The sequence below is a fragment of the Balaenoptera acutorostrata genome, chromosome 2 (genome assembly GCF_949987535.1).
Source record: "Balaenoptera acutorostrata chromosome 2, mBalAcu1.1, whole genome shotgun sequence".
Lineage (NCBI taxonomy): Eukaryota > Metazoa > Chordata > Mammalia > Artiodactyla > Balaenopteridae > Balaenoptera > Balaenoptera acutorostrata.
This window is the reverse complement of record NC_080065.1, coordinates 117,574,612-117,862,969: the sequence shown is the minus strand read 5'-3', so window position 1 is coordinate 117,862,969 and position 288,358 is coordinate 117,574,612. Positions and strand designations below refer to the sequence as shown.

The window sequence follows — 288,358 nt, the reverse complement described above, 5'->3', positions numbered from 1 at the left end:
CCCAGCAGTCAAAGGGGATGGTAAAAAGAAAACCCTTCAGATTCTCTTTGAAACTTTTAAAGGTGATAATCTGGATTTCACAGGAATTTTCCTTAAGAAAGAAAAGAAAAAAAAAAAACTTGAGTCCAGGCATGAGTGGGTAATATGGGGGAAGCATCAGCATGTTTCTGTGCTGCCTCTTAGAACTCAGAGGCCAGAAGGCCTCTCTGGGGCCCACCTGCTGACCTGGGTCAGGTGACATGCTGCCACCCATGTGTCACCCAAAAGGCGCACAGCTCTGCCAATGGCAGCCGGGGCCAGGGGCCTGATAAAGTGCAAGCCGGAGGCTGGTCTGCTGGGCAGCTGGGCCACTGCCTCTTTGGTCCCAGGCCAGGGCACAGCAGTTGGGCCCAGGCCGTCTCTAGGAGCCCAGAAGGGGCAGGAGTCAAGGCCACAGGCCTCACTGTTTTCCCACAGGAAAGGAATGTTTGGGGCCTTTTTCCATTTCAGGTAAGCTTTCCTCCTTGCTCCCATGCAATCCAGGCATCCCAGGAGGGGCCAGGGGAAAGTCCTTTTAGGAGGTGGCACTTGGGCCCCAGAACTTCCTCTGGGCCTTAGGCAGGTCTTGAGTTTCCTTGTACTTGCCTCACCTCTGACCTCATTAATGGTAATAATAAAGATAGTAGCAGCTCCCGCTAGGGAGTGCCATAGGCTCTCGAGTCCAGGGCTTTAACTCCTAGAGTTGCTCCCTCTCAGGAGGGGCTAGTCATTACAAATCTGTTGACTCAGAAACCCTTTGGGGTCGTGAACACCCACAGCCAAAGGTCTCTCCCCAGCCATTCCTCCACCCTCCTAGAATGAGACCTTCCCGCTTGGGGACCTGATGTGGGCACTCACCTGGGTGGGGGGGCAGTGCTGCTTGTAGTGGCTGGCCATCATGGTCAAGGGGCCCTCGAGGCTAGTGAGGCTGCCCCGCAGGCCCTGCTTGTACAGCTCCAGGCGAGTCTGCAGGCATGTCGGCTCCTGGGGGAAATGTCCATTCTTTGGTGAGCAGTGGCCAAGTGTGCTCTGGTAGGCACAGGATATCCTCCCCATCACTCCTTCCTGTTCTCATCCCTATCTCCCAAGAGCAGGGCCTGGGAGGGGGCGCAGGATTATTCCTGACTAATCTCAGGCTGGACCCGGTTATACACACTGCCCTGTCCCCCTGTCCACTGCAGGCACGAGTCTGACTCGTCCTCACCACTCAGCTCAGGGCATTCCCAGCCAGCACAGCCACATTCCCTTGGCCTGGCATCTCAAGAGGGTCCCAGTCCCCAGAAAAAAGAGATCACTGTCCTCCCAGCATTCAGGGGGAAGGAGGAGGGGGGCCTCACCCAGACCTGCTGTGTGAGCAAAGTTTGTTCCTGAAACCCTTCTGTGCCTGTCAGTAGCCAGCACCGTGTCCACAGGGCTTGGTCTCAGGCCACAGTGAGTGCCCCAAGCCCACATCCCCTGTCTCGTGACATAACCCCCACTTACCCACCTGTCCCCTGGTGACCCCTAGCCCCTTGAATGCTAGGTCTGTCCATGGCTGGTCAGCTAATAAAGGAGCTCACGTGACTGCCACAGGGGCAAAGCCAGTGGCCTCCTGCGCAACCCTCCTTCTGGCAGCCAGCTGACTGGAGAGAAAGTGGACAACTCTGTGACGGTCCATCTACAATGGAGTCACTCCCCAGGGCCGAGGCCTTTGAGAAGTTGTGTCAGAGAGGTATCTTACCTGGGAGTCAAACATTTCAGAGATGACTTCTGTTGTTTCATTCTGTAGAAAAGGAAAATGTGTTATCAAGCTGACAGGCATGGCAGGTCCAGGCCAGCGAGGTGACCCAGGCGTGGCCTGTGCTCCCTCCCTCACTCACCATCACAGCAGCAGAGTCTTTACTGTGGTTCAGAATGCTCAGGGCCTCCTTGATGGCATCCACATGCTGCCAGGGCCAGGTGGCAGGGCTGGGTGGGTGGGTGGGTGCAGAGGTGCTGCAGACCACAGTGCTCAGGAGAAGCAGGTTCTGCAGCCACATCCTCCTTAGGACTTTAGCCTTTCTCTCTGAGCACTGGGCTCACTGGCAAAAGAGCTCTTATATACACAGTTAGAGGAAATGATTAATGGTGACCACAAAACACCAGGGAGGCGGGGGAACTACCTGAACTGTGGAATCTCCTGGCCCTTATCAGCTACACATGGAAAGGTGAGCCTTTCCCCCAGGTGGTCAGCCTTGGGGGGTTTCATTAATGAGTCTTTCCAAGAATTGGCAGCCCACCTGCCCACCTTCTTGAGCTTCTCCAGCCCTCCTGGGCAGTCTGACCTGCCAAGTCTTCCCCCTCCCTCTGAGGGGCCTCTGGGCACAGCTTGGACTTCCTGGCCTGAAGTGGCTGGGGGGCGGGGTCTGGGAGACATTGAATCGAGCTTCTACTCCCGCCCCCCTCCCCGGCTTCCCATCCTGCCTGTTATCCCAAGAGGCCTTTGGGCCGGCTGTGCCACACTGGGGCCCATTCCAACTCCAGCCTCCCCTTCTCTTCCTAGAGCCCGTAGCTGTGGCCACAGTGAGATACGAGTGTGAGGAGGACTCTCACAGGCCTGCCCCACTGTCCACCTAGGCAGATTCCAGCCAAATGACATAGTCCTGTGACAGCTCACCTCATCTCCCACCAAGGACCCAGAGCAGTCGGCAAGCTGTTCCCAGCCAGGAACCTCTGCCCCACAGCCCCTGTGAGCTGAGGGAATGACAACCATGTGCAAGTCCAGCCAGCAAGATTCCAGAACGTTACTCCATGGTAAGATCTCATCTAGCAGCAACAATCCTGGTTTACACAGCCGTATTCAGCTCCCAAGCTGCAGAGGTGAGTTGGGGCTCTCAGTGGGGGTGGGTCAGGGTTCTGAGTTCAAATCCTGCCTCCAACTCCACCTTGCTGAGTGACTCTTCCCTTGAGTTACGTGAACCTCGCTTCCCTCTGCAGGGCAGACTGTCCCCTCTGAGGTGGGCACTGTGCTGCTAGCTACAGCCTCTGGCAGGCGTTAGGCACCAACAGGGTCATGGCTGCATCCACAGGAGGTACAGGGGACAATGGCTTTTCAACCAAGGTCTTCTGGGCTTAGCTTCCTACGTGGCCCCTGCCCCAGCCCACCTCCAGTTCCAGAGGCCTCCCTCTGGAACAGGAACTGCTTCTGGAAAAGTCACAGGCTCTTGAGGGGCTGACAAGTGTTTGATTTTCACAATGGACTTTGGAGAGCACAGCACGAGTTGGTGTCTACTTCCCCATGCCATGAGTTTTGTGGTCGAAGGGGTATGGGTCCACACACTTAACGTTTCTGAGTGTCTGTGTGCCAGGGTGGTTGATGTCTGTACTTAGAGATGTGTCAGGAGGGGAGGATGTTTTACATGAGGTGCATCTGTGTGAGCCCCCATGCCTCTGCAGGTGCCCTTCTGATACAGGAGAAGCTCCCCACACTGGGAGCTTCTGGGCCCCAGAGGGTGATTTAACCTAAATTGATGGAGTCAGACATAAGCGAGGACATGCTGCTGAGCTCAAGTGGACAGCCCTGGGAAGCAGGTAGAGCTCATGGTCTGAATACTGTGGCCCGAGCTTGCAGCCCTGGCAAGTTTCACTGCATAGCAGGAGGGTTGTTGCCCTTGTACAGAGAAGCCAGGCCTTAGTCCTCCAGACCCCACTGGAGTCCCTGCCAGGATCTGGGGCACACCGCGAGGCCAGCCCTACCCTTCTGAACCTGATGGGACGTTCCTAGGTGGCCAGGCTGGGGGTGAGAGTGTGGAGTGTCAAGGCCCTGGCCCTTCCTCTACCTTTTCCATGAAACCTCTGCTCAGCCCCTACCAGGAAGCACTCAGCGGGGAACAGAGGGTCAAGGATACTGGGTGAAGATGCCACACAGAGTGGAGGTCTGCGTCAGACAGTGCCCTGGAGGCTGTGTGGTGGAGGATGGGGGCCACAGGCTATATGGAGACTGGCCCAGACACTGGCCATCACTCCCCTCTCATCCTTTCTTTCCAACAGGGAGACAGAGGTGGGAAGAGGGAGGCACCCTGTCAGCCAAAACAGAAAATATCCCCTTATGCAGCCCAGAACTCCCTTGTTAGGGAGTTGTTACCTGCAAAGCGGGCCTTCACCTCCTTGCGCACATAAACTAACTGGGACCCAGAGGTGGAAGTAACAATCCACAGTCATGCAGTGAGAAGTGGCAAAGCTTGAAGGCAGGCTCCAGCCCTGCATCCAACACAAAGGCAGCTGCTGTGCCCCCAGCACTGCACAGGGGACTTGGCACACCCTCGCTAAGACGTGGCCTGAGGGAGTAGGATGAGTGTGTGTTTAGGGAGAGGGAGTTGTGAGTTGATGGCCCCAGGGCTGGGAGGAGAGATCCCCAAGGACCCCTCCCAGTCATCCCAGAGACTTTGTGGGCCACCTCCCTCCCCTTCCCCACAGTTCACTGACCCCTTTATCACTACTCCTGCTGGGCCCTCAGTCTGAGTCCTGGGAGGGGGACTGTCACCCTTGTGAGGGGCTGGGGGGCCTTTGGGGGAGGTGCTGGAAGGAGGTAGGGGGCTCTCTCCAGGTACATAACAGGGAGCTCGGGGCTCAAGGCCAGGGCCCTCTGGGACCTGAAGAACAGAACTGGAAACAAGAGACAGACCTGCCCAAACAGGGCTGCAGGGAGCGTCCGAGGGAGCCCTGACACTTCAGAAAAGTCCTGAAGGAAGGTTGTTCCAGAACGAACCATCTTGCCCAGAATAGAAAGCTTGCATCTGCAACCTTGACTGGCCCATCAGCTCCAGAGGGACTGGTGAGGGAGCTGGGCCAGGCTCCCCAGGCTCCCACCCAGCACCTTTGCCTGGACTCCAGCCCCAAACAGAGAGAGCAGTGAGGGGCATCCTCAGGACTTTGGAAGTAGTAAAGGCTTCTGGTAATGATTTCTCTTCCTTTTAATTTTTAATGAAGCCTCCAGTGGGTTTTTTTTGTCCCAAGGAGGCAGATAAAGGCAGCAGCCCCTTCTAGCTATTTGATGACACTCCTAGCTGGGGATGAGCTTAAGGAACAGAGATTCACAGGTGCGGAATGCATTTCCAGCCCTGGAGGAAGTCCTCTGGGCGGGTGGGAGGCATAGGTTGGGGGAGGCAGGCTGGTGCACACCCACCCTTGGAGTGTCATTTCCTGAGTGTACAGTTGTATCTTGGGAAACAGCAAGGAAGCTCCAAGAACCAAGGAGTGAAGTGAAAAAGGACATCTCATTATCCTTGGCCCCACCTTAAAGTTGGCATCCCTGGGCACTACCCGAGGCCTGGCTCGCTCTGTGCAGTGCTCTGGTGCTGGGAACTTCCTCTTCACCAATGACTTCCATATGTCTTGTGCCATGACTTCTCTCTGACCTTTGGGCCCATGTGGCCACAACTGAGTCTTCTGAAGTTCCCCTGGCCTCTCAAACTGGTCACATCCAGTCCAGTCTGGACTGGCTCCCCAAACCTCTCTGATACCTTGGGTCTCCCCCATCACAGCAAATGGCCTTGCTGTCCGCCCAGCTGCCTGAACCAGAACCCCGATGTCAGAGGTTCCTCATTCACCTCCTACCCCCAACCCACACACCCAGTGAGTCCCCTCAAGGCCTTCTCTTAACTTGCTTCACTCTCATTTCATGACCGCCCCCTCCTGGCTGTTCATTCTCTGTGCACATCTTGGTTGGTACCCTTAACACTGTGCCCATGAGTCTGGGCCTTGTCCTCCCTACCCACTACCCAACATGAGCACCAGAAGTGAGATCTGAGTGCAGGGGGCTGTGGGGTCGGCCACACCTCCAGCTCCCTGGAAGCTGGGCTATATGGATGTAGAATCCACACACACATGGTTGGGGGTTAACCACCCTCAGGTCCTCCCAGACCAATCAGGATTCGCCAGTGCCAGGGGTCTGGGGATACCCAGAGAGCAGAACAAGAATTGCTCTTCTGATCAGCCTGGCCTTTTTGAGATGCATCTCTGGAGACTTAGAGGAGATGCAGGAAGGCTCCAACTGGAGCTGCAACCACAAAGGTCAAAGATGTAGCTTTGTGTGTATGGTATGGCCTGAGGTGACCAGAAACCCCTCTCAGGAAGGACGAGCCATTCACTGGGTGTTCCTGAGGGTGATGCAGGACCCCATGAGCCCTGAATCTGGGTGGTGGTTGGGCTCTCCACCTCACCACATCTGTCCAGAAAGATGCAATCTAGGGCTGCAGCTGGGCAAAGGGTGGCTATCCCTGAAAATTCCAGTAAGGCTGAGTCCTCTGCCCAGTTTGGGCTTTAGAAATCTCCCAAAGTGGGGGGGGAGAGGAGAAGAAAGGTTGAAGCACTACCTCCTCCCTGGGAGGATTCCCCCACAAAGTTTCCTGGGACAAGCAACAATTTCCTCTGTGAGGCAGCGATAATTAAACCCATTGTACAGATGAGGGAGTTGAGGATCAGGGAGAAGGAACTTTCTTGGGCTACCCAGGGATCAGTGGTGGAGAGTCCATGCCTGAGACAGAGAGATGCCTGGATGGCAGGCTCTGCTGGGGAAATTGTGCCTTTGGCTCCCAGGACTTCCCGGGGACAGTAACACACTCTAGCTTCCCTGCCCACACCTGGAGGAGTCTCCCTTTACAGCTGCCCTGAGGGGGACATCCCTCTGCTGGTCTACCCAGGTGACCAGCATTTCCTGGCTTTCTGATCCCTGAGATAGAAGACATCAGGGGAGCAGGAACAGATATGGGTTCAAATCCCATCTATGTCATCAGTGATAGTGTGGACTGGGTGGGCCACTGATCTCCTGGTCCTCAGGTCCCCAGGGAAGACAAGGGGTGGCAGGCCCAGGGAGGGTGAGATCAGCTGAGATGCCTGTGCAGAGGTCCCATGGGATGTGAGAAACTGTAAGGCCCATTTCCTTCCCCTTCATAACTTCCCCTGTGAAAAAGATTCCAGGGAAGCCACAAGCCCCTAATTTCCCCTGGAGTCTGTGGGAGGGACACCCATAGGAAACCCCTTCCAGAGGGTTTTCTCCTGACCCTGTGGGAAACGTGCCAAAAAGGAGTCACACTGCCCATCTAGGTCCTCACCACCCCCCCCCCCGCCTTAGCACACCTGCTCAATGTTACTGCTGTCACTTTCCATGCCATGCAATCTAGGAATGCCTGCCCATGTCATGGCCTCAGCCCTGATGTCATCTTTCCAGAAGAAAGATGTGTGGCTCCCCACAAACCTCACTGCCAAACCCATGGACTCCTGTCCTTCACGTGCCAACTTCAATGCCCATAGGCCACCCTGCTGGTGTGGACCTCTCCTTGTGGCTCCTGCTCCTTTCCTACTCTCCCAGGACCACTGGCCACTGGCCAGTCTCTCGCCCAGCTATCATGCCTCTGGCCCCTCAACACTGCTGTCCTGGCCTTCAGCTCTTCTTCCTGAATAACACTCTGTGGCCTTAGCCATCACGTGAACAGGGACTGCTCCCAGTCTGTCTCCTACACATGTAGCCTCTGAACCGTCGAACCCTCCTGTGGGCCCTTAGACCCTGCAGACCTGCTTTTTCATCCCCTGGGTCCTCACCTTGGACACATGGACAGTAGTTCCAACTCTTCTCGCTTACACTCCACAGCACACTTTGTAACCTGCCTCCTCTTCACCATACCTGTTCCTAAAACTCTCTGCCTGTCTGTGCCCCAAACATTCTCCCCCTGTCCTATCCTCCTCCTCCCTCCGACAGCCGGACTTGCCCGCCTGACTCTACTTGCCCTTTCAGCAAGCACTGGGAGGCAGCATCTCCCAGGAAAGGAATCTGGCACCTGGGACCACCAAGCTGGGACAAGTGGTTCCTTGAGATTCCTCAGCTCTGAATACCCCCCATCCCAGCCTGGACCATACAATGGGAGGGTCCACTGCTCCCCTACAAGACTGAAAGCCTTCGGGACCAGATGGAGGGCCAGTGGGAGGGTCCCATCCTCCTCCTCCCCAGCACAGGGCTTGGTGCAGATAGGAGAAGTTTGTTGACTAATTGTCTGAGCTGTGACAACTCATTTCCAGGAGGAAAGTCACCTTCCATCTCAGAGAGGCCACACCAGCTCTCTGCCTCCCTGGCCACAAGCTTAGCTGTAGAGGCTTCTGGTAAGGGTGGATTTAGGTTTCCTGTGCAGACCTTTCCCCAGTACCCCAACACTGCCCCACACCCAGCCCCAGGAGGCAAACTCTGCCAGGCAGTCTGGGTATTCAAGGTCAGCAGACTGGAAATGACTCAGTCAAACGGATTTTCCTGGAAAGAGCCAGCTGACAACACGGCTACAGAGCACTTTCCTCCCTAGTCCTGCCCCCTGTCCTGGGTAGGAGGAGGTGGCCCTGCCAAGGGCCCAGGGCCTTGCCTTGTAGGAAAAAGCAGCCATTGAGTCCGGCCCTCAGCCTGGGGAGAACAGAGTCACATTTATTGGATGCTCACTGATGTGGGGTGGACTTGGCCAAAGTGTTTCCCCCACCCCCATTCAAGGCTCAGAGCCCCTCTGAGGGATCCATTGTTTTATTACCGTGCTCAAGGGAGCCCTGGTCCTTTTCCCCATAGGGGTCAGGACAGATGCAGCAGAAGGAGAAGGAGCACCCTACCACCATCACCCCCGGATGTGGACCCTCACTGCCAGCACTCTGCCACCAGTGCCCCATTACCAGGTGCTCTTACAACCCCGTGCTTCCCACCTGGGCACGGGTACGGGCACAGCCACACTCCTTTCCTGGCACAGCTCCCCTCAGAGGTACACATCTTCACTGTCACAGTCTGCTGTCCCTGGCTGCACCACTTCATCTCTGGCATGGCCCATGTGGTGCCCTCCAGGGCAGGGTGAGTGGAGACACTCGCCCACTGTCTGCTGAAGGAAGTCCCAGGGGCGGCATGGTCAAGGGTGCCATGGTCAAGGGCGCCTGTCTGAGTAGGAGGCAAGAAGGCCTCAGGCCAGGATTCTGTGGACCCTGGGGAGTAGGGAGGGCTCCTGGAGGGCCACAGCATGAGCCAAGGCTGGAGGTGGAAGTTGAGTCTGGGATCTCTGAGGAGCTGGGTAGGAGAGAGGAAACCTTGACTACCAGTCAAGGCAGGGGGTGGCTATGAGCCAGTGGTCTCTCTCTCAGAAACTCCATGAGGCGTGGGGATGGGAACGAGCCTGGATCTAAGCCCAGTGTGTGTGCGTATGTGGCGGGTGCTGGGTAGGAGAAGTGACAAATGTGCATATAGAGGATTTTGGCGATAAACATGTGGTGGTTCAATGAATGGAGGATGGAGCTGAGGCACCACGGCTGTGCTGTGCGCCCCTGGAGCTGAAACCAGGAGGTCTTGGAGCCAGTAGGTACCTCTGGAGGCCTGGGTCCAGTCAAGGAGGAGACCCCAGGTGGGCCCTAAACCAGACTTAAAGGGCTCCTGTGCTTCAGTGGGCATTGGCCAAAGCACTGTGGCTTACGGATTCAGAGGCTCTGGAGTCATATTCTCTGGGCCTCATTTTTTTTTCATATGTAAAATGAAAGCAGTCATAGACTTCATCTGGTCATTGAGGGGATTCTGAGTCCCTTTGCCTGATCCATCATCCCCTCCATGAGCCTGACCTGAGGTTTTCAAGGAGAAAATTGAGGCCCCAGCCCATGGTGAGAACTCACTCAACCCTCCACTCTGGCCCACACAACCTCTGCCTCTCCCTCCCTCCCTCCCTCCCACCATGGCCCCAGGGATCCCGCTCTGCTTGGCTGGCCCCTCTTTCCTCCAGCTTCTCTCCCTCTGCCCTGGCTTTTTCCTTTTGGCATTAAAAACAGTGATGTGGCCCCGTCCTATCCCTCCCCCTCCATACACCCCCGACTCCTCAGGCATGGTTGTCTAGTCTTGCTGTCTCCACAGTGTCCAGGCCAGGCTGGGCTAAGCTAGGCAAAGAGAGGGAGGAATCGCGAGGGACCAGGCTGAGACCCAGAGGTGCGTGGGGCTCCCTGACCAAGGGAGCTCTGGGGGACTTGTCTCTATCTGGCCACCCGGCACCCACACTGTGGCCCTATAAACTGCCTAAACTCTCCTGTGACCCCCAACTCACCCTATGCTCTTAGACCTCCACACCCTTACTCCCTGGTGCCATCTGCCTGACATCCTTCTCTGCACCTCTGGCTGCCTGGTGAACTCCTACTCCTTTATCAAGCTCCCTGTGCATTACCTCCTGAGAGAAGCACCTCTGACGAGATCCACACCCATTCATCCATCGCTCTGTATGTAATAACCCCTACCACACCATCCTGGGCCAACTGGGCATGGCCAAGAGGTCCCCGGAGGCCTGACTCAGTGTCTCCCCAATCCCCTTCCCCAGCCTGGGTAAGCCGTGGAGGGTCCTCAGGGTGTTTGCTGAACTCAGTCAAATGCAGATTCAAGGCCAGGGTGGGAGGAGCAGAACCCCTTCCTGGAGCAAGAGGATTCACACCATGGAGGGAGGTGGGCAATACCTCTCTGAGTTCTCTCCTCAGGCATTTGGCTTCCTGGCAATTTCTCTTTGCTTTATTTTTCTGTATTTCAAAGTTTATCAGTAAAGCTCATCTATGCTCTCTCATATTGCCCTCGCAGTAAAAAAAAAAACTATAATTTTAAAAAATTGAAGTATAGTTGATTTACAGTGTTTCAGATGACAGCAAAGTTATTCAGTTTTAGTTTTATATATATATATATTTTTTCTTCTTCAGATTCTTTTCTATAATATTTTTAAAATTAAAAAATAAAATTCCTGGTTGAGGTTATCTACTTTCCTGCTGAAGAAGCACCTTGGATTTGGGAAGGTGGGAACTTTGGCCTTCACTTGGACATTGTGGGACTTATGATGGGGCTTTGGTGCCCCCTTGTGGCAACTGAACCTATAGACCTGGCACTAAGGACAGTCTGGGCAGGCTCTGAGAAAAGACCTGCAGGAGAGACTTAAGCACCCCAGGGCCTCCCGTTGGGTCATGGAGTCATCAGCCCTCTCCCTGAAGGCAGATGGACATGATGTGAAAATACCCTAATTTGACTGGGAACTGACCACCTGTTGGTTCTGGGCCCCAGGACCAGGGCTGTGCTTGGGCCTGGTTGTGTTAGACCCAGGCAGGGTCTGAGGTTTGGGGTCAAGGATGAGCCTGAGTGTGCTGGGCTCATGTTCGTCCCACTTCAACCTGAAGCAGCCTGGACTGCTGTACAAGAAGGGCGAGGAAGAGCCCCCAGGAAATCTGAAAAGGCCCACCCCCTTCTCAAGCATGTCACCTCCACCCAGGTCCTGCCTATGCTGACTTCACACTCCATGTCCTCTGATCTTTCTGCACCAAGTCTGTGTTGTCTGACCTGACCACTGACCCCCACCTCCTGCAGTCATTCGCCACTAACACAGGTTGTGGTTTTGGGTTTTTGGGGGGTTTTTTTATTTTTTATTTTTTTATTAACACAAATGGTAGATAGTTTCACACTGATTTACATCTTTCTTTTTTCCCATTCTTAACCATGAAGTAGTTAATTTTATAACAAAATATACAGATATAAAGTGAGGGAGGTAGATAGCTAGACAAATACATAAATGTGCCTATAGTCAGAAACGAGATAGCATCCACTTCATAACTATGTTATTTAACAAATTATCTATTAAAGGACATATAGATTGTTATTATAAAACATATATCAATAGAGTAATAATTCTCATATATACACACGTATGTATATAACAAATAATCACAAGGTATGCCTATCACATTTAAGCAGATAATAGCAGCTTACCTTTCAAAGAGTTTGAAAAATTTACACTTTCATCAAGAATAAATGAGAATGTCTCTTTTCTACAGTATACTCATTTTTAAACACAAGGTAATTCTAAGTAATATTTTTAAAATAAAATGTGAACAATTAAAATACAGCATTTAAAAAACTCTGGTATGTAGACAATAAGAAAAAAAGAAAAAATGTGTACACTATGACAATTTCATGGGTTTTTTTTTTTCAGGAAAAAATATATACACACCAATGTAGGTTCTGAATTTTTATAAAGCCTGAGGAGGGAAGGGAGAGAAACTGAGGGAGAATTGTGGGCTCTTCCTTCTGTTCCATGAGTGCTGTCAGCACATTTCAGTCTCCAGGCACTGGCTGTTATTCCCTCTGTCCAGAGTTCTTTCCTCCCTGATTGCTGCATGGCTGGCACTTTCTTGTCATTCAGGTTTCAACCTATATGTCCCCTCCTCAGAAAGACCTTCCCAGGCCATTCAATCTAAAGCAAGCTCCCTGGACACCTTCCGTCTGTCTAGTCACTGCCATATTCCCAGTGTCTAGTAGAGGGCCTGACACATAGGTGTTCAACACCCAAAGCTCTTATGGGACTTCTGAGGAGTCAGAGAGGATGACATTACTCCTTAGCATGGTGACAGAGGAAAGTTTGCTCTGCCTCTTCTCCCCTGAACCCCCAGACAGGAGGAAGTGCACCTGGGCAGGGTGCAGGGGAACCAGAGAGGGAGGCACTCAGAGCTAAAGGGTCAGTGGGACCCCAACGGTCAGGTGGCAGACTGAAGCCACATTCAGTGATGCCCCAGTCTCCATCATTCAGGTCAGTCTGTGCCACCTCAGGGCCACACTGGCTGTCCTTCCATTGGGTCCCTTCCTACCCACCTGTTTCAGAGAAGAGCTCTGTCCTGGAGTAGTGTGGATAACCCAGAGGTATGCAACATTTGAGCTGGTCTTCTTTTCCTCCATGTATTCATTTTTTCTTTTTCAATAGGATTCCAAATCCCCCTAAGCACAGACACTTCATAGTAAATTAAAAAAAAAAAAAAAAAAGAATTACTGCACACATTTTCGCATCCTTTATAATATACAGGAGACTGTTTCTGTCTGACTTGTCTTTATTATGTTATTCCTGGTCTACTTTAATAAGAAAGATTTCAGTCTGATCTAATTCAAAATCTACATTGCACCTTCTCTTTCTCTACCTTCATTCATCCCTTTAATGACTAGGCATTAGAAAACGTGCTGGAAAAGGGCTCTTTAAATAATCAGAGTGTTACTTGTTACTTCAGGTAGTTAACAGCTTCTTTAAATGAACCTGGACGTGTTGAGTCAGGATCAGGGCATGCGAGGCTGAGGTTATAGTGTGGGTAAAGGTTTAGAGGTAGGAAGCAAGGTGTGTGGTTCCTCTAGGAAGCCACAGCGCTTCTGTTACCTGGAGCATCAAGGAGGTAGGTAGCTGTGGGAGAAAGGAAATAGAAGCACTGGGTGGAACCAGGCCTTTTATGCTACCCTAATGATCTGGACAAGGTCCAGAAGACCCTGAGGCCTGGAAAATTAAGTATAAACCAACCTGGTCATATCTGCATTTTCTAAAACTCAATCTGGCTCCCCAGTGGACCACAGATTGCCAGGGTGTGGGTTCCAGGCCCATCTGGTGGTAGGGAGGTGTGTTAAATCATCAGGCAAGAGAGTTACTAAGACCTGAGTAAAATTGAGACACTAGCAACAAAGCATTTGTTCAGAGAGTGTGGTTTATTTTCACAGATGTATAGAAACCAGTTTAAAACCTGAGATACAAATGAACATGCCCCCAAGTCCCCATCTTGAGTCTTGTTCAGAAGGAGCAGGACATGGCTCCTCTGCTAAAATAAATACCCTTCACGTGGCACAAGGTAATAAATAAATACATAAATAAATAGTCTCAATAGAATAAAAATGAGAATAATCACAGAAGGACAAATGGGGGCTGCACATTACAGGAATTAGATAATCAACAATTAATCTGACTCCACAGGAGAAAATGAAATTCTTCCAGTCCCGGACTATGCGAGAGACATCCAAGAAACTTAGGACAATCTGCTGTTACTGACGTTCCAAGGCTCCAGAGAGGGAGCTGAGCTTCGGACTTCAGACGTTAGGTCTCTATGTGTTCTTACAATTCAGAGAGTCTCTAATGGCAGACAGATATTCCTTCAATTTCACCCGGAAATCACCCAAGTTATCCTTCTCAATAAGGATTGGCTCTTTCTGTGAAGAAACCAAGAAGGTGGCATTAGATGGAGCCAGGTTGGAAGGTGGATGACAGGCTGGGGTCAGGTCATGGCTGAGGGCATCACCTGCAGGGACATCTAGGGGGCAACTTACCGTGGACATGGCTGTGGGCAGGATTGGCTGGATTTCCTGTGGGAAGAGACCGAAGCAGACAGTCAGAGACTTGCCTGGAAAAGGAGCAGGACCTGCTACCCTCCTCCCCAGAGGCAGGGCAGGGCCAAGGCAGGGATCCCAAAACCCTTGACAGCTTCACCTACCTTAAGATTTTTCATGATTTTCGAATCCTCTCCAAGGGAATTTGTGGCAAATGTCAGGAATTCTTCCAGGTTTGGCCTCTGGAGGCTTGTTTCCTAAGGGGACAAAGAATTCATGTAAACGGGGAAAGGTTGGAGAGTGTCCTTCCCATGGCTGGGCTGAAGTCATCCCCACAGTTTTCCAAGCCTGCTTTCAGGGACATCCCTGGACAATCCCCTCCTTGTCCCCTTCTTGCCCCAGGTGGGTCCCTGAACTGCTCCAAAGGGCACAGGCTTAGAGGTGAGTGCACACCCCAGGCAAGCCTTATGTCACCCACATCCCGAGCCCCTGGCTCCTGTGAGCTGCATGAAGGGCCTGGGTGGATCTTTCTGCACTTGGGGAGAAAAAATTTCCCAAAACAGGCTCTAGAAAGGCAGAGGGTTGGCCAAGGGAAATATTTGCAGCAAGAGGCCTTGACTGAATTAAGGGCTCCTAGAAATCAGGAAGACGGTCACAGAGGCTCCAGCATGGAAAGAGGTGCAGTGTGTGAACAGTAAGTGCCTAAGAGAGGGGGAATACAAATGGCCGATAAACTCAGGAGAGATTCCACCTCTTGTTTGACCCAAGAAATGCCATGCAAGCAAAGGTGAGATAACCACTTTAGGAAAAATAACTATAAATGATGATAACTAGGGCTGGTCAGAGTTGAAAATATGACAATTATTCAAGGAAAAGGAGGGAAGCAAGCACGATCCTGAGGGAAATTTTAGTCTGCCAGCCCAGAGGATGCTCCACTGAAAACTGAGCTTAAGGCCTTTGATATTGTTCACCTAGAACTGCCTTTTTATTTTGTAATTTAAAAAAATCATTTTCATTATTATAGCCATGACTGGGGAGATGTATTGAGCAGCTGCTAAGCACCAGACACTGGTCTGGGAACTTGACGCACAGTGTGCATTTAATCCTCACAACAACCCCACTGAGATAGGTGCTGTTAACCCTATTTACAGATGAAAACACCGAAGCTAGTCGAGGTGGGTTGACATGCCTGAGGTCACCCAGGCAGGAGGTGAATGGGGACCCACCCAAGTGCACCCATGTGTGGGGCTGAACTCTTACCATCAGCCTCCTCTTCTCGTTTGAGTTCAAGGAGTCCTGTAGGGGCAGAGGGAGAGAGCCCATGAGTCCTGTTGGCCTGAGGCACCTGCCAGCCCTTCCCTGCCCCTTGCCAACCTTATCCCAGCTACTCACTTCTGAAGCCACAGGTAGCTTGTCTAGATCATTTGTAATTTCCCGGATCAGGTTGAGTTCATAGCATTGTTGAGTTCCTGGTGTCTTGAGTGTTGCCCCTTGTGCTTGAGGGGCTTGGAGTGCGAGCAGGAACAGGAGCCGATGCAGGATGGGGAGGCTGCTCATGTTTGGGCTGCCAGGATGGATTCTGTCTTGTCCGGGCCCTTCGTGGCGTTCTGAAGTGTCTGAGACAGCAGCCGTCTTTTATGCAGCGTGCCCATGCCGCGGGGGTGTGGCAGGCGGGCTTCGGAAGAATCTTTATCTGACATGGAACCTCCGTAGCAAACCACAGACTTATTCATCACTTTTTAGTACTCAAAATCAGTGAAACTTGGAAAAAAAAATTACAGGGTATCTCCTCATCTTGTCAAGGAGGCTAAGAGACAGGCAGTTCACTGGGCAGAGTGGGGACAGGTAACAGGACCTCTCTGACAGGGGAGCGGCCCCCTGACTCTGAGCTCCCTTGAGCCTCCTGCCCAGTGGGACCTGGTCCTGCCATCCCCTGGACAGCCCTGACCCTCTGCTGCCCGCCCCATCTGGCACTGCCTGGTTCTGCATGGGTGGCAGGTGAAGGCCCAATGGAACAGGCAAGAGTTCGTCTGGCAGCCGGTCACATGGCTAACCATCCACCTGTGGGCTTGTCCACTGAGAGCACATCTCTTGATACCCACTCCTAACGCTGAATTACTGGTGTTAAAGCCCCCAGTGGTTTGCCTCCCGGGCTTTGGGCAGCTTCTCCTCTACACTCTCTGTTCCTGGCGGGTGGCAGATGGAGCTCAGGCACCAGACGCCCATTCTCTTATTGGTGTGATAACAGCACAGCCCAACTCTACCCTGTGCTGTAGGATGTTAGCCCCTGGTGGAGGCCTGGCTGCAGGCCCTGGGCAGTGCCTCTGGTAGTACAGAGGAGCTGGGCTCAGGGGCCCGTTGATGGGGGCCCTTGAGGAAGATGTCACTGGGAAGTAGGAGGAGGGGGCTGGCCTGGGGAGGTTTAGGTGGTGGGATTGACATGGTCTGAAGGGCGAGGGAAGGGAAGAGAGGTTTCATGCTGGGCCTCTGGTGATGGGGTCCAGTGACCAAAGGAGAGAGTTGTGTCTCAGGGGTCTGGATCCCAGTCTGTGCTGAAGTGTGATTTGGCAGATGCAGGTCAGAAGGAAGGGCTTGCTGAACAGGGCAGAGGGCAGGGATAGACCATGGGGGTGTCCACAAAGGATCAGAGAAGCAGCAGCCAGGTGGGAAGCAGGCAAACTAGGAGGGTGGGGGGCCTAGAGGGCACCCCCTGAAGGAAGAGATAAACTGCTGCCCCATGGGGCATGTCAGGCCCTGACACAGGCCCAGGGCAGGGGGTGTTGGTAAAGGGATAAGTGTAACAGGGACATGGGGAAGAGTTCTTTGAGATGATTGGGGCTGTGGTGGTGGGGGAGAAGAGAGACAGGATGGAAATGCCAGGGGCTGGGGTGCAGTGTGATGTGATCCGTGTGGGGAGATGAAGGATAGGAAGTTATGCTGAGGCAGGGGAATTTGGGTGTTTCAGGCTTCTGAGCAGAAGGAGATCTGGTGAAGACAAGGACCAAGATGTGGTTGCAGCAGAGGCAGGTGAAGAGGCTGTGGTGCAAGGAAATGTCATGAGAATAATGCCTGTGGCCGATATACGTGGCTCCTAGCTCAGCCCTTGGGTCTGGGCCCAGAGCATCCTCAAAAAGCAAGGGGAGTGTCTCAAAGGCATGAGTGAAAAGAGGCAACAGAAACAAGTAGGGAGCCTTAGGACTGGGTACCCACTAAGAACGATTAATTCAACAAACTTTTACGAAGCACTTGCTTTGTGCAGGCACTGTGAATAAAGCAGACACAGTTCCTCTCCTTAAGAGATGCACCATCTTGTGGGCAGAGACAGACATAAAGCCTTCCTACTCAGCTTGGACCTCGGACCTGCAGCTTCAGCATCAGCTGGGGGCTTGTGTGAAGTGCAGACCCTCAGACTTCACCCCAGACTTTCTGATTCAAAAATTGCCTTTTGACCAGGTCCTCAGGTGATTCACATGACATTTAAGAAGCTCTGATTTAATTGCCAAGATATAGAAGCAACCTAAGTGTCCATCAACAGATAAATGGATAAAGAAAATGTGGTACATATATATACCCAGTGGAATGTTACTCAGCCATGAAAAATAATGACTTTTTGCCATTTGCAACAGCATGGATGGACATGGAGGGCATTACGCTACATGAAATAAGTCAAACAGAGAAAGATATACTGTATCATATTACTCACATGTGAAATCTAAAAAAATACAACAAACTAGTGAATATAACAAAAAGGAAGCAGACTAACAAATACAGAGAACAAACTAGTGGTTACCCGTGAGGAGAGAAAAGGGGGGAGGGGCAATATAGAAGTAGGGGAGTAAGAGGTACAAACTATGAGGTATAAAATAAGCTACAAGGATATGTTGTACAATATGGGGAATATAGCCAATATTTTATAATAACGATAAATGAGTATAACTTTTAAATTTTGTGAATCACTGTACTGTACACCTATAACTTATATAATATTGTACATTAACTATATTTCAACTTTAAATTGTGGAAGAAAAATAAGAATTAAAAAAAAAAGTTCCGATTTAAAGTATTCAGCTCAGGCAGGGGCGGGGGTTCATGTCCCAGAGACCCAGGGCTGCTTAAATACTCAACTGTGGTTTGGTATTACATTCTATATAAGAGTTTTGGGACCTGTGCACACACACAAAAAATGTGATTTCTTGTAGAGAAAAACCTCTTTTTTATGTAAATGAGCTTTTTGAGGGAATTTTAAAGCTATGGAGGCTGAACATTCCTGCAAGCCTTCTTAAACAGTCCTGACTTCACGTTGTATTGTAGCAAAGAAAAATTCTGAGTAGTGTTATTGTAAATCTTGACCTTTGTAGTTTGCCTCTTGTTTTAAAAATAGTTATAAAGTCTATGAAAGGAGGAGGCTTAGGCTTCATGCTAGGAGCACTGGAAGCATTGTGGGGTTTTCAGCCAGGGACAGGTGTGGTCCCTGGAAGGTTTGGGTCCCAGGAAGGCCAGTCTAGCTACTGTGGGGAGAATGGCTGGGAAGAATCAGGACAGCAGGTTGGCCAGTGAGGAGGTGGGGAAGTTCTCTGGACCACAGATAGTGGGAAGGCTGGAGCTGGTTGATTCTGGTGGGGATGGAGAAAACCAGATGCAGGTAAAGACTCTATCAGCTAACTTCCACTGCCGGGCACACAGTTCTCATTATGGGTTAATTCATTTAATCCTCACAATGAGCCTGAGGCAGGGACGATTATCATCCCCATTTTACAGAAGAGGAAACTGAGGTTCAGAGAGGTTGAGTTCATGCAGCTAGGAAGCAACATCGCCCAGGGCTGAATGCAAGCAAGTCTGTCTGACCCCAGAGGCTGAGCACCCACCATGACAGCACTGGAAAGTGACAAATTAGGAGGTGGTGGCGGGAGGGGGACAATAGGGTAAGGATAAGATGTGGCCACTGGGATTATTGACAAGGAGGCCACTGGAGCCTCTGGGAGAGCAGTTTTAGTGTATGGTGGGGGCAGAAGCCGGTGGCAGTGGGCTGAGGAGTGAAGGAGGGTGAGACAGAGAGGGCAGGCAGCTCTTCGAAGATCTATTCTGAAGAGAAGGAGAGAAAGGCAGCTAGAAGAGTCAAGGGGTCAGAGAAGGATCTTTCCAGGCAGGGAAACTCGAGTATCTCTCTGCTGGAGATGAGCTGGGACTAGGTGAGAGACCTGGATGTTGGGCCAGTGCAGTGAGTGCCTGAGGGGGATGGTCACAGGGAGGGCTCCCGACATCAGGTATCACACGCCCACCTGAGCAGAGAGCTCAGGGGAGGGCTGCCTGGGTGGGCCCAGTCTGGGAAGGTGCAGTGGGTTTGGTGGCAGGAGGGGACAATGGCTTCTGTGTTCCCTGGGAAATAGGAGGCCAAGTCAGCCATTGAAGAATGGAGGGTGGCATGGTCGGGGAATGTGAGCTGACTGCCAGGGATGACCTTGAGGGCTGGCATCCAGGGGTCAGAGGGTGAAGAGGTTGGGACAATACAAGGCTTCGCTGGGCTAGAGTGTAGAAAGGCAGGCCCCTGAGGCAGGGTGAAGGGGCCACGAGAGGAGGCCATGAAGGGCTGGGAAGGGAGCAAGGATGGCGCATTTGTGCGAGGAACAGAGTCGCATTCCTCCAAGCAAATGTGGTTCAGAAGGGCTGCCCAGCTGCCCCTGTGGAGGACAGGTGGGAACCTTCCACAGAGCTTCTGCAGCTTCTCAGGGGAAGCAGGCGGAGCCTGGGCCTCCTCCAGGAGTCTCCTTTGAGGTTTGCCTTGACTCTAAAGAAGCTGCTTCAGGTGAAATCACAGGAACCCTCCTTTCCTTGCCTGCAGGCACAGTCCTGCCTGACCCCTTGGGAGAGGCCTGGCCCCCTGTAAGAAAGTGATCTCACCCCAGGCACCTGCATCAACCCAGCCCAGGGAAAGCTTCCTCCACAGGCTGGCTGATTGTGATCACGAAGGGAAATGAGCTAAGGGTGCCCCGCCCTGGGCGGGCACAAGGGAGGCCCTGCTAGAGCTGGGGCAGGAGAGCCAGCCCAGAACTGCTGCCTGGGGTCTGTAGGATGAGACCCTGTGGGTTTCAGAGTGGGTCCTTGGGCCCCGTCCTACAGACCCCTGCAGGCCTGGCTTGGTCCCGCCTGTTGCCCAGATACATTCAGAGTGGGGCACAGTGTCCGAGGTCCTGGCCGCTGGGGCCCATTCATCCAGAGGTTCACTCCTGCTGCTTCCTGTCACTCACCCCCATAGGCCTGGTGGAGTTTCTGGGTGCCTACCGCTGGCAGGGACCCAGGACTCTGTCATCATGACTAGCTCCTCTGTCACCCTCTCCATTGCATCACGTGTCAGATTTCGTTTCCCCATGACCTCACTTGCACTTCCGCTGGTGGCCCTGACCACACCGCCTGGTTTTGTCAATACAGGAGGCAGCTCAGGGCTCCTGGCTGGCCAAGCAGTGTCATCAGTTTCACGTGTCCACCTGAGCAGAGAGTGCAGGAAGGAGCCTTCTGGGTGGGCTCAGATGGAGAGGACCGTCTTCCTGTCCCACCCAGCTCTGTACTCCTTCCCTGGGGCCTGTACAACCTCAACCTCTGCACCCTCAGCATTCTATCCCATGCTGCAGGGATGCGGCCTCCTTGGGGCACATCTGTGCCGAGTGGACCTCCTCCCCAAGCTCAGTCTAATAGAGAAGACAGATGGAGAAGCACAGTTTAGGATGATAAGCCTGGTGGGGTCTGGGGTGGGGTAGGAAAGGGAAGCCCAGAAGTGGGGCAGCTTCTGCCATCTGGACTGTGGGGGAGGACTGGAGGAAGGGACACCTAACATCTCTGGGATGGTCTGGAGCCAGGCAAGTCGCAGAGGAAGTGCTCCCGAGTAGATCTGGGTTTGGGGATGCAGATGTTCTGTCTGTTGACCTCAACCCTACTAGCCACTGCTCCAGTATCCGGGGAACTGGGGGTGGCCATGTCATTCTTGTTATTAATGTATAGGCATTTGGTGCCTGTCACTCTCTTGTTGCTCACCTGGAACACAAAGACTTGGGACATGCATTCATTCCTACTGTGTTCATTATATTTATCTCAGACAAAACCAGGAGCCAGGGGAGGGACAGGCATATAAGGCCCTCAGCCCCACAGTCCCCGTTCTCAAAGAAGCTGCCCCAAAACTGTGAGGTGACAATGTTGGGACTTATAATGCTAGTAACACAGTGTTCCAGGCTCTTTAAAAATATAGTTGACCCTTGAACAACATGGGTTTGAACTGTGTGGTTCCACTTATACATGGATTTTTTTTAATAAATATATCGGAAAAAGTTTTGGAGATTTGCAACAATTTGAAAAAATTGACAGATGAGCTGTGGAGCCTACAAATATTGAAGAAATTAAGGAAAAGGTATGTCATGAATGCATAAAATATATGTGGATACTAGTCTATCCTTATGTAGGCATAAAGTGAGTGACATTTAATATAAAATTAATAATGTGTTAGTTTTCTTACTGTTTTATAACTTTGCTTTCAAAGAATCGCATTATGCTACAGTATGCCTCTCGTAATTGGAGAAATTTCGTATCAGCATATCGCCACAGATTGGTGGTTTTTAAAAAATGTAACAGTGTTTCCAATACTGTATTATGAATATGACTGTAATACAGTATGCCATGACAGTTGTATAACGATTTATTCGTTAGTGTATAGGCTAGGCTACCATGAAGCAATCCTGTTGATTACGCTGGGCTACAATAAAGCAATCATATTGCTGCTTCTTCATTATCAATGCATGAATCTTTATACCTGTAAAAAAGTATGAATTTCTTTTTCATATTATCTTTTCATTTTTGATGTCTACTGTTAGTAATATACGTAACATCGACAGTGTTTGGTATCACATAAGACAGCATTGTTGTAGGTACTGACAGGCAGACAATTCATCTTAGAAACACAACATAAACTTGTGGAATCAATAAATACAGTACAGTACTGTAAATGTATTTTCTCTTCCTTATGATTTTCTTAACATTTTTTTCTCTAGGTTACTTCATTGTAAGAATACAGTATATAGTACATATACAAAATAAGTGTTAACTGACTGTTTATGTTATCAGTAAGGCTTCTGGTCAGCAGTAGCCTATTAGTAGTAAAGTTTTTGAGGAGTCAAAAGTTACATGTGGATTTTCAACTGTGGGGATGTCGGTGCCCCTAATCCCTGTGTTGGTCAAGGGTCAAGTGTACCCTTCTATGTGTTTGAGGCTTCACACAGATTGTTAACCACATAGAAGATGTTCCCAGGCAGAATCTTGTCTGCCTCTCAGGCAGAGAGTGGGAGGCCTATGAGGATGGGGGCAGAGAGTCGGAGCTGTCAGAGGGCAACAGGACCAGATCCCAGCCGGGAAGAGGCACAGATAGGCCTGGGCGAGCTCAGAGCCAGGCTGCCCTCTCACCTGTGCCCACTCTGTCCGGTGGGCAGTGGCTCTTATCTTCCTTGGTAAGGTGAAGTGAAAACCTTTGAGGGAATTCCCTGGTGGTCCAGTGGTTAGGCCTCCGCGCTTTTACTACCGAGGGCACAGATTTGATCACTGGTCAGGGAACTAAGATCCTGCAAGACTTGCAGCCAAAAAAAAAAAAAGAAAAGAAAAGAAAGAAAGAAATGCTTTGAGAACAGTTTTTCAAGTTTTACTGATCTTGAGTACCAGAAAATGATGCATAGGTTGATTTGTTTGTCATGGAGGTTCTATATCAGAAAAGGGTATCAGCCCGTCTGGGGCTTCTTCACACACCCCACCATCACCCCATCTCCCAACCTCCCCCCAACTCCCCTGGGCCTTTAAGGGAAGCCAGGCCTTTTCAGATTTCCATAGGATCAGGGAGGACCACAGTCGATCCCAGCAGCCCAGAGATGTGGGGATCCCTCTGCCTCCTGCTTCCTCATCTTTCTTCCCTTCAGTCTCCCAAACCCCCGGCCCTTAGGGACCCCCTGAAACCAGCCCCAGGCCTGCTGCTACTGGTACATCCTCTCTGAAATCCAGAATAACCTGACGATCACCTCTGTGAGTAGCTGGGGCCATGCTGGGCATGGGACAGGGACAGCCTGGCTCAACCTCAGGCCAGTGGCACTCATGGCTTCTCCCTTCTCCCCTGCAGGAATCTAAACACTTTGATCAGTGGCACATGCTGAAGGTGAGCACTGAAGCTGAGGGCCCACTGTCTCCTTGCTGGTGACTGCCATCGTGTTGCTGGTCACTGCTCTAGGCTTGGGTGCACTGGGGTCAGGCACACCTGGATGGTCTCCTCTGAGTCTTAACTCTTTACCTGGCATATTAATGGGTCTCGCCTGAGTCTTAATCTTTACCTGGCATCTTAATGGCAGATACGTCCATCACCCTATTCTTTGTCTCATGTGGGGTTGTGTCGTAGATGTGTTTTCCCAAGTGTGGGAGTTCTAAAATTTTGTTTTAGCCAAGCTGGCTTCCTTCCCTTTGGGTTCTTCTCTGGCAGCTGGTTCAAGAAGGGTTCTCCATTCACCCAAGCCCCTTCCCCAGGCCACCTGGAGCCAGGAGGTGGGATGGGCCCTGCCTTGACTGGCCTTTGCCAGAACATGCTGTGACCACCTCAGGTGTGTACCCTTAGGGCAGCTGGGTTCTTCCTGGGGTTGGAGTCAGGACAGAGCTGGTGAGCTGGCGGGCTGCGGGAGAGGGTGGAGGGCTCTGCTGAAGACCTCTCCAGAAAGGAGGCATCCGGGATGACAGACAAGGCCACGAGGAGGACAGCCCCTCCCCAGCCCTGCCTCACACACTCTTGGTTCCTGCAGAGAAAAGCCCATCTGAAGTCTAACTTGGCTCCCTTCTGGAACGCCTTAGAGAAGTTTGTCAGTATCTTTAATGTGTCTTTAACCGTCAGTAAAAATCTGAAGTAGCATGAGGTATGTGAAGCTGGGAGGGTCCCTCCGGCACCGGGGTCTCCATGTCCCCAGAAGAGTCCACTCCAGGTCAGAGTGAGTGACCTTGTCTTGCCCTTTCCCAAACAGGAGCAGATTTTCTGCCCCTGTTTCCCAGTTCCTACCCCCTCCTCTGCGACCAACCCCTCCGGGGCTGGGGGTAGAGCTGCCACCCAATACCTGCTTAGTCACAGAGGCCCCCCACTGCCTTCCTGGCTTCCCCCAAAGGCTGACTGGCTTCTCTTGTCTGTGGTCCACAGGAACTCCTGCAAACCCTGACCATCCCCAAGACCACATCCCAGGTAAGCTGCCAACCAGGCTGGGGCGCCCACCGCCCCGACTGAGCATGGCACCTGCCATACACCTTCCACCTTTCCCACACCTGACCCAAATTTGTGATTTCCTCAAAGGGAGTAGAACACATCCTAGCAAGAGATTTTAACGAGTTCTTGAGGAAGTTGAGTATCTTCCTGAAAACCCTGGATGATGCCCTGGTGTCCTTACCGAGCTACCCACTAACTCTCACAACCTTGTTTAGAGTCCCCGAGTCCAGGCCTTTGCCCTCCCAGGGAGCAGAGCTGGGCTCAGGTCCCGGGTCTCAGTCCGACTCCTTGATATTCCGGTTACTGCTCTGCTCTGTCCCGGATCTCAGCTGCTGAACATCTGGCTTCTGAACCAGCCTGCTCAAGTTTGGTCTCAGGGTTACCAACAATTGTGTCATAAGTTTATGTAGCAGTTTATTTATTTTTTATCTACCCTATTGTGGAGTTATTTATCTTAATAATGGAGGCCTCTAAGGAGCCTCTGAGCAGAGCTCACAAGAGGTGAGACACCATTTTCATTTGTATCTCAGATTTCAAAGGGGTTCCTTCTCCTCTGGGAAAAATAATCGCTTTGTAAAGAGTCACTTTGTGCCCAGTGTTGCATTTCTAGAGGTTTCTTCATCTGACTTGAGTCTGGATCATGATTCCCACACTCTGCAGTTAATTTCATTAGTGCTGCGGGGTTGATTCCTCTTGGGATTCTATCTTTGAGTGTTTCCCTAGTATTTCCCTGTCCTATACCCTGAGCAGGCTCACCCAGACCCAGCTCCTTCTCCGTGGCTTGGTCGCCGCCATCGGCCTCACCCTCCTGCTCATCACTCTCTCCCCACTGCCTGCATCTGCTTCCCAGTACCTCCCTGCTCCGTCCACTTCTCATCATTCCCATGGGCACCCACATCCTGACCCAGGCCTGGCTACCTGAGTTCCCACCACAGCTCCCAGGCTGGCCTCCAACCCTATTTTCCACAGCTGTCAGAGCGGCCTTTCTGGACACCTCTCTGCTCATATCACCCCTGCTTTGTCCTCCAGTGGTCAACTTACTTGGACCAGGCCCCAAGAGAAACATAGCCTAGTTTTCATCCTAAGGAAATCCCCACTGAGGATCCACAGGGCTCCTTCCAGACCAGGAAACAAGTGGTCCTTGTCAGTTTGGGATCCTGGCCCCCTAAATTCCCCTCACCTCTATTTAAATAGGCCTTCGATTCTCCCTCACCCCTCTTGCCATCCTCCACCTCCTGGGAGCCGTACCCGGGGGTCTACAGGATAAGAAGAGTATAGCCCACACCACACAATATGAAATGTGCTTGTTTTTTATTGGGTGGGCCAAAAAGTGTCTTCAGTTTTTTAAGTAAAAATAAGACACATTTTTCATTTTCACCAAGAACTTTATTGAACAATGTATTCACCCTTTTGTTCCACTACATTCTGCCATTTTTCAGGCAATTTCATAATTCCATCTTCCCAAAACTTTTTATCTTTTTGAGCAAAGAAGTGTTCCAGGTGCCTTTTACAGTCTTCCAAGGAATGGAGATTTTTTTTCCATTACAAGAATTTTGTAAAGACCGAAATAACTGGAAATCGAAGGTACAATGTCTGGTGAATACGGTGGATGAATCAGAACTTCCTAGCCAAGCTGTAACAGTTTTTGCCTGGTCATCAAAGAAACATGCGGTCTTGCGTTACCCTGATGGAAGATTATGCGTTTTCTGTTGACTAATTCTGGACGCTTTTTGTTGAGTGCCGCTTTCAGTTGCTCTAAGTGGGAGCAGTACTTGGAATTAATTGTTTGGCTTTCCAGAAGGAGCTCATAAGAGAGGACTCCCTTCCAATCCCACCATATATACATCACCTTCTTTGGATGAAGACCAACCCTTTGGTGTAGTTGGTGGTGGTTCATTTCACTTGCCCATGATTTCTTCTGTTCCACATTATTGTACAGTATCCACTTTTCATCACCCGTCAAAATTTGTTTTAAAAATGGAACATTTTCATTACGTTTCAGTAGAGAATCACATGCAGAAATATGGTCAAGAAGGTTTTTTTCCGCTTAACTTACGTGGAACCCAAACATCAAAGCGATTCACATAACCAAGCTGGTGCAAATGATTTTCAGTGCTTGATTTGGATATTTTGAGTATGTGGGCTATCTCCAAAGTGATATGACGTTGATTGTTCTCAATTATTGTTTCGATGTGATCGCTATCAACTTCAACTGGTCTACCCGACCGTGGAGCATCGTCCAGCAAGAAATCTCCAGCATGAAACTTTGCAAACCACTTTTGACACGTTCGATCAGTCACAGCACCTTCTCCATACACTGAACAAATCTTTTTGTGTGTTTCAGTTGCGTTTTTACCTTTCTTGAAATAATAAAGCATAATATGCCGGAAATGTTGCTTTTCTCTTCCATCTTCAATATTAAAATGGCTACACAAAAATTCACCAATTTTGATAAGTCTTTTTTTAAATGCAGGCTGATATGACAGCTGTCACATACAATCTAACAAAATTGTATCGAATGAAGTTAAAGACAACTAAGTGCTACTAGAGCCATCTTATGGAAAAAATCGAATGAACCCTTTGGCCCACCCAATAATTGTACTGGCCTCTCTAATGGTTGTTTTTTTTTGGCCATGCCACGCAGCATACAGGATCTCAGTTCCACGACTAGGGATCAAGCCAGGGCCCCCGGCAGTGGAAGCACGAAGTCCTAACCACTGGACCACCAGGGAATTCCCTAATGGTTGTTTTCTTAATTGAAATGTCATTAGTTCCTCACTTTGAAACATCTAGTCTTTAGTTATATATCAATGTTCACAGCAGCTATGTTAATCTGTATGGGCTGCTTTAACAAAATACCATAGACAGGGTAGCTAATAAACGACAGAAATATATTTCTCACAGTTCTGGAGGCTGGAAAGTCCAAGATCAAGATGCTGGCAGATTTGGTGTCTGATGAGGGGCTGTTTCTTGGTTTATAGATGGCTGTCTTTTCGCTATAACCTCACATGGAAGAAGAGGCAAGGGAGCTCTCCGTGGTTTCTTTTATAAGGGCACGAATCCCATTCATGTAGTCCCTGTCCTCATGGCCTAATCACCTTCAAAGGCCCCACCTCCAAATACCATCACTTTGGGGATTAGATTTCAACATATGAATTTTGGAGGGACAAAAACCTTCAGTCTACAGTAGCAGCTGTATTCACAATAGCCAAAAGTGGAAACAAGCCAAGTGTCCATCAATAGATGAATGGATAAACAAAATAGGGCAAATACATACAATGGAATATTATTCAGCCTTAATAAAGGGAGGGAATTCTGATACATGCTACAGCATGGATGAGGCTTGAAGACACTGTGCTAAGTGAAATAAGCCAGACACAAAAGGACAAATGTTGCACTCTGCTTATGTGAGGCACTTCAAGTAGTCAAATTCATAGAGACAGAATGTAGAATGGTGGTTGCCAGGGGCTGAGGGGAGGGGGAAATGAGGAATTATCCTTTAATAGGTACAGAGTTTCAGTTTGGGGAGATGGAAGAGGAGATGGATGGTGGTGATGGTTGCACAACAATATGAATGCACTTAATGCTACTGAACTGTACACTTAAAAATGATTTAAATGGTAAATTTTATGTTATGTATATTTTACTCCTAAAAAAAAAATCTAGTCTAGATGTTTTCTCAGTTGACCTGGGACTCTTCTTGAGGTTTCCTATTGCTCAGATCTCTCAGTGTAGCGACAGGGCCCTCAGAGCACCAATCCCAAGGTTCTCTCCACCCTGATCCCTGGACCTTCTTCAGCTGGGAGTCCTTGGCTCCTCACCCTCTGGTGAATGCCTCTTCATCTTGAGACTCAATTCATGGTCACCTCTGTGTGGCCCTCCCAGCTTCCTCACCCACCCAGAGAGCAATGTCTGCCCTCCTGTATGGCTTGGTTTTACCTACAGTTCTCTCTGTTGATGAGAGCATGTGTACTAGGCCCAGAGGTTTCCGTGGTGAGCCACATCGGCTTCCTCCTTTGCCCTAGGAGCCCTGGGTGGGGGATAGGGGACTAGTCTGGGAGTCCTGTGAGAATAAACATTCTGGGCTTGAACACCAGGCAGTCAGGGTAGCAAGCAGGTGGAAGCACCACGTGAAGATGGCTCTAGTGACTGGAAACCTATTGCTTATGGTAGGATCTGGCACCACCCAGGCTGTATACTTTGATGTTTGGGAATGTCTGCTAAGTAGATTTAGATCTGCCATGGAGTTTGCTCAGGGTGGAGGAAGAGAGGCTGGTGGAAAAGGCAATGAATTATTCTACCATCTTGCCAAAGTCTCTTCATTCTAAAAGTTTTTCTAATTCTCTTTGGTTTTCCAGACTTGAAAATTTTTTACCATCTGGTAGACATAAATAATATCTCATTGTGCTTTAAATCTGCCTTGTGCTGGCTACTAATGAGGTTGAGAACTTTTTCATAGGTTTATCAACCATTTGGATTTCCTCTAATGTGAAGCATCTGTCCAACCTTTTGCTCTGGGATTGTCTGCAACTTTCTTATTTGTAGGATTTCTTTAAATATTCTATATACTAACGCTCTGTGGATTGCATATGCTGCATATATCTTCTCCCACTCTGTTTCTTGTCACTCCATGGTATCTTTTGAGGAAACGAAGTTCTTTAGTAATTTCTTACTTCCCTACCTCAAGGCCATGAGGTTTTCTCATATACTACATAAAAACTTTATAGTTTTGCTTTTCATATTGATGTGTTTAATTGACCCGGGATAGTATAAGGTAGGGCTCTGGTTTGTTTCCATATTAATACTCATTTTTCCCAGCACCATTTTGAGAAGGCTGTCCTTTCCCTGTTGAATTGCATTACTATCACAATCGTATTTCAAGGGTTCATTTATATGTGGGTATGGGTCTCTTTCTGGGCTCTCTTTTCTCTTCCATTGATCTGTTTGTCTCTTTTTGAACCAATATCACACTGTCTTAAATTTTATAATTCATCTTTATTATAATGTATAATATATCTGGTAGAGCAAATTTTCCCACCTGTCCTTTTTCTTCAAGAGTGTCTTGGCTAGGGGCTTCCCTCGTGGCGCAGTGGTTAAGAATCCGCCTGCTGATGCAGGGGACACGGGTTTGAACCCTGGTCCAGGAAGATCCCACATGCCGTGGAGCAACTAAGCCTGTGCGCCACAACTACTGAGCCTGCGCTCTAGAGCCCTCAAGCCACAACTACTGAAGCCCACGTGCCTAGAGCCTGTGCTCTGCAACAAGAGAAGCCACTGCAATGAGAAGCCTGCACACCGCAACAGAGTAGCCCCCGCTCGCTGCAGCTAGAGAAAGCCCATGCGTGGCAACGAAGACCCAACACAGCCAAAAATAAATAAATAAAATAAATTTTTAAAAAAATCTTAAAAAAAAAAACACAAGAGTTTCTTGGCTATTCTTTATCCACGTCAATTTTAAATCAGCCTGTCAGTTTCTCCCCTCACCCCACCCCACCCCCCAAAATGCTGGGAGTTTGGGATTGCATTGATTCTATATATCAATTTAAGTAAAATGGTATCCTTTAAAATATTAAGACATAATCCATGGACATAGTATATCCTTTTTTTATTGCTTTAACGTCTCTCAATAAAGTTTAAAATTTTCTCAGTAGAGAACTTTTACATCTTTTGTTAGATTTATTCTTAGGAAGTTGGTATTTTGGTGTAATATTAATAATGATATCTTTTTAAAAATTCACATTAATAAGTTTTTTCTGGTATAGAGAAATATAATTTATATAGATTGATTTTGTATCCAGCAAATTTATAAACTCTCTTATCATTATTAAAACTTTACCTATAGATATTTTTGAACTTTATACATATACAAGTAAACCATCTGTGAATAACAGCATTTTGCTCCTACTTTTCTTATTTTTATATCTTTTATTTATTTTTCTTGCTTTACTATACAGGCTAGGACATCCTGTGCAGAGTTAAATAGAAGTAGTGGTATCATGCATCATTGTCTTGTTACAGATCTCAAAGGGAAAGATTCAATCGTTTTACTATTAAGTATGTTTCTTCTAAGTTTATTGCACATATCCCTTATCAGATTAAGGAAGTTCCCTCTATTCCTAGGCTTGCTGAGAGTTTTTTTTTTAAATCATGAATGGATGTTAATTGTACCAAAATTTTTTCCACATATATTGAGATGATACTGTGTTTTCTTCTTTAATCTGTTAATGTGGTGAATCACATTATTTTTAGAGTTAAAATAATCTGTATTCTGAAAAAGCCCAACATGGTTGTCATATATTATTACCATTTTTATGTATTGCTAGTTTGTGTGTCCTGATATTTTTTAGGATTTTTGCATCTATGTTTATGAGTGAGATTGAGGGGAACATATGTCCTGTTTTGCTTGTGACAACCCCAGTTAATACTTGTCATCCTGATATCATTATTAATAGCAGTTTCTTTCACTCTCAAAAGTGCCCTGGTTTGGGTGATAAAGCGTATCATTATTCTAGTGAGAATGCCTTCTCATATTGTCTGTCCAGTTTTGGTATCACAGCAGTGTTTCCTCATTTTACAGTCTCTGGAGGAGGTTGTATAAGATTGGAACTATGTATTCCTTGAATATTTTGGAAGAATTCACTTTTGAACCCGTTTGGGGTCAGAGTTTCCTTACTGAATCCATTATTTTATAGGTTGTAGAATTATTCATGTTTTCTATTTCTCCTTGAGTCAATTTTGAGGTTATAATTTTATCCTAATTTGTTGATTTTTTTCTAAATTTTGTTAGCATATGGCTTTTCAAATTATGCTACTATCTTTTTAATGTCTGCAACATTAGCAATGATGGTCCTGATATTGGTTATTAATTCTTCTCTCTACTTTTTTTTTTTATTATTTCACTAGAGGTTTGTTAATTGTTTTAGGTTTTTCAGAAAGCCAGCTTTGAGCTTTGTTGATCCTTTCTAGCATATGCTCATTTTCTATTTCATTACTGTTTGCTCTTTATTATTTCCTTTCATACATTTTCTTTGGGTTTATTTTTTTGTTCATCACATTTCTTGATGTGGATGCTTAACTTGTTACTTTTCACTCTTTACTTATTTCTAATATATGTACCTAAGGCTCTAAACCAAATAATTTTTCTGTAAAAGACCAAATAGTATATATATATATATATATATATATATATATATATATATATATATATATATATATATATTTTTTTTTTTTTTTTTTTTTTTTTTTTGGGCTGCATTGGGTCTTCATTGCTGGGTGCAGGGTTTCTCTAGTTGTGGCGAGCAGGGGCTACTCTTCGCTGTGGTGCGTGGGCTTCTCATTGTGGTGGCTTCTCATTGCGGAGCACGGGCTCTAGGCGCGCAGGCTTCAGTAGTTGCGGCACACAGGCTCAGTAGTTGTGGCTCCCAGCCTCTAGAGTGTAGGCTCAGTAGTTGTGGCGCATGGGCTTAGTTGCTCTATGGCATGTGGGATCTTACCAGACCAGGGCTCAAACCCGTGTCGCCTGCATTGGCAGGCGGATTCTTAACCACTGTGCCACCAGGGAAGTCCCAGTAAATATATTTTAGCTTGACAGATCTCTGTCAAAACTACTCAGTTCTGCCATAATAGCACGAAGTCAGCAACAGGCAATAAATAAACAAATGGAAGTAACTGAGTTCCAATAAAATTTTATTTACAGAATAAGGCTGTGGCCTGGATTTGGTCCATTGGCTGGATTTTGCCAACCTCTGCTCTAAAATTTGCCCTATTTACTGCTTTAGCAACATCTCACGGATTTTGGTAAGTTGTATTTTGTATTTCATTATCCAGTTCAAATATTTTCTAATTTCCATTTTGAATTCTTCTTTGACATGTGGGCTATTTTTGAAGTGTATTTCTTAATATCCAAGTATTTGGGGATTTCTAGTTTTCTTTCTTTTTTTTTCCTACTAATTTTTTCTTACTTGTTTTGTGGTCAGAGAATATGCTCTATATTAGTGCTGCTCAATAGAAATATAATGCAAGCTACATATGTAATTAAAAATTTTCTAGTAGCCACATTTAAAAAAGTAAAAAGAAGCAGGTGGAAATTAATTTTAATAATGTGTTTTATCTAACCTCATATATCCAAAATAGTATCAACATGTAATCAATATAAAAATAATTAATGCCATAATTTAGATTTTTTTTCATACTAAGTCTTCAAAATACAGTGTATATGTTACACATACAGCACATCATAATTAGGACTAGCCACATTTCAAGTCCTTAGCATGTGCCTAGTGGTTACCATATTGGATAGTGTAGCTCTAGATGATGTCACCCTTGGAAATCTGTTAAGACTTACTTTATGGTTTAGTATGTAGTCAATTTTTATAAATGTTCCATGTGTATTTGAAAAGATTCTGTATTCTTTAGTTAATGAATAAAGCATTTTATACAAAGTGCATTCATCAAAATTGGTTGGGACATTTTCTTACTGTGTTGTTCAAGTCTTTGTATCCTTACTGAATTTTTGGAATTTTTGGTTGTTATTCTGTCAATCACAGAGAAAATCTTCCACCATGATTGTGAATTTGTCTAATCATCCTTATAGTTCTGTTTCCTTTACGTATTTTGAAGTTATGCATATAATATTTAAATTGTATACTCTTGAGTTGAGTAGTTCATTGTTATAAAGTGACAATGAATTTTTAAATCCTTTTGTTTCTAAAAGGATGTTTGTCTTAAAGTCAATTTTGTCTTACTTCACTTTCTTTTGTTATTGCTTGCATGGTATATCTTTCTTCAGTCTTTTGCTTTCAACTTCTCTTACACTTTAGATATGTCTCTCCTTTTGGTTTTTTTTTTTTTTTGGCCGCGCCATGTGGCATGTGGGATCCAAGTTCCCTGACCAGGGATAAAACCCATGCCCCCTGCAGTGGGAGCTTGTAGTCTCAACCACTGGACCCGCAGGGAAGCCCCACTCCTTTTGCTTTTTAATTTAGTCAGACAGCCTTTATCTTTTACTTGGAATGTTTCATTGTTTTTAATTCGAAAGTAATATTACTGTCATATTTTGGATAAATTTTATCATCTTACATAGTGACTTTCATTTTTCCTGCCTGATCTATTTATTTATTTTTGTTCTTTTGGATTAGTTTTTTTGGGTTTGGTGTTTTTTTTTTTTTTTTGATCATTTTTTTCACCTCTACTAGTTTGGAAAACCTCTAGCTAAACCAAACAAGGGAGTACCCTTCTACACTGAGATCCCTTAAATCCCTCTGGCCAAACTTAAGGAAGGGACAGGACTTTGGCTTCCCCTACCCCGAACACTCCCCTCCACCAGCCCAGGAAACCTTTATCAGGTTGGGCAAGAGACCTGGCACTAAATCATCTTGCAGTTGTTCCCTGTGTCCTGAATCCCTTAAGAGTCTGAGCTTTTGAAAGTTTAAAGCCTTTTCTCTGTTTCTGAGGTAACATCCATCCTTGGAAGTCCTATGTGCTTCATACTCCATCTGCAGGAATTGGGGAAGCCTTGTGGGGCAACATAATTTACTGGGAAAACACAACTAGCTTAATATTTGCCAGTGTTCTCCTTTTATGTAATTGTCATCAAGTCTTCCTTCCTTGATTTCTTGGGAAATACGGGGAGTTAATAAGGAAAGCAAGAGCTTAGGGACCACAAGTGACAAGGAGGGGGACTGAGGTCTGGGTGGCAGTTCTGTTCTCTCCCCAGCCTCATCTCTCCTTTTTTTCTGCTCCAGTGTGTGCTGTGAGCCCACTACCCAATAAGGCTACCCTAAAGAGAGCACTGCTGTAGGCCTTGCTCCCTCTGAAGCACATGGGCATTCAGGTCTAGTGGTTTCACTCTCGTGCTCCTCAAAATGCTTCAGAGTTTCTCTGTTGCCTGGTGCCCAAGGCCATGGCTTCTCGTTCCTTCAGCCTCCTCTCCCATCACTCCCCTTGCCCCTGCAGCTCATGCTCCTTTCCCTCCCGTCCAGGCCTGTACTCACTTGTTCTTGCACTCAGGAACAAATGCTGGTGTCCTTCCCTCCCCCACCCCTACCTTCCCACACCTCCCTCCTCTTGCTCTCTCAGGGTTCAGCTCAGACACTTCTTCCTCCAGGGAACCTCCACGGCTGGGTCAGACACCTACTCTAGGCTCAGAAAGCCCCTGTGCTTCTTCAGTGGATTAAAGACTTTATTCTCCTTTTCTTTTTTTTTGCCACTCCGCGCAGCTTGTGGGATCTTATTTCCCTGACCAGGGATCAAACCTGCGCCCTTGGCCGTGAAATCGTGGAGTCCTAACCACTGGACCACCTCTTTTAATGGCCATTTGTCCACCTTTCTCAGTACACTATGAAGACTGTGTCTTCTTTCCTCTTACAGTCTCAGCACCTAGCTCAGTGCCTAGATGACAGCAGTCCTATCATAAATTCTTGTTGACTGACTGGTTAAATGTCTTCTTTCCTTTCTCTCTGTTCTCTTTCTCTCTCTCTCCCTCCTTTCTCCCTTAATGACTTGTTCATTCATGTCTTTTGCCCATTTTTCCACTGACATCTCAAGTATTTTCCTTGTAAGAGCTTTCCATATTAGCAACACTTTGTATGTAATATTTGTGGAAAATATTTTCTGCAGAATGTTAAGTACTCGTTAATGTAATTCAAGGTGATTTTTCACACATAGAAGTTTTAAATTTGTCTGCTAGCAAATCAACTGGCCTTTTTTGGGTTACTTTTGGGGGAATATTGTGTAGTGGGTGACATGAGGGAGCCTTCTGGGGTACTGGAAATGTCCCAGATCCTGATCTGAGTGTTGCTTACAGAAGTGTATACATATATAAAAATTCACTGAATTGTACACATAATACCTGTACATATTATTGCATGTAAGGTATAACTCAGAAGTTTAAAAATCCATTTACCATGTTGTGATTTTTTTCACTGACTTTTTTGAAAGCAGTTTTATTTAGATACAATTGACATACAATAAACTGCACATTTTAAAATTGTACAATTTGATAAGTTTTAACATATGAAGACAAGTGTAAAAGCATAACCACAATTAAGATCATGAACATATGCATCACTCCAAAAAGTTTCCTCATACTCCTTTGTAATCTCTTCCTCCTACCCATTCACCACTATATGCTTTACATTTTCTAGAATTTTATGTAAATGGAATCATACAGTATGTTGTCGTTTTTGTCTGGCTTCTTTTAGTCAGCATAATTATTTTGAGAGTCACCTGTGCAGTTGCATGTATCAATAGTACCTTCCTTTTTTTGATAATTTTTTATTGAAGTATAGCTAATTTACAATGTTGTTTTAGTTTAAAGCATACAGCAAAGTGATTCAGTTTTATATGGCTCTTTTTCAGATTCTTTTCCATTATAGGTTATTACAAGATATTGACTATAGTTCCCTGTGCTAAACAGGAGGTCTTTGCTGTTTACCTATTTTATATATAGTAGGGTGTATATGTTAATCTCAAACTCCTAATTTATCTCTGCCCTACTCCCCGCTACCTCCTTTGGTAACCATATATTTGTTTTCTATGTCTGTGAGTCTATTTCTGTTTTGTAAATAAGTTCATTTGTATCATTTTTTAAGATTCTACGTATAAATGATATCATATGATATTTGTCTTTGTCTGACTTACTTCACTTAATATGATAATCTCTAGGTTCATCCATGTTGCTGCAAATGTAGAGTACCTTCCTTTTTATTGCTGAGTAGTGCTTCATTGTGTGGCTGGTCCATAATTTGTTTAAACATTTATCTAGCCATGAAAATGTGGGTTGTTTCCAGTTTGGGAGCTACTACGCATAAACTGCTATCATTCAAGTACAAGTCCTTATGTGGATATATACTTTGATTTCTCTTGGATGAATTCTTTCATTGCTTTTTGTTCTTAGAAAATCCTCTCCCACCAAATGAGAGGATATATATTTTTTCTTCTATTTTTTTTTTAACATTTCATTTTAAGCAGCTGGAATTAATTTTGTTGGGTAGTGTGAGGTAGGGATTTTAACAGGCTTTTTTTCCCCCCAAATAGCCATTTTGTCCATCACCATTTAATGAAGAATTGATTCCTTCCTCCTTGATTTATAATATGTAATTCCCCTCCCACTGTAATTACAGGAATTGGGACAATTGCAGGAAATACCCTTTCCCACACACATCCAGTCCCCTACAATATCCCTCAGTTATTTCTGAGTATCCCCAGAGCATATCTTATGGTCACAAAACTCACGCTGATGAAGTTCACACACTTGCTCAGATATTAGAATCATTCACACCCAGGTTCAACTCTCCACTGATGATTGGCAGGAGATTTGAGCATCTGTCCCATTCATGCAGTGATCCAGACATTGACAGAGTGGGCAGACAGGAGTGAGCCACGGTGAGGATGGCAAAGCCAACCCATGTGGCCACCCTTTTAGCCATAACCACTTCCTTCCTGCTTTACTTTGCAGAATGAGGCTGGTAAGAATCTTGGTTGTAGATGATGGGAGCCTTGAATGCCAGCCTGAAGGCTTTAATTTACTGATTCCTGTTCTGCACACAATCCTTGGCTGAGTGCTGAGGATATAGAGATTTCTTATCTTTAGGCCCTGCCCTCGAGGAGCTCACCAACAAGTAAACAGACAACTATGGTTCCTTCCTTCCTTCATTCATTCCACTAATATATTTTGATCACCAGCTAAATGCCAGACGTTCTTCTGAGGGCTTAGGATACATAAGTGAAAGATCCCTGCCCTTGTGAATCTTGGCAGGGAGAAAGACAATACAACAATAAGGTCCTAATAAAAAGTATATGGTACATTAGAAGGTGATAAATGCTTTGGAAAAAGTAGAGCAGAGTAAGGGATCTGGGAATGGGTGAGAAGAGGAGGGAGGGATAATGAATTAAAATACGGTGGCCAAGGCGGCCCTTGGGGAACTTGGTGGCAGCCTCCTTGAGAACACAATGTGGTGCTGAGGTTGTGGGAGCAAAGAGAAGTGCCTCCACCCAGCTGGTGGGGTTGATGGAGGGCTTCCAGGAAGAAGGCCCTGTGAACTGATTCTTGAAGGATAAGATGGGAAGTCAGCCGACAGGAGGGAAGATGGCAGGGAAAGGAGGAAGCAGCATGGGCAACAGTGACAGAGAGAGTGGCCCAGTGGAGCACCACAGACATGCTCTAGCTGGAGGGCAGGGTCGGATGAGGGAGAGGTGTCCATCTTGGAGCCAGTGGGGGCTTGAGTGAAGCTCTCAGCCCACGGTGGCAGACCACAGGCAGCCCCTCAGTATGTGCGTCTGCGCCCACTGCTTAGTGGATCGGTGATTTTTTCCAGAGCATGGAGCTGGAGTGGTGGGGAGCTCTGCCGCACCTGTGCTGAGTGCAGATCTGCCCAGAGCTCTCTGGTCCCTCAGAGCCAGAGCTACCGCTCCCGGAGTTATCAAACGGGCTGTCACTAGGCACGCCCTGCTCTTAGAGCACCCACTTTGGGAAAGGTGGGGGTGGGGGCAGTGTGCCTGGCCCTGGGCCTCTGTAGCTAGTCTGGCAGGGCAGCCACTGAGACTGCAGCTGTGGCTTCTGATCTCAGAAGGAGGCAGGAAGCTGTGGCCGAGGCCCCAGCGACATTTGCTTCTCTAAAAGGAGAAAGGAAGTATGTGCCAGGAAATGTGTGCAGCAGCCCCTCCTTGGCCTGGGCCTGAGTGGCCTCAGTCCGGCTGAGTCCTGGATGTGACCCAAGGCCTTGTGATGGCAGCAGTGCCCACTCCCTCCTAGATAGCACTGCCTGCCCTCGGAACGGCAATGGTCAAGGTGGTCCCTGACACCAGGGACTCTGGGCCCCAGCAGTAGTGGAATCTGTGACCAAAGGCCTCAGGGTGACTGGAGACCTCCCCACACACACCCCGCCCCAAGGCCTCTCTGGGCTGGGGCTTCCTGTGACTGCAGCCGCAGAGGTTTCTTGGGCCCCTTTTCTCTGACACTTTTTCCATAGACCAGCTAGGAACTAATGTGAACCACCATCTGGAGCCCAGGTCTCTGAAAGCCTCACGGATTCTCCCCTGGGCCCTGTCATCTGCCTCCACACCCCCGCTCTGCCCAGAAGCCTGGTGGAGGACTCGGGGCTTCCACTGCAGTGGGACACAGCGTCCTACATTAGCAAGGCCTCAACAATCTGCTGCTTCTTTGACGGCCACAAACATTGCTGAGATTCACAATCTGTCCAAATGCAATGAATGTTAGGTCTTAGGACACAATAATGAAGAAGACTGGGCCAGCCATCAAGGAGCTACCAGGAGAGGGAGAGAGACAGACAATAAAGAAATGAACACATGCACAAAAAATGACAATTTCAGACAGTGATAAGTGTCATTAATAAAATAAAACAAGGCACTGTGATAGAGTCTGACTGGGTGAGCACCATGAGGTGGCGTCCTCAGGCAAGGCCTCCTGAGGAGGGGACATCTGAGTCCACACCTGAGTGACAAGAGAGAAGCAACCACAGGAAGAAGTGGGGATATAGAAGAGCAGTGCCAAGGCCTTCCATGGGAGTACAGGGAGACTTTGAGGAAGAGGAAACCAGTGTAGTTGGGGAGGGGGCAGTGGAAGGGGATGAGTCAATAAGGTAGGCAGGGCTAGATTGCATACAGTCGTTAGGCCTGGTAAGGACTCTGAATTCTCTTCCAAGTTGGAGGATTTTAAAGCAGGCTCATGATGTAATCTAATTTTAGGTTTTTGAAAGATTCACCTGGCTGCTGTGAGAGAGTAGACAGCAGTGGGACAAGAGTAGGAGAGAATGGATTCTCCATATATTTTGAAAGCAGAACTGAAAGGGTTGCTGACAGACAGACACAGGGTGTGAGAGTATAAAAGGAGTCAGGGATGAGTTGGAAGATTTGGGCTGAACCATTGAATGGATTGGGGTGCCATGAACTGAAATGGGGAAGACCACAGAAAAGTAGGTTGATAGGGTGGTAGGGACATGAGAGTTCTGTATTTACTCTCATATGTTCATGATGCTCCAATTGGAGAGTAACAAAGTACAAGTCAAACTGGCCTAAACATCAAGTGGAATGCATTGACTCTGATAACTGAAAAGTCCAGAATTCAAGCATGTTTTCATCCATGGATCCTTAACCTGGCTTTGTCCTCAATCTGGCTTCCCTCAGTGGGATAAAATGACTGTATTGTTTCAGTCTCAACACCCACCAGAAGAAGAAGCTTCTACTGCCTAACCATTAAACAAAATTTCTAAACTTTTGTTCTATTTGATTGGATCAATTTAGATCACCAATCACTGTGGCAAATGGGAATGGGGTTATATTAATTGTCTTCACCAATCAGAGACCATCCCTGGAGGTGTGGACAGGAATATCTGCTTACAAAAGGGGGAGGAACAGAATGGATGCTGGGAAAGCAGCCCTAAGGTCCACAGAGCCATGGTTCATTAGAGATGCCACTTAGATGTACAACAGGAACTACCAAGGGGAAAGCTGGATGTAGGAGTCCGAAGCTCAGGAGAGAGGTCAGAGTGAGAAATAAACACTTGTCATTGGTGTATAGATAGTACTTACAGCATGAGCCTAGAAGAGGATACCTGAGGAGTATAAATGCAGATCTGAGAGTTCATCCCTGGGGCATGCCAACATTTAGAGGAAGGACTCTTCTAAAGAGAAGCCAGCAAAGGGAGAACAAAGGAGCAGCCGGTGAGATAGAAGCAAAGCCTGAATGTGTAATCATGGACTTAAGAGAGGAAAATATTCAGGAGAGTGTTTTCCTTCAGCTGAGTTGAAAGCTGCTGAGCAAAAAAGCAAGATGAGAACAGAGACATGGCTCCAACATGGTGCTCATCAGTGACCTTGACAAGTGACACCTCAGGGACAGACTATGAGGTGAGGAAGTGGAATAATGAATATAGATGACTCTTTCAAGGAGTTTGGCTGTCAGTGGGGAAGAAAAAAGGTATGACATCTGGGAGGGTCATGAAATCAAGTAAAACTTAGGTCATCGTGGCTGGATTCAGTGCCCACGTGGTCCACGGAGCTGTGGTCCAAAGGGAGCAGCCTGACCACAGGACAGTCATTTTCTTCTCTCTTCTGGGATGAACTTGGACTCAGAGCAGCCCTGGGCTAGGAGCCCCTCCTTGCCCCTCAGACCACTTGGTGTTAGAGCATGCAGCCTACCATATTGTGACTACCCACATCCACCTCCTCTCAACACACCAGGCTTGCCCAGGGGTGAGCAGAGTGAAGTAAAGGACTAAGCCCTATTCACTGTGGCATCAGCACAGGAGGAAAGTCCTGGGTTCTGACAAAAATGACTGATAGGGAGTTGGGAGGGGTGGGCAGCAGTGCAGCTGGGACTGGACAGAAATGAAAGTGAAGGATGAGGGACAGTAGAGGTCCAGTGGCCAGCATGCTGGGAAGAACAGCATGAGTGCTGGAAAGTCATGAGGCCCTGTTTGTGTGGGATGTATAAGGGTAAGGGCAATGAAAGGGGAGAACCAGGGTCGCAGAAGTTATTGACTGGAAGGGGAGGGCAGGAGCAGAGTCCTAAAAGTCCAGGTCATCCTGGAGGCTGCCCTAAGATGATGGTGGTACCTGGCCTGGGAGAAGCCCTATAAACTAGTCTAAGCTGTCGCATGTGCCATGATAATGTTTTGAAGTATTAACCTCCTTCTGAGCTTTGTTTCTTAGCTCATGCTGCAAAGAGGAAATACCAAACTCCACCGCAGAGTTTCATTCACACCAGTGAAAGAAGCCACGTGAGGGATGGTCAGCATGCAAAGACCATCACTCTAATTCCCAGGGGCAAGATCTATCCATGGCTGACTCTGGGACCTCAGGTCTTTTGGGAAGAGAGACTTGGCTTGGACGTGGCTGGACTGATTGTCATTGGAATGACAGGGGGGACATCTATAACAGCTCAGGGTGTGGGCAAGAATCTTGGCCACCATTGCCTGGACACTAGAAGGAGCCCCAAAGTGACAACATTTGGTAAATGAAAGTGAACAAGTGATCAAATGAGTGATCAACTCTGAAACCCAATTTCCAGAAAGGCAGCAGAGATTCAAAAAAGAAAAAGCCAGGTTAGGAAGGATTGAGTCAAATCAGTGAGCAACCTCTCTGTCCTCAGGGGAGGCTTGGGCCTCAGCCATGCCTGGGCATGAGAGGACACTGACTCATGGGAAAGACACCGTAATCAGGATCAATGTGATTTTGTGGGGGAGGATATTAGATAAACACTTATAAGATGTTCCTTTGCCTGGACTTTTCTTTCCTCCCACTGTTCACCCTGTGTTATTTGGAGCCCACACCCACTTCCGCTCGTGTGGTCCTTCCCCTGCATCCCCTCACTCCATCCCCAGAGCAGCTAGCCCACGCCTACCCAGCCTGTCTTCTCTACAGCCACCGCCTGCATAGGTCCCACTCACATTCTTTGAAAAGAGATGACATTTTTTGATTTTCATTCTGGCTACAAATGTAATATATGTTCATGACAAACAATTTGGAAAACTCAGAAAAGTATCAAAAAGAGTACAAAAACCACCCTCAATCCCAAACTTTCTCTCTTGACACATCATTTTGTGTCTTTTTTGACTCCCTTATATAAAGGGAGATGTGGTTATAAACCACATCTTCCATTTTTTTTTTTTTTTTTAAGTTGGAACCATGCTTAGAGTCCGGTTTATAAATTTTATAATGGAATGGAAGCTTTCATGAGAGTAAGAACGTTATCTTGTTCATTGCTGTTCAGTGGCATCTGGGAGTCGCTCAATAAATATTTGTCAGAAGAGTGGATTTTACAGCTTGTTTTCACTTAATGCCATGTGACCATTTTCTGGCATTATTATGTATTCTCTTACGCCCTTATTTTTAATGGCTGCATGGTATTTTATCCTATGTGTATATAATAATTTTTAAAATATAACCCACTGTTGGTAAATATTGAAGTTGCCTCAAATATTTTATGCTATAGGTAATATCAGGCTGAACATCTTTGACTATTCATATATAGCTATTGCTACACATTACTTTCAGAAGATAGATTCCTAGAAGTGCAATTGCTGGATTGAATGTGCTTACTTAAAACTTCTATACATTTGTCTCATTGCCCTGCCACCCCAAAAGGCTGATCCAAACACGTCCTCAACCCTTTTCAGTGGAATCTATTACCATGTTTTAAACTTTGATAATTAATAGTAAAGATGTACCTTATTTTTACTGAGTTTTTCTTTGATTACTTGTGAGATTGGCTAATTTTTATGTTTACAAGCTATTTGTATTTTTTTTCTTTTCTGTATTGCTTAGTCATCTTCTTGCCCCTTATTCTTTTCAGGGTGTGTTTTTTCTAATTGATTTGTAAGAGCTCCTCATATAATAAATATTTTTGAGTTGCAAAATTTAAAAATTTCACGTAGTATTTTTGTTTAGTGTTTGAGCTTTCTAGTAAATTGATCTATTTCTGTGCCATTCATTATATTATTTATTGTGGCATTTATTATTGTGGCAGTATTTTTTTTTTTTTTTGGTTGCACCACGTCTTAGTTGCAGCACATGGACTCCTTAGTTGCAGCAGGCAGGCTCCTTAGCTGTGGCATGTGAACTCTTAGTTGCGGCATGCATGTGGGATCTAGTTCCCTCACCAGGGATCGAACCCAGGCTCCCTGCTTTGGGAGCGCGGAGTTTTATCCACTGCGCCACCAGGGAAGTCCCTAAATTTTTTTCTTTATTTTTTTTTATTAGTAATCTATTTTATACATATTAGTGTATATATGTCAATCCCAATCTCCCAATTCATCCCACCACCACCTGTCCCTAATTTTTAGTATTATTCTACTTTAAAAAATGTCTCAGCCAGTATTGTACATGAACATTCTTCAAATTAAATTTAAACCCATTTTGTTAAGTTTAAAAATTAACAAAAGAGATTAATTAAATGAGATTGCATTAAATGTAAATAAAACTTTGGGGAGAATTGATATCTTTGTAATATTTAGTATTTTAATCCAGGAATATCATTCATCTCTTCATTCATTGGAGTCTTCTTGCTCTTCATCTAGGTCCTGAACATGTCTTGTTTACTCCCATTTTCTATTTTTTTCTTTGTTGCTTTTGTAAAGGAAATATTTCCCTGTATATTTTCTGTTACATTTCTTTTCTTATTTAATAAATATTCAATCACCTTACAAACACTCCTGGGTAGTACCAAAGTTTTTAGTTGCTTCTTTTAGAGTTTCTACCCTCTAGGTGCTCACTTTTGGTCTTTCCTCCTTCTCTCTTCCATCTACAGGTGGAGGAAGAACTAAGTTTGAGTACCTCAAACCAGAGGACAGATCAACATGGACTCCTGTCCTCAGAGAAATATGGATGATCTTCCCCCAAGGGGATCATTTGTGCTTGCCTTGGAAAGATGAGTCTGATCTGGATAGATGTCTAGGGTGAGACAGGACGGACACAGTTTGCCCAGCCAAGGAACCACGGAATCAGGTCTCCTGGGAGGAGCAAAAACCAGGTGAAGCAGAGAGCGCATGGTGGGGAGTTGTGGGTAATACAGCTGGAGGTTCAGTAGAATCTGGTTACGGGCATTTGGAGCTAGCTGGAGGCCCTGAATTCCTGCTCTGGCAGGAGGACCTGCCCTTGAGGAACATGGTGAAGGGAATGGGAGAGCCCAAGGAAGAAGAGGAGCTGAATGTGTATATGTTGTTGGGCAGGTCCATGGAAGGGGGCCAGAGGGAGCAGAGGTGCCTGGAAGGAGGACCAGTCTGCCAATCTCCTTCTTCCTTCAAGTGCCAATGCCTGCTCTCACCACCTGAGGACATCCTTCCTGAGCCTTTCCAAGGTCATAGTTTAGAGGTCCATCCTCCCCACTCCCATAAGGCCCATGCTAACTTTGGCACAAAAAAAATGCTGCCCCTAGGGCGAATTGTTTCTAATTCTCCGCCTGAACAGGTCCTGTTGGTATTTACAACTGCTTCATGATTTCTCTTTCATTCTGAAATTCTACAACACCCGGCTTGTATTGAGTGTCTCCTGAATGCCAGATGACTGAGCACATACCAGCATAAGGACTGAGTGGAGGAGGTGGCAGGTGGCAGGCCTCTCTTGGGTGGAGAGGGTGGCCTTGCGGGTTTCAGTCTGATGCTCCCACAGGTGAGCATCACCTCCCTCACTCTTTACCCCACGTTCTCTGGGAATTCACCTTGTGAAACTGTCCTCTCTTCAGTATACGCTTGGGCCCAGCATGTCCATCCTGGGTGTTTTACGTTCCATTACCTTTTCCTTGTTTGGGAGCTTTCATTCTACAGATTAAAAAGATTTTTGGAAATTATTTTGAGTGAGGTTGGAGTTGTACAGCACATGTATGCAGGATGAACTGGTATTTTGGGTGGATTCCCTGCTGTATGTCATCACTGAGAGCTTGTGGTTCCCCCCAGTGTTTCTACGAATGCACAGGATATTCTCTTTCCTCCTCTCTGGGGTATTCCCCACACAAACCACAGTGAGGCTTTAATAGCTTTAGAGATGACAGCAAAGACTTGGGTTACTAGGGTTATACTTGCCATCTTTTCCCACTAGAAAGTAGATTGGCTCCTGAATTCAAGTCTCCTCTTCCCAAGAAATTAACTCTTTTTTTTTTTTTTATAAAGACAGTGAAATAGAGAGAAAGTCTGTATTTATTTATTTATTTATTTATTTATTTATGGCTGTGTTGGGTCTTCGTTTCTGTGCAAGGGCTCTCTCTAGTTGTGGCAAGTGGGGGCCACTCTTCATCGCGGTGCGCAGGCCTCTCACTATCGTGGCCTCTCTTATCGTGGAGCACAGGCTCCAGACACGCAGGCTCAGTAATTGTGGCTCACGGGCCCAGCTGCACCGCGACATGTGGGATCTTCCCAGACCAGGGCTCGAACCCGCGTCCCCTGCATTGGCAGGCAGATTCTCAACCACTGTGCCACCAGGGAAGCCCAGAAATTAACTCTTGCTTTTCTTTTTTACATAGGAAATCCTCTATTCCTAATTTTGAGAGATTTTATTGAGAAAAGATGTTGAATTGTTGTGGATTCCTCTTTAATATGATTTTTGCCAATTTTCCTGTTAATAGGTATAAAGGAAAGAACATGGGCTTGGGAGTTGGATGGCTTTGGACAAATCTCAGGCTAGCTGTGGGATCTTAGGCAAGTCACTTCAGCTCTCTAAGCCTCAATATCCTCATCTGCAAAATGAGGTATTTTAGTACAAATGATAGCAAGCAGTAATAACCTACCCAAGCCATCTAAAGATTGATTAGAGGTCACTAAAGATTGATTAGAGGTCACTGGGAAATACCTCACATGCTCCAAACACAGGAATGCAGCTGGGCCTCCAGGGCACACTGGAATCAAGGATGCAGCCACAGTTGGAAATGCAGGTCACCAGAAGTTCAGAATCTAGCATGGACTGGCTAAAAAATCTTTCCCTGGGGATTTGTTTTGAGATGCAACATAGTTGAGGCTGAGCCCTCTTCTGGTCTTGTTTCTCGCACTGACTTCCCTCACCCCTCACTGGCCCATAGAGAACTCAACAATGAATTTCTCTCTGTTTCTCATCTCTGCTTCTCTGGGTGTATTTGCTTCATTTTTCATGTTTTCTGCAGATGTGCACTCTCTGCAGAAAAGGACTAAAATTCCAATTCCAAATTCCCAGGGAAGAACTACAATGGGTCCAGCTATTGTTCCAGTTATTGGTCATTTTGACAAATCATTAGTGACCAGGGTACAGAGTCACATGTGTGAACATGACAGCCCCCATTGTAAAGCTATGGATGGATTGAAGGTCATAGTGAGAGCAACATTTCCTAAAGAAGCTGCTGCAGAGATAATCCTAGCATCCTTATATCTTAGAGTTGCTGAGGGTAGAATATGAGCTCATTGTGTAATTACACCTGGATGATGCTCAACAAATCTTTAGGTACTGCCATGACTGCTTGTTCCATATCAGCCTGGCACATTGGAGATAGATTCTATTTTATGTTAGTGGAAATTCAAGTTACATATTTAATCATCAGTTAAAATTTTATTTAGGATTTTTTGGTGCCCATATTTATATCTGATATTGGCCTATTTTTAAAAAATATTTATTTATTTATTTTTATTTATTTTGGCTGCTCCAGGTCTTAGTTGCAGCACGCGGGATCTTCGTTGCAGCATGCGGGATCTTTAGTTGCGGCATGCATGTGTGATCTAGTTCCCTGACCAGGGATCAAACCCAGGCCCCCTGCATTGGGAGCACAGAGTCTTACCCACTGGACCACCAGGGAAGTCCCTGGCCTATCTTTTTTTTTTTTTTAATTTATTATTATTTTTTAATTGAAGTATAGTTGATGTACAATATTATAAAGTAAAATGTGTACAATATAGTAATTCACAATTTTTAAAGTTTATACTCCATTTATAGTTATTACAAAATATTGGCTATATTCCCCATGTTGTACAATATATTCTTGTAGCTTATTTTATAGCTAGTAGTTTGTACCTCTTAATCCCTTACCCCTGTATTTCCCCTCCCCCTTCCCTCTCCCCACTAGTAACCACTAGTTTGTTCTCTATATCTGTGAGTCTGCTTCTGTTTTGTGATATTCACTAGAGGCCTATCTGTTTTTAATTGTTTAAAAGTTTGATGTCACATCAACTTTTGGAATTCTGTCTGTATTTACTTCATAAATTGAATTAGATGACAAATAATGTTTTTATATGGTTTCAGATACTTTATATAATATAGTGATTATTTATGTCTTCAAATTAAATAAAATTCTCCTTAGGGGGTAATGGACAGCACATTAGACTGGGAGTCAGACTGTCCATGTTTTGGTCTTTGTCTTAATTTTCTGTGTGACCTCGAGCAAGTCCCTGCCCCTCCCTGGGCCTCTGTGGGATTAGGGAGGATGGGACAGCTGGCTCAGATGTGTTGAGCTCCCACTTAGGTGGTTCTTCTGGGGAGTCAGCCACTGGTCCTTGGGGTTGTTTCTTTTGGCAGGCCCCTTCTGCACCTTTCTGGTGCCTTCTAGCAGATTTCTAGCCAGTAGTTTTTTTCCCCACCTATTTTTTTTTTTAATTGGCGTATGATTGCTTTACAATGTTGTGTTTGTTTCCGCTGTACAACAAAGTGAATCAGCTATATGCATACCTATATCCCCTCCCACTTGGACCTCCCTCCCACCCCCCATCCCCATCCCACCCAGCTAGGTCATCACAGAGCACTGAGCTGAGCTCCCTGTGCTGTACAGCAGGTTCCCACTAGCTATCTGTTTTACACACGGTAGTGTATATATGTCAGTCCTAATCTTTGAAGTGCTTTGTGTTGTGCTCTTGTTTCTCTCCTGGCCCAGAGGGTGCCCTCTCAAAGCACTGTTTTTTGTTATCTGTGGGTCTGAGCCCATGTGGGCAATGTCTTGGGCATTGATTTTTTGGTTCCCTGTTATAAGCTCTGAGACTGGGAAGCAGCCTGACTCCCTCCAGGAGATGTACCATCCTGTTCTGAAAATTCATTTCTCCTTTGACTTCCCAGCACTGGCCCCACCTCGAGAGCTCCTCCTTCCACCACCTCTAAAAATGTCTGCCTCTGTCCACCTCCTAGCCTCTATAACATCTTCCTGGGCTGCCATGAGTCACTCTTAAGGTCTCCATGGCCACCTCCAGTCCTGACCATGTGGGACTTCTAATGGCCACCAGAGAAGGGGAGGACTGGGGCAGATGCCAAGAGACCACAGGTCAGGATGTGAGGAGTCCAGTAGCCCTGACCCTCTACTCACACCTTGTAATTCATGCCATGTAGGAAGGGACATCATTCTGATTTCTGTCATGATCTTCCCATGACATGCTTCTCCCTCTCAAACACCCCAACCCTTTCTGAACCAAGAGAGAGCTCTGGAAATACTTCTTTTTATAATAGATTTTTTCTTGTTGCAAAAATGTCTATTCATTGTAGCAAATTTGGAAAATACAGGTAAATTCAAAGAAGAGAAAAAAAAACCCCTTATAATCTGACCACTCAGTGATAATCACTATTAACCTTTCTTCCATTTTTTCCCATGAATGTATAAATTCTTTTAAACAGAATTGGAATCATACTGAATATATTGTTTTATAACCTGCATTTTTCAACTGGCCACATGCCGCAAACATCTCTCTGTGTTATTGTGCAGTCTTCTGCATCATTTTTTTTAAATAATGTATTTTATTTTATTTATTTATTATTTTAAAATTTTATTTATTTATTTATTTTTGGCTGCGTTGGGTTTTCATTGCTGCATGGGGGCTTTCTCTAGTTGTGGTGAGCGGGGGCTACTCTTCGTTGTGGTGCACAGGCTTCTCATTGTGGTGGCTTCTCTTGTTGTGGAGCATGGGCTCTAGGTGTGCAGGCTTCAGTAGTTGTGGCACGCAGGCTCAGTAGTTGTGGCTCGCGGGCTCTAGAGCGCAGGCTCAGTAGTTGTGATTCACGGGCTTAGTCGCTCCGCGGCATGTGGGATCTTCCGGACCAGGGCTCGAACCTGTGTCCCCTGCATTGGCAGGCGGATTCTTGCTTCTGCCTTGTTTCAGCAAGATGGAGCCCACATGTAGGACTCTCTCCCACTCATTGTTGGCTTTTGAATCAAAGGCTCATGAGGGTTCATCTCACCGGTACAGTCTAAGTCACTTATCTACCTGTTCCTGCAAGGGAGGCTGGAAAAGAAAGTTTTCTGGATTCTACCTTGGGAAGGAGGTACTTACAATGTGTATACAATCAAAATATCAAAATATAGGAGAGTGTTCAAAAATGTTGGCGAGCTCAAATAACAGAGGGTCCATCACTATCAGAGAAGCATGGCCCAGATGTCCTAGCTGCAGGAAAACCTGGGCCCAGTGTGACTGAGTCCATCCTTGACTGGCTCTTAGGGTCACTAGCAGGTTGGACATAGAGTGGACATGAGGCCTTGCAGAACAGAAAGTTGCCACTTGTGATGATAAAGAGGCAGCAGATTTATCACTAGTTAGTCCTGATGCCCAGAAACCTCTAGATCTGCCCCCAGTTGTACCAGTGAACACAGAGAGGGACAAACTTGCTCAGGGCTGCACAGCATGACAACATCAGAGCCAGGACTGGGAGTGCTGTCCTATGCCCCACTTTGATGCCTGGCAAGATTTAGAGCCCAACTCAAATATTTTCCTCCTCCAGGAGGTCTCCCCTGGGTTGAATGTGTGTCATCACGTTCACCACCCTGGACTGCTGTTACTGCTGCTTCCTATTTGTCTCTCCTGCCCCTGCAGTGCCCAAGAGGGGGCCAGGCACATTATTAGTAAACATGAGCTGAATGAATGAATGAACAAATAAGAGTCTGGAGGCCAGAAGTGCTGTGTGACCTGAGGCAGATGCTCTCACCTCTAGACTTCAGTCTCCTGCTCTGTTGAGTGGGATAATGTTCTCTGCATTCTTTGGGTCAGGCCCTGTGCCAGGGCTGAAAACATGATCAGGATCATGCTTGCCTGCCCTCTCAGAGATGCTGATCTGGGAGGAGATGGCATGAATAGTGCTGACCACTACTGTGGGTGACCTTGCTAAAAAAGAGAAATCCAAGGGTCCTCCAGCCTGGCCTAGGTATCTCTGGGCCCTGGATTCCCTCCTGTTGGGTTCCATGGCTGCCACACCCATGCAGGGTCACAACTGCCCAGGCTCACAAATGGTGCATAGATGGAAAACCACAGAGCAGGAAGGAGATCTCTGAAGCCCAGGATAGGAAAGAACAAAACCCCTTACCTAGTGATAGGAACAGGCCTAGAGGGGAGAGGTCTTCCTGGTCTTCCTTCCCCATTCCTCAGGGAGGTACCAAGCCACGCTCAGTGAAAAAAAAGGAAAATAATACGTTAAGCTGTAATGTGTCACAGCTTCAGTACAGGTTTTTGAATTAAAATGTTCACAAGTAGCAGAGATAGCTGTAGGAGTAGTAACTGGATGCGACATCCTGCAGGAGGCCACACTAAATGTGTCCCATGACATCACTCTGGAGAGGAGGCTGCCAGGAGTCACACAAGGACCTGGAGCACTTCTGCAGCTGAGTGCTGCAGAGGAAGTGCTGCTGGGCCTGGGGCTTGAGGCATGGCTCCTGGGCCACTTGCTATGCGAAGAAATGCTTTGTTGGCTCCCTGACCTAGGAGAAGTTATCTGTCCACCTCTCTAAGATAATCTGATATGGGGACATACCTTCTTTCTGCCCAGCCTTCTGGTTTCCCCTGAGTTTCCTCCTGAGTACCAGAAGGTCTTTAGTTAATCTGCTGCTAGTGGGAGTAAAGGGATGGGATTCTGACAGCCATATGACACTCTCTTGGAGGATCCCTGCCAAGCTTGGAGCATGAGAGATTCCAAAGTCCCTGCCAGGCTGTCTGAGTTCAGCAGGAGCAGCTCTCCTAGGAGTCCAGATTCTACGATGGGGAAGAAGGTGGAAGTGCCTATTATAAACACAGGAAGTGTCTCAGAGGTATATACCTGCACACTTGCCTCCACAAGGTGTACATAGAGAGGCTGGGCACACATGTCATGTATTGGTACTACAGGCACAGGCCCCTGCACAAACTCACACCCTAGCTGCTGAGCTGTGAGCGCACATGCACACAGGGAAGGTGGCCTCTGCTGGGTCTGAAGAGACCTCTGGCCCTTCCACCCTCCACTGCCTGACCTCTGCTCTCTGATTTCCTACCCTTTTCTTCCTGGATCAGCTAATGCCTGGCCTGGGAGGGCTGCTTATAGACAGGGTTAGGCTGCCTGAGCACTGTCCTCGGTGCTGGAGACCTGGTGGCACATGCATATTTGAGAACAAGAAAGAGTATTGGAGGAGGTGACCTTAAAATCCAGGTGTACGTGTCCACTGGAACCCACCGAAATAACTACACTCATTCTCCCAGAAGAATGTGCAACTGGGCTTCCTCTTTTCAATCCCAGACACTGAAACAGAAGGTGTCCAGCTGAAACCAAGTCTGCCTGAAACTGAGTTCCCTTACTGAGTTTATGATTATCTCTCTATCCAAAACTTTATCCCCTTTCTTGTCCCCTCTGATCTCAATCCTCTGCTAACTGAATAGTAATCAACCAGTCAGATGACTATGATGTCAATAACGTCATTAATGTACTAAAATTGCTATTATAGATACCATCACTAATGTACAAACACAGGTTGTTTCTCCGGGGCAAGATGAGCTAACAGACCCTGAGTCATGGACCACCTGGCAAGAGAATCATAAATCAGAGGCATCCTGGCTCATGAAACTAGGATTAAGAAATGTCACAAGATGATGATTAATTCCAGCCTCTTTGTCCTTCCCCTTTAAAAAAAAAAAACCCTAACTCAAAGACCAGGTTGGAGTGGATTTGAGGCTTATCTTCCACTCTCTTGCTTAGCACTGTGCAATAAATGCTGTACTTTCCTTTACCACAACCTGGTGTCAGTAGATTGGTCTTGCTGAGCATTAGGCGAGTAGCCCGGAGTTTAGTTAAGTTACAATTTTTACAACCACAAAAGGACCACCATCCCATGTAGACATCTCACCCACGGCACATTGGCCCCTGGCCAGTGGTGGCTCTCAGATCCTGTCTAGCAGCTGCCTGAATGCTTCTGTCTCATGGAGAGCCCCGAGGGCTTTCTGCTGACTGGGCATTGTTGGCTGATGGAGCTCTCAATTATGTGGTGAAAGACACAAGTCACTGGCTTGTTGAGAGGTCTCTGGCAAGTAGCAGAGCTCATATGTGACAACAGCAGGGTATTCTTCTCTGTTGCATTTGTCTTCATCTTTGGCAGGGCATTGGTTGAGATTTTCCCTTTTGAATTAGGGAACTGTGACCCCGAGAGACCACTTTGCATTGGTTTGTTTGTTTGCTTGATATTTGACAATGCTGGCCGTGAACAGCTAATAATAGGTAATCAGAGCTCTTTTCCATCTTGTAGCCCCCTAGGGTGTATTTTACAGAATTGGGAAATTTTAGTTATGCATCTATGAAAAGAAAAAAATTGTATTTTATTGTAACACTGCTTGACTTCAGTACTCCTTAAAATCAGGAGAACGATGGCCCCAGTGGCTCTCTAAATTATAATGCCATCTATCAACTAGAACTGTTTTGTAAAAGGGAAGGAAAATGTGATGAAATTCCTTATGTGTAGGCTTTTATGCTATTGTATTGAAGTGAGCCTTTGGGAACTGGTTTGGATTTGAGCCTTTCGGAACTGGTTTGACTTATCTTATGTACGTGTGTGAGTGTATATTTGTGTTGAAGGAGGTGCACTATTTTAGTTGGCAGACATGGGCAACAAAAGTTCAGTTCCTAAAAATAGCCCTTTATGACGCATCCTATGAAATTGGATCACCTTTATTTATGGTTCTGTGACTAAAGTCAAACTTATATTGGTAACACCACATGGTCACAATATTCTTTAGGCTCTGGAGATAAATGACCAAGACAAGGCTCATTTAACAATCCAAAACTGGTTTTGCTGGCTTGATAAAACATCTTTTCAGAACTTTTACCCTAAGGGAACAAGTCTTTCTAGGGGGAAATTGCTCTTCTCTCCCTGTGTCTTTGAGATGTAAATGTTCTAACAGGCTCTCAGGAACTCACCTTTATCTTATCTAGACCATCTCCAATTCTTGAGACTGAAGAAAAAAAGGAAAAAGAGGCCTTTTACAACTTATTCCAACTGTTATTTATAAGCTAGTGAGTTTTATATTGTAATACCTGATTCATTACTAAGTTTTAAAATGAAGCGATGAAATCTCTAGTTGTGTCTGTCTATATGTTTATGTGTGCATTATAAATATATGTCTTTATATTTGGATGGTCTTACCAAAAAAAATTTTTTTAACATCTTTATTGAAGTATAATTGCTTTACAATGGTGTGTTAGTTTCTGCTTTGTAACAAAGCGAATCAGCTATATGTATACATATATCCCCATGTCTCCTCCTTCTTGCGTCTCCCTCCCACCCTCCCTTTCCCACCCTTCTAGGTGGGTACAAAGCACGGAGCTGATCTCCCTGTGCTATGCAGCTGCTTCCCACTAGCTATCTATTTTACATTTGGTGATGTATATAAGTCCATGCCACTCTCTCACTTTGTCCCAGCTTCTCCTTCCCCTTCCCCGTGTCCTCAACTCCATTCTCTATGTCTGTGTCTTTAATCCTGTCCTGCCGCTAGGTTCTTCAGAACCTTTTTTTTTTTTTTGGATTCCATATATATGTGTTAGCATACGGTATTTGTTTTTCTCTTTCTGGCTTACTTCACTCTGTATGACAGTCTCTAGGTCCATCCACCTCACTACAAATAACTCAAATTTCATTTATTTTTATGGCTGAGTAATATTCCATTGTATATATGTGCCACATCTTCTTTATCCATTCATCTGTCGATGGACTCTTGGTTGCTTCCATGTCCTGGAAATAGAGGCTATTGTAAATAGAGCTGCAATGAACATTGTGGAACATGACCCTTTCTGAATTATGGTTTTCTCAGGGTATATGCCCAGTAGTGGGATTGCTGGGTCGTATGGTAGTTCTATTTTTAGCTTTATAAGGAACCTCCATACTGTTCTCCATAGTGGCTGTATCAATTTACATTCCCACCAACAGTGCAAGACAGTTCCCTTTTCTCCACACCCTCTCTAGCATCTATTGTTTGTAGATTTTTTGATGATGGCCATTCTGACTGGTGTGAGGTGATACCTCATTGTAGTTTTGATTTGCATTTCTCTAATGATTGGTGATGTTGAGCAGCCTTTCATGTGTTTGTTGGCAGTCTGTATATCTTCTTTGGAGAAATGTCTGTTTAGGTCTTCTGCCCATTTTTGGATTGGGTTGTTTCTTTTTTTGATATTGAGCTGCATGAGCTGCTTGTAAATTTTGGAGATTAATCCTTTGTCAGTTGCTTCATTTGCAAATATTTTCTCCCATTCTGAGGGTTGTCTTTTTGTCTTGTTTATGTTTTCCTTCGCTGTGCAAAAGCTTTGAAGTTTCATTACGTCCCATTTGTTTATTTTTGTTTTTATTTCCATTTCTCTAGAAGGTGGGTGAAAAAGGATCTTCCTGTGTTTGATGTCATAGAGTGTTCTGCCTATGTTTTCCTCTAAGAGTTTGATAGTGTCTGGCCTTACATTTAGGTCTTTAATACATTTTGAGTTTATTTTTGTGTATGGTGTTAGGGAGTGTTCTAATTCCATTCTTTTATGTGTAGCTGTCCAGTTTTCCCAGCACCACTTATTGAAGAGGCTTTCTTTTCTCCATTGTATATTCTTGCCTCCTTTACCAAAGATAAAGTGACCATATGTGTGTAGGTTTATCTCTGGGCTTTCTATCCTGTTCCATTGATCTATGTTTCTGTTTTTGTGCCAGTACCATATTGTCTTGATTACTGTAGCTTTGTAGTATAGTCTGAAGTCAGGGAGTCTGATTCCTCCAGCTCTGTTTTTCTTTCTCAAGATTGCTTTGGCTATTCAGGGTCTTTTGTGTTTCCATACAAATTGTGAAATTCTTTGTTCTAGTTCTGTGAAAAATGCCATTGGTAGTTTGATAGGGATTTCATTGAATCTGTAGATTGCTTTGGGTAGTAGAGTCATTTTCACAGTGTTGATTCTTCCAATCCAAGAACATGGTATATCTCTCCATGTGTTTCCATCATCTTTAATTTCTTTCATCAGTGTCTTATAGTTTTCTGCATACAGGTCTTTTTTCTCCTTAGGTAGGTTTATTCCTAGGTATTTTATTCTTTTTGTTGCAATGGTAAATGGGAGTGTTTTCTTAATTTCTCTTTCAGGTTTTTCGTCATTGGTGTATAGGAATGCAAGAGATTTCTGTACATTAATTTTGTATCCTGCTACTTTACCAAATTGATTGATTAGCTCTAGTAGTTTTCTGGTAGCATCTTTAGGATTCTCTACGTATAGTATCATGTTATCTGCAAACAGTGACAGCTTTACTTCTTTTCTGATTTGGATTCCTTTTATTTCTTTTTCTTCTCTGATTGCTGTGGCTAAAACTTCCAGAACTATGTTGAATAATAGTGGTGAGAGTGGGCAGCCTTGTCTTATTCCTGATCGTAGTGGAAATGGTTTCAGTTTTTCACCGGCTGTGGGTTTGTCATATATGGCCTTTATTATGTTGAGGTAAATTCCCTTTATGCCTACTTTCTGGAGGGTTTTTATCATTAATGGGTGTTAAATTTTGTCAAAAGCTTTTTCTGCATCTATAGAGATGACCATATGGTTTTTCTCCTTCAATTTGTTAATATGGTGTATCACATTGATTGATTTGTGTATATTGAAGAATCCTTGGATTCCTGGGATAAACCCCACTTGATCATGGTGTATTATCCTTTTAATGCGTTGTTGGATTCTGTTTGCTAGTATTTTGTTGAGGATTTTTGCATCTATGTTCATCAGTGATACTGGCCTGTAGTTTTCTTTCTTTGTGACATCTTTCTCTGGTTTTGGTATCAGGGTGATGGTGACCTCGTAGAATGATTTTGGGAGTGTTCCTCCCTCTGCTATATTGTGGAAGAGTTTGAGAAGGATGGGTGTTAGCTCTTCTCTAAATGTTTGATAGAATTCACCTGTGAAGCCATCTGGTCCTGGGCTTTTGTTTGTTGGAAGATTTTTAATCACAGTCTAAATTTCAGTGCTTGTGATTGTCTGTTTATATTTTCTATTTCTTCCTGGTTCAGTCTCGGAAGGTTGTGCTTTTCTAAGAATTTGTCCAATTCTTCCAGGTTGTCCATTTTATTGGCATATAGTTGCTTTCTTTCTCTTTTTTTTTTTTTAATTTTATTTATTTATTTTATTTATGGCTGTGTTGGGTCTTCGTTTCTGTGCGAGGGCTTTCTCTAGTTGTGGCAAGCGGGGGCCACTCTTCATCGCGGTGCGCGGGCCTCTCACTATCGCGGCCTCTCTTGTTGCGGGGCACAGGCTCCAGATGCGCAGGCTCAGTAATTGTGGCTCACGGGCTCAGTTGCTCCGCGGCATGTGGGATCTTCCCAGACCAGGGCTCGAACCCGTGTCTCCTGCATTGGCAGGCAGATTCTCAACCACTGCGCCACCAGGGAAGCCCCGGCATATAGTTGCTTGTAGTAATCTCTCATGATCGTTTGTATTTCTGCAGTGTCAGTTGTTACTTCTCCTTTTTCATTTCTAATTCTATTGATTTGAGTCTTCTCCCTTTTTTTCTTGGTGAGTCTGGCTAATGGTTTATCAATTTTGTTTATCTTCTCAAAGAACTAGCTTTTAGTTTCATTGATCTTTGCTATTGTTTCCTTCATTTCTTTTTCATTTATTTCTGATCTGATCTTTATGATTTCTTTCCTTCTGATAACTTTGGTTTTTTTTTTGTTCTTTCTCTAATTGCCTTAGGTGTAAGGTTACGTTGTTTATTTGAGATGTTTCTTGCTTCTTGAGGTAGGATTGTATTGCTTTAAACTTCCCTCTTAGAACTGCTTTTGCTGCATCCCATAGGTTTTGGGTCATCATGTTTTCATTGTCATTTGTTTCTGGGTATTTTTTCATTTCCTCTTTGATTTCTTCAGTGAGCTCTTGGTTATTTAGTAGTGTATTGTTCAGCCCCTATGTATTTGTATTTTTTACAGATTTTTTTCTGTAATTGATATCTAGTCTCATAGCATTGTGGTTGGAAAAGATTCTTGATATGATTTCAATTTTCTTAAATTTACCAAGGCTTGATTTGTGACCCAAGATATAATCTATCCTGGAGAATGTTCCATGAGCACTTGAGAAGAAAGTGTATTCTGTTGTTTTTGGATGGAATGTCCTATAAATATCAATTAAGTCCATCTTGTTTACTGTATCATTTAAAGCTTGTGTTTCCTTATTTATTTTCCTTTTGCATGATCTGTCCATTGGTGAAAGTGGGGTGTTAAAGTCTCCTACAATGATTGTGTTATTGTCGATTTCCCCTTTTATGGCTGTTAGCATTTGCCTTATGTATTGAGGTACTCCTTTGTTGGGAGCATAAAAATTTACAATTGTTATATCTTCTTCTTGGACTGATCATTATGTAGTGTCCTTCTTTGTCTCTTGTAATAATCTTGATTTTAAAGTGTATTTTGTCTGATATGAGAATTACTACTCCAGCTTTCTTTTGATTTCCATTTGCATGGTATAACTTTTTCCATCCCCTCACTTTCAGTCTGTATGTGTCCCTCAGTCTGAAGTGGGTCTCTTGTAGACAGCATATATACGGGTCTTGTTTTTGTATCCATTCAGCCAGTCTGTGTCTTTTGGTTGGAGCATTTAATTCATTTACATTTAAGGTAGTTATCAATATGTATATTCCTATTACCATTTTCTTAATTGTTTGGGGATTGTTATTGTAGGTCTTATCCTACTCTTGTGTTTCCTGCCTAGAGAAGTTCCTTTAGCATTTGTTGTAAAGCTGGTTTGGTGATGCTGAATTCTGTTAGCTTTTGCTTGTCTGTAAAGGTTTTAATTTCTCTGTCGAATCTGAATGAGATCCTTGCTGGGTATAGTAATCTTGGTTGTAGGTTTTTCCCTTTCATCAATTTAAATACGTCCTGCCACTCCCTTCTGGCCTGCAGAGTTTCTGCTGAAAGAGCAGCTGTTAACCTTATGGGGATTCCCTTGTATGTTATTTGTTGTTTTTCCCTTGCTGCTTTTAATATTTTTTCTTTGTATTTAATTTTTGGTAGTTTGATTAATATGTGTCTTGGCATGTTTCTCCTTGGATTTATCCTGTATGGGACTCTCTGCGCTTCCTGGACTTGATTGACTATTTCCTTTCCCATATTAGGGAAGTTTTCAACTATAATCTCTTCAATTATATTCTCAGTCCCTTTCTTTTTCTCTTCTTCTTCTGGGACCCCTATAATTCGAATGTTGGTGCGTTTAATGTTGTCCCAGAGGTCTCTGAGACTGTCCTCAATTATTTTCATTCTTTTTTTTATTCTGCTCTGTGGTAGTTATTTCCAGTATTTTATCTTCCAGGTCGCTTATCCGTTCTTCTCCCTCAATTATTCTGCTATTGATTCCTTCTAGAGAGTTTTAAATTTCATTTATTGTGTTGTTCATCATTGTTTGTTTTCTCTTTAGTTCTTCTAGGTCCTTGTTAAATGTTTCTTGTATTTTCTCCATTCTATTTCCAAGATTTTGGATCACCTTTACTATCATTACTCTGAATTCTTTTTCAGGTAGACTGCCTATTTCCTCTTCATTTGTTTGGTATGGTGGGTTTTTACCTTGCTTCTTCATCTGCTGTGTGTTTGTCTGTCTTCTCATTTTGCTTAACTTACTGTGTTTGGGCTTTCCTTTTTGCAGGCTGCAGGTTCATAGTTCCCGTTGTTTTTGGTGTCTGCCCCCAGTGGCTAAGTTTGGTTCAGTGGGTTGTGTAGGCTTCCTGGTGGAGGGGACGGGTGCCTGTGTTCTGGTGGATGAGGCTGGATTTTGTCTTTCTGGTGGTAGGACCATGTCCAGTGGTGTGTTTTGGGGTATCTGTGACCTTATTATGATTTTAGGCAGCCTCTCTGTTAATGGTTGGGGTTGTGTTCCTGTCTTGCTAGCTGTTTGGCATAGGGTGTCCGGCACTGTAGCTTGCTGGTGGTTGAGTGGAGCTGGGTCTTAGCATTGAGATGGAGATCTCTGGGAGAGATTTCACCATTTGATATTATGTGGAGCTGGGAGGTCTCTGGTAGACCAATGTCCTGAACTCAGCTCTCCCACCTCAGAGGCACAGGCCTGACACCTGGCCAGAGCACAAAGACCCTGCCAGCCAAATGGCTCAGAAGAAAATGGAGAAAAAAAGAAAGAAAAATAAATAAATAAATAAATAAAATATTTTAAAAAAATTTTTTAAGTAATAAAAAAAAAAAAGAAAGAAAGGAAGAAAGAAGAGAGCAACCAAACCAAAACACAAATCCACCATTGATAACAAGCGCTAAAAACTATACTAAAAAAATATATGTATATATGGACAGACAGAACCCTAGGACAAATGGTAAAAGCAAAGCTATACAGACAAAATCACACAAAGAAGCATACACATACACACAAAAAGAGAAAAAGGAAAAAAAAATATATATCTATATATTAAAAAAAAATGGAAAAGAGCAACCAAATCAATTAACAAATCTACCAATGATAATAAATTCTAAATACTAAACTAAGATAAACATGACACCAGAAACTAATTAGATGCAGAAAGCAAACCCCAAGTCTACAGTTGCTCCCAAACTCCACCACCTCAATTTTGGGATGATTTGTTGTCTATTCAGGTATCCCAGAGATGCAGGGTACATCAAGTTGATTGTGGAGAGTTAATCCGCTGCTCCTGAGCTGATGGGAGAAATTTCCCTTTCTCTTCTTTGTTCACACAGCTCCTGGGGTTCCGCTTTGGATTTGGCCCCGTCTCTGCATGTAGGTCGCCTGAGGGCGTCTGTTCCTGCCTGGACAGGATGGGGTTAAAGTAGCAGCTGATTCCGGGGCTCTGGCTCACTCGGGCCGGGGGTAGGGAGGGGTACGGAATGCGGGGCAAGACTTCGGCAGCAGAGGCCAGCATGACGTTGCAACAGCCTGAGGCACACCCCAGGGAAGTTGTCCCTGGATCACGGGACCCTGGCAGTGGTGGGCTGCACAGGCTCCTGGGAGGGGAGGTGTGGATAGTGACCTGTGCTTGCACACAGGCTTCCTGGTGGCTGCAGCAGCAGCCTTAGCGTCTCCTGCCCATCTCTGGTGTCCAAGCTGATAGCTGCGGCTCGCGCCTGTCTCTGGAGCTCGTTTAGGTGATGCTCTGAATCCCCCCTCCTCGCGCAGCCTGAAACAATGGTCTCTTGCCTCTTAGGCAGCTCCAGACTTTTTCCCGGACTCCCTCCCGGCTAGCTGTGGCACACTAGCCCCCTTCAGGCTGTGTTCACACCACCAACCCCAGTCCTCTCCCTGGGATCTGACCTCCGAAGCCGGAGCCTCAGCTCCCAGCCCCCACCCGCCCTGGTGGGTGAACAGACAAGCCTCTTGGGCTGGTGAGTGCTGGGTGGCACTGATCATCCGTGCGGGAATCTCTCCGCTTTGCCCTCTGCACCCCTGTTGCTGCGATCTCCTCTGTGGCTCTGAAGCTTCCCCCTCCCGCCCAGCCCTCATCTCCACCCGAAGGGGCTTCCTAGTGTGTGGAAACTTTTCCTCCTTCACAGCTCCCTCCCAGAGGTGCAGGTCCCGTCCCTATTCTTTTGTCTCTGTTTTTTCTTTTTTGTTTTGCCCTACCCAGGTACATGGGGAGTTTCTTGCCTTTTGGGAAGTCTGAGGTCTTCTGCTAGCATTCAGTAGGTGTTCTACAGGAGTTGTGCCACATGTAGATGTATTTCTGATGTATTTGTGGGGAGGAAGGTGATCTCCAAGTCTTACTCCTCTGCCATCTTGAAGGTCTCAGTCTTACCAAAATTAATTTCTAAATAGCTCTATTTAATCGGCTTAAAGGAAGTTGAGTGCATACATAATTCCCAGAAATATAAAAGTAACTAACCCCAGTGAATTTCAGGTTTACATGAACTGGGAAATATTTCATATTAAATTAATATTTGGTATTAAAGTTAGTTTAAGTGTACTGGTTTAATTAATACAGACATGTCGGGACTTCCCTGGTGGTCCAGTGGCTAAGACACCATGCTCCCAATGCAGGGGACTCGAGTTCGATCCCTGGGTAGGGAACTATATCCCACATGCCACAACTAAGAGTTCTCATGCTGCAACTAAAGATCCCACATGCTGCCAGGAAGATCCTGCACGCAGTAACGAAGATCCCATGTGCTGCAATTAAGACCTGGCATAGCCAAATAAATACATAAATAAATATTAAAAGAAAACACAGACATGTCGTTAGAGCCATCAACATTAAGTATAATACTTTTATCGTACCTAGGTTTACTAGATGTCAAATAAAATCTTATTATATCTGTTACAAAATTTGTCAGCAAAAAAAATAATAACTTGGTATGATGAAATTTTTATAAGTCAATTAAATATAAATGAGATAAAAGCTTTTAGGTAAACTCTTCAAGGATAATTATGTTTTAGGAATGTCTGCTTAAAAACAGTCTCTCCAGCTTTTGGCTGCTTGAAACTCTAAAGTTTTGCTAAATTAAGTGATGAAAGTTTTCAAAATATCTAGGTCATTCCCAAATAAAATAAGATACTGGAACATTAATTGCTGAACATAGGCTTCCTTTTACAGAGACAATAAAGATATTTAGAACTATTAATAAATATGTTTAGTGTCACACCAAGACATTTTTGGAAAGTAAGCACATGTATTTAGAAATTACAAATAATATTAATAAGTTTGCCAATCTACAGAATGCTAACGTAAGACAGTTCATAATTGCTTACTTCTTAGTTTTCACTAGAAATTAAGGTTTTTAAGAGTTGAGAATTCTAACTATATATGTAATTAAAACTAAAAATTAATAAGGAAAACATCTTTGTATGCAAGGAAAAAGGTATGAGGAATGGAAAGGCATCTTGTTAAGGGAAAATAATTTCGTCTGAAATCTGGTTATTTCTAAACAGGAGAGAAAATAAAGGACAAATTAATATAGATATAGAAAGTTGTAGAAGATTTGCAAGAGGAAAAAAAAATCTTTAGAAAGGAATTCGAGTCCCTCCCATCAGGAAACTTACACAAGCCTCTTAGATAGCCTCATCCACCAGAGGGCAGACAGCAGAAGTAAGAAGAACTACAATCCTGCGGCCTGTGGACCAAAAACCATACACAGAAAGATAAACAAGATGAAAAGGCAGACGGCTATGTACCAGATGAAGGAACACGATAAAACCCCAGGAAAACAACTAAAGGAAATGGAGATAGGCAGTCTTCCAGAAAAAGAATTCAGAATAATGATAGTGAAGATGATCCAGGACCTCAGAAAAAGAGTGGAGGCAAAGATCAAGAAGATGCAAGAAATGTTTAACAAAGATCTAGAAGAATTAAAGAACAAACAAACAGAGATGAACAATACAATAACTGAATGAAAAATACACTAGAAGGAATCAATAGCAGAATAACTGAGGCAGAAGAACAGATAAGTGACCTGGAAGACAGAATGGTGGGATTCACTGCTGCAGAACAGAATAAAGAAAAAAGAATGAAAAGAAATGAAAACAGCCTAAGAGACCTCTGGGACAACATTAGACGCAACAACATTCGCATTATAGGGGTCCCAGAAGGAGGAGAGAGAGAGAAAGGACCCGAGAAAATATTTGAAGAGATTATAGTTGAAAACTTCCCTAACATGGGAAAAGAAATAGTCACCCAAGTCCAGGAAGTGCAGAGAGTCCCATACAGGATAAACCCAAGGAGAAACATGCTGAGACACAGAGTAATCAAATTGGCAAAAATTAAAGACAAAGAAAATTGTTGAAAGCAGCAAGGGAAAAACGACAAATAACATACAAGGGAACTCCCATAAGGTTAACAGCTGATTTCTCAGCAGAAACTCTACAAGCCAGAAGGGAGTGGCATGATATACTTAAAGTGATGAAAGGGAAGAACCTACAACCAAAATTACTGTACCCGGCAAGGATCTCATTCAGATTCGATGGAGAAATTAAAAGCTTTACAGACAAGCAAAAGCTAAGAGAATTCAGCACCACCAAACCAGCTCTACAACAACTGCTAAAGGCACTTCTCTAAGTGGGAAACAAAAGAGGAGAAAAGGACCTGCAAAAACAAACCCAAAACAATTAAGAAAATGGTAGTAGGGATGTACATATCAATAATTACCTTAAATGTGAATGGATTAAATGCTCCAACCAAAAGACACAGGCTCGCTGAATGGATACAAAAACAAGAGCCATATATATGCTGTCTACAAGAGACCCACTTCAGACCTAGGGACACATACAGACTGAAAGTGAGGGGATGGAAAAAGATATTCCATGCAAATGGAAATCAAAAGAAAGCTGGAGTAGCAATACTCATATCACATAAAATAGACTTTAAAATAAAGAATGTGACAAGAGACAAGGAAGGACACTATGTAATGATCAAGGGATCAATCCAAGAAGAAGATATAACAATTATAAATGCTTATGCACCCAACACAGGAGCACCTTAATACATAAGTCAACTGCTAACAGCTCTAAAAGAGGAAGTCGACAGTAACAGAATAATAGTGGGGGAGTTTAACACCTCACTTACAGCAATGGACAGATCATCGAAACAGAAAATTAATAAGGAAACACAAGCTTTAAATGACACAATAGACCAAATAGATTTAATTGATATTTATGGGACATTCCATCCAAAAACAGCAGATTACACTTTCTTCTCAAGTGCGCACGGAACATTCTCCAGGATAGATCATATCTTGGGTCCCAAATCAAGCTTCAGTAAATTTAAGAAAATTGAAATCAAATCAGGCATCTTTTCTGACCACAGTGCTATGAGATTAGAAATGAATTACAGGGAAAAAAAACATAAAAAACACAAACACATGGAGGCTAAACAATACGTTACTAAATAACCAAGAGATCACTGAAGAAATCAAAGAGGAAATCAAAAAATACCTAGAGACGGATGACAATGAAAACATGACGATCCAAAACCTATGGGATGCAGCAGAAGCAGTTCTAAGAGGAAAGTTTATAGCTATACAAGCCTACCTCAAGAAACAAGAAAAATATCAAATAAACAATCTAATGTTACACCTAAAGGCACTAGAGAAAGAAGAAAAAACAAAACCCAAAGTTAGCAGAAGGACAGAAATCATAAAGATCAGAGCAGAAATAAATGAAATAGAAACAAAGAATACAATAGCAAAGATCAATAAAACTAAAAGCTGGGGCTTCCCTGGTGGCGCAGTGGTTGAGAATCTGCCTGCTAATGCAGGGGACACGGGTTCGAGCCCTGGTCTGGGAAGATCCCACATGCCACGGAGCAGCTGGGCCCGTGAGCCACAATTGCTGAGCCTGCGCGTCTGGAGCCTGTGCCCCGCGACGGGAGGGGCCGCGATAGAGAAAGGCCCGCGCACCGCGATGAAGAGCGGTCCCCGCACCGCGATGAAGAGTGGCCCCCGCTTGCCGCAACTGGAGAAAGCCCTCGCACGAACCGAAGACCCAACACAGCCAAAAATAAAATAAATAAATAAATAAAATCAAGTAAAACTTTAAAAAAAAAAAAAAAAACTAAAAGCTGGTTCTTTGAGAAGATAAACAAAATTGATAAACCATTAGCCAGACTCATCAAGAAAAAGAGGGAGAGGACTCAAATCAATAAAATCAGAAATGAAAAAGGAGAAGTTACAATGGACACCACAGAGATACAAAGCATCCTAAGAGTACTACAAGCAATTCTACGCCAATAAAATGGACAACCTGGAAGAAATGGGCAAATTCTTAGAAAGGCATAGCCTTCCAAGACTGAACCAGGAAGAAATAGAAAATATGAACAGACCAATCACAAGTAATGGAATTGAAACTGTGATTAAAAATCTTCCAACAAACAAAAGTCCAGTACCAGATAGCTTCACAGGTGAATTCTATCAAACATTTAGAGAAGAGCTAACACCCATCCTTCTCAAACTCTTCCAAAAAATTGCAGAGGAAGGAACACTCCCAAACTCATTCTATGAGGCCACCATCACCCTGATACCAAAACCAGACAAAGATACTACAAAAAAAGAAAATTACAGACCAATCTCACTGATGAATATAGTTGCAAAAATCCTCAACAAAATACTAGCAAACAGAATCCAACAGCACATTAAAAGGATCATACACCATGATCAAGTGGGATTTAACCCAGGGATGCAAGGATTCTTCAATATATGCAAATCAATCAATGTGATACACCATATTAACAAATTGAAGAATAAAAACCATATGATCATCTCAATAGATGCAGAAAAAGCTTTTGACAAAATTCAACACCCATTTCTGATAAAAACTCTCCAGAATGTGGGCATAGAGGGAAACTACCTCAACATAATAAAGGCCATATATGACATACCCACAGCAAACATCATTCTCAATCGTGAAAAACTGTAGCACTTCCTCTAAGATCAGGAACAAGACAAGGATGTCCACTCTCACCACTATTATTCAACAGTTTTGGAAGTCCTAGCCATGGCAATCAGAGAAGAAAAAGAAATAAAAGGAATCCAAATTGGAAAAGAAGAAGTAAAGCTGTCACTGTTTGCACATGACATGATACTATACATAGAGAATCCTAAAGATGCCACCAGAAAACTACTAGAGCTAATCAATGAATTTGGTAAGGTTGCAGGATACAAAATTAATGCACAGAAATCTCTTGCATTCCTATACACTAATGATGAAAAATATGAAAGGGAAATTATGGAAACACTCCCATTTACCATTGCAACAAAAAGCATAAAATACCTAGGAATAAACCTACCTAGGGAGACAAAAGACCTGTATGCAGAAAACTATAAGACACTGATGAAAGAAATTAAAGATGATACCAACAGATGGAGAGATATACCATGTTTTTGGATTGGAAGAATCAATATTGCGAAAATGACTATACTACACAAAGCAATCTACAGGTTCAATGCAATCCCCATCAAATTACCAATGGCATGTTTTACAGAACTAGAACAAAAAGTCTTTTTTTTTTTAATAAATTTATTTATTTAATTTATTTATTTGCTGCGTTGGGTCTTTGTTGCTGCGCGTGGGCTTTCTCTAGTTGCGGTGAGCGGGGGCTACTCTTTGTTGCGGTGCACGGGCTTCTCACTGCGGTGGCTTCTCTTATTGCGGAGCACGGGCTCTAGGTGCACGGGCTTCAGTAGTTGTGGCTCGTGGGCTTAGCTGCCCCATGGCATGTGGGATCTTCCCGGACCAGGGATCAAACCCGTGTCCCCTGCATTAGCAGGTGGATTCTTAACCACTGCGCCACCAGGGAAGTCCCAAAAATTATTAAAATTTGTATGGAGACACAAAAGACCCCGAATAGCCAAAGCAGTCTTGGGGGGAAAAAACGGAGCTGGAGGAATCAGGATCCCTGACTTCAGACTATACTACAAAGCTTCAGTAATCAAGACAATATGGTACTGGCACAAAAGCAGACATATAGATCAATGGAACAGGATAGAAAGCCCAGAGATAAACCCACGCACCTATGGTCAACTAATCTATGACAAAGGAGGCAAGGATATACAATGGAGAAGAGACAGTCTCTTCAATAAGTGGTGCTGGGAAAACTGGACAGCTACATGTAAAAGAATGAAATTAGAACACTCCCTAACACCATACAGAAAAATAAACTCAAAATGGATTAGAGACCTAAATATAAGACCGGGCACTATAAAACTCTTAGAGGAAAACATAGGAAGAACACTCTTTGACATAAATCACAGCAAGATATTTTTTGATCTACCTCCTAAGGTAATGGAAATAAAAACACAAATAGACAAATGGGACCTAATGAAACTTAAAAGCTTTTGCACAGCAAAGGAAACCATAAAGAAGATGAAAAGACAACCCTCAGAATGGGAGAAAATATTTGCAAATGAATCATGAGACAAAGGATTAATCTCCAAAATATATAAACAGATCATGCAGCTCAATATTAAAAAAACAAACAACTCAATCCAAAAATGGATAGAAGACCTAAATAGACATTTCTCCAACAAAGACATACAGATGGCCAAGAAGCACATGAGAAGCTGCTCAACATCACTAATTATTAGAGAAATGCAAATCAAAACTACAATGAGGTATCACCTCACACCAGTTAGAATGGGCATCATCAGAAAATCTACAAACAACAAATGCTGGAGAGGGTGTGGAGAAAAGGGAACCCTCTTGCACTGTTTTGGGGACTGTAAATTGATACAGCCACTATGGAGAACAGTATGGAGGCTCCTTAAAGAACTAAAAATAGCACTACCATATGACCCAGCAATCCCACTACTGGGCATATACCCAGAGAAAGCCATAATTCAAAAAGACACATGCACCCCAATGTTCATTGCTGCACTATTTACAATAGCCAGGTCATGGAAGCAACCTAAATGCCCATTGACAGACGAATGGATGAAGAAGTTGTGGTACATATATACAATGGAATATTACTCAGCTACAAAAAGGAACGAAATTGGGTCATTTGTAGAGACGTGGATGCATCTAGAGACTGTCATACGGAGTGAAGTAAGTCAGAAAGAGAAAAACAAATATCGTATATTAATGCATATATGTGGAACCTAGAAAAATGGTACAGACGAACCCGTTTGCAGGGCAGAATTAGAGACACAGATGTAGAGAACAAACCTATGGAAACCAAGGGGGGAAAGTGGTGGGGGGGGGGTGGTGTGATGAACTGGGAGATTGGGATTGACATGTATACACTGATGTGTATAAAATGGATGACTAATAAGAAAAAAAATACATAAAAGTTGAGTGGAAATATAAAGAAAATTCCTAGAAAAAAAAAAAAGAAAAGAATTCTGTATGTGGTCAGGTGTAACTAAAATCAGAATGAATTTGAGTAAATCAATGTTAATATTAAAGGTAAGATGGTGAAAAACCTGAATTTGGTTTCTCTCTGTCAAGAGAACAAAGGGTTTTTGTTCTTTTTTTTTTTTAATATTGAGCTGCTTTTGGTAACAGATTATAAGTTTCTTTACAAGCTTTTAAGAAATTTGTTGTAACTTTTTGTATTTGCTTTTGATATCTTTTATTGTCAGTTTGGTTAAGTGAATAAGTACTGTTTTACAGTGACCTATGACCCTATTTGACCAAGTGTTTTGAAACTTTTTGATATTTTTGACAAATTTCCCAAAGATCAAATTCTAACTAAAGTTCATTTGACCTCTAGCTAACTTTGAGTTTTGCAAAGGGCCCCTGAAGAACCTCAGAGAGAAATATTAAACTAACTAGGATTATTTGGTATTTTAAATTACATGGGAAGCATTGCCAAAGAGTGATAAACAATCTCAGGTTATACTGTATGGGTAAATATTGTTAATATGTTAGAAATTATATGGAATTCCTAAAATATCTGGTATGCCCTAATAAAACGCTATCAGTCATAATTCTAGTTATTATCTTACGATGTTGTCTGTCATAGCAGTAACCAAGTTTCTTTGTCAGTTGCATTGTAATAAGACTTTAATGATGCCTTTTGAAGTTTTTTGTCATTTATAGATAGTTATTATTGTACTATGATGCTTTTGCAAAAAATGCCTCATCTTCAAGAAGTTTCATAGAAAGTACAGGTTTCTGATATCTTGCAGGTTATGCCACTGAACTGGGTAAGAAAAAAGAATCCTGATGGCTGCATAAAACTGTTAAGAAAAAGGATTCGTTACATAGGACTGAGTGAACTGGAGAATATGGTTTTTTAAAATGGTTTTTATCTGAAATATTACTGACTTTTAATCTGTGTTTTCCAGACATAAGTAAAACTTTCCACTTAAGCAAATTATGACTTCCAGCAGCTTGATAAATTACACCTTCATAAGCAGAACTGAAGCATTTATCTTTTCTCTCTACCTGATCCCTCCAGAAATTATAAACTCTTAGGTTTCCAGCAGCCTTATCAGGTGAATAAGGAAGATTATCTCCTGACAGGTGCAGGAATCTCAAGGTATTTGGGGGGCCTCGAGAAGAGAAGAATTCACCCAAATCTATAGATATCGCAAGCAGAATCTGTGATAAGCCCTTGGCTGGCGTGGCTTTCCTGGCCTTGAGAGTCCTTTTAAAAAGTTCAGTCTGAGATTCCTTATGAAAAGTTCCAGCACAGCTGATTTAAAAGAGCCTATATGATCAATTACACTTTTTGTAAATAATCAGGCCAAGTTTATTAAAACCAGACTTATTTTGCAAACAAATTAGTCTTTTTTTTTTTCTATTTCTTTAATTTATTTATTTATTACCTTTTTGGGCTGTGTTGGGTCTTCGTTGCTGCACGCGGGCTTTCTCTAGTTGCGGCGGGCGAGCGGGGGCTACTCTTCGTTGTTGTGTGCGGGCTTCTCATTGCAATGGCTTCTCTGGTTGTAGGAGCATGGGCTCTAGGGGCGCAGGCTTCAGTAGTTGCAGCATGCAGGCTCAGTAGTTGTGGCTCGTGGGCTCTAGAGCACAGGCTCAGTAGTTGTGGCGCATGGGCTTAGTTGCTCCACAGCATGTGGGATCTTCCCGGACCAGGGCACGAACCTGTGTCCCCTGCACTGGCAGGCGGATTCTTAACCAGTGCGCCACCAGGGAAGCCTGACAAATTAGTCTTAATTTGGCTATATTTGGTAGAAATGAGGGTAATTTTAGAGGGAAAAAGATTATGTTCCAGTAGATATTAAATTCTAGTTTTGTTAGTTGAGAACTGTATTTACTGCCTAAGACTCACTTCCCAGATAACTCTTTGTTATTATACTACATTATTGTAAAGTTTAATTGAATTATTAAAAGGACACTCTAAATTTGTTTCTGAAGCTTATCACAGCATTCTATCTTTGGATGAAGATCAGATGCCCCATGACCTGCAACCAGGAAATTATTCATCCTGGAAAAGGCATCAGTTAAAGGACTGTCTCTAACCTAGATGAAAAGAGCCTTATTAGGTACTCTTAAGTAGCTCTTGCACAGCAAAACTGAAAGGAATTGACTCTTGAATTCAGATTTCCCACTTAAGAAGGGTGTCTTCACTGGACTGGCCTATAGAAAGGACTACTGACCGCAAATGACACCCACATCAAGACGAGAAGGAGAAGAAGATGACAGCAGTGGTAGACTGTTTGCCCAAGAATCTAGACCAGGTCTGTAAGACCCATCTTACTAATTCAATTGAACTGTTTACCAAATGTTTGTCTCCTATCAAAATTGAAAGTTATTGTTTTACTTCTAACCATACTGTTGCCCCAATGTTCAGGATAGGAGGAAAATTCTCTAGTGAAGTTATCAGAGTATAACTGCTCATGACATGTATCACTGCTTGCTTTAAGTCTTCTGCTAAAAGCACATGTACAATATTTGTGTGACAATTTGGTGTAATGGATAAAATGTATATCCTATAAAATGTTTCCCCATAATCAGACCTCTGAACTTGTTCACTATGTCTGATTAGTTTTCACCCAATGTAGATAACTAGGCATATCTCTCTCTCTACGCATATATAGAGATAGATAGATAGAGAGATATAGTAGATATAGATATCTATATAGATATAGGTATAGATATATATAAACAGAAAGGAGGTCTAGCACTGAGGGACATGATGGATTCAGGGAGGCAGCAATTATCTTGGCATCACAGGACAAATATTTTGATCTATCGAAAGATTTGCAAACAAAAGGGTAAATGATCAAAGAAATGTTCACATATTGAGGTCTAGGAAAGTCATTCTGGCTTATACATCATTTAAATTAGACTGGAACAGCCTATTCTGTGGCTTATTGAACATACATTGTATTACATCTGCTTTAACCATTAAGGAAAAAATTGCATTTAGAAATCAAAATAGAGTAACTGTGGTTCAGACATCCCAAATAGAGCTGGGTGGCCATGGTTTCAGACTTGTTCCTATATTACTGAGGACTTGAATTTTCTGAACTGTATCAGACTCAAGAACACCACCAGCTGTTCTCAATATCTGCTAGCAGCCCTCAACCGAAACCTTATGGTTGCAAGGTGACTATGAAATCTTGATCTTACTTTAGGAATATTAGTAACAAATGAGACAGCTTTAGCCTCCCAGCAGAAGGCATTAGATTCTTTAGCCAGACTAGTACTAGACAATAAAATTGCTTTAGAATAGATTTTAGCAGAAAAAGGAAACGTATGTGTAGTAGTTAATAGCTCCTGTTATGTATATGTTAATACCACATCAGAAGTTAAAACCTACTTACACAGAATTAGGAAACTGGCTACCTGGCTACAAGTCTCCCCATTAGTACCAGGTCCAGGCTGGTTTTCAGGCTTATCCTCCTGAATTCCTCAGGGAATGAGATCTATTTTCCAAGGTTTATTAAAGTTTGGGTTGTCACTCCTCCTCTTACTTCTAATTGGTTAGCTGATTATAAAATGTGCTATACAGGGAGATCAGCTTGGTGTTTTGTGACCACCTAGAGGGGTGGGATAGGGAGGATGGGAGGGAGACACAAGAGGGAGGAGATATGGAGATATATGTATATATATAGCTGATTCACTTTGTTATAAAGCAGAAACTAACACACCATTGTAAAGCAATTATACTCCAGTAAAGATGTTTTAAAAAATAAATAAATAAAATGTGCTATAAGCTGTTGCACCAAAATGGTGGACCAGGGGACTAAAATTTAATCACATAAGTCTCAGGTCTAAGACCTGGAACTCGGAAACATGTCCAACTTGGTATGCAATGTTTCCATTCCCCAAACTGAGGCAGGACTATGCCCCATTTCAGCAGGAAATAGAATAGTCGTCACTCTGTTCCCTCAAAGATTTGGGGGAAAGTTAAAACAGGAGTGGGGATTGATGCCGAAAGCTCAACTTCTCTGTACACCGGGGTGCCAAATCGAATCTGAGAGACAGAGTTTTTGGTGACGTAGAAAAGGATAGCTTTGTTACTTTGCCAGGCAAAGGGGGACGCAGTGGGCTCCTGCCTCAAAAAACTGTGTGTCCCAACCCAGGATGATTTGATGAGGAGTTTTATGACAATACTTCCCAAGGGTGGGGTTGCTGACAAGATTAGGGTGTGTGCTGTCTCAGAAGGCCAGGTCTCCTAATCTTGACTCAGGTGGTTTCCTGGCTGCTCCTCCCTTGATTAGCAACTGTTCGAATCTGCCCTTTGGAACTCCGGGAAGGTCACGGAGACTGGAGTCTTGCCTACAAGAAATGGGGGACAAAAAGAAACCTCTGTGCCTGGGAGCCCCACAGGGCCCTGCTCAGTTTCAGGATTGAAGCCAAGTCTCCCTAAAATTGAGTTCCTTTACTGAGTTTATGATTAATCTCTCTACCCCAAACTTTATCCCCTTTCTTGTCCCCTCTGACCTCAATCCTCTGCTAACTAAACAGTAATCAACCAGAATCAGATGACTAAAATTGCTGTTGTTGATAACATTATTAACGTACTAAAAGCTATTAGAGATATCATCATTAATATACAAACTCAGGTTGTTTCTCCAGGGCAAGATGAGCTAACAGACTGCAAGCCATGGACCACCTGGCCAGAGCATCATAAACCAGGGACATCCTGACTTTCAAAACTACAATGAAGAAATGTCACAAGATGATTAATTCCAGCCTGTTTATTCTTAAAAAAAATCCTAACTCAAAGACCAAGTGTATCTGAGGTTTATCTTCCACTCCCTTGCTTGGAGCACTGCGATAAACACTACTTTCCTTCACCAAAACCTGGTGTCAGTAGGTTAGCTTTGCTGTGCCTCAGGCGGGATGAGTTCAGTTTGGTAACACAACTGCTCAGCTAGCAGTGTGGCGATCTGTGACCGTGGGTGCCTATGTGGCCATTCATTTTAGCTACTAGGGGCCTCTTGAGACCTCATGTGCCACATAAGATTGTGTGTGAAGACCAGGATTGCCTGTGTTCTGGTGAAACACCTGTGATTCCATGTGGCTTCCGGTGACTTCATGTGACCCTGTGTGGCAGCCTGTTACCACATGGAGCCTCCTGTGACCTTGGGTGGCCTCAGATCCAATCTTCCCAGAAGGAGAGATCTGAGGTCCCCAGAGAATATGGGCACTATCCGGCGTAGCTGCCCCTTTTCCAGATCCTAAATAGACCCTCACCGCCCTCTCTCCTCTTTGGCTTGCAGACCTGACACCCAGAGGCTCCTGGTGTCTGCAAACTGGGGTCCTAGGGGGCGTTAGCGTCAGCGGGAACCGACCCACCGACAAGTGTGCTTCCTAGAACAGGTGACCGCGACCTCTCTGCCACCCGAGCCCGCCCAGCCATAAAAGCCAGCGTCGCGCTGGGTAGGGGTAAGGGTCGCGCGTTGGTGGGGTGCGCGCGGCGTCGCGCTCCTGCGCTCGTCGCCCGTGCGGCCCTCTCCTGCCGGTTTCCCCAGAACTCCGGGTCGTGACGTTAGGCGGGGCGGAGAGGGCCGGTCGGCTCTGCAGCCTGGCCCCTCCCCGCCCGGGGCCTCGGCGGTTCCCACGCGGCTGTGAGCGTGCGGAGCGCCCGGACCTGGACCGCGGCGGGGCTGGAAGGGGGCTGGAAGGGGGCTCCGGTGCAGAGCGGGCGCGTGGCGCCCTCCCCCTCCAGCCAAGACTCCGCAGCCGCGCGCGGAGGCGGGGCGCTGCGGAGCCGGGTGGGGGGGGGCGGGGGCTAAAAATACCCGGCGGCAGCGGCTGCGCGGCTTCTGCTGGGGCTGCGGGGCTGTGGGCCGGGGAGGCCGTGCCGGGCCCATCTGGGTCCCGCTGACCGACATGCTGACCTTCTTCCTCGTGTCGGGGGGCTCCCTCTGGCTGTTCTCGGGTAAGTCTCCCCCCTCTCCCCGTCCTCTTCTGTGACCCTCATCCCTGGCACGCTGTGGGGTCTTGGTCCCGGGCAGGGGGTGATCCCCCAGCCCCGGCTGCCGAGCCGTCCTTTCAGGACTACCCTGGGCCACCCAGGTCTCCCTCTTCCAAATTCTGGCGGGCTCCGGGCCGCGTTTGGGAAGTGCCTGTGTCAGTGAAAATGAGGGGCCTTGCTCTCCGCGACCTCACAACAACTTCCCTCCGGTTCTCGACTCCCCCCGCCCCTTATGGTGAGGACCATCCGCTGAGCAGACTAGGCCCTGAGCCCACTCGTCCCCCAAGGCCAAGTCCAGGGACAGACAGTTCATCCTTGTCCATCTCCAGGATGCAGACCCTGAGGATGTTGGACTCCGAGGTCCCACAGCAGGTCAAGGACATGACCGGGACTGACCTGGGGCTTCCTGATCCTGGTGAGAGGGCCTCCTCACAACCCCTCCTGCCCACCCTTCAGCCGGAGTACACGATTTCTGTAAAGCAGGGTTCACCTGGCTCCTTAGCTATGCCCATGGCTTGTGTCCCCACCCTGCCAGCGCCCACCTCTCCGCCTCAAAGGAGTCAGCCTCTCACCCCTGCATCCTCTCAAGAAACCTTGAGGACCCCCTCTGAATCCCTGCCCAATGCTTTTACCCCCTCCCCACACAGAACCTGGGCTCTCACCCCAGAAGCAGTCATTCACCAGTTTTGCTGCCTACACCAGCCACTCCCCTCTGTGAATGTTGGGTTCCTCTAGGTTATGATACCACTAAAGGGTCTCCACCCACCCCCACCCATACCCCCATGTGCAAATTCAGTCTCATAATGTATGTGAAGTGCTCGAACCTTAAACTGACTTTAAGCTGGACCTGGCCCAGAGCAAGTGCTTTATGAATGTTAGTTTTATTATTATTTCATGCTCAAACAGCATCATCAGAGGAGGTAGTAAGGTTCTTTCTGAGCCGAAGAAGGGGAGGAAGGCGACCCTTTTGAAATCCTTAACTGAAACTTTGCCTGTGTTATTTAATATTCACAGCAAATCCTAGGAGGTTGGTGGTGCTCTTTTTTTACTGAGGTTCATAGGTTAATTGACTTGCCCAATGTCACACGGATAATATCTGACAGATTAGGATTTGATCTGAGTTTTAATTGATTCATCATTGCTAAGTGCTTCCTGGTATCAAGCTTGAACCTAGAGGGTCGGTAGGCCAGGTGATGGTGGGCATCCCCTGACACCATTGCCCTGAGTCAGGCCACAGGGACACCTCCCCTGAGCTGGGGAGAGAGTGAGGCCTCCCTAATCCCCTCAGCTCCCTAAGCTCCTTCTGTCTGCCGTGTCTGAGGACAAGCCGTGCAGGGGCACTCTGGGCCTGATGTGCTCATCCAACAGGCAGGGTTGGAGCTAGAGCTAGGGTTAAGGATAAAGGGCAGAAGTTATCAAAATAATGGTAATGATGATGATGATGATAGTAACAGCCACCATTTATTGCTTGGATGATGGTCTCAGAGCCTTTTCCCTGTGCCAGGACCCCTTTGCCCTACCCTTAGGAGGCCCCCACCCAGCCATGGTAGCCATGGTAGCCAAGGGTAGCTCTCTGGAGCCTTGGTCTTCTGTGGCTACAGGGAAGTGCCTGGGGGCTACAGAGCCACACGTGGCAGGAGTCATCAGCCTCTGAGAAAAAAAGTCTTTGCAGTGCGGGATGCTTGTCTGAAAGTGGGATTCAGGAGATGCCAACTCAGACTGGTCTTCTGTCCTGCTTCAGCGTGGAGTGTTTCCCAAAGCGGTCAGGCGCCTCCTAGAATGGGGAAACTGCCTCAGTGAAAGACTGTTCAGGGGCCTCAGAATGGTCAAGCAGGGTGACTCTTGGTACAGGTGACAGCTTCTTCCCTGGAGACCAAGTTTCTCAGTGGGTACAGGAAATTCCTCAAAGATGCCATACTTGGTGTAAGAGTGAGACACTGAGGCTGGTGTGCGGTACCCACTTCAGACACATTGTGGCATTCCCAGATCATGTCCACCTTGCTTGGGACTTTGCCTGGACCCCAGCCTTTCTTTGAGGGCAGAGAGGACACCTAGGCTAACACTGAGAACACATTCTACCTTGTAATCGCCAGGGTCCCATGGCAGCTGCCAAATCTCTCTGGCTCAGTTAGAAATAGGAGAGGCACCCTGAAGTGATATTACTCTTTGTAGATTTATGTGCCGTTTGCCACCCAATCCAGCCCTAGGGAGACAAGGGAAGGGTAGAGGGGAGCCACCTGGAGGAGGAACTGATTATATGGGGGAAGCAGCCATGTGCTCTGAGCCTTAGGAGAGCTAGGGCTGTATTTGTCCTGTTCCCCGCTGAGGCCAGCGCAGATCCCACCTGTGTGTTGAGTAATAAACAAGGAAACAAAATAGATCCAGTGTGGTGAGTCAGATGCTGTGCCTGGCCCAGGAAAACATGGTCTCAGTGCTGTGAGCACTCAGAGGACTATGGGAGCAATGGATTGGCACTTCTGCCTGCCCATATGGCACCCTTGTACAAAGTAGAAAGAGGCTCCCCTCCTGGTGGATGAATTTCTAGGCTGATGCAGCCCTGTGTCCTTCTGCAGTGTCCAGTCTGTGCAACCATATACCCGACCATCGGTGATGTCTGAGTGGGCTTTTGCAGCATATAGGGGTGTTTTGTCAGAGTCAGGTAGGCCAAACCCCAGGTAGAGAAAATCAGGCCAGCAAAAGTGTGCAGGAAGAACTGTGGTGGGAGGTGGATCTTTAGGGTCTTGTGCCTCAGGAGCCTAGCTTGTAGGAGAGGATGGAGTCGGGATGGAGTCTGGATGGGAGGGGATTCTAGAGAAGAGGGTTTTATTTAGGGGGGGCAGAGGAGCCCTCGATTTAGCTGCAGTGGCCAGGCTGAGCCAGAAGGAGGAGGGTGGAGGCTGGGAGAGCAGTGGGAGGCTGTTGTGATGTTATGGATGAGAATAACTGTGGCCCAAGGATGGCCCAGTTGAGGCTGGGTTCCAGGAAGGGGAAGGTAGGAGGCCCTAGTTGTGACCCTTGGGGGAATGGGGGCTGGCCCTGGTGGCAGAGATTGGTGTGGCAGCAACCTGGCTGTAGGTGTCCGGGGCAGGTGCAGACTTGCACAGCCTAGCTCAGCCCAGCCCCATCAGATTCTCCCCACACCCCTGCTCCCATTAGGGTGGAGGACTGGTGTGAGGTCTGGGGCCATCCCAGGGGGCCCAGGAAGGCAACCAGGGCCCTGACAGATGGTGGGGCACCAGGCAGAACATCTGAGGGCACGCCTCCCAAAAGAAGGCCTGGATTTGCACATGGTGCACCACTGTGTGGGAGAATTCGTACCTCAGTGCCTTCTCTTCCTCCCCGGCCCGTGGTAGGATACAGGGGTGCTCCCAGTGAGAGCACGGTGACACCAGAGGGCGGCAGAAGCCAGCCATTCTGCTCTCTGGCTGGTTTTCTCTCCCTTGTGATTACAGGGGCTCTTGGGTTGACCTTCAGAAGGGCAAACTTGGCTCAGCTACAGCCCCAGATGGGACCCAGGACTGTCCCCCACACACAGCATGCAGGATAAGTGAGCATGAGGAGTTTGCAAAAAGAGGCCGAAGTTACAGGCATTGGTTTAACAGAAGCTGCAGTGTGTAACTAGCCAGTGCCTGGCACATAGTAGGCACTCAGATATTCGTTGAATGAAGTACTTTTTGGGGGGGAGCAGTGTTTTCATGGGGGAAGTGTTGTTGCAAACATGCTGACTTGACTGCTGTTGCCCTGAGCACCCATCACGTGTCTAGCACCATGTTCTACAGTTCCCCAAGCTTTCCTTTAATCTTACCCACAACACTGTGGTGCTGTTAGCCCATTTAATAGATGCGGCACAAAGACACAAGGAGGTTCAGTGGTGAAGCAACTCCTGAGAGCTGTGAGTCAGACCACATGCTCAGACTCCAGGCCAAGGAGGGACCCGGAGGATCAGGCAGGATCAGGCAGGGCCTGAGCCCCTCCAGCAGGCTACTCAGTGGGCACAGACAAGGGAGCAGTCCTTGGACGGGGAGGGTTTAAAGAGAAGACAGGTGTAAAGAGCAAAGAGCGGGGGCTGGCACATAGGAAAGGGCTTACTGAATGTTAGCTAAAGTTATAACACCTTGAGCTAAGCCTTCCTCAAAGGAGGTGCAGGATTCGGACGTGCAGAAAGGGGGTAGGGAAAGAAAAGGCGTTCCAGGCAGAGGGATCCGTGTGAGAAAAGATTGGGAAGATGGATCAATGAGAGTTAGGAACAGACTCTGCTCAGCCAGCGAGGTCTCCAGGGCTGGCCTCTGCGGGCACTAGAAGGCCAGGCCAGGCAGCACAGGCTTCATTCTGTGTGGTAGCTGCATCAAGGACATATGGCCCAAACTGGGCATGTGGATGGCCAAGGTGACACTGTCCCTGCACCCCTCAAGCCGCATGCATCTCCTGGTGGCACACGTGCCACTGAACTACAGTCTTTTGCCTCCTCTACTAGCCCTATGATCTCCTTGAGGGCAGAGCCAGGGTGTCTCCTTCCTGCACCCAAGCCAGGGCTGGCACACAGTGTACATCAGTGTTGATTGCATAAATGAATGATATGAAGAATTCCCTGAGAATAATTTATCTTAATAATGAGGTGTTTTCTCACTACAAGTCCATTGGCTGACAACAGACCTTGAGTGTTCTCCTACTGGGTGCCAGGCTCTATGCCTAGCTGGGGGATATCACCAATATGGTAGAAGCTGTAGGGGAAAGCAGGTGTGAACTCCTTGCAGGCAGAGCCAGATCAGCCTTCAGTGGAGAACCCGGAACAGAAGGAGGTGCTCCAGAAGTGTTTGCTGAATTAACAAGTGAGTGAATGACCACACTCGCAGCTGTGGTGTGACTGGTTTCATAGAAGATAGTCTTCTCTGAGGATGAGATTCTGTTGTTTCCTTAGAGCTCCAAGTTTCCAGTCTCCTAGTAGGCTGGGAACTCCGGCCAAGCAGAGCTGAAATGAGGCCCTAGTCAAGGTCCTCAGCTCACTGGATGATCTGGTGTGATGGCCCCATTCCTGCGTTGGCCTGGCCAGAGTCCCCACTAACCACCCATTGGGCCCCAGGAGGGAAGCACTGTTAGTGAGATGCTACTTTGGGCCCTTGGGGTTGGCCTTCAGGTGAGGCCCAGGGGTGGTCCCACATAATTAATTGCTCAGCTGCTCCAGGAGCCCATAGTTGGTGTGGTCATTCTCAGACCCAGTTACTTTGCGTGGCTCCTGATTCATGTGAGGCTTGGGATCTGTGACAGGCAGAAGTAGGAGGATGGGAAATGGGCTTGGACAGATTCTGAGCCAAGCTGAGCTATCTGTTCAGAAGCCCAATCTGTAATCTCAGAGCCTGAAAGATTTCAAATCCCAAGAAGTCCCATCTGTGCCTGTTTACCAGCTCTTCCTGGAAAACTTTCCTCTCCCGACAGCTACTCCGGGGAGTAGGGGTTCCTGGGGGTGTCCATGGAGAGTTGGGGGTGGCTAGCTTCTGATTTGTCATCTGCTCATTCAGGCCTGCATTGTGAGGTAGCTGTCTCCTGGAGCTTTAGAATGGGAAGCCAGGCCTGGATGGTGCCAGTGAGGTAACAGGCAGCATCTGTTCCCAGGCCCTGGGGTGAGCAAATCTGGGTCGGCACCTGTTAGGGCCAGGAACAGACCTAGGTTGAGTGGGCAGCTCTGGGACAGAGCCCACTAATCAACACTGGCAACACTGCCCTACTCCCAGGGTACCACAGCTTGACCTACCAGCACAGGAGGTAGATAATCGGGGACTGAGCAGGACTTGTCCTGCTGCAGAGCCCTGTTTTTACCACTAGTGTGTTTTCCCTGTTTGTTTGTTTCTCTAGATTGTTCTGGTGGCTGAAGAGTCCCCAGTGGGGTTCCTTCTGACCACACACCCTTGCCCCAGCCTTGGCTATAAACCATTCTGGGCACTGACTGTAGGTCCTGCCACATAGACAGGAGGGCTACTGGGAGGGACAGTAAGGTCAACCAGAGAGTAGACAGCAAGGCCAACTGGAGGCCACACAGCAAGGACAGAGACGGGGATGGGAAGGTAGCCAGAGCTGGGACAAAGTGGGCAGCAAGATGGGATGTGGGCCCACCAGTGAGATGGGACAGGGAGGTTGGCCAGAGGCTGATGGTGAGGCCCTAGAGACCAATAAGAGGAAAGCAGGTATCAGCATGGAGAAGGGGGCCTCAGGGAGGACCCATCTAGGCCTGCAGTGACCCCTTGACTTTGTTTGTTTAATTTATTTATTTAATTTATTTATTTTTGGCTGCGTTGGGTCTTCCTTGCTGCGCAGGCTTTCTCTAGTTGCGGAGAGTGGCGGGCTACTCTTTGTTGCAGTGCGCGGGCTTCTCATTGTGGTGGCTTCTCTTGTTGCAGAGCAGGGGCTCTAGTCATGCAGGCTTCAGTAGTTGTGGCTCATGGGCTCTAGAGTGGAGGCTCAGTAGTTGTGGCACATGGGCTTAGTTGCTCCGCGGCATGTGGGATCTTCCCGGACCAGGGATCGAACCTGTGACCCCTGCATTGGCAGGTGGATTCTTAACCACTGCATCACCAGGGAAGTCCCCCTCTTGACTTTGGAAGGAGCAGTGTTTCTGGCCCTTCTTCTGTGTCCCCTAGCTGCATGAAGCCACCTAGACGCCAGGACCCTGCTTAGTGGTGGAGAATGTACCTTCCCGCAGATGGATTGGATGTGCTTCTCTGGGGGACACCTTCGACTCACCCATACTCAGCCCCCACCCTGCCTGCAGACTGCCTCCCCCTCAGCCTGGCTCTGCCTGGGGTGGTGGAGAGAAAGGGAGGGTGCCCTTCCCCTGGCCAGTGGGCTGTTGGGAGATTTGGGTACATGTGTCCCTGATCTCCTTGCCACAGGTCAGACAGCAGGGAAAGCTGTGACCTGTGAAGACCCCTTTTCCATCTGGACTGACATTTCTTTTCTCTTTATCCTCTACCTCCTGATTCTCCTCCCTGGGGCAGCCCCATGAACCCTCCCAGAGACATGCCTGGCCTCTGGGCTTCATGGGCATATTGTGTGGCCCCAGCTGACAGTAGGAGGACCTGAGGACGGAGGCAGCAGAGCACGGTCATCAAAGATGGGCATTTTCTCTGGGCTGAGAGGCTGACAGGGCCTGTTTCATTTGGATTGCAGGAGATCTGTGGAGCATCTACAAACCCTCCTATTGGCTCAGAATCAGCTCCCAGGTGGTTTTGTCCTAGATTTCCTCTCAGGCTAAATGATCATATGTGTGATTGAGATCTTGCTGTGTCATTGTCTCCTGTTAATGGGAGTCTGAGTAGCAGCCATGCTTCATAGGTTATAAGCTTTGTGCTGTACACATAGATTAGCCTCACTTGTGTTTGTCCTGTCTCTATGTGGGAGAATAGTGCCTAGAGTGTGCACTATTTTGTGCCTGGTTTCTTCACTCAGTATCATCCACGGTGCTATGTGTAATGAGGAAATTTGCAACAATACTTTCCAAAAAAATGTGGAAAATGAAGGCAACACTGTGAGTTGTTCAAGTCAAATGACTCTCCTTTATTCTGAGATCATGTTCTTCCATCTATCTTGCAATAAAATATGCTGGCAGTTTGGTTGGGTTTTTGTTTTGTTATTGATACATTTGTTTAAAAAATAAGTAGGTAGATATAGATACAGACATTTATATATTTGTGCCATGGTTAATGGACAGCTCCTGGTGACCCTAGGGTGTCAGAAGAGCAGCATTTCTGGCCTCTGAAAGTCTGAACAAGATTGAAGTCTGACCTTTTCTTGGAGCCTCTGTGGGGGATGGAGTCCAAGCTCTGGAGCGTGATTGTGCACATTGTGCTCTGGGTCACAAACCCCACCCACAGCTCGCGGGCACCTGTGGCAGCAGCACTCTGGGCAGCAGGCGGAGAATACATGTGACCTCCATTCTTCAAAGTCCTGTCAGTGCACTGCAAGGGCTTTTGTTTACTGTCACATTTTTCTTCCCATTTCTTTGTCCACATTTACCATCAACACCATGAGAATTGCCGTAAGTTCCCTCATTCAAAAAGGTTGCTACCTGAGGCCCAGTCATTACTATTTCTGAAAAGGACAAAACAACAGAGCCTCAGAATGGGCCGATCCCATTTCTTGGTCCCGCCCACCCTGACCTGACGCAGTGCTTTCTTTCCGCAGGGGCCGCAGAGGCCTCCCTCCAGCTCCCTCTGGAAAGGTGGTGGGTTCAGTGAGAATCCAAGCGATGGGTGCTCTCAGTGGGTCGGTGTGAACAACGTCCAGCAACCTTCCCGGGCCAGCCAGGGCCTCGTTTTGCTTTGGTCTGAAAGAGATTTTTGTTGTCCGGTGAGAACAGCCCCAGCCTGGCCGGGTGCCAGAGGCAGCGGCAGGAATACAAACACTTTCATGTGACAGACCCGGGTGGAGAGGTGTGGGCCTGCCAGCAGTGGGCCCTCCCCTGCCGCTGCTCCTCGGGAGGCGGTGATTTGCATATTCCCCATTCATCCTGGCCTTGAAAAGGAGGCCTGCGTTCTCAGTCCTCCGGACCAGCTGAGGGCTGGGCTGCTTGAGCCTGGTTTTAACTCTGTGGATGCCACCGGCTCTCACCGGCCAACAGCAGGTCTTGGTGGCTGGAGGGTGGTGAAAGGCAGCAGCTGCTGTGTGGCCCTGGCCTCCAGAGGGATGATTCAGGAGGTGGCAGGGTCCCACTGACCAGCACAGACTTCTGCTGAGCGGAGTGAGGGTCAGATTTGTTTCTCCTTGTGCCATTCAGAAGAGGAGCTTGGTCAAAGTATGAGGAAGCCAGAAAATTAAGCTGTTTATCAGAGTCCCAGAAAATTTGCCTTTAACCAAAGCAAAACTCCCTTTTCTCTGCTCATTGTCATTCCTGCAAAATAACATTGACCCCTGGAATGGTGGGTATAGGCGCCTTATTGGCTCCTGGCTGCAGCAGGGGTCCCTTTGGCTGGGATCTGGAAGGACAGCTTGCCTGGGACACTTTGGCGTCCTAAAACCCCAATGTGCTAGGTCAGGTGAGTGAGTGGGTGGGCCCTGTTAGCTTGTGGCTGGGACTTCAAAAGCATGAGGCTATATATAGTACAAATCACCATCTTTTTCCCTCTGCAGCTAAATGCTATCTTCCCAGCCTTGCTGCCTCCTTCCCAGGAGCCCCAGCATCTAGTAGGCTCTTTCTAGGACTCTGTCCCCTTCTCAGAACCCTCCTTCCTGCCCTGTTCCTGATCTCCTTGCTCCCCCTCCCTGACTGAGGATATGTCTTAGGTTCTGTTCTGTCTTGTGACTCTCCCCTCCGCCCACCCCCCAGCAGGATGTCCCCAGTTGCTCCTGAGGGAACAAGTGGGCAAAAGCAAATCCCTCTGTTGCTCCCCCCACCTCAACGAACCGCATCTCAACAGAACCTCCTCCCTCCTGCAAGGTGCTTCCCCCTCGCTGGAGGTGGTTACATCCTGTTTCCCCTGTACCCTGGCCACCTGCGGTTGAGCTCTGACAGCATGTCCCTGCCTGGAGCAGCCCATATTCTCTTTCTGAGCTTGAGCCTGTAAGGTTTGCATTGTGTCCTCAGTTTGGGCCAGTGATGGAAATGGATCACTGCTCCTGAGGCCAGGACACTGGTCGCCCTAACCTAGATGGGCTGGGAGGGGAAAGGATCATGTTGCAGCCACAGGATTTGGCTTCCTGCACAGTGGGGCCTGGCCAGGGGGTGTCCTCTGCTTGTGTAGCGCTCATTGGCCCTTGCCACTGTCCCTAGGGTTCTGCCTGCCATCCCAGGGCTTGGTGTGGAAGGAAGGACGATGAGGCCGAGGCTCATCCACACCGTCAGTCCTAGTCTTCGTCCCCTGGAAATATTTCTAAAGGGAGCGTTGCCACTGTCATAACCTGTGCTGTCCCTCCTCGTTCTGAGAATTTTGTCAGGCCTGATTCGTGGTAAGGACAACTTTTATCTCAGAGCTCGTGAAAGACACTGTGTTTCTCTTTGCTCCTCTGCTCTCAAGGCTATTTGTATTTTTAAGTGTCTGAAAGTATTGTTTGAGCCTGGCTTCCTGGTGCCGTTGTCAGGACTGTGGGCCTATGTTCCCTGACCAGGGCTTAGGGTGAGTGAGATTCTTGAGAGGTGCTGGCCTGAGGATGGGGGCGGACGGTGCTGGGGGCTGCTTCCCACCCCCAGTGAATTGCTGAAGGGAGGCATGTTCACGGTGGGTTCGGGCTATTGAGACAGGGGCCCTGTGCAGTGGTCAGGCACAGCCAACTTTAGTTAGGCCTTTCTACATTCAAGAGGCCTAAGTAAACCTTCAGAGCTATAATCAGCCTCCTCAGGGAGGTTTGGCAGGCGAGCCACCCTGTAACCCAGCAACCCTGAATCCTGGGCCCGTCTCTCTTGGGGGAACATGTGGTGGGTCTCACCTGGCAATTCCCAGCTCGGGGAGGCCCTTGACCCCATGTCTGCCCCAGTCATCTGTGGTTCTGTGACTCTAATTAAAACCCAGGAGGAAGGTGGAGAGAAAGCCCCTCTCACAGCACAGACAAGCGTGAATCCCTGTGTGGACGGGGTGGGGGCCAGCTGAGTGTGGGCTGCTGTGTTTGCGTCTCTACAGATCAGGGTCACACAGGTGTGATGGTGAGATTTGTGCTTTTCCTAACCTAGTGCCTGGGCCACACACGTCCTGGGGCAGCACTGCTGGGCCGTGACTCTCTGCCTCTGGCACCCTGTGTGGTTTTCTGTCAGCCAGGACCTTGGTTGTGTCCACTGGATTTTCTGCCCCAGAAGCTGCCCTGAGAAGTATTAAAGGAGGCTTTCGTCTTAGTTAACAACATCTCTGAAAATGTACAGAGAAAAGTAAGGGTCCTGCCAAGAAGGAAGGAAAAGGGGCTTTGGGGGCTGAGGGTTGGTCCTCAGGCATTTGTGCATTTTAAAGCTTCCTCCAGGTGTGTTGCCGGAGGCTGGGGCCTGGGGGCCCAGGCAAGCTTTTGCCAAGTTCCAGGTTAGGGCTGCTGAGGTAGGAAGCTCTCTGCGCAGCCCGCCCGCCGCAGGTGGTGGGGTGGGCAGTGGAAGCCCTATCAGCCCCAGGGAAAGTGTTGCAAGGCCTTCGGGCTCTAGAGTTTCCAGGCAGGTTATGAACACAGCTCTTGAGAGGGAACTCAGAGTGCTAGGCCGAGACCTGGGGCGGTCTTGCTGCAGAGGAGGATGGCGTTGGGCAGACAGCGGCCCTGTCCTGGAAGCACCAGTTGTGAGTAGGGCCTGGGAGTGGTGAGCTGGTTCCTGCGGGCTGGACCTGCCTTTTACTCTCCATGTGCCTGCTGTGAGCCCAGCCACACCCTGGCTGTGGAAGTAGGAGTCAAAAAAGGCCATACACGATCACCACCCCAACTCCTCACCCAGTGGAGAAATCTTGCAGGAGTGAGACCCTGGGTGTCCTGGGACCTCACTGTCCCAGTCTGTCTGCCAGAGGTGTTGAGGGAGTTTGGGGCTCAGCTTTGGTTCCAACAGGCCTGGGTGTGGATTCTGGCTCCAGGATGGCCATTCCCCTGGCAAGCCAGGAAAGCGTCTCTCAGGGCAGGCTTTAAGGAGGGGCTGGTGTGCTGCCCTGGGGTCTTGTGGGGGAGCTAAGCCATTATCTTCTACCTGCTGACCCTGGTGTTTGGTCTGGAGTGTCCCCACTGCCCAGAGCATCTCTGAGCAGATGTTTTATCCGGGACTGTGCCTAATCTCCTTCCTCTCCCCAGTAGACTGGTTGTGACCTTGTGGGGTGGGGGTGGAGGCAGCCCCTGGAAGGTGCTGGAGGAGATTCCTGGGCAAAGGTGCAGGCCGCCCAGTGCAGGTCGCCCTCGGCACCGGGGATCTGGCCTCTCCACGCCCACTTCCACCATTCCCACCACCCCTACCGCTCGTGCAGCCTGCAGGTCCCCAGCCCATGGCTGCGGGCCTGGCCCTTAATCAGTGCCACAGATAGATGTGTAAGAAGACTTTGTCCTTAAGCAACCCTCTGACGAACTCCTCTCCAGGACTGAAGACAGGGTAGGGGTGGGGAGAAGCAGAGGGGTGTGAACTGAGGCTCTTGCAACCTGGCAGAGTTGGGGTTAAGGCTGGGTTGCTTGCCTCTGAGCTGATCTGAGCCAGCACTGCCCCGTGTGCAGATGCAGGGGAGGGGCAGCGAGGGGCCTGGAGGGGCCAGCAGCTCCCCATAGAGCTGTTCTGTGCCCGGGTCCCTGCCAGACCTGCTGCCACAGCTGCCAGGGAGCCTCTGCCACCACTGCTAGAGCCTCTACCACCAGCCAGCTTCTCAGAGCAGGCATTCGTTGCCATCGGCTGTCCCCAGGAGGGCAGACTTGGGGCAGGGCCTTCGCCACTTTTGAGCTTTGATCAAGATGTGGTAAGCTCTCTCCCTAAGCCCCACACATCCTTTATAAAGGGAGGCTGGTACTAGTGGGACCAGCTCAGCTGCCTCCCCAGTCCAGGAGCCTGCTGGAAAGGTAGGGTGTGAATGCATGTAATTTTGCAAGTTGTCTTTGAGCCCTTTTGGCTGGCAGAGACAGAGTAACTGCTTCAGCTAACTTCTATCTACTGAATGTCTCCCTTACCGCGTGCCTGGTACCTTATTCTCTGTCCATGAGATTTTTGAGATGAGGCCAGAGGGGTAAAGTGACTTGTCCAAGGTCATACAGCTGTCAAGAGTATGAGTCAGGATTTGGACCCGGGTCAGTCCAGCACCAGAACTCCCCTTAGGGCCCTTTCCCTGGCTTGTTTGCTGGGGCCCCTGGCCCCTGGGAGGTTATGATTTCATTTCAGAGCTCTTCATTGGGAGTTAAGGAGGTTCTTTAATGATCTGCTGGCTTGCCTTGTGCTTCCCCATTTCTGAAGCCCTCAGAAGTTTTCATAGACCCAGAACCCCATTGCAAGGACCCCCACCTGCCTCCAGGCTGATACAGAGCGAAGCTGGTGTGATTCTAAGGGGAGGGAAGAATCTGAGGATCATGGAGGGTCTCAGTGCCAGCATGATGAGTTTGAATTTTTGTCCTAAGGTAGGAGGGAGCCAGGTAAGGTTTTTGAGCAGCATCATGATATGGTTATGTCTGTGTATCAGGAACATAACTTTGGTATCAGTGTAAACACTGGTTAGAGCAAGGAGACCTGTGAGGAGACTGGTGTGGGAGTCTGGACAGCACTTGGTGGTGGCTGGACCAGGCCAGGCCAGGGGGGTGGAGAGGAGTGGTCAGGTTTGGAAGGTGTTTAGGAAGTAGTCCTGATAGAACCATCTTGCTAGATCGTGAAGGTCTAGAGTCAGGAAGCTGGACCAGCAGAGAGCTCTTGGAGTGGAGCCATGGGTCTCAGGGCCATCTCCACTGGAAATGTGCCCTCGGGCTCTGCTTCTGCTCCCTTGAAGTCAAAATACTTCTGACCAGGGCCCCCTTCCTCCCATTCTCTCCCTTCCTGGGTTTTGACAGCTATGCCTCTCACTACCCACCTTCCATGTGCCCTGAATCAGCAGAAGACAGGGCAAGGTGGGGAAGTCCCACTCCCCCCAGCCTGTGCCACCACTTGGTATTCTGAACTGGTCTATGCCCAAGGAGAAGGCATAGGATGTGCTAGAGGAGAGGAGGCTAGTTGATGCTGAGGGCTGGGTCCCCGTGCCGGGTGAATATTTACAAACACTCACAGCCGCTCCCTTGGCAACACCAGCACCACTGATTCCCTTGGGTGCTGTCCCCCTCCCCCCTGCCCCCCGTGCCCCATGCTGCTGCAACCAAGAGAGCCTCCTGGGGGCATGGAAGGAGGCAGCCATGGCTGGGACCCCAGGGACAGAGAAAGAGAGGAGGTCAGAAGAGGCCAAGGCCCTGTGAAATAATGAGATAAGACCAGACTCCCAAGCCAAAGGCCTGGTGGCACAGGCTGGCTCTGAGGTCCATGTCCTCAGAGGACCTGAATTTGCAGCTCTCCACTCCAGTGGCTCCCGGCGGTCTGAAGGGCATCTCATGGTATGTGCAAGCACCCGTGACTGTCTGAGGTTGGCAAGCCTGTAAGAATGACACCCTCTGGTTGCTGCCCAGCCAGGAAGGGGCAGAGGCTCAGCCTTAGGACTAGAGGAGCTGCAGTCACTTTAGACGCCTCCTTAGGGGTGGGCACCTAAATAGAAGCCTGAGGAGGAGTGGGTGGCCAAGCCCTTTTCCCACCACCCTCCAGTGTCCTAGGCGAGTGGGCTTCCTGGAAGAGAACCCAGCCATGGGAAGATGGCAAGTTCATAATGTGAGGCCAGAAGGGAGCCCACCTGTGGTGTGTGCGTGCTGAAGAGTAAGTGACTGGCCTGACTGGCTGATCCCTGCTTACGGGCTCTGGTGGCCCCTACCCGCTGCAACCTGCCTGGGCTCTTCTGAGCAGGCCTGAAGGTGGTTTTCTGTGGGTTCAGCACTACTGCAGAGGAGAGCATGGGTTTGGGTATGGATGGTACAATGTAGGCAAGGGTTAGGGTTGCGATGCAACACAAGGCAGTGGTTTGAGAGGCCGTAGTCGTCTGGGGCTCGAGTCCTGGCTCCCCTGCTCGCTCACTGTGCCCCTGTGAATGGCAGGTAACTTCTTCAGTGGAGTCTCTATGTCCTCACCTTATAATGAGTACATGGAGCTGTCATGAGGATTGAGCAGTGCAGTGTGTAGGCATGGGTTCCCACATACTAGCAATTCAGGAAGTTTAGGCAAGTTCTCTTCTTCCCTCTCTTGGAAACTGTGATACTTTTATGATGGCCGAAAGCTCTGCACATCTGGGAAACCAGCCTCAGACTTGTGGCACTGACCCTCGTACACGATTTCATGGGCTCAAGACTTTATTTCCTGAGAGAATATTTAGTTTGCTAAGTGCCCATGGTCTCCCTCAGCTCCAGCCTTTGCATATTTGCTTCCCTCTGCTTGGGACACCCTTTCCTCTATCTCCTTCAGTCTCAGCATCAATACCACTTCTTGCCAGAAGCCTGCCCTGACTCTCCGTACCTGAGTTGGGCATCTTCTCTGGTTCCCCATGCCTGATCACAGCCCAAACTGCACTCACGGCACTGACCACTGCCTCATGTATTTCCCCTATAAGATTGCGGGCAGGCCCACATCTGGCTTGTCCCAGTGCCCAGCACTGAGCTAGCTCAGAGCAGAGGCCATATGAGGGTCTGCTAGGTGAATGGGTAGGTGGATGGGTGGGTGGGTGGATGGCTTGGCCATTCTTGTCTGTGCTCTGTGACAACCCCAGCATTGCAACCAGTGCCCACTTTTGGCTGTAGCTTAGGGCCTGTGAGCAACTGCCAAGGGCCAGGGACTGGTGGTAGTAAGGCATCCTTCCGGGGTTTTCTCTAAAACTTTTGGGACCACATACTTGAGCCTCAGAGCTGAGCCGGGACTTCTTGGGCCTTGGCTTCCTAGCCCATGGAGTCAGTTCAGTCCATTAGAGGAAACCTCATTCAGCTCTCAGAGCTCACACCAGGAGCTGGTGGGCATATCTAGATTTTCCACTATGTAGTGAGTCATTTATCTGATGTGCCTGGCTGTGACTTAGTCTGCCATTTGCAGCTTAAGGAAGTAAATCTCCCAGGAAAGCCAGCTGGCCTCCTGCCAAGGGTCCTCCCCAGAGCAGTTTTCCTTGGTGAATTCACTGCGGTCCATAGCCTGCCCTTTGCTGATGCAGAACCTTAATTTGACCAGTATGCCAGGAGTGGTTTGTTCCTGTGGGATGGCCTCAAAACTGATCCAGTTCAAGGAGGCTGCTGGTAAAACTGGATTTCCGGCTCAGGGACTCAGTGAGAATGCTCTGGCTGGCTGGGGGCTCACTTCTCTCACCCAGAGCCTGTAGGTGGTTGATGAGCGTTCCCCGGACTCAGACAGCCTGTCATGCCATCCGTAGAGCATAAACTCCCGTGGGTCCGTACTACCTGGGTTCGGCCATCTCTGTCCAGTGGTTATTCTGCCTGGGCTGAGCAGCCTCCTTGGTCTGACAAGCATACCTCTAGCCATCTCTTTAGTCCCGGCGTGCCTCCAGCTATGCCAGATCCAGCATGAGGAGCTTTACATGCCTGAGTGATAATGTCCCCATTTTAAAGATGGGGAAGAAGAGGTCTAAAGAAGTGGGGTATGCTCAACCTAGCATAGCTCATAAGTGAAGGAGAAGGGACTTGAACTCTGGAGCTTTGCCTGCTTTCTCTACAATGGCTTTGCACAGCATCGACCTTATTTTTGGTGTGGTGATGTTACAGTTCAGCACAAATGCCACTTATTGGGAGTTCAGCAGATCTCTTTTCCCTTAGGGGTCAAGCGATTGCTGTTTGGCTCATATCCCGTGGCTGCAGAGTAGCTGTTGTTGGGTTTCTCATTCTTTCCCAAGAAGGGAAACAACAGCCATGCACCCAAAGGTGGGGGGTGGAAGGCCAGTGACTGTCAGCCTGGAGCCCACACAATCCTCATTGCGCTGGCAGACCTATAGGTGTCGTACAGCACTTCCAGCTTTAGGCCCTTCAGGTGGACAGTAACACCAAGAAGGCCCCAATGGGGATAAAGCATCCAACGGGCCCTCCCTGGCTACCTTCCTCAGTCCTAGGCGAAGTGCAGACCCCTGAGCCCAGCTGGCCATATGTCTATTCTGCCAGCACTACTTCACTTAGCAGCTAACAGGAGGACATGGTAGCACTTGGAGACTTCCCTCTTTGAACCAAATTCAGTCACCAGTGCTTCTCACAGAAAAGCTCCCCCTGCCCCCCTCAGGGCATCCTCCATGTGCCGCTATAGGCCCACTGTGTCCACTTGGACTGCAATGGGTGAGCGTGACACCCTGACCACCATATGCAATGTCACGAGGGTTTCTCGTTACCCCTAGGAGTGCACACAGCACTTTGCTGAGCCTTTTCTCTCCAAGCCTTCATTCCTTTCCCTTCCCACCAGCTTAACTCCTGCTCCCCTCTGGCACCTCCTTTTTCCTCTGGACATTAGCAGATGGGATCCCAGGGAGGACGGCACAGGCCTAGTTAATGGTGGGGCCAGCTCTTCTTCTTGGGTCTTGGTCTGTGGTGGTGCAGAGCTGCAGTGCAGTCTGGGGTCAGAGAGCAGTGCCCGGACCTCACCCTGGCTGCTCTTGGGAACTCTGCTATTCCTCAGAAAGATGGCCCCAGCATCACCTCTGGCACTGGCAGGCCTTTGGCTACAACTTTTCTTCAAGGAGACCCCATGGTGGGCCAGGATGTGGGCCTAAGGGGACTCTGCTGTGTGTCATCCCCTGGACCCTTGTCAGGTAGCTCATTGTCCTCAGATCTTGAGGGCAGGAAGTGTCTGTCAGGGCTGGTCTGTGGGCTCTGCCACCTCGCTTTCTCTGGGTCCCTTAGGGTGAGAGCCTGGTGCTGGCAGCTTTGAGGTGGAGTGGAAGGAGTTTGCATCCCTTCACCCCCAGTCGTTCTGGGCACTGTGCTAGGCACCCCTGCCGCCCCTCTGTCCAGTCCACGTCGCAGGAGCAAGGATAAGCAAAATGCTGTGACCACACAGGAGAGGCAGTACACCCGGGCCCTAGGGCTCAGGAGGTGTTCACTCCAGAGCTGTCAGAGCACGCTCTACTCCTCAAAGATGGGGAAGTACGCGTCAGGCAGGGCCCAGGGCCTGAGTGTATGTTTCTCAGGAAAACTGGGCCGGATGTCTGACTGTCAGGTATGACTGCTAAGGGCTCTCTGGCCTGTCACGGGGAAAGGCCCTTCCAGGCGCCCAGCTTTCAGGATACACTTGTGTTGCACCAGGAGGCTGTATACCCCAACTCGCTCGAGGCCTGGCCAAGATTAGTGTGTTGCCTGTGACGCAAGACAAGTGGGAGGAGAGGCCCAGGACTGCTCTCTTGCCTCCTGTCAGGGCTCCTCCTTCACCTGCCTCTTGTTTCCCGCAGAGTACATCCTCTCGCTTCTGGAGAAGATGCAGACTCAGGAGATCCTGAGGGTGCTGCGGCTGCCCGAGCTGGGCGACTTGGGCCAGTTTTTCCGCAGCCTCTCAGCCACCACCCTCGTGAGTGTGGGTGCGCTGGCTGCCATCCTCGCCTACTGGTTCACCCACCGGCCAAAGGCCTTGCAACCGCCGTGCAATCTCCTGATGCAGTCAGAGGAGGTGGAGGTGAGCAGGGTGTGAGCAGCTGGGCTGTGGGAAGTAGTAGGCGGGGGACAGGCATCTTGAAGGAAGAAGCCAAACTTGTGGCTTATTTGACCTCAAATGGCCCAGAGAATCTCCCTTTCTCCCGGCAGCCAGCCAGAAAGCCCAGAAGTGGCCCTGGGCAGGCTCTCCTACTAGATGCTCCTTCTGCCTCTCCCAGTAACTGAAGCCTGGGCAGAGACTGACCTTGGCTTTGCCCTGGGCCTCTGGTTTGCCTGCTTCTTGGGTAGGGTGCCTTGGCTTACAGTTGCCTCAGTAGGCGGTCTAAGCATGTGCTCAAGGGGCTGCCAGGTAAATTCCCTCCCAAATTCTCCCTGTGCCCAACCCTGGTCTGGAGCTGGGACCCAGAGCTGAGCCCACCCAGGTCCCTGCCCTCCCAGAGCACACACGGACTCACAGGTAGAGCCACTGAGGGAAGAAGGGATGGTGGCCCAGCCTGGACAAGGGTGTTCCAGGCTCTGTCTAGAAGGACCAGTAAGATTTCGTTCTTAAGTTTATGGAGTTTATTTTGCCTTTTTAAAAAACTTTAATTCTATTTATTTTGAATAGATAATATAGTCACACAGTTCAAAAGCAACCAAAGGACATAGACTGAAAAGCTTCCACCTTCTTCCCCTTGCCTCTAAGTTCTCTTCCCCTGAGAACTGTGTTAGCAGTTGTCCACAAGCAAATGTATAGATGTCTGCCCACCTTTTAAAATGATAACATGCCACATACACTGTGCAGCACCTTGCTTTTGCTCTAGATGGTATGTCGTGCAGGTACCAATCAAAAGCATGACAGAGTTTGGCCTGGTGGGAGAGGGCTCAGGTCGAGATAGGGCTGGGATCTTTAGGGCATTTTTCCAGCAGAGGGAATGATGTGTGCAGAGGTGAGAGTGTGTGATAACACACCTGGTGGCTTTGGGAAATGGCGATTCATGTGGTGTGGCTGGGAGGTGGAGGGGGCTGCGGATGCGTCGGTAGCCTGTGGTTACCAGCAGCCGTGGGTTTGCAGGCTGGCCATGCCTCTTACTAGCCTGATGGTCCTCGGCAGTTTCTTAGCTCTCTGAGCCTCAGTTTCCTCATGTGTCAAGTGGGCAATAAAAAGAGTATCTGCTTCCTAAAGTTATGGTAAGGATTTGGTGAGATGATGCAGAGAAAGCACTAAGATGTATTATTTTTGGTAAGCTTACAGTTACAACTCATCTGGAGAGGCCAGCAAGGACAAAGCCCCGTTAACTGGGCAGGGACCCTTGGGGATGGGCAGCCTGGATTTATTTGAGGCTTTCAGTAGTAGGAGAGACAGGGCCAGTTTTTGCTGTGGCTTTGGCAGGGGCAGGCATGAGGAGGCAATGGGGGCTTCTGGGCTGGAGGTGACAGTGGTCTGGATGGGGTCAGGTTGAGCGCCACAGAGTGAGTCGCCTCACGGGTCTGGCTGGGAGGACAGGGCATGGACACAGCTAAGGCCTCCCTTCCTGGGGAGGATGGAGCCCTCCCTTGCTTCATCCCCCAGGAGTGTAGGAATCTGGAGTGACTGGAGTGAAGGAGGAAAGGAGAGAGTGGTAGGAAATGAGATGAGAGAGGTAAGAGGGGCCCAGATCATAGAGGGCCTGGTAGCATTTACCCTGTGTGCTACACGGTAGGAAACAATTCATATCATGTCACTCACCCTGGCTTAAAATCCTTCCCTGCTCCCCGTTGTCCTCAACCTAAAGCTCAGACTCCTCACCTTGATATGCAGCCTCTCTGGCCTCCTCCATTTACCACTTGGAGTGGCATGAATTGCCTACAGTCTCCCAGGTGCCTCCTGCCCCATGTGTTTGCACTCCCTGTTGCCTCTGGTGAAACCGCCATTCCTTGTTCCTCATTCTTCCCAGTAAACCCTTTTGTTTTTTTAAAAATTTTTTTTCTATTTCTTTCTTTCTTTAATTAATTTATTTATTTTGGCTGTGTTGGGTCTTTGTTGCTGTGTGCAGGCTTTCTCTAGTTGTGGCGAGCGGGGGCTACTCTTCGTTGAGGTGCGCAGGCTTCTCATTGCAGTGGCTGCTCTTGTTGCGGAGCATGGGCTCTAGGCGCGCGGGCTTCAGTAGTTGTGGTGCACAGGCTCAGTAGTTGTGGCTTGCGGGCTCTAGAGTGCAGGCTCAGTAGTTGTGGCGCACAGGCTTAGTTGCTCAGCGGCATGTGGGATCTTCCTGGCCCAGGGCTCGAACCCGTGTCCCCTGCATTGGCAGGCGGATTCTTAACCACTGCGCCACCAGGGAAGCCCCCTCTTTGTATTCTTCAAAACCCAGCTCAGCGGCCACTCTCTGACATACCTGCCCACTGAGCCCCTTCTGTCTCTGGCACACAGTCTCTTGCTGTCTCATTTCTGTCCCCCTGGGTACTAACCAGGTCTGAGTGTATCTGTCCCCAGATTCCCACACAGGTCCTGCATGGGCCTGGTGCTCAGGAAGCACTGGCCAAACAGAACTTTCCACTGCAGAACAGCTGAGTGCTGCCTGTGGTTTTGAGTTTGGCTGTTGGCACTGTGGCTGTCACATTTTTCCTCAGACCTGATGTTCCAAGAGGTAGCGGACCATGGGCCAGCCCAGTGCAGCCCAAATAGTGCTCAAAGAAGAGGTGGAGCCGTGATACTGGAGAGTTCTGGGTTTCGGGAGCCTGAGGAGGGGTGGCATGTGGAAGGGAAAGAGACAGGAGAAGCCCAGCTCCTTTCCCCCGCCCCCAGCACAGATGGTGTTTGCTACAGTCCCACTCTGGATCCATACCACCGAGGGCCTGGGCATCTACTATGCCATTCCCTCCACTGCCTTCTAGGCCTCTTTTCCCAGCCAGTCCTCAAACTCATCACACTGTTATGTGAATGATGGATGGCAGCCTTCTTAGCTAAAGACGGCTCCCAAATGATTCTTAACCTACGTGCATAGCAGCAACACCTTGGCAGGTTGGTCCTGATGCAAGGGGCAGCCTGACTCTAGCCAGTACTCCCCATTCTGCTGTATGAGTGAACCACGGGTGTGTATGAACAGTAACTGAAGATTCTGGGCATTTAGTGTATGCTGCCTGGTGTGTGGGTGCTGTGTGTGTGTATGTGTGTGGGAGACCAGTGTACTGGGCCCCTGGGCATGAGCCACCTGTGTTTGAGTGTGGATGCATACAGGTCCAGTGTGTACAAGCCACGTGTACATGAATGTGTGTAGAGTTTGTGTGTGTACAGCCCAGGTGTGTGTAGGCCATGTGTGTGAGTGCACACAGAGTGTGTCCCAGCTCCAACTATGTGGCCCGGGTGTGTATCCAAGCCAGGCGCATGCTGGTGCCCTCTCCTGATACCCCTGCCTGCCTGCATCAGCCAGCTTCTCTGGCCTGTGCTTGGCTCATAGGACAGTGGTGGGGCCCGGCGATCTGTGATAGGGGATGGCCCTCAACTGCTCACCCACTACTATGACGATGCCAGGACCATGTACGAGGTGTTCCGCCGTGGACTTAGCATCTCAGGTGAGAGGGGCCATGGGGGTGTGGAAGGGCTGTGGCAGGGGTTGAGCAGGTGCAAGGGTGTGGGTGAGCAAGCATGGTTCCAGGGGTATGGCAGGTGAGTCACGCCCAGGTCCAGAGGAGAGAAGCCATTCTTGGCCCTCCTGCCACCCAGTCAGACGAGTAGCTGCATTATGAGGCCAAAGGGCTGACCTCAGCTTTATTACAGCCCTGAGAACTGCTGACCTTAAGCTGTCTCTTTGCTCATATTCTATATCTCCTATTGGCAGCCCCTCGTGAGCCTTGAACTCGCAGGCTGCTAGCTGGCATGGTTCTGAACCTGAGCCTCCGAGATGTCTGGGTGACCCATGGCGTGGGGTGAAGGGAGTTGTCACAGAGAGGCAAACTGCCACCTCTGCCCAGTGGCCCCCAGGTCTCCATGTCCTCTTGGGGCTGCATCACACAGGTCATTGTGGAAACTAGCGCTGTGTCAGTTCCCATTCCTGGGCCTTCCTGATCTCCCTGGGGAGATGCCATGCTTGTGTACTTTAGGCCTTCTTGGACTTCAGCAGTTTAGACAGGCAGCTGGGGAGCAGTTCACTTGGCCCATGGACCACCTCCCAGGATGGGATATTCATCCAGGTGTCTGATGGGCAGGTTCAGTGGCTCCCACACCCTGCCCTCCTCCCTGGCACAAGGCCTGCTTATCTCTGTGTAGGGAATGGACCCTGTCTTGGCTTCAGGAATCCCAAGCAGCCTTATCAGTGGCTTTCCTACCAGGAGGTGAGTAATAGAAGACAGGTCCCACCCTGTCTACCCACACAGACCTGGCACTTGGGTGGGGGGGCTTGTGGGCATCCCGGAGGCTCTCAGAGGGTCATTTTTTCTCCTTGCCTGGACTGTCTGCCAAACTCCTGGCAGCAACCTCTCAGGACTTCCAGCATCACTGGGTAGGGAGTTGGGGAGCTCCCTCAGACCATAGAAATCCCACCTGGGGATCTCCCTTCCCTGCTGAAGAGTCCTTGCTTTCCCATTACTGCCCCATGTTTGTGTGCAGGTGGCCGACAGGGCTGAATTTCTAGGGTCTGGACTTCTCCAGCACAATTGTAAACCATGTACAGATCAGTTTATCGGCGTTTTTGCACAAAATCGACCAGAGGTGAGCATCTCCCTTAACTGGTTTTAGAGGCATCAGTGGAACACAAGCTTGGGTACTGTAGAACAGCCCTGCTCCTGCTGTCTGTAGGGCCTGGGACAAGAGGAAAACTGGAGATCCTTGGTCCATGCCATCCCCCACTCCCTTGGCTCTGTCCCTCATCAGGGGTGGACATTCCAGCCAAGTTCCATCTACACCCTACCTAGCTGTCCAAACAGTGGCTCCCTGAGCCATGGGGGAAGAAGGACCTGGGGAAGAAGGCCATGCAAACCCCGGAGGTGGGCCTGGGGTTATTTGGGGTCCCGTAATTCCCTGGGGCAAACAGGTCTAGAAGACCGTTGGGGGAGCAGGCTCAACGGGTCAGCTTTATGGATCCCTTGCCTTGTGCGGAGCATGCTCGGCACAGGACCCCGATCAGGGAGCCCCGTGCCTAAGGCCTGAGGGCAGTGCAGCCCTGCTGTCTGCTCTGTGCTCCCCCTTCCCCCCAACCTGTGTGTCTCCACAGTGGATCATTGCAGAGCTTGCCTGCTACACATACTCTATGGTGGTGATCCCGCTCTATGACACCCTGGGCCCGGGGGCAATCCGCTACATCATCGACACAGGTGAGCCCAGCTGCCCCCTCCTGCCCCTGGCAGCCAGCCCCACCTCCTCCTCCCAGCCCTTTTCAGCTTATGCTGATTGTTTGACACTAATAGGTACTTTGCTTCCGCTCTCAGAGAACGCTGGGGGCTTCCACTTTGGCCCTTGAGTTGGCTTCCTGAGTCCAGCTGTCCCCAGTTGGACTTCACCCAAAGGCTCCTTCCACAGGGTAGGGCTGCCAAGAAGGAGCCTCTGTACCAGCCTCCACGTAGGCTGCCAACCCTCTGAGTTCACTTCAGCTTGAGGAAGATGCTGGGGGGTGGTGAATATCTCAAGCAGACCAGGGACGATGGGGGCTGAGCCTGAAGAAAAGGAATGCTTGGAATCTACCCCGGGAGATTCCCTGGTCTTCTGCCCTTGGCTCCATCCAGGCTCTGTGCACTTTCCTCTGGACACAATACATGTCCCACATGGCCTGTCGTACGTATTTATTTACACACAAGCTTATCATGTGGCACACGCAGCCCATGGTTCCACTGCCTGGCATGTGCTGCCCACGGTCACAGCCTGTGCCCGCACAGCTTGACTCTCCTTGGTGGTCCCTGCAGCCGACATCAGCACTGTGATCGTGGATAAACCTCAGAAAGCCGTGGTTCTGCTGGAGCATGTGGAGAGGAAGGAGACACCGGGGCTCAAGCTGATCATCCTCATGGAACCATTCGAGGAAGCTTTGAAAGACAGAGGGCAAGACTGCGGGGTGGTCATTAAGTCCATGCAGGCTGTGGAGGTGAGGGTCTGCTTCTGGGCTGTTTCCTGGCCACAGCTGGTTGGCCACTGAGCCCGAGCTGCCGGTTATCTGCCCGTCTTAGGCCCTAGGATGGATGTCTTGGGCCATCAGGGTGTGTCAGGGTTCAAAGAGGGCAGGCTTCACAAGGGCTGGTGGTGGGTAGTGGGGTTGGTACCCACAGGCATCCTCTTCGAGATGGGCTCAGGTATTTGGCACAGTTAGTGACACGGGCACCAACAGGTAGATGGTGGTGCCAGCCTGCCCCAGAGCTACCCCCACAGCCTCCGGAGCCTCCTCATCTCCAGCTAACAGCCAGCCTGTCTGAGCCTGAGGACTGTAGTAAACCTGAGGTCCAGAAGTCTTGGAGAGGTTCTTGCGGTTGTGTCCCAGACCCCCAGCAGCCAGCAGAACCAATTTTCCTTTGCATGGCCTCCCCAGAGACATTAGGCTGGTGGCAGCTTATGGCCTGCTGGAGTGACCCAGGACATCCTCTGGGGCCTCAGGCCTTTTGCTCAGTAGCAGCTGACCCCCACTGTGCCTTCCTGGATCTAGGCCTGTGGGCCCTCCATTTTTCCTCCTGTCTCCCTGTCTGCTCTTAAATGTACCCACAAAGCCATGGAGGGCCTGTGCCCCTCCATGGCTTTAGGGGCCACACCTAAGCTGGCAGCCCCCATCTGCCCCTCCAGCCCTGACCACTTAGTTGCCAGCCCGGGCCACCTAGCCACTGTGTCTTGAGCATGCGTCTAGACGTACCGTGGGCCCCTCAGGCTGTCTCCCCCTTGTGCATGTGCACAGTGCTTAGCCTCTTCCTAGGCCCCAGGCCGCTGTCTGTGATGTGTGGGTGGCCAAGGCCTGGATGTGTATCTGAGGAGAGACCGCTGAGGTGGTGTCTCTGCGAGGGCCACGTCTGGGCAGGGAGTCTGGGACTCTGGGCTTGGCGCGGGAACGAGGCATACTGTGCTGAGTTTATTTTGATTGATTAGAACTTTCGAGCATTTAAAAACAGTGTTTTCCTCTTCCAGGACTGTGGTCAGCGGAATCACCACGTTCCTGTGGTAAGCTCATCTGCCAGCAGGTTTTGACTGAGCACTGTGGTGTCCAGGGCACGTCCTCACAGACTCCCTCGCTGTGCACAAGGCTTGCTAGAGGGGCCAGAGTAACAGCCCCATGTTAATAAGCAACTCAGGAAATGTCCCCTTGGGGCACCCAGGACGACCTGGAACGGGAGGCAGACATTTGGGAGGGAGAAAAAAGGGGCAGCCAACCCTGGACACCCTTGGGTCTCCAGTAACTTTTTCTTTGGGAGGTCTTATGTTTTCCCTTTCGATGTAGCAATCTCTCCCGAGGATGGGATGGACAGGAGCAGCAACAGACTCGGAAGTGGACCCCTTGTGGCATCTGCTGTCTTTGTGCATCTTTGCTCTCTGAACTTTTCTGTGTGTCGTCCCCGAGTGATCCTCCCTGGGCTCGAGTCACCAGGGAGGGTCACAGCCCCTGGGAGGGCCTTGTAGGGGCTGTGAGCTTTCTAACCAGGCCTCTCGCCTCCAGCTCCCTCTGCAGCTCAGCTCTTCCCGCTCCCTTCACCAGCCTGTGAGCTTTCGCACACACAGGCCTCAACAGGTCAATCCCTGCTTCCCAGGGCCCTTCACCATGAGGAGCCCCTGGTGTGTCCCCACCTCCACACACTGTGCCCCAGCCTTAGAGAGCTGCTCTCTGGCCCCGCAGCATGCCGTCTCTTGTGCCTCTGACAGTGCCCAGGCTGGTTCCTCTCCCAGAATGCCCACTGTCACTTCATCTGGAGAGATCTTGCTTGTCCTTCAGTCTCAACTCATGTCACATCCTCTGGGAAGCCATCCTCTACATGCAAGTGGTCATGGTGGGCTCCTCCTGGTGACCCCAGGACTATGTGCACAGTGCCAGGGCAAGGGCCTGATGCAGAGCAATCTTAGTGACAGAGTGGGCAGCTCAGTTCTTGGGTTACATTTTCTGTTCCCAAGCCTAAACCCAGACACTTGGGAGAAAGTGGGAAGGAAGGAGGAAGTGGGTCACATTCCCTAGAACGGTGAGATCTTTGATAGAGGCCTAGGTATGGCCACTGCAACCCAATCCCATTAGAATTTAGCTCAGACTCAAGTAGGCGAGGCAGCAGGAACAGGTGTGAGGTTGGTGGGACAGATCGACGTCCATGTCCGGTTAGGTTTCCTTGGTTTTTCTTTCTCTTTCCTGGGGACTTGCCTGCTCACCTTTCCAATGACAGCATTCAGGGCCATGCACACGTGCCGACACATGCCGGCACCCTCACGCAGTGCACACATGGGGGTGTGCACAGAGGGGCTGGCTGGGGAGGGGCCCAGGCTGGGCACACTGGGTCTCTTTAACACACTCCTCTTCTCACCTCTGCAGCCCCCGAAACCCAGTGACCTCTCCATTGTGTGTTTCACAAGTGGCACGACAGGTAAGCAGAGGCTCCTAGCCCACCAGCCAGGGCCACCTGCTTCCTTCCCTGGCAGCTTTGGCAGGGTGACTGAGACATCTCCGGCGCCCTCTGTGGGATGGGCTGAGCCTTGTCCTGTGCCTGGCTCCAGACTCTGGGTCCTTCCTGCTGCTCCCAGTGGCCAACGCGAGGCAGCATGGGGCGGCTGGACGTGAATGGACAGTGTGGACTGGGGGTGTCTAGGGGTGGTGGGTGCTACAGACTTCCTGGAGCTGGGACCAGAGGTGGGCTGGGCAGCTGGGTCATGTCATTACTCTGAGGAGGGGCTCTCGCTCCTCTGCTTTCCTGCCCCTGCCTGGACTTTGTGTCAGGGACTGGGGAGGGAGTGTGGGATTTGGTGTCTGAGAGCCTGGTTTTGAGTCCCACCTCCACCACTTGCTGGGGGGCCATGAGCCGGTCCCTTAACCTCCCTGCCACCACTGTCCCCAGTTTCTTTCTTTCTTTCTTTTTTTAATATTTATTTATTTGACTGTGCTGGATCTTAGTTGCAGCACACGAGGGATCTTTAGTTGCAGCATGAGGGATCTAGTTCCCTGACCAGGGATAGAACCCGGGCCCCCTGCATTGGGAGCACGGAGGCTTAACTGCTGGACCACCAGGGAAGTCCCTGTCCCCAATTTCTTACCTGGGTGGTTAAAGGTGCCAAGTTGGAGGTGGGAAAGTGTGTGAAAGGGCAGTGCAGATGATCTGGGGCAAGATCATCTGCACAGATGATCTATGCCGTGGGCAAGGCTGACAGGGAGAGGAAATGACACAGTCCATGCCCGGTGCTGACAGAGGAACACGTGCATCAGTGTCAGTGCGAACAGCCAAGGAAGGCTTCCTGGGGGAGGCAGAACGCACCTGAGGACCATGGTTACAGGCACAGTACTTTGCAGCCTGCAGTGGCCCGTCCACCCTATCACTGTGTCACTGGGGCCTCAGCACGACCTGTGAGGCAGGCGGGGTGGGGACTGTCCAAGGGGGCACCAGCAGCAATTGGAGGCAGAGGGCTTGTGCCCTATTCTCCCATTCCACAGCCCAGTGCTCTCCCCACTGCTGCCTCTCCAGCTCATCTTATGACTCGGGAAGTCACTTGCCCTTGGCCTGAAGGGGCAAGAAGGTTCCAGCCTCTTTTCCAGACCTAGGGCTGGACTACCTTGATGATAGCTCTTGATGGGCAGTGACCTGGGGCTCCCCACGCCTTCCACAGATGGAGCCTCCAAAGCGGTTGGCAGATCCTTGACCAGCCCCGCAGGCAGGATAATCCTTGTGGGTAGATCACGATAAACGTGACTTTATTGAATCAAAGTGGGTTTTTGCCATTAACTCAAGTGGGTCTGAGAATTATTTCCACCTGACTGCTAAACCCTGTCAGAAGAGAAATAACACAGCCTTTGCTCTCCAGGAGCTGACATCCAGAGCCAGCCCAGGATTCAAAAATGCCCTTCAGGTTTATGTTGCTTTTTGTCAGGAGTTTCACAATGTGAAATTTTGGTGACATGTCCCTCCACCCTGGGTTTGGGGGCAGGTCACTACTGTGGCCTTTCGCTTTGGACCCTTGCTGTTCAAGAGTGCCCCCTGGGTTTTAACTGAGTCAGTTAGTCACAGCTGCTGCCCCTGTATCTGGAAAAGAACTTGATGATGCAGAAGTGTGTTGTTGCCTAGCTGCAGAGGGCAGGCCTCATGTCCAGTGCTTTTTCAGACCATGCAGTCACAATTGGAAGCTGAGCCATCCTTCCCAGGCTCTATATGGTGGAAGCAGAATGTAGGGAGGCTAGAAAACAGGTTGTGATTTGGTGCCCACACCTCCCACTCCAGAGGTGTGGCTGGTGCCAGGGCAGAGCTGGGGGAGTGAGCAGGCCTCTTCCCTGATGTTACCCTGCCTGGCTACACGTGTGGATTTCCTTGGCATTAGCCTAAGCCTGTGCTGTGCCTCTGGTAGCCATCCTCTTGTCCAGCACATCACAGCTGCGGATACAGCTTCCCTTCCATGATAAGTGTCCTGGCCTCAGCTTCATCAAGAGCCTCATCGTTCTTTCAATGAGGAAAGGTGGAAAATATGATCTGAATCTGACATTTGAATCATGATTCTGGTGGAATCATTCTGGGAAGATTTTTCTCTTGATGTGTGATGGAAACATCTGTGGAAGTTCCCAGAATAAGCCAGTGCTTTGGAGCCACTAGTCAGGCCGAGAAGGCCCTGGAGGAGGTGAGAGCTTGGGGTTTGTCTGTACTCAGGGATGGCTAATGGGTGGATGCGTGGTTGGTTGTTCTTTTCAGAATAACCATCAGCTGGACTGAAATCGAACTGCCCTCTGCAAATAAAAGATAATTTGTGGGTATAACATAGCCCAGTTTGGGGACTTGGGCCCCATGAATGATAGTTCAGATGTATCTTTATGTGTTCATGTGCTACCCTCCCTTCCCACAGAAGAAAATACAGTGGTCTTTTATTTTATTATTTATTTATTTATTTAATTTATTTAATATATTTTTGGCTGCATTGGGTCTTAGTTGAGGCGTGCGGGATCTTTCGTTGTGGTGCGCAGTCTCCTCTTTAGTTGTGGCGTGCGGGTTTTCTCTTCTCTAGTTGTGGCGCGCAGGCTCCAGGGCACGTGGGCTCTGGAGTTTGAGGCACGGGGGCTTTAGTTGAGGCACACGAGCGAGCTCAGTAGTTGTGGCACGTGGGCTTAGTTGCCCCATGGCATGTGGGATTGAACCCACGTCCCCTGCATTGTAAGGCAGATTCTTTACCACTGGACCACCAGGGAAGTCCCTACAGTGGTCTTTTAAAACATATCCTTTTTAGTCTATGGGTTTTTAGCATTCTTTTTCTAATTTATGTAGATTCATTCATTCAGCTCATTTATTGAGCATCCACTATGCGTCAGACCTAGTGTTGGAGGCTGAGGACACAGGGATGGACAAGACACGGCCCTGCCCTCATGAGCACACAGCTCATGTCATGAGGCAGTTCACTGCCTCGAGGGTCTGCATCCCAGGGTGCATGGAGTGCTAGGCCACCAAGAGGTCAGGACAGCGGGACAGAAAGGATTCCAAATCTAAGCAGAGTCTTGAAGGATTGGCAGCTGGAGGAGAGGAGGAGGAAGGGCATTCTCAGCAGAGGGAACAGCATGTGCAGAGGACCAGCAGCAAGAAAGAAAATGTTTCTTTGAGGGAGTCAACTGAGGAAAAGAGACCTCTGGTTGCAGGGCCTGGGAACCCTGACAGGAGAGGAATGATGGGGGTATGAGTTCCAAATAAAGGCTGAGCAGGAGCAGCCAGAAAGGCTAGAGGAGAATAGAACCTGTCAGCATTGTCGATGGCTAAGCTGGACCCATAGGATGCTGCCACAGAAACACCTGCTGGTGCTCCTGGGACAGGGGAGGTTGGAAGCAGAAACTGATTATGGTGGACTGAGGAGTGGATGGGAGGTAAGGATGTCAACTCAGCAAGTGTGGACAATTCTTTCAAGAAGCTTGGCTGTGTCGCCAAAAGGCATGCTGCATAATGTTCCCAGCAACGCGATTTGAAAAGTCAAAGTCTGGAAACAACTCAAATGCCCCTTCAGCAATAGAATGGTATATCTACAAATAGAAAATTATATACCTTAATGCTGAGCAAAAGAAAAAAGGCACAAAATATTGAACGATTTCTTTTATATAAAATTACAAAACACGATAAAGGATTCTCTGGTTTTAGAAGTCAGGACCATGGTTGTCTTCCAGGATATTGGTGTCCTGGAATGCTGATGATGTTCTGTTTCTTGCTCTGGGTACTAGTTGCCCAGGTAAGTTCACTTTGAAAAAAAATCTGTAGAGCTGTATACTTATTTGGGTACTTTTCCATATGTATGTTATACTGTAAGAGAGAGTTTATTAAAAAAAAAAAAAGATTAGCTGTGAAGGGATGACAGAGAGCAAGACTGGCTGCCGGTGGAGGCCGTGGGGTTGAGGGAGGGTGGGGATTTTGTTGTTTTCCTGAAAATACCTGAAAGTGTTTCTCATAGTTTGAGAGAGAGCCACTGATGGAGAAAGGGAGGTGAAGCTCAATGGAGCAAAGCCCGCAAAGCTTTGGTTTGGGTTGGGGGAGAGAGGAGGCTTCCAAGTACCATGAAGAGATGCCTACCTGGGAGAAGAAGGGAGGAAGAAAGGATTCTGGGAGACCAGGAGGATGGGGGACCTCCTCTGTGGAGATGGAGTCAGGGTCCTGGCCTGAGGGTGAGAGGCCTCATGAATGGACCAGAGTCTCAGGGGGCGCCGTGTGACAGTTTCTGTGAGGAGCGCCTCTCCTGGGCTGGAGACTGTGAGCCTCAGGGGTCACATTGTGAGAGGAGTGGAAAAGGTGGGCAGCTGGATTGGCTTGGTGGGGTTATTAGAGTGGGGTGTTCCAGAGGAAGCCTGGGGGCTGAAGCACTCGGCAGGAGAGCGGCTGGGGTGAGGGACACGGGAGTCCAGCTTGGGAGGGAGGGATGAGAGGGAGGGGAGGTGAGGGAGGGTCAGGTGTCTGGAGTCATATGAAAGGGTCTCAGCATGAGGGAGCTGGCCGGGTCAGTTCTTAGTGGTGGCAGTGGGGCTGGGAGGCTGAGGAGGAGGTGGAGGCCACTGGAACCAGGGCATCTCTTCTGTTCCAGTTGAGGATGCCCAGGGAAGCCCAGTCATTTAGCTGAGTATGTAAGTGCCCATCAGCCCTACAGCTGTGGCTGCTCAGGTGGGCTTTCTGGGAAAATGCTTACCGTGACCTATGCATTTTACACCATTCCGTTCAAGACTTGTGTGATCACATACGTAAAACTACATCGTGGCACTCCTGCTATGCAACTTTAGGAGAATTTCTTAACGTCTCTCAAGCCTCAGTTTCCTTGGATATTAAATGAATACACCTAATACCTATAGCATAGGGTTGTTCCAAGAAATAACTGAGCTGCCATGTATGAAATGCCTAGCACAGTGCCCACTTTGGTGTTCAGTAATTGGCTGCTGTGATAGCTATTATTTGTATTCTTGCTAGTCCTCAAGTTTGATGTTTAAAAAAATGGTGGATATGGCATTGATGAAAGTAACACTCAATCCTAAAAAAGATTTGGGAACCCCTAGCAGGGACATGAACACTCTATCTGCATTATACAACTTCCAAAGCATTTCTGTCACTCGTGTCTTTTATAACCCACCTTTGTGTGAAAGCAGAAACAAGCAGCCAGGGAGCCCTCAGCCAGAGGACCCAACACTGCTCCCAAACCCCCTCCCACCCCCTCCTACAGGAGAGACCTTGCGCTCAGCTTCACCCCACATCTGCTCCTACTTGGAACCAACATCCATCCAGGGCAGATCTTCACCCAGTGAAATGCCCTCCTGCATATCAGCCATGGGTGCCCCACCCAGGAACACTGGCTGAAGCCAAAATGCTGTTTGCAGAATCTGAAACTAGGGGAGTTTTTTTCTTTCGGTAGCTGAAGAGAAAGTGAAGTGCAAGGATGGCGAGTTTACGAGTGCAAGTTGGGAAATGGACCATAGGTCTCATTCTGCTGAGACATCAGGGCCTGGCTAGCAGCACCTCTCACTGACGTTGCACCAGAATAGGAGAGAACCAGAGGACACGTCAGTTCTGCAACTTTGATGGCACGTAGGTCTAGCTAGGAATGCTTAGTCTGTTCTTCCACATGAGCAGCTTGGAAAAATTACCATATCATGTTTAAAACAAATGCTACCAGAGGTATGTTCTTGTCCTGAATCAGAGAAGTAGGCAGAACGTTTCTGAAGGCTCATCTCTCACCTCTCAACTCGGACCTTGAAGTCTTCTCCCAGGATTTGTTGTCAACGTGCACCTCTCCTTTATCCTTTGGGACCACATCTAGAGATGACTTGAGGAAATAATTTGAACATTTCTGGGAATATTTAAAATTCTGTAACTCACTAGAAGTTTATAGAATTTCATTTATATCCACAAGAAAACATTTGTTTCTAAAAGGTGTAAGCTTTTCTCATCATGTTGGAGAGGAAAAGGGCTTGTCTAACTAAGCAGAATTGAATAACTACTACCATTGTGTGTGTTCTGGCCTGAACTGAGTGGAGGCTTTAGAAGTTTTTCATCAATGAAGACAAGTTTCTCTAGAAATTCTCAAACCATCCCCCCTGAGATTATATTAGGTGTAAGTCGGCCAACCGAGCAGATCTAAAGCTGTATAGCACAGGACCATATTTTGTGACAGTTCTGATTTCATACTTAGTATTTTGGGGGTGTTCCTTAGAAAATTCCAGAATTTGGGAATCCATGGGTGAAAATTTCTGGGTGATACTCTCAGAATAGTTTGTGGGCCCAGGGACTCTGTGGGATTTGTACATAGGAGACAATTCAGGGATATTTCCTAACATGGGCCTGGGTTTTAGGAAAGATGCTGGGATGAAAGAAGGACAAGCAGTGAAATAAAGTGCATGGATCTTCTTTTCAAAAGGAGGATATTTTAATAGCTACGTATTAGAAAATATAATTTTTAAAATCCTGTAACTTTCTGTGTCCCCAGAATCGCCTCTGCGATTTGCAGTATGGGTGTAGGTGCCTGAGCACATGTTAAAACCCTGCCTACCACACACCTTGGTCGACAGAGCTGGTGCCGTTACTGATGCTCCTTTCTGACAAATAGGTCACCAGTAGGTTGAGCATAAAGGCCTCACGGGGGATAATTATGAGAGCAACTTTATTTTTGTCTCCATCTTTTAAACTTATTCTTTTAAACTTGCTTGGTGGGGATAGCTCTTTGTCTGCCCCTGGATAAAACTTAGGCATGTCATGCCTTATCTCGTCCCTCTCAGGTGAGCCCCATGGGGATTGTAAGTCACAAACACAATCTTAATTCAGAATTCCAAGTGTTGGTCCAAAATATGAGTCTGTCCACTTCACTGAGACTTCCCTCCTCAGCCAGGGCTGGCTGCAGGTTTGGTGGGGAAGGCATGAGATCATGCCTTCCTCTCTTCCTGTCCGGTGTTCCTCCTCCTCCTCCTCCAGCTTGCTAATGAAGGTTTCTGCCCTCTCCCACCAGATGGAAGTAGGGAGGGAGAATGATTTTGGGCAGAAGTTTACAATTCAGTCTCCGTTTCATGGACACTTCGAGGAGTTCTTCTCCAGAGGCAGGCAGTGCCCTTCCTTTGGTTGTCTGCTCCCCACTTCACATCAGCTTCTGTCTCTGGTATACACTGTATCGCTCCCCCCTGATTTTGGGGGAAAACCAGCCTGCAGATAAGATTCCTTTTTTTTTTTTTTTAACGACTCTATTGGAGTATAACTGCTTTACAATGGTGTGTTAGTTTCTGCTTTATAACAAAGTGAATCAGTTATACATATACATATGTTCCCATATCTCTTCCCTCGTGCATCTCCCTCCCTCCCACCCTCTCCCTATCCCACCCCTCTAGGTGGTCACAAAGCACCGAGCTGATCTCCCTGTGCTATGCGGCTGCTTCCCACTAGCTATCAGTTTTACATTTGGTAGTGTATATATGTCCATGCCACTCTCTCACTTTGTCCCAGCTTACCCTTCTCACCCCCCGTGTCTTCAAGTCCATTCTCTAATAGGTCTGTGTCTTTATTCCTGTGCTGCTGCTAGGTTCTTCATGACTTTTTTTTTTTTAGATTCCATATATATGTGTTAGCATGCGGTATTTGTTTTTCTCTTTCGAACTTACTTCACTCTGTATGACAGACTCTAGGTCCATCCACCTCACTCCAAATAACTCAATTTCGTTTCTTTTTATGGCTGAGTAATATTCCATTGTATATATGTGCCAAATCTTCTTTATCCATTCATCTGTCGATGGACACTTAGGTTGCTTCCATGTCCTGGTTATTGTAAATAGTGCTTCAGTGAACATTGTGGTTCATGACTCTTTTTGAATTATGATTTTCTCAGGGTATATGCCCAGTAGTGGGATTGCTGGGTCGTATGGTAGTGCTACTTTTAGTTTTTTAAGGAACCTCCATACTGTTCTCCATAGTGGCTGTATCAATTTACATTCCCACCAACAGTGCAGGAGGGTTCCCTTTTCTCCACACCCTCTCTAGCATTTATTGTTTGTAGATTTTTTGATGATGGCCATTCGGACTGGTGTGAGGTGATAGCTCATTGTAGTTTTGATTTGCATTTCTCTAATGATTAATGATGTTGAGCATTCTTTCATATGTTTGTTGGCATTCTGTATATCTTCTTTGGAAAAATGTCTATTTAGGTCTTCTGCCTATTTTTGGATTGGGTTTTTTTTTTGATATTGAGCTGCGTGAGCTGCTTGTGAATTTTGGAGATTAATTCTTTGTCCGTTGCTTCATTTGCAAATATTTTCTCCCATTCTGAGGGTTGTCTTTTTGTCTTGTTTATGGTGTCCTTGCTGTGCAAAAGCTTTTAAGTTTCATTAGGTCCCATTTGTTTGTTTTTGTTTTTATTTGCATTTCTCTAGGAGGTGAGTCAAAAAGGATCTTGCTGTGATGTATGTCATAGAGTGTTCTGCCTGTGTTTTCCTCTAAGAGTTTGATAGTGTCTGGCCTTACATTTAGGTCTTTAATCCATTTTGAGTTTATTTTTGTGTATGGTGTTAGGGAGTGTTCTAGTTTCATTCTTTTACATGTAGCTGTCCAATTTTCGCAGCACCACTTATTGAAGAGGCTGTCTTTTCTCCACTGTATATTCTTGCCTCCTTTATCAAATATAAGGTGACCATATGTGTGTGGGTTTATCTCTGGGCTTTCTATCTTGTTCCATTTATCTATATTTCTGTTTTTGTGCCAGTACCATACTGTCTTGATTACTGTAGCTTTGTAGTATAGTCTGAAGTCTGGGAGCCTGATTCGTCCAGCTCTGTTTTTCTTTCTCAAGATTGCTTTGGCTATTCAGGGTCTTTTGTGTTTCCATACAAATTGTGAAATTCTTTGTTCTAGTTCTGTGAAAATTGCTATTGGTAGTTTGATAGGGATTGCATTGAATCTGTAGATTGCTTTGGGTAGTAGAGTCATTTTCACAATGTTGATTCTTCCAATCCAAGAACATGGTATATCTCTCCATCTATTTGTATCATCTTTAATTTCTTTCCTCAGCGTCTTATAGTTTTCTGCATACAGGTCTTTTTTCTCCTGAGGTAGGTTTATTCCTAGGTATTTTATTCTTTTTGCTGCAATGGTAAATGGGAGTGTTCCTTAATTTCACTTTCAGATTTTTTGTCATTAGTGTATAGGAATGCAAGAGATTTCTGTGCATTAATTTTGTATCCTGCTACTTTACCACATTCATTGTTTAGCTCTGGTAGTTTTCTGGTAGCATCTTTAGGATTCTCTATGTATAGTATCATGTCATCTGCAAACAGTGACAGCTTTACTTCTTCTTTTCTGATTTGGATTCCTTTTATTTCTTTTTCTTCTCTGTCTGTTGTGGCTAAAACTTCCAAAACAATGTTGAATAATAGTTGTGAGAGTGGGCAGCCTTGTCTTGTTCCTGATCTTAGTGGAAATGGTTTCAGTTTTTCACCATTGAGGACGATGTTGACCATGGGTTTGTCATATATGACCTTTATTATGTTGAGGTAGGTTCCCTCTATGCCTACTTTCTATAGGGTTTTTATCATAAATGGGTGTTGAATTTTGTCGAAAGATTTTTCTGCATCTATTGAGAGGATCATATGGTTTTTATTCTTCAATTTGTTAATATGGTGTATCACATTGATTGATTTGTGTATATTGAAGAATCCTTGCATTCCTGGGATAAACCCTACTTGATCGTGGTGTATGATCCTTTTAATGTGCTGTTGGATTCTGTTTGCTAGTATTTTGTTGAGGATTTTTGCATCTGTGTTCATCAGTGATACTGGCCTGTAGTTTTCTTTCTTTGTGACATCTTTGTCTGGTTTTGGTGTCAGGGTGATGGTGGCCTCATAGAATGAGTTTGGGAGTGTTCCTCCCTCTGCTATATTGTGGAACAGTTTGAGAAGGATAGGTGTTAGCTCTTTTCTAAATGTTTGATAGATTTCGCCTATGAGGCCATCTGGTCCTGGGCTTTTGTTTGTTGGAAGATTTTTAATCACAGTTTCAATTTCCGTGCTTGTGATTGGTCTGCTCATATTTTCTGTTTCTTCCTGGTTCAGTCTTGGAAGGTTGTGCTTTTCTAAGAATTTGTCCCTTTCTTCCAGGTTGTCCATTTTATTGGCATATAGTTGCTTGTAGTAATCTCTCATGATCCTTTGTATTTCTGCAGTGTCGGTTGTTACTTCTCCTTTTTCATTTCTAATTCTATTGATTTGAGTCTTCTCCCTTTCTTTCTTGATGAGTCTGGCTAATGGTTTATCAATTTTGTTTATCTTCGCAAAGAACCAGCTTTTAGTTTTATTGATCTTTGCTATTGTTTCCTTCAAGATTTCTTTTTAACACACCATTCCCACCACCACCTAATGTTCCTTCTGCAGACTCCATATCCAGTTTCTGGGATTTATTATTTTTTTTGCAGCCACGGCCTTCTTCACCTTTCTTTTTGTGACCCCCCCAACCCAACCCCCCCAGCCCAAGCTGTAGGGAACATGATTGGGGTTTTGAAGCAATCTCATTAGCAGCTGAGTTAGCTTGGGTTTCAGATTGGAGATGGGAGAGAGGACCCCTCATTTCTCCCCTTTTGATGGGCTGTAGCACTCAGCATAGCTCTCTCTCTGAAGAAATACTTCTCACAAATTCTTCCTCATTCATTCATATTCTTAAGGAGGTGAAATTCACGTGGCATAAAATTAACCATTTTAAAGTGAAAAATTCAGTAGCATTTACTATAATACCCTCTTAACCTCAACTCAACCCTTTTATTAACCTCTTTCTGGGTGAGGGTTGCAAAGTTAACATTTTGGTTTATTTGATATTTCTTGGGTAAATTCTGCACATGGTCTGGCCCCTCACTTTTGGACTTTCACAGCTGTTGTATCTTCTGCCTCAGTGGAAACTTCTAATTTAATGTCTTTTTTACATGTCTGTGTCCTTAGACCTTATAGAGCCCTATGAGGTGGGTGTCATTGTCCCTATTTTATAGGTTAGGAAACTGAGAGAGGAAAAACGGCTTGCCAGTGTTACACTGGCAATGAGGGGCAAGGCCACGATTTGAGCCTGCTCGGATCTGTCCAGCAGCAGCGGCAGTGTTGTATCCACGTTGACATGAAATGATCGCCAACAGCCTCCCTCCACAGCCTGCTGTGCCTTCTGTCCCCACCTGGTCTCTGTCCTCTGAGCCATCCTAGCAGCCCCGAGCTTCCTCATGAGCAGCAGTGAAAGGTCGTGTCAAGACAAAGCAAGAAATCCATGTCCCATCTCTGCCGGTGAGCAGGCAGGAGGGCTGCCCCAGCAGTCTGGACCTCCAGCCTGGCCTGAGCTGGGGCCTTTCCAGGTGCTGGATGCAGCAAGGAAGTCCTCTGCCAGCACAGTTGACTGCTGGATTCTGGACACTAGAACTGCTCAGGCCCAGAGAGTGGCATAGGTTACTGGGTATATATATAAGGAGACTGGAGGCCAAGAGCCTGTGCTCCTTGAGGAAGGCAGAAGGGAAGGTTCAGGCCAACCCATCAGGCCTGAGGCACTCCTTGAGGCACTTGAGGTGACTCCAAGCTGTGTCACCTGCCTTCTGGTCTTAAGCACCTGGGAGCCTCAAAATGGGCTTCAAGTGTCTACAGAATGAAGGTCCCTGACACAGCATTCATCTGCCCGGGACTCTGAAGGCGGCTGTGGACGAAGGCCAGAGGTTTGCGTGGACAGCTCTGGGTGTCTGGGACTGGTGACTCCAGTGCTGTTCTCAAGGAGTGGCCCTTGAGCTTCCCACTAATTCTCCTTCTTGCTCTCTCCTTTCAGGGAACCCAAAAGGTGCGATGCTCACCCATGGGAACGTGGTGGCTGATTTCTCAGGCTTTCTGAAAGTGACAGAGGTGAATAAAGTAGACTCACCAATGCAGGTGTCTCTCAAGGACACCCTCAAGCCTCAGAGGTTTTTTGGGTTTTCTTTTTTTTCCCTGATACAATCTGGGCTGCCTTTCACAGGCAGGAGTTTCTGTTCTCATTAGAGCAACCTCACTTTCACAGATACTTTTAACCCCAAACACTGAAATGATCCATACCTGGTAAATATTCAGTTGATTTCTGAGAGTGCTCAGATCCCAGAAAGAAAAACGTGGAAACCTATTTTTCATTTTTAACTTCAAAAATTAAGATACCTGTGGTTTTATGTATACCTTTATTTAAAAGTAATCCTTAATAACTTGTTTTTCCAAGTAGGTCAGGGTTTAATTCAGTCATTTTGTGTTTAAGGACTATTAGCGTCTGAGAAACAATGGCAACTGCTAATTTTTAAGGCTGTACTTAAAAATGGTAAATCTAAAATCAAAAAAGCTTGATAACTTGGCCTGACAAAAGCATGTTAGCACTTTTTAACTGGCTAAGAAAGAAGGACCTTTTTCCACAAGTGGTGAGTATCTGAATGTCCTACACTTTCCTTAAGGAGAAAGGAATGTACCTTTTCCTATAAATTAAGCTTTGTCTCTACTGTGGAGAAAATCGCTCTCCACATTTATGCCTGATGGCATTATGGAGTATATGCCCATTTGTTATCTATTTTGGTGGAAAACTGTGAGATACTGTTGGTAGCTGAGCCCAGACCAGGAGCCATGAGCAAGGTTCCCTGGGCTTGTCCAAACTCATCCAAAAGCCAGCCCAGGAGACTGAAGACCTCTGTAAAAGGGCGGAGAGCAGGGAAGTCAGCCAAGGAGAGCTCATCCCTGAATGGGGCCCCCTGGCCAGGGCAGCCCATGTCCCTGAGGTCAGACCCATCCTGGAGAGTGGGGTCCCTCTTGGCCATCCGCTTTAAGGCCATGTTCCCAGGCTGTAGCTTATGAGGCCTGGTTCCACCCACCATGCCTCTGTCCGGGGCACGTACCCCAGCCCCAGTAGGCATAGACCTAGGGTTCTCTTGGCCCCTTTCTCTCGAAGGAGGACCAGAAAGTGCCAACAGGCTGAGACCCTCTGAATCGCTGTCTGGGTGGCCCAGGAAAGCTGGTGAAGTGGGGCCTGAGGCAGATCCTGCAGCTGTGGGGAGGGAGAGGCATGCCGGTCTGGCGCGAAGACTGAACGAGGTGCAGGCCCTCCCAGAGGAGACTTCCCTGCGGAGCTCGACTCTGCTGGTTTATGTGTGCTTCAGTTGGCTCTTTGCTTCTGCAGATAACCTAGACCCACTGGCGCTTCTACCTAACACTCCACTTCCTACACTTCCCTGTCTCTCTGTCTCTCTCTCTTTTCTTTCTGCGCCTCCCATCTTCCTCTCTCCTCTCTCTCTCACTTTTCTCTCGCTGTCATCTCACCGCTCTCTCTGTCCCCCCTTCCCCACTGCCCTTCCCCTCTTCATGTTTGCCCCTCCAGGTCATTTTCTCTTTATTGTTTTATGACTCTCTTGTCGTCTTCCTGTCAGTGTTTCTTTCCTTTCTGTCTCCCATGCCCGGCACCTGCAGAAAGTGATCTTTCCGAGACAGGACGATGTGCTCATCTCCTTCCTGCCTCTGGCTCACATGTTTGAGAGAGTCATCCAGGTAAGACGCCCGCCTGACTGACCGGGCCTTGCCTGGGCTCCTTCTGTTTTCTTACAGAGTCAGTGGGCTCCCACTTGTGCGGATGTGCACATTTCCTATTTGCCTTTAGCACACATGTTTGAGCGAATGGTGCAGGTAAGGCCCTGGCTTCAGGGAGGCACAGTCTGAGCCCAGAACCCAGAACCCTAGCAGGGTGTCACACTTGTCACTGGCAGCATGAAGTAGAACTAAACTGGCCTGTCCTCAGAAGGTGCCACAGGGGTCAGAGGGGTCAGAGGACCTTGGACCCCCTGATCTGTCCCTCCTGTGAGCACTGCTCCAGGGAGGACCCAGGCCTGCTTGTCTTACCTGTGGACACACCTTGGCTGAGAAAGGCCCCAGCTGCTCAGAGAGCATTGCAGCTCTGCAGAAGTGCTTTACCATTCAAGCTCTGTACAGTATGGCTCCATTTATGGCCCAAACACCTATATTCTGTAACTTTCATCACTCACTAAACTCCTAAAAAAGAAAACAAGACAGTGAAGTTGAAAGGGGAGTCAAACTATCATGGCCCCTCAGGCTGTGGATGGGACTGGTGTTATGGTTGGACCTAGGACAGGCCTTGTGGGGACACAGAGAGAATGGAGGAGTCCTTATGAGGTTGTGGGGACAAAGAACTACCCGTGTGTGTCGCTTAAGGGACCAGCCTGTGCATAAACTATCTCCTAAGCCTCTCCCATTTTGCCTTGGGGGAGGTCTGGTATACTAGGGCCTGCTTTCAAGCTTTCCAGACATGGATTCAAATGCCAGCAATTACTGTGAACTAGTTTTGGGACTCTAGGCAAATCCCTTTCTTTACCTCTGTGACCTTTGCATTCCTCATCTGTAAAACAGAGATTAGAAACTCTGTTTCCCATATAGAATTGCTCTGAGCATGACAGAAAGGAGCCCCTGGCATAATCTTAGTCCCATTAGCAACCAGCCAGGCTCTGCCTTGGCCTCCCACCGCCAACATTAGCAGCACCTCCAGTACTTGTGGGCACTGCATACCCTTCCAGAGTTGCCGAGGTATCCCTGGGGAAGACCACAGGCGCTCTGAGACCTGGAGCGGACACACCGATAGGGTGTTGTACAGCTCAGAGACTGAGTCCCCAGGGAGGCCCCTGTCCAGGCTTTGGGAGTAAGCATGAAGGGGCAGGCACCAGTGAGACTGGCTGCTCTGGCATCTCCCAAAGGCTCAGGATTCCACCCTGTCTCCTGCTTCTTCTCTCCATGTCTGAGTGGGACTTAGTGGGGAGGGTGTGTGTGTGTGGGGGGGGGGTGTCACCTCTGATGGCTTTCTTCAGTGTCCCAAGGCAGCAGCCAGAGCTGGGTGAGGGGGTCACAGGCACCCTCGATGTGGGGCAGAGCTTTGGGCAGCTCTGGATTACAGCCAGGAGTGACTGCCCTGAGGGACTCCTCCCTTCCTGTCCACTTCTTCCAGTCTGTTGTCTACTGCCACGGAGGGCGCGTCGGCTTCTTCCAGGGAGACATCCGCCTCCTCTCAGACGACATGAAGGCTCTGTGTCCCACCATCTTCCCTGTGGTCCCACGACTACTGAACCGCATGTACGACAAGGTGAGCCCCGCGGGGAGTCTCTGGCCAGGCTGAGCAGCTGCATATCTGCTTGTTTGGACAGAGGCTGGAGCCCCAGGAAGGCTTTCTACACCTCCAGCCCCAGGTCCTGGAAGTTGCCTCTTCTCTTGTATTCCCTGACTCTCACCCCTCCTTCTCCTGTTTTCTTCCTATTCTCCAAAACCCCGGTTGGGAGATTTTGGGGGGAGGGCTTCTTTCCCAACAACGTGCCTGGGCCTTGGTAGCGTTAACCTTTAACTGGATGTCACACATTCAGTGACCTCCTGCAGGGGCAGAAATAGAGTGTAGCTTCTCTGCTGGCCAATCTAGGCCTTCTTCCTGGGGGTGTGTCTAGAGGTGGGACCTGCAGTCTTTACAGCTGTTTCCAACTTCTGTTCCTCAGATCTTCAGCCAGGCAGACACATCATTAAAGCGCTGGCTCCTGGAATTTGCAGCAAAGCGTAAACAGGCTGAGGTCCGGAGTGGAATCATCAGGAATGATAGTATCTGGGATGAACTCTTCTTTCATAAGATTCAGGTAAGAAAATGAACAAGTGATGATAGAGTGGCACCCAAGTGTCCAATGGGTGACCTTACAGAAGAATTAGAGAAGTTCATCCCAGTGGTGTGTAATCTTATAAAATAGTAACTTTTTGCTAATGAAATCAAAGCTTAAACTACCACTGAAATTTTAAAGGACCCAGTTTTGTTCATTGGAGATGTGTTATATTTGCCAAAGGCAACCAGCAAGAAGGACTCCTGGAAAGTAAGTTCCTTGACCTCTATAGGCAGTAGGGCAGCTTTGCCCTTGGGTAGTCAGGTTCACCAAGGAGCTCTTGGGGCTCGAAGATTCTCTTGCCCCTCCCTGTAGCCTTGGCCACAGTGGCTTTCCAGTAGCACAAGCTTCTAGCCAGATGACCAAGAATCTTCCTTTCCCTCCGTGTTTCCCATCTCTTCAGCCTCTCCTAAACCAAGCTGTTTATGAATTACTCATTCCTGTCTCCTCACTAAAGTTTTAAAGCTCTGCATTACTCAAAGAATTTGTAGTTAATTTGTACCAGTACTCATTTTTCCTTACTACTCTATTTTTAGCTATGAAAATTAATATTTAAAATCTCTTGGCTCAACTTACAGAAACAAAGTGTTTAAAAAATTCTTTTACCTCTGCAGTGCATAGTAAATAGCTCATGGCATTGATTTAGAAATGAAAAAAGGCCATGCCATTAAGGTAGAAGTGGGAAGAAATTGTCCTCAGTAATTGTTTTGGATGCTTGCAAATGATGGGAGAGTGAGGGAACAGCTGTGTATTTTAAGAAAGGGAGAACCAAAATTATAGAATGCCACACAGATTAATGGCCCTTATCTCAAAACACATAAAAGAGTTGGCCATATTCTGGGTTGGATTGCAAAGCTGATTGGGCTGATTCATTTGGAAGGAGAAGGGGGCTTCCTCAGCTCTTGTGTTGTACAGCCTCAGGCTGCCCCTCTGATCCCAACCCTAGGGTCCAGGTAGGGTACAGCTGTTGAACGTTGATGTTAGGTGAGGCCCAGGTGAGCTACACTCCACTTGCCGCAGCACAGACTCTGGCAGGTTCTTCTCTCTTCCCACAGGCCGGTCTTGGTGGGTGTGTGCGGATGATTGTTACTGGAGCGGCCCCCGCATCACCAACGGTCCTGGGATTCCTCCGGGCGGCTCTGGGGTGCCAGGTATTTCCTTTATGTGGCCTTCCCTGGGGGCAGTGGGGTGAGTGTTAGGACAGGGCAGGAAACTCATTATACCCTCTACTGTACAGAGAAATATTCTGGGGGCAAGATCTTTGTGGGATAAAATCTTCCTTCTCTGAAGATGTAAAAAAGCCCAGGGTCACTGAAAGCCAAGATAGCCTTGTGACATTGTGGAAAGCCCAGGTGTGTATCCACTCTGGGAGAAAACTGTATATGGATCATCAGTGTGCTGGAGAACCTGTCCCACACCTGTACCAGCATCTCTGCATTCTCCAGCCTGCAGACTATTTCCCAGCCCAGAGAAGGAGCACGAGGGAGGGGGATAAAAGTTCATTTGTGTGTTTTTATTTGATTCAGTAGGTTTTGTCATTGCTAAAATAATTTATTCCTTTATTTATCCATTCAATTAATGTTTGTCAGATTCCTACTTATGCAGACTATAGTAACATAGTTGTGACTGGTGGGTTTTAAGTAAAGTAAGCACATCTATTACATAAATGTGCATGCTTAAAATTTTATGCTTTAGAAGCCATGGGCTTCTTGGGAATTCCCTGGCGGTCCAGTGGTTAGGACTCAGTGCTTTCACTGCCGTGGGCTCAATCCCTGGTTGGGGAGCTAAGATCCTGCAAGCCGCCAAAAAAAAAAATAAAAAACAAGGAAGGAAAAAAGAAGCCATGGGCTTCTTACATTGACCTCCTGTTCTACACCAACATGAGCTGACCGCTCCTAAAGGCAGCTCTCCCACATGGTCTGTTCATGCGAGCACATGGGACTCTGAAGGGGAATATCTTACAGAGACAAAACCTTTACTGGATTTTAAAATGTTTGTCTTTAATACATATTATTCAAATTAGAAATAGAGTCAGTGGTTGAAAATAGGTTAGAAGTCTTTATCCCAAACCACATAACCTTATCTATTAAGTGTCTGTGGTTAAAAATAACATTTCGCTTTTTTTCCGGGCGGCGGGCGGCCTGCTGGGTCCACGCGGCCTCGGGGCCGGAGCCCGGGTCCCCGCCCGCCCCAGTGCCCGCCGCCGGCCGAGCCCCGCCCCCCGCGTCTCCATTGTGGGTCGCGATGGTCGGGTGTGCGCCCGGGTCCGCAAGACAGGCGGGCGCAGAGGTCCCTTGTATTGGCGCGGGTGGGTGCAGCGAGGTTCCGGCGCCTCCGCGGAGCATCGTGGGTCTGGGGCTGTGGGCGTCGCGGATTGCTATGCTCTCCGCACTTTCCCGGCTCTGAAGCCTCGAGAACACGGCTAGGCAGCAGTAGTTTAATGGGGAGTTTGCCTGCTGGGAACTAGGGGCCTGCTGGGGTCTCAGTTCTTGGCTGGCCCCGGAACACGAGGTTGCCAGGTGTGTGACGGCAGCAGGTAGGAGTGACCCACTGGTGCAGTGATGAGCAAGAAAGTACAAGAAGGACAGCGGCTGTTGGCCTGTGAAGCTAGGCAAGAATGACCAGCCGACACAGTCCAGACCAAGGTCCGTGGGCCCAGCTCGGTCCTGTGCGTCTGGTCAGTGGAATAGACCTGCAGGTGTGGCTCTTGTCACTCTAGGACTGGCTTCAGGACAGATCCTGCTGATGCGCCCAGGGCACCGCCCTCAGTTCTCCAGGAGTGAGCCAGGGGGTGTGCCCGACTCAGCACGGTGGCCACACACGTCCAGTCTGCTGGCAAGGGCAGTGGGGAGCCGGGGCAAGTCATGGCCTTGGGAGTGTCCTGTGATGAAAAAGAACCTGCAGGCTTATCAGATAACTTTGGCATGGAACGTTGGTGTGCTGAAAAGCAGTTCTGTGTGCTTTTCCCCCCTGGTGTGATCAGCAGTGCTGAGGCAGCAGGCGGGATACAGAAGTGTGAGCAGAGACCGTCTGGAAGCCCCAGACTCCAGGGAAGCTAGAGGTGACAGCCAGCCTAGTGAAGAGGACAGGAGCTGGGGGCGGGGGCGGCAGCCCAGCAGGCGCCCTTCGTCTCAGGGCCCTAATCCTGGCTCCAGCCGGCTGGTCAGGGGAGCTGCAAGGTCTTCTGGGCGAGCAGAGCCCACAGTCCTGAGCTGTTCTTCTCTGTGTTTGGGGCATCTCCCCCCATTCCAAGGGGAGAAATCTAGACGAGGTTTAAGAACGAGTGCTTTAAGACTGTGGATCTCGGAGTTGAAACCTCGGAAGACATGTTTTCAGCACAGGGTGTTAAAGTGAACGGAAGGATTCAACCCCTTTTCAAGGAGGGTGTCTCCATGTGGGCAGAACTAGAGAATAAATGGGTCTTGAATAAAAAAATAAATAAATAAATTTAAAAAAATAACATTTCTTCCAAGCAGAGTAGCTACACCTGTGTAGCTGTTGTCTGTGTTCAGTTTCTCCTGAAGGCACCTACTTCCAGAGCACCTCCCCTCCCACTGTCCCCAGCATGGAGCAGCCAGATGCTCCATGAGAGGTTAGCTGGCTGAAAAGGGCAGCCAGCTATCTGCAGGCAGGTGCGCGCCTACAGTATGGTTTCTGTGTTTTGCTTGAAGGTTTATGAAGGTTATGGCCAAACTGAGTGCACAGCTGGATGTACCTTCACTACACCCGGGGACTGGACATCAGGTAGGATTGGCTGGAGATGTGGGAATGAGTTAGAACAGCAGGTTCTAAAACTTCCTCATGGAAAGTATATTTACATGGGCACTTAGGAAACAGCAGAAGAAACAGAAGAAAAACAATGATGGTGGTTTTGTCTGTGTCGTGGCATTATGGATCTGTTTTTTTTTTTTTTGTTACATATTTTTGTATTTCCTACTATTTTTTGTATTTTCCTATTTCTTTTATAAATAAATAGAAGTCATGTTAAAAAAAAAGTAATAGATCACAAAATACAGCTCCAGGTAGAAAAATGCCTATGATATCAATATATTGGATTTTATAGTTTCTAAATAGCACAGAATCTTGCTTACAATCATTTCAGAATGAAGGAAGCAGGCTGTGAACTGGATATGATTTAGGAAGGAGAGGCAAGTTTATAGCAGCCAGTGCGCTGTTTCTTGAAGAGCCATTTCAGAGGCTCTTTGGAACTTTGGTCTCCTGTGATAGCAACATCTAAAAGGCAGTGGCAGCCTCAGAAAGGAGCAGCTACTATCCACAGCCTCATTCTGAAGGGACCTATCTTTCAGGGCAAGGAGGAAGCAGTAGGTAGCCCATGTATTGGCTGTCACTAAATTTAGACCAAATACAATCATCTGAAAAACACTCAGCAAAAGAATTCTTCAGGATACCAACTTCCTCTGTGAGCCTGGCGCCACCCTTCACGCTTAAGTTTGCTCAACTACAAACTAGAAAACTTGGGATGATGTGCACAGAGAAGAAATATGCTTAGTAGTGCAGTACTATTTTCAGAGCACCTTGAGGTAGTCAGCAGAAACATGATAGGTGGATTCTAAATTGAAATCACATTTGACGAAGTCAGGTACAGAAGTTTTATCTCCTTAAACTCTAGCTGAATCAAGCCTATCTTGTATGTGAAGTTTTTGATCTCCCTACCACTGGCAACTTTACTACACGGACCATTTTCTGAGGTCCTGGCTCATTAACTTTTTTCTTGTTACCACGATCATATTTACTGATCATTTACATGTATACCCTTCCTTTGGACAGTTTCTTCCCTCTTATGATGTCCTACATTTACTATGTGAGGCTTTTGAGGTTTTACCTTTTTTATGCATCCTTACCATAAAAACTTGCAAAGGTTATTGAGTATGAGAGGATCGGTATCTTTGTACAATATTGTAAAAGATTTGGCGGTCTCTCATTTAAAAGAGAAACGAAAGTGTCACAGCCTGCGTTTTGTTTACGTGGCTCACTTTATTTCAGGACCTTGGCCAGCACCTGCTTAAAAATCCTGCGCCTTGCCAGTGAATTGTGTAACAACCACAATTACTAGAAAATGACTTAGATGTAGTTTTGTGGTTGGAGTATATAAGACCAAGAAAATTTGAAGTCTTATTTGGGGGGACGGGGTGGCGAGTTGCCTCATCCTTGTTTTCCATTTCAACAGTCTGGTGACTGGAAGAAAAAGCAATAATGACTATATTTTATGATCCCCAAACCAAAACATATGATCTAATGATGGGGAAAGTGTTTTAATATAAAAAATCCTGACTATGTGGTTGGTGTGGGTATGAGCCTCCCCAGAGACCCTGTACAGGTTGACTCTGGGCCATGTAAGCCTGACCCGCTGTTTAAGAATCAGATGTAAAACAAAGGCCCAGCTGAGGTTGGCCTCTCCTTTCTCCAGAACTTTGTTTTATCATCAATGCTTGCTTGTGACAAACGCCCATCTAAAGGTGTATTGCTTTCCATCCACGATTCCCCACTTTGACCACTTGAGGGGTTTCACATGGCGTGGAGCATCTTCAGTGCTGAAATTGATCTGAACACTGACAAATGCACATTGTTCTGGTGTTCTAGGACACGTAGGAGCACCTCTGCCCTGCAATCATATCAAGCTCGTCGATGTCAAGGAACTGAACTATTGGACCAGCAAAGGAGAAGGAGAGGTAAACTTGAGTGTTTAGCCATTCATGTTTGTGGATGCTCTACATGTAGCGAGTAAAAGAAAAAAAAAAAAATGGAAATGGAATTGTTTTCCTTTCACCCTATGTGTAAAGTCACTTTATATTATTGATTAATTTGACTCAACTGAATTGAGCATCTTCTCTCCTGTTTATGATGTAACCAACCCTCAAGGCTGGGACTGGGCTGGTCCAAAACAAGATTTGGAATTCGCAGACTATTTTAAAAATCCGTTTTTTTCTTAACTGGCACAGCTTGTTGCTGTGTATCCGTGCAGGCAGAAACATGACCATTTGCAAATAGGCCAGACGGGGTAGATGGAGCTGGCCTGTGCTTGTTCATTCCATGGGAGTAGATAGGAAAGCTGAGTGTCTGGTCATGAAGCAGGGGGCTCAAGCATCTCTGGTAGAATCAGCCAGCTTTCAGTATCTGATGAGACCCCATCCAGTGTCACATAGCAGCGCATACCGAAGGCCGCAGTGTTCCTGAGGAAGAAGGGACGGCAGAGAGGTAGTTGGAGAGGGCACTGCTTGAGAGAAGGCAGGAGACAGTTGAGAACGCTGGTGGCTATTCCTGTCCTCTGTTTCCATCACTGTAGTTTCCACAGTGGATTTCCTGAGGGTTAGTGTACATTTTTCTACACATGGCTCGTGACAGCCTCATATCAGGATTCCTTATGCTGTGGGCTGAGAGAAACCGGGTGTTTGTCCCTACAGATATGTGTGAGAGGACCAAATGTGTTCAAAGGTTACTTGAAAGATCCGGAGAGGACAAAGGAGGCCCTGGACGACGACGGCTGGCTTCACACTGGAGACATTGGGAAGTGGCTGCCAGTACGTATGTTTGGAACCGTAGGCCTCCACACATGTTGGTGGTGGGGGTGTGTATAATCTGATTCACTCTGAGGCAGGAGTCTTTATATCCACCCTGAAAAGTAATCATTCCAGAGTACCTCTGGGAAATGGGAGGTTCTTCCTTACCTCGCCCCCAGAGCCTCCTCCTGCATCCTCCCGATGAAGGTGACAGGGATCTTTGGGGAGCATAGAACTGGAGTTTGAGGCCTACCCCCTACCCTTAAGAGGTTTCCAGGAAGAGAGCTGACAGTGTTCTGGAATCCGATGGGTGAAGTACAAGGAGCATGGGGCTCGTAACTCTGGGAGATCTGAGAAAGGCAGGGCCTGGGAGCCCATGGACACTGGCCGCCAGCTGAGAGGTGGCGCTGAGCAGTGTGAAGAGCTTGGAGCTGGGCAGGAGGATGCTGGCGTTCCTTTGTCTCTGCTAGCAGCTGCTCTTGGGACCTTGAGCAAAGCTTCATCCCTCTCTGGGGCTCCGTATTGACTCAGTTATAGAATAAGAAAGTAAGGCTACATGGCATTCTTTAGCGGTGGCCCCCATCTTTTAGCCAAAATCAGTAATGGTGCCTCATTCTGTCATTTGTAAAATGGAGGTAATAACATTGCTTACCTCTATGGTCATTGTTGTAAGGAACAAATGAGATTATACCTGTAAAGCCCTTAGCACAATACCTGGCACACAGGAGATGCTTAGATGGAAACTATGACCAGAAAAAAACTATGTCACTGAAACCGAGAGCCTCCACCTGTAGCAGCCCACCCCAGGAAACCTTTCCTGTGTCTCTGGGAAATTGCTATGATTTTGGGGGGAGTTCTGAGATGTTGAATTTATCAGACAGGTGAATGATGTTTAGCCCTCCAGGGGCCCTCTGGGCTGGTGAGCTGACTTGCCCCTGTTTGGAACTGCGCGTTTCACTTTGAGAAACCCTCACTCTTGCAGCAGACGTGGATGTATCCCTGGGCCAGGGACTATGCTCAGGGGAGAGACACATCTTTAGACAGTTCCCAGCCCAGTGTGATGGGCATGAGATGAGGGCCATGCTCACCTAGCGAAGAAGGACAAGCGCCTACTGGCTCTGAGTCTCAGGGTTTAAGTCGTGTTCCAAGAGGAGAGGGGAGAGTGGGAAGGACAGTCAGGGCAGGAGTAATAGCATGTGCTAAGTAGAGAGACACTAGAGGTGTGAGGCAAGGAATTCTAACTGAGGGCCCGCAGGTGTGGAGGAGGGAGGCTGGAGAAGCAGCAGGACCCTGGACACTGGCAGAGGGTAGATTCTCCCATCAGCTAACGAAGCCTAGGCTTCAGCCTTCACTTGCATAGGCCCCTTTCAAGGCTCTGCACTTCATTTTATATTATTTTTCTTAAAGGTGGGGGTCTCAAAACTGGAAAAAACTTGAAGTCCCACAAAACTCTGGATCTGCCACTGATGCTCTGTAACTTGGATGAAACCACCCACCTTGCAGGGTGTTGTGAGAAGCAAGTAAATTGATTCATGTGAAGCACCTAGTGCTGTGCCTGAACTCAGAGCCCAAGGCAGTAGGCAGGCAGTCTGTGGGAGTCAGTTTTTTAAATTATTACTATTTTGAAATAGTATTAGATAGATCAAGGAAAAGGTCTAAGTTTCTGATCCAGAAAGACCTGATTTAAGTCCTGGTTCTCCCACCTCCTAGCTGTGTGGCCTTGGAGGAGTTAACTGACCTCTCTAATACTCACCTTCACCATTTATGAAATGGAGGTGATGACACCCAGCTCATGGGGTGCCACGAGGACCAAAGAAGCCAGTGTAGGGAAAGGCCCTGATGTCCAGCCTGGATTTTGAGCAAAACAAGGCCTGTTTGTTTTTCTCTTCTGGCGAGACTACCCTAGTTCTGATGCTTGAACAGATAGAGCAGGGCCAGAGTGTGTGCACACGTTCAGTAAGGAAGTGGTTTTGATGGAGGAGGAGGTGGCTGTGAGAAGGATTTATGAGTGAGGACAGATGAGCCTGACTGCTGGAAGTCCCAGGAGAGGCCAGTGGCAAGGCCATCTCCAGGTTTGGGGCTTGGGGAATGGGACAGGCTTGAGGAGGAGAAGGATGAGCTTCCTTTAGGGCATGTTGCATTGTGCAGGGAAAAGGCCTGGTTTTTGTAGTGTTTGGAGGATAGTGAGGTTCTGGGTCTGGGGCTCAGTGAAGAGCTCTGGCTGGAAGCTCAGACATATGCAGGAGTGGCCACTTAGGAGATAAATGGTGGTCACCTCAAGGAGCATCGTCAGTGAAGGTGAGGAAGTTGCAACATTCAAGGAGAGAGCCAAAGGAGAGAGACCCACCTATTCACCTTGGAAATTCAAAAAGATTGAAGGGAGTCAGGGAGGTGAGTGGGGGTTCTGGAGGCCAGGGGCACAAGCACTCACTGCCCAAGGGGTGGCCTGCCTGCTGCAGAGGTCCTGGAGGGAGAGGGCTCCTAATGCCACCTGGGGTCCTCTGCCAGAGCTGTGCTATGTGCTGAAGGATGGAGAGGCTGCTCTTTGGGAGTGGTGGCCTAAGCATGGTTCAAGGGGGAGAATCTGAAGATGCTGCTGAGAAAAGGGACAGCTGGAGCGAGGGCCTGGGTGAGAGGAGCCCTGATGGGAAGGTGGGTGTCCTTCTGAGGAGGAGGGCACCTGTTGCTGGGCACCAGGGTGGCAGGGGTGGGAGGGGGAGTAGGGCACATGGTGAGGGGACAGGACAGTGGGCACTCAGGGCCCAGCAGAGCTTGGGAGCCATCCACCCTTGTGCACGGCGCCCCTCTCCAGCCGTGCAGTGGCTCCGTGAGAGCAGAGATGTCAGGTGCAGATCCGGTGGGGCTTGCAGGGTGAGACCGGGGGTTGGGGAGGTGAGGGGCTATGGCACTAATGAGTGAGGGGCTCAGGCTTGGGAATGCTGCCATTTTATGAAGCCGCTTGTCCAATTCCACAGGCTGGAACTCTTAAAATTATTGATCGGAAGAAGCACATATTTAAACTTGCTCAGGGAGAATATATTGCACCCGAGATGATTGAGAACATCTACATCCGGAGCGAGCCTGTTGCACAAGTGTATGTCCATGGGGACAGCTTAAAGGTGAGTCCCCTAGGCCTCAGCCCTCCCACACGTACTTTGGGCCTGATGAGTACTTTGGGAATGATTTCCTAAGTAACTGGTATTTGATTAAAGTGATGAACACTAATTTCCAATCAGATACTGGTATTCTCCGGCGTATAGGATCATGAGAGAAAATGCCTTTCTAAAGGAGAAATCTTAATTGCTTATAGTTTGGTAAATTGCAGTTAGGTAAATAAGTTGCTTAAAGTAGTAGTAATAACATTCCCAGTACTTGTAACTTATGCTCCGTCTACTTCCAAGAGGAATTTTGAGGTAGTATGCTGAAGCAAGATTCAGGGTTTCTGCTGTTTTGATTTTGAAATACACATAAGAACTTTACAGATAAATAGGTGCAGTATTGCAAATAATGATACTGATGATATATCTTAATATATTAAGCTAATGTGCTAATATAGTACAGGATTAAATTATTTGAAGAGGATTTATATTTATTCTGCTTTCTGGTATCATTTAGATCTGAAGTCAGAAAGATCACTGTGAATATATTCTGTGCTATCATTGGATATATGTAATTAAAGACTATTAAATTATTTTTTAAGAAAATGCTTTAAAAATTAAAATGGTGTTCTTAAAGAATGAGGACCATACTAATGAATCAGTTTCAAAATGGTCTGGAAATCCTTAGAAATGTATGTGTTTTGGATTATAGAGTTGGTTGATTAGTATCCTAAAGATGTACTCATTTAAGATTGGCATGAGAATCAAAGGTACATACAGGACTAACCTTACTGATTCCTAATCTTCTTAAGCTTATTTTTTATTAATTAATTTTTTACGAAGTTAGGGAAATATATCAGAAATACCAAGAGATTAGTATTAACGCTGGACCACAAATAACCACTTTAAAAGCTTTTGTCATAACTGTGTTTTCCTTTGGTGGGATCGCAGGCCTTTTTGGTGGGCATTGTCGTGCCTGACCCGGAAGTCATGCCCTCTTGGGCCCAGAAGAGAGGAATTGAAGGGACGTATGCAGAGCTCTGCACAAATAAGGTCTGTACCTTGGGGCTGTTTCCCAAAAGACTGCTGGACCTTCTGTGATACTGCATAATGAGAGGACATACAAAAACAGTAGCCCAAGTGAAATTTGAACCTATAGGGAAATTTCTAACTTTATTTTATAAATGGTGGGAATCCTAAACCAGAGGTTTGTCTTTTGTCATTGTTGTAGAAGGAGCTCATATCTCTTCTTAGAACACTTGATAAACTATTGAATTTTGCAGCCAGGAGACATCAGAGAAAGCTTGTCCAGCCCTGTTGTTTTGCAGCTTGCAGGAGAGTCCAGAGAGGGAGGCGGCTTGCCCAAAGCCACACAGCTGGTTAACAGCAGTGTCAGATGTGAGAATAGGCCTTCTGACTCACTGGCCCTGCTCTCTCCTAATGTGAGGTAGCTTTTGTATCTACTGGGCTTAGAGAGACAGTCATGGAATTGAAAAAGGAGCACAGTTCTCCCTGCTTAGAACATTTGCCGCTGACACCTTCCAGAAGCCTTCTCCTGGCACATGTACAGTCCTATGGAAGATGACCTCTGTGCCCTGACTCAGCGTCGGCCCCTCAGTCACATGATCTGTTTCTTAGCAGCAGCCATGAACCCTAGAGCTCCCACCAGGCCCTGGGCTCTTCTGGGGGTGACAGGGCCCCTGAGACTCACTAGGCTGACCAGAGGTCTGCTTTAAAAAACAAAATTGAGTGGTCCCTTAGCCTGTTGTTGGACACTCCTTAGGCCATGCGGGCACTTACTTGCCAGATGATGGGTGGTGATTGGCTTGCTGCCAGGGAGCGTCAGCCCCAGTTGGGGGTTTGAAGGGTGGGGGCGAGTGTTGGTATGATTGCCAGTTGTACTTTGCTCACAACTCATTGATTCTTCTATCTCCATTTTGAAATGTGTTTCTGCCTTGTAATTTTACCTATATGGTTCAATTCAGGAGCTGAAGAAAGCCATTTTGGAAGATATGGTGAGGTTAGGAAAAGAAAGTGGACTCCATTCTTTTGAACAGGTAACTGTTACCTTCTCCATACTTGTTACTGCCCTTTATGCAGGGATGAGAATTAAAGTAACCAACAGTGACCCTGACCTAGATTCCCTATCCTCCACGCTGTGGCCTGCAGGCAGGCTGTGTACCAACGGACCCCTGAAGGCCTGTTCTAAGCTGACTTTGCAACAGCCTGCATCCTGACTAAAATCGGTCGTAGGCTGAGTGAGACTGTGCTTATTGTCCTCATAATCACAGATGTTCATAAAGCTGAAATATTACCCTAGCCGTAACTGGTAGAGCATGTCTACATGGTGTGTCTCCAAGCTGCGTGCAGTACTCAAGACCAGAGTCCTGTCTTATTTTTATTTTTATGGGGACTGTCTTCTTGGCTGCAGCAGGCAAGCTTACTTGCTAGGACATCAGAAAGATTGCACTGCTGGGGCCAGTGATCTGTCAGCCCAGCATGCCCTGAACAAAGAGGAGGAAACAAAGAGTGTGTTGGGAGTGGACACAGCAGACCTCTAAGACTTTCTGTCTTTGCAAGGTTGGGGTTCTTTTTTGTAACTGAGTTCATAAGCATACTTGGTCCTACTTACACATGCCATTTATAATCCTCTTTAGTCACAAATTCAAAAAGAAAAATTCTTCAAACAAAAATATTAATATGCTGATTTTTAAAAATTTCCTAGTATGTATTTAATATAATTGTTTTTCATAAAATGGCTCTCAAACCGTGTCCCCAAATATAGTATTAAGGATCTGCGAGGTTTATGAGAATTTTAAATTTTATATGTTCTTTTTTATATATATATAAATTTATTTATTTATTTACTTTTGGCTGCGTTGGGTCTTCGTTGCTGCGCACGGGCTTTCTCTAGTTGCGGTGAGCGGGGGCTACTCTTTGTTGTGGTGCACGGGCTTCTCACTGCGGTGGCTTTTCTTGTTGCGGAGCACGGGCTCTAGGGCACTTGGGCTTCAGTAGTTGTGGCACATGGGCTCAGTAGTTGTGGCTCGCAGGCTTAGTTGCTCCGCGGCATGTGGGATCTTCCCGGACCAGGGCTTGAACCCGTGTCTCCTGCATTGGCAGGCAGATTCTCAACTACTGCGCTACCAGGGAAGCCCCTTTATATATGTTCATTTTGATGTTAACCTAAAAACATTCTTAAACCGGTTTTAAATATAAATTCTTACAGCAGTTGTTTGACAATTAGAAAACATTTCCACAGATTAAGACTTTAATTTCTTAAGTTTCAAACTGAGGAAATCTAAATATAGTTTCAGGATTTGTGGGAATTGTTTTTCTTTTGAAATGGATCTTTACGTTAATCTAGCTTGAGAGAAACTGCTTTACCCTCATCTGTCAGTGTGTTTTAGGGCAAATAAGGCCTGGATGAATAAATCCTTATTTTAAAAAATTGTAAAATCTGAGGCATTCAGGCAAGTCATATTTATCTTCCTGAATGCAAGGTCAGTTCTGCCATGATAATTAAATTTCTAAATTTGCTAAAACTGACTTCATTGCTCTTCCATTACGGGGAGCTGTGTGACTGTAGATGTGATCCTGTAGAGCAGGCGCCACAAATGAGTGGTTGGAGACCTGGTTGATCTGGGCTCCCTATTAGCTGAATGGTTGGCTGTAAGGGCGCTGGGGACGCCCTGGGGATCCTGCGGATACCCTTGTGATTCCCAAGGCTTGCATGCCCCCTGCTGGATGTGGGCTGCGTGACCTGCCTCCGAGCAGGCGGAGAATTGTAACAGATTCCTCTCCTTGGAAAAGACTACCACTCTTAAGCTTATGTTTAAAAGAAACCTTTGGTTAAGGTTCCAGTGTTAACCATTGCTCAAGTTAGAGCTTTTACTGAGAGGAGACGTATTCTTGACTTTCCATACACCTTAAGCAAAGTTTCTGCTCTAATAATCGGCCCTCGCCATGGTAACCTCAAATACAGAGAAGTCTTGTGGCATCCCAAAGGCCTGAGTTTTATTGCCAAGGCTGTTACCTCTTCATTTTCTCTGTTCTCATTCTCCTCTTTGTTGGTGTGTGCTCCTAGTTGTGTTCCAAAGCTCAACATAAATTACTTGAGTTAATCCATAATCTATTGTCAGCTAGTCCTTTTCCCTTTTCCTCAAAAAGGAATGATCAGTTAAGGCTTAATGCTAATTTTTTACCCACCCCCACCCCCCCACCCCCCCCACCCCACCCCCACCCCCCCGCCAAATAGATATCCAAGCCCAAGGCTTAAATCATTCAACAGAAGCTTTAGGAGTTCAGACTTCCTGGGCAGCGTTGATCTGAATGAAACTTTGAATTAGATGAAAAATTAATGTAATTTAATTTCCAGAAACAGACAATTCCTAGAACTGGGCCAACCATTATCAATTTACGGAGATTTAATGAGTAGATAAGAAGCATTTAAAATAATGGTTATCAATAATTAAAATATGTAGGTTCTTGGCAAGTATCTGAGCATACTTAACTGTGATTTAACCATTTTTTTGATGTTTCTATGCCTTATTAGTTTGCATAGGCATATAAAATACAAAGTGAACTTTGAAACCTGATAGTTTTCAAATTCTGACTGCAAAGCCCTTGCTAAATATATTTTACTGTATTTCTTGTCATTGAAATGAATACTTACCTAATCAATTTACCTTTAAATCAGAGATGAATTGAGCATTTCCCTAATTAATTTAAAATTTTAAAACTTCTCTTGTCCTAAATTATTCCCTCTGTGTTTATTATCTGCAAGCAATATTGTGTGTTAAAGTGTTTCACTGAGTAATACCATTGAAAGATTTTAAATACTCTGTTTTTTTTTCAGAATGATGAAAATTTCTGTGCTTTAATGAGTTGGCATACATTGACACTTTTGAGGCATTATATTCCAATATAATATTTAAATGTTATAGTATCTTTAAATTAAAAAAAAAACAAACAAACTATAGAATCACTTTTCTGTGACAAGAGTGTAGTTTCAGAGAGGGAGGTAACATTAAGCATCTCCTTCCTGCTTTCCTCAACAAAAACTTTGCTTATTGCAAACTGGAAAACAAGTTTTATGTTGTGTTAGGCATAAAGGGAAACTAAAGACTCTCGTTCCTTTTTTTCCCCATAATTCAACGGTTTGGTTTTATTAGAAAATATGTAATTATTTATAAAAAATGAAAATTGGTTTTACCATTGGTTTACGTCTGAAAAAAAAACTAACTATAGGTTTGGGGCCCACAGTTAAGGTCAGTTAAAGAACTGTTTTGACTCATTTTTTTCCCACTTACTGATTAGACTTTTAGTCACTGGAGAAATTTGTATAGGCATTTTCATGGAAGAATTTAAATAGACCCAGGGCTGTAGGTCAGACTGGAGCAGGGACTGGCAGTAGTGCCGCTCTGATCTGCTCACTAAGTGGCTGAAAGGTGAGCTGAGTGCCATATTGCTTGGCTTCCCGCAAGGCTGTATTTAATTGTGTTTCCTCTCCTCAGGCAGAGACTATGTTGTAGAGAGCCACATTGAACTGCAGATGCCCCAGTCAGCACTTTAGGCTTGCTACAGGTTGCTGGTTTGACAGATACTCAGAATCTACCAGCTGATGCAGTTCTTTCTTCCTCAGATCATAGTGTTTTCTTTAACATTCTACTTACCACCTAAATAGTGTATGTAGCTCTCCCTATGAGAGTCATCTTCCCTGTACTGTGTTGTTTGAAGCTTCTGCTTGTCACTGCTGGATTTTCAAAGGTGTTCTCCCAAGTCCCTGTACTGAACATAGACTCTTGTCTCAATTACACATGTTCTCCACATGCTGTTAGGAATGCAGATGAGCTGAAACCCAGGCTGCCAGGACACTTGTAGAAATTGTATCTTGGCATTAGCATCTCCTATAAAATTATATGATTAATTTCATTTACAGAAGAAGGTGGATAGATTGTTTACACTTGCCAGAAGTCTTTATGTGATACTGTTTCTATCAGAAAGGAACTTTAAAAAAAATAATTAAGGATATTAGCACTGCCAGTTTTTCATTTCATGGAGGTAAACATGAGTTACTAAGTTAAATCACTGTATCTAGGATTAAGTTTGATTTGGATTTTGTTCATATTTTCTTCAAGCTAGCTAGTTTTGTTATCAAATGGTGATTTCTGAACTTGAGTAGCAGAACTTAGATGACATCTTATATGCGCCTTATGAGCATGTACAAAACATAAGAGCAGTGCTGCTCTAGTAGGTTTGGGGCTTGAGCCAGAGCCTGTCTTCCACCTCCCACCCCTCAACCCAGCCCCCTCACTCATCCCTCCCCCACCCCACCTCCAATGCACTTCTGCCTCTCCCCCACCTCATCCCACCCGTGTCTGTCTACACTCCACCTTCACGCCCATCTCCACCTCCACACCCACCCCCAGCAGAGGCCACTGCAGAACCCCTAGCTCTCAGTGCACTATGGTCTGAAAACGTCTCCCTTGGGACCTGTTTCCAGTGAATTTTGGATCCCCTAGGATGATTTATGTTTGATCAAAACAAATTAGGAAAAAAGTATATTCCAGAGGGTACAAAAACTGGCAGCCCTATTCCTTACCAAATCCTTGCTTCTTTGAACATCAAAAACACTGAGATAATTTTCTTTTTTTTTTTTTATTATTTTGCCATGAAAAAAATTCAGAAAAATTTTATTTTATATTGGAGTTGAGAGAATTTTCAAACAAAACACTTTTTACAAGAACCTTAACAAATTTTGAAACATTCGATAATGCCTCTTTTTAGCCAAGAGCCTCAGATTTCCAGTTATTTATACTGGATATCCAAGTAGAAATCCTTTCAGTATGTAAGGTAAAGTTGAGGCAGCTACCTATAATGCTAGCTTTAATTTTAGCCTAAAGTCCAGTCCTCCCCTTCCCACCACACACGAATCCCTTAAAATGCTATTCTTTTTATAGCAAAAGTGAATCCTTCATTTGAACAAATTTCTAAGAGACAAAGATGAATCTCATTTATTAATGCTGTGCTCAATTGAAAATTATCACATTTTAAAATTATAAGCATGGGTTTAAAAAATGCCAGAATTTGTTAGAATTTTTCTTAAAAACTTCTTAAGAAGTAGAAAGTGTAGCTGTTTTAGGGGTCTTCTTTGTATATTGAGTCTTTGATCTGAAAAATCAGTGAATGCAATGGAGAATTTTCTGAGGAAAGACTTCTTTGTCATATCACAATACCCACCTGCCAGGACACTAGACTGTTAGCATCAGAGATTTGGAAAACAATCACTGATATGTTGAATTTTTTGCAACTATTTGCATCCATTGATTTTTTCCAATTTATTAATTTTTGGTGGTTAAATACACATAACATAAAATTTACCATCTTAACCATTTTTTACGTGTGCAGTTCAGTGGCATTAATACATTCATAATGTTGTACAACCATCACCACCATCCATCTCTGTAACTCTTTTCATTTTGTAGAATGAAACTCTGTACCCCTTGAACAATAACTCCCAATTCCCTCCCTCCCCTCAGCCTCCAGAAACCACCATTTTACTTTCCGTCTCTATGACTTTGACTACTCTAAGTACTTGTGTTTTTGTGACTGGCTTATTTCACTTAGCCTAACGCCCTCAAAGTTCATCCATGTTGTAGCATGTGTCAGAATTTCCTTACTTTATAGAAATAATATTCCATTGTGTATCTATGCCACATTTTGCCTATCCATTCATCTGCTGATGGACATTTGGGTTGCTTCCCTGTTTTAGCTATTGTGAATAATGCTGCTATGAACGTGGATGTACAAATATCTCTTTGAGATCCTGCTTTCAATTCTTTTGGGTATATATTCCAGTTTCTCTATATCCTCACCAACACTTGTTATTTTCTGTTTTTTGGATAATAGCCAGCCTAATGGGTGTGAGGTGGTACATAGACTGATTTTTGAAATAAGTCATTTCCTGATTGTATCCATTGATTTTAATTAACAATTCTCATATGACAGTAGCATATGACACAGTAACCTTTCACTCTTGTTCTCCTGGCTTCTGTAACCCACACCCCAGTTCCTTTCTACTCCTCAAGAAACTCCTTCTCTGTCTCAAGCCCAGGCTGAAGCTGTGTCCTACATACTAATACTAATATATCCAATGTCCAAAAACCACTTGGATGCCTCAGAAGCATTTCAAACTTGACATGAATACTTGATCTTCCTGCCTCCAAAGAATCTTTCTGCTCCTCCTACAGTTTTTCTGCTCAAGCAGAAATCTAGAGCCAGTCTTAAAATTTCTTTCTCTGCCAATTACCCAAACCAATTGTAGGTCCTGTCCTTTCTACTCCCCAAATCTATTTCCATCTCCACAGCCAACTTTATAGCCTAAATCACCATCAGTCTTGCCTTTTGGCTGGTCTTCCAGCTTCCACTTTTACCTCATTTCAATCCTCTCTTAACAGGGTAATCTTTCCAAGGACGCATTCTAGTACTGTCTCTCACTGATTAAAAATTGTTTAAAGAATTATGTCCAAAATCCCTACCTTGGCATATTGATCCTTTGTAATTTGGCCCCAGCCTATCTCCCCAGCCCCATCTCTTTCTTCGTCTTTATTTGTATCACCTGCTGCAGCCTATACTTGTGATGTCCCAAGTGTGTTTTGGCACACGTTGCCTCTGCCTAGAGCCATATAACAGCCTCTCCCTTCCCCTTGCTATCTTCATCTGGCCAAAGCCTACTTATCCTCCAGAGTTCAACTCAAGCATCCCTTTTCAATGAATCCTGCTCCAGAGACTGGGTTAGGTGCTATATCAGAAAGGCATTCAGCTCTAAAAGAAAACCCTCAGGGTCTTAAACACATAGGGTGTGTTTTTGTGGTGTTCTCACATAAGAAGTCCAAAGATAGGCAGTCCAAGGCAGGTACAGGTCCTCAAAGACCTAGGCTCTGCCTGTCTTTCCACTCTCCCTTCTTAGTATGTTGGCTTATCACTTTATGTGGCTGCTACAGCTTTGGACATCGTCCATATTCAAGAAAGGAAAAAAAGAAAGTGGGTAGAAATAGGTATGTCTGAACCTTTTATTAGGAAAGCAAAAACTTTCCCTTCTCACTAGCCACAGATGGATCTTATGACTACCCCTTAGCCGCAAGGGAGCCTGGGAAATCAGGACATAGGATTGTCATAGTTTACATAGACCATTATGGCCCCAAACAAAACCTGGGTTTTATTAGCATGGAAGATAGGGAGTGATACTGGGAAAGCAACTGACAACTGCTCGTCCCTATAGTAGTAGTATCATACTGCAGCATCCCTCATTAGATTGTAAGCTCCATGTGTGCGGAGATTGTGCTTGTTCTTCTTTGTATCCCTGGTGCCTTACACTATACCTGACACATGGCAGTTGCTCAATAAATGCCAATTAAGCAAAACAACAAGTGAAAATATATATGTATTTAGCACATATATTTTGAGTTAATTTTTTTTAATTTATTTATTTATTTATTTATTTTTGGCTGTGTTGGGTCTTCGTTTCTGTTCGAGGGTTTTCTCTAGTTGCGGCAAGTGGGGGCCACTCTTCATCGCGGTGCGCGGGCCTCTCACTATCGCGGCCTCTCTTGTTGCGGAGCACAGGCTCCAGACGCGCAGGCTCAGTAGTTGTGGCTCATGGGCCCAGTTGCTCCGCGGCATGTGGGATCTTCCCAGACCAGGGCTCGAACCCGTGTCCCCTGCATTGGCAGGTGGATTCTCAACCACTGCACCACCAGGGAAGCCCTTGAGTTAATTTTTTAAAGTCTATATATAGCAATTCATTTGCTATTTAATAATATGGATCTGTTGTCTCAACAAAATAATCGAATGTAGACCCAGTTGTCAGTCAGGATACAATTTCTTAGAGACACTGTCACTCCAGGATTCAGCTCAAGCCCAGATCATAAAATTCTGGTTGAACTGACAGTCACTCTTTCAGCTGGAATCCCACGTGGGAGGAGACTGCCCAGGCCCTCCCAGGTTAGTTCATCTATCTCTCTGGTCCCCCATTCAGCCTTGCAAAGAGACTTTGCATGAGGAGGCCTGGAATCTGCCTCATGGAAATAGGCAACACGAACACTAAGTCTGATCCCTCCATTCCTCCTTCCAATAATGTGATCACATTTTCTGGCAGAACTTTTTTTTTGTAACGCAGACTCGTCATGCCCCCCCCCCCGCTAGACTTTATATTTCTCCTGTGAATGGCACCACTGTCCATGTAGCCCTCCAAGCCAGAAACCTGGAAGTCCTCAAGGCTGCCTGCCTCCTTCTTTATTACATCCTGCCCATTTATCTCTGAATCGCTCTTAGAACTGCTTACTTGTCTCTGTCTCTGCCACTTCTGAAGATAAGGCCCTTATCTTCTTCTCTCCTGTGGATTGGTCAGGTCCTTCTGATTGGTTTCCCTGCTTCTAGTCTTAACATTCTTTTTTTTTTTTTTAATTTTATTTATTTATTTATTTATTTATGGCTGTGTTGGGTCTTCGTTTCTGTTCGAGGGCTTTCTCCAGTTGTGGCAAGTGGGGACCACTCTTCATCGCAGTGCGCGGGCCTCTCACTATCGCGGCCTCTCTTGTTGCGGAGCACAGGCTCCAGATGCGCAGGCTCAGTAATTGTGGCTCATGGGCCTAGTTGCTCCGCGGCATGTGGGATCTTCCCAGACCAGGGCTCGAACCCGTGTCCCCTGCATTGGCAGGCAGATTCTCAACCACTGCGCCACCAGGGAAGCCCTAGTCTTAACATTCTTAAAAGCCATCTTCACATTTCTCTTGGAGAGATCTTTATAAATTGTATATTCAGCCATGTCATTGGCCTGTATAAAAATCTCCTACTGTCTTCCTCTATAAACTGCCCCATCTACCACTTCAGCTTCATCTCTCACGTGCTTTGCCTCCTACTTTATGTAACTACAACAGAAATCACTTGGATTTCCTTTTTCATACTCTGCCATTTCTCACTCCCGTAGCTTTGTTCATAGGGTTGCCTCTGCCTGGAATGCCCTTCTCCACCCACCTCTCCTCCTTTGCTGGTTAACTCTTACTCGTTCTTTAACACTCACCTGATTTGAGAAGCCTTGCCTGACTGCTCCTCTCTCTTCCCTATCATAACTGAGTTAGGTGCCCTTCATCGTGCGTATACCGCATTGTCTAATAATTGCCCAGTGTGTCTGCTCTACTGGATGCCAGTGTGCACTCCCCAAGGGCAGGGGCACTCATGATCCCTCTTTGTGTCCTCAGTGCCTGGCACAGAGTAAGGAACTATCTCATTTCTGTTGACTAGCTAAATGGAGGAGTAAGAAGGAAAAAAGATGGCTTTCAGACATATCAAATAGGCTGAAATGTTATTAGGATAACTCTGACTTTTAAATAGGCATAGTGTTTTTATATCAATATTTCTATTCCCATATGCCTGTCTACTTTTATCATGTATGCTATGAATGCTGTGTTATATTCCTGATAAAGATGTATTCTGCATTTGGTTTTTAGGTTAAAGCCATTCACATCCACTCTGATATGTTCTCAGTTCAAAATGGCTTGCTGACACCAACACTAAAGGCTAAGAGACCTGAGCTGAGAGAGTACTTCAAAAAACAAATAGAAGAGCTTTACTCAATCTCCATGTGAAGTTCAAGGGAAGTTCTTCTCAGTATAATGGACAATGTAGCAATATTATAGTTATTTTTTGAAAGTAACGTGTCAGAATGATGCAGCTGAAAATGAAAAGCACGTGACCTTATGACTGAGCCTCTTCCTGTCCCAAGAGGTCTTTAACAATATTTTCTCTCTCATCACCGAGTACACTTTATTTTTATTACAATGATATTGTAGTAAGCTGCTAAAAATACCACAAATGGCATTGTAAAAATGAAGACTTTTCTCAAGAACTGTGTACCACTAAAAGTAATATATTCTCAGTGTTCACAGAACTTCTATTAAACATAAAGGAAAAACATAACTGATATATTGTACTTAATTATTTGTGCAATAGTAACCAGGTACAGCAAATATCTAGGCAATGTGGACTACCTCATTCAATAACTGATGGTCAAAATCACAATTAAAGCAGACTTAAAAAATTAAAACTAATACAGAATCATCCTGAAACAAAACATGATAGCTCACATTCTGCATAACTTCAGATTCTTTAAACATAACAATCCTCATTGACGTGAAAAAATTCTCTCCAATTTTTACTTTTATTTATGAAGAATGCAAATTCAAGTATTCTGAAAACAAATGTATTTACATAACATTTTACAAAGATCTTTCAATACATTTTCGTATTTATTAAGCTCATTCAAATATTAAGGAGCTACCTAGAAAAAATGTACAACTACTTCAAGGATAGTATGTGTATATTCATGGATGTCTTACCACATGAATTATAAAAGATGTCTGTTTGACTCTGCAATGAATGGACCTTTAGGGAAGACTTGGGAGAAGAAACCCAGAATTATTGCTCAGGGTGGGCAGCAATTAATGTACTGATGTTCCTTGCTGGGTTCTTCCAGTCTTCCCATTCTCAATGTGTCCATGCCAGGCCTGGGAAACCCATATGGCAATAATTCTGAACAGCTTCACTTTCTTCCAGTAAGAGATTATCAAGGCAGAATGTAGGGGTGGGGGGATGTTATTTCCAAATGAAATAATTTTTCAACGACATAAGTTTGAAGAACCTCTTCAAAATACCCCTAGAAAACTATTTACGTCCATCATAGATAAATATCTCCTTGGGAAATAATTTCACGCATAGAATCTCTAAACCCTTCTAAGCTTACCCATGAAAACCTCCTTTCTTGGCATTATGTGTTTAAATACTTCTTGCACCTGGGTGCCAACAATGTCATATAATTAAAGCCCAGCATGGACAGCAATTAAGTTCCAAGCTACAGACTGCATCTACAGAAGAAACTGTCCCTAGGAAAGTGTTTTCTTCTGTAGAGACAGGACTCTGAAAGCAGAGATGGGGGCAGTATTCACAGTCCAGAAGCTCCTTTCCCCTGGAGCAAATCCAAACTGTCAATAAATGCTGTCGGTTAGAAACTGCATAATCACACAGGCTTACTAGATGAATCTGCACCAGTGATTATACACTTATATTTCAGTCTTCACAAAAGTGGACGACCACAGCTTCATTTGATGTATTTATCCAGTCTTTTACATATTCCTTTGCTGGATTCTCTCTGCAGTCCCACTACTTGCACTTATAGATTTGACTTTTAGTAGATGACCTAGTTCTATGCACATTAATTTTTAAAGGCATTTCTAAATAAACAAATACCAAAAATGTCCAAGGCCACATCTCTTATACATAGCATTAATTTTTTTATATTTAATATATATTTGACTAATTAAAAGAGAAAATCATTACCTGAATTGGATATTCGTACTATTTTAAAGGCAAGTAGCTTCACATCTTGAGGAAAATGAACCTCTTTCCCATTGTCCTTCCGCTCAACTAAATTTCATATTTGTCTTTGTTTCCAAAGGATTTTAGACAATGAAATTATAAGCAAATAATTTAAAATTTATTTTGATTACATTTATGCCTAATAATAGTTAGAGATAATTGATTATGGATAAGTTAAGATTTCTTCTCTTTCTCACTTTAAAGATCTTATGTTTCTGTTCGCCTTCCTGATCCGTGTGAAAATCATCACACTTGGGCATATAAATAGGTTCTGGCAGATGTGCTCAGAAAAGTAAACAGTGGGCCCTAAATATATTGCATGTACATTTATTTTTTCCTCTGTTTAACTCTACTGAATTTTTTAATAAAGGAGAAGTGAAACAATATGTGTTAACGGAAAAAAATCCTTGCTTCAGATTTCCCAACTTTATTTTGAGGGGGAAAAGTTTGTATTTCTCTTTAACCAATGTAGAAAAAGGCTATGTACTTAAGACATTTACATTCATAGTGGACATCAGATCCGATTTAAGTCGAGAGGTATAACGGAGATCAATTACTTAACATAAACATGTTCTTAAATGTTTGGCCTTTTATCTCTTTCTCATTTAAATGTGTTAGTAATTCTTACATTTTACAAACTAATCTTTTTGTCTATAAAGATATAAAATAGAGTATACACCAATTTTTTTTTCCTTTTGCCATAAAAGACATCTTTGTATTGTGATTCTCCTCCAGGTGAGAGAGGAAACTGACCAGGTATGTGCAGGCCTAGCTTCACATATTAGGAACTCACGAACTCAGGAGTCTAAGGAATAAACATACCTAGTCTCCCTCACATGAGCAAGTCAACCTTTCGTTCTAAATTTAGGTAAAACTGTGCAGCATGAGAAAAAATAGGATTTTTCATTGCAATTTTTATAGTCAGGTAATGTTTTAGCAACTTGAAGTCAGCACTTAATTTGATTGTATTACCCATCAAAGAACCTCTGATCTTTTATTTTTCTGCAGTAAAGGGAATGAATTATTCTTTAGTTTCCAAATGTATAAAGCACAAATGTGATATAGTTACTTAGAATACAAAATACTATGAAATGAATGTAAAGAATGGAAAAATGTATTTTTGCATGAAAACAGACCACTTACAAACTTGCTTCATATCTCAGGAAAAAAAGAATGAAAAATCATATATAAAATTGATAAACTATATGAGCTAAGTTGCTGTATTTTCTTGCCTATTTCTATTTTAAGGAAGCATATACATGAAAAGAAAAAATGATCCTGGTAGTCTGAATTTTCTCTCAAGTATGCTACACAGTCCCTTCTGTGAATCTACAGTTAACTGCAGTAAGAATGGAATTAGCATTCAAGTGAGGACAAAGCCCTAATGAGAAACTCTTCAGTTAGAACACATGAATGGTTATAACCCAGAGGCAATAGATATATACTACCTGGAACACAAGCATTTCTAAACTTGGTCCCAAACAAAAGGTTTTCATGAGGTGACAGTGGCTTTTAAACATTCATTTGACTGATTATTTTTATTTTCCTTGTTAAGTCATTGCAAAAATTGCATGGAGAGCAATGGATATCTTTTCAAGAACTGCTTATTCTACTTTCAATTTTTAAAAATTGAGATTAAAAAATTACCTTTTAAATATGCATAGAAGTATTTTAACTGTAATTATATTTTAGTTGCTTTGTTATAGTAGCATGCATATCAAATATAAAATGCATTTATGAAAACATTTGTAAAAAATAAAGATTTTTTGTTTCTCAAAGTTGCTTATAATTACTATTTTATTATATTTGTTTAGCATAATCCCCTGATGTTAGTATATTTGGTGATCATAGATCATAGTGCTTATGGTAAACACTGTATCAAGCTATATCACTAGTCAGCATACTCTACATCCTCTATAAGGGTCCCCAAACTCTAAAGACTTATGGCCCCCCCAGAGAAGCTATCCTTTTCCTTGCACATATGCTATTACCAAATGTGTCCTGGATTTACTTCATTTTTATATTTTTAAAAGAACAAAAAATTGTATTCAAATTTTCCATCATGATGGTCCTTAAACAGTATTTCCATAATGTCTTTTACCCATACACAGCGGTACACTTTCTTAACATTGTACATTCTGCCATGTCTAAATTATGCAGATTCTGCCATATATTTGCTACCATCTACTCCTCTCTATTTTCACAGCTTTTAGTGTAGTTGGGGCCACTCTCATCTCTTGTCTGGAATATTACACTGCTTTTAAAATTAGTCTTCCTGTTTCCACCCCAGCTTCCTCAAATTTCACCATCCACATTTCAGTCAGGGGGCTCTTTCTTTTTTTTTTTTTTTTTTTTTTAAAGATTAGTTCCAGTCTCTCTTCTTTTTTTTTTTTTTTAACTTTGGGTTTATTTTATTTATTTATTTATTTATTTATGGCTGTGTTGGGTCTTCGTTTCTGTGCGAGGGCTTTCTCTAGTTGCGTCAAGTGGGGGCCACTCTTCATCGCGGTGCACGGGCCTCTCATTATCGCGGCCTCTCTTGTTGCGGAGCACAGGCTCCAGACGCGCAGGCTCAGTAATTGTGGCTCACGGGCCCAGTTGCTCCGCGGCATGTGGGATCTTCCCAGACCAGGGCTCGAACCCGTGTCCCCCACATTGGCAGGCAGATTCTCAACCACTGTGCCACCAGGGAAGCCCCAGGGGGCTCTTTCTAAATTGAAAATCTGGTCTTGCCACTCTCCTGCTTAATACTCCACAGTTTCTAGGATAAAGTTCAGACTCCCTGGTTCAGCACACAAGGTCCAGCATCTCTTCTCCGGCCCTTCCTCCACAGAGTCTTGGCTCCAATCATACCAACTACTTTTTGCAGTGCCCTAAAAGCATCATGCTTTTAGGTCCCCTTTTCATAGAATACCCTTTCCTTTAATCCCCCTAATTCCTATCATTCATATCTTAAAACTCAGTTCAACTATGCTTTTCTCTAAGAAGCTTCCCACGTGGTTGCATGGTTGATTGTCCCTTTGCCCCACTCTCACTAAGACTGTGAGTTGCCTGGGGTTGCAGAAGGTCTGGCCCATAGTGGATGCTCAAGAAATGTCTATTGAATGAAAATCCCCTTGGCCCTTTTACATATGTTAGATAGCATTAAGACTGCAATACCTAAAGATACTTTTCATCTATCACTTATTTTTTTTCCAATCCTGTCAACTAAGCAAAAATAAGCCGATTTTCAGTTGGACCCTAAAGCCTATGGATGGTACCACAAATGAAGCCTCTTGGGGCTGGGGGGTGGGGGAGTCACTCGATAAGAAAACGGTATTCAGAAAGATTTCCTCTGGGCTCCAGGGAATCCTAAACCCATGAACTGGCTGTTTTCCCAAAAGCTTTCTTCAGAAATCTCTTAAAAATTTGGATTTTCTTTTCCCATGGAAGTTAGCATCTCCATGACTGTTCCAATCTAGTCAAAACCATCACACGACTGAACTGAAACATTGAAAGCAGAATTCTGAGTGTAGATATGGAAGCAATGCAACAGGGAAATGGAAGATGTTCAATTTAACACTCATGGCTGAATGCTTGCACTGGCATTTGTGTATTTGAGGACGGAGTGGAGGGAGACAGATGATTGAGTTGAGATATCTCTGCCCTACCTCACCCTTTTGTAGGGGACACATTTCATTCCCCTTTTATAGGCTGGGTATGTGAAACTTTAAATTGCAAGTCTGTATGTAGTCCCTTCCCCTCCCCTTGCTACTTAGGGCCTCGAGCTCTTTTCCTTGTTCCCCCCATCCCTTTCCCAGCCATGTGTTAGGAGGAATGGGAGCATGGCAAGCACACTAGCCAAATGTCAGGAGATCCATGCCACGTAGGTCAACCACCTGTCATAAGGAGCCTCCTATGTTGTGGTTTGCTCAGCTTCGAATTGAGGGGACAGCAAGATCATCTCTAAGGACTCTTTTGGCTCAAGAAATCACACCAAAGGTTATTTCCAGTTTTGAAACCCTAGGCATTAATTCCCATAGACCTTTACTTGATGGCACTTCAGTGAATGTAATTCAGTATAGAGACAGTTCTAGAGAATAGGGCCACCAAAGGGCAGACCAACTTTTGCTTTAAGCTGTTTTCCTTTTTCAATGTTTCCTCCATTTCTAAGTCTAGGGCATCCCAGGATCTATACCTCCCAAAGGTCATTTAAGAACTCCAAGTTTTTTTTTCACAACATTCTCCAAAGGGCGAGAAGGGAGCCTGGAGACCTGGCTTGTAAACTAGAGACTGCCTGTCAGCATATTATGGATGTGACTAAAGAGAAGATGTTGAAATATGATAATTGCTTTATACTGCAACAAAATTGTGAGATCCTTGATTGAAGGACCATTTCTAATTCACTTCTGTATCCCCAGGACCTACCACAATGCCTAACACAGAGTAAGGTGCTAAGTAAGTAGTGATTCAGTGACTCAAAGCACTATATCTAATCAGGTAAGAATGCCTACCCTCTGTTCTTTACAAAGTTAAGTTTAATGATTAATTAGTGATTAAGTTTTAATTATTAATAAATGACTTTCTATGAGCAGATTTTGAATAAAAAATTCAGTGATTTTATTATGAAAATATTGTGGCTATATGTGTGCTATATTTACACACAATATTGGAACATCACAGAAAAAGTCTTTGTGTTTTTCTAATTTCATCTGTACAAACAGCATTTTTTAATGTTGTGAAATGACATTTTTTAAAATAAGAAGATGGTTATGATAATGCACAATATGTTTATCAGATGCAGCCAGATGGTTCAACCTGGGTGTATGGAGAGAATGAATGGTCATTCCTATGTTACTCCCTTTGGGCAGAGCAAAAGAGCTGAGCCTCAGGGCACTAGGAGGGCATCCCTTGTGGAACTCACTACCTTAACCACAAGGCTGCCCAGAGATGTCCAGGAGGTAGCTTCTAGGCAGGGGCTAAGGGATTCTGCTTGTCCCTGAGAAGAAACCTCCTGGAACCTAAGCTCTTCTAATGCCTGGTTAGACTCTCAAGTACCATGCCCCGCCCCCGCCCCGAGTAAATTGGCGGCCCCACGGACTGAAGTTGATTGCTCAGGACACTCCGCGTCACCATAACGTCCTTTCATTCCTCTCTGACCTTCCTGCACTGAGTCAAGCTGACCCCCAGCTAGACTCCATGTGCTTAGAGACTTCAAACTCCATTACCATGGCCTTCCTGGTAACGTTGCTAAGGAGAGCGGCCCACAGGCATCAGTACCAGGTGTTGGGCCCATCAGACTAATGAGAAAATAAAAAGCAAAAGAACAACCTCCTGGACGAGGAAAAGTCTTTTCCATTAATTTTCCCTTCAACACGAGGCGAGGGAGGTCCAGGCCCCCCCGTCCACCACCAAGTTCCCTGGCGCTGCGCCTCCAGGAGGGCGGGGCGCCGCCACTTCACTGTGTCTTCCCAGAAGCCACCGCGCGACTCCTCGGAGATAAAAAAGCGGGAGTGAGGCGGCGTTTCCAGACCAGCGTGGGGGTCGGCGCTGTGGGCTTGTTGTTTTCTTCTCACCTCTTTCATTCCTCTCGGGCTGCCCCGCCGGCCAGGCCTGGACGCTGGTTCCCTCCGGCGTAGCTCGGTTCCTCAGGAAGAAGACGAGACAGGCTGTCGAGGGCCAAGAGCCCTCCGAGGCCTGGCGGTGGGGTGGCAATGTGGTCACTACGGGTCTATACCCGCAAAAAGCGGGCTGGCCATAGGCTCAACCTAACCCCAACGCCAGATCTAGGTGCCCCGGCTAAGGCGGAGGACCCGTCAGGGCCCGGCCGGAAGCTCTCTGCCCACTGTAAGCGCCGCGGGGCTGGCCTACGGAGTGGGACGCGGGGTGGGCTGGGCCTCAGCCCCAGGGAGCTCCGAGGCCCGCGGGCAGGCCTCCAGGGCTTTTGCCCTGAAGCGTGTCACTCTCTCTTAGGCCTGAAAAGAAGTGGCAAAACGCGCGGTTTGCAGAGAATCACGGAGAAATCAGAGCGGAGTCGGCTGGGAGGTAGCAGCTCTGGGCCACGGAGGTGCGTATCCACGAGTAACAGCCCCATGTCTCTGGCCACCTCAAAATTTCAATCCTGATTTTCTCCTAATAGCCTCTCATTCTAAGAGTCAGTGAAGAAAATAGTGTGTTCTGATTTCACTGTTCTCCGAACACAGAGCCAGAAATTTGACTTAGGAAAGAGATATAGTTAAAAAAAAAAAAAAAAAAAAAAGGAAGTTTTACCAAGTTGCCTAAAAGCAAGTGAGAGAAAACCTCCGAGAAAGCATTCGTGGCATCAATTGGTTATTGATACAATTCACCTGCTGTGTTCCTTACTTCTTGTTAATTATGTCCCCAACAGAGCTTTTCAGATTATAACAGTGTGAATAGTGATCAGGGACGTGGAGAGCCAAGTCCGGACGGTGCAAACTAATTGTGTTGTTTGTTTGTTAGCACTCTATTAAGAGGTACAGGAGAGAAAAGCCTGCATGAAAATAGCACTAGTGAAGAAGCCCAGGATGAGAAGATTGCTCCATTGAGTGTATGTATGTTTCTCCTATGGTCCTTGGATAAGCTTAAGGTAGAGACCAGTGGTACCTGATGTACCTCCGGCTGAAAGTATAATATGGTCTTTGTTCTATAGAGACTACATAGCTTTCTAGTGTTTTTATAAACATTGATGCTGTATCTTCAGACAGGGCCTTGAATTAATGATTCTGGTAGACTCATAGCCATGCATTTTTGTTTTTTCTTTCCTTTGACAAAAATTTAAGAAATATTCATTACCGGCTAATTTTCTGTGTGACAGATATAAAGTGTTTCTTAGTAATTCTCTAATGTTTGGTAGCACTTAAACATTTCAAAGCCATTTTCATGTTTCCTCATCTGACTTTGCATTAACAGTTAGAAACAGAGGATTCATCATCATTAGAATATTATATAACTTCCTGATCTACTGTATTTAATGTGGATTCTGTACAGTATTTTAAAGATGTGTAGCAGTAGTTTGGCGAAACTCAGATTTTAAAAATTGCTTGTGACTCATCTGACATTAGCATTAAATTGGATAGTCACAATCCAGCATTTTGGCTTGCATATTTCTCTTTGACATGTTTTTTGGGGGAGGGCAGTTTTAATAAAAGGCATGTTTTTAAAGTTTTTGTTTTTTTGTTTTTTGTTTGTTTGTTTTTAAAATTTTATTTATTTATGGCTGTGTTGGGTCTTCATTTCTGTGCGAGGGCTTTCTCTAGTTGCGGCAAGTGGGGGCCACTCTTCATCGTGGTGCGCGGGCCTCTCACCATCGCGGCCTCTCGTTGCGGAGCACAGGCTCCAGACGCGCAGGCTCAGTAGTTGTGGCTCATGGGCCCAGTTGCTCCGCAGCATGTGGGATCTTCCCAGACCAGGGCTCGAACCCGTGTCCCCTGCATTGGCAGGCAGATTCTCAACCACTGCGCCACCAGGGAAGCCCTAAAGGCATTTTTTTTAAAAAGGCTTTTCCCGAGATTTTAACAGTGTTGTGTCCCTAATAGATTATTCAGACTATGCAAAAAAACGTTTAAGCAGTTTCTTTTAAGTTTTGTATTTTTCCTTCCATTCCTTTTTTTCTGTGCCTTTAAAAAATTTTTTTACAAATTATCTTATTGTGTAAATTCCTCTAACATTAAGTAATCTTCAAAAATATGGTTTTTAGTGTCTGCATAGTGCTTTGTCTTATACATAGGTATACTATAATTTGTATAACTATTTTTCTGTGGTTGGGGGATTGAGATTGTTTCTAAGGTTTTGCTGTTTTAGATATCAGTAGATATCCTACCACAGAAATTTTTTGTGTGTACCTCAGATTGTTATCCTAAGACAAATACGTTGCAGTGGGTCAAGGGTTGGATTATATTTAAAGTTTTGATTCATGTTGGCCAGTTGGCACCATCTTATCTGAAACTTAAAATATCTATCTATCTACCTATCGATAGGTAGATAGATATTTGATAGATGAAAAGTAGCATGTTGTTTTACTTTCCATTTCTTTGAATGCTAGTAAAGTTGATATTTTTTCTCATTTTATTGGCCATTTGTGTGATTTTTTGGTGAAATACTTATTCATTATATATTGAAGATAGTTGTACTTTTACACACACATGTTACAAATATTTCCACATTTGTTTGCCTTTAATTTTATTTTTGGTATTTTAGACTTATTTATCAATCATTTTCTTTTGATTTATTTTGCTTTCATATTTAGAGGGAAAAAATTCTTTCCTACCTAGGGTATCAGAAAATATTCATCTTCATTTTCTAGTTGCTGGTTTATCCCACAGTAGTTAGTTGACTAGTATATTGTTGACTCCCTAGATATGTCCATAATATTATATTTTAAGATTTAATATTAAATATCAAACTACATCTGTATCAATAAGCTGAAAGAATGTATTACATATGAAACTGATATACAAAGTTGATATTAGTTTTGCATTTTCAAAATAACCAAATCAATGTGTTATAATATTATATTATAAAAATATTCCATCTCATAATTTGTGTTATATCTTTAATTCTTATTTCATATAGGAGTCAGTGACAGATGACCTCCAGGTTGATAGTAGTTTATCAAATAGTGAACGAGTATCAGGTAAGACTGGCAATGTGAACTTCTTCAACTTGCTTTCTTACAAACATAAGCATCCATTTGTATCTCTGCCTTATCTTCCCATCTCAGTGGAAGAGATGTCTTTCTCCTGGTCCAAGTTGAATCCTTCGGCCTGTGCTGTAGACTTCATCCTCAAAGCCTTCAAGCACACACCAGTAAATTATAATTGCGATAAGTGCTACAAAAGTGAGGTTAACTTGAGTGTAACTGAATTTAGTTGAAGAGATTAGGGAAAACTTCCATGAGGGAATGGCAATTTAATTGAGATCTGAAGAAAAGAGCTTAACTATAAAGAGAGGTGAATAAAGAGAAATCCAGGCAGAGGGAACAGCATGTGCAAAGACCCTAACGTGGGACTGAGCATTTTGTGTTCAGTGAACTGAAGGAAGGCCAGTGTGGCTAAAGTAGAGACGAGGAAGTGTGATAATAAGACAAGGTTGGACAGACTGAGGCTTTGCATAGCCTTATAGGCCATGCCAAAGATACTGATGTTTACCTTTGGAGCAGCAGAAGCCGCTGAAGTTTTTTAAATAGGGAATGATATGAACGTATTAGCTACAGTATGGAAAAAATAGGAGTAGATGTAAATAGACCAGTTGGGAGGCTATTGCAGTAGTTAAGGGGAGGAATGATGTCTCTTTGTACTATGGGATGACATTGGAAATGGAAGGAAGTGGGCGTATCTTATGGCTGTTGTAGGAAATGAAATTGACAGAATTTGGCAAATGAAGAGTGAAGAAGATGGAGGTATCAAAGATGACACGTGTTTCTGGCTTGCATAACTGAGTGTAAGGTGGTAGCATTCACTGAAAAAACCTTGTTTGAGGGAAAGATCATAAATTCTCTTTTTAATATATTAAGTTATGGGTGTGTTTAAGATAGACATCTTAGTAGTAGTAATGTCAAATAGGCAGTTGGATATGGAGGGCTACTGATAGAAGTTTGGTGTAATTGAAGTTATTTTTGAAAACAAGAAGGGATGCCATTACCACACCAGAAATACTGAGGAATTCTTAAAAACAGATGAGATCTGGCTGATGAATATATGAAGAGCAGAGAAAAACCACTGCAGAGGTAAGAATAGCTCTGGAGATACACTTAACTCAAAACACTTGGTCAATAAACGCAAAACACTGTAATAGATGGGACCCTGAAGGAGTTGTCAAGGTGGTGGATTAAGCACTACATTCTGGCACTGTATGACCTGTCTCCCTTCTCATCCCCTTCTTACATTGGAAACACTGGCAGCTCCCAGTGCCTGCTGCCAGGTCAAAACCCTAGGAATTACTGCCAAGCAAAGTGAACTAAGTCTTCACTTTGGCTCCTTAGGGTCAATGTTGGAGCTGGAGTGAGAAGCAGAAGGGAGACTGAAGTAACTCCAGATTGCCACACAGAGAGCAGAGGGGCAAAAAAGTTAAAAATATAGATTATGCTTATGGTTGTTAAGCCCAGGAAAAAGATACATTATGGCTCTCTGAAGTGGGAATTCTGATATGAGACTTCCAATGTGGATACTAGCCAAATAAGGCAGTGTCCCCATGTAACCTACAATACCTGGAAAATACAGGAGGACATCCCCACCTAGACCGTAAGTTCCAAGAATGTCTCATCACTCTTCTAAAATCTCCAGAGGTAGGTGGTGGTTTCAGAATTTATACGCTGTGCCATACAAACAGATTCTCAAATAGAGATATGAACAGACAATCAGAAACAGTCAAATCTTTGAAGAAAATCAGTGCCATGGAAGAGAGGCCACAAATGCAACAAACAAAAGAATTAACACCTGAGGGAAATGGTAGAAAACTTTAAATATCTCTTTAGAGACAAGAGGCCGTTGAATCCATAATATAACAGGCTGCCATAAAAAAAAATTTTAGTCCCTGGAAACTAAAAATATCATCAAATTTTAGAACAATAAATTAACCTAATATTGAGATGTATTCAGCTGAAGATTAAATTAGCTAGCTAGAAAATAGAATAGAGGAATTTTCTTAAAATATAGTGCAAAAGAACATGGGAGGTACTCAACAAATGCTTTTCCCTCCTTCTTCTCCCCTCTTTGCCTGGTTAACTTCTGCTAGTTCTTCAAAAATAGATTCAGGTGCTGTCTCTACTGGGAAGCCTCTCCTGACTGCTGTTCTCTCTTTTTAGATGAGTTGTTCTATCCTGGTAATTCTATGGCACTGCCATAGGACTCAGAACAGCAGTATAATTGTTTTTGTTCCTCTAGGCCCTAAAGCTATTGAAAATAAGCACTACCTTTTATCTTCCTATTCCACTCTTGGGACATAAAATAGTTTGAAATGCTTGTTGAATGAGTTTTCTACTCTATTTAGAGGAAATAAACAATTTTACCATAATCAGTATTTTTTAAAATTGTAGTTTAAATATATGATAAATGTCCTTGGTTACTAGCTTTATCAAATTGACGTGTGAAAGGTATGCGGAAATAGAAAATAGACTGTCTCTAATTAACAAACTGGTTGTATTCTGAGTTCATTTGTTGATTGATATTTGAGACCTAGAATACTTTATACTATAATAAAATATAAATGGTTAGGTTTTGAGCAGCCCATAGAATTCTATTTAACATATAATTAATTGTTTTAATTCTGTCTTGGAATCTAGTAATTTTGCAATATGATTAAAATTAACTCAGGATTTCATATTTAATATGGAGGATTGAACATATACGTTTACTTCTCCCTTCTGAAACCTCACTAAAATACCAATAAAGGCATTAAAAAAGGCATGAATCCACAACATAGAGAAAAAGAGACCTCAGCTGACAAGAGATAATCAGCAAAAGTTTGGAATCTGGAAGGTAGATGAATAAATTATAATAGGCCTAACAGACAGAAAAAAAAAAAAAAGGCTGAAACCTAGATACCTAGAACAAACCAAGAAGCAAACTGAGGCAGGCTGAAGTTTCAGAAATTAGAGGCATCACATACTCCTGAAGGAATAGGTAGAGTTAATGTTGAAAATAGGAGTTTTGGAAATCTTTAAAAGTAGCAGTTAGATGCTGTGATCCCTTCCCCAACACTATGTAGCCAGGCAGCTACTCTTTTTCCCACCATGGCAGTCCAGAGACATTGAAGCAAAGGGTCTGGACACAGGGATGCTCAGTACTGCTGAGGGCAGGGGTGCTGTATTGAAAACTAGCAGTGGGAGGTGGTGGGAGGAGGAGGGAAGGGAATTAACTAAAGTCTGTTTACTTACCCCAGACTCCTTACCCCACTCAGGAAAATACACCCCAGTTAAGGGACTGGAGGATTCCTCTTTTGGAAAAGACCTATTTTCTGGCAGTAATGACCTGGTCCATGTCCAAATACCCTTCAGTAAAGCCCACTACTTCCTAAACCCCACTTATGAATCCAGAGTTTCCAACTGCTATTTAGTTGCCTCATTCTTTTTTTTAAAAAAAAAATGTTTATTTATTTATTTATTTTTGGCTGCATTGGGTCTTTGTGGCTGCGCACGGGCTTTCTCTAGTTGGTGGCGAGCGGGGGCTACTTTTCCTTGCGGTGCGCGAGCTTCTCATTCTGGTAGCTTCTCGTTGCGGAGCACTGGCTCTAGGCATGCGGGCTTCAGTAGTTGTGGCATGCAGGCTCAGTTGTTGTGGCCCGCAGGCTCTAGAGCGCAGGCTCAGTAGTTGTGGCGCACAGGCTTAATTACTACGCGGCATGTGGGACCTTCCCGGACCAGGGCTCAAACCCATGTCCCCTGCATTGGCAGGCAGATTCTTAACCACTGTGCCACCAGGGGAGTCCTAGTGCCTCATTCTTAAACATTCAAGAATTACCAGGCATTTAAAGAAAATATTTAAAATAAAAGTCAGATACCAAATAAAAAGAAACTTGAAGGACACAGACAATGCAAAGAAAAAAACTTCTAAGCCATATTTTCATTATTATCCTCAGGATGATGAAAAAGTGTGTCCATGAAACAAGTGCAGGCTACTATAAAAAGGAGCATTCAGAGAACAAAAAGAATTCTTAAAAAATAGTAACATGGAATTAGGAAAACATTCTATGAAGGATTGGGTGATGAATTTAAGGAAATATTCCAAAAGTTGAACAGACATTAAAGAGAAGATAAAAGATAGAAATAGTGGTGACCCAACTCTATGAGTATACTAAAAAACCACCGAATTGTATACTTTAAAAGATTGGGATTTATGGAATATGAATTGTATTTCAATAAAGCTGCTATTTTAAAAAGAAAAATAATTATAATCTAAGTCTAGGCATTCTAACATCTGAAAAATAGTAGTTCCAGATATTATAAAGTAAACGGAAAGGGAATTATTAAACACATAAAACTAGAAATTTTTCTAGAATTAAAAATGGTTATGAGTGTACATATTGAAAGAGCGCACCAACTGCCCATCACAATGAATGAAAAAGACCCACACCAAGGCACAACGTTATGTAATTTAAAAATCCTCAGGATAAAGAGAGAAATCCTTCAGTTTTCCAGAGACAGGATAGATTCCCACTCAAAATTTGTTTCCAATTTCAAGGTTAATGATGCCACTCACATACCAGGAGAGTATGGAAAGGTTTATTACTGATATAATGAAGCCTTCTAGAGAGGAGGCTGTCTCCTGAGCAGGACTGAAAATGACTTGAGAGAGCAGGGAAAGGAGACTGTGTTGGGGTTTTTAGGTGGTTAGAGGGTGGGGCTGGGGTGAGGTTTTAACTTGCTGATGTTGCCAGAAGATGGAGCACCAGGGCTTATCAGCTTGTACAGATATGGGGCAGAAGGGGAACATGGAGCAGTGAGGTTTAAATCTGTCAAACACTAAAAAATGCAATCAGTTTTTTAAATATACTGGTCTAGAATTCTGTACTCAGCTAAACAGTCACTCAAGTGTGAAGATAGTATAAAGAAATTTTTTAGACAGGTCTTCCATGCACCTTTTCTCAAGAAATGAAGAAGATAGTCCAGCAAAACCAGAAAGTAAATCAATAAAGAAGAAATCATGAGATCCAGAAGTCAGAGGCTCTAATACATAAAATATGTGAAAGAATTTCTTAGGATCATGGTAAAGGGAAATCCCGGGAAGACATGTGTGCAGCATGTCTAGAGGATAACCACCAAATTTGAGCAAGTGTATTGAGATCTCCAGTAGCAATATTTTTTTAAAAAAGAGGAAAAAAAAGAAGGAAAGAGGAGGAGAGAGAGAGAGAGGCAGGGAAGGAGGAAGGAAGGAAAGAAAAGAAAAGAAAAAGAAAAGAACTGATAGATAACCTGGCATTTAAAAAAAATTGTTGAGAGGAAATTTACACTTTTGCAAAAAGTTGGGATGAAATGGGTACTTAGAAAACTAATTAAAAATTAGGTTATCAATAACTCAAAGGAAAAACAAAAACTTGTAGCAAAAAGGTGATATAAATAATATAGCTCATAGTACATGGCTCAGCTCTAAATATATTTAAGCAGTCATAATGATAGAATCATTGAATACATTTAATTTAAAAATATAGAGGAAGATATTAAAAGAAACAATAGAGTTAATAGGGTTGAAAACAGTTGTTTCATTATGATGGGGTTTATGAAACAAGAGGTTTTTGATAAAAGCCTTGTAGAACTATTTGACTTTTTTAAATGTATGGTATAATTTGATATAAATGTAATTTTAAGTGCATTTACATTTCTAACTTGTGACACCAGAAACAACTTTCTACTGTTATAATCAGGAACATTTGTTTATTCTTTTCTCTACCAAACTACCTACATGGTGAGTACAGGGCTTTCCTAATTTCCAAGCCTGGCTTGAGTTCTGGGTTTGGTGGAAGGGTTAGCTCTCCTGCGAGTGGTATTCATGGAATTTTGAGAGGTGGAAGGCACGAGAGATGAAGCAACATGTCGGTGAGAAGGATGAAGACAGAGTGAGAAAAGTAAAAAGTAGCAAGGACAGGGAAGGACACTCTAGGGCAGCTGAAATAGGGGAAGCAAAAGATACTTAGAGGCATAACTTACCTCTGACGTCTGAAGAGGTGAAGAAGGATGGTAGCTTGAGTCAGTCAATTTAAGTGTTGCACTGGTGGCTGGAGGAGGTGGCCAGGTAGGAAACAATTGTCAACTTTAAGAAGGGGGTTGGAGTGGAAGAGAAGGGTGTGGTAAGGTCAAAATGAGAAGGATAAAGAGTTAGTTGTCTCAGGTAGGTAATGGATGAGCAGAGATAGGTATAGATAGGGCAGGGCAAAAGATAATGGGTTTTCAGAGTAATGCTCTCCTTTCATCCCTTACCCCACACCCCGACAGTTTCTATTATCGTTGACCTCTGTTTTATCATGTTGGAAGTGTTTGATAAATGCTGGCTGACTATAGCAGAGTATATTTTCCCTTTCCTTACTGAATCTTCTGGTTCTTCAAATAAATACTAAGTTCTATCCCATTTATTGGAAAGGTTTTCATTCTAGTCTACTCTCACAGGGATGACTTTAAGACCTCCGATTCTGGGAGATTTTCTGTTCAGATATTTACCCCAATTTCCTACTGAGATGTTTGTTTTCTTATTACTGAGTTTTCGGAGTTCTTTATATTTTGGATTCCAGTCCATTTACAAATGTTTTCTCTTAATCTATGGCTTGTCTTCTCACCTTAACCATCTCTTTCAAATAAAAGGTTTAAAATTTGATGAAGTCCAGTTTATCACTGCTGTTGTTTTATGAATCATCCTTTTAGTGTTATATCAAAGAAATCTTTGCCTAACTCATTGTCATGAAGATTTTCTCCTGTGTTTTTTTCTAGAAGTTTTGTAGTTTTAGAATTTGCATTTAGAATCATGATGCATTTAGAGTTAATTTTTTATATGATGGAAGGTATGAATGCAAGTTGTTTTGTTTTGCTTTTGCATATGGATATCCAGTTCCAACATAATTTGTTTAAAAGAATATGCTTTCTCCACTGACTTGCCTTTGCATCTTGGTCAAAAATCAGTTACTCTTATATGTGTGAGTCTATTTCTGGGCTCTCTGTTCAGTTCCTTTGATCTATGTTCCTTTGAGTCTATGTTTATGCTCATTGTTTTTTGTTTTTTTAAAAAATTATTTATTTATTTATTTTATTTATGGCTGTGTTGGGTCTTCGTTTCTGTGCGAGGGCTCCCTCCAGTTGTGTCAAGCGAGGGCCACTCTTCATCACGGTGCGCAGGCCTCTCACTATCGCAGCCTCTGTTGTTGCGGAACACAGGCTCCAGACGCGCAGGCTCAGCAACTGTGGCTCACGGGCCTAGCCGCTCCGCGGCACGCGGGATCCTCCCAGACCAGGGCTCGAACCCGCATCCCCTGCATTGGCAGGCAGACTCCCAACCACTGCGCCACCAGGGAAGCCCATGCTCATTGTTTTTTAAATGGAATAACTAGAATCACTGTTTCTTCTTCTCAGCTAGTTAGCTTACAGTTATTGGGTTACTTTTATATAAAACTTGCATTTAAAAAATTAGGTATACATTTTATTTATTTATATTTATTTTTTATTGAAGTATAGTTGATAAAACTTGCATTTTTGAGCCAAGAATTATAACTGAACCAAAGTAGGGAAGGAATAAATTATAAAACTTTGAAAAACAATGGAAAAGGTTTATAGTACATTTTCTCCATATCAAATACAGAATTATTTTCTCAGATTAAAGTACAATTTAAGATTGTGTACAATAATATGCCTTTTCAGTTGTATGTGTAATTTTACATTATTAGTATACAACTGCATGTACATTTCTACAACTTTGAATTCTTAGGATTTTGAATCTGTTTACTATTGAAACATTTTACCCTTTTTGTTTGTTTGTTTATTCTACAGGACTAAGTTTACAGCATGATATTTCTAGCTCTCTTCTAAGTTACTCAATCACAGACTCTTATACAGAATACAAGAGTTTTGAAGAGAGTTTAAGTAGCTTCCCATCGCCTGAACTCTTCAGAGGATCAGATTATTTAGGTGAGAAAATAATTTCAACCTTAATTTGCTCCACTATAGAAATTGCTCCTTTGTCCACAAATCCTGCAATGAATAACGTTCCTTTTCAGGAGGTATACTTATCTTCCACCAAAACCTTCTTCTGCCTGCTATCCATTGTGTTCCATTCTCAGTCACATAGGACTATAGATCAAAAGCCCTCAGATCAGGGAAGGATGAAGAGATTAGCATTTACATGTAATACATATCCAGTTAGTAAGCAGTTTTGCACATAACATATGTATACTTGTTCTCTTGAACTATGGGCTATCTTTTATTTCCTGTACTTCTCTTACTTTTCAATAACTAAAAGGTTGACTAGACCATCTCCCTGTCTGAATTTTTTCTACAAATTAAGAGTTATTTACATTTACTATATGTATAATTAAGAGCCTTTGGTTAATGATGCAGATTGAACACATGCCTTCCTCCACAACTTTGTGCAATGGCTTTTTAAAAAAGACATAAGCACATAAGAGTAAAGAGAATGGGAAAGAATAAAGCATAAAGTTTGGAAAGCTAGAGAGCAAATGGTCTGATAAAGCAGAATTGAAAAAACTGAGTCCTAAATCAACAATGGGAATACCCCAGAAACAAGTTAGTTTGTACAATACCATAGTATCCCAGAAAAGTTTTCAATGTGGCTTGTAAAATAATTCTAAGCCATAGAGATCCCACTTAGCCATTTAGGGCCCCCTCTTAAATATGAGCAGAGAGCCAAGGACTACTAGACTTCTGAGAAAACCCTCTAACATAAAACATAGAGATCAGAACAAAGCAAAATATGGTAGTGAGTCAGTAAGGTGTTGGAATAGGAAACCCTAGACTTGCCTTCCCCCAGGAACACACCAATTCAACAATACATGGACTAATTCCCTTTGTGAGAAATCTAAAAACTAGTTGAGGGGCTCCTGTACCCCAGGCAAGCTTGAGACCAGTCACATCAAAGGCAGTAGGAAGGACTTCCCTGGTGGCACAGTAGTTAAGAATCCACTTGCCAATGCAGGGGACACGGGTTTGATCCCTGGTCCGGGAAGATCCCACATGCCATGGAGCAACTAAGCCCATGTGCCACAAGTACTGAGCCTATGCTCTAGAGCCCGCAAGCCACAACTACTGAAGCCCGCACACCTAGAACCCATGCTCAGCAACAAGAGAAGCCACCACAATGAGAAGCCCGTGCACCACAACGAAGAAGAGTAGCCCCCACTCAACGCAACTAGAGAAAGCCTGCGCACAGCAACAAAGACCCAACGCAGCCCCCCCCACCCAGAGAAGCCAGTAGGAAAATTCAAGACACCCTTTCACCATAATTCACACCCCCAGCACAGGTTGGCAGGAAACCTTCAGCTCCCAGCTTCTCCCTAGGGAGGGAGGGAAAGGACTGAAGCATGTGTCAAAAGTTCTCAATTTTCTGGGAGTGGTCAAAGAATTGCCTACTATCTTATCTGCCTCAGAGGGCTGATGGGACCTGACATACTCTAGAAGTCTGATGAGTGCTGAAGCAAAGATAGTATTTTGTCCCAGCATAAAAACATTCACTAGATCCCAGCTTCTCTCTGGGGTGGGAAAGAGTTGGACTGTGTCCAACATTCCAACATTTCCAGGGGCTGCTCAAAGGAATAGTTTTTGTCTCATCTGTCTTGGAACACTGATGGGACTTGGTGTATTCTAGATTCCTCATGGGCACTAAGAACAAAGACTATGGTTTGAACTGGAAAGAAGGTTTGAGAGGATCCCAGAATCTCTGGTTGGGAAGATTGGTGAAGGTCTTCTGTACGAGGCCTATCTGTGAAGACTGGGAGAGGTGGCTGTTTTTTCTAATGTGCAGATACCAATACAAATCATTAAAGAAAAAGAAACAGGGAAACATGGTCCTAAAAATGGGAATAAGATAAAGCTCTAGAAACTGACCCTAATTAAATGGAAATATATGAACTACCTGACAGAGAATTCAAAATAATTGTCATAAAGATGTTCAACAAATGTTCATAAAGAGCTCAGGAGAACAATGCACGGAAAAAGTGAGAATTTTAAGAAAGAGATAGGAAAAAAGTTAACCAAAAAGAAATCTTAGAGCTGAGAAAAACAGTAAATGAATTTAAAAAACCCAGTAAAAGAGATTGGACTAGATCAAGCAGAAGAAAGAATTGGCAAACTCAAAGATAAGTCATTTGAAATTATCCAGTCAGAGGAGCAAAAAGGAAAAAGAATATAAAAGAATGAAGAAAGTTTGAGATTTCTGTTAAGAAAACAAACAAAAAAAAAAAAAAAAAAGAAAACAGATCAGTATATGGATTGTGGGAGTCCCATAGGGAAAAGGGAGGTAGGAAGGGAGGGAAAGAGAAAGGACCAGAAGGCTTTTTCACAGAAATGGTGGCTGTAAACTTCCTAAGTCTGGGAAAGGAAATGTACATCCAGACCTAGGAACCCCAACAAACCTCAAATAAGATGAACCAAAGAAATTCACATGGGTGCACATAATCAAATTGTCAAAAGTCAAAGACAAAAAGAGAATTTTGAAAGCAGCAACTAAAAAAGCGACTTGATATGTACAAGGGGACCCCATTAGACTATCAGTGGATTTCTCAGGAGAAACCTTGCAGGCAAGAAGGGAGTGGAATTTTATAGACAAAGTGCTGAAAGAAAAAAACTGTCAACCAACAATACTCTAACCAGCAAAGCTGTCCTTAAGAAATGAAGAGAAGATAAGGAATTTTCCAGACAAACAAAAGCTGAAGGAGTTAATCATCACTAGACCTGCCTTACAAGAAATGCTAGAGGGAGTTTTTCAAGTTGAAACAAAGGACTCTAAAACAGCAACATAAAAGCATATGAAAGTATAAAACTCACTGGTAAGTATATAGACAAATATACTAATACTATAACAGTGACATATAAATCACTTTTAATTCTAGTATAAAAGTTAAATGACAAAAGTATTAAATATAACTATAAAAATATGTTAATGGATACACCATATAAAAGGATGTAAATTGTAACATCAGTATTGCAAAGTGTGTTTGAGGGGTGAAGTAAAAGTGTAGAGTTTTTGTTAAATTGTTATCAGCTTAAAGTAGACCGTTTAAACTATGTTTTGTGTAAGCCCCATGATAACTACACACACAAAAAATGCCTATAGAGGAAACAAAAGAAAAATAGAAAGGAGTCAAAGCATATCAACATAAAAGAATCAGTGAAAGACAAAGGAACATGGCAAGAGAGGAAAGAGAGGCAAAAGAACTACAAAACAGAAAACAATTAACAAAATTGTAATAGTCCTTCTCTATCAGTAATTACTGTAAGTATAAATGGATTAAACCCAATCAAAAGACAAAGAGTGGCTGAATAGATTGAAAAAAAATCCAGCCATATGCTGTCTACAAAAGACTCATTTTAGATTTAAGGACACACATGGACTGAAAGTAAATGGGTGGGGAAAGATACTCCATGCAAATGGTGACCAAAAGAGAGCAGGAGGGGCTATACTTATATCAGATAAAAATAAACTTTAAGTCAATAACTATTATAAGAGACAAAGAAGGACATTATATAATTATATAAGGGTCAATTCATCAGGAACACATAACAATTATGAATAAATATTCACCCAACATCAGAGCCCATAGCATATGAGGCAAACACTGACGGAAATGAAGGTAGGAATAGGCATCAATACAATCATAGTAGGAGACTTCAGTACCCCCACTTGTAATAATGGATAGAACATTTGGACAGAAAATCAACACTTAACTGATTTCAAAGTATCAATATATTGCAAAGCTACAGTAAATATAACATTATAGTACTGGCAATACAGACATATAGATCAGTAGGACAGAATAGAGGGCCCAGAACTAAATCCATAAATATATGGTCACCTGATCTTTGACAAGAGTGCCAAGAATACACAATGTGGGAGAAATAGTCTCTTCAACAAATGATGTTGGCAAAACTGGGTATCCACATACAAAAGAATGAAATTGGACCCATACCTTATATCATACAGAAAAGTCAACTCAAAATGTAGTAAGGACTTAAACGTGAGAACAGCAACTGTAAAACTCCTAGAAGAAAACATAGGGGAAAATCTTCATGACAGTTGGTCTTGGCAGTTATTTCTTTATGTCACACCAAAAGCACAGGCAACAAAAGCAAAATTAGACAAGTGGGCCTTGATAAAACTAAAAAGCTTCTGCACAGAAGAAGAAACAACAGGGTGAAAAGGCAACCTATAAAAAGGGAGAAAATATTTGCAAACCACATATCTGATAAGGGATTAATATCCAAAATATATTGGAAACTCCCACAATTCAAAAGGAAAAGAAATCCAAATAACCTGATTAAAAAATGACAAAGAACTTGAATAGACATTTCCCTCAAAGAAGACATTTGCATTGCCAACAGGTATATGAAAAGATCACTAACCATTAGGGAAATGCAAATCAAGACCATAGTGAGATATCACCTCACAACTCTTAGGATGGTTATTATTTAAAAAAAAAAAGTGTTGGCAAGGATATGGAGAAATTGGACGCCCTTGTACACTGTTGATGGGAATGTAAAATAGTGAAGCTGCAATGGAACACCGTATGGCAGTTATTCAAAAAATTAGAAGTAGAACTACCATATATGATCCAGCAATCCCACTTCTGGGTATTTATTCAAACTAATTGCAGTCAGGATCTAGAAGATATATTTGCACTCCCGTGTTCATTGCAGCCTTTTTCACAATAACCCAGTGTGGAAACAAGCTAAGTGACCATTGAGGGATGAATGGAGAAAGAAAATACAGTATATTCATACAATGGAATATTATTCAGCCTTAAAAAAGAAGGAATATTGGGGTATATGTATATGTATAGCTGATTCACTTTGTTATAAAGCAGAAACTAACACACCATTGTAAAGCAATTATACTCCAATACAGATGTTAAAAAAAAAAAAGGATATCCTGCTATATGCAACACTATAGAAGAACTTTGAGGACACTATGGTAAGTGAAATAAGCCAGTCACAGGAAGAAAAATACTATATGATTCCACCTGTATGAGATATCTAAAGAAGTCAAATTCATAGAAGTAGAGAGTAGAATGTTGGTTGCCAGGGCCCTGGAAGAAAGGGATGTGGGGAGCTGCTATTCAACAGGTATAGTTTCAGTTATGCAAGATGAATAGATTCTAGAAATCTGCACAGCACTGTGCCTACAGTCAACAATACTCTATTAAAACTCTTCCAAATTTGAGAGTATGTCTCATGTTAAGTGTTCCCACCATAATAAAATTAAAAATAAGAGAAGAAACCAAGCAGAAATAGGAATACAAGGAAGATACTGGGAAAAAAAACTTCACTGAGATAAAAAAATGTATATTGCATCCATTGAATAGGAATAGGATGCTGTGAAAAAAAAGAGGGGGTGAATATTCAGAGAACAAATTAAATGCAGTAGCAGAATGGAAAACTCAATAGAAGGATTAGAAGATAAGTTGAGGAGATTTTCCAGAAAAAAAAAAAGTCAGGAGGAAAACACAAAAAATGGAGAAAAAAGGTAAGTTAGAGAAGCAATATATGAAATCTAATATCAAATAATAGGAGTTCCAGAAAAAGATAATGAAATAAACAGAAGGAAGAAAATTATCAAAGATACAATTCCAGAACACTTTCTAGAGCTAAAGAATATGATTTCTGGGTTAAAAGGGCCGTACTGTGCCTAGCAAAATAGATGAAAAACACCAAGACTAAACATTATGAAATTTCAGAACATCTGAGGATGGAATAAACAGAATGGATTTATACAATTTGGTAGAGTTTAGGATTAAATAGATGAAAAATATGGAGAAAACTAAACAAACAAGACTTTTATTGACTCCAGGAAAAACAAAAGGTGGTCATGGTATACCACAAGAGTAAAAACTAGGATTTTTATGGCAATTTATCCTCATAATGTCTACATTGAATATTGGCCTAACTAAATATGTGATATAATAATATGAGGACAATGGGAAAAGTGGGGAAAAGGAAATAAGAGTATTAGGGCACTGCGATAGCCCAAAGATTATTTAATATCCTGATGCCGTCAAGGCTTGTCTTTTTTTCTCTGTCTCACCCAAACTTTCTTCAGTTACCATAGCTTGGTATGGGCTGGGGTCCTAAGTTGAGGAGGAAAAGGTAATCTGCCACTTGTGTGCTGTTGTTCAAAATTTTGTGCCATTTCTCCCTGCTTTTTTAGATTGGGAGTGTCCCATGTTGGAAGAAAACATGCTATGTAAGAATTCCACTCTTTTGGACACCAGTAAAGCAGTACCGATAGAGAAGGCAGTACAGTTTTCAAACCTCTCTGCAATTTTAGGTAAGTTTCACATTCTTTTTCCTCATGTCACAAGGGGAAACCCTTGTCTATATTGGAAAAGCAAAGTATTTTTTCTTTTGAATGATTTCTAAGCTAAATTCATTGATTAGGATGACCTTTGGCTACACATCATATCTGACTAATAGTAAATAGCTTAAGTACATATGGGTTTACTTTTTAAAAACATTTATTTTGAATTTTAGACTTGCAGAAAAGTTGCAAAAGTAATACTAAGGGTTCCCATATACCTCCCATCCAGCTTTCTGAAATATTATCTTATACAACTGTAATACAATGGTGATAATCAGGAAATTAACATTGGTATTAAACTGTTAACTAAACTACAGACCTTATTCATGTTTCACCAGTTTTTCCACTAACGTCTTTTCTTCTGTTTCAGGATCCTATCTAGGATCCTACATTGCATTAGATTGTTATTTCTCCCTTAGTCTACTGAGGTCTGTGACAGATCCTCAGTGTTTGTCTTTCATAAGCTTGATACTTTTGAAGATTACTGATCAGTTATTTTGTAGAATGTCCCTCAGTTTGAATTTGTCTAGTGTTTTCTCATGATTGGAAAGAGATTATGCAATTTTTGATAAGAACACCACAGAAATGATGTTGTATTAAGGAATTCTTAATGTCAGTACATATATCTTATTACTGGTGATGTTAAACTTCACTTGATTAAGGTGGTATCCGCTGGTTTTCTCCACTGTAAAGTTACTAGTTTCCCTCTGTAGTTAATAAATACCTAGAAAAAGATAGTTTGAGACTCCATAAGTCCTGTTTCTCCTCAAACTTTCATTCACTGATATTACCATTCATCAGAAGAACTTGATTGCCACAGTTCTTACTGTGGTGTTCATCTCATGGTGATTTTCTACTTCACTCTTTCCTGTTACATTTATTAATTGGAATTCTGTTGTAAAATAACTGCCTATTTTCTGCCATTTATTTATTCAATTATTTCTATCAGTATGGACTCATGCATATTTATTTTATTTTATGGGTTAAAATCCATTCCTCCCTCCCTCCCTCCCTTTCTTCCTTCCTTTATTCTACTATACACACAAAGAAGCTTCAGAATTGTTAACCCAGATCCCTGTGAGAAATACATTTACTAAGTAGATTACTACAGCATTTATGTACAGTTCTGTTTGTCTTCAGCATTACAGAATCCAATCAACATACTCTTTTCCAAAGTTAGGTAGGTTAGTTCTTTTCCTCTTCCCTTTCAGTGAAATTGTTATTCACTTGTTATATAGTTAGATTCCTTTGGTAGTATTGGATTCAGTTTTTGATCCCCCTTTCCTGTTTGATTTTGTTTATTTATTCAAGGAGGGGGGCTGTGTGAAGGTATGTGAAACATTACTATGGTTCTAAGAGTGATTGCTATACAAAAAAATATTCTCAGAAAAGTATTGCTTTCTCTTTCTTCTACTGCTTCTGTGATCCCTTTCCCCTCTTCTTTCTACCCGGTTTCCACCCACCCCTTATAGGTAAGCAGTCTCTTTAGCTTATGCTTTATCTTTCTTGTGTTTCTTTTACACAAATGAACAAAGCCCTATGTATTTTCTTTCTTTTTTAAATTGAGGTGTAGTTGATTTACAGTATTGTGTTAGTTTCAGGTATACAGCAAGGTGATTCCGTTATATATATATATATGTATTTTTCAGATTATTTTCCATTTTATATTACTGCAAGATGTTGAATATAATTAATTCCCTGTGCTAACAGTAAATCCTTGTTATCGATACTTATCTATTTTATGTATAGTAGTTTGTATCTGTTAATCCCATACTCCTGATTTGTCCCTCCCCCCTTCCCTTTACCCTTTTGTAAACATGTTTGTTTTCTATGTCTGTGAGTCTGTTTCTGTTTTGTATATAGATTCATTTGTATAATTTTTTAGATACCACATGTAAGTGATATATATTTGTCTTTCTCTGTCTGACTTACTTCACTAAATATAATATTCTCTAGGTCCATCCACGTTGCTGCACATGGCAATATTCCATTCTTTTTATGGCTAATACTCCATTATATATATATGTGATATACATATCACATCTTCTTAAGCTAGTCCTGTATTGATGGGCACTTGGGTTGTTTCCATGTCTTGACTGTTGTAAATAGTTGCTCTGTGAACATTGGGGTGCATGTATCTTTTTGAATTAGAGTTTTCATCTTTTCTGGATGTATACCCAGGAGTGGGATTGCAGGATCATATGGTAGCTCAATTCTAAGTTTTTTGAGGACCCTCCATACTGTTTTCCCTAGTGGCTGTGCCAGTTTACATTCCCACCAACAGTGTAGGAGGGTTCATTTTCTCCACAGCCTCTCCAGCATTTTTATTTTTTTTTGGTATACTTTTTTATGATAGCCATTCTGACAGGTGTGAGGTAATACCTCATTTGGTTTTGATTTGCATTTCTCTAATAATTAGCAGTGTTGAGCATCTTTTCATTTGCCTGTTAGCCATCTGTATGTCTTCTTTGCAGAAATGTCTATTTAGGTCTTCTGCCCATTTTTTGATTGAGTTGTTTGCTTTTCAATATTGAGTTGCATGACCTGTTTGTCTATATTGGATATTAACCCCTTGTCAGTTGCATCATTTGCTAGTATTTTCTTCCATTCTGTAGGTTGTCTTTTCGTTTTGTTGATGGTTTCCTTTGCTGTGCAAAAGCTTTTAAGTTTAATTAGGTCCTATTTGTTTATTTTTGCTTTGATTTCTTTTGCTTTGGGAGACTGATCTTCGAAGATACTGCTATGATTTATGTCCAAGAATGTTTTTCCTGTGTTCTCTTCTAGGAGCTTTATGGTGTCATGTCTTATTTAGGTCTTAAACCATTTTGAGTTTATTTTTGTATATGGTGTGAAGGAGTGTTCTAATTTCACTGATTTACATGTAGCTGTCCAGCTTTCCCAGCACCATTTGCTGAAGAGACTGCCTTTTCTCCATTGTATATATTCTTGCCTGCTTTATTGTAGATTAATTGACCCTAGGTGCGTGGGTTTATTTCTGGGCTCTCTGTTCTCTTCCATTGATCTATATGTCTGTTTTTTTGTCAATACCACGCTGTTTGGATTACTGTAGTATTGTCTGAAGTCTGGAAGGGTTATGCCTCCTGCTTTGTTCTTTTTTCTCAGTACTGCTTTGGCAGTCTGGGTCTTTTGTGGTTCCATATGAATTTTCAAATTATTCGTTCTTGTTCTGTGAAATATGTCATAGATATTTCGATAGGGATTGCATTAAATCTATAGATTTCTTTGGGTCGTATGGCTATTTTAACAATATTAATTCTTCCAATCCAAAAGCATGGAATATCTTTCCATTTCTTTGAATCACCTTCAGTTTCCTTAATCAGTGTTTTATAGTTTTCAGCAAATAGGTCTTTCACCTCCTTGCTTAAGTTTATTCTTAGGTATTTTATTTTTTGATGTGATTTTAAACAGGATTATTTTTTACTTTCTCTTTCAGATATTTCATTATTAGTGTAAAGAAATGCAACAGATTTGTGTATATTAATCTTGTATCCTGCTACCTTGCTGAATTCATTTATTAGTTCTGATAGTTTTTGTGTGGAGACTCTAGGGTTCTTATATAGAGTATCATGTCATCTGCAAATAATGACAATTTTACCTCTTCCCTTCCATTTGGATATCTTTTTGAAGAATTTTTTTTTATTGAAGTACAGCTGATTTACAGTGTTGTGCCAATCTCTGCTGTACAACCAAGTGACTCAGTTACACACATATATATTGATACATTCTTTTCCATTATGGTTTATCCCAGGAGATTGGATATAGTTCCCTGTGCTATACAGTAGGACCTTGTTGTTTATCGATTCTAAGTGTAAGAGTTTGCATCTACCAACCCCAGATTCCCAGTCTATCCCTCTCCCTCCCCCTCTCCCCCTTGGCAACCACAAGTCTGAGTCTTTCTCTGTTTTGTAGATAGGTTCATTTGTGCCATATTTTAGATTCCACATATAAGTGCTATCATATGGTACTTGTCTTTCTCCTTCTGACTTACTTCGCTTAGTATGATAATCTCTAGGTCCATCCACGTTGCTGCAAATGGCATTATTTGGTTCTTTTTTATGGCTGAGTAGTATTCCATTGTATATATGTACCACATTTTCTTTATGCATTCATCTGTCTATGGACATTTAGGTTGTTTCCATGTTTTGGCTATTGGGAATAGTGCTGCTCTGAACATAGGGGTACATGTATCTTTTTGAATTATGGTTTTGTCCAAGTATATGCCCAGGAGTGGGATTGGTAGATCATATGGTAATTCTGTTTTTAGTTTTCTGAGGAGCAGCCATACTGTTTTCCATAATGGCTGCACCAACTTACGTTCCCACCAACAGTGTAGGAGGGTTCCCTTTTCCATTTGGATACCTTTTATTTCTTTTTCTTGTCTGATGGATGTGACTCAGACTTCCAGTGCTATGTTAAGTAGAAGTGCCAAGAGTGGGCATCCTTGTCTTATTCCTGAATTTAGTGGGAAGGCTTTCAGCTTTGCACCATTGAGTATTATGTTGTCTGTGGGCTTGTCACAACTGGCTTTTATTATGTTGAGAAATGTTCCCTGTATACCCACTTTGGTGAAGGTTTTTATCATGAGTGGATGTTGAATTTTATCAAATGCTTTTTCTGCATCTATTGAGATGATCACATGGTTTTTGTCTTTCCTTTTGTTAACGTGATGTATCACATTGATTGATATGCATATGTCAAACCATCCTTGCGACCCTGGATTGAATCCAGCTTAATCATAGTATATGATCCTTTTTTTGTACTGTTGGTTTTGGCTTGCTCATATTTTATTGAGGATTTCTGCATCTATATTCATCAATGATATTGGCCCGTGATTTTCTTTTTTTTGTAATATCTTTATCTGTTTTTTTTTTTTTTATCAGGGTGATGGTGGTCTCATAGAATGAATTTGGGAGTATTCCCTCCTCTTCAATTTTTTGGAATAGTTTGAGAAGGACTGGTATTAGTTATTGTATGTTTGGTAGAATTCCCCAGGTAAGCCGTCCAGTCCTGAACTTTTGTTTGCAAGGAATTTTTTAAATTACAGATTCTAGTTCATTTCTAGTGATTGATCTGTTCAAATGATCTGTTTCTCCTTAACTCAGTTTTAGCAGGCTGTTTGTTTCTAGAAACTTGTCCATTTCTTCTTGGTTGTGCAGTATGTTGGCTTATATCTGTTCATAGTATGCTTTTTTTAAAAAAATTCTGTGGCATCAGTTGTTATTTCTCCTCTTTCATTTCTTTTCTTGTTTATTTGGATCCTCTCTCTTTTCTTCTTGGTAAGACTGGCTAGAGGTTTGTTGATTTTGTTTACATTTTCAAAAAAAAGCTTTTGGTTTTATTGGTCTTTTCTATTTTTTTTGATGTCTTATTTATTTCCTCTCTGATCCTTATAATTTCCTTTCTTCTCCTGACTTTGGGTTTTATTTGTTCTTCTTTTTCTAATTCTTTTAAGTAGTAGGTTAGGTTGTTTGAGATTTTTCCTGTTTCTTGAGGAAGGCCTGTATTGCTGTGAACATCCTTAGAATTGCTTTTGCTGTGTCCCATAGATTTTGTATGGTTGTGTTTTCATTTTCTTTGTTTCAAGGTATTTTCTGATTTCTTCTTTGATTTCAACATTGACCCATTGGTTTTTTTAGTAGCATGTTGTTTAGTCTCCATGTATTTTTGTTCTTTTCCTGTTTTTCCTTCTGTGGTTGATTTCTAGTTTCATACCATTGTGGTCAGAAAAGATGCTTGAAATAATTTCTGTCCTCTTAAATTTGTTGGGGCTTGTTTTGTGACCTATTATGTGGTCTATTCTGGAGACCATTCCATGCACACTTGGGAAGAATGTATATTTTGGGTTTTTTTGGATGTGGTGTCCTATAGGTATCAATTAAGTTCAATTGGTCTATTGTGTCATTTAGGACCTCTGTTGACTTTTTGATATTCTGTCTGGGTGATCTCTCCATTGATGTTACTGGGGTGTTAAAGTCTCCTACTATTACTGTATTATTCATTTCTCCCTTTATGTCAGTTAGTATTTACTTTATATATTTAGGTTCCCCTATATTGGATACATATATGTAAATGAGTGTAATATCTTCTTCTTGTATGGATCCCTTTATCATTATATAATGCCCTTCTTTGTCTTTCCTTATGTCTTTTGTTTTAAAGTCTTTTTTGTCTGAGTATTGCTACCCCCACTTTCTAGTCATTTGTGTTTGCATGAAATATCTTTTTCCATCCCCTCACTTTCAGTCTGTGTGTTTCTTTTGCCCTGAACTGAGACTCTTTTAGGCAGCATATTGTAGGTTCTTGTTTTTTATCCAATCTGCCACTCTGTCTTTTGATAGGAGCATTCAGTACATTGACCTTTTTTTTTTTTTAGTTATTTGTTGTTGTTGTTGTTGTTTTTTTATACAGCAGGTTCTTATTAGTCATCAATTTTATACACATCAGTGTATACATGTCAATTCCAATCGCCCAGTTCAGCACACCACAATCCCCACACCCCCCGCGGTTCTCCCCACTTGGTGTCCATACGTTTGTTCTCTACATCTGTGTCTCAACTTCTACCATGCAAACCGGCTCATCTGTACCATTTTTCTAGGTTCCACATACATGCGTTAATATACAATATTTGTTTTTCTCTTTCTGACTTACTTCACTCTGTATGACAGTCTTTAGATCCATCCACGTCTCAACAAATGACTCAGTTTCGTTCCTTTTTATGGCTAAGTAATATTCCATTGTATATATGTACCACATCTTCTTGATCCATTCATCTGTCGATGGGCATTTAGGTTACTTCCATGACCTGGCTATTGTAAATAGTGCTGCAATGAACACTGGTGTGCATGTGTCTTTGAATTATGGTTTTCTCTGGGTATATGCCCAGTAGTGGGATTGCTGGGTCATATGGTAATTCTATTTTTAGTTTTTTAAGGAACCTCCATACTGTTCTCCATAGTGGCTGTATCAATTTACATTTCCACCAACAGTGCAAGAGGGTTCCCTTTTCTCCACACTCTCTCCAACATTTGTTGTTTGTAGATTTTCTGATGATGCCCATTCTAACTGGTGTGAGGTGATACCTCATTGTAGTTTTGATTTGCATTTCTCTAATAATTAGTGATGTTGAGCAGCTTTTCATGTGCTTCTTGGCCATCTGTATGTCTTCTTTGGAGAAATGTCTGTTTAGGTCTTCTGCCCATTTTTGGATTGGGTTGTTTGTTTCTTTAATATTCAGCTGCATGAGCTGTTTATATATTTTGGAGATTAATCCTTTGTCCGTTGATTCGTTTGCAAATATTTTCTCCCATTCTGAGGGTTGTCTTTTCGTCTTGTTCATGGTTTCCTTTGCTGTGCAAAAGCTTTGAAGTCTCATTAGGTCCCATTTGTTTATTTTTGTTTTTATTTCCATTACTCTAGGAAGTGGATCAAAAAAGGTCTTGCTGTGATTTATGTCAAAGAGTGGTCTTCCTATGTTTTCCTCTAAGAGTTCTATAGTGTCCAGTCTTACATTGAGATCTCTAATCCATTTTGAGTTTATTTTTGTGTATGGTGTTAGGGAGTGTTCTAATTTCATTCTTTTACATGTAGTTGTCTGGTTTTCCCAGCACCACTTATTGAAGAGACTGTCTTTTATCCATTGTACTCCTTTGTCATAGATTAGTTGACCATAGGTGTGTGGGTTTATCTCTGGGTTTCTATCTTGTTCCACTGATCTATGTTTCTGTTTTTGTGCCAGTACCATATTGTCTTGATTACTGTAGCTTTGTAGTATAGTCTGAAGTCAGGGAGTCTGATTCCTCCAGCTCCGTTTTTTCCCTCAAGACTGCTTTGGCTATTCGGGGTTTTTTTGTCTCCATACAAATTTTAAGATTATTTGTTCTAGTTCCGTAAGAAATGCCATTGGTAATTTGATAGGGGTTGCATTGAATCTGTAGATTGCTTTGGGTAGTATACTCATTTTCACAATGTTGATTCTTCCAATCCAAGAACATGGTATATCTCTCCATCTGTTGGTATCATCTTTAATTTCTTTCATCAGTGTCCTAAAGTTTTCTGCATACAGGTCTTTTGTCTCCCTAGGTAGGTTTATTCCTAGGTATTTTATTCTTTTTGTTGCAGTGGTAAATGGGAGTGTTTCCATAATTTCTCTTTCAGATTTTTCATCATTAGTGTATAGGAATGCAAGAGATTTCTGTGCATTAATCTTGTATCCTGCAACTTTACCAAATTCATTGATTAGCTCTAGTAGTTTTCTGGTGGCATTTTTAGGATTCTCTATGTATAGTATCATGTCATCTGCAAACAGTGACAGTTTTACTTCTTCTTTTCCAATTTGTATTCCTTTTATTTCTTTTTCTTCTCTGATTGCCGTGGCTAGGAATTCCAAAACAATGTTGAATAATAGTGGTGAGAGTGGACATCCTTGTCTTGTTCCTGATCTCAGAGGAGATGCTTTCAGTTTTTCACCATTGAAAATGATGTTTGCTGTGGGTTTGTCGTATATGGCCTTTATTATGTTGAGGCAGGTTCCCTCTATGCCCACTTTCTGGAGAGTTTTTATCATAAATGGGTGTTGAATTTTGTCAAAAGCTTTTTCTGCATCTATTGAGATGATCATATGGTTTTTATTCTTCAATTTGTTAATATGGTGTATCACATTGATTGATTTGCGTATATTGAAGAATCCTTGCATCCCTGGGATAAATCCCACTTGATCATGGTGTATGATCCTTTTAATGTGTTGTTGGATTCTATTTGCTAGTATTTTGTTGAGGATTTTTGCATCTATATTCATCAGTGATGTTGGTCTGTAATTTTCTTTTTTTGTAGTATCTTTGTCTGGTTTTGGTATCAGGGTGATGGTGACCTCATAGAATGAGTTTGGTAGTGTTCCTTCCTCTGCAATTTTTTGGAAGAGTTTGAGAAGGATGGGTGTTAGCTCTTCTCTAAATGTTTGATAGAATTCACCTGTGAAGCCATCTGGTCCTGGACTTTTGTTTGTTGGAAGATTTTTAATCACAGTGTCAATTTCATTACTTGTGATTGGTCTGTTCATATGTTCTGCTTCTTCCTGGTTCAGTCTTGGAAGGTTATACCTTTCTAAGAATTTGTCCATTTCTTCGAGGTTGTCCATTTTATTGGCATAGAGTTGCTTGTAGTAGTCTCTTAGGATGCTTTGTATTTCTGTGGTGTCTGTTGTTAACTTCTCCTTTTTCATTTCTAATTTTATTGATTTGAGTCCTCTCCCTCTTTTTCTTGATGAGTCTGGCTAATGGTTTATCAATATTGTTTATCTTCTCAAAGAACCAGCTTTTAGTTTTATTGATCTTTGCTATTGTTTTCTTTGTTTCTATTTCATTTACTTCTGCTCTGATCTTTATGATTTCTTTCCTTCTGCTAACTTTGGGTTTTGTTTTTTCTTCTTTCTCTAGTTCCTTTAGGTGTAACGTTAGATTATTTGAGATTTTTCTTGTTTCTTGATGTAGGCTCTTATAGATATAAACTTCCCTCTTAGAACTGCTTTTGCTGCATCCCGCAGGTTTTGGATCGTCGTGTTTTCATTGTCATCTGTCTCTAGGTATTTTTTGATATCATCTTTGATTTCTTCAATGATCTCTTGGTTATTTAGTAACGTATTGTTTAGCCTCCATGTGTTTGTGTTTTTTACATTTTTTCCCTGTAATTCATTTCTAATCTCATAGCATTGTGATCAGAAAAGATGCCTGATATGATTTCAGTTTTCTTAAATTTAATGAGGCTTGATTTGTGACCCAAGATGTGATCTATCCTGGAGAATGTTCCGTGCGCACTTGAGAAGAAAGTGTAATCTGCTGTTTTTGGATGGAATGTCCTATAAATATCAATTAAATCTATCTGGTCTATTGTGTCATTTAAAGCTTCTGTTTCCTTATTTATTTTCATTTTGGATGATCTGTCCATTGGTGTAAGTGAGGTGTTAAAGTCCCCCACTATTACTGTGTTACTGTCGATTTCCTCTTTTATAGCTGTTAGCAGTTGCCTTATGTATTGAAGTGCTCCTATATTGGGTGCATATGTATTTATAATTGTTATCTCTTCTTCTTGGATTGATCCCTGGATCATTATGTAGTGTCCTTCCTTGTCTCTTGTAACATTCTTTATTTTAAAGTCTATTTTATCTGATATGAGTATAGCTACTCCAGCTTTCTTTTGATTTCCATTTGCATGGAATATCTTTTTCCATCCCCTCACTTTCAGTCTGTATGTGTCCCTAGGTCTGAAGTGGGTCTCTTGTAGACAGCATATATATGGGTCTTGTTTTTGTATCCATTCAGCGAGCCTGTGTCTTTTGGTTGGAGCATTTAATCCATTCACGTTTAAGGTAATTATTCATATGTATGTTCTACTACCATTTTCTTAATTGTTTTGGGTTTGTTTTTGTAGGTCCTTTTCTTCTCTTGTGTTTCCCACTTAGAGAAGTTCCTTTAGCATTTGTTGTAGAGCTGGTTTGGTGGTGCTGAATTCTCTTAGCTTTTGCTTGTCTGTGAAGCTTTTGATTTCTCCATCGAATCTGAATGAGATCCTTGCTGGGTAGAGTAATCTTGGTTGTAGGTTCTTCCCTTTCACCACTTTAAGTATATCATGCTACTCCCTTCTGGCTTGTAGAGTTTCTGCTGAGAAATCAGCTGTTAACCCTATGGGAGTTCCCTTGTATGTTATTTGTCGTTTTTCCCTTGCTGCTTTTAATAATTTTTCTTTGTCTTTAATTTTTCCCAATTTCATTACTATGTGTCTCGGCCTGTTTCTCCTTGGGTTTATCCTTTATGGGACTCGCTGCGCTTCCTGGACTTGGGTGGTTCTTTCCTTTCCCATGTTAGGGAAGTTTTCAACTATAATCTCTTCAAATATTTTGAGTCTGGTCCTTTCTCTCTCTCTTCTCCTTCTGGGACCCCTATAATGCGAATGTTGGTGCATTTAATGTTGTCCCAGAGGTCTCTTAGGCTGTCTTCATTTCTCTTCATTCTTTTTTCTTTATTCTGTTCTGCAGCAGTGAATCCCACCATTCTGTCTTCCAGGTCACTTATCTGTTCTTCTGCCTCAGTTATTCTGCTATTGATTCCTTCTAGTGTAGTTTTCATTTAAGTTATTGTTTTGTTCATCTCTGTTTGTTTGTTCTTTAATTCTTCTAGGTCTTTGTTAAACATTTCTTGCATCTTCTCAGTCTTTGCCTCCATTCTTTTTCCGAGGTCCTGGATCATCTTCACTATCATTATTCTGAATTCTTTTTCTGGAAGGTTGCCTATCTCCACTTCATTTAGTTGTTTTTCTGGGGTTTTATCTTGTTCCTTCATCTGGTACATAGCCCTCTGCCTTTTCATCTTGTCTATCTTTCTGTGAATGTGTTTTTTGTTCCACAGGCTGCAGGATTGTAGTTCTTCTTGCTTCTGCTCTCTGCCCTCTGGTGGATGAGGCTATCTGAGAGGCTTGATGGGAGGGACTGGTGGTGGGTAGAGCTGGGTGTTGCTCTGGTGGGCAGAGCTCAGTAAATCTGTAATCCACTTGACTGTTGATGGGTGGGGCTGGGTTCCCTCCCTGTTGGTTGTTTGGCCTGAGGCAACCCAACACTGGAGCCTACCTGGGCTCTTTGCTGGGGCTAATGTCAGACTCTGGGAAGGCTTACACCAAGGAGTACTTCCCAGAACTTCTGCTGCCAGTGTCCTTGTCCCCATGGTGAGCCACAGCCACCACCCTCTCTGCAGGAGACCCTCTAACACTAGCAGGTAGGTCTGGTTCAGTCTTCCCCGGGGTCACTGCTCCTTCCCCTGGGTCCCAGTGCACACACTACATTGTGTGTGCCCTCCAAGAGTGGAGTCTCTGTTTCCCCCAATCCTGTCGAAGTCCTGCAATCAAATCCCACTAGCCTTCAAAGTCTGATTCTCTAGGAATTCCTCATCCCGTTGCCCGACCCCCAGGTTGGGAAGCCTGACGTGGGGCTCAGAACCTTCACTCCAGTGGGTGGACTTCTGTGGTGTAAGTGTTCTCCAGTCTGTGAGTCACCCACCCAGCAGTTATGGGATTTGATTTTACTGTGATTGCGCCCCTCCTACCGTCTCATTGTGGCTTCTCCTTTGTCTTTGGACGTGGGGTATCTTTTTTGGTGAGTTCCAGGGTCTTCCTGTCGATGCTTGTCCAGCAGCTAGTTGTGATTCTGGTGTTCTCGTAAGAGGGAGTGAGAGCACGTCCTTCTACTCTGCTATCTTGGTTCCTCCCTTCCAAAAAAAATCTCATTGACCTTTAAAGTAAGTATTGATAGGTATGTACTTACTGCCATTTTAAGTTTTGTTTTCCAGTTGTTTTTGTAGTTCTTCTATGTTTATTTCTTCTTCTTTTTGTTTTTCCTTTTGTGGTTTGATGGTTTTCTTTTGCAGAATGCTTGAGTTCCTTTCTTTTGGTTTTTGTGTATCTTTTGTGTGTTTTAGATTTGTGGTTACCCTGGATTACAAGTATGTTGACCGATAATTATATGTGCTTGCTTTAGACTGATAGTCGTAGAAGTTCAAGCACATACTAAAAGCTCTACATTTTATACTACCCTCCCCCACATTTTGTGACTTTGATGTCCTATTTTACATCTTCATGCTTATCCTTTTGCTGTTAATTGTAGTTATAATCATTTTTACAATTTTTTTTATTGTTTACTCTATGTACTGGCTTATTTAAGTGATCATCAATCCTTTTATATATTTACCTTTCCTATTGTGATTTTTCCCATTCCTATAGACCTTGCTTCTTCTCTATTTATTTTTATTTTATTTTTTAAGATAAATTTATTTATTTATTTATTTATGTTTGGCTGTGTTGGGTCTTCGTTGCTGTGTGCGGGCTTTCTCTAGTTGCAGCAAGTGGGGGCTATTCTTCATTATGGTGCACGGGCTTCTCATTGCAGTGGCTTCTCTTGTTCTGGAGTGTGGGCTCTAGGCACGCAGGCTTCAGGAGTTGTGGCTCTTGGGCTCTAGAGCGCAGGCTCAGTAGTTGTGGTGCATGGGCTTAGTTGCTCAGCGACATGCGGGATCTTCCCAAACCAGGGATCTAACCAGTGTCCCCTGCATTGGCAGACAGATTCTTAACCACTGCACCACCAGGGAAGTCCCACTTCTTCTCTATTTAGAAAAGACCTTTCAATATTTCTTTTAGGGTAAGTGTAGTACTGTTGAATTCTTTTAGGTATTGCTTGTCTGAGAAATTCTTTATCTTTCCTTCTGTTCTAAATGGTAATCTTGCTGATAGGGTATCCTAGGTTGCTGGTTTTTCTCTTTCAGGACTTTGAATATACCATGCCACTCCATTATGGCCTGCAAAGTTTCTGCAGATAAATCAGCTGATAGCTTTATGGGGGTTCCCTTGTAACTGACTCTGTTTTTCTCTTGCTGCCTTTAGAATCCTCTCTTTAACTTTTGCCATTTTAATTATGATATATCTTGGTGGAGCTCTGTTTGGGTTCATCTTGTTTGGCACCCTCTGTGCTTCCTGTACCTGGATATCTGTTTCCTTCTTTAGGTTTGGGAAGTTTTCAGCCATAATTTCTTCAAATACATTTTCCATCCATCTCTCTTTTTCTCCCTCTATAACCCATATTATGTGCAGGTTGGCATGTTTTATAATATCCCATACATCTCATATATTGCTTTCATTTTTTTTTATTCATTTGTCTTTCGATCTGCTGTTCTGATTGGGTGATTTCTATTATTCTATCTTCCAGATCACTTATTTGTTCTACTGTGTCATTTAGTTTGCTATTCATCGCTTCTAGATTGGTTTTTATCTTGGTAATTGAATTGTCCATTTTTGATTGGTTCATTTTTATAATTTCTAGTTCCTTGTTACAGTGATCTGCATTTCTATCAATAATCTTTCTTAATTATGTTAGCCTTTTTATTACCACCTTTTTGAGTTCAAGGTCTAGTAGACTGGTGAGCTCTGTTTCATTGTTTTTTTCTTACAGAGGATCTTTGTTCTTTTAATTCGGAGTAGTTCCTCTGACTTTTCATTTACTCAACTTTGTCTCTGTTAATTTAAGAGAAACAGTTATCTACCATGGTCTTGAAAGGGTGGTTTTATGTGGGAGAATCCTGGTGCAGGCTGTGTGTGTCCAATGTTTTGGTGCAAAGGCTGGTTTTGGTATAGACACCAGCCATGTCTTTCCTCAGGTTTTGCTGGCTGTTATCCCCTTGATAGGGGGTGTGGTTCATGCTAGAGTATCTAGAGCCTATGCAGAATGTGAGGCAGGGCTTCCTCTCTGCTCTGTGGCTGTCACCACTTTGTCAGAGGCAGGTCTGCTCCCCAGTTGTTGGATTAGAAGCTCTGAGGGTTGGGTCTGATCAGGCTCTGTTGCCCTTGAGTCTGTCCCCTCCCCCAAAGCAAGTGAGGCTTGTTCGGTCACAGAGGACCTGTGTGCCACCTGATTAGGCATCTATGATTCTGCTCAGAAGCTGCTTAAGTTTGTGTCCCTTTCTCTGTTGTATTTGTCCCAGATATAGTGCAAGGCTGTGGTGTGACATAGGCTGGGGCTGGCGGTCAGGGCATTGTGGATATAGGAACTGAGGTGGCTGTGCTTCCTCCTGAGATCTGGGCTGCCTCTGTGGCAGACATCTCCCAAGACCTGCCTGCTCCAGATCTACCACTAAGGTGTGGTGTGGAATAGGTAGAGCCGGGGCACTCTCACTGGGAGCCGAACCACCACCTATTCCTGAGCGTGCTGACAATGGCCTCCACGGCTCCACCCAGATCACACTCCAGGCCCTCTGGGTGGTCTCTGCGTAGCTAGATGGAGCCCTTTCCCAGAGCCTATGTGCTCAAAGTTCAGGGCTTAACCACTGCACACTCTTTTTTTTTTTTTAATTTTTATTTATTTATTTATTTATGGCTCTGTTGGGTCTTCGTTTCTGTGCGAGGGCTTTCTCTAGTTGTGGCAAGCGGGGGCCACTCTTCATCACGGTGCGCAGGCCTCTCACTATCGCGGCCTCTCTTGTTGCGGAGCACAGGCTCAGTAATTGTGGCTCACGGGCCCAGTTGCTCCGCGGCATGTGGGATCTTCCCAGACCAGGGCTCGAACCCGTGTCCCCTGCATTGGCAGGCAGATTCTCAACCACTGCGCCACCAGGGAAGCCCTGCACACTCTTTTGATGCCACCCTATGTGCACGCTGACAGTACCCACCACAGCTCCACCCGGATCACACCCCAGCACCCTGGTCTGTCTCTGGGTAGCTAGATCAAGTCTTTGCCCAGAACCTACGCCAGGCTATAGTGTGGAGTGAGTGGGGCTCGGGTACTTGCCCCTTTGGGTTGGGAAGTGCCATGAGGTTCTCTTTGCCCTGATTGTTAGCAAGCCAGAATGTGTGTGTACTCCTTAAGGTAGAGTCTAGGCTTTTCCAGCCCTTCTGTCTGTCTCAGCAGATTTCCCAGCAGGCCAGGGTGCTTGTCTCCTGTGCACAGGACGCAAGGACTGTGATGCCCAGGTTGGGCTTGACTTGCTTGCTCCCCAGGGCGAGTGTCCACCCATGTAGACCTTTTCTTCCTTACAGATCTCTCCCAGGCGCCAGGTCCTGACCCAATGCCTTTTTTTTCCATCTCACCTGGTTATGTGGAGATCTGTCTCACAGCTTTGGTTGTATAGGAATTTTTCTGCCAGTTTCCAGTTAGTTTTCCATGAGAATTATTCTGCATGTATATGTATTTTTGATGTGTTTGCTGTGGGAGGTGAGTTCCACATTCTCCTATTCTGCCATCTTGGTTACCCTCCCCTGAATTATATTCCTAATAGATTGTTTTTTTCCTTTCTTAGGTACCTCTTCAGAAGACTATCAGAAATGCCATAGAAAAGTGTAAGAACTAACATTTTGAAAGTTGTTGTACTTTTAAAAGTTTGTGTACTAATAGTTATACAGCAAGTATGATTGGTAACCCACAAATTCAGGTGTTTGTTTATTCAATATTTGTTGAGGACTCACTGTATACCAGAACTGTTCTGATTGCTGGAGGTGTATTTGCTATCTATCCATCTGTCTGTCTGTCTATCTATCTAATTGCTGTAGTGAACAAAATTGATTAAAAACAAAATCTCTGCCTTCTTTGAGTCCACATTCTAGTTGGAGGAGATGGACAATAAATAAATAAGCAAGTAAATTTATACCATGCTATATGGTAATGAATGCTATGGAGAAAAATAAAACAAAATAGGGGACTAGAGAGTATTGGGATAGAGATTTGCTCTTTTAAGTAGTGTGGTCTGAGACTCACCATTGAAAAGGCAGCATTTGAGCAGAGACCTAAAGAAGGAGACAGAGCAAGCTGTGTAACTCATTGGAGAAAAGAGCATTCCAGGTAGAGGGAATAGCTGAAGCCACGCCCTGAAGCAAGAAGGCCTGGGCTCCTGGTGTGAAGTGAAGGAGGAGGAGTGAGGTAAGAGATAAAGTGAGAGAAGAAGCAAGAGGCCAGATCATATAAGGTATTTTAGTCAAATATAAGTGAATTGGAAGGCCTTTGAAGGGTTTAGAAGGATGATATGATACGACTTATGTTTTAAAAGAATCATGCTAGCTGCTGTGTTGAGAATAGACTATGATGAGGCAAAGAATTAGGGAAATTATAGTTAGGAGACTACTGCCCTAATCTGGGCAAGAAATATTGGGAGTATGGACCAGAGTGGCAAGAGGGGAGATAGTGAGAGGTAGGATTTTGGATATATTTTGAAAGCAGAACTAAGAGGATCCACTGAAGGACTGAGTGGTGAAGTATGAAAGCAGTCAAGGCTAACACCATGGTTTTGGCTTGAGCAACTGGAAGGATGGAGTTGCCATTTATTAAGATGGGGAAGACTGAGGAGAAACATATTACCAGGGGCAGATGAGTTGGGCTTAGGGCATGTAGACTGAAGGGTAAGGTATGTGAGAGAGATGTTCAAGGAGGTGGTCACATTCTGGATCATGAATACCTTAAGAGCTGGTATTTTTATTTTTTCCTGAATATGATGAGAGCCTATGAAAGATTTTCAGTAGGACTGTAAAATATAATGATTTTTTAAAAAATTTATTTATTTATTTTTGGCTGCGTTGGGTCTTCGTCGCTGCGCGCAGGCTTTCTCTAGTTGCGGCGAGTGGGGGCTGCTCCTCCTTGCGGTGCGCAGGCTTCTCATTGCAGTGGCTTCTCTTGTTGCAGAGCACGGGCTCTAGGCGCGTGGGCTTCAGTAGTTGTGGCATCTGGGCTCAGTAGTTGTGGCTCACGGGCTCTAGAGCACAGGCTCAGTAGTTATGGCGCACGGGCTTAGTTGCTCCGTGGCATGTGGGATCTTCCCAGACCAGGGCTCGAACCCATGTCCCCTGCATTGGCAGGCAGATTCTCAATCACTGCGCCACCAGGGAAGCCCCATATAATGATTTTTTTAACACCTAATCTTCAAAGGTTGAAAGAACTTACACAAAATTCATACAAATTTAAAAACAAAGTCAGGAGACACCATCAAGAAAGTGGAAAGACAGTATACACAATGGGAGAAAATATTTGCAAATCATATATCTAATAAGGGAATTGTATGCAGAGTATGTAAAGAACTCTTACAACTCAACAATAAAAGGACAAATAATCTGATTTAAAAATGGACAAAGCATCTGAACAGGTATTTCTCCATAGAAGATAAACAGATGGCCAATAAGCACATGAAAAGATACTGAATATCATTATCCATTCGGGAAATGCAAATCAACTTCATTGAGATACCACTTCACACGCCCTGGGATGGTTATAATCAAAGAGACAGATAACAAGTATTGTCTTGGATGTGGAGAAGTTGGAACTCTCATACATGGCTGATGAGAATTTTAAATAGTGAAGGTGCTTTGGAAAATAGTTTGGCAGTTCCTCCAAGTGTTACATGTGACCCAGCAATTCAGTCCTAGCTTTGCATACCTAAGAGAAATGAAAACTATGTGTACACAAAAACTTGTACATGAATGTTCACAGCAAGTTTATTCATAACAGCCAAAAAGTAGAAACAATCTAAATATCCATCTACTGATGAATAGATAAATAAAATATGGTATATCCATAATGGGATGTTATTCAACAGCACAAAGAAGTGAAATTCTGATATGCACTACAACATGGGTGAACCCTGTAAATATTATGCTAACTGAAAGAAGCCAGTCATACAAGACCACGTATTTTATGGTTTCATTCATATAAGATAGCAAGAATAGACAAATCTATAGAGACAGAAAGCAGATTAATGATTGCCTAAGACTGGGAGATTTGGGAAGAAATGAGAATTGACTGCTAGTGGGTACAGGGTTTCTTTTTGGGGTGATGAAAATGTTCTAAAATTGACTGTGATGGTGGTTGCACAGCTCTCTGAATATACTAAAAACCATTGAATTACACACTCTAAATTGGTAAATTATATGGTATGTGAATTATATCAATAAATCTGTTAAAAAAGACAAAGTTAGGACCAAGGAAACCAAGGAGATATAATTTTTAATAGGCGATATAGATATAACCAGATTTTTTTTTTACCAGAATTAAATGGTAGACAGTACAATGTGGTCTTCTTTGATGAGGATCTATACTATTGGTACTTTGTGTTGCAAGGACTGATAAACTGCTGAGCGAAAATTTCTGTGGAATTTTTAATTACCCAACCAAAATTCTTGCCAATCATCCTACCTCTTCACAAACATATGCATCATATTTCTGTCCTGTGCAATCACTCTTGCAGCAAAGAAGAAGATGGATTAGGAGTGATTAGATTGAAGGGATGACTATTGTGGCATTCCAAGTGAGGCATGATTAGGACCTGAACTTTAGTGGCAAGGATTGCTTAGAAGGAAAACTTGAGAACAATTCAAGAGTGATAATCAACTGTTGTTAATGATTGGTTGTTTAAGAGAGGAAGATTGAGTCCGTGATGACCCTCAGCCCTCTGACTTAGGAAATAGGATGAATGATGACTCATTCACTATGTGAAGGAACACAAATAGAAAAGCAAGAGTGTGTTGGAGTGACAGGTCTGGAAAACCCTGAAATACCTACAGCACTTTGAAGTGGAGATATCTAGCAGGCATTTGTATGTCCCAGCCTGGAAAGCAAGGGAAAGGTTCTGGGCTGAAAGCATAGTTGTTCCCTTGGGAAAGTGTGTAGAGTGAGAAAAGAATAGTTTTAGTGTGATGGGCTCCTTATAGTTATGCTTGCATCTAAATGATGAGACATTTCTGAAGAAAAGAAAATCAATGACTATTATTCTTGGGTGAATTATTCTTCCTTGGTGAGCAACAGCGAAAATTCTAAGGCTAAATTATTAAGAAAATATAGCTTTATTGATTTATTTTTTTAAATAACTGATATAAACTTCTCACGGGCTTTGATCACCTTTCTCCCCTGTTTAGCAGGGAAATGATGAGTTAAAGTTATTAATGCCATCCAGTTACTTCCAGGTAAAAGTCTCTTTTGGGTAGAAGCTGAGTCTTTCAGATTTTCTCGCATTCCATATTCCTGAGGATGATCATACCTCTTGGTTTGCCTGGGACAGTCCCAGTATGTGCCTGCTGTTCTCACATAATCTTTTATAGAGCTCCCTTTTACTCTCAGAAAGGTCCCAGTTTGGACAAATCGTCACCCTAAATATAGGTGTATAGGCCAGAGGTGGGGGAGGGGTGAAGTTGGGTCTTGAGGGTGTCTGGGATCCACAGGTTGTCTCTGAATTTTTACTAATTTGTGCTGCAGGTTTCAAGACTAGTTCATACCTGGGCTGGACTCTACTGATAAAGTCATTGATGAACTTACAGCCGTATTTTGGGCCTGAAGTCCTCCATTGCTGATTTTTCCTCACCTTAGCTTTTATTGCCGCCCCAAACCCCTTAAGTCTCATTGAAATCCTCCATCCAGACTTTGACTTAGTTGCCTTTCTACAACCTTTGTGGTAAACTCACCTAGACACGACAGCCCTATGCCAGGTATTTTGGTTCTAAATTTGACCACCTTCTCTGCATTGCCTTTGGGATGTGGAACCTTGAGAACTAGTTTACAGTATACAGGAGTTGAGGGACTCTTAGGAGGGCTGAGGCCTCCTCTCTGCCTGAGTATCCCAAGCTCTTATTTTTATGTTGTGTTTCCACCTTGTGTGGATGTTTTCTCCTAGAGTTCTAAACAGGGAGTTTGACACATGCCCTCTACTTCGGGCTTTCTCTTCACCTCTTCTAATGTTATCATCACACCTATTACCCCCACCGCCAGATTTTGGGCTTGAAGGAGAGAAGTCAGTCCCCATTGTTTAACTGCTTGTTTCCTAAGCCTCTGTCCCCTTTATCTTTCCAATAAACCTTTAGGCTGGAAGGCGTAGAGGGGGGATCTATCTTAGGTCACATGAGTTCTTATAGTAAAACTCTGTAGTTCATGTAAAACTCTGTGGTTCTGTCCACAAGCCTTAATCTATATATGTTAATAGGACCTTGAAGAATGTAGCAGGATGTTAAATGTGCTTTCATGTAGTCTTAGAGTTTGGACAGTGACCTTAATAGATGAGAACAAAATAAAAATGACAACTACCCCATCCCCTATTCTGTGTAGAACCATCTATGTAGAATTTGTAATAAGTGAGATCAAAACCTAATTCTTTCAACATTAGACCATCACCAATCTCTAAGCTATTTAAGAAAAGACAAAGAATGTACTGAGAGGATGAAATGATCAAGAATGTTTATTTCTTTGATAAGAGTTATTGGTGTCATATGCAAGGAGAGGGGGAAACTTCTCCCTCACCTCAACACAAGAGAGAAGCTCCCAGAGATTCATTTGGAAAGTTCAACATATGTTCCCTGGAATTTGGTTTCTGACTCACACCTGGTAAAGCTAAAAGCAAGAAGGCCTGTTAGATGCTTTGGAATGGCTGATAAAGAGGACACTAGAAATACTTTCAGAGTTTGGCACAGCAAAGATTTGTGCATATTGCCCAGACGTCAGACACAGATCCCACAGAAGGGATCATCTTGAAAGGGATCATGCCCAATACGACTTCCTGGAAAGGACAAAATAAACTTGACTGAAAGAGACTGGAAATTCTACCATCAAATGCAAAAGCTGAGGACATCATAAAGAGCAAGTGAGAGAGCCCCGGAGATAGGGAAATCTTATCACCAAACCCTTCAAAATACTTTAGGTTTGGGCTTCCCTGGTGGCGCAATGGTTAAGAATCCACCTGCCAATGCAGGGGACACAGGTTTGAGCCCTGGTCCAGGAAGATCCCTCATGCCGCGGAGCAACTAGGCCCGTGCGCCACAATTACTGAGCCCGCGCTCTAGAGCCTGCGAGCCACAACTACTGAAGCCTGTGCGCCTAGAGCCTGTGCTCCGCAACAAGAGAAGCCACCGCAGTGAGAGGCCCACGCACCGCAACGAAGAGTAGCCCCCACTCGCTGCAACTAGAGAAAGCCCACGCACAGCAACAAAGACCCAACACAGCCAAAAATAAAATAAATTTATTTAAAAAAAACTACTTCAGGCTTGAAAGAGTCAGCATTTGGTTATCTGTCATGCCCAAAGGGCACCAAGGACATATTATAATAGTATCAGTTAAAATCAGGAAAGACCTTTCCCACAGTTCCTTCCTGCTACTCCAATGCCAAAGGATCCTAAAGAGTAGTTAACAAATGGGGAAGGAAAAAGAGCAAGAAATAGAGAAAAAAACAGCGATAGTTGCTTTCCTCACTGCAGGTATGAGTCTAAATCAGACCTAAGTTGGGAAAAGGAAGAGGTTTAAGTTGGATAATAAGAGTTTAGTGTTGTGATATTATGCTGGGCTTTTTATTACCTAAAAATGACTATTTATTGGCCAGAGAATACCACAAAAGCAACAGAATACACCTGAAAGGGGCAAGAAAGCACGATTTTGACAGGATGAATTTATTTTTTTGTATCTGATTCTTTTTTTCCAATATTTTTTATTGAAGTATAGTTGATTTACAATGTTGTGTTAATTTCTGCTGTGCAGCAAAGTGATTCTGTTATACATATATATACATTCTTTTTAAAATATTCTCTTCCATTATGGTTTATCATAGGATATTGAATATAGTTCTCTGTGCTATACAGTAGGACCTTATTGTTTATACATTCTATATATAAAAGCTTACGTCTGCTAACCCCAACCTCCCACTCCATCCCTCCCCCAATCCTCTCCCCCTTGGCAACCACCAGTCTGTTCTCTATGTCTGTCATTCTGTTTCTGTTTCATAGATAGGTTCATTTGTGTCATATTTTAGATTCCATGTATAAGTGATATAATATGGTATTTGTCTTTCTCTTTCTGACTTACTTCACTTAGTATGATAATCTCTAGTTGCATCCATGTTGCTGCAAATAGCATTATTTTGTTCTTTTTTATGACTGAGTAGTATTCCATTGTATATATGTACCACATCTTATTTATCTGTTCATCTACTGATGGACATTTAGGTTGCTTCCATGTCTTGGCTATTGTGAATAGTGCTGCTATGAACATGGGGGTGCATGTGTCTTTCTGAATTATAGTTTTTAACAGGTTGAATTTAAAGGGGAAATGTGAAGGAATAAAATACTTTTTTGCTTACTGAGTTCAACTTTTCACTAAAGCAGTAATAGGAATTTAAAAATCATCTTCTCACATTTAGTTTTCAACTCCACTCTCTTGCTGGGGACTCAGAAATTCCACTTTGGTGGTCAGAGGCTGAGCTTTGATTCTTTTGTATTCCTCTTGTAATAGCTAATCCTCTTTTACACATTTGGATAGGATTGGGGGCAGTCTCATTTGTGAAAGTATAAAATAGACAAGAATATTAATTTTTTTTAAGTATTATCTCTAATGTTACTTGAGATCCTTACCACAAGAATCCTGGAAAACAAGGGACTTCCCAGGTGGTCCAGTGGGTAAGACTCCATGCTCCCAGTACAGGGGGCCCAGGTTCAATACCTGGTTGGGGAACTAGATCCCACATGTATGCCACAACTAGGAGTCATGCTGCAACTAAGAGTCCGCATGCCTCAACTAAGAAGTCCACATGCTGCAACTAAAAAAAAAGATCCTGCATGCCACAAAGAAGATCCTGCATGCCGCAACTAAAACCCAGCACAGCCAAAATAAATAAATAAATTTAAAAATATTTTCTTTAAAAAGGTAATGAGATATCATTTCTTAAAAAAAAAAAAAAGAATCCTGGAAAACAAGATTGCTATTCCTTTTCCATAAATGAGATAATTAAGACTCAAGACAGGTAAAGTAACTTTCCCAAGGCCACTGAAGTGTAAGTAGCAGAACTGAGCTTTAAATCAAGGTCTGTCTGATTCTAAATACTATGCTTTGTCCTCTACACATATTGTCTCACACTGATTAATGTATAAGTATATTGCCCTTTATTATGAAACTATTTGTTCATATAGATATGTTAGCATTTTTTCTAACTAGCTTTATTTTTTCTATAGGATAATTGATTGCATAGAAATGTCTTTAAGTATTATTTGAGTATTCTCAAAAGTTACTGAAAGAGTAAAAGAATCCCATTAATTTGTTCTTATTCTAGCATGATGATGTTAGCAGACCAAAGTATTTCTCCAAAGCCGAAGAGTACTTCAAATTCAGAATCAGGTAATTAGTAATGAAACTAATCATTTTTATAATCCTCTATTTATTTATTTATTTTTAACATCTTTATTGGAGTATAATTGCTTTACAGTGTTGTGTTAGTTTCTGCTGTATAACAAACTGAATCAACTATATGCATACATGTATTGCCACATCCCCTCCCTCTTGCGTCTCCCTCCCACCCTCCTTATCTGACCCCTCTAGGTGGTGGCAAAGCACCGAGCTGATCTCCCTGTGCCATGCAGCTGCTTCCCAGTAGCTATCTATTTTGTATTTGGTAGTGTATATATGTCAATGCTACTGTCTCACTTCGTCCCTGCTTACCCTTCCCCCTCCCCATTCCTCAAGTCCATTCTCTACGTCTGTGTCTTTATGCCTGTCCTGCCCCTAGGTTCATCAGAACCATTTTTTTTTAGAATCCATATATATGTGTTAGCATACGGTATTTGTTTTTCTCTTTCTGACTTACTTCACTCTGTATGACAGACTCTAGGTCCATCCACCTCACTCCAAATAACTCAATTTCATTTCTTTTTATGGCTGAGTAATATTCCATTGTATATATGTGCCATATCTTCTTTATGCATTCATCTGTTGATGGACACTTAGGTTGCTTCCATGTCCTGGCTATTATTGTAAATACAGCTGCAATGAGCATTGTGGTACATGACTCTTTCTGAATTATGGTTTTCTCAGGGTATATGCCCAGTAGTGGGATTGCTGGGTCATATGGTAGTTCTATTTTTAGCTTTTTAAGGAACCTCCATACTGTTCTCCATAGTGGCTGTATCAATTTACATTCCCACCAACATTGCAGGAGGGTTCCCTTTTCTCCACACCCTCTCTAGCATTTATTGTTTGTAGATTTTTTGTTGATGGCCATTCTGACTGGTGTGAGGTGATAGCTCATTGTAGTTTTGATTTGCATTTCTCTAATGATTGGTGATGTTGAGCATCTTTTCATATGTTTGTTGGCAATCTGTATATCTGCTTTAGAGAAATGTCTGTTTAGGTCTTCTGCCCATTTTTGGATTGGGTTCTTTTGTTTTTGATATTGAGCTGCATGAGCTGTTGTGTATTTTGAGATTAATCCTTTGTCAGTTGCTTCGTTTGCAAATATTTTCTCCCATCTGAGGGTTGTCTTTGAGTCATGTTTATGGTTTCCTTTACTGTGCAAAAGCTTTGAAGTTTCATTAGGTCCCATTTGTCTATTTTTGTTTTTATTTCTATTTCTCTAGGAGGTGGGTCAAAAAGGATCTTGTTGTGATTTATGTCATAGAGTGTTCTGCCTATGTTTTCCTCTAAGAGTTTTATAGTGTCTGGCCTTACATTTAGGTCTTTAATCCATTTTGAGTTTATTTTTGTGTATGGTGTTAGGAAGTGTTCTAGTTTCATTCTTTTACATGTAGCTGTCCAGTTTTCCCAGCACCACTTATTGAAGAGGCTGTCTTTTGTCCATTGTATACTCATGCCTCCTTTATCAAAGATAAGGTGATCGTATGTGCGTGGGTTTATCTCTGGGCTTTCTATCTTGTTCCATTGATCTTTATTTCTGTTTTTGTGCCTGTACCATACGGTCTTGATTACTGTAGCTTTGTAGTATAGTCTGAAGTCTGGGAGCCTGATTCCTCCAGCCCTGTTTTTCTTTCTCAAGATTGTTTTGGCTATTCGGGGTCTTTTGTGTTTCCATACAAATTGTGCAATTTTTTGTTCTAGTTCTGTGAAAAATGCCAGTGGTAGTTTGATAGGGATTGCACTGAATCTGTAGATTGCTTTGGGTAGTATAGTCATTGTCACAACGTTGATTCTTCCAATCCAAGAACATGCTATATCTCTCCATCTGTTTGTATCATCTTTAATTTCTTTCATCAGTGTCTTATAGTTTTCTGCATACAGGTCTTTTTTCTCCTTAGGTGGGCTTATTCCTAGGTATTTTATTCTTTTTGTTGCAATGGTAAATGATCTTTGCTATTGTTTCCTTCATTTCTTTTTCATTTATTTCTGATCTGATCTTTATGATTTCTTTCCTTCTGCTAACTTTGGGGTTTTTTTGTTCTTCTTTCTCTAACTGCTTTAGGTGTAAGGTTAGGTTGTTTGAGATTTTTCTTGTTTTTTGAGGTAGGATTTTATTGCTATGAACTTCCCTCTTAGAATTGCTTTTGCTGCATCACATAGGTTTTGGGTCATCGTGTTTTCATTGTCATTTGTTTCTAAGCATTTTCTGATTTCCCCTTTGATTTCTTCAGTGATCTCTTCGTTATTTAGTAGTGTATTGTTTAGCCTCCATGTGTTTGTATTTTTTACAGGTTTTTTCCTGTAATAGATATGTAGTCTCATAGCATTGTGGTCGGAAAAGATACTTGATACGATTTCAATTTTCTTTTGTTTACCAAGGCTTGATTTGTGACCCAAGATATGATCTATCCTGGAGAATGTTCCATGAGCACTTGAGAAGAAAGTGTATTCTGTTGTGCTTGGATGGAATGTCCTATAAATATCAATAACATCCATCTTGTTTAATGTATCATTTAAAGCTTGTGTTTCCTTATTTGTTTTCGTTTTGGATGATCTGTCCATTGGTGAAAGTGGGGTGTTAAAGTCTGCTACTATGATTGTGTTATTGTCAATTTCCCCTTTTATGGCTGTTAGCATTTGCCTTATGTATTGAGGTGCTCCTATGTTGGGTGCATAAATATTTACAATTGTTATATCTTCTTCTTGGACTGATCATTATGTAGTGTCCTTCTTTGTCTCTTGTAATAATCTTGATTTTAAAGTGTATTTTGTCTGATATGAGAATTGCTACTCCAGCTTTCTTTTGATTTCCATTTGCATGGTATAACTTTTTCCATCCCCTCACTTTCAGTCTGTATGTGTCCCTAGGTCTGAAGTGAGGGTCTTGTAGACAGCATATATACCGGTCTTGTTTCTGTATCCATTCAGCCAGTCTATGTCTTTTGGTTGGAGCATTTAATCCATTTGCATTTATGGTGATTATCGAAATGTATGTTCCTATTACCATTTTGTTAATTGTTTTGGGTTTGTTTTTGTAGGTCTTTTCCTTCTCTTGTGTTTCCCGCCTAGAGAAGTTCCTTCAGCATTTGTTGTAAAGCTGGTTTGGTGATGCTGAATTCTCTTAACTTTCACTTATCTGTAAAGGTTTTAATTTCTCCATCAAATCTGAATGAGATCCTTGCTGGGTAGAGTAATCTTGGTTGTAGTGTTTTCCCTTCCATCACTTTAAATATGTCCTGCCACTCCCTTCTGGCTTGCAGAGTTTCGCTGAAAGAGCAGCTGTTAACTTTATGGGGATTCCCTTGTATGTTATTTGTTGTTTTTCCCTTGCTGCTTTTAATATTTTTTCTTTGTATTTAATTTTTGATAGTTTGATTAATATGTGTCTTGGCGTGTTTCTCCTTGGATTTATCCTGTATGGGACTCTCTGCACTTCCTGGAATTGATTAACTATTTCCTTTCTCATGTTAGGGAAGTTTTCGACTATAATCTCTTCAAATATTTTCTCAGGCCCCTTTTTTTCTCTTCTTCTTTGGGACCCCTATAATTCGAATGTTGGTGTGTTTAATGTTGTCCCAGAGGTCTCTGAGACTGTCCTCAATTCTTTTCATTCTTTTTTCTTTATTCTGCTCCCTGGCAGTTATTTCCACCATATTATCTTCCAGCTCACTTATCTGTTCTCCTCCCTCAGTTATTCTTTTATTGATTCCTTCTAGAGTATTTTTAATTTCAGTAATTGTGTTCTTTATCACTGTTTGTTTGCTGTTTAGTTCTTCTAGATCCTTGTTAAATGTTTCTTGTATTTTCTCCATTCTGTGTCTGAGATTTTGGGTCATCTTTACTATCATTACTCTGAATTCTTTTTCTGGTAGGTTGCCTATTTCGCCTTCATTTATTTGGCCTTGTAGGTTTTTACCTTGCTCCTTTGTCTGTAGCATATTTTTTTGTTGCTTCATTTTTTTTTTTTTTTTTGATGTGTGGTGCTGTATTCCTGTCTTACTTGTTGTTTGGCCTGAGACGTCCAGAACTGGAGTTTGCAGGCAGTTGGATAGAGCTAGGTCTTGGTGCTGAGATGAGGATCTCCGGGAGGCCTCACTCTGATTGATATTCCCTGGGATTTGAAGTTTCTCTGTTAGTCCAGTGGTTTCGACTTGGAACTCCCACCACAGGAGCTCGGGGCTGACCTCCAGCTTGGGAACCAAGATCCCACAAGCTTCGTGGCATGGTAAAAAAAAAAAAAATAAGAAGAAAAAGAGAAAAAAAGGAGCAGTACAATATCAAAGAATAAAAAAACAAAATAAAATTAGAAAGATGAAAAATATATTAGGAAAAATAAAACTATAATTGAAACATCTGCAACAAGGTAAAATAAAACCACAACAGAAAAAAGAAAAAAAAAAAGGGTGGGGTGGGGTGGGGGAACAAGCCAGAAGGAGAGATCATGAGTCACTGGGGATTCCTCCATCCCCTTAGGTGTCCGTGGTCCCCCACCGGTGCCTGCTAGGTACCCTAGTTGTGAGGAGCTGCGAATTTTGTTTCCTCCTAGTACACCATCTTGACCCTGACTCCCTCTGTTTATTTTTGTCACAGTGCTGCAGTATATGTTAAGAAAACTGGTAGCCCAAGAAATTGAGTGCTTTTTAGTGTGGTTGTATTTAAGAAATGAAGATATGTGAGGTTAGGTCTTAACTATTCCCACAGCACCCATCATTAATTCATTTAATAAATATTTACTGAGTATGTATTCTGTACTAGGCATTACTATATATACCGATAGGGAGTGATGTATTTTCCCTAACCTTGTAAATTTCAGTTGTAGGAGAGGAAGATAATCAGTAAACAGATGCACTGGAGTTATGTGTGATGGTTGAAAAATAAAAGAATCAACAAAGTGCCTTGCATTTTGGGCCCTCTGTTATTTAGTTTACTATTAGAATAAACTTAGCAAGACCTTTACAACCTTATTAACATCTATTGTATTTCAGATTTCTATTTTCTTTATTTCCTGCAACAAGTTTTATAGCATCTGTTTGGGGATTAATTTAAAGAATTGCTTGCTTTGCTCCTGATGGATATAAATGTTTGTATGAGCTGAAAAAAGGAGTTTTTTGGTGTTGTCTTCACTTTAAGCAGTTGTCTTAATGAGCATTTAGAAAATGCCAGGTATTATGTTAGGAAGTGTGGGTATAAAAATGCTTAAGATGGTTTCTGTTGTAAGGGAAATGAATCTAGTGGTAAAAACTAAACTTGTAAAAGGACACATCCTTGGAAAGAGTGGCACCTACTACCTTGGAGGGTGAGCATTAGAAGGAAGATTTGCTTTATAGATCACAATTAAGGAACTTGTGTACAAGGGAAGAAAGATATGAAAGGGAAAGTTGGTAAGGGTATCAAAAACAATCATGATTTTATCTAGTTCTTGCCAGATTTTGGCTGTGGAAAATATTATTTATAAAGCCTTGTAGTAAGGCAGAATATTGATTCTGTAATTATGTATGCTTGTGTATTCTTACTTTTATGTGGTTGATTGACTTAAAATTTCAAATTAAATAAATTACATCTTGCTCTAGCGTTATTTTTTACACATTCCTTAATTCAGCAAATCCAAGTTTGTTCCAGTTGTTTGTCAGGCTCTTTACTAAGTGTTAGGAAACCAAGAAATGGCTATATTCCTGCCCTCAAGGGTTCATAGCCTAGTAATAAAAACAAACAAACAAGAAATTACTTTTCAGACATCTCCTGTTCAGTCTTCTTTGCAATCTTATCTACTGCTATTAGCTATTAAATGTGGGAGTTCTTAAAGGCTGATTCCTAGATTTTAATCTCTGTTCAGTCTACCCCCTGATATGTATAAGTGTCCTATAAAAGGCAGGGCTTCCAGATTTTCCATTCTAGACTCTCCTCTGAGGTAAAACCCTTATATGTAGCTGCCTTCTGGACATCTCCGCTTGGATGTTTCAGAGACACCTTATCTCATCATTCGTTAATTCCACTCATTCAACGAATATTTATTAAGCACCTACAGTGTAACACAAACTGTTTTAGTTGCTGGGGAACATGACAAATTTCTTGCCCTAACAGAGTTTATGTTATAGTGGAGAAAGAAAGAAAATAAACAGATAAAAACAGATAAACAAATACATATATCACAATGCCAAAAGTAAGAGTAATGAGGGAAAATAAAGAAGGGTAAAAACAGAGTGTGTGACTAGGAATGCTGTTTTAGACAGGAATGCTAATCAGGATAGGCCTCTCTGAGGAGTTCACATCCGGACAGAGCTTGAATGAAGTGAGAGAGTGGGCCATGTGAAAATCTGATGGCAGAGCATGCCAAGCATAAGGGAATCACAAGTGAAAAGGCCATGAGATGGGAATATTTAGCATGTTGGAAGAAGAGAAAAGAGGTTAGTGTGACTGGAGCAAGATGAGGAAATAAAAATAAATGGTTGAAATTGTAGTTGGTGAACAAGTGGTATAATGTAGTCTCATATGCCATCTCAAAGAGTAGGGATTTTTTTCTAAATGTGTTGATAAGTGCATCTTAGAGCAGAGGAATGACATGATCAGGTACATATTTTAGAATTATCACTCTGGCTACTATGTGGATAATAGACTAAGGGGTAAGAGTGGAAGCAAGAAAACCTTGTCAAATAAACTATTGCAATGGTCAGATAATGGTGTTTGAGACCAAATTGATAACAGTGGTCTGATTTGGAATATATTTTAAAGGCGGATGGGCCAGGATTTTCTGATTAGGCTGGTTGTTGGGTAAGAGAAAAGTCAAGAATGACTCTTAAATTATTGGTTTGAGCAACTAGATGAATGGTGGTATCATTTCTGGAGATAGGAACATTGTAGGTCAGAGCAAGTTAGGAAAATAATTAAGAGTCTTTGGTTTGCGCATATTAAATTTGATCTGTCAGCTCATGTACATAATGTTACATGAAAGAATACAAACAGGTATATACTCATTTATTTTATACATATATATGAAGTTCAAGAACAGACAAGACTTATTCTGGCTGACAGAAGTCAGAATAGTGGTAATCTTTAAAAAGGGGGTGCTGACTGGGAAAAAACATATAGGAAATTTCTGGGGTGTTGGAAATATTTTATGTCTTGATCTGGGTGATAATTATATGGACGAATACATGTAAATATAAGATTTGTTCCCATTACTGTACATATGGAGTACCTTAAGAAAATATTAAAACATTAAGAGGCTTTTTAACCTTCAGCTGGAGATGTCGTGAAAGCAGTTTGTGACACAAGAGTCCGGAGTTCAGGGCAGAGACTGGGGCTGCAGATAAATATTTAGAGTCAGGTATAGATGTTTTGAAGCCGTTAGAGTAGGTGAGTCACTTAGGAAAGGAAAAGAAATAGAAAAGAGACGTATAAAAAGAATGTAAATGGAACACTTCAACATTTAGAAACAGCTATAACAAAAGTTTCCAAGAGATCAAATAAAAGAAGGGTTGATGACTGAGAATTGTTACAACCAAGACCTAACCTAGTCTTCCTCCTCCAGTGTCCTCCATCTCAACAAATGTAGCTTAATAAACCAAAGCATGGGATCATCCTCAACACCTTCCTGTTTGTCATTTCTGTCTCTAATCTATTACTAAATCTTAGTACTAATTTTATCTTTTACAGAACTCTCAAACCTACAGCTTCTCTCTACATTGGGAGATGAAGATGAGAGGAATGATTAGCCTCAAAGTTTGCCAGATTTAGCAAATACAGATACACAATGCCCAGTGAAATTAGAATTCAGAAAAGCAGCAAATAATTTTTTAATATAATTATGTCATAAACATCGCCTAGGCTGTACTATTACACAGAAAATACTTAAACTAAAAAGAATTTGTAATTCATCTGAAATTCACATTTAAGTGGGCATCCTATGTTTAATCTCAGCAATGAGGCTGGAAATATGTAAGCGATACAGGGATTATAAAAATAGGATTTTGTATGCCAATTTAAGGAGCTTAAGTTTTAACTTGAGGGCAGTGGAAAGCCTTTAAAGAGTGTTAAGCATATGATATTAGATTTGTATTTTAGGTATACAGTGTGGATAGTGGACTGCAAGGGGAGGTGATTTGGAAGGCTATTGGGATCTATGTAGCAGGAAAGGGTTTGGGGTACAAATAAAGTTTTTGGTAAGATGAAAGAGGCCTGAGTATGTTTTAAATGCTGGTAGAAAAGTTGGAGTAGAAAGGGATAGACTGAAAATACAGGATAGTAGAAATGGAAGGATAATTAATGAAGAATTCTAATCACATGCAACTTTCTCTACTAATTGAAAAGTAAATATTTTATATACAGTTTATTTACTCCTGTGAAACCTGGAGTTCCTGAGATAAAGGTATTTTTAAGAATTCTTTCTCCTATCTGTAGCAAGTCAGGTTGTTCAACATACATTAAGTTTTTCTTCTAAAACTATTACAAAATCATAGTCATTAAAATCTATTTTTTCCTCAAATTTGAGTTCTCTTTTCTGTACTTAGAGTTAATGACAGGTTAAATAATTAAAATACTAAAGTATATTTTTATTATAGATAATGCATCTTGTGGAGTTTTACTTGCTGAGAAAAATTACCCTTCAACCCCTCAAAAAACAAAGAAAAAAGCAAGTATTGAAGCAGAATAACCTTATAAACCATAAATTTCATTAATATGGGACATGCTATTTTCTTTTAAACAACACTTTTATGGAATCATTTTTCAGCTATTTAAGCCAATAATGGAAAACATTTATGGAGCTTAGCAATTAGATTGCATTATTGTTGCATGAATATATACTCTATATAAAGTTAATGAAAGAGGATTAAAACTTAAAAATTTTTCCAATTTCCTTAAATTGGATGTCTATTAATAATTAATTTAAAGTGAAAATATCACATTTGCTTTGTACCCAGAACAGTGTTCTGTGCTAAGGAACTGTAAATCAGTACATTAGGCCTGGAATCTAGAGGTCTTTGAGGAGGAATTCAGACTTGATTTTGTATATAACAGGAGCTACTATCTGAGTGGCTACTCAGTGTAAAGTATTATTCTAAGAGCTTTTCATTAATTATATGTTTTTTATAGCATTCCTATCAGGTAAGTTTTTCATTTGTTTTATTTTTAGCTATTTTATAGCTGAGAAAAATGAGGTTTAGATATTAACCAATATGCTTGAGGAGCTTGTGACAAGTCTTTCTCAATCTAAAACCTGTACTTTTTCCACTATACCGTATGGTCACTATATACTTTGGGGAGCAAATTGAAAGAGGGCAAGAGTGTCAGCAGGAAGATTCATTAATAGAAAGTTGCAAAGATTTTTGTTGGGAGACTGTGGTGGCTTTAACTAGGATGTTTTGTAGGAGAGATGGAAAAATATGCGTGGATTGAAGATAATTTTGCCTATAGAGTTTATGGATTGGACATAGAGGATGAAAGAGTGAGAGGTGTCAATAAAAGCTTCTAGGTTTGTGTCTTAAGCAGCTTTGATGGATAAAGGTGCTATATAATGTGATAGGAAAGGCAGGAGATCTGAAGGCACATAAAGATGAAAATGTTGGAAGGGTCATTGGCTGTAAGTTTCCAGGTCAGGAAAACAGAACAGGAGTATACAATATTATAGATATTTTAAAATTCATGGTAATGGGTGAAATCACCTGGGAAAGAGTATCTAGAGAGTAAGGAAGAAAAGGGGGTCCAGGATCAATTCTTGAAAAACTCTACAGTCACATGGAAAAGGAAAAGTGGGCAGAGAGAACGGGGAAAATAAACAGCATATGGTATCATAGAAGGTAAAGGAGGAGAGCTTTTGCTCCTAAAAGGGAGAGTGGCCAACTATGCTGAGTGCTGCTTGGAGGTCCACAGTGTTATAAAGAATTTTGAAAAATTGGAGGACTTCCAGTTTCTGGTCCAACATGAAAGGAACTTAGAAGTCACTACTCTGTCCTAACAACAAGTAGAAACCTGAACAAACTTAAAAATAAGCAACTCTTTATAGATCTGTCAAAGAAGTAAGTAAGGTCACATAGTAAACTGCTACACCAAAATATGGAAAGACAGACAGGTGGATACAGAGAATAATGACTTACCAGAGCAGAAACACATGAACAGAAACCTCCCTGTGAACCAGTGCTGGGGTGGGAAACCCAAAAGTGTGATTGATGAATTGCTGAAGGCTCAGTGCGGACAACTCTGAAAGTTAAAAACTCAGGAGGGACCCAGTCATCAGAGGAACCTCCACACTTTTGTGAGTTTTACCTGCAGAAACTCTACCAGATCCTCACCGTGAATATCAGAGAAGAATACCCTCATGCTTCTGGTAGTGGAAAGGGAAAAGGAACCATTTTGAAATACATCAAAATATTCTGTTCTTCTTAACAAAGCCTGCCCTCAACAGAAAGTGTTTTACAATAGCCTAACTTGCTGGGGTTTTATCAGAGCCTAACCTACCTGGGGAGGGGAAGTACCTGATTCCAGCCAGCTCTCCCCTTCCAAGTGGAGGAAGGAAATTATTCAATTCCAGCTCCCTCTAGCCTTCCACATGGGCGAATGGAAGTACCCGATTACTACAAGATGGTCCTTTCTAGCCATCCTGTCTCAACTCAAGGGGGGAAAAAACTGAGAAGAACCGGTGATGTTAGCAGTCCAGGGTCACAGGCTCAATAAAAGACTGAGACCTAATCATAGAACTGTAGAATGCTTCCCCATCCCTACAATTTATCAGTGCATTACTAAAGACGTATTCACCACAGTTGCTATTACCCAGTACATCATGTCCACATTTTAGCAAAAAATTACAAGCCATTAACTAAAGGGCAAAAATTACTGTTTAAAGAGGCTGAATAAGCATCAGAGCCAGAGTCAGATGTGGTGGTAGTGTTAGAATGATCAGACCAGAAATGTAAAATAAATATGATTAATATGCTAAGGCAGTTATAGGAAAAAGTAGACAACATGCAATATAAGCAGAGAGATGGAAATTCTAAGAAATAATCAAAGGAGTGCTAGAGATCAAAAACACTATAGCAGGAATGAAGAATGCCTTCGATGGACTCAGTAGTAGAATAGACATAGCTGAGGAAAGAATATCTGAGTTTGAGGACATGACAATAGAAACTTCCCAAACTGAAAAGCAAAGAGAAAAAAGGACTTAAAAAAAAAAAAAAAAAGAACTGTGGGACAACTACAAAAGGTGTGACATATACATAATTAGAATTCCAGATGGAAAGAAACAGAGAAAGGAACAGAAGCAACATTTGAAACAATAATGACTAAAAATTTTCCCAAATTAAAATGTCAGACATTAAACCACAGATCCAGGAAATTAAGAGAATACAAAGCAGGATAAATGCCCCCAAAACTACATATAGAAATATCAGATTTGAACATCAGAAAATCAAACAAAGAAAATATCTTGAAAGAAGCCAGAAGGAAAAACACCTTACCTATAGAAGAGCAAAGATAAGATTTACAGACCTCTCCTCAGAAACCATTCAAGCAAGAAGAGAGTGAAGTGAAATATTTAAAGTATTGAGAGAAGACAACCACCAACTAGAATTCAGTACCCTGTGAAGTTATCCTTCAAAAGTGGAGGAGAAATACATACTTTCTCAGACAAACAAAAATTGAGGGAATTTGTTGCCAGTAGGCCTGCCTTGTAAGAACTATTTAAAGTTCTTCAGGGAGAAGGAAAATAACATGTCAGTATAGGTTTATCTATCTTAACAAATGTACCACTGTGGTGTAGTGTGTCAATAGTAGGGGAGGTTGTGCATGATTGGGCACAAAGGGGTATATGGGAACTCTGTACATTCAGCTGAGTTTTGCTGTGAACCTCAAACTGCTGTAAAATATGAAGTTTGTTAATTTTTTAAAAGTCAATTGCATTTACTATCAAGAAGGAAATTGATGACTTTGGCAAAATAATTTTAGTGGATAAGGAAACTAGATTGGAATAGGTTAAAGAGTTATAGAAACTGAAGAAGTATAAAATATATAAAGAAGCAAATTGGGACAGAAACAATATAAAATGTGTGTGTGGAGGGGAAAGTAAATGTGTAAAACTTTTTAATGCAATTGAAGTTAATTTGTTTTCAGCTTAAAGTAGACTATTATAAGATGTATTATGAATGCCTTAGGTAATCAAAAAGCAAAAATCTGTGAGAGATACACAGTGATAAAGAGAAAAGAATCAAAGCATACCACTAGAAAAAAACATCAATTCACAAAGAAAGACAGCAATAGAGGAAGAAAGGAACAAAGGAACTATAAGATAATCAGAAAGCAATTAACAAAATGGTGATAGTCCTTACTATCAATAAGTCTGCACCTCTCAGTAATTATTCTAAATGTAAATGTTTTAAATTCTTCATTTAAAAGATATAGAGCAGCTAAATGAAAAAAAAACAACAATATGCTGTCTACTAGAGACCCACTTAAGCTTTAAGGACACTAAGGCTGAAAGTGAAGGGATGGACAAAGTTATTCCATACAAATAGAAACCCAAATAGAACAAGGGTAGCTATACTTATATGAGACAAAATAGATTTTTAAGTCAAAAGCTGTAATAAGAGACAAAGAATGCCATTATATAATGATAAAGGGGTCAGTTCATCAAGAGGATATAACAATTGTAAGTATATACTCACTGAATTTTGAAGCACTGAAGTATATTAAACAATTATTAACAGATCTAAAAGCAGAAATAGGCAGCAGTGCAATAAGAGTAAGGGACTTCAATACCTGACTTTCAAAAATGGATAAATTATCCAGACTGAAAATCAATGAGGAAATAATGGGCTTGAACTACACTTCAGACTAAATGCACCTAACAGACATATATAGAACATTCCACCCAACAACGGTAGAATCCACATTCTTCTCAAGTGCACAGGAAACATGCTCCAGAATAGATCATATGTTAGGTCACAAAACAAGTCTTTAACAAACTTAATAAGATTGAAATTATATCAAGTATATATTCTGGCTGCAATGGTATAAAACTAAAACTCAACAATAAGAGCAAAGCTGAAAAACTCAAATATTTGGAAATTAAACAACATACTTATGAAAAACCGATGAGTCAAAGAATAAATCAAAAGAGCTATTAAAAATATCTTGAGACAAATGAAAATGGAAACACAACATACCAAAACTTATGGGATACATCAAAAGCATCTTTACAAGAGAAGTTTATAGTGATAAACACCTACATTAAGAAAAATTAAGACCTCAAGTAACAGCCTAATCTTATACTTCAGGGAACTAGAAAAAGAAGAACAAACTAAGTCCAGAGTTAGCAGAAGGAAGAAAATTAAAATATTAGAGCAGAAATAAATGAAATAGAACTAGAGAGACAAAAAAAAATGATTAACTAAACTAAGAGTTGGTTTCATTAAAAGATAAACAATTGAGAAACTTCTATCTAGACTAAGAAAAAAAGAGAGGTGGGGCTTCCCTGGTGGCGCAGTGGTTGAGAATCTGCCTGCTAATGCAGGGGACACGGGTTCGAGCCCTGGTCTGGGAAGATCCCACATGCCACGGAGCAGCTGGGCCCGTGAGCCACAATTGCTGAGCCTGCGCGTCTGGAGCCTGTGCCCCGCGACGGGAGGGGCCGCGATAGAGAAAGGCCCGCGCACCGCGATGAAGAGCGGTCCCCGTACCGCGATGAAGAGTGGCCCCTGCTTGCCGCAACTGGAGAAAGCCCTCGCACGAACCGAAGACCCAACACAGCCAAAAATAAATAAATAAATAAATAAATAAATAAGAAAATCCTTTAAAAAAAAAAAAAAAAAAAAAAAAGATTACTAAATGGAAAGATTATTAGATGGAAATCATAAAAAAAAAAAAAAAAAAGAGAGGTGACTCAAATTAATAAATTATAAATGAAAGAGGAGACATTACAACTGATACCACAGAAATGCAGAGGGTCATAACAGACTTCTATGAATAATTATATATCAACAAATTTGATAATTTAGAAGATATGGATAAATTCCTAGAAATGTACAACTTACCAAGACCGAATCACAAAGTAAGAGGGAATCTGAACAGACCTATAATGGCCAAGGAGATTAAATCAGTAATTAAAAATTTCCCAGCAAATAAAAGGAACCAGCTAGCTTCACTGGTGCATTCTACCAAACATTTAAAGAAGAATTAATATAAGTCTTTCTCAAACTCTTCCAAAAAGTTGAAGAGGAACACTTTCAAACTCATTTCTGAGGCCAGCATTACCATGGTTACTAAATTCAGATCAGGGCATTGAAAGAAAATTACAGGCCAATATCCCCACTGAACATAGATGTAAAAATCCTCACCAAAATGCCATCAAACCAAATTTAAGGACACATTAAAAGGACCATATACCATTATCAAGTGAGATTTATCCCTGGGACTCAAGGATGTTTCAACATAGGGAAATCAATTCATGTGATACACCACATTAACAGAGTGAAGGGTAAAAACCATATGATCATTTCAATAGATGTTGAAAAAGCATTTGACAAAATTCAACATCCTTTCATGATGAAAACTCTCATTAAATTAGGTATAGAAGGAATGTACCTCATCATAATAAAGGCCATATATGACAAGCACATAGCTAACATCATAGTCAGTGGTGAAAAGTTCAAAGCCCTTCCTCTAAGATCAAGAATAAGAAAAGGATGCCCACTCTTGCCACTTCTATTCAACATAGTATTGGAAGTCCTAGCCAGAGCAATTAGGCAAGAAAAAGAAATAAAAGGCATCCAATTAAGAAAGGAAGAAGTGAAATTATCTCTGTTTACAGATGACTTGATCCTATATTGAAAACCATAAAGACTCCACCAAAAACCTTTAGAACTAATAAACAAATTCAGTAAAATTGTAGGATACAAAATCAACATACAAAAATCTGTTTCATTTCTATACACTAACAAAAAACTACCTGAAAGAGAAATTAGAAGGCAATCCTGTGAGGTAATAGAAAAAATATATATACTGGTCTCTGCCCCCAGTTTCTGGCACAGAACTCCTAAACCCTTGTAATTTCCTAAGTGTAAGAATGCTAGGAGCATCTCTTTGTTTTAATATTTGGTCTTTGACCTCATTCCTGACACAGGACTCCTACAACCTTGTAAATTCCTAAGTGATAAGAGTACTAGTGGATATTTTGTTTTAATGAAGCAACTCTGGATGGGCTTCTGGATGGCTCCGGTATAGGGACTGGTCACCAGAAAGACGAAGCCATGATTAGAAGCTTGGAATTTTCAGCCCACAGCCTCCCCTTCTCCAGAGAGGGGTGAGGGGCTGGAAATGAAGTTAATAATTGATCATGACTATGTGAGGAAACTTCATAAAAGTTCCAATAGTAGAGGGTACAGAGAGCTTCCAGGTGGAGCACAGAAGCTCCTGCACTTGGAACTCTCCCAGACCTCACCTTATGTGTTTTTTTATCTGGCTGTTCATATATATCCTTTAATAAATTGGTAAATGTAAGTAAGTGTTTCCCTCAGTTCTGTGAGCTGCCCTAGCAAATTAATCAAACCTGAGGTGGGGGTGACAGGAACCTCTGATTTGTATCCAAATCAGACAGAAGTTGTGGGTAACCTACTACTCACGATTGTCATCTGAAGTAGGATGGGAGCAGTCTTGTGAGACTGAGCCCTTAACCTGTGGGATCTGACACTATCCTCAGGAAGATAGTGTTAGAATTGAGTTGAACTGTAGGCTGCCTAGCTGGCGTTGTAGAGAATTACTTGTTGTGGGGAAACCCCCACACACATTTGGTGACCAGACTGTGCGGGTTTTGTGTGAGTAGTAAAGTAGACTCACAGGAGAAAGATTCATAAGAGGTAAAACAGGTTTTTCCTTTTAAAATCCCATTTAAAATAGCATCAAAAACAATAAAATACTTAGAGATAAATTTAACCAAGAAAGTAAAAGACCTGTACACTGAAAACTGTAAGACATTGATGAAAGTATTTGAAAAAGACAGAAATAAATGGAAAGATAACCTGTATTCTTGGATTGGAAGAATTAGTGTTGTGAAAATGTCCATACTATCCAAAGTGATCAACAGATTCAGTGCAATCCCTATCAAAATTCCAATGGCATTTTTCACAGAAATAGAAAAACTATTCTAAAATTTGTATCGAGCCATAATAGAACTGAAATAGCTAAAGCAATCTTGAGAAAGAAAAAAGCTGGAGACATCACATTTCTTGTTTTCAATTTATATTACAAAACTATAGAAATGAAAACAGTATGGTACTGGCATAAAAAGAGGCACATAGACCAGTAGAGAGCATACACATAAACCTACACACATATAGCCAATTGATTTTTGACAAGGGTGCCAAGAACATAAAATGGGGAAAGGATAGTATCTTCAATAAATGGTAATAGGGAAACTGGATATCCACATGCAAAGGAATGAAACTGGAACCCCATCTTACATTAGTCACAAAAATTAACTCGAAATGGATTCAAGACTTACATATAAGACCTGAAACCCTAAAACTCCAAGAAGAAAACGTAGGGAAAAAGCTTGACATGGGTCTTGGCAATGATTTCTTTGATAAGACACCAAAGGAACACACAACAAAAGCTAAAATAAACAAGTGGGACTACATCAAACTAAAGAACTTCTGCACAGAAAAGGAACAGTCAGTAAATTTAAAAGGTAACCGACAGAACGAGTGAAAATATTTGTAAATCACATATCTTCTAAGGGGTTAATATCCAAAATATATAAAGAACCTATATAACTCAAGAGCAAAAAGCAAAAAATTCAATTTTTAAATGGACAAAGTACCTGAATAGACATTTTCCCAAAGAGCATATACAGGTGGTCGATAGGTACATGAAAATGTGCTCAATATCACTAATCATAAGGGAAGTGCAAATCAAAACCACAATGAGATATCACCTTGAACCTGTTAGGATGGCTGTTATCAAAAAGCCAAAGCTAACAAATGTTGACAACGATGTGGAGAAAAGTGAACATTTATACACTGTTGGCGGGAATGTAAATTGGTACAACCATTATGGACAACCATATAACAGTTCCTCAAAAAATTAAAAATAGAACTACCATGTAATCCAGCAATCTCACTCCCAGGTATGTATCCAAAGGAAGTGAAATAAGTATCTCGAGGAGTTATCTGCACTCCCATGTTCATTGCAGCATTATTCACAATAACGAAGATATGGAAACAACCTAAATGTCCTTCATTGGATGAATGGATAAAGAAAATATGATACAGATATAGAAAATGGCATATTATTCAGCCATAAAAAGAAGGAAATCTTGCCATTTGCGACAATCTGTATGAACCTGTAGGGCATTATGCTAAGTGAAATAAACCAGAGAAAGATAAATACTGTATGGTATTGCTTATATGTGGGGAAAAAAAGCCAATTTCATTACAGAGAATAGAACAGTAGTTGCCAGGGTCTGGGGGATGAGGAAATGGTGAGATGTAGGTTAAACAGTACAAACTTTCAGTTATAAGAAAAATAAGTTCTGAGGGTCTGACATTAGCATGGTGACAATAGTTAATAATATGGTATTGTATATTTTAAAAGTTGCTGAAAATATATTTTAAGCTTTCTCACAATGCACACTCCACAAATGTTAACTATGTGAGGTGATGGATATGTTAATTATCTTGATCTTGGTAATCATTCCACAATGTGTATGTATATCAAATTATCACTTGTATGCTTTAAATATATATATTATTATATTTGTCAATTATTCCTCAATAAAGGTGGGAAAAAAAGAAAAAAATAAAGAAAGGAAGTAACGATTATCTATAGAGATTAACTCTGATGGGAAACAGGGGAAAAGAACAGTAACTAGAGGGAGAGGCAGGGTCAGAGGAAATTTATTCTGTTTTGTTTTAAAGATGTGATATGTGGGGTCATTTCTGAGGGCTAATGGGAATAATAGAAGGAAAGAAGAAGGAATAGCTGAATGTAACTCAGTAGGCAACTGGAGCTCCCTGTGACCTAGAGATCTAGTTGAAGTTGACCTGAATTTCACTTTTTTAACCTAAAGCAATGAAGAATCTTCCACATAATTCTATGTTTTCTTTTCCATGCTTCTTTGCTTCCTCCTGGTTACATTTCCCTTTCCTGTTTCCATGCATGCTGTCTCATTTTCATACTCCATCATCTCTCTCTCTCTCCCTCTCTCTCTCTCTCTCTCTCTCTCTCTCTCTCTCTCTCTCTCTCACACACACACACACACACACACGCACACCTTTCTATACAAATCAAGCATCTTATAATTTGTGTGTCACATGTTACATTAAATGCCATTTCTTATGCTCTTGCATGTTCTGCCCCTTCTCAAAAGCTGTGTTCCTAAGTTTCTCTTCCTGACTATAGCTTTACCATTTCTGGGATGCTGGTCTATGAGAACTTCCTTATATTATTTTGAAGAAGATATGCAGATGGCCAATAAGTACATGAAAAGATGCTCAATATCCTTAGTCATTAGGGAAATGCAAATCAAAACCACAATGAGGTATGACTTCATATCCACTAGGATGACTATAATCAAAAAGACAGATAAGGGAATTCCATGGTGGTCCAGTGGTCAGGACTCGGCACTTTCACTGCTGTGGCCCGGGTTCATTCCCTGGTCAGGGAGCTACAATTCTGCAAGCTGCACAGTACGGCCAAAAAAAAAAAGCAAGACAGACAATAATAAATGTTGGTGATGATGTGGAGAAATGAGAACCTTCAAACATTGTGGTGTGAATGTAAAATAGTACAGCTGATTTGTAAAATAATTTGGCAGTTCTTCAAAATTTTAAACGTGGAGTTACCATAGGACTCAGCAATTCTACTCTTAGGTTTATACCCAGGAGAAATAAAAGCATACATCCTTACGAAAACTTAAACATGAATGTTCTTGACAGCATTTATTCACAACAGGCAAAAAGTGGAAACAACACCAGTGTCCATCTCCTGATGAATGGGTAAATAAAATGTGGTATATCCATACAATAGAATATTATTTGGCAATAAAAACCAATGAAGCACTGATACATGCCACAACTTGGATGAACCTTGAAAAAACTGTGCACTGTGAAATAAGCCAGTCACAAAAGGCCGCATATTATATGACTCCATTTATAGGAAGTGTCCAGGATAGGCAAATATATAAAGACAGCCATAGATTAGTAGTTACATAGGGCTGATGGGGATGGAATGGAGATTGACTGCTAGTGGTTATGGGGTTTCTTTTAGTGGGGACAAAAATGTTCTAAAATAGGCTGTGGTGATGATTGCACAACCCTGTGAATGTATTAAAAACCGTTGAATTTTACCCTTTAAATGGGTGAATTTTATGGTGAGTTATATCTCAATAAAGCTATTAAAAAAAAAAAACAAACAGCTTCCCTATACTATTATATGGAGGAGAGAAGTCCTTGAAAAGATGAGGAAGGATGAGATCCAGAATACCAGTGGAGGAACTGGCATTTAAAAGAGGAGGGAGATTTCTATTGTGGTATACTTGTAGATATAGTGGTAGCTGGGCGGGTATTGTGCTTAGAAGGACCCCATGCTTCATTTAATGCTCTGTTTTCACCATCTTAACATTTTAAATAGCTTTTAAACATTGGGGCCCCACAATTTTATTTTGCACTGGGCCCCCAAAATTATGAGTCTCGAGTGAGTAGTTGGATGCTGTTTGATGTCTTTTATTGTTGCAGGGAAGGGTGAGCCAAAGATGTCAGTTGCAGATGGTAGAAGGAAGGAGGCTAGAGGTTTAAGGAAAATTGGGTGATTTTGAAATAGTCATGAGAAACTAGAGAAGTGTAGAAGAGGTGCCAATCTGTGGCTACTCCTTTTGAGTTTGTGGTGCTGTTGGTATGCCACATTGTATAATTTTCTCCAACACTTAATTGCACTGGCGGTACAGTGGATATTGATGTTAGGGTTCATCAGGCTGGGGATTTGTCAGGCACCTGTGATAGGAGGAGAAAGCGATAAGAAAGTAGTTATAATGATGGTTGGTGGTAGATAAGGAATAAGACAGGAGAAAGATCATGGAGGAGATAACATTGTAGGATCAGTAAATTGGAGATTTCAATGACAGGGAAGTTTATTTCCTGAAGATAATTGTGCGGGGGTTGGACAAATATAGGAAGCTATTTGAATCGATTGATTCTGTAGTTTCTATTGATGGCAAGGGCTAAGTTTGATCATAGAGTGAATGAAATGCCATGAGGGGAAAAGGTTATTGGAAATGCAGAGATCAAGCAACTTAGAGACCAGTTGGTTGGCTGGGTTATCCCCTTGGATGATGAAATTGCTGAGAATGATGACAGGAGTGAGAGAAAAGGCTGTATGCAAGGTGTGAAATCTTCAGTGAAAGAAAGGAGTTAATAGATGACAGTAAGTACCTCACTCTTTGCTCCATACCTTTGTTCTTTCTTTGCTTGGACTATATCAATATGTTATACCTCTTCTACTTCCCTCCCCTCCCCTTTCTTTATCATCCTCTTTATCCCCTTACCCTCAACTCAAAATCTTGTCATTCTCAAATTGCATTCTCCTCAGTTATGTTGCATATATTTAAACTTTGAATATTATTATACTTTATTTATTTATTTTAATTAATTAATTTATTTATTTTTGGCTGTGTTGGGGCTTCGTTGCTGCGCACGGGCTTTCTCTAGTTGCAGTGAGCAGGGGCTACTCTTCATTGCAGTGCGCAGGCTTCTCATTGTGGTGGCTTGTCTTTGTTGCGTAGCATGGGCTCTAGGCACGTGGGCTTCAGTAGTTGTGGCACACGGACTCAGTAGTTGTGGCTCACGGGCTCTAGAGCACAGGCTCAGTAGTTGTAAGCGCACGGGCTTAGCTGCTCCACGGCATGTGGGATCTTCCTGGACCAAGGCTCGAACCCATGTCCCCTGCATTGGCAGGTGGATTCTTATCCACCAGGGAAGTCCCTGAATATTATTATAAACACATCTTGAAAGCATAAGGCAAGTCACATAACTTAGGACAAGCAGTCACTGAACAGTTTTCAGTGCAGGGACTAGTTGGTAAAGCAATACACTTTCTTGTAGTTGCAGCTTCCTGATGTCTTAGAAAGGACTTTTTGTTTCTTAAATGAAGATTATTGCATAATAAAGATATTTATATAAATATATTTAATGTTTTCTCTAAAATTTAGTTTTAAATAGTGACAAATAAATAGATCTTATTATCATTATTCTTTTCACAGAATACTGTTTGGGAGATGTTACCTTAAATGTGGTAGGACAATTTTTTGAGCTGAGTAAATTTCAGACTATTTTGTCTTTCAACAGATTTTTTTTTCCTTAAATATATTAAAATCCTTACTTTTTAAAAAAAAACTTTTATCTTTAAGTTTAAAACTTTCTTTCAAGTTGAGGGAATTATAGATAGAAATATATATCCCATTTTAATTATAACAATTATAACACACATAAATATAAAACAATAAAAATAGGACATCTGAGAGATGATACAAATGTTTTTATAGCATTGTGAAATGTGTTTTATGATTCTGAATTTGTTTCAGCCTGAAAAAGATCCTGAACCTAGAGATACAAATTTTCAAACAACATTAAGCTCTCATCACCTAAATATCAAGGTTTCATCATCTCACCAGTGGTCTTTTGTAGAGAGCAGTGCAGGTAGATCAGTTGCTAAAGTTCTGCTGCCCCAGCCCCTCAAACCTGCGTTGGTAAGCACTGGCCTTTTATTGACTAATTCTTGAAAAGACTATAAAAAGAATATGTACTTATTAGGAAAATTTAGGTATGCATTAATGTCTTAGCAAATCTAGGAAAAAATGCAGAGAATCTATATACTTACAGCTTTATACAGGCAGATGTTTTTTAAATGGATTGACTGTTGACAATTGTGTCACTTGAGACCACTGGGAAGAGATTATTCTGGCAGAATTAAGAGTTCAAGTGGCATATTGGAGGGGGTAATACCTGAGAAAGGAAAGCAGGGAAGAAGGAAGATTGGGCTGGAATAGCCTCAGTCTTCAATGCAGATCTGACAAAGGCTCTCCCAGTGGAGAGGTCTGGAGCAAGGATTGTCCATTACAGGAATATTATGTTGGGCTGCTATGCTTAGATGTTGGCTGAGGCTCGCCCAAGAAGATGATTGCCTCAACCTAAAAGCTGAAGCAGATTCTAAAGGTGTTGCAGCTGGGCACTATCAGCTAACTGCACTCCCTGCAGTGGAACACCATGTATTATTTGTAACCTTTGCATGGCAATTCCTAGGGTAGAATAATCCCTATTGTTCAGATGAACAAATTAAAAGATTATATAGGTAATAAATTAGAGAACTAACATATTTAGTGTACTAGGTAAATATACCTATAATTTTTTTGATAAAATCTTCCTAATAAATATTCCAGATTATGTCTTGAACAACTAGTTTAAGAGATTTTAAGCCAGAAAGAAAGAGTTCAAGAAAGAAAAGACGAAAGAAAGAAAAAAGAAACCTAACAGAACTTCCTTGTGATGTTCAGGTTTTATGAGTTTGGGTTCCAGGCTTGGCAGCATATAATGACACCTATTCAGAGATATATCATTTTTACCACAAAGAGTTCTTTTGTAAATTGTTTGACCTAGCTCAAGACAAAAAATTCTTTAGTTTCCTGTCTAGTGTTTTAAAATTTAATTAGCATATTAAAATTTTATTACTATGACATATGGTCTAGTATACTATTAAAATTTTGTTTGTACTGTATTAAGGTATTTTATTTCTTTCTGCTATTCAATTCCCTGTTTCACAAAATACTGATAGAACACAACTTCCAGTACTTCTGATAAGAAAAGCAGAGGCCTGTTAACAAGTACTCCGTCTTCACAAACAGCTGGTTTAATGGTAAGTGTTATTAGCATTTGGCACTTGTAGTATCTATTTTCTGGCTCCCTGTTCTTCCCATTATTCTATTTCTCTTAGACCAGGGGAATATCGCACATAGACAATAATGACTGTAATTTCTGTTGCATAAACATACTTTCACTGGAAGTACTCTATATACTGCTATACATGAAAGAAAGATTTCTTTCTTTTTAAAAATATTTTTTTTATTGTGGCAAAATATATATAACATAAAATTTACCATTTTAACCATTTTTAAATATACAGTTCAAGTACATTCACATTGTTGTGCAACCATCACCACCAACCATACTGAGAAATTCTTCATCTTGCAAAACTGAAATTTCATACCCATTAAGCAATAACTCCCCATTCTTTCCTCCCCCAGTCCCTTGTTACCACCATTCTACTTTCTGTCTCTATGAATCTGACTGTTCTAGGTACTTCATATAAATGGAATCATACAGTATTTGTCTTTTTTGTGACTGACTTATTTCACTTAGCATGATGTCTTCAAGGATTATCCATGTTGTAGCATGTGTCAGAATTTACTTCCTTTTTAAAGGCTAAATAATATTACATTGTATGAATATACCACATTTTGTTTATCCATTCTTCTGTCTATGGGCATTTAGTTGCTTCCATCTTTTGGCTATTGTGAATAATGCTGCTATGAACATGGGTGTAAAAATATCTCTTTGTGACCCTGCTTTCAATTCTTTTGGGTATATTACTTGAAGTGGAATTGCTAGATTCTATAGTAATTCTCTTTTTACCTTTTTGAGGAGCCACCATACTGTTTTCCATGTCGGTTTCACTATTTTACATTCCCACCACAATTTACAAAGGTTCCAATTTCTCTACATCCTTGCTAACACTTGTTATTTTCTGTGTTTTTTAAAAACTAATAGATGTGAGATGGTATCTCCTTGTGTTTTTTTTTAAACATCTTTATTGGAGTAGAATTGCTTTACAATGGTGTGCTAGCCTCTGCTCTACAACAAAGTGAATCAGCCATACATATACACACATCTCCATATCTCTTCCCTCTTGAATCTCCTTCCCTCCCACCCTCCCAATCCCACCCCTCTAGGTGGTCACAAAGCACCGAGCTGATCTCCCTGTGCTATGCAGCTGCTTCCCACTAGCTATAGGTTTTACATTTGGTAGTGTATATATGTCCATGCCACTCTCTCACTTTGTGCCAGCTTACGCTTCCCCCTCCCCGTGTCCTCAAGTCCATTCTCTAGTAGGTCTGCATCTTTATTCCTGTCTTGCCCCTAGGTTCTTCATGACAAGTTTTTTTTTTTTTTAGATTCCATATATATGTGTTAGCATACGGTATTTGTTTTTCTCTTTCTGACTTACTTCACTCTGTATGGCAGACTCTAGGTCCATCCACCTCACTCCAAATAACTCAATTTCATTTCTTTTTATGGCTGAGTAATATTCCATTGTATATATGTGCCACATCTTCTTTATCCATTCATCCGATGATGGACACTTAGGTTGCTTCCATGTCCTGGCTATTGTGAATAGAACTGCAATGACCATTGTGGTACATGACTCTTTTTGTTTTTTTTTTATTTTATTTTATTTTATTTTATTTTATTTTATTTTATTTTATTTTTTAAACATCTTTATTGAGGTATAATTGCCTTACAATAGTGTGTTAGCTTCTGCTTTATAACAAAGGGAATCAGTTATACATATACAATATGTTCCCATTTCTCTTCCCTCTTGCATCTCCCTCCCTCCCACCCTCCCCATCCCACCCCTCTAGGTGGTCACAAAGCACCGAGCTGATCTCCCTGTGCTATGCGGCTGCTTCCCACTAGTTATCTATATTTACATTTGGTAGTGTATATATGTCCATGACACTCTCTTACTCTGTCACATCTCACCCCATCCCCTCCCCATATCCTCAAGTCCATTCTCTAGTAGGTCTGTGTCTTTATTCCCGTCTTGCCCCTAGGTTCTTCATGGCCTTTTTTTTTTTTTCCCTTAGATTCCGTATATATGTGTTAGCATACTGTATTTGTTTTTCTCTTTCTGACTTACTTCACTCTGTATGACAGACTCTAACTCCATCCACCTCATTACAAATACCTCCATTTCATTTCTTTTTATGGCTGAGTAATATTCCATTGTATATACGTGCCACATCTTCTTTATCCATTCATCTGTCAATGGACATTTAGGTTGCTTCCATGTCCTGGCTATTGTAAATAGAGCTGCAATGAACATTTTGGTACATGACTCTTTTTGACCTATGGTTTTCTCAGGGTATATGCCCAGTAGTGGGATTGCTGGGTTGTATGGTAGTGCTATTTTTAGTTTTTTAAGGAACCTCCATACTGTCCTCCATAGTGGCTGTATCAATTTACATTCCCACCAACAGTGCAACAGGGTTCCCTTTTCTCCACACCCTTTCCAGCATTTATTGTTTGTAGATTTTTTGTGATGGGCATTCTGACCGGTGTGAGATGATATCTCATTGTAGTTTTGATTTGCATTTCTCTAATGATTAATGATGTTGAGCATTCTTTCATGTGTTTGTTGGCAATCTGTATATCTTCTTTGGAGAAATGTCTATTTAGGTCTTCTGCCCATTTTTGGATTGGGTTGATGTTTTTTTGATACTGAGCTGCATGAGCTGCTTGTAAATTTTAGAGATTAATCCTTTGTCAGTTGCTTCATTTGCAAATATTTTCTCCCATTCTGAGGGTTGTCTTTTCATCTTCTTTATGGTTTCCTTTTCTGTGCAAAAGCTTTTAAGTTTCATTAGGTCCCACTTGTTTATTTTTTGTTTTTATTTCCATTTCTCTAGGAGGTGGGTCAAATAGGATCTTGCTGTGATGTATGTCATAGAGTGTTCTGCCTATGTTTTCCTCTAAGAGTTTGATCGTGTCTGGCCTTACATTTAGGTCTTTAATCCATCTTGAGTTTATTTTTGTGTGTGGTGTTAGGGAGTGTTCTAATTTCATTCTTTTACATGTAGCTGTCCAGTTTTCCCAGCACCACTTATTGAAGAGGCTATCTTTTCTCCACTGTATATTCTTGCCTCCTTTATCGAAGATAAGATGACCATATGTGCGTGGGTTTATCTCTGGGCTTTCCATCCTGTTCCATTGATCTATATTTCTGTTTTTGTGCCAGTACCATACTGTCTTGATTACTGTAGCTTTGTAGTATAGTCTAAAGTCAGGGAGCCTGATTCCTCCAGCTCCTGTTTTTCTTTCTCAAGATTGCTTTGGCTATTCAGAGTCTTTTGTGTTTCCATACAAATTGTGCAATTTTTTGTTCTAGTTCTGTGAAAAATGCCAGTGGTAATTTCATAGGGATTGCACTGAATCTGTAGATTGCTTTGGGTAGTATAGTCATTTTCACAATGTTGATTCTTCCAATCCAAGAACATGGTATATCTCTCCATCTGTTGGTATCATCTTTAATTTCTTTCATCAGTGTCTTATAATTTTCTGCATGCAGGTCTTTTGTCTCCTTAGGTAGGTTTATTCCTAGATATTTTATTCTTTTTGTTGCAGTGGTTAATGGGAGTGTTTTCTTAATTTCACTTTCAGATTTTTCATCATGGGTGTATAGGAATGCAAGAGATTTCTGTGCATTAATTTTGTATCCTGCTACTTTATGAAATTCATTGATTAGCTCTAGTAGTTTTCTGGTAGCATCTTTAGGATTCTCTATGTATAGTATCATGTCATCTGCAAACAGTGACAGCTTTACTTCTTCTTTTCCAATTTGGATTCCTTTTATTTCTTTTTCTTCTCTGATTGCTATGGCTAAAACGTCCAAAACTATGTTGAATAGTAATGGTGAGAGTGGACAACCCTGTCTTGTTCCTGATCTTAGTGGAAATGGTTTCAGTTTTTCACCATTGAGGACGATGTTGGCTGTGGGTTTGTCATATATGGCCTTTATTATGTCGAGGTAAGTTCCCTCTATGCCTACTTTCTGGAGGGTTTTTATCATAAATGGGTATTGAAGTTTGTCGAAAGCTTTTTCTGCATCTATTGAGATGATCATATGGTTTTTCTCCTTCAATTTGTTAATATGTTGTATCACATTGATTGATTTGCATATATTGAAGAATCCTTGCATTCCTGGGATAAACACACTTGATCATGGTGTATGATCCTTTTAATGTGCTGTTGGATTCTGTTTGCTAGTATTTTGTTGGGGATTTTTGCATCTATGTTCATCAGTGATATTGGCCTGTAGTTTTCTTTCTTTGTGACATCTTTGTCTGGTTTTGGTATCAGGGTGATGGTGGCCTCATAGAATGAGTTTGGGAGTGTTCCTCCCTCTGCTATATTTTGGAAGAGTTTCAGAAGGACAGATGTTAGCTCTTCTCTAAATGTTTGATAGAATTCACCTGTGAAGCCATCTGGTCCTGAGCTCTTTTTTGTTGGAAGATTTTTAATCACAGTTTCACTTTCAGTGTTTGTGATTGGTCTGTTCATATTTCCTATTTCTTCCTGGTTCAGTCTCGGAAGGTTGTGCATTTCTAAGAATTTTTTTACGTTTTTTACGTTTATTTACGATGTTTCTTGTTTCTTAAGGTAGGATTGTATTGCTATAAACTTCCCTCTTTGAACTGCTTTTGTGGCATCGCATAGGTTTTGCGTCATCGTGTTTTCATTGTCATTTGTTTCCAGGTAGTTTTTGATTTCCTCTTTGATTTCTTCAGTGATCTCTTGGTTATTAAGTAGTGTATTGTTTAGCTTCCATGTGTTTGTATTTTTTACAGATATTTTCCTGTAATTGATATCTAGTCTTATAGCGTTGTGGTCAGAAAAGATACTTGATACAATTTCAATTTTCTTAAGTTTACCAAGGCTTGATTTGTGACCCAAGATATGATCTATCCTGGAGAAGGTTCCATGAGCACTTGAGAAGAAAGTGTATTCTGTTGATTTTGGATGGAATGTCCTATAAATATCAATTAAGTCCGTCTTGTTTAATGTATCATTTAAAGCTTGTGTTTCCTTATTTGTTTTCGTTTTGGATGATCTATCCATTGGTGAAAGTGGGGTGTTAAAGTCCCCTACTATGATTGTGTTACTGTCGATTTCCCCTTTTATGGCTGTTAGTATTTGCCTTATGTATTGAGGTGCTCCTATGTTGGGTGTATAAATATTTACAATTGTTATATCTTCTTCTTGGACTGATCCCATGATTGTTATGTAGTGTCCTTCTTTGTCTCTTGTAATAGTCTTGATTTTTAAGTCTATTTTGTCTGATATGAGAATTGCTACTCCAGCTTTCTTTTGATTTCCATTTGCATGGAATATCTTTTTCCCTCCCCTCACTTTCACTCTGTATGTGTCCCTAGGTCTGAAGTGGGTCTCTTGTAGGCAGCATATATATGGGTCTTGTTTCTGTATCCATTCAGCCAGTCTATGACTTTTGATTGGAGCCTTTAATCCATTTACATTTAAGGTAGTTATTGATATGTATGTTCCTATTACCATTTTGTACATTGTTTTGGGTTTGTTATTGTAGGTGTTTTTCTTCCCTTGTGTTTCCTGCCTAGAGAAGTTCCTTTAACATTTGTTGTAAAGCTGGTTTGGTGGTGCTGAATTCTCTTAGCTTTTGCTTGTCTGTAAAGGTTTTGGTTTCTCCATCAAATCTAAATGAGATACTTGCTGGGTAGAGTAATCTATGTTGTAGGTTTTTCCCCTTCATCACTTTAAATATGTCCTGCCACTCCCTTCTGGCTTGCAGAGTTTCTGCTGAAAGATCAGCTGTTAACCTTATGGGGATTCCCTTGTGCATTATTTGTTGTTTTTCTCTTGCTGCTTTTAATATTTTTTCTTTGTATTTAATTTTTGATAGCTTGATTAATATGTGTCTTGGCATGTTTTTCCTTGGATTTATCCTGTATGGGACTCTCTGTGCTTTCTGGACTTGATTAACTATTTCCTTTCCCATATTAGGGAAGTTTTCAACTATAATCTCTTCACATATTTTCTCAGTCCCTTTCTTTTTCTCTTCTTCTTCTGGGACCCCTATAATTCGAATGCTGGTGCATTTAATGTTGTCCCAGAGGTCTCTGAGACTGTCCTCAATTCTTTTCATTCTTTTTTCTTTATTCTGCTCTGCAGTAGTTATTTCCATTATTTTATCTTCCAGGTCACTTATCTGTTCTTCTGCCTCAGTTATTCTGCTATTGATCCCTTCTAGAGAATTTTTAATTTCATTTATTGTGCTGTTCATCACTGTTTGTTTGCTCTTTAGTTCTTCTAGGTCCTTGTTAAACGTTTCTTGTATTTTCTCCATTCTATTTCCAAGATTTTGGATCATCTTTACTTTCATTATTCTGAATTCTTTTTCAGGTAGACTGCCTATTTCCTTTCATTTGTTAGGTCTGGTGGGTTTTTACCTTGCTCCTTCATCTGCTGTGTGTTTCTTGTCTTCTCATTTTGCTTAACTTACTGTGTTTGGGGTCTCGTTTTCGCAGGCTGCAGGCTCGTAGTTCCCGTTGTTTTTGGTGTCTGCCCCCAGTGGCCAAGGTTGGTTCAGTGGGTTGTGTAAGCTTCCTGGTTGAGGGGACTAGTGCCTGTGTTCTGGTGGATGAGGCTGGATCTTGTCTTTCTGGTGGGCAGGTACACGTCTAGTGGTGTGTTTTGGGGTGTCTGTGGCCTTATTATGATTTGAGGCAGCCTCTCTGCTAATGGGTGGGGTTGTGTTCCTGTCTTGTTAGTTGTTTGACATAGGGTGTCCAGCACTGTAGCTTGCTGGTCGTTGAGTGGAGCTGGGTCTTGCCGTTGAGATGGAGATCTCTGGGAGATTTTCACCGTTTGATATTACGTGGAGCTGGGAGGTCTCTTGTGGACCAGTGTCCTGAACTTGGCTCTCCCACCTCAGAGGCACAGCCCTGACACCTGGCTGGAGTACCAAGAGCCTGTCATACACATGGCTCAAACCAGGTACGTGGGGAGTTTCTTGCCTTTTGGGAGGTCTGAGTTCTTCTGCCAGCGTTCAGTAGGTGTTCTGTAGGCGTTGTTCCACATGTAGATGTATTTCTGATGTATTTGTGGGGAGGAAGGTGATCTCCACGTCTTACTCCTCTGCCTTCTTGAAACTCCTCTCTCTCCTTGTGGTTTTGGTTTGTATTTCCCTATTGGCTTGTGATGTTGAGCATCTTTTCATATGCTTATTGACCATTTTTATATCTTCTTTTGAGAAATGTCTTTTCAAGTTCTTTGCCCATTTAAAAAATCAGGTTGTTTATTTTTTTGTTGTTCATTTGTAGGAGTTCTTTATGTATTCTAGATATTAACCCCTTATCAGATATATGGTTTGCAAATATTTTCTCCCATTTTGTGGGTTACCTTTTCATTCTGTTGATAGTGTCCTTTGATGCAGAAAAATTTTAAATTTTTATGTAGTCCAGTTTATCTTTTGTTGTTGTTTTTGTTGCCTTTGCTTTTGTGTCATATCCAAGAATTCATTATTAAATGCAGTGTCATGAAGGTTTCTCCCTGTGTTTTCTTCTAAGAATCTATAATTTAGCTCTTACTCAGCCAGGGTTCTTCTTAGGTTCAACTAAACAGCAAGTATACAGCTTGCAAGCAGAGCAGGATCAGATGTTCCTCTTTAGCAGGAGCAGTCCTCACAGAAGTCCATGTAGTAGCTTACGTAGCAGTCTGGGGACAGCTCAGATATAAGGAGATGAGATCCAGTATCTTTTGTAATAACACATAGGTGTAGCTTCCAGGGTCCCCACAAGGGATATGCCTAATTACAAGAGTCAGGGAAGACCAAAATATCGTGCCTTTTCTAGTATTTATTTACTTATAGTGCACGTATAGTTCCTCCCAGTCCAGATGCAATTTCTCAATCAGATACCATTTTTACCCTAAGCAATGTTACCTAGTAATACAGTTGACTTTCTTACCTTTATCCTAGTGGAACAGAGCTGGAGAGTTAACCAAAGATCACTTTTTCAAGATGGGAAAAAGGTGTCTGTGAACACTCTGCTCATAATCTTTCCAGTGTTCTAAAGATTAATACTTTTTCTAGAAAATGACTTCCACTTTTTATTCATTTTTGTTTTATATTTTGGGTTAAAATGTATATATGAGAAATGTGTTTAAAAATGAGTTTTTTCCCCTACAAAACTAATCTATTGACTATTTTGTAAATACCAACATCTTTTTAAAATTAAGCTATAATTCACATTTTATAAAATTCACCTTGCTAAAGTGTGAATTCAGTGACTTTTAGTATACTCAGAAGGTTGTGCAGCCATTACCCCCTAATTTAGGAACATTTAGGAACATTTTTAGGAACATTTTTTATCACCCCCTTAGCAGTCACTTACCATTCCCCCCATCTCACGCTTCAGCTCCTGGAAATTACTAATCTACTTTCTGTGTCTTTAGGTTTGCTTATTAATAAGTGGCCATTTCATATAAATTGTATCATACAGTACGTGGCCTTTTGTGTCTAGCTGCTTTCACTTATAATATTTTCAAGATTCATCCATGTTACAGCATTTATCAGTACCTTGTTCCTTATTTATGGCTGAATAATATCCCATTATAAGGATATACCACATTTTATTTTCTAATTCATCAGTTTATGGGCATTTGGATGAATAATAGTGCTATGAGTGTTCGTGTACAAGTCTTTGTATGGATATATGTTTTCCTATAAGTGGAAGAAGAATTAATCGGTTACATGGTACCTGTATTTTTAATACTTTTTTTGTGGTGGACTTTTAAAAACAACTTTATTGAGGTACAGTTCACCTATTTAGAGTATAAATTTCAGCATTTTTTAGTATATTCACAAATATGTGCCATTATCACCCCAGTCAATTTTAGAACATTTTTATCACCTCAGAAACAAACCCTGTACCCTTTAACCATTACTATTATCCCCTTATTCCTCCATCCCACTATCTGGCCCCAAGCAACCACTAATCCACTTTCCATCTCAGTAGATTTCCTGGACATTTTATATGAATAAAATCATATAATATGTAGTCTTTTGTGACTAACTTCTTTTACTTAGCATAATGTTTTCAAGGTATCAATACTTCTTTCCTTTTCATGGCCAAACAATATTCTATTGTGTTCATGGCCATTTGGGTTATTTCTGCCTTTGGACTATTATGAATAAAGCTGCCATAAACATTCAGGTACAAGCTTTTGTGTGGATACATGTTTTCATTTCTCTTGAGTATATACCTAGAAGTAAAATTGAAGGGTTATATGGTAACTCTATGGTTGATCATTAGAGGAATTGATAGACTGTTTTCCAAAGTGGTTGAATAGTTTTACATTCCCAGCAGCAGTGTATGAGTGTTCTGATTTGTCTATATTCTTACCAACACTTACTATCATCCATCTTTTGGGGTGTGAAGTTGTATCTCATTGTGATTTTGTAATGGAGCTTACTGGCCCTTTGTATATCTTCTTTGGAGAAATGTCTACTTAGATCCTTTGCTCATTTAAAAGTTAGGTTATTTGTCTTTTTATTGTTGAGTTGTAAGTGTTCTTTATATGTTCTAGATACTAGACCCTTATCAGATAAATGATTTTCAAATATTTTCTCCCATTCTGTAGGTAAATACCAGTGTCTTTTAATAAATAAAAATACTTTTGAGAACACTTAATGGCTTAACATTTTAAGGTCTACATTTTGTTACCAAATGAGTCTGAGGCTAATTGCCCTTTGGTTCTTCTACACCAAATGAGGCATATAGATTCCCCTCAATTCCAAGCTGTCATTCCTTGGCTGACTACACTGAAAGGAGGCCAGTTGACTCAAGGACTTCTGGAGATTTTCATTTTCTAGGGCCTCACTTTAATGTGACCTTCCTAACACTGTTTCAAGATACACATTGATAGGCCTGAAGTCGTTCTGTCCTCCTACAAGGAAGAGGAGCTAGGCAAGGGTAGACGCCCCCCACTCCCTACCCAGCACAGTTGATAATTCATTTTGGGCACACATACATGTGTTGTAGCCTAGGTTCAGGCCAGATCTAGTCTGATCTGGATAGTCAACATGGCAAAGCTTCTTGGAATCCCGAACTAAAGAGTATGGATCATGACTTTGGTTTTAAATATTTTGAATTTGATGTAGAAATATGTGGTGATTTAAGTAACCTGATAATGATATGGTTATGGTGCTCAGGAAAGAGATAGAGATTTAAAAATCTCTAGTGTACAATTGGTAGGCAAAAAGAAGGCAAGGGTAGAACACTGGGGAAGGCTGACAGTTAAGGGAAGAGCAGGAGAAATTATTCCATGAGGTGTAGTTGCTGGGTAGGTGAATTTCATTTAGTAGGCACTTAATATATATAAATTAAATTGTACTTTAGCAAATGAAAATTCCTATTTAAAAAATAATTTTAAAGCTAAAGAGCCTTTTATTCTTCTTTATAGATTCACTTGTTCCCAGTTAAACATGCATCTTTTGAAGAAGTATTTGTAAATATCAGCAATTATATTAATTCAGATAAAATTATTCATATGTCAAGTTCACAAGAAAATCATTCTATTGAGAGAGTAGTTCTACTTTCCTTTAATTAAAAATATTGTTTTTGCAACATTGAGCTTCTACAAAAGAGTAATATATTCTTTTATAGATTGATTTGTCCTCAGTGCAAAAAACATCTTTTGAAGAACTGTTTCCAAATGTCAGCAATTATGTTAATTCAAATGAAATTGTTCCTGTGTCAACTTTGCAAGAAAATTCTTCAAATGAGGTAGTATTTTCAAATTTTCCTTCATTTACTAAAAGAAATAATTACTGTTATATTGGATACTTTGTATATGAGATACTTTAAGAGATCTGTAACTCAGTTGAGGCTAACATCATCTACATGTGGAGTCAGCTATCAGATATAATTCCAAATAAAGGATATTAGGCTGCCACAGCCAAAACACTTTGCATCATCAGGACCTAGGGATATTAAACAACTAGAGGAAATAGTATTATCCTACTTGAATCCAAAACTCAGTTTTTGTCTGTGCATATAAATTGTAGACATCAACCTAGTTGTGTTAGAATGAATATATGGAAGTACTATGATCCACTAATAAAACTCATAACTCTAAGGGCCATGGGGGGTTCGGTGGGAGTAAAGAAAGAGGATGACCAGAAAAAGAGAGAAGAACAGAAGAGAGAGAAAGAGACAGAAAGAAGGGGAGAGAGGGCAGACAAGAGAGAGAGAAAGAATAAGACAAGAAAGAGGCAGAGAGAAAAAGAAATTAAAAGGCAGAACAGGGCTTCCCTGGTGGCGCAGTGGTTGAGAGTCTGCCTGCCAATGCAGGGGACACGGGTTCGAGCCCTGGTCTGGGAAGATCCCACATGCCACGGAGCGACTGGGCCCGTGAGCCACAACTACTGAGCCTGCGCGTCTGGAGTCTGTGCTCTGCAACAAGAGAGGCCGCGATGGTGGGAGGCCCGCGCACCGCGATGAAGAGTGGCCCCTGCTTGCCGCAACTGGAGAAGGCCCTCGCACAGAGACGAGGATCCAACACAGCCATAAATAAATAAATAAATAAATAAAATTAAAAAAAAAAAAAAAAAGGCAGAACATAGGGATGGGTAGTGGTTCATTGCAGCTAGACCTTTTCACTGTGACCCTGGAGTGAAGGTTGGGATGCAGGTGGTGAGGAGAAAGCTGGAGATGAGATTGTAGAGATCAACAGGGGCCAGTATCAAAGAGCATCTTATAATCTATGTTAAGGAATTTGGATTTTTTCTTGAGGGGGTGCTGGTAAGGGATTGTAAACAGGAGATATCAAATGTTCTTGTATAAAGTTTATTTTGGCTCCAGGGGTGGAGAACAGATTGTAAAAGGCTGAGACTAGAGGCAACTTGAGGGATAATCTCCAGAGAAAGAGAGTAAGAGAAAGAAAGAATATAGGGTAAGAGGCTTAAGGATAGTAAAAATAGTTTGAAATAGGAGTTTGGGGGAATGAAAGAATTAGGGAAACCAAGATTATAGCCCATTGTTGAGATCCCAGTTAAAACTGAGAACTATTGCTTTTTAAAAAAACATTCTTTATTGAGGTATAATATAAATAAACTGCACATATTTAAAGTGTGCAATTTAAAAGTTTTCACGTATGTAAGCACCTTTGAAACAACCACCACAATCAAGATAGTGAAAATATCCATCACCAAAATTTCCTCCTACCATTTTATAATTTCTTTCTTTCTGCCCCACCCTCTGCTCCCTAAGCAACTACTGATCTAGTTACTGTCATTATAGATTGGATTTTGGAGTCACGAGGGGGGGGGGGAGGGGTAAGGGGAGGGGGGAGGGGGGAGAGGGAGAGGGGGAGAGGGGGAGAGGGGGAGAGGGGGAGAGAGGGAGAAAGGGAGAGAGGGAGAGAGGGAGAGAGAGAGAGAGAGAGTTTTTTGGTCTGGCTTCTTTTACTCAGCATAATTATTTTGAGATTCAGCCATGTTGTTGAGTGTATCAATAGTTTATTCCTTTTTATTGCTAAGTAGTATTCCATTGCATGGTATACCATAATTTATTTAACCATTCACCTATTTATGGACATTCAGATTGTTTAACTGCTGGGAACATTTGTGTACAAGTATTTGTATTGACAAAGAATCTCTCCTTGATCAAACTTGAGTTAAGCTACTCTGAGCCCTCTTCTCAACTTGGCCTTGACCTTGGGCTTCCACGTCCATCCTTGAATACAGTTTTAGCAAGAATTCTGCTACGTCAGTTTAGAGAGAGTCCCCCACCCCTGATACCTGATCACCCTGGCTGCCTTTAGCAGCCTGGCCTATTAAGTCTAATTCGGTTCCTGGACCCAATTTCAACGAGTGTGCGATGGGGAAGGTTTTCCCACACCTCCAACAAGCGATGCTCCAGGCACCAGCTGGGTATCATAGATTTCAACCCAATTCTGACACTATCTACCCAGAGATAGCATCAGATTCCGCAGGTAAAGGACTCCGTCCCACAGGAACACCTTCCACTTCAGACACCAATTGCAAGCCCAGGTTATTACCTGTGTTTCTGACAGACTGGCTACAAATTGGAGGTTCCTGTGACCCCGTTCTTGGACTTCAGACTCCAGTCACAAGTCCAGATTGTTACATTTACTTCTGACTTACTGGCTATAAATCAGAGGTTCTCACAACCCTCTCCTTGGGTTTGATTAATTTTCTAGAGCAGTTCACAGAACTCAGAAAAACATTTTACTTACTAAATTACTGGTTTATTATAAAAGGATATAATTCAGGAACAGCCAGATAGAAGACATGCATAGGGCAAGGTATGAGGAAAGGGTGCAGAGCTTCCATGCTTTTTCTTGGAGTGCCATTCTCCCCAAATCTCACCAACCCAGAAGCTGTTTGAACCCTGTACTTTTGGAGTTTTATGGAGGCTTCATTGCACAGGCATGGTTGATTAAATCAATGGTCATTGGTGATTCATTCAACCTCTAGCTCCTCTCTCTTCCCTTATGAGGAGAGGTTATGATGTGGGCCTGAAATTTCCAACCCTGTAATCACATAGCTGGTTTCCCTGGCAACCAGCCCCATCCTTTTTTTTCTTTTTAAATTAATTAACTTATTTATTTATTTTTTGGCTGCATTGGGTCTTTGTTGCTGCACGCGGGCTTTCTCTAGTTGTGGTGAGCGGGGGCTACTCTTTGTTGCGGTGCGTGGGCTTCTCATTGTGGTGGCTTCTCTTGTTGCAGAGCATGGGCTCTAGGTGCGCGGGCTTCAGTAGTTGTGGCACGTGGGCTCAGTAGTTGTGGCTCACAGGCTTTAGAGCGCAGGCTCAGTAGTTGTGGCACACAGGCTTAGTTGCTCAACGGCACGTGGGATCTTCCCAGACAGGGCTGGAACCCGTGTCCCCTGCATTGGCAGGCGGATTCTTAACCACTGTGCCACCAGGGAAGTCCCTCATCCTTAAGTGCAGTTCAAAAGTCACTTTATTAATGTAACAAAAGATACCTCATTGCTCTCATCACTTAGAAAATTCCAAGGGTTTTAGGAGCTCTATGCCAGAAATGGGGGCACAGATCAAATATATATTTCCTATCATAAATCATAGTATCACAGATCAGTTTAGCAGGAATCCCTCTACCCTTGATGTCTCCTCATAGCAGTTTTCCGTCCTCTGATGCCTTCACTCCCTTCATTGGCTATAAATCCCCAGCTGTCTTTGCTGTATTTGGAGTTGGACCCAATCTCTCTCTGCTGTTGCAGTACCCCTATTACAATAGTTTTGAATAAAGTCTTCCTTATTGTTTTAACAAGTATCAGAATATACTTTCTTTTACGGGATGGATGTATATTTTCTTTCCTCTTGGGTAGATATCTAAGAGTGGAAATTGCCAAGCTGTTTTCCAAAGTGGTTATACCATATCTTACATTTCCACTAGCAGTGTTTGAAACATGTAGTTGCTTGTGAAACAGTGTCATTTGAAGAACATAAATTTTTAACTTCAACGAAGTCCAACTTGTCAGTTTTTTAATAGGGTGTGCCTTTGTTGTCATATCTAAGAAATCTTTGCCTAACCCAAGGTCACAAAGATAGTCTATGTTTTCTTTTTTTTTAAATAAATTTATTTATTTATTTATTTATTTTTGGCTGCGTTGGGTCTTCATTGCTACACGCAGGCTTTCTCTAGTTGCGGCGAGTGGGAGCTACTCTTCGTTGCAGTGCACGGGCTTCTCACTGTGGTGGCTTCTCTTGTTGTGGAGTACGGGCTCTAGGCGCGCGGGCTTCAGTAGTTGTGGCTTGTGTGCTCTAGAGCGCAGGCTCAGTAGTTGTGGTGCACAGGCCCAGGTGCTCTGCAGCATGTGGGATCTTCCCAGACCAGGGATCGAACCCATGTCCCCTGCATTGGCAGGCAGATTCTTAACCACTGCACCACCAGGGAAGTCCGATCTATGTTTTCTTCTAGAAGTTTTATAGTTTAAAGTTTTACACTTATGCCTATGAATTAATTTTATTATATGAGGTAAGGTATGGATTCAGGTTCATTTTTTTGCATATTGACATTCAGTTATTCTAGCACCATTTGTGGAAATGCTATCCTTTCTTCATTGTATTGCCTTTGCATCTTTGCTGAAAAACAGTTATCCCTATATATGTATGGGTTTGTGTCTGGATTCTCTATATTGTTCCATTCATCTACTTGTCTACCTTTATGCCAATACCATGCAGTATTGAATAATGTGGCACTATAGTAATTCTTGAAATCAAACAGTGTTACCCCTCTAACTTTGTTATTCTTTTTCAGTTGTTTTGGCTATTCTAGGTCCTTTGCATTTCTATATGAATTTTAGGATCAACTTGTCAATTTCTACAAAAAAAAAACCAAAACAAAACCCTGACGGGATTTTGATTAAGATTGCATTGAATCTGTAGATTAATTTGCAGGTAATTGACATCATAACAAGATTGAGTTTCCCATCTTAAGAAAAAGGTGTATCTGTCCATTTTTTAGGTGTTCTTCAACATCTCTCTGAAATATTTTGTAATTTTTATTGTACAGGTCATTATTCCCACCTGATGTTATTATTTCTCACCTGATTTCAATATTTCATATTTTTGATGCTATTAATTTCAATTTCTCCCTATTCATTGCTAGCATATAGAAATACACATTTTTTTATTTGATTATTATATTAGTCTTCTTGGGCTGCCATAACAAAATACCATAGACTGGGGGGTATTAAACAACAGAACTTTATTTTTTCCCAGTTCTGGAGGCCAGGAAGTCCAAGACCAAAGTGCTGGCCTATTCAGTTCCTGATAGGGCTCTTTTCCTCGCTTGTAGATGGCCACCATCTTGCTATGACTTCACATGGTCTTTTCTCTCTTTGCACAAAGAAAGAGAGGGCTCTGGTGTTTCTTCCTTTTCTTATGAGGGCACCAGACCTCTCAGATTTGGGCCTCACCCTTATGAACTCATATCACCCTCTCATAGACCCTATCTCCAAATACAGTCTCGTTGAGGGTTATGACTTCAACATATGAATTTTGTAGGGACACAAACACTCAGTTCATAACAAAGGTACTGTAAACTTGCTAGTCTTAATTATTAGCTCTAGTAGTTTCTTCCCCTAAAGGTTCCATTAGACCATAAGCAATTATGTCATCTGTGAATAAAAAACAGTTTTACTTCTTCCTTTCCAATATGGGTGCCTTTTTTTCCTTGCATAATTGCATTGGCTCCATCCTCCTGTACAATGTTGAGAGAGAGCAGTAGGGAGAGCAGACACCCTTGCAGTAGTTCACTATTAAGTATGATATTATCTGTAGGTTTTTCTTAGGTTGAGGAAGTTTCCTTCTATTCCTAATATGCTTGAGAGAGTTTATCAGGAATGGATGTTGGATTTTTGCCAAAGGTACTTCTTGTGTCTTTTAAGGTGATCATAGGGTTTTTCTTTTTCAGTTTGTTAATATGGTGAATTGATGATGATTGTGAATTGAATATAATATAATTGAATATAATATATTGATTGATGTTATGTTAAATCAACTCTGCCTCCTAGGATAAACCCTACTTGGTTGTGGTGTATTTTTCTTTTTATATATTTTTGGATTTGATTTGCTTAAATTTTTGCATCATTGTTCATGAGGGTCTGTACTTTTATTTTCTTTTGATGTGTATGTCTGGTTTTGGTATCAGAGTAATGATAACCTCATAGAACAAGTCGGGAAGTATTCCTTCCTCTTTGATTTTCTGGAAAAGATTGCCTTAAATGTTGGGTGGAATTCAGTATTTAAGCCATCTAGGCCTGGAATTTTCTGTTGGAAGGAAATAAACTATAGTTACAACCTCTTTAGGGCTATTCAACTTATCTTTCTTCTTGAGTGAACTTTGGTAGTTTGTGTATTTCAAGGAATTTGTCCATTTTCTGTAAACTTATTCATTTATTATCAAATATTTATAATATTTTCTTATTATTCTTTAATATATTGGCATCTGTAGTAATGTAATCTTTCTCATTCCTGATATTGATAATTTGTGTCTTCTCTCTTTTTCTTTTTCCGTGAACAATCTGGTTTCTGCTCTAATATTTTCTTTAGTCTGCTTACTTTGGGTTTAATTAGCTCTTCTTTTTTTACTTTCTTAAGATGGAAGCTGAGGTCATTGATATGAGACCTTTCTTCTTTTCTAATATAGGTTTTAATGCTACAGATTTCCTTCAACTACTGCTTTAGCAGCAACCCACAAGTTTTGACATGCTGCGTTTTCATTTTCATGCACTTCAAATACTTTCCACTTTCCCTACTTATTTATTCTTTGATCCATGGGCTGTTTAGAAGTGTGCTATTACCCAAATATCTGAAACATTTCCAGAGATATTTCTGTTACAGATTTCTAATTTCATTCCACTGTGGTCTGAGACCATACTTTATATGCCTAGAATCCTTTTAAATTTGTTGAGACATGTTTTATAACCAATATGGTTTATTTTGGTGAATGTTCTGTGTGTACTTTAGCATAATGGGTATTCTGCTTTTGTTGGGTAAAGTGGTCTATAAATGTCAATCATGTCAGATTGATTGGTAATGATGTTCAAGTTGACTATATCCTTGCTAATTTTTTGCCTACTTGGTCTATTGATTATTAAGAGGTATTGAAATCTCGTACTATAATGGTAGATTTCTCTCTTTCTCCTTTTAGTCCTATTCTTTTTCGTTTCACATATTTTGAAGCTCTGTTACTAGGTGTATAAACATTTACGGTGTTTAGGATTGTTTTGTCTTCTTGATTAATTCACCCCTTTATCATGAAAGACCTTATTTATCCCTGGTAATATTCTTTGCATAGAAATCTCCTTTGTCTGATATTAATATAGCTACTCCAGCTTTCTTTTGACTGTTGTTAGCATGGTGTATATTTTTGCATCTTTTTACTTTAAAAAAAATTTGTAGAGAAGTCTTAGTTTTATAGCAAAATTGAGAGGAAGGTTCAGTGATCTCTCATATACTCACTACTCCCACACATGCATAGCCATAACCATTATCAACATAATTCACCAGAATGGTACATTTTTTTACCAAGAATAAGCCTACATTGACATATCATAATTACCCAAATCCATAGTTTAAATTAGACTTCAATCTTGGTGTTGTACATTATGTGGGTTTGGGCAAAAGTATAATGATATTACAGGCATACCTCAGAGATATTGCAGGTTCAGTTCCAGACCACAGCAATAAAGTGAATATCATAATAAAGTGAGTTACACAAGTATTTTGGTTTCAAAAAACTTGCATATAAAATTATATGCATGGGCTTCCCTGGTGGCGCAGTGGTTGAGAATCTGCCTGCCAATGCAGGGGACACGGGTTCGAGCCCTGGTCTGGGAAGATCCCACATGCCGCAGAGCAACTAGGCCCGTGAGCCACAACTGCTGAGCCTGTGCGTCTGGAGCCTGTGCTCCGCAACAAGAGAGGCCGCGATGGTGAGAGGCCCGCGCACCGCGATGAAGAGTGGCCCCCGCTTGCCACAACTAGAGAAAGCCCTCGCACAGAAACGAAGACCCAACACAGCCATAAATAAATAAATAAATAAATAATTAAAAACTTAAAAAAAAAAATTATATGCATATAAAATTATATTTATACTATACTGTAGTTGTTTAAGTGTGTAGTAGCATTAAATCAAAAAAAATCTTAATTAAAAAATACTTTATTGCTAAAAAATGCCAAAACAATTATAATAGTAACATCAAAGTTCACTGATCGCTAATGACCATAACAAATATAATAATGAAAACATTTGAAATATGTGTGAATTACGAAAATGTGACACAGAAACATGAAGTGAGCAAATTCTGTTGGAAAAATGGCACCAGTAGATTTGCTGAACACAGGGTTGCCACAAAACTTCAATTTGTAAAAAAATACAGTATGTGCAAAGTGCAATAAAGCAGAGAGCAAGAAAACAAGGTATGCCTATACTTATAATATTGTATAGCGTATTTTCACTGCCCTAAGTATCCTCTATGCTCTACCTATTCATCTCCCCTCACCTACCCCTGACAATCATTGATCTTTTAATTTAATTATCTCCATAGTTTTGCCTTTTCCAAAATGTCATATAGTTGGAAACATACAGTATGTAGCTTTTTCAGTTTGGCTCCTTTCACTTAGTAATGTGCATTTTAGGTTCCTCCATGTCTTTTCAAGACTTAATAGCTCATTTCTTTTTAGCACTGAATGATATTCCATTGTCTGGATGTTTATCTACTCACCTACAGAAAGACATCTTGGTTGCTTCCAGGTTTTAGTAATTATGAATAAAAGCTGCTGTAAATATCCATGTGCAGATTTTTGTGTAGACATAAGTTTTCAACTGATTTGGATAAATACCACGGAGTGAAATCGCTAGATCAAGTGGTAAGAGTATGTTTAGTTTTGTAAGAAACCACCAAACTATCCTACAAAACGGCTATACCATTTTGCAGGCCCACCAGCAAAGAATGAGAGTTCATCTTACTCCACATCTTCACCAACATTTACTGTTTTCAGTGTTTTGGGGTTTGGCCATTCTAATAGGTGTGTAGTGGCATCTCATTGTTGTTTTAATTTGCATATCCCTGATGTGAAAATATGATATGGAGCATCCTTTCCTATGCTTACTTGCCAGCTGTATATCTTCTTTGGTGAGGTGTCTGTTAAGCTGTTTGGCCCATTTTTTAATTGTGTTGTTTGTTTTCTTATTGTTGAGTTAACAACTCTTTGTATATTTGGGGGATTTTTGTTTTGGTTTGTTATTTATTTATTTATTTATTTATTTATTTATTTATTTGGCTGTGTCTGGTCTTAGTTGAGGCATGTGAGCTCTTCGTTGCGGCATGTGGGCTTCTCTCTAGTTGTGGTGCGTAGGCTCTAGAGCACACGGGCTCAGTAGTTGCAGCACACGGGCTCTCCAGTTGTTTGGCACGGGCTCCAGAGCGCACAGGCTCAGTAGTTGCAGTGCATGGGCTCTAGAGCATGCAGGCTTAGTTGCCTCGTGGCATGTGGGATCTTAGTTCTCCAACCAGGGATCATTAGTCCCCTGCATTGGAAGGTGGATTCTTAACCACTGGACCATCAGGGAAGTCCCTCTTTGTATATTTTGAATAACAGTCCTTCATCAGATGTACCTTTTACAAATATTTTCTCCCAATTTGTGGCTTTTCTTCTAATTCTCTTGATACTCCCTTTTGCAAAGCAGAAGTTTTAAATTTTAAGTAAGTCTGGCTTATCAATTATTTCTTTCATGGATCATGTCTTTGATGTCATATCTAAAAAAGCATCACCATACCCAAGTTCATCTAGGTTTTCTCCTATGTTAACTTTTAGGAGTTTCATAGTTTTGCATTTTACGTTTAGACCTGTGATCCATTTTGAGTTAATTTTGGTGAAGCTTGTAAGGTCTGTGTATAAATTCATTTTTTTTGTATGTGGATGTCCATTGTTCCAGCACCATTTGTTGAATAGAGTATTTTGCTTCATTGTATTTCCTTTGCTCCTTTGTCAAAGATCAGTTGAGTATATATGAGGGTCTATTTCTGGGTTCTCTCTTCTGTTCCATTGATCTATTTGTCCACTTTTTTGCCAATATCACACTCTCTTGATTACTTTAGCTTTATAATAAGTCTTAAAGTTGGATAGTGTCTGTCCTCTGACTTTGTTCTTCTCCTTCAATATTGTGTTCTCTAATCTGGGTCTTTTGCCTTTCCATATAAACTTTAGAATCAGTTTTTCAATATCCACAAAATTACTTGGTGAGATTTTTATTGGGATTGCACTGAATCTATAGATTAAGTTGGGATGAACTGCCATTTTGACAATATTGAGTGGTCTTATCTATGACCATGAAATATATCTCCATTTATTTCATCCTTTTTTGATGTCTTTAATCAGAGTTTTATCGTTTTTCTCATATAGATCTTATGCATATTTTGTTAGATTTATACCTAAATAATTCATTTTGGGGGGTGCTAATATAAATGGTAATGTGTTTTTAATTTCAAATTCCAATTGTCCGTTGTTGGTATATAGGAAAGCAATTGACTTTTGTATATTAACCTTGTATCCTGCATCCTTGCTATAATTGCTTACTAGCTCCAGGAGTTTTTTTTGTTGTTGTTGTTGTTGACTCTTTTGGATTTTCTGCATAGACAATCATGTCATCTGCAAATAACAACAGCTTTATGCCTTCTTTACACTGTGTATATCTTTATTTCCTTTCTTGCCTTCTTGAATTAGCAAAGACTTCCAGTACAATGTTGAAAAACAGTGGTGAGAGGAGACATCCTTGCCTTATACCTGATCTTAGTGGGAAAGTTTCAAATTTTTCACCATTAAATACGATGTTAGCTGTAGGTGTTTTGTAATAGATGTTCTTTAGCAAGTTGAAGAAGTTCCCCTCTATTCCTAGTTTTCTGAGAGTTTTTAATCATAAATGAGTATTGTATTTTGTCAATGCTTTTCCTGCATCTATTGATATGATCATGTGGTTTTTCTTCCTTAGCCTGTTAATGTGATAGATTGCATTAATTGATTTTTAAATGATGAGCCAGCCTTGCATACCTGGGTTAAATCCCACTTGATCTTGATGTATAATTCTTTTTCATACGTTGTTGCATTTGATTTGTTAATATTTTGCTGAGGATTTTACATCTATGTTCATGAGAGATATTGGTCTATAGTTTTCTTACTTGTAATGTCTTTTTTTAGTGTTAGTATTAGGATTATGCTGGCCTTGGAGAATAAGTTAGGAAGTGTCCCCTCTGCTTCTGTCCTCTGATAAAAGATTGTAGAGAATTGGTGTAATTCATTCCTTAAATGTTTGGTGGAATTCACCATTGAACTCATCTGGGCCTGGTGCTTTCTGTTTTGGAAGGTTATTCATTGTTGATTCAATATCTTTAATAGATATAGGGCTATCCACGTTGTCTTTTTCTTGAGTGCAGTCTGGAAGATTGTGCCTTTCAAGGAACTGGTCCATTTCATGTAAGTTATCAAAGGTGTAGGCATAAAGTTGTTCATAGTATTCTTTTATCACCCTTTAAAATTTTGTGGGCTCTATTGTAGTATTGTCTTCTCTTTCATTTCTGATAGTAATAATTTGGGTCATTTCTCCTTTTTTTCCTAGTTAGCCTGTATAGAGGCTTGTCAATTTTATTGACCTCTTCAAAGAACCAGCTTTTGTTTTTGTTCGTTTTCTGTATTGGTTTTCTCTTTTGAATTTCATTGGTTTTTGCTCTAATTCTTATTATTTCTTTTCTTCTGCTTACTTTGGATTTAATTTGCTCTCTTTTTTTTCTGTTTTCCTAGGTGCAAACATAGATTCTTTATTTTAGGTCTTTCTTCTTTTCTGATATGAATATTCAATGCTATCAATTTCCCTCTAAGCACTGCTTTGGCTGTATCCCACAAAGTTTCATAGGTTGTGTTTTCATTTTCATTTAGTTCAAAATGGTTTAAAATATATCTTGAGATTTCTTCTTTGACCCATGTGTTATTTATCTCTAAGTATTAATCTCTAAGTATTTGGGGATTTTCCAGCTGTCTTTCTGTTACTGATTTCTAGTTTCATTCCATTGTGACCTGTTAGCACATACTGTATGATTTCTATTACTTTAAACTTGTTAAGATATGTTTTGTTGCCTAGAATGTGATTTTTCTTGGTGAACATTCCATGTGAGCTTGATAAAAATGTGTAATCTGCTGTTGTTGGATGAAATAGTCTGTAGATGTCCAATGTATCCAGTTAATTGATGGTGCTGTTGAGTTCGACTATGTCTCCACTTGTTTTCTGCCTGCTGGATCTACTTCAGAGAGAGAGGGTTTTAAAGTCTCCAGGTACTACAGTGGATTTATCCATTTCTCCTTTCTGTTCTATCCATTTTTGCCTCATATAGATGCTCTGTTGTTAGGTACATACACATTAAGAATTTTTATGTCTTCATGAAGAATTGACTTACTTATCATTACGTAATGCCCTGCTCTACCCCTTATAACTTTCCTTACTTTGGAGTCTGCTCTATCTAATATTAATATAGCTACTCCCACTTTCTTTTGATTAGTGTTAGCATGTTATATCTTTCTCCATTTACTTTTTCTTTTAAATTTTTGTTGGAATATAGTTGATTTACAAGTTGTTATTCAATAGTTTCAGGTGTACAACAAAGTGAATCTGTTATACGTATACGTATATCCACTCGTTTTTAGATTTTTTTCCTATATAGGCCATTACAGAATACTGAGTAGAGTTCCCTGGGCTATACAGTAGGTCCTTAATAGTTATCTATTTTATATATATTACTGTGTATATGTCAATCCCAATCTTCCAATTTATCCCTCCCCCCCATACCCTCTGGTAACCATAAGTTTTTATTTTCTACATCTGTAACTATATTTCTGTTTTGTAGATAAGTTCATTTGTACCCTTTTTTTTTAAGATTCCACATATAAGCGATATCATATGATATTTGTCTTTCTCTGACTTACTTCACTCAGTATGACAATCTCTGGGTTCATCTTGTTGCTGCAAATGGCATTACAGTATTTCATTCTTTTATGGCTAAGTAATATTCCATTGTATATATGTACCACAACTTCTTTATCCATTCTGCTGCTGATGGACGTTTAGGTTGCTTCCATGTCCTGGCTATTGTAAGTAATGCTTCAATGAACACTGGGGTGCATGTATCTTTTCAAATGATGGTTTTCTCTGGATATATGTCCAGGAGTGGGATTGCTGAATCATATATTAGCACTATTTTCAGTTTTTTCAGGAACCTCCATACTGTTCTCCATAGTGGCTGTACCAGTTTACGTTCCCACCAACAGTGTAGGAGGGTTCCCTTTTCTCCACAGCCTCTCCAGCATTTATGGTTTGTAGATTTTTTGATGATGGCCATTCTGACTGGTGTGAGGTGATACTTCATTGTAGTTTTGATTTGCATTTCTCTAATAATTAGTGACGAGCATCTTTTCATGTGATTTTTAACCATCTGTTTGTCTTCTTTGGAGAAATGTCTATTTAGATCTTCCACCCATTTTTTGATTGGATTGTTTGGTTTTTTTTGATACTGAGCTGCATGAGCTGTTTGTATATTTTGGAGATTAATCCCTTGTCGGTCACTTTGTTTGCAAATATTTTCTTCCATTCTCAGGGTTGTCTTTTCATTTTGTTGATGGTTTTTTTTTTTTTGCTGTGCAAAAGCTTTTAAGTTTAATAAGATCCCATTTGTTTATTTTTGTTTTTATTTTCATTACTCTAGGAGGTGGATTGAAAAAGATCTTGCTGCAATTTATATCAGAGAGTGTTCTGCCTAAGTTTTCCTCTAAGAGTTTTATAGTAGTCAGCCTTAATATTTAGGTCTTTAAGCCATTTTGAGTTTATTTTTGTGTATGGTGTTAGGGAGTGTTCTAATTTCATTCTTTTACATGTAGCTGTCCAGTTTTCCTAGCACCACTTATTGAAGAGACTGTCTCTTCTCCATTGTATATTCTTGCCTCCTTTGTCATAGATTAGGTAGCCATAGGTGCATGGGTTTATCTCTGGACTTTCTATCCTATTCTGTTGATCTATATTTCTGTTTTTGTGCCAGTTCCATACTGTTTTGGTTACTGTAGCTTTGTATTATAGTATAGTCTTAATTCAGGGACTTCCTCCAGCTCTGTTTTTCTTTCTCAGGATTGCTTTGGCTATTCGTGCCCTTTTGTGTTTTCATACAGATCGTAAAACTTTTTTTCTAATTCTGTGAAAAATGCCATTGGTAATTTCATAGGGATTGCACTGAAACTGTAGATTGCTTTGGATAGTATAGTCATTTTCACAATATTGATTCTTCCAATCCAAGAACATGGTACATCTCTTCATCTGTTTATGTCATCTTTGATTTCTTTCATCAGTATCTTATAGTTTTTTGAGTACAGGTCTTTTGCCTCCTTAGGTAGGTTAATTCCTAGGTATTTTATTCTTTTTGATGCAATGGTAAATGGGATTGTTTCCTTGATTTCTCTTTCTGATCTGTCGTTGTAGGTGTATAGGAATGCAAGAGATTTCTGTGTAATAATTTTGTATCCTGCAACTTTACCAAATTCATTGATGAGCTCTAGTAGTTTTAGGGTAGCATCTTTAAGGTTTTCTATGTATAGTATCATGTCATCTGCAAACAGTGACAGTTTTACTTCTTCTTTTCCGATTTGTATTCCTTTTATTTCTTTTTCTTTTCTGATTGCCGTGGCTAGGACCTCCAAAACTATGTTGAATAATAGTGGTGAGAGTGGACATCCTTGTCTTGTTCCTGATCTTAGAGGAAATTCTTTCAGCTTTTCACCACTGAGAATGATGTTTGCTGTGGGTTTGTCGTATATGGCCTTTATTATGTTGAAGTATCTATGCCCACTTTCTGGAGAATTTTTATCATAAATGGGTGTTGAATTTCGTCAAAAGCTTTTTCCACATCTATTGAGATGATCATATCATTTTTATTCTTCAGTTTGTTGATGTGGTGCATCACACTGATTGATTTGCAGATATTGAAAAATTCTTGCATCCCTGGGATAAATCCCACTTGATCATGGTGTATGATCCTTTTAATGTGTTGTTGGAATCTGTTTGCTAGTATTTTGTTGGGGATTTTTGCATCTATGTTCATCAGTGATATAGGCCTGTAATTTTCTTTTTTGTGATACCTTTGTCTGGTTTTGGTATCAGGGTGGTGGTGACCTCGTAGAATGAGCTTGGGAGTGTTCCTTCCTCTACAACTTTTTGGAAGAGTTTCAGAAGGGTAGGTGTTAACTCTTCTCTAAATGTTTGATAGAATTCACCTGTGAAGCCATCTGGTCCTGGGCTTTTGTTTGTTGGAAGTTTTTTAGTCACAGTTTCAAATTCAGTACTTGTGATTGGTCTGTTCATATTTTCTATTTCTTCCTGGTTTAGTCTTGGAAGGTTGTATCTTTCTAAGAATTTGTCCATTTCTTCAAGGTTGTCCGTTTTATTGGTATATAGTTGCTTGCAGTAGTCTTTTATGATCCTTTATATTTCTGTGGTGTCTGTTGTAACTTCTCCTTTTTCATTTCTAATTTTATTGATTTCCTCTCCCTTTTTTTTCTTGATGAGTCTAGCTAAAGGTTTATCAATTTTGTTTATCTTCTCAAAGAAGCAGCTTTTAGTTTCAGTGATCTTTGTTATTATTTTCTTTGCCTGTATTTTATTTATTTCTGCTCTGATAGTTATGATTTCTTTCCTTCTGCTAATTTGGGTTTTGTTTGTTCTTGTTTCTTTAGTTACTTTAGGTGTAAGGATAGGTTGCTTATTTGAGATTTTTCTTGTTTTTTGAGGTAAGATGTATTACTATAAAGTTCCCTCTTAGAACTGCTTTTGCTGCATCCCATAGGTTTTGGATTGTCATGTGTTCATTGTCATTTGTCTCTAGGTATTTTTTGATTTCCTCTTTGATTTCTTCAGTGATCCATTGATTATTTAGTAACATACTTTTTAGCCTCCACATGTTTGTGTTTTTTACAGTTTTTTTCCTGTAATTGATTTCTAATCTCACAGCGTTGTGAGATGTGTTGATATGACTTCAGTTTTCTTCAATTTACCGAGGCTTGATTTGTGGCCCAACGTTAGATCTATCCTGGAGAATGTTCTGTGTGCAATTGAGAAGAACGTATATTCTGCTGCTTTCGGATGGAATGTCCTATAAATATCAATTAAGTCTGTCAGGTCTAATCTGTCATTTAAGGCTTGTGTTTCCTTACTAATTTTCTGTCTGAATGATCTGTCCATTGGTGTAAGTGGGGTGTTAAATTCCCCCACTATTATTGTGCTACTATCGATTTCCCCTTTTATGGCTGTTAGCATGTCCCTTATATATTGAGCATGTCCCTTATATATTGAGGTGCTCCTATGTTGGGTACATATATATTTACAATTATTATATCTTCTTCTCGGATTGGTCCCTTGATCATTGTGTAGTGTCCTTCCTTGTCTCTTGTAATAGTCTTTAAAGTGTATTTTGTCTGATATGAGTATTGCTACTCCAGCTTTCTTTTGATTTCCACTTACATGGAATATCTTTTTCCATCCCCTCACTTTCAGTCTGTATGTGGGTCTCTTGTAAACAGTGGGTCTTATTTTTGTATCCATTTAGCCAGTTGCGTCTTTTGGTTGGAACATTTAATCCATTTACATTTAAGATAACTATCCATATGTATGTTCCTATTGCCATTTTCTTAATTGTTTTGGGTTTGTTTCTGTAGATCTTTTTTCTTCCTTTCCTCTTTTGTTGTCTTCTCTTGTGTTTCCTGCTTAGAGAAGGTCCTTTAGCATTTGTTGTACTGCTGGTTTGGTGATGCTGAATTCTCTTAACTTTTGCTTGTCTGTAAAGCTCTTAATTTCTCTGTTGAATCTGAATGAGAGTTTTGCTGGGTAGAGTATTCTTGTTGTAGGTTTTTCCCTTTTATCACTTTAAATATATCATGCCACTCCCTTTTGGCCTGCTGAGTTTCTGCTGGAAAATCAGCTGTTAACCTTATGGGGATTCCCTGGTATGTTATTTGTTGCTTTTTTCTTGCTGCTTTTAATATTTTTTCCTTGTATTTAATTTTTGTTTAAGTTAGATTAATAAGCGTCTCTGTGTGTTTCTCCTTGGGTTTCTCCTGAATGGGACTCTCTGTGCTTCCTGGCCTTGGGTGGCTATTTCCTTTCCCATGTTAGGGAAGTTTTCAATTATAATCTCTTCAAATATTTTCTCAGTCCCTTCTCTTTCTCTTCTTCTTCTGGGACCCCTATCATTTGAATGTTGATGCATTTAATGTTGTCCCAGAGGTCTCTGAGACTGTCCTCATTTCTTTTCATTCTTTTTTTCTTTATTCTGTTCTGTGGCAGTGATTTCACCATTCTGTCTTCCAGCTCACTTATCTGTTCTTCTGCCTCAGTTATTCTGCTATTGATTCCTTCTAGTTTATTTTTCATTTCAGTTATGATATTGTTCATCACTGTTTCTTTGTTCTTTAGTTCTTCTAGGTCCTTGTTAAACATTTCTTGTATCTTCTTGATCTGTGCCTCCTTTCCTTTTCCAAGATCTTGGATCATCTTTACTATTGTTACTGTGAATTCTTTTTGAGGTAGATTGCCTATCTCCTCTTCATTTAGTTTGTCTTATAGGTTTTTACCTTGTTCCTTCATCTGCAGCATATTTCTCTGTCTCACTTTGTTTAACTTTCTGTGTCTGTGGTCTGCTTTCCGCAGGCTGCAGGGTAATAGTTCCTCTTGCTTCCATTGCCTGCCCCCTGCTGGGTGAGGTTAGTCCAGGGGCTTTTGTAGGCTTCCTGGTGGGAGAGACTAGTGCCTGCCTTCTGGTGGGTGGAGCTGGGTCTTGTCCCTCTGGTGGGCAGGGCCATGTCAAAGGGTGTATATTGGGGTGTCTGTGAGCTTAGTATGACTTTAGGCAGCCTGTCTGCTGATAGGATAGGTGGGGCTGTATTCCTCTCTTGCTGGTTGTTTGCCTGAGGTGTTCCAGCATTGGAGCTCACAGGCTGTTAGGCGGGGCTGGGTCTTGGTGCCGAGATGGGGACCTTCAGGAGAGCTGAGCTCACACCAATTAATATTCCCTGGGGCTGGGAATTCCCTGGCAGTCCATGGCCAGGACTTGGTGCTCCCATCGCAGGGGCTCGGGTTCAACCCCCAGCCGGGAACCAAGACCCCAAGCTGTGTGGCATGGCCAAAAAAAAAAAAAAAGAGAGAGACCACAAAACAAGACAGACAAACAAAACCCAAAACAAACCATAAAAACAAAACAAAAAAACCCGAAGAAAACAAAAAACAAGAAAACAACCAACCAAACAAAAACCCAAAAACACAAATAAAAAAAACCAAAAATCAAAAAACAAAGAAAACAACAAAAACAACCAAAAAAATAGACCCCCCCAAAATCGAAACAAAAACATACAAGAAATAAAAAGAATAAAATAATAGAAAAATTAAAAATGCTTTTAAAAAATTTAAGAACAATAAAAATAAAAAATAAAACAACAACAAAATTTCCCTGGGGTCTCTGCTACCAGTGTTCTTGCCCCCATGGTGAGCTACAGCCAACTCCTGCCTCCCCAGGAGACCCTTCAAGACCTTGAGGAAGGTCTACGGACCTGCTGTGGGCACTGTGGGGGCAGCTCAGACTCTGACCTGCCCCAACTTCCATGTGTACTTGCCCCCAAAGTCCACAGCTGCTGAAGCTAGACCCGTCTCAGTTATGGGAGCACTCATTGTTCATTCAGATGTTCTACAGGTACTGGGTTTACCAGCTGATTGCAGGGGTTTAATCCACAGCTTGTGCAGCTGCAAGGAGAGATTTCAGTTATTCGTTAGTCACACAGCCCCTGGGGCTCAGCTTTGGTTTTGGCCCCACCTCTGCTTATGGGCCACTCTCAGGCGTCTGCTCCCTGCCCAGGCAAGAGGGGGCGAAGGCAGCAACTGAGGGTGCTCTGGCCTGTTTCAGTGGGAGGGGGTGGGGCAGCAACTGACTGGGGCATGCTCGCTCACTTAGGTGGGAGGGGCAGGAGGCGGTGACCAACTGGGTCACCAGCAAGTGCGCTTGCTCCAGCGGGATCCACTCCTAGTGCCTGTGGAGGCAGGGGCTGGTGTGTGAGGAGAGGCTGTGATGGCAGCTCCGCCCTTCACACATCACTCAAAATGGCACCTCATTTCTATGGCAGTCCGAGCTTCTTCCAGGAGCATTCTTGGTTGCAGAGCTCCTCACTGCCATCCCCTCAAGCTGTCTGCATGCAGTCAACAGCAGTCCTCTCCCCAGGTCCACTCTCCAAACCCCACATTCCAGCACCCAACCCCTGTCAGCACTGGTGGACACCCATCTTAGGCTGGGGCATGCAGAGCTGTGGCACAGGCCATTTGTGTAAGTCTTGCTCTGTTCTGCCTGCCACAGACCAGTTGCTGCACTTTCCTCCAGTAGTCCCTGAAGCTCCCCTTCTATCTCAGCTGATCTCCCTGCTGGTGAGGGGGCTTCTCCAGGTGTGGGAACTTCTCCTCTCCTTCAGCTCCCCCGCAGTGGTGTGGGTTCCACCCTGTTTCCTCTTTTCTTTTTCTTCCTTTACTCTCTTTTGTCCTACCTGGTTATTTGGGGATCTTTTCTTGTCCTTTTAGGTGTCCGAGGTCCTTTGCTAGTGTTCAGCAGGTTCTCTATGCTAATTGTTCCATTTGTAGATGTATTCTTGATGTATTTGTGGGGAGAGGTGAACTCCAGGTCCTCCTGTTCTGCCATATTTACCTCATCACATCTCTCCATTTACTTTTAATTTATGTGTGTCTTTATATTTAAAGTGTTTGTCTTGTAGCCAACATATAGTTGTGTTGTGGTTTTTGATGCACTCTGACCATCTTTGTCTTTAAATTGGTGCATTTAGGCCATTGACATTCAAAGTGATTAGTGATATAATTGGATAAATATCTAGCATATTTGCTACTGTTTTTCTATTTGTTGCCCTGTTCTTTGTTCCTGTTTTTGTCTTCCTCATTTTTTCTGCCTTTTGCAGTTTTAATTGAGCATATTGCATGATTCTGTTTTCTCTTCTTTCTTAGTACATTAGTTATACTTCTTTTTTACTTTTTTTAGTGGTTACCCTAGTGTTTTCAGTATACATTTACAGCTGATCCAAGTTCACTTTTAAATAACACTATCCACTTCACAGGTAGTGCAAGTACCTTATAATAACAAAATAATCCTAATTCATTTTCCCCATCCCTTATATCATTGTTGTCATTCATTTCATTATACATAAGCATTTGTACATTTACACCTGAGATATTTACATAAGTGTTCATAATTGAATATATTATTGCTATTATTATTTTGAACAAACTTATCTGTTAGATCAATTAATAATTGATTTTTAATTGTTTATTTTAATTGACAATTGATTTTTCAATTAAAAAATAAAAGTTTCAATTTATCTTCACTTATTTATTCTCCATTGCTCTTTCTTTCTTTATGTAGATCCAAGTTTCTGATCTATATCATTTTCCTTCTTCCTGAGGAAATTGTATTAATATTTCTTTCAAAGCAGGCCTACTGGCAACAAATTCCCTCAATTTTTGTTTGTCTGAGAAAGTCTGTATTTCTCCTTCACTTTTTGAAGGATAATTTCACAGAGTACTGAATTCTAGGTTTGTTTGTTTTTCTGTCAACACTTTAAATATTTCACTTCATTCTTCTCTTTCCTGAATGATTTCTGAGGAGAGGTCTGTAAATCTTATCTTAGCTCTTCTATAGGTAAGGTGTTTTCCCCTCTGGTTTCTTTCAAGATATTTTCTTTCTGTTTGATTTTCTCATGTTCACATCTGATATGCTTATATGTAGTTTTTTGAGCATTTATCCTGCTTTGTATTCTCTTAGATTCCTGGATCTGTGATTTGATGTCTGACATTAATTTAGGAAAATTCTTAGTTATCATTGCTTCAACTGTTGTTTCTGTTCCTTCTACTTCTGGAATTCCAATTATGTATATGTCACTCCTTTTGTAGTTGTCCCACAATTCTTAGCATTCTATTATGGTTTTTTCAGTCTTTTTTCTCTTAGCTTTTCAGTTTGGGAAGTTTCTATTGTACTATCTTCACACTCAAATATTCTTTCCTCAGCTGTGTCTAGTCTAATAATGAGTCCATCAAAGGCATTCTTCATTAGAAAATGCAGGGACTTCCCTGGCAGTCCAGTGGTTAAGACCTCGCCTTCCAATGCAGGGGTTGCGGATTCAATCCCTGGTCAGGGTGCTAAGATCCCACATGCCTCAGGGCCAAAAAAACAAAACATAAAAAAACCCCCAAAAAACAGAAGCAGTATTGTAACAAATTCAATAAAGACTTTGAAAATATCCACATCAAAAAAATCTTTAAAAAAAAACCCCGAAAATGCAGACAAGGTATCTTCCTTTCTGTCTGGTGGGGAAGAGAGACACAAGAGGAAAATTACAACTCTGACAAGTACTACAAAGGGAGCAGTACATGGTACTATGAGAACCTACGAGAGGGGCACTTGGTCTGGTTGAGAAGGTAATGGAAAGCTTTTCTAAGGAACTAAAAGTTGATGTTAAGTCTTAATGATAAGTAAGAGTAGTCTAGGCAAGGAAGGTTAGGAAGGGTGTTTCAAGACGACTTGGTGTAAAGCCCTAAATCCTTATATCAAGACTATAAGGGCCTGAGGGAATGCTGTCATGACTGGAGTGGTGAAAACAAGTGGGAGGATGATACAGGATAAGGCTGAATGGTGAGAAGAAGCTGGTCAATTTAGAGTTTTGAATACCAGTTTATTGATTTTGATCTTTATGATTTTGTTATAATTGAAATTTAGTAACTCAAACTTTCTTTTAAATTTGTCATTTAGAGTCAAATTTGATCTACTAATAAATTGTCAATAAAAATATATGTCTCAAAATTCAAAAATTCAGTAACTTTGCTGTGTTTTTATTGTATTTGTGTTTTTTATAAATTTATTTATTCATTTATTATTTATTTTTGGCCACATTGGGTCTTCTCACATTGCTGCACGTGGCTTTCTCTAGTTGTAGCGAGCGGGGGCTACTCTTTGTTGCAGTGCGCGGGCTTCTCACTGCGGTGGCTTCTCTTGTTGTGGAGCCCAGGCTCTAGGCACACGGGCTTCAGTAGTTGTGGCACGTGGGCTCAGTAGTGGTGGCGCATGAGCTTAGCTGCTCTGCGGCATGTGGGATCTTCCTGGACCAGGGCTCGAACCCATGTCCCCTGTATCGGCAAGAGGATTCTTAACCACTGCACCACCAGGGAAGCCTTTTATTGTATTTGTTTTTAGGATTACCTTTTATTTATGACAAGTATTAATAATTGTCCATGAAAATAATGCACATTTTCCTCTTGTTTGTTTGTTTATATTTATTTTAGTTTTATTGTGATAAGAACGCTTACGTGAGATCTACCCTTTTAACAGATTTTTAAAGATTATTGTCTATAGGTACAATATTATACAGCAGGTCTCTGGAACTTATTCATTTTGCATCACTGAAATTTTATATCCATTGATTAGCAACTCCTTCCCCCCCCCCCACCCCGCCCCAGCTTCTGGCAAGCACAATTCTGTTCTTTGCTATTTTTTTAAAAAGGGCAACAAATGTTAACGACGTTGCGGAGATATTGGAACCCTTGTACACTGTTGGTGGAAATGCAGAAATGGTGCAGTTGCTATGGAAAGCAGCGTGGAGGTTTCTTTAAAAATTAAAAATAGAACTACTGTATGATCCAGCAATCCCACTTACGGGTATTTATCCAAAGAATTGAAATCAGTATATCAAAGAACTGTTAGCACTCCAGGTTCATTGCAGCACTATTCACAATAGCCAAAATGTGGAAACAGCCTAAATCTCCCATTGACAGATGGATAGATTTTTTTTTAAATGTGGTGCACAGTGGAACATTATTCGGCATTTAAAAAAGAAGGAAATCCTGAGATACAGGATAACGTGAATAAACCTAGAGAACATTATGCTAAGTGAAATAAGCCATTCACAGAAGGACAAATACTTCTTATTTTTTAAATTTATTATTATTTATTTTCTTTAATTGTTTTTTTTGGCTGTGTCGGGTCTTAGTTGTGGCATGCAGGATCTTTTGTTGTGGGGCTCAGTCTCTTCATTGTGGTGCACAGGCTTCTCTCTGGTTGTGGCGTGCAGGTTTTCTCTCTCTAGTTGTGGTGCATGGGCTCCAGGGCACGTGAGCTCTGTAGTTGTGGTGCACAGGCTCCAGAGTGTGTGGGCTCTGTAGTTTGTGGCGTGCGGGCTCTCTCGTTGAGGTGTGCGAGCTCAGTAGCTGTGGTGCATGGGCTTAGTTGCCCTGCAGCGTGTGGGATCTTAGTTCCCTGACCAGGGCCCGAACCTACCTTCCCCTGCATTGGAAGGCAGATTCTTTAACACTGGGCCACCAGGGAAGTCACAAGGACAAATACTTCTTGATTCCACTTATATGAGGTATATAAAATAGTTTCCTTTTAAAATTAAATAAAAAGTTAGTTAATTTAAAGAAAATATTAATAGTAAAATTGCTGTGTAGATATGACAAAACAAATAAGATCGTACGGAATAAACTTTGAGATCAGTGCTTTAGAGAGTAATTTGCAGGAAGTGGGGAGCTAGGAGACAAAACCTGCAGAAGTGCTGTTCATGATGAAATTCAACTGGTCTAGATGTTTTCATATAAATTTTTAAATTATCTTGGTGTGTATCCCATAGCCTACTGCTGCTCAATTTGTTCATGCCATTAATTCTAGGTTTAGAGTTTTCCTGGGGTGCTTTTGGGAAGAACAACGCAAACTTACCTCTGATTTTTCTTTTTTGGTCTTGTTGAGATATAATTGACATAAAATATTGTGTAATTTAAGGTTACAATGTGATAATTTCATACATGTATATATTGCTATTATGTGTGTGTGTGTATACATACCCCACAATAAGGTTAATTAACATATCCTTCCCCTCACACAGTTACCATTTATTTTTTTGTTGTTGTTATGGTGAGAACATTAAAACTATGTTCTCATACCAAAGTTCAAGTATACTATAGTTATCATGCTGTACCTTACTTAGATCCCTGGGATTTATTCATCTTATAACTAAAAGTTTGGATCCCTTGACCATCATCTCCCCATTCCTCCACCCCTCAGCTCCTGGCAAACATCATTCTACTCTGTTTCTGAGTTTGATGTTTTTAGATTCCACATATAGGTGAGTTCATACAGTTTTTGTCTTTCGCTGTCTTACTGCACTTAGCATTATGCTCTTGAGGCTTATGTATATTGTTACAAATGGCAGAATTTCCTTCTTTTTATGGCTGAATAGTATTCCATTGTGTGTATGTGTGTGTGTGTATATATATATATATATATATACACACACATATATATATGTAGTTTCATTCTTTTAATATATAATCAATAAACTATCTTGATCCAGAAGCTTCACCTTTAAACTTTTCAGAAGTCTACTTTAACATGTCATTCATTCTCAGGGTAAAACACTATCATTTGAGTCACTGCATTTAAAATGATGATTTTAGTATACCTTTCCTTCCTAACTAAAATATTTGCATTCAGTTTTGTAGCTAAATTTACAGTTATTAACAGGTATCATGTTTCAGTATTTGGCACCCCTTGTCTTATACTAGGAGCCTCCCTTTTTTGAGTTCTTAGGTTACATTTATTTCTTACGTGAGGTGTGTCTAAAGACAAGATTTTTGTGAAGAGTACAGTGACACATTTTTAGAGCTTTTATTATTTGAAAATCTCTTTATCCATATGAAGGAAGGATGAGTTAGGTATAAAAATCCTTTGCTATGCAAAAGCTTTTAAGTTTAATTAGGTCCTGTTTGTTTATTTTTGCTTCTATTTCCTTTATTTTAGGAGACAGAGTAAAAAAATATTTCTAAGATTTATGTCAAAGAGTGTTCCACCTATGTTTTCTTCTAGGATTTTTATGGTTTTCAGTCTTACATTTAGGTCTTTAATCCATTTTGAGTTTATTTTGTGTATGGTGTTAGAGAATGTTCTAACCTCATTCTTCTACATGTAGCTGTCCAGTTTTCCCAGTTTACTCTTTTTTGTTGAAGAGACTTTTTTCTTCATTGTATATTCTTGTGTCCTTTGTTGTAGATTAATTGACCATAAGTGCATGGGTTTATTTCTGGGCTCTCTATTCAGTTCCATTGATCTGTGTGTCTGTTTTTGTGCCAGTACTATGCTGTTTTGATTACTGTAGCTTTGTACTATAGTCTGAAGTCGGGGGGTGTGGCTTCTCCAGCTCTGTTCTTTCTCAAGATTATTTTGGCAGTTTTGGGGTCTTTTATGATTACATACAAATTTTAAAATTATTTCTTCTGGTTCTGTGAAAAATGCCGTTGGTACTTTGATAGGGATTGCATTGAATCTGTAGATTACCCTGGGCAGCGTGGTCATTTTAACAACACTAATTCTTCTAATTCACGAACATGGTATCTCTCTCCATCTGTTTCTGTTGTCTTCAGTTTCTTTCATCATTTCTTATAGTTTTTTGGGTATAGGTTTTTTACCTCCTTAGGTAGGTTTATTCCTAGGTATTTTATTCTTTTTGATGCAATGGTAAATGTCCTGTTTCTGATAGTTTGTTGTTAGTATGTAGAAATGCAACAGATTTCTGTATTTTAATATTGTATCCTGCACCTTTACCAAATTCATTGATGAGCTCTAGTAGTTTTTTGGTGTCATCTTTAGGATTTTCTATGTATAGTATCATGTCATTTGCAAACAGTGGCAGTTTTATTTCTTCCTTTCCAATTTGGATTCCTTCTATTTCTTCTTCTTGTCTGAGTGCTGTGGCTAGGACTTCCAATACTATGTTAAATAAAATTGGTGAGAGTGGGCATCTTTGTCTTGTTCCTGATCTTAGAGGAAATGCTTTCAGGTTTTCACTGTTGAGTATGATGTTAGCTGTGTGTTTGTCATATATCTTAAGTTGAGGTGTGTTCTGTCTATGCTTACTTTCTGGAGAGTTTTTATCATAAATTGACGTTGAATTTTGTCAAAATCTTTTTCTGCATCTATTGAGATGGTCATATGTTTTTTATTCTTTAGGTTGTTAATGTGGTGTATCACATTGATTGACTTGTGGATATTGAAAAATTCTTGCGTTCCCTGGGATAAATTCTGCTTGATCATGGTGTATGTTCCTTTTATTGTATTGTTGGTATTCAATTTGCTAATATTTTGTTGAAGATATTTGCATCTATGCTCATCAGTGATATTGGCTTGTAATTGTTTGTGTGTGTGTGTGTGGTATCTTTGTCTGGTTTTAGTATCAGGGTGATGCTGGCCTTGAATGAGTTTGGCAGCATTCCTTCCTCTGCAATTTTTTGTATAGTTTGTTAAGGATAGGTGTTAATTCTTCTGTACATGTTTGGTAGAACTCACCTGTGAAGCCATCTGGTCTTGGACTTTTGTTTGTTGGGAGTTTTAAAATTACTGATTCAACTTGATTACTGGCAATTGGTATGTTCATATTTTCCATTTCTTCCTGGTTCAGTCTTGGGAGATTGTACATTTCTAAGAATTTGTCCATTTCTTCTATATTGTCCATTTTATTGGCATATAATTGTACTTAGTTGTCTCTTAGGATCCTTTGTATTTCTGTGGTATCAGTTACAACTTCTCTTTCATTTCTGATTTTATTGATTTGGGCCCTCTCATTTTTTCTTGATGAGTCTGGCTAAAGGTTTATCAATTTTGTGTATATTTTCAAAGAACTAGCCATTAGTTTCATTGATCTTTTCTATTGTTTTCTTTTTCTCTAGTTCATTTATTTCTGCTCTGATCTTTGTGATTTATTTCCTTCTACTAACTTTGAGTTTTGTTTGTTCTTCTTTTTCTAGTTCCTTTAGGTTTAAGTTTAGGTTATTTATTCGAGATTTTTCTTGTTTCCTGAGATAAGCTTGTATTGCTATAAATTTCCCTCTTAGGGAAAATCTGTGGGATGCTTTTGCTGCATCCCACAGATTTTGGGTCATTGTGGGTTTTTTTCATTTGTTTCTAGGTATTGTTCTAATTTACTCTTTGATTTCTTCAGTGATCCATTGGTTGTTTTATAGCATATTGTTATCCTCAACGTGTTTGTGTTTTTTGCAGTTTTCTTTTCTTGCAGTTGATTTCTAGTCTCATACCATTTTGCTCAGAAAAGATAATTTATATTGTTTCAATTTTCTTAAATTTACAGAGGCTTGTTTTGTGGCCTAGCATGTGGTCTATCCTGAAGAATGTTGCATGTGCTCTTCAAAAGACTGTATTGTGCTGCTCTTGGATGAAGTGTTCTACATATATATATATATATATATATATATATATATATATATATATACACACACACACACACACACACAAAGTCCCTCTGGTATAACTTGTCATTTAAGGTGGGTGTTTCTTCCTCATTGCCTGGATTGAAGAGGAGAGGTTTATTTCTCTGTGTATATGTATTTACCTCCTAGGTAAGGACTCTAGTTAGCTTTGCTTGGATCACATGCCTGCTTCATGGACCAATTGTCATTGCCAGGGAAATGTCAAATTATAATTGGCCAACCCTAGGTCACTTGCCCACATTTTTAGTCAGAAAGCAAGGTTATAACCCCAAAGAGGATGAGAAGCTTGCTGAGCAGACAAAACGATAGCTATCAGAGCCCACTATAATTATTTTCTGTTTCTTTAGTGTTGAGAAGACTAGCCTAGTTTATTTTTCTTTACAGACAACTTGTTTATTTTTCTACCTGGTAACTTGTTAGCAGAAAACATCTTTCTTTTCTTCTTTTTTTTCTTTTCATAGATTTGTTTATTTATTTATTTATTTTTGGCTGTGTTGAGTCCTTGTTGCTGCGCATGGGCTTTCTCTAGTTGTAGCGAGCAGGGGCCACTCTTCGTTGCGGTGTGCAGGCTTCTCATTGCGGTGGCTTCTCTTGTTGCAGAGCATGGGCTCTAGGCGCATGGGCTTCAGTAGTTGTGGCATGCAGGCTTCAGTAGTTGTGGTTCGCGGGCTCTAGAGCACAGGCTCAGTAGTTGTGGCACACGGGCTTAGTTTCTCTGTGGCATGTGGGATCTTCCCGGCTCTGGGCTCGAACCCATGTCCCCTGCATTGGCAGGTGGATTCTTAACCACTGTGCCACCAGGAAAGCCCAGAAAACATCTTTCTTTGGAAGATGTACTTTAATGTCATTCTCTTTGATGGGAGGAGGGAACAATTCTGTATGGTATATTTGAGAGTTGCTAAGATTGTAAAAGATCTCATCCCAAGGGAAAAACAGCTTTTTTGCAAATACGTGAGGTGATGGATAATAACTAAACTTACTGTGATAATCAATTCACAATATACATATGTCAAGTCATTATGCTGTACACTTTAAACTCATACAGTGTTATATGGCAACTATATCTCATTAAAAGTGGAAGGAAAAAACGGGGAGAGGGACTTTAGGAATATGTTGAACCCTTTCATTCCTCTCGTTTAATTTCTTTTTTAGCTCAAACATTTTCTAATGTATCTCTGATTATGGCTTAATTTCATTTATTCTCTGTTCTAATACAAATAATCTTTATTTTAACTTTTTTGTTGTTTTCTGTATTGATCTATCTTTTCTCTCATTGTTTGCCTCTTTTGGTCCTTTTCCTCGATATTTTGATAGCACTTTCCAAGTTTTTCCTTCAAAATACTGGAAATCAGGGACTTCCCTGGTGGTCCAGTGGGTAAGACTCCGCGCTCCCAATGCAGGGGGCCCAGGTTTGATCCCTGGTCAGGGAACTAGATCCCACATGCATGCCACAACTAAGAGTCTGCATGCCGCAACTAAGAGTCCACGTGCCGCAACTAAGAAGTCCACATGCCACACCTAAGAAGAAGTCTGCATGCTACAACTAAAACATCCAGCATGCTGCAACAAAGATCCCACATGATGCAGCTAAGACCTGGTGTAGCCAAAATAAATAAACAGATATTAAAAAAAAATACTGGAAATCAAAGCAACCTCAAATATCAGTTACATATATAGAAGATTTTCATTCTGGAAATGCACTGAGTCTTTGAGGTGGGAAAAGGTTTATCTTCAAAATACTTAATGGTTCAAGCAGCGGTACAGAGCACCAATCTATCAAAATGGATGTTGGCCCAATCAATCAACCTTAGACTATAAACAACTAATACAGATAGGAACCTCAGGTGAATGTCAGCCCTGGAGTCAGATGGTGGATGACAGAGAAAAGATTTTCCTTTTTTTCTCCCCAGGTACTCTGAAAATGGACGTTTTATGAGACTGAGACTTAATAAGTTTTTCTCCAATTCAGTTTCGTAAATCTTAAAATCAATAGAGGTTCTACCCTATTTATGGTATTTGGTAAACTATGACCACTTTTCCTTGTTTTTTCTGGAGTAAATACTTATCTTGTTTACTTGTTGTATTAGTTCCCTAGAGCTCCAGTAAAAAAGTACCATAAGCTAGGTGGCTTCTTGAAAGAACGGAAATTTATTCTTTCACAGTTCTGGAAGCTAGTAGTCTCAAATCAAGGTGTTGGCAGGGCCATATTCCCTTTGAAGCCTCTAGGGGAGGATCCTTCCTTCCCTCTTCTGGCTTCTCTTAGCCCCAGGTATTTATTGGTTTGTGGCAGCATATCTCCAATCTCTGCCTCTATCTTTATATGGCTGTCTATGTGCTTCTGTGTCTTCTTGTGGCATTCTCCATGTGTGTTTTGTGTCCAAATTTTTCTCTTCTTTGAAGGATAGCAGTCATACTGGATTAAGGCCCACTTCTAATGACCTTATCTTGATTAAATCTGCAAAGACCCTATTTTCAAATTAGGTCACCTTCACAAGTACTGAGGGTTAGGAGTTCAACATATCTTTGTTTGGGAGGCCACAATTCAACCCATAACTTGTTTTCTTGTTTTTCTGTCTAATCAATCCTAAACTCTTTGCCAGTTATCCATGTGGCCCCTCAAGATTTTCAGTTTCATCAAGTTTTCTATGAATTTCAACTATGCCATGTTGCCATTATGCCTGGGGCATAGTTATCTTCCTAGGATCTCCCTATACAATGATCCTAAGAATTTACTTTGCCTCTCTCCTGTTTCTTCTATCCTGTAGCTTTCTCTTTCTGCCATATTTTGGTGGAAGTGATCATCCATTAGCCTCCTGAGAAAGTGAACATGGTATAGAAATTGTTAGAGATTGAAAATCTTGTTATTCCATCCCCACATATGATTGTTAGTTTAAGTTGGTTGGGGAATTCTAGGTTGGAAATAATTTTCTTTTCTAGCATAATTCTATTATAGTTCTGGTTTTCAGTATTATTTTGAGAATCATTCTTGTTCCTAGCCTTTTATTAATGAACAGTTTTTCCTCTGTGGAGGTTAGAAGGATCTTCTCCTTATCCTCAGTGTCTTGAAATTTCAGGATCATGTTCCTTAGTGTAGGTTTTTGTCCATGTATTATGCTAGAACATGGTGGATTCTTTTAAACTGAAAGCATAAACACTTTGGTTTGGGGACTTTTTTTCATATTATCTCATTGATAATCTTCTCTTTGTTCTTTCTCTTTTTTCTGGAACATCTATTATTTGCATACTGGACTTCCTGTACCAGCCCTCTCAATTTCTTTTTTTTTTTTCCTTTGGAGAAATGTCTATTTAGGTCTTCTGCCCATTTAAAAAAATTTTATTTTATTTTATTTATTTATTTTTTTCACACACACACACTGTATTTTATTTTTACAAGAGATAAATAGACTGACACCAAGCATTGTACATGGATGACCACAACAAAAGCAACAATGATTGCAATTACCAAACATGAAACACACTCATACTATGTCATAATATTGACATTCAGTCCAGTATTCCTCCACTGTAACAGCTCCTTTACTTTGCAGTGAAAATTGATTTGTATATTCTTTGCCTCTGAGTCCTTGTGGGATTTTTTTTTTTAAATTCAGACAGAAAGTCACAAAAATTATACTCATCCTCATCAGTTCACTCAGTCCCATGTAATTAATTATTTTTTTCATCTTGATCTTTTGTTAGCACTTTTATGAGTTCATCAGTTTTTCATTAGAGTTCTGAAAATGCTTATTCATTCAGTTCAGCAGTACAGTCAGTTACCAGAAACCTGTACTTGTCAGAGTCTTTTCCATGAATTTCTTGAAGATGAAAGCCTTTTATAGGAACATATTTGCAAAATCATCAGAGTACACCCAGAACTGTCTGTAAATGACAAAAGACTTAAAAATGACCACTGTTAAAGATTTGATGCAAGTTCATAATAATGCAGTTGACAAGAAAATTAGTTATTTCTGAGATATACATTTTAGAGTAATAACTAGGATTATTACTTATAACATTATACCAGAACATATAAGATTTTTAGAAATTTCATGTAATGTCTGAAACATTTATATTAACATATTTCCATACAAATACAAATATAAGATTTTTAGAAATTTCATGTAATGTCTGAAACATTTATATTAACATATTTCCATACAAATAACCCAATGAAAGTTTAGTATTAGTTGTTTTGTTTGTTTGTTTGTTTATACTGCAGGTTCTTATTAGGCATCAATTTTATACACATCAGTGTATACATGTCAATCCCAATCGCCCAATTCAGCACACCACCATCCCCACCCCACCGCAGTTTTCCCCCCTTGGTTTCCATATGTCCATTCTCTACATCTGAGTCTCAACTTCTGCCCTGCAAACCGGCTCATCTGTACCATTTTTCTAGGTTCCACATACATGCATTGATATACGATATTTGCTTTTCCTTTCTGACTTACTTCACTCTGTATGACAGTCTCTAGATCCATCCACTTCTCAACAAATGACTCAATTTCGTTCCTTTTTATGGCTGAGTAATATTCCATTGTATATATGTGCCACATCTTCTTTATCCATTCATCTGTCGATGGACACTTAGGTTGCTTCCATGTCCTGGCTATTGTAAACAGAGCTGCAATGAACATTGTGGTGCATGACTCTTTTTGACCTATGGTTTTCTCAGGGTATATGCCCAGTAGTGGGATTGCTGGGTCGTATGGTAGTTCTATTTGTAGTTTTTTAAGGAACCTCCATACTGTTCTCCATAGTGGCTGTATCAATTTACATTCCCACCAACAGTGCAAGAGGGTTCCCTTTTCTCCACACCCTCTCCAGCATTTGTTGTTTGTAGATTTTCTGATGATGCCCATTCTAACAGGAGTGAGGTGATACCTCACTGTAGTTTTGATTTGCATTTCTCTAATAATTAGTGATGTTGAGCATCTTTTCATGTGCTTCGTGGCCGTCTGTATGTCTTCTTTGGAGAAATGTCTATTTAGGTCTTCTGCCCATTTTTGGATTGGGTTGTTTGTTTCTTTAATATTGAGCTGAATGAGCTGTTTATATATTTTGGAGATTAATTCTTTGTCTGTTGATTCGTTTGCAAATATTTTCTCCCATTCTGAGGGTTGTCTTTTCGTCTTGTTTATGGTTTCCTTTGCTGTGCAAAAGCTTTGAAGTTTCATTAGGTCCCATTTGTTTATTTTTGTTTTTATTTCCATTACTCTGGGAGGTGGATCAAAAAAGATCTTGCTGTGATTTATGTCAAAGAGTGTTCTTCCTATGTTTTCCTCTAAGAGTTTTATAGTGTCCAGTCTTATATTTAGGTCTCTAATCCATTTTGAGTTTATTTTTGTGTATGGTGTTAGGGAGTATTCTAATTTCATTCTTTTACATGTAGCTGTCCAGTTTTCCCAGCACCACTTATTGAAGAGACTGTCTTTTCTCCATTGTATATCTTTGCCTCCTTTGTCATAGATTAGTTGACCATAGGTGCGTGGGTTAATCTCTGGGCTTTCTATCTTGTTCCATTGATCTATGTTTCTGTTTTTGTGCCAGTACTATATTGTCTTGATTACTGTAGCTTTGTAGTATAGTCTGAAGTCCGGGAGTCTGATTCCTCCAGCTCCATTTTTTTTGCCTCAAGACTGCTTTGGCTATTCGGGATCTTTTGTGTCTCCATACAAATTTTAAGATGATTTGTTCTAGCTCCGTAAAAAATGCCATTGGTAATTTGATAGGGATTGCATTGAATCTGTAGATTGCTTTGGGTAGTATACTCATTTTCACAATGTTGATTCTTCCAATCCAAGAACATGGTATATCTCTCCATCTGTTGGTATCATCTTTAATTTCTTTCATCAGTGTCTTATAGTTTTCTGCATACAGGTCTTTTGTCTCCCTAGGTAGGTTTATTCCTAGGTATTTTATTCTTTTTGTTGCAGTGGTAAATGGGAGTGTTTCCATAATTTCTCTTTCAGATTTTTCATCATTAGTGTATAGGAATGCAAGAGATTTCTGTGCATTAATTTTGTATCCTGCAACTTTACCATATTCATTAAGTAGCTCTAGCAGTTTTCTGGTGGCAGTTTTAGGATTCTCTATATATAGTATCATGTCATCCGCAAACAGTGACAGTTTTACTTCTTCTTTTCCAATTTGTATTCCTTTAATTTCTTTTTCTTCTCTGATTGCCGTGGCTAGGACTTCCAGAACTATGTTGAATAATAGTGGTGAGAGTGGACATCCTTGTCTCGTTCCTGATCTTAGAGGAAATGCTTTCAGTTTTTCACCATTGAGAATGATGTTTGCTGTGGGTTTGTCATATATGGCCTTTATTATGTTGAGGTAGGTTCCCTCTATGCCCACTTTCTATAGGGTTTTTATCATAAACAGGTGTTGAATTTTGTCAAAAGCTTTTTCTGCATCTATTGAGATGATCGTATGGTTTTTATTCTTCAATTTGTTAATATGGTGTATCACATTGATTGATTTGCTTATATTGAAGAATCCTTGCATCCCTGGGATAAATCCCACTTGATCGTGGTGTATGATCCTTTGAATGTGTTGTTGGATTCTGTTTGCTAGTATTTTGTTGAGGATTCTTGCATCAATATTCATCAGTGATATTGGTCTGTAATTTTCTTTTTTTGTAGTGTCTTTGTCTGGTTTTGGTATCAGGGTGATGGTGGCCTCATAGAATGAGTTTGGGAGTGTTCCTTCCTCTGCAATTTTTTGGAAGAGTTTGAGAAGAATAGGTGTTAGCTCTTCTCTAAATGTTTGATAGAATTCACCTGTGAAGCCATCTGGTCCTGGACTTTTGTTTGTTGGAAGATTTTTAATCACAGTTTCAATTTCATTACTTGTGATTGGTCTGTTCATATTTTCTGTTTCTTCCTGGTTCAGTCTTGAAAGGTTATACCTTTCTAAAAATTTGTCCCTTTCTTCCAGGTTGTCCATTTTATTGGCATAAAGTTGCTTGTAGTAGTCTCTTAGGATGCTTTGTATTTCTGCAGTGTCTGTTGTAACTTCTCCTTTTTCATTTCTGATTTTATTGATTTGAGTCCTCTCCCTCTTTTTCTTGATGAGTCTGGCTAATGGCTTATCAATTTTGTTTATCTTCTCAAAGAACCAACTTTTAGTTTTATTGATCTTTGCTATTGTTTTCTTTGTTTCTATTTCATTTATTTCTGCTCTGATCTTTATGATTTCTTTTCTTCTGCTAACTTTGGGTTTTGTTTGTTCTTCTTTCTCTAGTTTCTTTAGGTGTAAGGTTAGATTGTTTACTTGAGATTTTTCTTGTTTCTTTAGGTAGGCTTGTATAGCTATAAACTTCCCTCTTAGAACTGCTTTTGTTGCATCCCATAGGTTTTGGGTCGTCGTGTTTTCATTGTCATTTGTCTCTAGGTATTTTTTGATTTCCTCTTTGATTTCTTCAGTGATCTCTTGGTTATTTAGTAATGTATTGTTTAGCCTCCATGTGTTTGTGTTTTTTACGTTTTTTCCCTGTAATTCATTTCTAATCTCATAGCATTGTGGTCAGAAAAGATGCTTGATATGATTTCAATTTTCTTAAATTTACTGAGGCTTGATTTGTGACCCAAGATGTGATCTATCCTGGAGAATGTTCCGTGCGCACTTGAGAAGACCATGTAATCTGCTGTTTTTGGATGGAATGTCCTATATATATCAGTTAAATCTATCTGGTCTATTGTGTCATTTAAAGCTTCTGTTTCCTTATTTATTTTCATTTTGGATGATCTGTCCATTGGTGTAAGTGAGGTGTTAAAGTCCCCCACTATGATTGTGTTACTGTCAATTTCCTCTTTTATAGCTGTTAGCAGTTGCCTTACGTATTGAGGTGCTCCTATGTTGGGTGCACATATATTTATAATTGTTATCTCTTCTTCTTGGATTGATCCCTGGATCATTATGTAGTGTCCTTCCTTGTCTCTTGTAACATTCTTTATTTTAAAGTCTATTTTATCTGATATGAGTATAGCTACTCCAGGTTTCTTTTGATTTCCATTTGCATGGAATATCTTTTTCCATCCCCTCACTTTCAGTCTGTATGTGTCCCTAGGTCTAAAGCGGGTCTCTTGTAGACAGCATATATATGGGTCTTGTTTTTGTATCCATTCAGCCAGTCTATGTCTTTTGGTTGGGGCATTTAATCCATTCACGTTTAAGGTAATTATTGATATGTATGTTCCTATGACCATTTTCTTAATTGTTTTGGGTTTGATTTTGTAGGTCCTTTTCTCCTCTTGTGTTTCCCACTTAGAGAAGTTCCTTTAGCATTTGTTGTAGAGCTGGTTTGGTGGTGCTGAATTCTCGTAGCTTTTGCTTGTGTGTAAAGCTTTTGATTTCTCCATCAAATCTAAATGAGATCCTTGCCGGGTAGAGTAATCTTGGTTGTAGGTTCTTCCCTTTCATCACTTTAAGTATATCATGCCACTCCCTTCTGGCTTGCAGAGTTTCTGCTGAGAAATCAGCTGTTAACCTTATGGGAGTTCCCTTGTATGTTATTTGTCGTTTTTCCCTTGCTGCCTTCAATAATTTTTCTTTGTCTTTAATTTTTGCCACTTTGATTACTATGTGTCTCGGCGTGTTTCTCCTTGGGTTTATCCTGTATGGGACTCTCTGCGCTTCCTGGACTTGGGTGGCTATTTCCTTTCCCATGTTAGGGAAGTTTTCCACTATAATCTCTTCAAATATTTTCTCTGGTCCTTTCTCTCTCTCTTCACCTTCTGGGACCCCTATAATGCGAATGTTGTTGTGTTTAATGTTGTCCCAGAGGTCTCTTAGGCTGTCTTCATTTCTTTTCATTCTTTTTTCTTTATTCTGTTCCGCAGCAGTGAATTCCACCATTCTGTCTTCCAGGTCACTTATCCATTCTTCTGCCTCAGTTATTCTGCTATTGATTCCTTCTAGTGTAGTTTTCATTTCAGTTATTGTATTGGTCATCTCTGTTTGTTTGTTCTTTAATTCTTCTAGGTCTTTGTTAATCATTTCTTGCATCTTCTCAATCTTTGCCTCCATTCTTTTTTTTTTTTTTATAAACCTTATTTTTTAGAAGAGTTTTATTTATTTATTTATTTATTTATTTATTTATTTATTAATTTTATAGCTTCTTTATTTATTTATTTATTTATTTTTGGCTGTGTTGGGTCTTCGGTTCGTGCAAGGGCTTTCTCCGGCTACGGCAAGTGGGGGCCACTCTTCATTGCGGTGTGGGGACCGCTCTTCATCGCGGTGCGGGGACCGCTCTTCATCGTGGTGCGCGGGCCTCTCACTATCGCGGCCCCTCCCGCCGCGGGGCACAGGCTCCAGACGCGCAGGCTCAGCAGTTGTGGCTCACGGGCCCAGCCGCTCCGCGGCACGTGGGATCCTCCCAGACCAGGGCTCGAACCCGCGTCCCCTGCATTAGCAGGCAGACTCTCAACCACTGCGCCACCAGGGAAGCCCTGCCTCCATTCTTATTCCAAGGTCCTGGATCATCTTCACTATCATCATTCTGAATTCTTATCTCCACTTCATTTAGTTGTTTTTCTGGGGTTTTTTCTTGTTCCTTCATCTGGTACATAGCCCTCTGCCTTTTCATCTTGTCTGTCTTTCTGTAACTATGGTTTTTGGTCCACAGGCTGCAGGATTGTATTTTTTCTTGCTTCTGCTCTCTGCCCTCTGGTGGTTGAGGCTATCTAAGAGGCTTGATGGGAGGCTCTGGTGGTGGGTAGAGCTGACTGTTGCTGTGGCGGTCAGAGCTCAGTAAAACTTTAATCCACTTGACTGTTGATGGGTGGGGCTGGGTTCCCTCCCTGTTGGTTGTTTTGCCTGAGGCAACCCAACACTGGAGCCTACCTGGGCTCTTTGGTGGGGTTAATGGCAGACTCTGGGAGGGCTCATGCCAAGGAGCACCTCCCAGAACCTCCGCTGCCAGAGTCCTTGTCCCCACAGTGAAACAGAGCCACCCCCCGCCTCTGCAGGAGACCCCCCAACACCAGCAGGTAGGTCTGGTTCAGTCTCCCCCAGGGTCACTGCTCCTTCCCCTGGGTCCCGATGCGCACACTACTTTGTGTGTGCCCTCCAAGAGTGGGGTCTCTGTTTCCCCCAGTCCTGTCGAAGTCCTGCAATCAATTCCCACTAGGCTTCAAAGTCTGATTCTCTAGGAATTCCTCCTCCTGTTGCCGGACCCCCAGGTTGGGAAGCCTGATGTGGGGCTCAGAACCTTCACTCCAGTGGGTGGACTTCTGTGGTATAAGTGTTCTCCAGTCTGTGAGTCACCCACCCAGCAGTTATGGGATTAGATTTTACTCTGATTGCACCCCTCGTACCGTCTCACTGTGGCTTCTTCTCTGTCCTTGGACGTGGGGTATCCTCCTTGGTGAAGTCCAGGGTCTTCCTGTCAATGATTGTCCAGCAGCCAGTTGTGATTCTGGTGTTCTCGCAAGAGGGAGTGAGAGCACGTCCTTCTACTCCGCCATCTTGGTTAATCCTTCCTCTCAATTTCTTATCTTTAAAATAATCTCTTTATCCTTTTGTTCTACTTTCTGGGAGATTCCCTCAGTTTTATCTTCCACATCTTATATTGAAGATTTTGCATTAATACTATAATATTTGTAATGTACCAGAGCTCCTTTTTGTTCTCTGGATGTCACTTTATAATATCATACTTGTTTCATGGTTGCCATATCTTGTAGTGTTAATTAGCTAATGTTGATGTTTTCTTTTACTACTGTAGTCTCTGTTTCCTCCAAGAGGTATCCTTCCTTCTTTTCTTTAATTTTCTTCTTTTTCCCTCTTTTCCCCTCTTCTTTCCTCCCCTCCCCTCTGTTCTTCTCTTCTCCCTCCCTCCCTCCTTCTCTCCCTCCTTTCCTCCCTCCCTCCCCTTCTTCCTTCCATCCTTCTTTCTCTCTCTCTCTCTTTCTTTCTTTCTTTCTTTCTCTCTGTCTCTCTCTACTCATATTTAAGATTGTGGATCTAAAAAGCTGATTGGACACCCTAGTTCCTGGGTGGAGCTTGTCAACTGTGAAATTCATTGTAGGGTGATTTTGCTGAGCCTTTTACTTGTATCAGCAACATTAGCTCTTTCCTTTTGGACTGCAGAGAGCAAAGTCTTTCAATCTCTTGCCTGGAGGATAAAAGCCTCTTAGGGTTGGGAGTCTCAGCACCACTTTTGTGATGAATTGGGAGATTGGGATTGACATATATACACTAATATGTATAAAATGGATAACTAATAAGAACCTGCTGTCTAAAAAAATAAATAAAATAAAATTCAAAGAAAAAAGACAGAAAAATAGAAGCAATCTGAAAGATTAGATTAAGCTGGTAATCTACTTTCCTTCTTGTCCCAAATTTCTTTTTTTTTTTAAATAAATAAATACATTTATTTAGGGCTTCCCTGGTGGCGCAGTGGTTGAGAATCTGCCTGCCAATGCAGGAGACATGGGTTCGAGTCCTGGTCTGGGAGGATCCCACGTGCCATGGAGCGACTGGGCCCGTGAGCCACAATTACTGAGCCTGTGCGTCTGGGGCCTGTGCTCCGCAGCAAGAGAGGCCGCGATAGTGAGAGGCCCGCGCACCGCGATGAAGAGTGGCCCCCACTTGCCGCAACTGGAGAGGGCCCTCGCACAGAAACGAAGACCCAGCACAGCCATAAATAAATAAAATAAATAAATAAAGATACATGAAATTGCTAAAATTAAAAAATAAATACATTTATTTATTTTATATATTTTTTTATGTTTGGCTGAGTTGGGTCTTTGTTGCTGTGTGTGGGCTTTTCTCTAGTTGTGGCAAGCAGGGGCTACTCTTCATTGCAGTGCGCAGGCTTCTCATTGCGGTGGCTTCTCTTGTGGAGCATGGGCTCTAGGTGCGTGGGCTTCAGTAGTTGTTGCACACGGGCTTAGTAGTTGTGGCTCATGGGCTCTAGAGCGCAGGCTCAGTAGTTGTGGCACATGGGGTTAGTTGCTCCGCAGCATGTGGGATCTTCCTGGACCAGGGCTCGAACCCACGTCGCATGCATTGGCAGGTGGATTTTTAACCAGTGCACCACCAGGGAAGCCCAGCACCTCTTATTTTAGTACAGTACCTCCCACTTCAACTTCTGGAAATTCCTTAGAGAGGAAACCATCCGTTATACCTTTTTCATAGACAAATCCTACAGTCTTTTGATTGAGTTGGAGAAGAGCAGTTACAAGAAGTAGGAGAGTAGGTCTGGGAATTCGACTGCCTTCTCTTTATGTAAATATAGCATTCATAAAAGAGTCCGTGTATGAAAAAAATAGATGAACACCCTTGTGCTCTCCTACCATGCAGACAATTAAATAGAACATTACAAATATTGCCCCCCCCGAAACCCGAGGAGTCTCACTATGATTCCATTAACCCTCTCCCATAAGTAATGACTGTCCTGAGATTTGTGCCATTCATTCCTCTACTTTTATTTTTATTACTAACATCTTTACTAAATCTTTCATTCCATGAGCGTTATATATTTTCTGATTTATTTAAGTGTTCCTCAATATTTTTCAATAAAGTTTTATTATTTTAACGAGGATGACCTTGTATTTTTTTTGTTAAACATATTCCTATGTACATTATATTATTTGATGTTGTGGTGAATTATGTCTTTTTATAATTTCATTTTTAACTTTTTGTTTATAGAGTATAGAAATACAAATGACTTGTATATATTTAGCAGAGCCAGAACCCTGTTAAATCTTATTAATGCTAATATATGTATATGGATTCTTTTGGATTTCTATGTAGACAATCATATCATCTGTAAATAATAACAGTTTTGTTTTTTCCATGAGAATTGTCCCTTATTGTCCTGGATAAGACCTCCAGTACAACGTATTTGAGATCTTAAGGGAAATTGTTTAAAAGGTTTCACTGTTGGGGCGAAGTCAAGATGGAGTACTAGGAGGACGCGAATTCGCATCTCCTCACAACTAGGGCACCTACCAGGCACCCGTGGGGGACCACAGACACCTAAAGGGACAGGAGGAAACCCCAGTGACCGGGTAGGATGTGGGGCCTGGGGGGAGTGAAGGGGGAGGAGAAGTGGAGGTGGGGCAGGACTGGCACCCCTGAGGGGTGGCTGGGGGAGGGGAAGGGATCCCATGCCCGAAGGGGGAAATTTGGGAACCACTGGGGGGGCAGAGGATCAAAAGGGAGCGTGGCCAGGGTTCCACGTGGACCCCCAAGAACCTGCTGAGATCCCGGGCCTGATCCTCTGCCCACCTAGGCCCCCTCCAGCTGCAGGGGTCCTGAGGGAGTGGGAGGGAGGGAAGGCAGAGCAAAAGTAAAGGCCAGACCTCCAGGATGGCACCCCTGAGGGGTGGCTGGGGGAGGGAAGGAGTCCCTACACCCAGCAGTACCCACCCACTGTTGGGGTCCAGCAGCAATGGGGGAGACCCTGGGGAGACAGTGGGAGAGGGGTGCGAAGGAACGGAAGGGAACAGGGCCAGTGCTTTCCCTGTCTGAGAAGCCTGTTGGACTCCCAGGCCTAATCCTCTGCCCTCAGAGCCTCCCTCCTGCTGAGCAGAGCCCAAGCCCCACCCCTACACCCCCACCCAGAGCCCTACCTCCAAATTCCGGAACGCCACACTCCAGAGGCCCTCCTTTGGACATGCTGCCTCTCCCCTTCCACACAGCTCCTAAGCAGAGGACCGCCGCACACTGGAACGTCACCTGCCTAGGCCCCGCCCCAGGCTCAAACGTCACCACCCTACCCACCTAGGTCCTGCCCCACACTAAACCCCGCCCCTGCCTAAGTTCCACCCCCTGCCTAAACTCTGCCCCCATAGCCAAGGCTCTTTTTTCTTTTTCCTTTTCTTTTTTCCTCTTTTAGTTTGGGGTGCTGTTTTACCTTGTTTTATTGTTTGGGGTGCTGTTTTACCTTGTTCTATTTTGGTGTTTTCTCTTGTTTTTTTTTTTTTAATAAATTTATTTATTTATTCATGGCTGCATTGGGTCTTCGTTGCTGTGAGTGGGCTTTCTCTAGTTGCGGCGAGTGGGGGCTACTCTTTGTTGTGGTGTGTGAGCTTCTCATTGTGGTGGCTTCTCTTGTTGTGGAGCGTGGGCTCTAGGTATGTGGGACTCAGTCGTTGCGGTGCACAGGCTCAGTAGTTGTGGCTCATGGACTCTAGAGCGCAGGCTCAGTAGTTGTGGGGCACGGGCTTAGTTGCTCCGCGGCATGTGGGATCTTCCCGGACCAGGGATCAAACCCATGTCTCCTGCATTGGCAGGTGGATTCTTAACCACTGTGCCACCACGGAAGCCCTGTTTTACCTTGTTGATTCATTGTTGTTGATTCTTTATATTTTTATTTTTCATAATAAATCTTTTATTTTTCTAATTTTATTTTATCTTTATACTTTGTTAGTGATCTCTCCTTTTGGCTTGTTGCCCCCCCCCCTTTTTTTCTTTTTCTTGCTGTGGTTTTATTTTACCTTGTTGCAGTTGTTTCAATTACAGTTTTATTTTTCCTAATATATTCTTTATCTTTCTAATTTTATTTTGTTTTTTATTCTTTGATATTTTACTGCTCCATTTTTTCTTTCTTTCTTCTTTTTTTTTTTTTACTGTGCCACGAACCTTGCAGGATCTTGGTTCCCAGGGCGGAGGTTGGGCCCAAGCTCCGGTGGTGGGAGCTCTGAGTCCAAACTCCTGGACTAACAGGGAACCTCAGACTCCAGGGAATATCAGTCGGAGTGAGGCCTCCTGGAGGTCCTCATCTCAGCACCAAGACCCAGCTCTGTCTAACTGCCTGCAAACTCCAGTGCTGGATGTCACAGGCCAAACAACCAGTAAGACAGGCATACAGCACCACCCATTTAAAAAAAAAATTGAAAAACGACAAAGGAAACGACAAAAAAATATGTTACAGTCGAAGGAGCAAGGTAAAAACCTACAAGACCAAATAAATGAAGGCGAAATAGGCAAACTACCTGAAAAAGAATTCAGAGTAATGATAGTAAAGATGATCTAAAATCTCGGAAACAGAATGAAGAAAATACAAGAAACATTTAACAAGGATCTAGAAGAACTAAAGAGCAAAGAAACAGTGATGAACAACAAAATTACTGAAATTAAAAATACTGTAGAAGGAATCAATAACAGAATAACTGAGGCAGAAGAACTGATAAGTGAGCTGGAAGATAAAATGGCAGAAATAACTGCCAGGGAGCAAAATAAAGAAAAAAGAATGAAAAGAATTGAGGACAGTCTCAGAGACCTCTGGGACAACATTAATCGCACCAGCATTTGAATTATAGGGGTCCCAGAAGAGGAAGGGAAAAAGGAAGGGTCTGAGAAAATATTTGAAGAGATTATAGTAGAAAACGTCCCTAACGTGGGAAAAGAAATAGTCAATCAAGTCCAGGAAGCACAGAGAGTACCATACAGGAGAAACCCAGAGAGAAACATGCCAAGACACATATTAATCAAACTATCCAAAATTAAATACAAAGAAAAAATATTAAAAGCAACAAGGGAAAAGGAACAAATAACATACAAAGGAATCCCCATAAGGTTAACAGCTGATTTTTCAGCAGAAACTCTGCAAGCCAGAAGGGAGTGGCAGGACATATTTAAAGTGATGAAAGGGAAAAACCTACAAACAAGATTACTCTACCCAGCAAGGATCTCATTCAGAGTCGAGGGAGAAATTAAAACCTTTACAGATAAGCAAAAGCTAAGAGAATTCAGCACCACCAAACCAGCTTTACAACAAATGCTAAAGGAACTTCTCTAGGCAGGAAACACAAGAGAAGGAAAAGACCTACAATAACAAACCAAAAACAATTAAGAAAATGGTAATAGGAACATATGTGTCAATAATTACCTTACATGTAAATGGATTAAATGCTCCAACCAAAAGACATAGACTGGCTGAATGGATACAAAAACAAGACCTGTACATATGCTGTCTACAAGAGACCCACTTCAGACCTAGGGACACATACAGACTGAAAGTGAGGGGATGGAAAAAGATATTCCATACACATAGAAATCAAAAGAAAGCTGGAGTAGCAATACTCATATCAGACAGAATACACTTGAAAATAAAGACTATTACAAGAGAGAAAGAATGACATTACATAGTGATCAAGGGATCAATCCCAGAAGAAGATATAACAATTGTAAATATTTATGCACCCAACATAGGAACACCTCAATACATAAGGCAGATGCTAACAGCCATAAAAGGGGAAATCGACAGTAACACAATCAGTAGGGGACTTTAACACGCCACTCTCACCAATGGACAGATTATCCAAAATGAAAATAAATAAGGAAACACAAGCTTTAAATGATACATTAAACAAGATGGATGTAATTGATATTTATAGGACATTCCATCCAAACACAACAGAATACACTTTCTTCTCAAGTGCTCATGGAACATTCTTCAGGATAGATCATATCTTGGGTCACAAATCAAGCCTTGGTAAATTGAAGAAAATTGAAATCATATCAAGTATCTTTTCCGACCACAATGCTATGAGACTACATATCTATTACAGGAAAAAATCTGTAAAAAATACAAACACACAGAAGCTAAACAATAAACTACTAAGTAACCAAGAGATCACTGAAGAAATCAAAGGAGAAATAAAAAAATACCTAGAAACAAATGACAATGAAAACACAACGACCCAAAACCTATGGGATGCAGCAAAAGCAATTCTAAGAGGAAAGTTTATAGCAATACAGTCCTACCTCAAGAAACAAGAAAAATCTCAGACAACCTAACCTTACACCTAAAGCAGTTAGAGAAAGAAGAACAAAAAAAAACCCGAAGTTAGTAGAAGGAAAGAAATCATAAAGATCAGATCAGAAATAAATGAAAAAGAAATGAAGGTAACAGTAGCAAAGTTCAATAAAACTAAAAGCTGGTTCTTTGAGAAGATAAACAAATTGATTAACCATTAGCCAGACTCACCAAGAAAAAAAGGGGAAAGACTCAAATCAACAGAATTAGAAATGAAAAAGTAGAAGTAACAACTGACACTGCAGAAATACAAAGGATCATGAGAGAATACTACCAGCAACTATATGCCAATAAAATGGACAACCTGGAAGAAATGGACAAATTCTTAGAAAAGCACAACCTTCCAAGACTGAACCAGGAGGAAATAGAAAATATAAGCAGATCAATCACAAGCACTGAAATTGAAACTGTGATTAAAAATATTCCAACAAACAAAAGCCTAGGACCAGATGGCTTCACAGGCAAATTCTATTAAAGATTTAGAGAACCCTAACACCTATCTTTCTTAAACTCTTCCAAAATATATCCCAAACTCATTCTACGAGACCACCATCACCCTGATACCAAAACCAGACAAAGATGTCACAGAGAAAGAAAACTACAGGCCAGTATCACTGATGAACATAGATGCAAAAATCCTCAACAAAATACTAGCAAACAATCCAACAGCACATTAAAAGGATCATACACCATGATCAAGTGGGATTTATCCCAGGAATGCAAAGATTCTTTAATATATGCAAATCAATCATTGTGATACACCATATTAACAAACAGAATGATAAAAACCATATGATCATCTCAATAGATGCAGAAAAAGCTTTTGAAAAAATTCAACGTCAATTTATAATAAAAACTCTCCAGAAAGTAGGCATAGAGGGAACCTACCTCAACATAATAAAGGCCGTATATGACAACTGCAGAGTCGACATTGTTCTCAGTGGTGAAAAACTGAAACCATTTCCTTGAAGATCAGGAACAAGACAAGGTTGCCCACTCTCACCACTATTATTCAACAGAGTTTTGGAAGTTTTACCCACAGCAATCAGAGAAGAAAAAGAAATAAAAGGAATCCGAATTGGAAAAGAAGAAGTAAAACTGTCACTGTTTGCAGATGACATGATACTATACATAGAGAATCCTAAAGATGCTACCAGAAAACTACTAGAGCTAATCAATCAATTTGGTAAAGTAGCAGGATACAAAATTAATGCACAGAAATCTCTTGCATTCCTACACAAATGATGAAAAATCTGAAAGTGAAATTAAGGAAACACTCCCATTTACCATTGCAACAAAAAGAATAAAATACCTGGGAATAAACCTACCTAAGGAAAAAAAGACCTGTATGCAAAAAACTATAAGACACTGAGGAAAGAAATTAAAGATGATACAAACAGATGGAGAGATATACTATGTTCTTGGATTGGAAGAATCAACACTGTGAAAATGACTATACTACCCAAAGCATACAGATTCAGTGCAATCCCCATCAAACTACCAATGGCATTTTTCACAGAACTAGAGCAAAAAATTTCACAATTTATATGGAAACACAAAAGACCCCGAATAGCCAAAACAATCTTGAGAAAGAAAAACAGAGCTGGAGGAATCAGGCTCCCAGACTTCAGACTATACTACAAAGCTACAGTAATCAAGACAGTATGGTACTGGCACAAAAACAGAAATATAGATCAATGGAACAGGACAGAAAGTCCAGAGATAAACCCACGCACGTATGATCACCTTATCTTTGATAAAGGAGGCAAGAGTATACAGTGGAGAAAGACAGCCTCTGCAATAAGTGGTGCTGGGAAAACTGGACAGCTACATGTAAAAGAATGAAATTAGAACACTTCCTAACACCATACACAAAAATAAACTCAAAATGGATTAAAGACCTAAATGTAAGGCCAGACACTATCAAACTCTTAGAGGAAAACATAGGCAGAACACTCTATGACATAAAGCACAGCAAGATCCTTTTTGATCCACCTCCTGGAGAAATGGAAATAAAAAGAAAAATAAACAAATGGGACCTAATGAAACTTAAATGCTTTTGCACAGTAAAGGAAACCATAAACAAGACCAAAAGACAACCCTCAGAATGGGAGAAAATATTTGCAAACGAAGCAACTGACAAAGGATTAATTTCCAAAATATACAAGCAGCTCATGCAGCTCAATATCAAAAAAACAAACAACCCAATCCAAAAATGGGCAGAAGACCTAAATAGTCATTTCTCCAAAGCAGATATACAGATTTCCAACAAAGGTATGAAAAGATGCTCAACATCACTAATCATTAGAGAAATGCAAATCAAAACTACAATGAGGTATCACCTCACACCAGTCAGAATGGCCATCATCAAAATATCTACAAACAATAAATGCTGGAGAGGGTGTGGAGAAAAGGGAACCCTGTTGCACTGTTGGTGGGAATGTAAATTGATACAGCCACTATGGAGAACAGTATGGAGGTTCCTTAAAAAACTAAAAATAGAACTACCATATAACCCACCAATCCCACTACTGGGTATATACCCTGAGGAAACCATAATTCAGAAAGAGTCATGTACCACAATGTTCATTGCAGCACTATTTACAATAGCCAGGACATGGAAGCAACCTAAGTGTCCAACGACAGATGAATGGATAAAGAAGATGTGGCACATATATACAATGGAATATTACTCAGCCATAATAAGAAATGAAATTGAGTTATTTGTAGTGAGGTGGATGGACCTACGTTCTGTCATACAGAGTGAAGTTATTCAGAAAGAGAAAAACAAATACCATATGCTAAGACATATATATGGAATCTTAAAAAAAAATGGTTCTGATGGACCTAGGGGCAGGACAGGAATAAAGACACAGACATAGTGAATTGACTTGAGGACACAGGAGGGGATAAGTTAAGCTGGGATGAAGTGAGAGAGTAGCACTGACATATATACACTACCAAATGTAAAATAGCTAGGGAAGCAGCTTCATGGCACAGGGAGATCAGCTCGGTGCTCTGCAACCACCTAGAGGGGTGGGATAAGGAGGGTGGGAGGGAGACGCAAGAGGGAGGGGATATGGTGATATATGTATGCATATAGCTGAATCAGTTTGTTATACAGCAGTAACTAACACAACACTGTTAAGCAATTATACTCCAATAAAGATGTAAAAAAAAAAGTTTCACTGTTAAGCTTAAAGCTTGTGCAACTTATTTTATAGATAACTTGTACTAAGCCGGATAACCTGTGGTAAGAAACAAGTAAAAACATTTTAGCAGCTGAAAGAATAAAGATTCATTTCTTGATCATGCTATATGTCCATTGGGTTGACTTAGGGCCTTGCTCATAGAGCAGCCTGCATCTTGAATATTGCTAGAAATTATGCCAGTAAAAAAAAAAAGAAAACTCTGGAATGTCTTCTTACATTGGCAATTAAATATTCTGGCCTGGAAATGACATTCATTACTTCTGCTCAAAACTCATTGGCCAGAAATACTCACATGTCCTTACTGAATCAGAAGGGGAATAGGAGGTGCATCTTCTCCACGAAAAATAAAAAGTCTTTGAGAAACAATACTCAGGACTACCAACATCCTTTACTAGGTTGAGAACTTCCCCTTATTTCTAGTTTGCTATGATGTGAATATGATTTTTATTAAAAATTTTTTCTGCATCTATTGGGTACATACTTCTGTGTTGAGAGCGATTTTTCTCTCTGCTCTTTGATGCTATCATTCCACTGTCTTCTCTCTTACATACTGCTGTTGGGACTCTTCTGTTAGCCTAATTGTCATTTCCTTGTATATTATATGTATGCAGGAAAGGGTTAGATCATCAGGCCTGCACTTTCCCAAGGTCCTCAGACCTATCCTGTGGTGAGGCTCCTGAGAGATGACCTCTGAGCCCTTGGAGTATCCTGATAACAGTGTTTTTGTATGTTCTGAGCCAGGCCAGATAGTGTATGCTAACAAGTTATTTATGGTAAACACCTGTTTTTGTTGCCTGAGGCTTTGGGCCACCTTGTATCAGTTTGACCTCTGGGGGACTGGGGTCTGAGTAGCTGAGGTCAGTCATGCAGGCACTGCATGCTTATGTGACTGACTCCAAATAGAAACCCTGATGCCAAGGCTCACTGAGCTTCCCTGGTTGGCAGTACTTTGCACATGGGAGAAATAAGTGTTCTCCATGTGACTTCAACTAGGAGTGGACAACTGGAAGCTTATCCTCCTGAATTCAGTTCTGTATGCCTTTTCCTCTGGACTCCACCCTATGTGCCTTTTCCTTTTGCTGATTTTATCTTATTTTAATTTTTAAAAGTAATTAATTGTATTGAAGTAGAGTTGATTTAAAATATTATATTATTTTCAGTTGTATAGATAGTGATTCAGTATTTTTGCAGACTGTACCCCATTATAAGTTATTGTAAAATAATGGCTATAATCCCTGTGCTCTACGATATATCCTTGTTGCTAATCTATTTTATACATAGTAGTTTTTATCTGTTACTCCAGTCCCCCTAATTTGTCCCTCTCCCCTGCCATCTCCACTTTGATAACCACAAGTTTGTTTTCTATATCTGTGAGTCTATTTCTGTTTTGTATATATATTTATTTGCATTATTATTTTTTTAGATTCCACATATAAGAGATGTCATAAAGTATTTGTCTTTGTCTGACGTATTTCATGAAGTATAATATTCTCTAGGTCCATCCATATTGCTGCAAATGACAGAATTTCATTCTTTTTTATGGCTAATGGTTCATTTTATATATATATATATACATATATATATTGCATCTTCTTTATCCATTTATCTGTCGATGGACACTTGGGTTGCTTACATGTCTTAGGTATTGTAAATAGTGCTGCTGTGAACATTGTGGTGCATGTATCTTTTCAAATTAGTGTTTTCATTTTTTCTGCACATATACCCAGGAATGGAATTGCTGGATCAAATGGTAGTTAATTTTTTTTTTTTGAGGAACCTCCATACTGTTTTCCATAATGGCCGCACCAATTTACATTCCCACCAACAGTGCACAAGGGTTCCCTTTTCTCCACATCCTCTCCAACATTTGTTTTTTGTAGACTTTTTGATGATAGCCATTCTGACAGATGTGAGGTGATATCTCGTTGTTGTTTCAATTTACATTTCTTTAATAATTAGCGAGGATGAGCATCTTTTCATATGCATGTTAGCCATCTGTATGTCTTCTTTGGAAAAATGCCTATTTAGGTCTTCTAGCCATTTTTTGATTGGGTTGTTTGTTTTTATTGATATTGAGTTTTATGAGCTGTTTATACATTTTGGATATTAACCCCTTGTTGGTCATATCATTTGCAAATATTTTCTCCCATTCTGTAGGTTGTATTTTCATTTTGTTTATGGTTTCCTTTACTATGCAAAAGCTTTTACGTTTACTTAGGCCCCATTAGTTTATTTTTGCTTCTATTTCTTTGCCTTAGGAGACAGATTCAAAAAATATTGCCACTATTTATGTAAAAGAGTGTTCTACCTTTGTTTTCTTCTAGGAGTTTTATGGTTTCTGGTCTTGTATTTAGGTCTTTAATCCATTTCGTAATTTTGTATTTTTGTAAACGGTGTTAGAAAATGTTCTAATTTCATTCTTTTACTTGTAGCTGTTCATTTTCCCCCAGAACCACTTGTTGAAGAGATTGTCTTTTCTCCACTGTATATTCTTGTGTCCTTTGTCATAGATTAATTGACCATAGTTGTGTAGGTTTATTTCTGGGCTTTTTATTCTGTTCCATTGATCTATGTGTCTGTTTTTGTGCCACTACTCTGCTCTTTTGATTACTGTAACTTTGTAGTATAGTCTGAAGTCTGGAAGGGTTATACCTCCAGCTTTGTTCTTTTTTCTCAAGATTATTTTGGCAACTCAGGGTCTTTTTGTTGTTCCATATGACTTTTAGGACTATTTGTTCTAGTTATGTGAAAAATGTCATGTTTATTTTGATAGGAATTGCATTAAATCTGTAGATTGATTTGGGTAGTATGGCCATTTTAAAAATATTAATTCTTCCAATCCAAGAGCACAGGATATCTTTTTATTTCTTTGTATCATCTTCAGTTTCTTTCATCAGTGTTTTATAGTTTTTAGAGTATAGGTCTTTCACCTCCTTGGTTAATTTTGTTCCTAGTTATTTTATTCTCTTCTATGTGTGCTTAAACAGGATTGTTTCTGTTTTTTTTTTTAATTTCTTTCCATTATTTCATTATTAGTTTATAGAAATGCAACAGATTTCTGTATATTAATCTCATGTCATGCAACTTTACTAAATTCATTTATTATTGCTAATAATTTTGGTGTGGAGGCCTCAGGATTTTCTATACAAAGTATCGTATTACCTCTTCTCTTCCAATTTGGATACATTTTCTTTGTTTTTCTTACCTTATTGCTGTGGCTAGGCCTTCCATTACTATGTTAAATAGAATTGGTGGGAGTGGGCATCTTCATGTCGTTTCTGATTTTAGAGGAAAGACTTTCAGCTTTTCACCATTGAGTATGATATTAGCTGTGGGCTTGTTGTAAATGGCTTTTATTAAGTTAAGATATGTTCCCTCTGTACCCACTTTGATGAAAGTTTTATCACGAATGGATGTTGAATTTTGTCAAATGCTTTTTCTGCATCTATTGAGATGATCATGTGATTTTTATCTTTCCTTTTGTTATTGTGGTGTATCACGCTGATTGATTTACGAATGTTGAACTGTCCTTGTGACCCTAGAATAAATCCAACTTGATCATGTATATGAACCTTTTTATGTATTGCTGGATTTGGTTTGCTGATATTTTGTTGAGGATTTTTGCATCTATATTCATCAAAGATATTGGCCTGTAATTTTCTTTTTTTTGTAGTGTCTTTGTCTGCTTTTGGTATCAGGGCAATGGTGGCCTTATAGAATGAATTGAGAGTGTTCTTTCCTCTTCAATTTTTGGAATAGTTTGAGAAGGATAGGTATTAATTCTTTTTTATATGTTTGGTAGAATTCCCTTGTGAAGCTCTCTGGTCCTGGACTTTTGTTTGCTGGGAGTTTTTTTTAAATTACAGATTCTATTTCACTTCTAGTGATTGGTCCGTTTAAATTATTTGTAGCTTTTTGGTTCAGTCTTGGCAGGTTGTATGCTTCTATAAATTTGTCAGTTTCTTCCAGATTGTCCAATTTGTGGGCATGCTAACTGTTCATAGTATTATCTTATGATTTTGGGGGGGTATTTCTTTGTTGTCAGTTGTTATTTCTCCTCTTTCATTAATTATTATTATTATTATTTTTTTCATTCATTAATTACTTTGAGTACTCTCTTTTTTCTTCTTGATGAACCTGGCTAAAAGTCTATCAATTTTTTAAATCTTTTTTAAAAAAACAGTTCTTGGTTTTATTGATCTTTTCTATTGTTTTTAATCTCTATTTTACTTATTTCGTCTCTAATCTTTATCCTTCCTTCTGCTGACTTTGGGCTTTGTTTGTTCTTCTTTGTCTAATTCTTTTCAGTGGAATGTTAGGTTGTTTATTTGAGATTTTTCTTGTTTCTTGAAGAAGGCTGTATTGCTGTAAACTTCCCTCTTAGAAATGTTTTTGCTGCATCTCATAGATTTTGGGAACTTTTTTTTCCATTTAATTTGTCTTGAGGTATTTTTTGGTTTACTCTTTGATTTCATCATAGACCCATTGGTTTTTTAGTATCATGTTGTTTAGTCTCCACACGTTTGTTCTTTTCCCATTTTTCCTTCTGTAGTTGATTTCTATTTACATACCATTGTGGTTGGAAAAAAATGCATGATATAATTCCTATCCCCTTAAATTTGTTGAGGCTTGTTTTGTGGCCCAGTATGTGATTTATCCTGGAGCACTTTCTATGTGCACTTGAAAAGAATGTGTATTCTGCTGTTTTTGGATTTAATGTCCTATAGATATGTATTAAGTACAACCAGTCCATTGGGTTCTTTAAGATGACTGTTTCTTTATTGATTTTCTGTCTGGATGATCTGTCTGTTGATGCCAGTGGGGTGTTAATGTACCCTACTATTATTGTATTATTGCTAATTTCTCTCTTTATGTCTGTTAATATTTGCTCTGTATATGTAGTTGCTCCTGTATGGGTGCATATATGTTAATGAGTATAATATCCTCTTCTTGTATTGATTCCTTTATCATTGTGAATAATAATTAATCTTCATCTTTGTTATAGCCTTTGTTTTAAAATCTATTTTGTTTGATATGAGTATTGCTACCCCCAGATTCTTGTTGTTTTCATTTACATGAAATATATTTTCTATCCCCTCACTTTCAGTTTGTGTGTGTCTTTAGCCCTGAAGTGAGCCTCAGGTAGGCAGCATATTGAAGAGTCTTTTTTAATCCAGTCATCCATGCTATGTCTTTTGGTTGGAGCCTTTAGTCCATTGACACATAAAGTAATTATTGTAGGTATGTACTTATGCCATTTTATTACTTTTTTCCAGTTGTTTTTTGTAGTTGTTCTCTGTTGATTTCTTCTTCTTTTTGTTTCTACCATTGTGGTTTGATGATTTTCTTTAGTAGTGTACTTGGGTACATTTCTTTTTGATTTTTCTTTACCTACTGTAGGTTTCTGATTTGTGGTTACCATAGAAATAATACTGACCCATGATTATATCTACTTGTTTTAAACTTGTATTCATTTAAGTTCAAACACATTCTAAAAGATCTCCATTTTTTACTCCCCTACCCAACATTTTGTGTTTTTGATGTCATATTTTACATCTTCATGCTTATCCTTTTGCTGGTAATTGTAGTTGTAGTTGCTCTTACAATACTTTGTCTTTTAATCTGCACAGTGGTTTACTTAAATAATCTTCAATCCTTACTATATACCTGCCTTTCCTAGTGGAATTTTCTCTTTCCTCGAGATTCTTACTTCTTTTCCATTTAGAGACCTTTCAACATTTCTTTTAGGGTAGGTTTAATATTGATGAATTCTTATAGTTTTTCCTTGTTTGAGAAGCTCTTTATCTCTCCTTCTATTCTAAATGATAATCTTACTGCATAGAGTACCCTTGGTTGTAGGTTTTTCCCTTTTAGGACTTTGAAAATATAATGCTGCTCCCTTCTGGCCTGCAAAGTTTCTGCAGAAAAATCAGGGGATAGCGAAAAGGGGATTCCCTTGTATATGACTCTTTGTTTTTCTCTTGCTGCCTTTGGAATTCTCTCTTTAACTTTTGCCATTTTAAGTATGACGTGTCCTGCTATGGGTCTGTTTGGGTTCATCTTGTTTGGAACCCTCTGTGCTTCCTGTACCTGGATATATGTTTCCTTCTCTAGATTTGCGAAGCTTTCAGCCTTAATTTCTTCAAATACATTTTCAGTCCCCTTTTCTCTCTCTTCTCCTTCTGGAAACCCTATAATGTGAATGTTGTCACACTTAATATTATCCTAAAGATCTCATAGATTGCTTTTTTTTTTCATTTGTGTTTCTTTCTGCTGTTCTGATTGGATGATTTACATTATTTTATCTTCCAGGTCACTTATGCATTCTTCTGTATCACTTAGTCTGCTATTCATTCCTTCTAGTGTGTTTTTTTATTTCAACTATTGAATTTTTCATTTCTGATGAGGTCTTTTTTATATTTTCTCTTTCCTTGTTAAAATGATCAGTGTTTAGATCAATTATTTTTCCTAGTTCAGTTAACATTTTTATTACCAATGATTTGAATTCTTTATCTGGTAAATTGCTTATTTTTGTTTGTTTGTTTGTTTTTCAGGGTTTTTTCCCTTGCTCTTTCAATTGAGGGCAGTTTCTCTGCCTTTTTGTTTTACTTAACTTTCTCTGACTCTTTGAATTTAAATCAAACAGTTACCTGTTATGGTCTTGAAGGGGTGTTCTTACATGGGAGTTTCCCTTTGTAGACTGTATGTGCTCAATGCCTTTGGTGGGAGGTATGGATTTGATGTGGACACCAGTCACGCCTTTCTCCAGTGTTGCTGGCAGCTATCACCTTGGAGGAGGTGGGGCTGGAGATGGAGGGGCTAGAACTTGCACAGGCTGTGAGGCAGGATTTCCTCTCTGCTGCATGGCTGTCACAACCCAGTCACAGCAGGTTCTGATCCCAAGCTGCTGGAGTAGAAGCCCTGAGGGTTGGGTTGGGCTCATTCTGGCTCTGTTTTTAATTGTTTTTCCTTCTCCCTGCACCAGGACCTTTGCCCCAAAGGAGGGCTTGTGTGCCTACAGAAGTCCAATGCTCTGCCTGTGTTCGTCACATTTTTTCCCAGGTCGTGGCTGCTCCAGATATAGACCTGTGGTGTGGCATGGAGTGAGCCACACTCAGCTTGGGCTGGAGTACACAGCGTGGTGGTCACGGGGAAACCCAGTGGCTGTGCTGTTGTCAGAAGTCTGGGCTGCTTCTGGGGCACTGCTTGAGTAAACACCAGCAGTCACCACGGCTGCTCTACCTTGGCTCTGCCCCAGAACCGGGTCACCTCTGCATCCCAAGGTCGAGTCTTTTCCCCTGAGGTGCTGCCCTAGATTCAGTGCCACGCTGTGGCATGGAGTGAGCTGTGCCGGGGCGTTCACTTCACTCATGTTGGGGAGTGCTGTGAGGTGGTTGCTGGAAACCCAGCAGCTGCTGGGGCAGACCTCTGTCTTCCCTGCCTGGGGGCAAGCCAGTACCTGTGCACTCCTCATGAGTGAAGTCCAGGTTTCTTCAACCTTTCTGTCTCTCCCAGTGGTTCTCCAACCAGCCAAAGGGCTGAATGAGTAGATTCTCCCAAGAAAACTCTGGTACTGTTCAGTATCAGAAGGATGTAAAATGAATGCTGGGCAGGAAAATTGCAGATGTCCACTTCAGAGGATGATATGAATTTTACATTTGAAGAGGTTTCTATATAATCTTTATTTAAAATAGGAGGAGCCCTTCATAAATATGTATCTCTACTTCTGAGTTCTAAGTGACAAGATATGTCATGTTTGAAAGATATGGTATTTCTTTATTCTAGAGACGGTCTGCTTGACGGGATATTGTCTAAATTAACTGACAATCCCTATCAAATTACCAATAGCGTTTTTCACAGCCCCTTTGGTACTTACTTTCTTGTTGTTATAATGAAATTATATGAGGATGTGAGATGTATTTTGTCCATCATTTCTGCTTAAAACTATTCTGAGCTGAATCTTGAAGAACAACTCTGACACTGACCTTGACCCTGATCATTTACTTTGTTGCTCTTATTTGATGAGAATCCTATGGCCCTAAATTGGGGATCTCATCCTCCTAAGATTTGTATCTGTTTCTACTACAAGTGTAGCTAGGGTTGAGTATCAACCTGGGACCATTTTGGCCCCCATTAACAATTCTGGTTTTGTGTCACAATCTCAGGTTCAGCATTCCTTTCTTCCTGTTGGCCCATTTACGGGTCCTGTTCTGAGCCAGTCACTGTGTCTACTGGCATGGAATACATTGATTGGCTAGGCTGGGTCTTGTGACCTTGTTGGTGCTCAGAAGTGTTATCAGTGGTGCTGGGAAAACTGCACAGCTACATGTAAAAGAATGAAATTAGAACATTCTCTAACACCATGCACAAAAATAGACTCAAAATGGATTAAAGACCTAAATGTAAGACCAGATAGTATAAAATTCCTAGAGTAAAACATAAGCAGGATACTTTTTGACATAGTCACAGTAATATCTTTTTGGATCCGTCTCCTAGAGTAATGGAAATAAGAACAAAAATAAACAAATGGTATCTAATTAAACTTAAAAGCTTTTGCACAGCAAAGGAAACCATAAACAAAACGAAGAGACACCCTACAGAATGGGAGAAAGTATTTGCAAACAATGCAACCGACAAGGGATTAATCTCCAAAATATACAAACAGCTCATGCAGCTTAGTATCAAAAAACCAAACAACCCAATCAAAAAATGGGCAGAATACCTAAATAAACATTTCTCCAAAGAAGACATACAGATGGCCAAAAACCACATGAAAAGATGCTCAACATTGCTAATTAGAGAAATGCAAATCTAAACTACAATGGAACCCTCCTACACTGTTGCTGGGAATGTAAATTGGTACAGCCACTATGGAGAACATTATGGAGTTTCCTTTAAAAACTAAAAATAGAGCTACCATATGATGCTACAATTCTACTCCTGGGCATATATCTAGAGAAAACTATAATTCGAAAAGGTACATGCACCCCAGTGCTCATTGCAGCACTATTTACAGTAGCCAAGACATGGAAGCAACTTAAATGTCCATCGACAGATGAATAAAGAAGATGTGGTATATTTATACAATGGAATATTACTTAGCCATAAAAGAGAATGAAATAATGCCATTTGCAGCAATATGGATGGACCTAGAGATTATCATACTAAGTGAAGTAAGCCGAAGACAAATATATGATATCGCTTATATGTGGAATCTAAAAAAACCAAAATAAATGAACTTATTTACAAAACAGAAAGAGACTCACAGACGTAGAAAACAAACTTATGGTTACCAAAAGGTAAAGTGGGGTGGGGGGAGGGATAAATTAGGAGGTTGGGATTAATATATGCACACTACTATATATAAAATAGATAACCAGCAAGGACCTACTGAATAGTACAGGGAACTATACTCAGTGTTTTATAATAACCTATAAGGGAAAAGAATCTGAAAAGATATATATAATTGAATCATCACTGCACTGTATACCTGAAACTAACACGATATTGTAAATCAGCTATACTTCAATGTAAAAAAAAGTTATAAAGGTAACCACTAGAAAGACTAAACGTTAGTGCTATGGGGGAAGGGATGTAAAGTGGTATAAAAAGGTGATTTCATCCGTCAATTATAGAAGAAATAAATATTCCTCATAAAATTTCAAAAAAAATTAACTGAGTTGGGAAATCAAGGAAATCTAGTGTTTGACTTAAATTTATATATATGTTTTAACTCAGTAAATCCTGTAAACTTTCTCTCCCACTTTGGAGTGCTTGAATCTCAACTCATTACTTTCTCTCTGTTTTTAAATAAGTTATCCAACCTCTCTGAACATAAGTTTCCTTGTTTTACAAATGGGAGTAATATAATCTGCTTTGCTGGTTCTTGTGAATATTAAATAAGCAAATGTTTTAAAACCAATTACCTAGTGTCTGGAGTGAAATAAGCATTTCATAGATGCTTTCTATTGTTAATATCTATGAAATATATGGATATTGAGACTATTTGCCTTTGAAATAAAATAAAGCAATCTGTAGATATAGTACCTGGAAAAATTATGCAATATCTGTTTTCTTTTGCAGTTTCCTTCAAATACATCAGAAATATGTTGTATTATTAAAGCATCACCAGGAACTAGACAAGTGGAAAGTAAAGCTGTTATTGTAAGGAAGAAGAAATATTCTCCTCCTAAAGATACTCCTCAAGGTACTGTAGTATGAATGCAGAACCTACTTTTTGGAAGATACCAAACATTTTTTAATTGTAAATTCCTTATGTATACAGGAAGTTCAATTATAGATTGTATTCTGAGAGTTCTGGCATAAAGTGGAAATGGTAAAATTATTAAAAACTTGGTCAGGTTTCAGAACCTGAGCAAAATAGTTTTTTGAAAGTCAGATACTTCATCCCTTGAAAAATTAGGTTATGCCATTGGTTTAAAGTGTGTTTATCTAGGATACTTCCTCTTATAACTATCTGAAATTTAGTGCTGTTGGGTTTCATATTTAGTAGATATTTCATTTTTAAAGATAATGGAGATATTTTTGCATTCACTTAACATTGGTTGAGCACTTCCTCTGTGAAAGGCACCTTATTATAACTTCTTTATTTCTCACTATTACTTTATGATGACAGGATGTATACTCTGTCCTCATTTAATATATTAAGAATCTGAGGCTTAAAGTATTATAGTATGAAATTTGTCTAAGATCACACTGCTTCCAAGTGGTGGAGAGGAATTCAATCTTTAAAGGCTTCTAAACGCCAAGTTTAGGTTTTTCTGTACTTCTCTCACTGCATATCAGGCAGAATGTCTAATTACTCAATGGAGCTTGGGCACCTTCAAAAGGTAAGCAGGCAGTGAAGCAATTGAAACTTAATAGGTTATGTATAACTTGATCCTTGTCCCCATTTCCTCCACAGAATGTGCCCTGAGCACTCCTGAAGTCCACAGAGATCTTTTTATTTTTCTCTAAGTTCCTTGACTACTTAATTCAATGACACTCATTTGACATTTGATAATATACTACTACCTGACATAATTTACAATGCTGACTTTTCATATTCTTTAGGTTATGAAATTTTAAAGAACAGAAACCACATACTAGACTTCTTTCTATGTCTATCTCTGATAGCTTTTTTAGCATAGTGGTAGGGAATAGTAGATGCCGTATCAGTCAGGATTCTACTGAAGAAACAGAACTAGTAGGACATATATAGCCACAATATATGTATATGTATACAAAGAGATTTATTTCAGAGAATTGACTTATGCAATTGGAGGGTCTGGCTGAAAACTCTAGGGCAGGCTGGAAACTGTTGGGCAGGAGCTAATGATACAGTCAGTCCTCAGGAGGAATTTTTCTTCTTCAGAGAAACCTCAGTTTTGCTCTTAAGGTTTTTCAGTTGATTGGATGAGGCCTACCTACATTATCAAGGATAATTTCCTTTACTTAAAGTTAGTTATTACATATGTTAGCCGAACCTACAAAATACCTTCACAACAACACCAAGATTAGTATTTAATTTAATTGGGTAATGTTGCCTAGCCAAGTTGACGCATACAACTAACCATCACAGTCCACTCCATGTCAACTATGCATTCATACACATTTCCTTAAACCATATTTAATCTCCAAATAAAGACAATAACAAAGTCATACTTCTGCCTAACATAATACAACTGCTGTACATAAAACTGAAAATGTGCTAACTCCTTCCCCAGAAGAGGATGGGTGATGTTTGTTCTTCTCCTTAATATCATATAACTTATATACTATGATAGAAAGTTAACTGATATTAATACAACTTGTGTTATATGATATGGGCATGAGAGAGGGAAGAAAACAAAGATATTTGCTTGACTAGTCATGTGATCATAACGGGTATTTATAACTACCTTCCTCCACTACCCATTCCATATTCCCTCTCCCCTCAGTAAGCACCTCAGCTGGTTGTGGTTCTTTAACTGGTCAGGGGACACAACCCTCATTTCTGAAGGGCCTGTGCTGTTAGTAGTCCTGCTTAGATTGGGTTATTGTAGTTTTCCTTTGACCTTAATCATGGGGCATGGTAGTACTAAGAGATGCTCTAAATGATCTCCTGTGTTCCAGACATACTCTTCCTTACCTCCATCACGGAGTAGTAGTCCAGTTTCCCCTTGGTAGTCAGGATCAATCACCCCAGCCAGCACAGTAAGTTCCTTCTTTGCCTGTTGACTCAGAGGCATGAGAAGCTCAAAGTGGCCAGGTGGCTGTCTTAATTTCTAGTTCAATGGAATTATTGTTGTGACTCCTGCATTACTCCCTTTGGAACTAAGACCTCTAGACCTGCAGAGCATAAAGTCATGGCAAAAGGAGGCAAAAATTTTGCTAGTGGGTCACCAGGGGTAGTATTGAATAGTCTCACTTCCATTTCTACCGCTTGACTCCTGGGCCTGTGAATCCTGGCTATGGGAGAAACAGTACCATGTATTGGATGCTGATTCAGAGCATACACAACCTTCTGCAGAACCTTGCCTCAGCCCTGCAAGGTATTGCCACCTAATTGGTGCTGTAACTGAGTATTCCAAAGGCCTTTCCACCATTCTGTCAAGCCAGCTGTTTCAGAATGGTGGGGAACATGGTTAAGACCAGTGAATTCCATGAGCTTGGGTCTATTGCCAAACTACTTTTGCTGTGAAGTGAGTTCCGTAATCAGAAACAATGTTATGGGATACCATGATGGTGGATAGGGCATTCCATAAATCTTTGGTTGGTGATTTTTAGCAGAAGCATTATGTGCAGGGAAGGCAAATCCATATCCAGAGTAATTGTCTATTTCAGTAAGAATAAAATGCTGCCCTGATCATGATGGAAGCGGACCAATGTAATCAACCTCTTGCCACCAGGTAGCTGGCTGACGACTCCAGGGAATGGTGCCATGTCAGAGAACAACTAGATGTTGGTCTCTGCTGCTGACATATTGGGTACTCAGCAGTGGCTGTAGCCAGGTTGACTTTGGTGAGTGGAAGTCTGTTTTGCTGAGACCATGCATAACCTCCATCCCTGCCACTATGGCCACTTTGTTCATTGGCTTATTGGGTGATGACAGGGGTGGCTGGGGAAAGAAGCTAACTGGTATCCACATAACAGGTCATCTTATCCACTTGATTATGAAAATTTTCCTCTGCTTAGATAGATAACCCTTTGGTGAGCGTTCATGTGGGACACATATATCATCATGTTTTTTGCACATTCAGAGAGTTCTATCTACATGCCTCTTCCCATATTTTCTTGTCACCAGTTTTCAAATCATGTGCCTTCTGAGTCCCTGACCATCTAGCCAGACTATTGGTCACAGCCCATGAATCAGTATATAATCACACATCTGGCCATTTCTCCTTCCAGCAAAGTGAACAACCAAATGTACTGCTTGAAGTTCTGCCCACTTGAAGTATATCCCTTCACCAGTTTCCTTCAGGGATGTCCCAGAAAGAAGCTGTAGGTGCTATAGCTGTCCACTTTCAGGTGGTGTCTGCATATCTTGCAGAACCATCTGTAAACGAAGCCTTAGCTTTCTTTTCCTCAGTCACCTGACCGTAGAGAACTCCCCATGATGCCATTAAAGCAGGCAGGGAGAGAGAAGATAATGTACCGGGAGTAGGGGCCCATGGGCATTTGGGCCACTTCCTCATATAACTTACTTGTGCCTTCAGGGCCTGCTTGAGCTCAGTCTCATATATACTGTTTCCATTTGGTAACAGAGTGCTGCTCTTCACAGCCAACTTTATGGCTTGGTGCATCAGACAACACACAATTCACGATGGGTATCTCAGCTCTCATTGTAACTTCGTGGCCCATGGTTAAATATTCAATCTCTACTAAGACCTAGTAGCAGAGCAAAAGCTATTTCTCAAAAAGAGAGTAATTACCCAGAGAGGATGGCAGCGCTTTGCTCCAAAATCCTCAGGGCCTGTACTGTGATTATTCACCTACGAGCTCCAAGCAGCATCTCTTTCTGCCACTGACATTTCAAGCACCATTGGATCTGCTGGATTATATGGTACAAGTGGCACGGTAGCCTGGACCTTTTGCAGAGCCTTCTCTTTGTTCTGAGACTCCCTCAAAACCAGCAACTTTTTAGGTCACTTAGTAAGTGGGCTGGAGTAGTACACACAAATGAGGAAATATGTTGACTCCAAAATCTAAAATGGCCCACTAGATGTTATCTCCTTTTTGGTTGTAAGAGAGGCCAGATGCAACAACTTATCCTTTACCTTATAAGGCATATCTCTCATACCACTGGAACCCTAGAAGTTTCAGTGAGATGGAAAGAGACCCAGCAATTCCATTTCCCTGGACCCTAAAGACCCAGCAATTCCACTTCCAGTCTGTTTTGCTGAGACCATGCATAACCTCCCTCCCTGCCATCATGGCCACTTTGTTCATTGGCTTATTGGGTGATGACAGGGGTGGCTGACATATATATGACACTGTATATACATATATACAGTATATCCACTGTATTGGGTACATATGTTGATCATAAGATATATACTAGCATGTTCATAGCAGCACTGTTGGTAATAGCTTCAAACTGGAAACTATCCAAATATGCCCATCAACAGTAGTAGAATGGACAAATAAACTGTGGTATATTCATTCATTAGGGTGCTATATAGCAGTGAGAATCAACAGTATATAGTTACTTGCAACAATATTGATGAGTCCCACATAAGAAGCCAAACACAATAGAGTACATTTAATATTACCTATATTTAGTACAAAACTAGGCAAACTAAACTATGATGGAAATCACCACAGTGGATGTCCTTGTTGGGGAGCGGGTATTAACTGGAAAGCGTTATAAGAGGGAATTCTAGGGTACTGGTAGTGTTCGGTTTTATTATCTGGATGCTGGTTACATGGGTGTGTTAAGTTTCTGAAGACCCAACAAGCTGTATAGTACACATATGTGTACTTTTCTGTGTGTATGTTATACTTCAGTAAAATGATAAAAATAAAAATAAACTTCTCTTAGTTTGACCTTTTTGGCCTATCATATTAATTTATGACAGCAGGTAATGTCACAATTCTGGGTTTAATTATTCAACAAATCAAAACTAAGTTGTATCTAGGAAGTTCTTTTGAGTGTTCAGACCAAAATTACTATTATTATTATTATATTATTTTCATATACAAAAAGATAAAACTTGAAATAGTTCTAGATTTTTCCTCCTATTCTGTTGGGGTGTGGCTGCTTCTTCACACAGGGGAAAATACTACATTCACATCAGTTTATTTGAGGACCCAGTGCAGAGTTCAAGCAGCAAAACCCCAACTTAGCAGATCTAATTTCAAACTTGACACTCATTTCTAAAATTACCACAGTAAAAAGGAACAAAGATCCACTGCAAATGAATGAACTATGATACAATGTTCTCTCCAAAATGTCTTCATTTTGCAGCTGTAATTACATGGATGTCTGCTTTAGGCCATTTTAGATGTGTGCGGGTATATAATATATATATGTGTGTGTGTATTTCATATATATACACATATATATATGTGGATGTGTGTATGTATATATATATATATCAGCACACTTTTCAAATCCAGACAGGGTAACAGCAACAGCTTAACTCTGTGTGTGTCTGTGTGTGTGTGTGTGTGTGTGTGTGTATATATATATATATTTTTTTTTTTTTTAAACATGATACTTTAGTATAACTTTTGTTAATTCAGTAGTACAATCTATTTCTGTTCTACAGAATTTTTATTGTATAGCTACAAGGGTGAAAAGTGACCTATTACATTTACATCTCACATATCCTGGCATACAAACAGTACTTACTGAATTTGAGCCAAAAACTAGAAGTCTTTAGTTTTAGCACTTGAAGAGCTTCTTCACTTCTACAGTCTTAAATCATATCCTAGTCACATTTCCAGAGTTTTCAAATGATTCATCATTGTAAACTGCGAGAAACAGGTGAATCCAAACTTTTAATTAGTTTTATATACAAGTTAGATAACACAGCTCAAAAAGACTTTGCTATCCATCCTAAACCCAACACACACATTCTCCACTAAGTTATTAGACAAGTCTTAGGGTTTTCCTTCTTTTCCTTACAAATAATACACACATTTAGAAGGAGCTGGTAAAACTGATACATAAGATGGCAAATGAGAGGTGACATCTGTTGGTTCCAAAATTGGTCCTGCAAATGTTGTACTCTGCTGTGTTCTTTAACTGTGTGTCTGTTACATGCAGAAGCTCTTCACAAGAACTGACATCAAACTTAATGTAAGTTAAATTTACAGTACTGTATGAAGTTCTTCAGATTCAAGAATAAATGTGGAAAAAATATTAACACATGAAAAATTCAGCCTTTCATGCTACCACTAAGACCATGTCAAATTCATAAGCAGATTCTTTGGTACAGTTGAAAAACGGCATTGTGTGGATTTGTGGCGTGGAACTGAAATATAGAAGTATGTTTCTCATCTGCGGTAATCCTCACCCCCAATTCTCAAGTACCACCCAATTTTCTTTGCATTTTTACACAATTCTGGGGGAAAAAAAAAGGGAGGAAAAAGACGCTGGCATTGTAACAATTCCTCCCCTCACAGGAGGTCTTCACGCTCTCAGATGAGGTCTCCTGAGACTCTCTGTATGGTCACTGGCTCTCAGATGGCCTTTGACAATGACTTGGACACTTTCCAAATCAAATCCCAGATGTTGCCTAACTTTTCCTATTCTCATCTCTGTCATTGCTGGTAAAATTTCGATGAGCGCGTTTTTCCCTTATGGAGAAATCAGATCAAAATTTTTAGTTTAATTCACAGAGAGCCCCCTGATGCCTGTTGAACTAGTTGTGCCACCTCCTGTCTTCTTCCTAGGCTCTCACCTCATATAGCAGCCTCCTTATTTAAGTAATTCCCTTTCAACCTCTGGGCACTTGTCTCTGTCTTTCCTTCAGTAAAAATAGCAAAGCCCCAAGCTAACTGTGAGCATGTTATTTTAAACATGTAGCAGGCTATTTTTAGTCCTGGCATTTAACAGTTTAGCTAGTTTGGCAGTAATCTAATCAGGACTACAGAGTGAAGCTCACTTTTGATGGTCTAGGACCCCTGTTCAGTATGCTGCTTGTTTATTAAAAACTGGCACTATGCTGATTAAAGAAAAAAATTGGTGAAAGTAAACCACTAGAGGAGTCCAAAAGAGATGTGGTAGAGGAGGTGATGTGGGTAAGTAGAGATCTGAGAATGGTGACAGACAGACAGAAGAGGCCTTAGAAAACATCCAGTCCAAGGTTTCTCATTGTGTGGTTCTCTGACCACCTGTACCAGAATCACTGCAGACCTGGTAAATTACAATCTCTAGAGGTATGGCACAAGAATCTACAATTTGATGAGCTTTCAGAGTGATCCCAGTAAGCACTAAAATTTGAGAATCATATAATAATCTAGTTTATTTTGCTCATTTTGCATATAACAAAAATGACCTGGCCATATTGATAAGTGACTTGCCCAAGTTCACATAGCTAATTACTGGTAGAATCAGAACTAGAACTTAGTTTTCCTGGTTCTAAGTTTGACTGGGTAGCTGTCAAATAGGGAATGTGGGGTAGAGTAGATAGGGCTCTGAGTTTCTCAGCTCATCCAGACAGAGCAGTTTTGATTCTCTTTGCTTTACACATTGGACTTCTATATTCTATTTAAACAGAGACTTAATTTTTTTTTTTTTTTTTGCCAAGAAGAGGGTTGGACAGTCATTGCTCCTGTACCTCTTACAGTTACAGCAATGGATGTCTAATTTATTGGTACTTTAATTCAGCCAACAAGCATGCATTAGGCACTGCATTATTAGCTAGGGATAGGAGTATAGCCTTTGCTCTCTGGGGCTCACAGATTAGTGATGAGGTAGACCTCACAGTCTTCTCTATAAGGTGATGTTAGAAGTGGAGCAAAGCACTCTAGATGCCCAGGAGAGGATGCTTTTAACTTTGAAGTGTCAGAGAAGACTTCCAAGCTAACAGTACATTTTGGAAAATCAGACAAAACCTGTAGCTATCCTTATAGTAAGATTTTTATTTTCATCTCCAGAAGAGATGATAAGTGGTGTGTTATAAATTCATATCTTAAGCTAGTAGAATAACAGCCTTTACCTGGGTACATATATATCTTTAGTGAGAGTTTGAGTTTTTAGATAATAATAGCAGGCAGAAGTATCACACAGAAATATGATAAAGTGTGGTGCTCATACCACATGGGGAATTTATAAATAATGCAAATTCCAGGGTCATTGCTTCAGCAGTCTGATTCAGGATTTCTGGGGATTGAGAACCAGTGTAACCTAAAAATGTTTATTGGTATAATTGCCAGGGTTTAGTGACTGCTGAGGTACTGGTACAGGGTAGTGAGAGAGAAGGACAGTTAGAGGATGACTCCTAGGTCTCTAGTATTGTAAAGTTTTAGAAATGATGTGCTCTAGGTGATGTCAGGGGAAAATATAGGGCATGGCCCTGGATGTATATATGAAGGCAGAGGAGGGATAGGGGAGACTACATAGTTGGGTGGGTTGATTGCCACTTGGAAAGTTACTCAAAAATTGGTATGGAGAAGATGACTGTGGCCCAGTTTCCAAAGTCTTTAATAAATGAGCAGATAGTATCTGAGGTCAGTGAAGACAACAATAAGGAGGAGTAGAGGGTAGAATAGCCAATACTTCCCAAACTTTAATTTACTTGTGAACTGCTTGAGGATCTTGTTAAAAATGGAGATTTTGATTCAATAGCTCTGGAATGGAGCCCAAGATTCTACATTTCTAATCAATTCCTAGGTGACATTGAAGTTACTGGTCCATGGACCACACTTTGAATACCAAAGATATAGGTCTCTGGTGTTCCAACAGCCGCACATCAGACTTTCCTGGATATTTGAGTCCCTTGTCCAGAGGTTCTGTTCTAATTGGTATGGAGTATAGCCTGGATATCAGGATTTTTAAAAGCTCGGATAACTCTATGGTGCAGCAGAGTTTGAGAACCTATTGATATAGGCTGATTAGGCTAGCGGGTGAGGTATATCGTAGTATGAAAGTGGCAATGGGAATAGGTAAAGCTGACTCCACTCTGGATCTTGTGGTACAAGATATTGGGGGAGGGGGGAAGGCCCCAGAATCCTGTATTGGAAAGAACCTGGGTTCACCTACAACAAAGGATAAGAGAATGAAAAGAAGAGATGGGTAGGAAAATGTGAGGAGGTTCTGACTAGGTGGTAGCTGAGGAGGACTGGGATGAGAAGCACAACTGGATCCATTCCACCAGGTTACAAGGCTGGAGTTAGCGACCTGTGATGGCCACTAACAGCTGTCTTTGCTGGGCTTTCCATTGGAATGTTATTGAGCAGGTCTCTTTGTGTCTCCAAAGAGAAGAGAAGCGTCTTCAGCATGTCCAGGAAGGAGTGAGCCAGCTACTCCATTTTTTTTTTTTTTAATGACCTCTGGATTTGTTTCCTAAGGCTCGATGGAGTGAAACTAGAGTTGCTTGGACATCAAGCGTTCTCTCCCCCAGGGACTAGTTATTAATAACTATTGAACACCTGCTTGTGATGCATATGAAATAATCTATTGTTATTTTTTTCTCCAGATATTATAATAAAAACAAGTGGCAGGATGTAGCAGCTGTGGCTGAATTTTCACTACTTTGAAGACTTGAATGTGAAGTCAAAGTCTGTGAAGCAGAATGTCTGCCTAAAATTACATGAAATTCAAAAATCAAAATTCTCTGATTATTTGTGATATATCCTGATGTCGAAATTCTGTTGAGTCTTATAAACTACTTTTAATGAGCTGAGAAAGAATCTTCTGCCTGCTTCTTAAATATATGTATTTGTATTATAAAATAACAAATAGCTTATATTAGAAGACTGTACACTAAATAGATGACTTCAGCTATTTATAAAGACCCAACACCAGGATACTAGGTAACTTCATTTGATGGTTTTTTCCCAAGTTTATCCTTTGTATGGATTAAAGGTAGTAAAATTGTTGTTGCTTATATTACGAGCTATTTTTAACAGAACTTAATTGAAACCACATGAGTGAGAGACCTAATTCCAGGTCTGACTGAAAGAAACTCTATACTTAAGGTTTGCTGAAGCAGGGAATGTATAATACGTACAATCAATCACACACTAAGTATTTAATACATTACCTCATCCCCAAACAACCTTCTTTAGCTAATACTACCTATCTGTAGGATTTTTTTTTGGGAGGGGTAATATAGCTTATTGTGGCATCTTGGAAATGCCCTTCCTAAAAAGGAACAATCCTGTTGTCAGTGAACACAGTGTATAACGGTGAGATTTTAACTCTGTTGGTTTTACTAATGTTATTAGACATAAAAGTAAATGAGGCAAATTTTCAAAGCTCCTTCAATATGAAAGAAAATTGTAAAATTGAAGAATTAACTGAGGTTACATAACCCATATAGTACTCATTTTTAAATAGGAGTCCCATGAAAATATTCTTGTAAATGATTTGACAAGGTCTTAAGCCACTAACAAAACTATTTGTGATTTCAGTTCCACATTTTAATCTGGAGGTGAAATATGGGAAAGTTGTTAGGAAATGTAGAAGAGATCATTAATGATGGATGTTAGAACCAAATTTAGACCTGAATTCTAAATTAGTACTCAGCTAAGTCAGCAACTCCTGTGGTAGTTTTAAAGCAGAAGTGTGATAAGCAGTGGGGGAAGAAGAAATGGAATAGAAGGCCTATTACCTGCCTTCAAGGAGTTTATAATCCAAGGGGGAGGAGTGAGAATGAGAACGAAGTATTTGATAGTTTCTAAACAGGTGGTAGGTTCTTGTGAGAAAAAATGATACCTGATTCTTAGACTGGGCCTAGTGGGGCTGGAGGAAATAACATTTGATAGTTCCATATTGCTGATAAGAAAAATATAGCTATCTTAGAAAGATAAATACTTGGCCAGGCTGATGTGATTTAGAAAGCGAGAGAGCCAGGATGTGAAAGTAGGACTATGTGAGTCCCATATTTTTATCAGCTGGAGCACAGGGAAAGGTGGGAGGGAGGAAGGAGTTGCAACTGGAGTTCAAGGCTTAGTGGTAGAGGACATAACTTCGATTATGATTAAGAGGAAGGAAAGTAGAATAAGCCTGCTTGCTGTCTGGTGGACGTTAGAAGTTCCAAGAGGATTCCTGTTGGCAAATCCTAGAAGAAGGTTATACTCTTAACTTTACATTGGTGGGTAGGCCTCAGATGTCTTTCAGTGAACCTGCCTGGAAGACCATCAGAAAGGACCATCTCTTTCTGGGGAGAGGGTCTCCATAGTTTTCATCATATTTTCAAAGTGGTCTGTGATTTTTAAAAAGTTAATGGGACTGGATCCCTTTACTTTAGCATATAACTAATTACATTTCATTTTTAAGCACTTAAAATTATATTTTCAAATTACACTTCGTGAAAAAAAATCTCAGGTCATACGTGTGAAAATCCAGTTAAAAATTCATGACAGGCCAGGCATGATGCCGTTTCCATTTAAAAAATTTTAACTGGAGTTTTTTTTCACTTTTCCCAGGTGTAATTCATCATGGTTTGTTCGGTTATGAATAGCCTCTTTATCTCATATTGTGTATACAGCATATGTGTTTATATGAAGGGTGTGGTGCCCAGACTTTCCAGATAGATGTTATCTTCAACCTCTCCTGCTCTA

The 288,358-nt window shown here is 42.1% G+C and overlaps 4 protein-coding genes across 8 annotated transcripts in view; 2 read left to right on the top strand and 2 right to left on the bottom strand.

Annotated features, from left to right (window-relative positions):
• The window catches only part of CSF2 (colony stimulating factor 2), a 2,053-nt gene extending 17 nt beyond the window's left edge, over positions 1–2,036 (bottom strand). The window contains exons 1-4 of the mRNA XM_007188536.2: positions 1,878–2,036; positions 1,739–1,780; positions 877–1,002; positions 1–91 (exon numbers count right to left, since the gene is read on the bottom strand). The exon at positions 1–91 is cut by the window's left edge and continues 17 nt beyond it. Of these exons, the coding sequence (XP_007188598.2) occupies positions 1–91; positions 877–1,002; positions 1,739–1,780; positions 1,878–2,036 (418 nt within the window). The remainder of the gene's footprint in view (positions 92–876; positions 1,003–1,738; positions 1,781–1,877) is intronic.
• An 11,864-nt stretch (positions 2,037–13,900) lies between these two features.
• On the bottom strand, positions 13,901–15,679 carry LOC103019984 (interleukin-3). The gene is made up of 4 exons (XM_057540393.1): positions 15,515–15,679; positions 14,287–14,379; positions 14,123–14,158; positions 13,901–14,005 (listed from the first exon to the last, which is right to left on the bottom strand). The coding sequence occupies exons 1-4, from the start codon at positions 15,677–15,679 to the stop codon at positions 13,901–13,903; spliced, it is 399 nt and encodes a 132-aa protein (XP_057396376.1).
• Positions 15,680–73,655: 57,976 nt separating this feature from the next.
• Positions 73,656–137,738, top strand: ACSL6 (acyl-CoA synthetase long chain family member 6). 5 transcript variants are annotated; one of them, XM_007188531.2, is made up of 22 exons: positions 73,701–73,779; positions 74,145–74,230; positions 91,713–91,933; positions 95,328–95,442; positions 96,137–96,201; positions 96,476–96,577; positions 97,080–97,179; positions 97,765–97,943; positions 98,966–98,998; positions 100,347–100,398; positions 112,270–112,343; positions 113,916–113,993; positions 115,456–115,590; positions 115,991–116,125; positions 117,199–117,294; positions 119,815–119,887; positions 121,745–121,833; positions 122,566–122,682; positions 125,637–125,780; positions 126,711–126,812; positions 127,745–127,816; positions 137,270–137,738. In XM_007188531.2, exons 2-22 carry the CDS (start codon positions 74,146–74,148, stop codon positions 137,405–137,407), a joined length of 2,205 nt encoding a protein of 734 aa, XP_007188593.2. In that variant the 5' UTR covers positions 73,701–73,779; position 74,145; the 3' UTR covers positions 137,408–137,738. The 5 variants fall into 5 exon arrangements, with proteins under 5 accessions (XP_007188597.2, XP_007188593.2, XP_007188596.2 ...); XM_007188535.3 differs by lacking the exon at positions 74,145–74,230 and having other exon boundaries at positions 73,656–73,779; XM_007188532.2 differs by lacking the exons at positions 73,701–73,779; positions 74,145–74,230 and adding an exon at positions 83,588–83,751.
• A 7,148-nt stretch (positions 137,739–144,886) lies between these two features.
• On the top strand, positions 144,887–286,399 carry MEIKIN (meiotic kinetochore factor). The gene is made up of 13 exons (XM_028168118.2): positions 144,887–144,998; positions 145,146–145,239; positions 145,653–145,740; positions 147,765–147,825; positions 155,656–155,793; positions 162,041–162,160; positions 178,030–178,069; positions 185,788–185,852; positions 194,423–194,493; positions 208,668–208,748; positions 219,370–219,489; positions 276,725–276,848; positions 286,270–286,399. The coding sequence occupies exons 1-13, from the start codon at positions 144,887–144,889 to the stop codon at positions 286,299–286,301; spliced, it is 1,146 nt and encodes a 381-aa protein (XP_028023919.1). The 3' UTR covers positions 286,302–286,399.
• The last annotated feature ends 1,959 nt before the right edge of the window (positions 286,400–288,358 follow it).

Excerpts from the sequence above, each read along its gene's own strand:
- LOC103019984 (XM_057540393.1), bottom strand. The coding sequence starts at position 15,679 with ATGAGCAGCCTCCCCATCCTGCATCGGCTCCTGTTCCTGCTCGCACTC. Across the intron at positions 14,159-14,286 it reads AAATCATGAAAAATCTTAAG|GAAATCCAGCCAATCCTGCC; the intron begins GTAGGTGAAGCT and ends CTCTTCCCACAG. Across the intron at positions 14,006-14,122 it reads TGCCCACAGCCATGTCCACG|AAAGAGCCAATCCTTATTGA; the intron begins GTAAGTTGCCCC and ends GTTTCTTCACAG.
- ACSL6 (XM_007188531.2), top strand. The coding sequence starts at position 74,146 with ATGCAGACCCTGAGGATGTTGGACTCCGAGGTCCCACAGCAGGTCAAG. Across the intron at positions 97,944-98,965 it reads AGTCCATGCAGGCTGTGGAG|GACTGTGGTCAGCGGAATCA; the intron begins GTGAGGGTCTGC and ends TTCCTCTTCCAG. Across the intron at positions 125,781-126,710 it reads TCCATGGGGACAGCTTAAAG|GCCTTTTTGGTGGGCATTGT; the intron begins GTGAGTCCCCTA and ends GTGGGATCGCAG.
- MEIKIN (XM_028168118.2), top strand. The coding sequence starts at position 144,887 with ATGTGGTCACTACGGGTCTATACCCGCAAAAAGCGGGCTGGCCATAGG. Across the intron at positions 145,240-145,652 it reads AGCAGCTCTGGGCCACGGAG|CACTCTATTAAGAGGTACAG; the intron begins GTGCGTATCCAC and ends TTTGTTTGTTAG. Across the intron at positions 185,853-194,422 it reads TACTTCAAATTCAGAATCAG|ATAATGCATCTTGTGGAGTT; the intron begins GTAATTAGTAAT and ends TTTTTATTATAG.